The sequence below is a fragment of the Hypanus sabinus genome, unplaced genomic scaffold, assembly GCF_030144855.1.
Source record: "Hypanus sabinus isolate sHypSab1 unplaced genomic scaffold, sHypSab1.hap1 scaffold_523, whole genome shotgun sequence".
Lineage (NCBI taxonomy): Eukaryota > Metazoa > Chordata > Chondrichthyes > Myliobatiformes > Dasyatidae > Hypanus > Hypanus sabinus.
Genome location: NW_026781385.1, coordinates 89,855 through 346,718, shown reverse-complemented (window position 1 = coordinate 346,718; position 256,864 = coordinate 89,855). Strand labels below are relative to the sequence as shown.

Below are 256,864 nucleotides of genomic sequence, written 5' to 3'. Positions count from 1 at the left end.
GGAGAGGCTTTTCACCTGCTCAGAATGTGGGAAAGGATTCACTCTGTCATCTAACCTACTGGTACATCAGCGAGTTCACACTGGGGAGAGGCCGTTCACCTGCTCAGTCTGTGGGAAGAGATTCACTCATTTATCCAGCCTACAGAGACATCAGCGAGTTCACACTAGAGAGAGGCCGTTCACCTGCTGAGAATGTGGGAAAGGATTCACACAGTCATCCCACCTACTGGCACACCTCTCAGCTCACAATGGGGAGTGGCCATTGTTATGCATCCCTAGGTTTTGTTTGCTGTGGACTTTCATTTTAAGAGAGAGAGAGGGAGAGATTAAAAAGACAAATCAGTCCAATTTGCAGCTTGTTTACATCGTGTGCAGCTTGTTTAGTTTTAACCAAGGACACAGACACTCAGAGACAGACAGAGACAAAGGAGGAAAAATGGAAGGGTCGAAACCAGGGAACTAGTGGCCAAGGGTCACTGTTTGGAACTTTCCTTTGCCCACAAGGGTGGATTCACCTTACATCGAATGTGTGGTTGTCACCTCATTTGATCCATAGGAGTGGATCTGATTTGGGATATCCTGTGGAGACCACTTATGTGTTACCCCTTGCCTGGCTGTGGTGTGGTAGTTCACTTGAAGATGATACCCCTTATGACAAGTCACTTCGGATGATAATTAGTATGTGGATTTGGAAGGATGACAGATAAAATCTACGGTGACTGTTGGTCTCGTTTTACCACCATGAAACCTGTGGAATACAACATAATTGCCTTCTCTCAACATTTACCCTGGATTACAAATATCTCTCTCTCATCACCTATTCTGTAGTTGAACTGAACTTTCATACTTTACCATCTCAAAACTCCAAGCCTTGTTTCCCCTGAGCTCAATAGTTTGGGAGATTTATTTCTACAGATTTATACACATAACACTCATGAGGAAATCTGCAGATGCTGGAAATTCAAACAACACACACAAAATGCTGGTGGAACCCAGCAAGCCAGGCAGCATCTATAAGGAGAAGAAATGTCAACGTTTCAAGCTGAGACCCTTCATCAGGACTAACTGAAAGGAAAGATACTAAGAGATTTGAAAGTAGTGGGGGGAGGGTGAAATGCAAAATGATAGGAGAAGTCTGGAGGTGGTGGGATGAAGCTAAGAGCTGGAAAGGTGATTGGCAAAAGTGATACAGAGCTGGAGATGGGAAAGGATAATTGGACAGGAGGCCTCGGGAGAAAGTAAGGTGCGGGGGAAGCACCAGAGAGACATGGAAAACAGGCAAACAATTAAATATGTCAGTGATGGGGTAAGAAGTGGAAGAGGGGCATTAACAGAAGTTAGAGAAGTCAATGTTCATCCCATCAGGTTGGAGGCTACCCAGCCGGTATATAAGGTGTTGTTCCTCCAACCTGAGTTTGGATTAATTTTGACAGTAGAGGAGGCCATGGATAGACATATCAGAATGGGAATGGGATGTGGAAATAAAATGTGTGGCCACTGGGAGTAGTCTGTTGCTGCTGGTTCGTTTCTAAAGCGTTATGGTTTGTAACAAAATGGGGCCTGCGTCTGGGATATGAACAAATTTAAGGATTGATTTAATATCGATTTCATTGGATAAATCCCTTTTGATTTATTTGTGTGTGGAAAATCAGCAGCAATGGATGTTGATAGATATCTGGAAGTGTGAACCTCTCAGGCATTAGAGGACACCAGAAGGATTGAGTTATTGAGTATTGCTAAAGTGTTAATACTTGCTAAGGTGAAATTGACAATGAGGAGGGCACAGATGCAGAGGATAATAGCTGAACATTATGTATCTGAGGATGTGTTTAAAGTGGAGGAGTTGGAGGTGTTTCCTGAAAGTAAACCTAGTGAGCTTGAGCTCCAGTGCAAGTTAGAAAAATTAAAGATGGAGGCAGAGGCAATTTCAGGCTGGAGAGACAGAAAAGCAGTAAGAAAATTCTCTTACAAAGTGTAATTAAGGGGAAGGCTTAGCAAGCCTATTCTGCTTTGACAGTAGCTGAAGCAGCTGATTATTTACTTATTTATGCTGCCCCAGTCATCGCCACTGGGCTATAAATGTGCAGGAGCAGTGTGTGGTTCAGTGCTTTGCTCAAGGACACACACGTTGCCTCGGCTGAGGCTCGAACTCAGAACTTTCAGATCGCTAGTTCAACACCTTAACCACATGGTCACACACCACACATTATGACCTAGTGAAACAGGCTGTGCTGAAAGCTTACGAGTTGGTCCCAGAAGCAGACAGGCAAAAGTTTAGAAATCTGTGAACCAGACATACAGAATTTGCTTATGAGAAATTTGTGTCTTTTGACCACTGGTGCACATCTGAACATGTAAATGATGATTTTTACAGCTTGAAAGAGTTGGTTTTAATTGAAGAATTCAGAAGGTGTGTCCCTGATGACAGAAAGATGTATTTAGATGGAAATGATGCTGCCACTATGCAGGAATCTGCTGGATTAGCAGATCAGTTTGCTTTAACTCATAAAGTTATGTTTACCCTGAATAAGAGTTTCCAAAAGGTACTTGTCAAGATTTGGGTAAACCTAATGAGCTCACCCCAGTGGCCTATACCTGCATTCGGTGAACCCTTTTTCGAAAGTTATAGTGGATTGTGTTGGCCCATTGCCAAAGACCAAAGCTGGCCATCAGTATCTGCTAACTATTCTGTGTACTGCAACCAGATTCCCAGAGGCAATGCCTCTCAGAAATATTAAAGCTAAAACTGTGGCGAGGGCTCTTACCAAGATTTTCACATTATTCGATTTGTCTAAAGAAATCCAGTCTGCTCAAGGATGTAATTTTACATCTGGATTATTCCAACAGGTAGTTTCTGAACTGGGAGCAAAACAAATTGCATCATCTGCGTACCATACAGAATCACAAGGGGCTTTAGAAAGATTTCATTCTACCCTCAAAACAATGATTAAGACATACTGTGTTGAAAATGGAAAAGACTGGAATGAAGGAATACATTTGCTTTTGTCCACAGAAAGAGAGTCAGTACAGGAATCACTGGGCTTTACTCCATTTGAAATTGTATTTGGTCGCAGAATGACCTTTGACCTTGTTAAAAGAAACAGTGGATTGATGGGGATGTACATGTTAACTCGTTAGACTATGTTTTGATCTTCAAAAATAAACTACACAAAACCTGTAGTCCAGTGAGACAAAACTTAAAAATTTCTCAAAACAAAATGAAGTGTTGGTTTGATAACAGGGCTCGAGAAAGAAAATACCAGGTGGGAGATAAGGTGCTTGCCTTATGTTGACGAATCCACTTCAGGCGAAATTCAATAGACCGTATGAGATAGTCTCTCAAATTAATGATGTGAATTATGTAATTAAAACACCCGACTGACGTAAACTAACACAGGTGGTACACATAAATATGATAAAACCTTTTTTGAACAAGTAGGTACCATCTGTGTGTGTTGTTGTCAAAACAAATGAAACTGGCAACCCTGAGAATGAAACAATTGACTGGTCTGAGACTTTTATCAAGCCAAACATGGTCCCAGTTAGGTTAATGAACTCGGTTGTTCCAGAAAACATTGCTAACAGGTTGTCTCATCTGCAGCCAAAGCAACAACAACAGCTGAAGGAATTATTTTTGAAGTTTAAAGATTTATTTCCCTTTGTTCCCAAGCAAACCACGGTCGTAGTACATGATGTAGATGTTGGTCAAGCTAAACTGATTAAACAACACCCAAATTGCATGAACGTAGAAAAGTGTAAATTGGCTGACCAGGGAATTGAGTATGTGCTGGAGAATGGTATTATTAGGCCTTCAAAATGAGATTGGAGTCACCCTGCATTATTGTGCCCAAACCTGATGGTAGTGTTAGATTTTGCACTGATTATAGAAAGGTAAATGCAGTAACAAAAACAGATACCTATCCTATCCCTAGAGTGGATGATTGCATCGATAAGGCTGGAAAAGCTAATTTCTTACAACGATTGATCTGTTGAAAGGGTATTGGGGTGTGTTCCATTGATGGACAGAGGTAGAGAAATTTCTGCATTTGTGACACCATCTGGGTTGTATGAATACAATGTTTTGCCTTTTGGAAGGAAAAATGCTCCAGGAGCATCCCAGAGAATGATTGATTTTGTAATTCGAGGGTGAGAACACACAGATACCTATATTGATGACTTAGCTACAGGGAGTGGCACTTGGGAAGAGCATATCTCTGCAGTAGAAAAGCTATTTGACAGGCTTTCCCAGGCCAGCCTTACAGTTTACTTGGCTAAGAGTGAATATGGCCATGCCAGTATGACCTGTCTTGGCTATGTTGTAGGTCAAAGCAAGTTGGCTCCTGTTCTGGCAAAACTCCCAGCAATTTCTCAAGTTCCTATTCTGACTGCTAAGAAGGCTCTTAGAAGGTTTCTGGGAATGGATGGATATTATCGTAAGAACTCTGCTGCTATCACTCTTCCTCTGACCAATCTCCTGAAGAAGCGTGAAAAGTTTGTTTGGACCGAGCCCTGTCAGGATGCATTTGATCGATTGTTATCAGTATTTGAGATTAGGCCAATCAATGTAGTGCTGTCAGCAAATTTAATTAGCAGATTGGAGCTGTGGGTGGCAACACAAGTCATGGGTGCACAGAGAGGAAAAGACAGGGCCAAAGTGACAACCCTGTGGGGTATGTGTGCTGAGGGTCAGAGAGACAGAGGAGATGGAGCCCACTCTTACTTCCTGCTGGTGATCTGACAGGAAGTCCAGGATCCAGCTACACAAGGCAGGGTGACGGCCAAGGTCTCTGAGCTCCATGTCGATTCTTCGCGCCTTTGTCTGACTACTGCTCTGCCCATGACTGCAAGGAACTTCAGAGAACTTTGGAGAGCAGAGAACATCAGAGAAACAAGTCTCCACTCCATGGACTCTTCCTACACTTCCCCTCCCTTGGAAAAGCAGGCCATTTACTCAAATAACCTCATAACCTGGACATTCTTGCTGCAAACCCACTCCCCCATCGGGGAAGAGATACAAAAGCCTTAACGTGCATAACACCAAGCTGAAGTATGCCTTCCTGTCTACAGCTATAGGCCAAATGAGTGATAAAATGGACTCGACCTCACAATGTAACTCGACGTGACCCTGCACCATATGTCTACCTGCACTGCACTTTCTCTGCAGCCACAATGCTTTCTTACAGTGATTATTTTGTTGTATATCAGCTCAATGTACTGTTGTAATGTATCCATCTGCGTGGATGGTACATCAGGCAAGATTTTCACTGTCGCTCAGTACATGATGATAATAAACAAATTTCCCATTTTAATTGTGTGGAAATATTAGACAGACTGAGCTTCTGCTCTGGAAGCTCAGAAGGAAACTGAACTGTTGTCATTTCTGTGGAAAGCAAATATATGGAAAATGCTTCAATCTCACATTGCGATCAGCGGTAACTGGGATCAGGTGACCGGTGGTGGGTCTCCCATATCAATATCAGAATCAGGTTTAATAGCACCGGCATGTGTCATGAAATTCGTTGTCCCTGCGGCAGCAGTAGAACCTGATTCAGAACAATAGATTTTAACAATTGTGATTTAAAATATGAATATACATATATATAGTACAAAAATGGAAAAAAATGTAATAAGCTATTTTAATTGTGTGGAGCAATTTGACTGACTAGGTGTTGCTTTGGAAATTCTGAAGTGAAGATGAACTAAACTTTACACATTTATGAGAAGCTCAGAGAAATAGAAAAGGCTAAATTCTCACATAAACGGGTCAGACACCCAGAAACATCGGCTGCACTTCAGCACCACAAAACAGTGGAATGAAACATGCAGAAACTATTGCAGAGATAAAAGCACTGTCCACCCACAACGAGAGGACGTGACAGATCCGGATCTCACTGACTTGTCTGAACGGGTGAAAGGTGAAGCTACACGGACACGTAGAGCAGTGACCCGCAGATGCTGCAGATCTGCAGAAAAACATGAACGGGGAATGGGATCAGGTGACGGGTGGAGGGTCTCCCTCCTGAACCGCTGACTCTGCTCCTCTCCCCTCACATGCTGCCCGACCCATCCACCGCATTCCCCACATTCCCCATATTTATCCCAGATACATGTTTATTTTTCCACTCCATATCTTCCCCGATCCCTTTCCCTCCACCTCCAGGTCACAGAGTCACCGGCTCAATTCCCATCCAGGTCCAAAACATATTTCAGACCCAAACAGGAAATGTTCACGTTTCATTGAAATCAATTCTGTGTTTATAAACACTAATTTCTATTCACATTCCTCCGGAGCCTTGCTGGACAGGAACACTGAAACATCAAGTGAGAAGCAGCAGGAAGAGGCCATTCAGCCCCTCTAACCATCAGCAAGGTAGTGGCTGCTCTACCATCTCAGCCACATGTGTCTGCCCAATCCTCGTTTCCTCCACCCCTTCGGTCTCCACTCATCTGCCGGCCTCTGTTTTACATGGGGACGATAACTGACTCTTCACTGCCCTCTGTGGAGGGTATTTACAGACATTCACCACCCCCGCAGTGGAGACATTTCCCCTCATCTCAGTCCCGGGTAGTCCACCCCTGTTTCAGAGACTGTGATCCCTGGTTCATCTGGTCATGATGTTGTGCATTTCAATGTTCTCCTCTCAGTCCTCGATTCTCCAAATGAAAGGGTTATCGCATTTGATATTTCTCCATATGATGACCCCACCACCCCAGGGATCGGTCTGGTGAATCTTCATTGCACTCTCAATAACAAACATTCTCTATCATCTTTGTTAATCCTCTGTGGAATTAATTTCCATCTTCTGCAGCCCCGTGTTGCCCCGATCACTTACCTCCCACCCGTCACTATTTCCACCTTCCCACCTCCCCCTCACCTGGATCCACCTCTCTCTCCCCGGCTCTTGCCCCATCCCCACCCCTCACCTCTTTTCTCTGACTATTTCCCGTCCACTCTCAGTCCAGAGGGAGGGTCTCGGCCCGAAATGTTGACGGTCCATTTCCCTCCACAGATGCTGCCCGACCCACTGAGTTCCTCCGGCAGTTTGTTCTTTGGTCTGTATAACCCGTGTTAGTTTGGGGAGCGGGATTTTACACCATATTCCAGGTACAATCTCAACAAAGCACAAATAATTGTCACTTTGCCCGGACCATTGGCCCCGCTTGCAGTGCAACAGTCTGCTGGTGTTTACCCCCAATGTGGTGAATCCTTCTGCTCGGCACCACCGTGGGCTCAGATATTTCCACGGATGAGCCCCTCCTGTCCCCACCGGGACAAACATCCTGTCCGCCCCGTCTCTCACCATCTTCATCCTGTCAATAAAATCCCTCCCCGGGGAACCGGCATCGAACCGACGGGCCGAGCGGTCTCCTCCTACCTCTCAGCGATACATCAGACTCCGGCCGCAGGAGACGCTTCACAAACGCCCCCAACTTCCCTCGGAGGGAAATGGAAATAAATCAGAAAGCGGACATTTACTTTGAGATTTTCTCCGCTCTGAGCAGGCGGTTGGCGCTTGAGCGGGAGACGAACTCAGCGGGGTAACGCCCACTCGGCCTGTCCGCCTCCGCGACTGGTTGTAAGCAGTGATTGACATCGCTTCGCACCAATGGGAATAACACAGCTCCTGAATCCTTTGTTGACAGCGATGGGGGAGGGGCTAGTCACGTGATTATTAGCCCAGCCGTTAAACCGATAAAGCGCGAGCACAGCAGCGCGTGGATGACGTAAGACAGCGCACGTGAGGGCAGATCCAGGTGTGGGGAGCCCATGTGTGACGTCAGGTGCGTGCGGGGAGGAGCTGTGTGACGTCACCTGTGGGAGAGCGCTGGCATTTAAAAGCACCTTAATGGACTTTTCAGTGGGACAACAACATTAATCACGGGTTTCATCACTGAATCCAGTGTTGTGGGATGTAAAGTCCCCTGTTATGTGTCCGGCTGTGCCGTGTTGTTGGTGGAGTGGGCAGCGTGGTGTTTGTCTCGATTCGGGTCACAACACCAGCATTGCCAGCGGGGTCCACACACAGAGTATCAGTCAACAGAACACCTCTCGTCCCTGCAGTCTTTGTCTCCTGGTAAACTCAACACCCTGATAGTGTGGACCATAGATACCCCTTCCTCTCAGAGTCAGGGGATCATTCAGACAGCTGATCGCTGAGGGGAATTATATTTATTGGTCATTAAAGTTCACCCGGATTCGTTTGGACGGATTTGATGTGGAGTTCGGGGTGTCACAGTGAAAGGGCCGGACGGCCGAACTCTCTCCGCTGTCCAAACATCCTTCCAGGTGAGGCGACACTTCACCTGTGAATCTTCCGGGGTCGCCTGTTGTGTCCGCTGCTCCCGATGCGGCCGCCTCCACACTGGTGACACCGGCTCCTCCACAGTTGTGCGGGGTAGGGGTGATTTTTGGGGTTGATGATTGGGATGCTGTTCTTCTTGATGCGGGGGTGGGGTGAGAGTTTGATTTTTTCTCTGAACGACTTTCATGCTTTTTCGTTCTTTCATGGCTCTCTGGAGAAGAAAAAAAAAACTTGCAGTTGTTTATGGATACCTGATTTGATAATAAATTAACCGTTGAACTCTCCACTCCAAGCAGGACTTCCCGGTGTACAAGCATTTTCATTCCGATGCCCATTCCAGTTCCAACTTGTCAACCCATCGTGTCCTCTTGTGCCAAGATGAGGCCACCCTCAGGAACCAGGATCACATCTCATATTCCGTCTGGGTATCCCCTTCCCCAACTTGATAGCATAAGTATCGATTTCTCCTTCCTGTGAACAAATTTCCCTCACACCCCTCCCTCCCAGACTTTTCCCGTCCTCTCACCTGCTTATCTCTTCTCTCTGGGTCCACTGCTCCATCCCTTTCTCCTGTTCTCCACTCTCCTCTCCTATTAGGCTCTATTTTCTTCTGTCCTTGAGCTATCCCACCTACCTGGCATCACCTATCACCTTCCTGCTGGACATTTCGCGCCCTCCCCGACTTTATTCAGATTTTTCCCCCATTCCATCTCAATCCTGAAGCAGGGTTCAACTGGAAACTTCGACTGTTGATTCTTTCCGGTAGATGCTGCCCGGCCTGCTGAGTTCCGCCAGCATTTTGTTTGTGTTGCTCTGAATTTCTAGCATCTGGGGACTTCGTCGTGTTTGTGATTTACCTCTCCGTTGCCCCTCCCGCCTCCGGCCAGTGGTGGCTCTGCATGGACCTCCAGAGACTGTTCGCGCTGCATGGGCCTCCGGCCACGGGTGGCGCTGTGTGTACCTCCGCCCACCGGCGACTATGTGCAGACCTACAGCCACCGGTGGCGCTGTGCGTACCTCCGGCCACTGGCGACGATGTGAAGACCTCCGGCCACCGGTGGCGCTGCGGAGAACCTCCGGCTAAAGGCATGCGGTTTCTCACTGCATCTGTTAGCGGTTCTCCGATTCGAGCGGGGGTGAGTCGGATTTGAGCCCGAGATTGTGTGAATCTGGGCCGGTTGCATTGCGCTCTGCGGCTGGAGCAGGGGTGCATTGCCAAGTTTTTGCTGCCGGAGCTGTACGAGGGGTGATTGATAAGCTCGTGGCCTAAGTTAGAAGGCCTGAAGTTATACAGCTCTCGGTACCTGCACGTGTAGTTCAACTCTTTGTGTGATAATGCAGAAAGTTTGAAATTAATAACTTTTGTGGTATTTCTGTTTCAGTTAATTGAAAATAGCTAGGATTTGTAAACACAAGGAAATCTGCAGACGCTGGAAAGGTTTTGTAAAATTGACTTCTTCCACCTTCGGGGGGGGGGGGGGGGAGGGACTCACGACACTTATCGATCCTCTTGTATTCTCTCTACCCAATTTTTTTTACCTGCTCATTTCATGTACTGAACAACTTCCTTGCCCCATTCACGTAACACATATGTAATGAGCAGTTAGACAAATTGGGTGTCTCTCTCTCTCACACACACACACACACACACACACACACACACACACACACACATATGAGAATATGGCTTTTTATAATGTCAAGCACTATACCAAGATGAAAGAAATATATATGAATTCCAGAGCTCCACAGACATATAGTGATAGTTAAGACATAAGTTAAGATTATAGCCAATCACTGCATTTCGGTATATAACTAGTACAATAAAACATATAATATTTAATTTACTAATATGAATGACAAAGTATCGCACGGTTGCATTCACTACTTATCACAAAATATAATTATCAAGCAAGTTAACGTTGTTTGCTTAGGGTTGTTTGTGAGATAAATTTAGTTTTGTATTAGCAACTAATCCACGGATCACCACAGTCACAGCTCCAGGATTTCACCAAAAACAATCAAATAACCTATCCTAATGTTATTAGTGGTAGTTTCCCCACCAGCTGCCAACCCCTCTCCCCTCTCCACTTCCGTATGATTCCCTCTATTTAATATGCAGCCGCTGTTAAATTCCCCGCTTGTTTATTTTGACTGTGTTTTACAGAGGTGCTGGAGTGGTGCTCCGGTGAGCTCCGACAGCACTGCACCCCTGTTAGATCCAAGTAAACTGGACCCGGGGATCAAGCTGTCCCGGTTTATGAGGTGTTGAGCGAGTATTTCTGGTCTGGGATCTAGTGTTTTTTACAGAGGTGCTGGAGTGGTGCTCCAGTGAGCTCCGGAGGTGCACTGCACCCCTGTTAGATCCAAGTAAACTGGACCCAGGGATCAATGTGCCCGGGTTTATGAGGTGATGATCGAGTATTTCTGGTCTGGGATCAGATGTTTGTTTCTGGAGTTCCTTTGGAAGCAATGACTGCCAGTCTGAGGAGGGAATGAGTTCCCATTCCATCCCTCACAAGGAGAGGCTATGAGTAAATGGGCTGTTCTGTGTTTGAACCAGTAGAAATAGACTCAGGGGGTTCAGTGTTCAAACTGTGTTTTGAAGTTCCTCCTCGCTGTCACCTGTCTGTTAGACAGTGGAAATCAAACAGAAACTCAAGTTGCTGGAGATCTGCACTAAAAATGAGAAATTCTGAATCCATTCTGATAAAAGGTTGTGAACCTGAATCGTTAAATTTGTTGCTCTTCCCACAGCAGTTCCTTACCTGTTGAGCGATTCTGGTGATTCCAGTTTGTTTTTATTACATTCACTCTGGAATGGTTTAAATTTCCTGATTTAAACTTGGGAATGTGTTCGGTGCAGTTGTTGCTAACAAGGTTCACATGAATAATCTCAGGACTGATCGGCTTTATGTATGAGGAGCACTTGATGGTTATGGGGCTGTGCTCGATGGAGTGAAAGGGGTGGGGGTGGTTAAGTAAACCTACCAAAGGCTGAAAAACCTGGGTGCAGTGGACATGGACAATCAGAAGCCATGGAATGACCCCAGAGGTGCGTGCGCTGCTGAGGTCCCGCGACTCCGCCTTCAGAGCAGGTGACATGGCGGCTCTAACAACAGCGAGGGCCAATCTGTCCCGAGCCATCAGAGGGGCAAAGCGTGCACATGCCCAGCTAATCCACAATTGCTTCCAGGACAGCGGTGATGCGCGGCGCATGTGGAAGGGCATCCAGGACATCACCAATTACAGGACAACATCACCTGACTGTGCAGGTGATGCCTTCCTCCCAAACACGCTGAATAACTTATACGCTTGGTTTGAGGCGGAAAATGACGTGGTGGCGAGGAAGTCCACCCCTCCTGCGAATGACCCGGTGCTGTGACTCTCCGTGGCCAATGTGAGAAGAACCCTGTGCAGGGTCAACCCACGGAAGGCTGCTGGACCAGTCAACATCCCTGGTAGAGTGCTCAGAGGATGTGCAGACCAGCTGGCAGATGTTTTCACCGACATCTTCAACATCTCCCTGAGCAGCGCCACCATTCCAATGTGCTTCAAGGCCGCCACCATCGTCCCCGTGCCGAAGAAGTCTCCAGTGTCCTGCCTAAATGACTACCATCCTGTTGCACTTACATCCTTTATCATGAAGTGCTTCGAGAGGTTCGTCATGAGGCATATCAAGACCCTGCTGTCCCCCTCACTGGACCCCCTGCAGTTTGTGTACCGTCCCAACCGCTCAACAGATGACGCCATTGCCACCACCCTCCACCTGGCCCTAACCCATCTGGACAATAAAGACACATACGTTCAGATGCTGTTCATAGACTTCAGTTCAGCATTCAACACAATCATCCCCCAGAAACTGATTGGAAAGCTGAGCCTACTGGGCCTGAACACCTCCCTCTGCAACTGGATCCTGGACTTCCTGACTGGGAGACCTCAGTCAGTCCGGATCGGGAGGGCAATCCCCAGGGCTGTGTGCTCAGTCCACTGCTGTTCACTCTGCTCCTCGGTAGAGATCGTAAAGAGCACCAAGTTTCTTGGTGTTCACCTGACGGAGAATCTCACCTGGTCCCTCAACACCAGCTCTATAGCAAAGAAAGCCCAGCACTGTTTCTGCTTTTTGCGAAGGCTGAGGAAAGTCCATCTCCCCCCCACCCCACCCACATCCTCATCACATTCTACAGGGGTTGTATTGAGAGCATTCTGAGCAGCTGCATCACTGCTTGGTTCGGAAATTGCACCGTCTCGGATCGCAAAACCCTGCAGCGGATGGTGAGGTCAGCTGAGAAGATCATCAGGGTCTCTCTTCCCGCCATCATGGACATTTACACTACACGCTGCATCCGCAAAGGAAGCAGCATTATGAAGGACACCATGCACCCGTCATACAATCTCTTCTCCCTCCTGCCATCTGGGAAAAGGCTCCGAAGCATTCAGGCTCTTACGACGAGACTATATAACAGTTTCTCCCCACAAGCTATCAGACTCCTCAATACCCGCAGCCTGGACTGACACCTTGCTCGACTGACCTGTTTATTATTTATTGTAAGGCCAATACTGTTTTTGTGCATTTTATGCTGTCCAGTGTTGGTCTGTAGTCTAGTGTAGCATTCTCTGTGTTTTTTTATTTCGTAGTTCAGTCTAGTTTTTGAAATTAACACCATGGTCCTGAAAAACGTCGTCTCATTTTTACTATGTACTGTACCAGCAGTTATGGTCGAAATGACATAAAAAGTTGACTTGACTTGACATGGAGTGGATGTTTCCATTAGACGGAGAGTCTGTGATCTGACAGCACTGTCTTAGAATAAAGATGCTTCCCTTTAAAACTGAGATGAGAAAAATTTCTTCAGCCAAAAGATGGCTGATCTGTGGAATTTGTTGCCACAGAGGTTGGTTTGAGGCTGTCATTTGGGTATATTTATGGCAGAGATTACTATATTCATGATTGCTAAGAAGCTTCAGGGTTACAGGAGGAAGGCAGGAATATGGTGTTGGAATAAATCTCAGTCATGGTTGAGTGGTGGAGCAGACTCGATGAATCGAATCCCCTAAATCTGTTCCTGCATCTTATATCTGACCATGACTGAACGATGACTCCTTCCTATCCCGTATCAGGTTCTGTGACGTGTCAGGGACAGTTACCGATTTGTTCACTGAGATCATTACATTTGTCTTCAATGTTTAGGTTTCAGTGAAAAGAAGTGTTTTGTTCTCCTTTGTATTGATAACGTGATTCATTATCTTCCATGTTAAAGTTAGACCTGCTGTGAGAGATTTATTTGAAGAAAAACCCACAACTGGAAGCAAACCACAACTGAAGACGAGGGAACAGCAACAAGTGAACCAGACCGAGGACTGAGAGCATCAACTGGAGAGGACCCATCTGACTCGGAGATTCCAGTGATTCAGTCAGGAGAAAGTTTGGTGAGTCTCACTTACTCAAACACTGGTCCTTTAGACATTACATACCTGTACAAAGGAAGGTAGGGAATAGTTGAGGTGAGACTGAATGTGCCCAGAGCTGTCAGTTATGTCTATCAGACCCAGTTGCAATCGCTCCAGGTCTGGTAATGTACTGTCAGTGTCCCAGCTCTTTAAAGTCACTCACATTCCCTCAGTGTTTGCTCATTTGAAGAACTTTCATCTTCTGAAGTAGCTTTTGGTCAGTTCTGAGTGTGGAGAGAGAAAGGGGGTTGTTCATATTTACTATCTTGCAAAAAGAAGTAATTGTTTACAATTACTTGCTGCAAACTCACTACCCATACCCTGTACATTCTCAACCAGATTATTGACATCGATGACAAGTAGCAATGGGTGTCACCCTGGGGAGCTCCAGGAGGCACGGGCCTTGACTCCAATAAACAGCCTCTCGTCATCACCATCTGCTTCCCACCATCGAGCTGTTCCCGGACGAGATCCTCCCTTGCTTACAACATAATCTGCCCTGGGACCCATCCTCCTGGGTCAGACTGTGTCTGATAACCCACATCTCCAACCTCCTTCCACCCCACCAGTAGACCCACAACCTTTCCCACCATTTACTCCACACCCACACACGTAAACAGATCCACATCACTGACATCCACTCTCACAGGTTGGGGGACCAGAACTATCTGAACCTATACTCCCGGCCCAGACTATGCAGCCATCTGGCTCAGTCCTGGCCCTTTCCAACTGCAACCGAACTTCGATTTACATAAACCTGTGATCATCGCCACCCAACCAGAAGAACATGGAACAATGTTGTGGTGACCCTCAAACCCTGCCTCCCATATCACCCTCCACCTTAAATTCCTCCATATACCTGTCTAGTAGTCTCTTAAATTTCACTAGTGTATCTGCCTCCACCACTGACTCAGGCAGTGCATTCCACGCACCAAGCACTCTCTGAGTGAAAAACCTTCCTCTAATATCCCCCTTGAAACTCCCAACCCTTACCTAAAAGCCACGACCTCTTTTATTGAGCAGTGGTGCCCCTCGGAAGAGGCGCTTACTGTCCAGTCTATCTATTCCTCTTAATATCTTATACACCTCTATCATGTCTCCTTCTACCTTCCTCCTCTCCAGAGAGTAAAGCCCTAGCTCCCTTAATCTCTGATCATACTCCATACTCTCTAAACCAGGCAGCATTGTCTGTGCATAGAATCTCGACTTCCAATGGACAGAGCAAGTCTCTCCCTACGAGATTATACCCCCGACTGGTGGTGACTGTAAATGAAACCTCACACTGGTTATCCTGGAATTCCACCTGCAGTGGCTGGTACGTGAATACGTATGTTCCGTGCCTTCGAACCCAGACAGAGTGATTGTAGCGTCTGATAGATGGAATCCCTTTTCCGATACTATTTCCTGATCGAGTGTGGTTGTGGTTGCCCTCATATCAATCATAAACGGAACTGGATTTCCAGCAACTTGCAATATTACATTGGGCTCTTCCTGAGGGTTGGAACTTATGGTTGGAAGCATCTTCTTGTCAGTTTCTAAACAGGTTGTTGTCCCCACCTGCCCCTTGGCCAGTTTTTGCTCCCATTTCTGTTCCTCAGATATAGCCCGCTCGCATCCTTCTTCCCGCTGAGCATATTCACCTTTAATATTTGTTCCCTTCGGGGTTGATCGTGATTCGAAAGTTGGGTCCTAATGATATGTCAAAGCTCGTCGCATTCGATTTTGGTCATTCCCAGGCCAGGCCATATTATTTGTTTTAATCATGTTGGCTAACTTAGTTGGTAAGCATTGGAGCAGTAGGGCATTGAACTGGGGGGACAGATTCCCATCATTAAAGGCTTGGTCTCCTGCGAAGGTGCCGTAGCAGGCCACAAATCACTCCCAATAGTCTGGTCCCGATTCCCCAGGCTCAGGTTTGCATTCAGGTACTTTAGTGATGTTCGCAGGTTGCTGGAGAGCACTTTCCAAGGCTTGAATAATCTGGTCTGTCTGTTCATTCTCATTATGGTTTCCCACCTGTAACTCCTGATAGGTTTGGTATCTCAATTCTGTCTTCCATTTCTGCCCTTCATCAGCTGAGAGAATCATGCAGGAGAGACCGAATAAATCTTGCAGGGTCGTGTTGAACATTTTTGTAGTACTGTGGACACACTGAACAAACTGTGCTGGTTTTTCTTTTCTATCTGGGGCCTGATTTATGATCATGATCGTTTCTTGAGGCTTCCAGGGTACAGAAACAGGAATCACCATAAGACAAAGGAGCAGCAGTCGACCATTCAGTCCATTGAGTCTGCTCCGCCATTTCAACATGAGCTGATCCAATCTCCCCTCGACTCCCATTCCCCCACTGTCTCACCATAACCTTTGATGCCCTGACTACTCAGATACCTATCAATCTCTGCCTTAAATACACCCAACGACTTGACCTGCACTATAAATACAATGCAAATACACCCGATGACCCGGCCTCCACTGCCGCCCGTGGCAACAAATTCCATAGATTCACCACCCTCTGGCTAAAAATTTTTTTTTGCATCTCCGTTCTGAATGGGCGCCCTGCAATCCTCAAGTCATGTCCTCTTGTACTGGACTTGCCCACCATGGGAAACAACTTTGCCACATCCACTCTGTCCATGCCTTTCAGCATTCAAAATATTTCTATTCTTCTAAACTCATTCTTCTAAACTCCAAGGAGTACAGTCCAAGAGCGGTCAAACATTCCTCATATGTTAACCCTCTCATTCCCAGAATCATACTAGTGAATCTTCTCTGAACCCTCTCCAATGTCAGCACATCCTTTCATAAATAAGGAGCCCAAAACTGCACACAGTATTCCAAGTGACGTCTTACCAGTGCCTTACAGAGCCTCAACATCACATCCCTGCTGCTATACTCTATTCCTCTAGAAATGAATGCCAATATTGCATTCGCCTTCTTCACCACCGACTCAATATGGAGGTTAACCTTAAGGGTATCCTGCACGAGGACTCCCAAGTCCCATTGCATTTCAGAACTTTGAATTCTCTCCCCATTCAAATAGCAGACTGCCCGTTTATTTCTTCTACCGAAGTGCATGACCATACACTTTCCGACATTGTAATTCAATTGCCACTTCTTTGCCAATTCCCCCAATCTATCCAAGTCTCCCTGCAGACTCTCTGTTTCCTCAGCACGACGGGCCCCTCCACCTATCTTTGTATCATCAGCAAACTTTGCCACAAAGCCATCTATTCCATAATCCAAATCGTTGATATACAACATAAAAAGAAGCGGCCCCAACACGGACCCCTGTGGAACACCACAGATAACCGGCAGCCAACCAGCATGGGATGCCTTTATAAAACAACACACACAAAATGCTGGTGGAACACAGCAGGCCAAGCAGCATCTATAAGGAGAAGTACTGTCAACGTTTCAGGCCGAGACCCTTCGTCAGGACTCAAATGGGATTCCTTTATTCCCACTCTCTGTTTCCCGCCAATCAACCAACGCTCTATCCACGTATGTAACTTTACTGTAATTCCATGGACTCTTATCTTGTTTAGCAGCCTCATGTGTGGCACCTTGTCAAAGGCCTTCTGAAAATCCAAATACACAACATCCACTGCATCTCCCTTGTCTAGCCTACTTGTGATATCCTCAAAAATTTGCACTAGGTTTGTCAGGCAGGATTTTCCTTTAAGGAAACCATGCTGAGTTCAGCCTATTGCCATATGCCTCCAGGTTCTCCGTAACCTCATCGTTGACAATGGACTCCAACAACTTCCCAACCACCGATGTCAAGATAACAGGTCTATAATTTCCTTTTTGCTTCTTTGCCCCTTTCTTAAGTAGCAGTGTGACATTTGCAGTCTTCCAGTCCTATGGAACCATGCCAGAGTCTATTGACATTTGAAAGATCATTGCTAATACCTCCGCTTCAGAACACGAGGGTGCATTCCATCTGGTCCAGGAGATCTATCTACCCTTAGACTATTCAGCTTCCTGAGTACTTCCTCTGTCGGAATTGTGACTGCGCACATTTCTCTTCCCTGACACTCTTGAATGTCTGGTATATTGCTGATGTCTTCCTCAGTGAAGACTGATGCATAATGCTCGTTCAGTTCCTCCGCCATCTCCTTATCTCCCATTACAATTTCTCCAGCATCATTTTTATTAGTCCTATATCTACTCACACCTGTCTTTTACTCTTTATATACTTGAGAAAGCTTTTAGTATCCTCTTTGATATTGTTTGCTAGCTTCCTTTCGTAGTTCATCTTTTCCCTCTTAATGACCTTCTTAGTTTCCTTCTGTAAGCTTTTAAAAACTTCACAATCCTCTGTCTTCCCACTAATTTTTGCTTCCTTCTATGCCCTCTGCTTTTACTTTGGCTTTGACTTCTCTTGTCAGCCACAGTTGCATCCTTTTTCCATTTGAAAATTTCTTCCTCTTTGGAATATATCTGTCCTGCACCTTCCTCACTTCTCACATGAACTCCAGCCACTGCTGCTCTGCCGTCCTTCCTGCTAGTGTCCCTTTCCAGTCAACCTTGGCCAGTTCCTTTCTCATGCCACTGTAATTTCCTTTACTCCACTGAAACACCGAAACATCGGATTTCAGCTTCTCTTTCTCAAATTTCACAGGAACGCAGTCATGTTGTGATCACTGCCTCCCAAGGGTTCCTTCACTTCCATCTCTCTAATTACCTCTGTTTCATCACATAATACCCAATCCAGTACAGCTGATCCCCGAGTGGGCTCAACAACAACCTGTTCTAATAAAGCCATCTCATAGACATTCTACAAATTCTCTCTCTTGAGATCCAGTGCTGACCTGATTTTCCCAATCCTCTGGCATGTTAATATCCCCCAAAATTGGAATTCCTTGGAATGTAGAAGATTGAGGGGAGATTTGACGGAGGCATACCAAAATCATGAGGGTTATAGATGGGGTAAATGCAAGCTGGCTTTTTCCACTGAGATTGGGTGGGACTACAACCAGAGGCCATGGGTTAAGGGTGAAAGGTGAAATGTTAAGGGGAACATGAGGGGAAACGTCTTCCACTGACGGTCATCCGGGTGTGGAATGAGCAGAAAACCCAGCTGGTCCATGCGAGCTCAGTTTCAACTTCTAAGAGGGGTGTATAGGTACCTGGATGGCAGGGGTACAGGAGAAGACAGTTTAAGTAGTTCAACACAAACCAGATGGGCCAAAGGGCCTGATTCTGTGTTGTGCTTTTCTATGACAGTGACAAGAACCTGAAATAATATGATTATTCATTTAATTCCTTTTAACAGCTGTGCGGACCAACCATTCATCTGGGCAGGAAACGTTTACATGGCTTCAAAACAGTGGCACTTTACATTGACAGTAGATAAAAGAAAATCCCAGCTGCACGTCAACAAAGGGTATTTGTGTGAGAGTGTTCAGTTACTTTGCGGACAGGCACTCTTGCAGCTCAGTGGGAACAGAGAATAATACCAATGGAGAGAGCCAAACTGAGCCAGGACACAGATTGGCGACGGCAGAAATGCCCCATTCTTATAGACACAGGAAGATCATCAGAGAGTTTGATGGTCATTCCAGATACCTGCACTGTGCCCAGCTGGAAGATGACTTCTCTCTCCAACTTGGGTTGAACCTCACTGTAACAGTGTGATGCCAGATCACACCTTGACACCTCAAGTAATCTCGTCTGACATATTGTCCTTCACCCATTGATGTACTATAAATCTTTTTCAGGTTAAAAACAACAAGGAAATTATCTACAGGGAGGTCAAACACAACACGCTGTTTTGTTGTCTATGTCCAGATATTTAAGAAGTGGAACAAGGGATTCACTCGATCATCATTCCTACTCAGGCTGTGGGGAGTGATTCACTCAATCATTATTCCTATTCAGACTGGGGGAGAGTTTCACTCGATCGTTATTCCTATTCAGGCTGTGGGGAGTGATTCACTCAATCATTATTCCTATTCAGACTGTGGGAGAGATTCATCGATCATCTGACCGACTGACATGCAGTCAATTTACACGGGGGGAATCCATTTATCTGCTCAGTCATCCACCCGAATGGCTCACCAGCGAGTTCACACCGGGGTGTGGCCATTCACCTGCTCAGACTGTGGGAAGGGATTCACGTTGTCAGCTCACCTAATGAGTCATCAGTCAGTTCACACGGGTGAGAGGCCATTCACCTGCTCTGACTGTGGGAAAGGATTCACTTCGTCATCTAATCTTAAGCTACATCAGCGAGTTCACTCTGGGGAGAGGCCGTTCACCTGCTCAGACTGTGGGAAGGGATTGGCGTTGTCTTCCCACCTACTGAGACATCAGTTAGCACACACTGGTGAGAGGCTGTTCACCTGCTCAGAATGTGGGAAAAGATTCACGTCGTCATCTCAACTTAAGGTACATCAGCGAGTTCACACTGGGGAGAGGCCGTTCACCTGCTCAGACTGTGGAAAAGGATTCACTCAGTCATCCCACCTACAAGCACATCAGCGAGTTCACACTGGGGAGAGGTCGATCACCTGCTCAGAGTGTGGGAAGGGATTCGCGTTGTCATCTCACCTACTGAGACATCAATTAGTACACACTGGTGAGAGGCCGTTCACCTGCTCAGAATGTGGGGAAAGATTCACTTTATCATCTCAACTTAAGGTACATCAGCGAGTTCACACTGGTGAGAGGCCGTTCACCTGCTCGGACTGTGGAAAAGGATTCACTCAGTCATCCCACCTAGAAGCACATCAGCGAGTTCACACTGGGGAGAGGCCATTCACCTGCTTCGACTGTGGGAAGGCATTCACACAGTTTGCTACCCTACAAGCACACTGGTCAGTTCACACTGGGGAGAGGCCGTTCACCTGCTCAGACTGTGGGAAAGGATTCACTTCGTCATATAAACTTAAGGTACATCAGCGAGTTCACACTGGGGAGAAGCCATTCTCCTGCTTAGACTGTGGGAAGGGATTTGCGTTGTCATCTCACCTACTGAGACATCAGTTAGTACACACTGGTGAGAGGCCGTTCACCTGCTCAGACTGTGGGAAAGGATTCACTTCATCATATAAACTTAAGGTACATCAGCGAGTTCACATGGGGGAGAGGCCATTCACCTGCTCAGACTGTGGGAAAAGATTCACTTCGTCATCTAATCTTAAGCTACATCAGCGAGTTCACTCTGGGGAGAGGCCGTTCACCTGCTCGGACTGTGGGAAAGGATTCACTCAGTCATCCCACCTACAAGCACATCAGCGAGTTCACACTGGGGAGAGGCCATTCACCTGCTCGGACTGTGGGAAAGGATTCACTCAGTCATCCCACCTGCGAGCACATCAGCGAGTTCACATTGGTGAGAAGCCGTTCACCTGCTCGGACTGTGGGAAGGGATTCACTCAGTCATCCCACCTACAAGCACATCAGCGAGTTCACACCGGGGAGACTCCAGACACCTGCTCGGACTTTGGGAAGAGATTCTCTCAGTCAAATCAACCAAATGTGCATCATTGAGTTCACACTGGAGAGACCGTTCACTGGATGTGTGTCCATCACCGTTGCTGAATGCAATTTCGAGACTGACTGTCGGTGCTGAACTCTGCAATCATTGCTGCTGCTCACCACACCCAGTTCTGCTCCCTGGTCAATGGGCATGGGAGGAGTTTCTTCTGCTGCACATTCACCTTTAATAGGACTGGAGTTTAATATTCTGCATCTGTGACAAATAAATCAGTTCTATTTTAAACTCTGTCTCTGGTACTTAGTGAAATTATAACACACGTAGTGCACAGTAGAGAGTCAACTCAGGCCGCCTGGACTTTGCTGAGATTCAATTCCACGACAGTCCTTTTAAATCATCCCCTGTTATTCACCTCTCAGTCTCCCTGTGGTGATGGGTTCCAAATAGTCATCACTCTGTGGGTGAAGAGGTTTCCCTTGAATTCTCTGTGGACTGAAGAAGTTGAGCTGACTGCAGTTCTGTCTGAGATGTTCTTCGCCCCTCAGATCTCTGGATGAGGAAGAATGACATTGGTAGTTAACCTCAATAATCACGACTCATTTCCATTTTATGGGTCATTTTTCCTACTAACAAAGGATAGTTGAAAACACAAGTGTCGTTTAAAGACTGGAATTAAAATCGGAAGCCATCAGTTGGATGTTCAAAGAATCATGGTCAGAAGCCAGAGGCAGGTCTGCACAGGGTAGAGTTTGTGGCTCTGGAAGATGGTTGGGGTAAGAACGTATTATGAGAAGGGAATCAGCAGCAGGAAGTGGAAACAAATAACAAAATAGGAACATTTTGAAGCTGATTGACAGAAAATAATTGGGTTGTCTGACTGATGACAGAAACAATACCTGTTGTGAGGTGCTCCATTGGTCGAGGGAGATGTGGGTGTTGGGAATGGTTATAACTATTGAGGGAGTTAGTCCTGCTTGTTCATCCTGTAATATAATTTCTGGATGGTTATTATATAACCATATAATAATTACAGCACGGAAACAGGCCATCTCGGCCCTTCTAGTCCGTGCTGAAAGCTTACTCTCACCTAATCCCACTGACCCGCACTCAGCCCATAACCCTCCATTCCTTTCCCGTCCATGTACCTATCCATTTTTTAAAAAATATCGAACCTGCTTCTACCACTTCTACTGGAAGCTCCTCCACACAGCTACCACTCTCTGAGTAAAGAAGTTCCCACTTGTGTTACCTCTAAACTTTTGCCCCCTAACTCTCAAATCATGTCCTCTTGTTTGAATCTCCCCGACTGTCAATGGAAAAAGTCTATCCACATCAACTTCATCTATCTCCGTCATATTTTTAAATACCTCTATCAAGTCCCCACTCAAACTTCTATGCTCCAAAGAATAAAGACCTAACTTGTTCAACCTTTCTCTGTAACTTAGGTGCTGCAACCCACGTAACATTCTGGTAAATTTTCTCTGTACTCTATTATATTGACACCTTTCCTATAATTCGGTGAACAGAACTGTACACAGTACTCTGAATTCGGCTTGAACAATGCTTTGTATATTTTTAACATTACATCCCAACTGCTATACTCAATGCTCTGATTTATAAAGGCCAGCATACCAAAATCTTTCTTCACAACCCTATCCACATGAGATTCCACCTTCAGGGGACTATTCACCATCATTCTATTATCTATGCCCCACAGATCACTCTGTTCTACTGCATTCTTCAATGTCTTACTGTTTACTATGTATGTCCTATTTTGATTAGACCTACCAAAATGTTGCACCTCACACATCAGCATTAACCTCCATCTGACATCTTTCTGTCCACTCTTCTAACTGGCTTAATTCTCTCTGCAAGCTTTAAAAACCTGCTTCATTATCCACAACGCCACCTATCTTAGTATCATCTGCATACTTTCTAATCCAATTTACCGCCCCATCATCCAGATCATTAATGTATATAACAAACAACATTAGACCCAGTACAGATCCCAGAGGCACACCACTAGTCACCGGCCTCTAACCGGACAAACAGTTATCCACCATTACTCTCCCATCTAGCCAATGATAAATCCATTTTACTACTTCAAAATTAATACCTAACGATTGAACCTTCCTAACTAACCTTCCATGTGGAATCATGTCAAAGGCCTTACTGAAGTCCATATAGACAACATCCACTGCTTTATCCTTGTCAACTTTCCTAGTAACCACTTCAAAAAGTTCAATATGTTTTATCAAACATGACCTTCCACACACAAATCCATGTTGACTGTTCCTAAACAGACCCTGTCTAATCAGATAGTTATATATACCATATCTAAGAATATTTTCCATTAATTTACCCACCACTGATGTCAAATTACAGGCCCATCATTGCTAGGTTTACTCTGAGATACCTTTTTAAACAATAGAACAACAATACGCCAATTCTCTGGCACCATCCCCCTTTCAAATGACATTAGGAATATTTTTGTCAGAGTCCCTGCTATTTCTACACTAACTTCCCTCAAGGTTCTAGGAAATATCCTATCAGGACCGGAGACTTGTCCACTTTTATATTCTTTAAAAGCTTTAGTACTTCCTCTTCGTTAATCATCTTAGTTTCCATAACTACCCGACTTGTTTCCCTTACCTTACACAATTCAATATAATTCTCCTAAGTGAATACTGATGAAAATAAATTTTTCAAAACCTCCCCCACTCGTTTCGGCTCCACACATAGATGTCCACTCTGATTCTCTAAGGGACCAATTTTATCCCTCATTATCCTTTTGCTATTAATATAACTGTAGAAACCCTCTGGATTCATTTTCACCTTACTTGCCAAAGCAGCCTCATATCCTCTTTTAGCTTTTCTAATTTATTTTTACATTTTTACATTCTTTATATTAGATTCTTTTTACATTCTTTATATTCCCCGAGCACCACAATTGCTCCATGCTGCCTATATTTATTATAGATCTCTCTCATTTTCCAAACCAAGTTTCCAATATCCCTTGAAAACCTTGGCCCTCTCGAACTTTTAACCTTTCCTTTCAACCTAATAGGAACATAAAGATTCTGTACCCTCAAAAATTCACCTTTAAATGACCTCCATTTCTCTATTATATCCTTCCCATTAACAAATTGTCCCAATCCACTCCTAAATCTTTTTGCATCTCCTGAAAGTTAGCCTTTCTCCAATCAAAAATCTCAACCCTGGTTCCAGTCCGATCCTTCTCCATAATTATTTTGGAACAAATGGTATTGTGATCACTGGACACTATGTGGTCCCCAACACATACCTCCGTCACCTGAGCTATCTCATTCCCAGCAGGAGATCCAACACTGCCACTTCTCTAGTTGGTATCTCTATGTATTGCTGCAAACAACTATCCTGCACACATTTTACAAACTCAAAACCATGCAGCCGTTTTACAGAATGGGCTTCCCAGTCTATGTGTGGAAAATTAAAATCTGCCACAATCACAACCTTGTGCTTACGACAAATAACTACTATCTCCTTACAAATTTGCTCATCCAATTCTCGCTCCCCATTAGGTGGTCTATAATACACCCCTTTAAGTGTTACTACACCTTTCCCATTCCTTAATTCCACCCAAATAGTCCCCCTGGACGAGCCCTCTAATCTATCCAGTGAAAACACCGCCCTGATATTTTCTTGGACAAGCAATGCAACGCCTTCCCCTCTTGCCCCTCTGATTCTATCACACCTGAAGCAACGTAATCTAGGAATATTTAGTTGCCAATCACACCCCTTCTGCAAACATGTTTCACTAATAGCTACAACATCATATTTCCAGGTATCAATCCTTGCTCTAACCTCATCCACCTTTCTTGCAATGCTCCTAGCATTAAAATAAATGCATTTAAGAAACTCTCCACCTCTTCCTCTCTGCTTATCCCTAACGGTGCACACAACTTTATTATCTTTTTGTTTTCCTTCTCCCCTACATCTTCGGACTGAACCCTCCTACATCAGGGAGGAAGTTCAAATCATATCTGTGTTAAATGTTTAACCATCACAGTAACTGAAGGCAGCTGCAGGTTCACGAGGGACTGTTACTGTCAAATTCTGCAGTTTTTGCGGCTGCTCATCGCACCCAGGACTGAACCCTGGTCACTGAGCCTTGGAGGAGTCTGTAAGGCTGATGTTAGCCTTAAACTAGACTGGAGTTTAATATTGTGGATCTGTGAAAGATAAGTCAGTTTTGTATCAAATCCCATGTTTCAGGTACTTACTGTCTCCACTGCACTCACTATGGACGCTACAAAGTCCAGTCGGCCCATCTGGTTCCTGCCCATGTTTCTGTTCCATATCCGGATATCAAAATCTACCCCTGCTGTTCCCCTCTCACACTCCCTGAGGTGTCATGTTGCAACTAGTCACCACTCCGTGGAATAGGAGATTTCCGTTGAATTTCACAGAATCATAGAAATCTATTTTGCTAAGCTCCATGTACCTATCTCAGAGTCTCTTAAAAGACCCTATTGTATCCGCCTCTACCACCATTGCTGACAGTGCATTCCACACACACACACACACACCACTGTTTGCTTAAAAAAAAAAAAAACCTTAGCTCTGATATCTCCTCTGTACCTACTTCCAAGCAGTTTAAAACCTATTCCCCCTCGTGTTAGCCGTTTCAGCCTGGGAAAAAGCCTCTGGCTATCCACACGACCAATGCCTCTCATCATCTTATACACCCGCATGATTTTCTCCAGTCTGAATAAGACGATGAGCTCACTGTGGTTTTGACATTCCCTCCCCCCTTTCCTCCCCATCTCTCCTCTCCCTCCCCCTCCCTCCTCTACCCCTTCCCCTCTCCCTCCCTCCCTCCCCCTATGTGTTTCGCGTCACTGACCCGCCTCACTCAGGCACTCAACGTGACACTCACAGTAAACGAACCTGCGGTCTCGTAACACAATGCACCTCTGAAGTCTGACAGCAGACTAGCGAGTGAATCTTCGATGGTGCACAGTCAAAAACCAGAGAGTTGCCAGATTGAGTTAGGCTTTGGGGCTGCAAAGAGAGATGGGGTCTAGAGTTTACGAGGAGGAGGAATCAGACCAGCTGGATGTGGCTACAAAAGAAAGATTAGAAGCATTTGGAAACTGGTTGATCGAAAAAAAAGGTGGTTAATTTCTGCAAAATACTGGTGGAAATCAACAGAGAGCAATTGTGAAGAGGAATAAAAAGACAACGTTTACACCGAGCCCTTTCAGCATGCCTAGCCTGCTTAGTTGCTGCTTGAACTGCAGAGTTCCTCCAGCATTTTGTGTGTGTGCGTCTCTGTATTCCAAGCAACTGCATAATCTCCGGTGTTTTATAACTGCATTTTACTTTGGCATTAGATACGCGTTGATATTGAGTATATTGCTTATGGGAGCCGCTTTCTGCGTTAAAACAGCTGCAGATTTTTCGATACACACGAAAAAAATAAGGTATGGACCTTGAACCGGTAACTGCACAAATATTTAATGGCACCGTGATTACCCATAGGGCCATGAGTTAAAAATTTCGCCGTCGTTGAGGCACCGATGAAATGCGCAGGCGTCAGGTTGAGGACGTCCCCGAGTGTCACGCATGCGCACAGTACACTGAAGGCCTTGGAAATGTCGGATGGAGGTAAGAGTGATTCTCCGTGTTTTTCTCTGAAACACCGACTTCAGAACGATTCCTGTGAAATCCGGACATCACAGTCCGCAATCCAGGGACAGTCCTTCCGGCCGCTGAGTGAATGGGAACCGATGGATCTCTCAGACAGAGCTGAGCTCCAGCTATCTAAATGCAAGGATGAGGAACTCGGAGAAAGGGAACAAAATCTTTTACATCACCAGTTGAGAAATTCGCCTTTGTTCTACCTCCGATCACAAACAAGAGAAAATCTGCAGAGGCTGGAAATCCAACCAACACACACAAAATGCCGGAGGAACTCAGCATTAGTACTCCTTTCCATAGATGTGGCCTGGCCTGCTGAATTCCTCCAGCATTTTGTGTGTGTTGCTTGTTCCACCTCCTCTTGTTCTGGACTTTTCTACCCGTGACGACATGTTTTGTCCCATTCTCTCTGGAAGATAATAATATCAAAAAGCTTTGCCCTGGGCAACAAGTAGCTTTCACCTCACAAATGTGAAAGACTCCAATGAGACAGACTACTGCCCTTCCCTTCATATTCATTGGCATTGCCATCACTGAGTTCAACACCATCTGTCACTTGGGGGAGATTTCAGGGGAAATATTTATGTACAATACAGAAACTGGTGATACCTGTGTGTATTGTGGTGATGCAAAAGTTGTTGGAGAGTTTACAAGAGGGAAGAATTGGAGTGATATTTGGAAATCTGACTTTTTAAAGTGTAATTTAGCAAGCAAACCACTTATGGACAAAGTGCAAAAGCACTGGAGAGAAAATCCTTCATTACCCGTTACAGGCCTGTGACATGGTGTGAGAGGGCAGATGAACTGGATCGAGCCTAGAGGAGATCACAGTTCTTACAGACAGTGATTTGCTGGCTGTTAAAATGAATACCTCTCTATATAAAATTCACAGTGCACATGTCGTCACTGGGTAAAAGAATGCACAGTACAAGATTTCTGTGCACACTGGTGATTACAAATTAGAGGGGACATTGGTGTGGAGAACTCCAGTGTCCCTGACACCCTCACCTACAAGATGTGCACCCAGCTGCACTTTGAGGAGTTAGAGCTGAAAATGGATGAATTTTGGATCATCCACCAGTTGGAGGGGGTGATAGATATGACATGAAGAGAGGTGAGTTACACCTAAGGTGCAGGACACAGGAAACTGGTTGAGAGACATGACGGGGAATGAAGTTAAATAGCCATCGCAGAGTACTCTTGTTGCCATCTCACACAACAGCCAGGTGGGCCGCTTTAGAAACTGTTGGGGAGGGAGGGATTACCTGGCAGAGGAAAGTCAAACGGATGATAGGGGATTCGTTAGTTAGGAGAACAGAACAGAGGGGATGAAAGGTCAGTTTTGATGGTGTCAAAAGGACCTGACAAGTGTGGTTTGGGACAGGCCGTTTTCTGGCAAAGGAGTACTTGGTAAGTGGGAGGCCTTCAGAAGTGACATTTTTGAGAGTGTAGAGTTTGTATGCTGAAAGGTAACTGGTGCAGGGAACCTTGGTTTTCAAGAGATATTGAGGCCCCTGATATTTTGTTCCTCTAAATACCTCAGACTGTTGGGTGCTACCAAGACTCATTAATGACAACAGTATCATAATTCCACCCCCAAGCTCATCGGACTTATTTTTAGTCGTGTTCTGTTGGTTTCTAAAAGCTTCCAATAGTTTTTGCTCTTTTGAATGCCCTCTCTTTGGCTTTTAAGTTGGCTTTGGGTTCTCATTTCAGCCACAGTTGTGTCTTCCTGCCTTTACAATGCTTCCACTTCTTTGGGGTGTATCGATCACTCAGCTCCTGAATTGCTCCCAGAAACTCCAGCCATTGCTGCTCCGTTGTCTCTCCTACCTTTTCCCTTCCAAACAAGTTCGGCCAGCTTCTCTGTCACAGAAACATGGAGAAGTTCAGTACGGAAACAGGCTATTTGCCCAATCCAGTCAATGCCAAACAAACATTTAAACTGTCTAATGCAACTAACTGCACCGGGACCATCGCCCGCCATACCCCAACCGTCCAGGCTCCCATCCAAACTTCTTTTAAATGGTGAAACCGAGCTCATATTCACCACTTGTGCTGGCATCTCACTGCACGCTCTCACGACCATTTCAGTAAAGAGCTTTTCCAAATGTTCCCATTAAATTTTCACTTCCCCACTTACCCATGACCTATGGTTGTCATCGCACCCATCCTCAGTGGAAAAAGCTGCTTACCTGTACCCTATCTATACTGTCATAATGCTGTCTATTCTCAACAAATCCTCAAAGAAATGTATAATATCTTTGTTTATGTTTCGAGCCTTTTTCAGATGTATAGGATGATGAGGGACACTGATCGTGTGGATAGCCAGAGGTTTTTACCCCAGGGCTCAAATGGCTAATGTGAGGGGGTATAGTTTTAAGGTGCTTGAAAGTTGATATGGAGGGGATGTCAGGGGTAACTTTATTTACACAGAGAGTTGTGGGTGCATGGAATGGATTGCAGGCTATTTGCGTGAGAGTGTTTCAGTTACTGTGGGGCCAGGAACCCATGCAGCTCAGTGGGAACACAGAATAAAACCAATGGAGAGAGTCAAACTGAGCCAGGTCACAGATTGGAGATGGCAGAAATGCCCCATTCTTATAGAGACAGGAAGAGCATCGGAGAGTTTGATGGTCATTCCAGATACCAGCACTCTGCCCAGTCAGGAGGTGATTTCTTTCTCCAACTTGGGTTAAAATTCACTGTAACAGTGTGATGCCAGCTCACACCTTGACACTCAAGTAATCTCATTTGAAATGTCCTACACCAATTGATGGATTTTGTAAATCTTTTTACAGGTTAAAAATGGCAAGGAATTTGACTACGGGAATCTCGAACACAACACAGCAGTTTTGCTGTCTCTGTCCAGATATTTAAGAAGTGGAGCGAGGGATTCAATCGACCGTCCTTCCTACTCAGACTGTGGGGAGGGATTCACTCGATCATCTGACCAACTGGCATGACCGTTAGTTTACATGGAGGGGAGCCCATTCATCTTCTCAGACAGTGGGAATGAATTCACTCGGTCATCTCAACTGAAGGTACATCAGCGAGTTCACAATGGGCAAGGCCATTCACCTGTCCTGTGAGTGAGAAGGGATTCAGTTGGTCTTCCCGCCTGTGGACACACCAGTCAGTTCACACTGGGCAGAGGCTAGTCAACTGCTGAACTTGTGGGAAAGGATTCACTCGGTCATCTGACCTAATGGCTCACCAGCGAGTTCACACTCGGGAGCGGCTGTTCACCTGCTCGGGCTGTGGGAAACGATTCACTCAGTCATCTCAGTTACTGAGACACCAGTCAGTTCACACTGGGGACAGGCCATTCACCTGCTCAGACTGTGGGAAAGGATTCATTTCATCATATCAGTTACTGAGACACCAGTCAGTTCACACCGGAGTGTGGCTGATCACCTGCTCAGACTGTGGGAAGCGATTCACTGAATTATCTCGACTGAAGATACATCAGCGAGTTCACTCCGGAGAGAGGCCATTCAACTGCTCAGACTGTGGGAAGGGATTCGCTCAGTCATCTCAACTGAAGGTACACCAAAGAATTCACACTGGGGAGAAGCCGTTCACCTGTTCGGACTGTGGCAAGGCATTCACTTCATCAGCTCACTTACTGAGACACCAGTCAGTTCACACTGGGGAGAGGCCATTCACCTGCTCAGACTGTGGGAAAGGATTCACTTCGTCATATAAGTTACTGAAACACCAGTCAGTTCACACTGGAGAGTGGCCATTCACCTGCTCAGACTGCGGGAAGGGATTCTCCGAATTACCTCAACTTAAGGTACATCAGCGAGTTCACACTGGAGAGAGGCCATTCACCTGCTCAGACTGTGGGAAGGGATTTGCTTCGTCATCCCATCTGAAGATACATCAGCGAGTTCACACTGGAGAGAGGCCGTTCACCTGCTCAGACTGTGGGAAAGGATTCACTCAGACATCTCAACTGAAGGCACACCAGGGAGTTCACACCGGAGAGTGGGCAATCACCTGCTCGGACTGTGGGAAGGGATTTACTTGCTCATCCCATCTGAAGGTACATCAGCGAGTTCACACTGGAGAGAAGCCATTCACCTGCTCAGACTGTGGGAAAGGATTCGGTCAGTCATCTCAACTGAAGGCACACCAGGGAGTTCACACCGGAGAGTGGCCAATCACCTGCTCAGACTGTGGGAAGGGATTCACTTCGTCATCCCATCTGAAGATACATCAGCGAGTTCACACTGGAGAGAAGCCGTTCACCTGCTCAGTCTGTGGGAAAGGATTCACTCAGTTATCTCAACTGAAGGCACACCAGGGAGTTCACAGCGGAGAGTGGCCAATCACCTGCTCAGACTGCGGGAAGGGATTCGCTTCGTCATCCCATCTGAAGATACATCAGCGAGTTCACACTGGTGAGAGGCCGTTCACCTGCTCAGACTGTGGGAAGGGATTCATTTCGTCATCCCATCTGAAGATACATCAGCGAGTTCACACTGGTGAGAGGCCCTTCACCTGCTCAGACTGTGGGAAGGGTTTCACTTCGTCATCCCATCTGAAGATACATCAGCGTGTTCACACTGGTGAGAGGCCGTTCACCTGCTCAGACTGTGGGAAAGGATTCACTCAGTCATCCATCCTAAAGGCACACCAGCGACTTCACACTGGGTAGAGACCGATCTGCTCAGACTTTGGGAAAAGATTCTCTCAGCCAAATCAACAAGTGTGCATCACTGAGTTCACACTGGGGAGAGGCCATTCACCGGTTGTGAATGTAGGAAGTGATTCACTCAGTCATCTAATCTTATGTAGCTCTCAGTTCTGCTGGCAGCTTAACAGAGGGGGTTATAGCCTGCTCACCCCAGTCTGGCCAAACTGAAGAACTGGGTGGATACTGAGTGATGTGTCCCCTTTCTGTGAACTGTCTCTTTAAAATGCAAAGAGAACCGAGACTGACTTTGGACACGCTGTTGAATTTCTACAGAAGTGCTGGGTTGCTATGGTGACCAGCTAATGTTTATGTTCTGTGTGGTTAAGCAAGGTCAGAATGATCCTCTACCGACACAGAACAAGCAAGCGACTTCTTACAGAGAGAGGGGGCGGAGCTACGTGATGGACAGATGCTGTTCAGCACAACGGTATTTAAACACACGTAACTGCTTTTCTCGCAGGACACGCAGACGCTCAAAGGCTAGTGATGAAAGTTTCTGCTAGTTGGACATTCTTGTACCCACAAGGGTGGGATTTGAGGATCGATAAAGAAGAATCGATCTGTGGCTGTTAGTGCATGTAAGAGTGACCCTGTGGGATCTACCGGTGAGTCTAACCCTTGCCTGGGTTGGGAGACTTTCTCTTGAAGAAGGTGCTCTTGAGTTGGTCACGTCTGGCTAACTTGGAAGATTTGATGGGCATTGGAAAAGGTCGACAACACCTGTTTACTTGGATTACATCTCCCTCTCCCTCTCCCTCTCCTTCCCTCCCTCCCTCCCCCTCCAATCTTATGAACTAAATTGAATCTACCACATCATCGTAAGACTGGCGGTGCAGACTTGAGGGGCCGAATGGTCTACTTCTGCACCTATTTCCTATTGTCTATTGACTATATCGTTTACCACCTAGGTTTTGGATTTTATATACAGGTGGCTCCCGTTTTTCGGACGTTCGCTTTACAACAGCTCACTGTTATGAAAGACCTACGTTAGTACCTGTTTTTTCTAACCAAAGAGGATTTTCGCTTTTACAATAAAGATGATGCCTGCTTTATATGTGAGTTTACCCCGAGAAAGACTACCGTGACCGTGAAGCCTTGTGCGGCAGTTGTGTATGCATGCGTGCAAGTGCCGAATTTTTTTCTCTCCAAATCAATTTCAGTTCACTATCTTCTGGATTTTCAGTGAAACTACACCGTACATACAATATTTCTACTTTATATAGTGTGTATACTTATCATATCATTCCTACTTTTACTACAGGTTAGTGTTATTTTAGGTTTTATGTGCTATTTGGTATGATTTGGTGGGTTATTCTTTGGGCCTGGGAACATCCACAATCTTTTCCCATTTAAATTAATGGTGATTGCTTCTTCGCTTCATGACATTTCGGCTTACAAATGGTTTCATAGGAACGCTCTAGCTTTAGATACAGGGGAAACCTGTATTCACACCTGTATATGCATAACAGTGCTAACCCTTGGATTATCTGGTTTAAGTTCACTATTATTAGTAGTTACCACTAAAATAGTGTTTGTTCACTGCAAAACCCTACTCCCAAGTGTGTTCAATTGTTGCTGCTAGTTTTATAGGTTTGCGTCTGTGTGACACCTGAAGTAACAAATGGTACATAAGATGTGATTACACTATTAAGATTTATAATTCTTACTTTGAATAAAGGGTCAGTAAAGAAAACAAAAAAAAAAATGAAAAAGGGCCCACTCTCTCCATTCACGTCTTCTCATCTCTCCCCAGCAAAAGACCATGAAAATCTCTCTTCCAGACTCACAAGAAAGAACATTTCTGTCATTGGATAGCTCTGCACTCCAACCCCTGTTATCTCTAGTCGTAACCTAAACATTGCTGCTGCAGAGAAACCATTACCTCAGCAGTGAAACATTACAGAGAGGCCATTACATCAGCAATGAATCCTTACAGTGTGTTACACTTGTGACACACTACCGGGTTCAAACTGGGGAGAAAGTTTCAATGAGCTGCATGCTGGATATTAGTCCATCACCGTTGCTGAATGCAATTTTGGGAGTGACTGTCGGTGCTGAACTCTGCAATTATTGCTGCTGCTCACCACACCCAGTTCTGCACCCTGGTCACTGGGCATGGGAGGAGTTTCTTCTGCTGCACATTCACCTTTAATGGAACTGCTGTTTAATATTCTGGATCTGAGACAAATAAACCAGTTCTATTTTAAACTCTGTCTTCCACCTACTAAATCTGCCTCAGCTATTCAATCGTTTCTCTCTAATTATGGTATCTCTGATATATGGTGTTTCCTTCATCCTACTGAGAGAGATTATTCTTTTTTTTCACATGTTCACCATACCTTTACTAGAATTGACTACTTCTTACTCGACAATCAACTCATTCCATTTGTCTATTCTTGTGATTCTCAGAGTATACTGATTTCTGACCATGCCCCAATTACTCTGTCCTTAAATTTTCCTGGCCTTCCTCAGAGGAATTATCACTGGTGGTTTGATTCAACTTTACTATTGGATGATGATTTTCTAAAATTTATCAAGGATCAGATAACCTTTTATTTTAACACCAACACATCACCTGAAGTGTCATCCCAGATTGTCTGGGATGCCATGAAAGCATATCTGAGGGGTCAAATAAACTCCTATACAGCAAATCTTAATAGAAAGTCCTGTGCAGATCGATTAGACCTCATTAATCAGATTAAAGAGTTGAATCAACTCTATGCGCAAACTAAGAATCTTGAACTATACAAGAAACGTGTAGAACTTCAAACTAAATTTAATCTTCTGTCCACTCAATCTGTCGAACGCCAACTTCTTGAAAGTAAGAGTCGTTTTTATATTCATGGTGACAAATCTGGTAAATTTCTAGCCAATCAGCTGAGGCATTCCAAAGCCAAGCAACATATTACAAAGATCCGGAAGGAGAATGGAGACCTTACATCGGATCACTTAGAAATCAATGACGCATTTAAAAATTTCTATTCTCGACTTTATTCCTCTGAATCATTAAATGACAAATCCTCTATTGATCATTTTTTAAATAATCTGAATATTCCTTCACTTTCATCTGATTTTAAAGCCAAACTCAATGCGCCTATGTCATTAGAAGAAATATCTACTGCAATTTCTGCACTGTCTTCAGGGAAATCTCGTGGACCTGATGGGTTCCCTGTAGAATTTTATAAATCATTCTCTTCACTTCTCTCCCCTCAGTTACTTTCAGTATTATCTGACTCGTTTAACTACAGCAAATTGCCACCCTCTTTCAATGAGGCTTCTATTATTCTTTTATTTAAAAAGGGTAAAGACACAACAGAGTGTTCCTCGTCTAGGCCGATTTCATTGCTTAATGTTGATGTTAAAATCTTGGCCAAAGTTTTGGCATAGATTAGAAACTGTTATTCCCTCTATTGTTTCTGATGATCAAACTGGTTTTTATTAAAAACTGTCTTCCTTTTTTTTAACATTCGGCGTTTATTTAACATTTTATATTCACCTCCAACTGGGATTCCTGAATGTGTTATTTCCCTTGATGCGGAGAAAGCATTTGATCGTATAGAGTGGAACTACCTTTTTGCAGTTTTAGAAAAAATTTGACTTTGGTCAAAGTTTTATCTCTTGGATCAAATTGCTGTATTTGTGTCCGACTGCCTCTGTTTTAACTAATTCTCAGAAATCCCAGTTATTTAACCTCAAACGTGGCACCCGTCAGGGATGGATGCCCTTTAAGTCCTTTTCTCTTTGAATTGGCTATAGAACCTTTGGCGATAGCTTTTCGAAATTGTCCTGAACTGACCGGGATTTGGAGAGGGGGTGTTGAGCATAAAGTTTCTCTCTATGCTGATGACTTATTACTTTTTCTTTCAAATCCGTCTACATCCTTACCTCCAATGTTTTCACTTCTTGACCAGTTTAGCCAGTTCTCTGGATATAAACTTAATTTACATAAGAGCGAACTTTCCCCAATTAATAAAGAAGCACAAGAATTAACATTTCGTGATCTCCCCTTTAAAGTAGTCCACAATCAATTTACTTATCTTGGGATTATATTCACAAGGAAGTTTAAAGATCTCTTTCGTGAAAATTTTGCCAATCTTTCAAATACTATTAAACAGAGTCTGTTACATTGGTCACCTCTGTCTATGTCTTTGGTAGGTCGTATTAATGTTGTTAAAATGTATCTTCTCCCTAAACTTTTATATTTATTTCAATCAATCCCAATTTTTATTCCTAAATCCTTATTTGATTCCTTAGACTTTGTTATTTTGTCATATCTGTGGAAGAATAAGCGCTCTAGAATTAACAAAGTTTATCTCCAAAAGTCTAAAAAAAGAAGGTGGCATGGCTTTACCTAACTTTCGTTTATATTATTGGGCAGCCAATATATGCTGTGCTACCTTTTGGTCTTTTTTCCATGGCCAACCCGAGTGCCCTAATCGGGTGGCAATGGAGTTGAGCTCCACGAAAGAATTATCTATCTCTGCACTTCTCGGCACCGTACTCCCTAGTAGTTTGTCCAGATTAATAGTTAATCCTCTTGTCAGACACACTTTGCGTATATGGGCTCAGTTTAGGAAACTTTATGGGTTCCATGGTATTTCCTTTTCTACCCCTATCTTACATAATCACCTTTTTTTTTTACCTACTACGTATGACTCAGCCTTCCATGATTGGTATAGGAAGGGCATTAGACATTCTGAAGATCTTTTTATTGATAATCGCTTTGCCTCTTTTCAACAGCTCTCTGCTAAGTTTAATCTGCCTAATGCTCATTTTTTTAGATATCTCCAAATTAGACACTTTATTACTCCTTTAATCCCTAACTTCCCTGAAATGCCTGAGAAAAATGTTATGGACTTATTTCTTTCCATTAATCCTCTAGGTAAAGTTTTAATATCATTTATTCGTGATAAATTAGCAGCCCTACGACGTGCCCCTGTGGATAAACTTAAAATGGCATGGGAGGATGATTTAAATACCTCTTTATCCGATGAGACTTGGGACTCGATTCTCAAATCGGTTAACTCAACCTCCCTGTGTGCTCGCCATTGCCTTTTATAGTTTAACATTGTTCATAGAGCCCATATGTCTAAATCCAAATGATCTCGGTTTTACTCTAACATCAGTCCGCTTTGTGATAAATGCAAAAGGGGCGAGGCCTCTCTCATTCATATGTACTGGCTTTGTCCTAGCTTGGAGAAATTTTGGAAAGATGTCTTCATAACGTTATCGTATATTCTGAATCACCACCTAGAACCTAACCCTTTAATTGCTTTGTTTGGTTTCGGGGGTGAGACAGATTTACGTCTGAGTTTGACGAAGTGTCGAATATTATCTTTTGCCTCTCTCCTGGCTAGGCGTTTAATCTTCCTTAGATGGAGAGATGTTGCCCCGCCCACACATGCTCAATGGCTTAACGATATCATGGCCTGCTTAGACCTTGAAAAAATTCATTATTCAGTCCTTAATTCGGATTTGAAGTTCCATAAGGTCTGGGGACCTTTTATTGAGTACTTTCATAACCTTCCTCTTGACTAGGGTTTTTTTTTCGGTCCCTTGCTTTCAGCTCCTTTTTTTTGGTAGTAGGCATTAATACCTTCTGTTGCTCAGTGTATTCACAGTTCGGGGGTTTGATTGTCCTGATTTATATTCTCTATATTGTGTTGTGGTTGGTCTGGAGTTTTTTTTTTTGTTGCGGGGCTTGGGAAGGACACTAATTTTACATGTCTTCAATTTGGCTGCTTTCTCAATTATCTTTCTTCGTATCATATTATTATTGTATGTTTATTTTTGCACTGTATCAATGTTCTTCATTTTGATCCGGGCTTTTTTTATCTGTAGCTATGTAGAAAATGTATAAAAAAACTAATAAAAAAACTCTGTGTTTGGTACTTGGTGAATTTATAACACAACTGGCGTACTCAGGCCTGCTGAACCCGGCCAGTGAATCTGTTCCACATCCGTCCATCTAAATCCACCAACCCCCCCCCCCCCCCCCCCCGTGTTGTTTCCCTTGAATTCTCTGCAGACTGAGGAAGTCGAGATGGCTGCAGTTCTAATCTCTGGGCTGATGAAGAATGACATTGTTCGTTAACCTCCTTAATCACAACTTATTTCCACATTATGACTCATTTTCCCTGCTTCTAAAGGGTTGTTGGAAACACCACTGTCCTCTAAAGACTTAAATTGGAATGGGAACCCATAAGTTGGGTGTTCAAAGGAGCAGGGTCAGAAACCAGAGGTGGGTCTGCACAGGGCAGAGTTTGGGACTCTGGACGATGGATGGGCTAAGAACGTATGATGAGGAAAAAGGACTCAACAGTGGGGCGTGACAATGGATGACAGAGTAGCAACATGTGGACGCTAATTGGCAGACGAAATAACTTGGTTATCTGACTGACGAAAAATGCCTGTGGTGAGGGGCCCCATTGGTCGAGGCACATGTGTGTGTTGAGAATGGTTATACCTATTGAGGGAGTTATTCCTGCTTGTTTATTCTGTAATATTATATCTGAATGGTTATTTGAGATGATCCTATCTGAAACAATGTATTGATTATCATATAATTTGTGAGATTATGTCCTTAACTGAATCAGACTTGAAGTCATGGTGCCTTAATGAAGTTACCGTGGTCATTCATCAGTTTGTGTTTTAAAGCAGGATTTTGGTGAATGATTTTTGCCACTTGATTTTACCTGCATAAGTAATCAGATTGAGTTCAACTGCTGCAGGATCCTGGAATGTGTTGGGTTGTGTCTGGATTCTCTTGGCATTTTCTGCATTGAGACGCCCATAATTCTCGCCCACTCCCTCCGCGGTGCACCAACGGTCCAAGAGCACCCCCTTCTCGTGGGCTCGCTCGGTATACGTTTGATTCCACCCTTTCCTTAAATTTCTAAACTTTTGTCTACAGGCCTCAGGTACCAATTTGTAAGTCCGGAGAATGGCCTTTTTTACCTCAGCATAATTCTCCGCTTCTCCCTCCCCCAGGGACAAAGACGCATATGCTCGTTGGGCCTTCCCCTTTAACACACTTTGTAACAACGCCACCCACTGCTCTTTTGGCCACTTCTGATTTACTGCCACCTATTCAAAAAGCAAGAAATAGCTATTGACATCTGTCTCCTCGAACGGGGGCACCAATCTCAACTCCCTACTAACATTAAACCGCTCTGCTTGGTCTAACCCTTGATCTCTTCGTTCGTTCTTCATCTTCTCAATTTCCCGGTCATGTTGCCTCTGTTTCTCTTTCTAGGCCCGTTCCCTCTCTTTGTCTTCTGCTTCTAGCTTCCTTAAGTTAATTTCATGCTGCCTTTGCCTTTCCCTCTCAGCCGCTTCCAGCTCTTTTAACTTAATTTCACGTTCCAACTTCAACTTCTCCACCTCTAACTGAACCGTCCCACTTGATGGTATCTCTTCAGGGATATCTCCCAATACCTCAGCTTCAAACACCTTCTTCCCAATGTAATACTGGGTTATATCCCTTCGTACCTCCCGCTTTTTCAATGACGACCTCACTTCTGTGAGGTTCAACCCCTTCGCTAAATTTAACAAGTCTGATTTGGTGGCCGCCTCTAGCGCCCCCACCGTCGGGTTTTCCATAAATTCACCCACGTCCATCTTTGCTGGTTTCCCGTTTGGCTACCCGCGTAACCAGAATCAAGTTTTGGACTACAAGCCCGATTCACTGGCTTCCCAATTTGGTGCCAAATCCCGAGACGAGAAACCTCAAGTTGTTACGTATCCCGTAACTGGATAACTCACCAGCAAAGATAAAGAGATCCGTTGAAGGCTGATGTCACTATTTTCAAACGTTTTATTCGTAAAGGGACACAAAAGTAGGGTTAGTACATACATTCAGATAGTGCACATTGTCAACATTCAATCTAAAGCGCGGGTATAGTGATAATCATCATTAAGAAGTGAGCTCTGCTGGTGTCGAGGGGTTAATAGATTGTCCGTTGGAAATATAAATGTCACTCTGAAAGTCTGCAGGCCTCAGCCCTTTGAAAATCGCTGGGTTTTTGCGTAGGGCGACCGAGAGAGAGGGATTGGGGGAGCAGAGACCGAACTTGCCGAGTCTTGATGAATCTTCTGTGAAATCGGGGGAGCGTTGGTTTCCTTTCCCCGATGTCAGTTAAAAGCGGTTTTCTGTGATTCCAGCCACAAATTGCAATCCCGGAATCTAACGCACGTGGCTTCCTTCAGAATGGCATCCCGCTGCAGCGGGAACACTCTCTCGTGTCTTCTGGGTGCGTCTGAGGGGCTGTCCCCTTGAGACTCTCCTTTATACTTCCTCACGGGGTCGCAGGTGTCAATCAGGTTGGGATAATGCAATCTCTCTCTCAACCAGCCCACCTTGCCCGAGGGCTTTTCACGTGGTCTCCATGAGACAATAGTTGCTGGCATCTTATTCTGTATCCCTGTTGGGACGTGCAATTTTCCACCTTTCTCTCTCTCTCACTTCCTGGATCTACTGACACCCCCCCCCCCTCACCTCAGCGGGTGCTCTTGCGATTCTCACAAAGGAGGGGGTTGGGATCATAACACTGGACTCTCTTACGTTTGCTGAAACTGTCACATATTCCTCAATGTGAACCAGAGCGTGAATCTGTTCGAGTTATGTCCCACTTATAAATAATATAGAAATCATCTCGATTTTCTTCTGACAGTTTCGGACTCTTCTGCAATTTGTCATGCATTTTGATTGGGAAAATTGTAACTACGTTGTTCTGTGCAGCACTAAGAGAGTTTATGAGTAGGAATGCGAGGGAAACTCCAGTTTGACATTTGGAATCATCGAATGGTCCGCATTCCAGCAGGCGGTTGACTGATGAACTCTGGGAAATTGCTGTCACTGCTACGTCACGGCAGAGCCGGGAGTGTTACGCTCGTCAGGGACAAATCTGGCGGGAGAGCTTGTTCCGGTGTTGCAATACGCTCCTATGTTACACCCGTCAATGCAGAAGAACTAGATGAATGTAGTTGAATGGACAGCAGATGATGAATAGATTCACATTAAAATGTGAACACATCACCTGGACATGTTGGGATCATGGAACAGTGGATAACAGGAACAAGCCCTGTGACTCACTACTCCTGCGCTGAACAAGATACCGAATGACACTGAATTCTGATGTCTTTACGTGACCCATCTCCCTTAATTCGCCGTATACGCATGTGCTTTGACTGAATATTTACCGTTATGGGAATCTAGAGGTTATATCGCAAAAGAAGGCACACCTTTACCATCAGCTCTCTTGTTGAAGTAAGTATTCGAGAAGACAAGAGCAAACACTGATGGATTAAAAAGGTGTAGGCTCAGTCAAAAACATCCCCGGAGGGAAGCTGGAGGGCTGGTGAGTTAACCAATCTAGAAACAAGTTGGGTGGCGAAATGGAATCCAGATATAGAGGTAGCAATCACAGACAGCAAACTCTACACATATAGACTGAGTCATGACGGCGCAACAGGATCAGGACTTAACAAAAGTACAAACAGGAGAGAATTCTGAAGATTATGGGAAATATCTATTGATACAGTCACTGATTTGGAAGTTAGTTGATAGTGGTAGGTTTGAGATGCGGAATTGTGAAAGAAACCAGATGATGTATTGTGAGCATCAAGGAGCAGATGGAGCTATAGGACAGCAGAAGAATCTGTGTAGGTGGCCAAAACTGCGAGGAGATGTACATTATCGTAAAAATTGTTTGATTTGTGTTAATTGATAACCCAGATAAATCGGCAATAGAAGCAGTTTTAAGACCCGCTCCGTAGAAGGACCATGTGTTAACTTGTAGGATTATTTTCTTGGATTTTCACCTCCATGCCCTGAAGGACTGATCTATATGCTCGAGATAGGGGATGCGTTCATCAAATCGACAGAGTCTTTCCCAACTAGATAATGAAAACCGTTAACGTTACAGCCAGGATTTTGTTTGGAGAGAGTTTTTTTTTTACCGTTGGGCATTGCCAAGGATTATAGAACCAGATCATGGTCCCCGCTACACTGCACAGGTGATACAAAATGTGATGGAACAAGTTGGTATACCTTATTGACTACAATACAGTGGAATTGCTGAATGAATGAGCGGGACTTTAAAGACATTGCTAGCGAAAATAAAAGTGTTAGAATATCCGTTTGGGCTAGATTTATCACAGTCAGAGTTTGGTGGCATTGGAAAGGACCAATGCAAGTAGCAATTAATTGATTCTATTAAGTCGACCCATTAAGTCGCCGCCCATAAAATGTGATGGAATAAACAGCAGAACAAAGCTTATTTCGATGTGCGAACAAACCCGCTGGAGTTGGAAATCGGACAGAAAGTTATAATGTCTTTCCATCAGCTAAGCCCCTTAACATCATCGCGATTTGTCGGGACATATGATATCGCTGACAGAGCCAGTCCACCAGTATATCGAATTCAGACTGTTCCAAACAAGTTGGACTCGTATCATATTAACGCACTCAAACCTCTTGGAGATAATCAATGTCATCTAGCAGCTCAGTTCCAGAAAGCATCTTGTGAAAGGGATGCTCTGGACCGAGATGAGGTCATTCTCTCAGATTCACGTTTCAGGCAATCGGCGGTAGTGCGGATGAAGAGCAGTTGTCCACTCAATGAGTTGGGCAACCACCTCCGGTTTGTACCCTGAGGAGAAGGATAGGTCACATTTTTGCACTCGGCCGAGTCAAAGCGGGGAAAATGGAAGAGATAAACACGTTTCTGACGTGGTCTTCTGCAAATAAAGTGGGGGTTAATGAATCTGGTATAAATGCATTTTAATAAGGCTTTGTTTAGCCATTGTAGGACTATTCATAATGTCAGAGGGTTTGGTATCCAGGGAAAATTCGCTGATGGATACAGAACTGAGGCCCACAAAAGGTAGAGGATAATTGTGGATGGAGCGTTTTCTCCCTGGGTGTTGGTGACAGGTGTCCTGCAGAAATCTGTTATGAGACCCCCGGATTTCTGTGCTTTTATGAACGATTTGGATGAGGAGATGGAAGGGTGGTTTACTATATTTGCAATGATGTGGAGATTGGTGCTTTATGGATAACCATATAAGAATCACAGCACGGTAACAGGCAGTCTCGGCACTCCTAGTCCGTGCCGAACTCTTAATCTCACCTAGTCCCACCTACCCGCACTCAACCCATAACCCTCCACTCCTTTGCTGTCCATAAACCTATCCAATTTTACCTTAAATGACACAACTGAACTGCCCTCTATTACTTCTACAGGAAGCTCATTCCACACAGCTATCACTCTCTGAGTAAAGAAATACCCCCTCGTGTTTCCCTTAAACTTCTGACCCCTAACTCTCAAATCATGTCCTCTCGTTTGAATCTCCCCTACTCAATGGAAGCAGCCTATTCACGTCAACTCTATCTCCGTCTCAAAATTTTATATACCTCGATCAAATCCCCCCTCAACCTTCTACGCTCCAATGAATAGAGGCCTAACTTGTTCAACCTTTCTCTGTAACTTAATTACTGAAACACAGGTAACATCCTAGTAAATCGTCTCTGCACTCTCTCTAATTTATTGATATATTTCCTATCATTCGGTGACCAGAACTGTACACAATATTCCAAATTTGGCCTTACCAATGCCTTGTACAATTTTAACATTACATCCCAACTTCTGTACTCAATGCTCAGATTTATAAAAAACAGCGTTCCAAAAGTCTTCTTCACCACCCTATCTACATGAGACTCCACCTTCAGTGAACTATGCACTGTTATTCCTAGATCTCTCTGTTCCACTGCTTTCCTCAATGCCCTACCATTTACCTTGTATGTTCTATTTGGATTATTCCTGCCAAAATGTAGAACCTCACACTTCTCAGCATTAAACTCCATCTGCCAACGTTCAGCCCATTCTTCTAACCGGCATAAATCTCCCTGCAAGCTTTGATAACCCACCTCATTATCCACAACACCTCCTACCTTAGTATCATCGGCATACTTACCACCCTATCATCCAGATCATTTATGTATATTACAAACAACATTGGGCCCAAAGCGGATCCCTGAGGCACCCCGCTAGTCACTGGCCTCCATCCCAATAAACAATTATCAACCAGTACTCTCTGGCATCTCCCATCGAGCCACTGTTGAATCCATTGAATTACTCCAGCAATAATAACTAACGACTGAACCTTCATAACTAACCTTCCATGTGGAACTTTGTCAAAGGCCTTGCTGAAGTCCATATGGACTACATCCACTGCCTTACCCTCGTCAACATTCCTCGTAACTTCTTCAAAAAATTCAATAAGTTTTGTCAAACATGACCTTCCACGCACAAATCCATGCTGGCTACTCCTAATCAGATCGGGTCTACCCAGATAATCATAAATACTAACTCTAAGAATACTTTCCATTAATTTACCCACCACTGATGTCAAACTGACAGGTCTATAATTGCTAGGCTTACTTCTAGATCCCTTTTTAAACAACGGAACCACATGAGCAATACGCCAATCCTCCGGCACAATCCACGTTTCTAATGTCATCTGAAAGATCTGCGTCAAAGCTCCTGCTACCTCTACACAAACTTCCCTCAAGGTCCTAGGGAATATCCTGTCAGGACCCGAAGATTTATCCACTTTTAAATTTCTTAAAAGCTCCAGTACTTCCACCTCTCTAATTGTTCCATAACTTCACTACTTGTTTCCCTCAACTTAAACAATTTAATACCCCTCTTCTTAGTGAATACCGTAGAGAAGAAATCATTCAAAATCTCTCCCATCTTCCTCGGCTCCACACATAGATGACCACCCTGATTATCTAAGGGACCAATTTTATCCCTCAAAGTATAGAAAGTATAGAAGGTTGTCACAGATTCCAACAGGACGGTGACAGGACGCAAAGCAGCGCTGAGAATTTACAAACAGAGTTCAACTCGGAAACGTACGAAGTGATTCGCTTTGGACGGATGAATTTGAATGCTGAGGTGATAATTTCTCGAGTCAACTGAGGGTCGTACTTTAGTACGAGTTCCACAATGGAAACAGAGTGATGAGACTTTCTTCAATAAACCGAGGGCCGCTCATCGGTACGAGAACCACAATCGGCACGGAGCGGTGCACTGCCAGAACAGGGAGAATTGTGACTGACAGGTGATCTGTTCTGCACATACTTATAGTGACGTTCGAAAGACAATATACCTGACAGTAAATCAGAAGGAAAAAAACACAACTTCGTAGCAAATATTAGAACAGCCTGGGAACCTGTGGATTTTTCACAAGTTTTACTTGCTATTTTCGTTCAGACAGAGAACGGGTGGAGAAATAGTGTTGGAATTGTGGCAAGTTTGAGAAAATGTTTAAAGTATTTAAATGTTCAAATGTTTAAAATGTTTAAAACGCACGTCACGTCTTTTCGGTGGTCAAGTTATTCACCGGAAGGGGTCAGTTTCCGGTCAAACGGCTGGAAAACTTTGTTCTTCAAATTGTTCACAGTCCTTGCTAATCTCCGGAGGACACATTCCGTTTTTGATCACGGATCTCTGGAATACCGCTGTGGATCTTTTAAAGAGTGAGTTTTAAAGAATATAAGTGCAGTGTAATTTATTGTAACACATGTCAGCTGTCACTGTGATTTCCATCACCCAAACCGCCTGGATTGACTGGCATGAACGAAAGAAAATAATTAAGGAATATTCCTTTCAATAAAGAAGTGTTCTCCCTTCCACCTGCAAGACTAAACTCCTTCTCTCAATTTCAGAAGCGAATGAGCTCCGTTGAATGTTACAACATACATCAACTTGAATAGGAAGTCCTCTGTTAGACACCACTGATGTAAAAGAAATGTCCTGTTTAAAGAGCTGAGGTCAGGTGTCATGGAAATTAAACTGGCAACATTCACATCATATTTAGTTTTAAAGTAAATAGATAGCAATATCCCTTGAAGAGTCATATTCATGACACGGGGAGTAAAAATAGTTTAATTGTGTTTGTACACTTGCTTGTCACTAATGTCCCTGATGTGATAGCCACGCTAATTGCCTCAGTGGAATTGTTCTCTTCTCAATAAAAGTCTGCTAAACCGATTGCCAGTCCATTTGAGCAGCTGAAACGTTCCCTATAACTGAACGCTGCTTCGAACGGAATATGGGATATCCAGCGATTTACTACATCGCGGCAATTTACTATCCCACACTGGTAGCGGTTGGTGTACCCGGTAAGATGCCGGAGCTGGTCACTTTATGTATGGTGCCATTGTTACTCTGCTATTGCATCCGCACTGCTACTGAGCACAGATGCTACCATCGGCTGAAACGTGTTCCCGGAATGGAGGATTCAGGCATCCAATGCTTTTATTTTCATTTTCTTACTTTGATCGAAGTGATTATTCTTTTGTCAAGTACTTATGTGCTGATATTGACATCGTTTCATAATTTCACCTCGCTAGGCTTTCCGAAGTGATGTTGGTCTCTGCTTTTCTAGATCCGAGTCTCTGTCAGTGTAGACTCTTCGATCTTATAACAACGTGGCAGCTTATTTAAATGACGGTCCCGTCTATTTTAGACACGTAAGTCTGGTCTTACATAAGTCAGTAAATGAGAAATTGTGTTTTGTGTCTTTTGAATCCACTTTGTCACCGCAACAAACAATCCCTTCAACTGTTTCGCCCCTAATAATGGAAATGGTTGGTTTACGATCTTCCGTTCACCGGACCGTGAGTCGTGGAACTCGGATGCCTCGCTCTAAACTGTGGGAAGGTCGCCAATCCACTGACACTCACATCCGTCATTGTCCTCCAGCCGGAGTGCAGCGACCGAGACCGCACACACTGGATTCCCGCTTTCCACTTCCAAACAGACCATCCCCATGGAGGCATTCAGAAAGTTATTGTGGACTTCAGGAAGGAGAGAGATGCCGATCCTCATAGAGGGATCAGAAGTGGAGAGGGTGAGAAATTTCAAGTTCATGGGTGTTAAGATCTCTGAAGACTTAACCTGCTCTCGACATATCGATGCAGTTTTAAAGAAGGCTTGACAGCGGATATCCAGTACTTCATTATGAGATTAACGAATAAACTCAAAAAACTTCTGGAGAGTATTCTGACAGGCTGCATTACATCTGGTATGGGCAGGGACGTATTGCTATTCTATTGGATGGAGAGATGGAGAGAAGGGGAGCTCTATGATCATGCGGATGAGATCTGTGGATGGGGAGAACAAGTGATCACTCAGTACTCAGTAGGCGAACTTCAAGTACAAACTTTACATGCAGACGACAATTGCAGTCTGATTTTGAAAGGAACAGCGGCATCTAACCATTCTCCGGCGAAATTCAGTGTAGAGACTTAGATAGCAGTCTTTGTTATGTTGGAAAAACTGATGCTGGAGCTCTTCCCTAGTTGGGAACGGAAGGGTGTTTGATGTTAATCTTCATCCTCTCTTGAATCGTTCTTTGTACGTTGTTTCTCTGTCTCTCCAGACGCCACATTAGGGCTGAAAATTTGAATTTTCATTATAGTTGATTATTCGCTCGCAGTGCTTCACTTTCTCAGCCAGATCATGTGACCCTTCACTTACCTTTTGCACTCTAGGTCTCTCCAATAATATATCATCAATGCCGTTAAATCTGGGGCACCAAGTGAGAGATTGCTATTCACCGATCCGTCGGCTAATGGATCATGACATTCAGTCTGCCTTGTTAAGTCGGTTCAGTAAGACTGAAAAAATAATAATGTCCTAAACTCCACAAGTGCTTCTCATTGATAACCTCCTTGTGAATTCCACTCGATCAAATTCGCAATATCTGACACAACAGCATATAGTTAGAGGGACAAACAGACAAAAAGCAGACAGCAGAAGGCAGAAGACAGACGAATAGATAGATAGATAGATAGATAGATAGATAGATAGATAGATAGATAGATAGATAGATAGATAGATAGATAGATAGATAGATAGATAGATAGAAAAAGAACACACAGACTGTTATGCCAGTGGTGGAATATAATTCGAAGGACAGTGGAATGAGCTTTAGCACAGAACGCAGGACGAACCAGTGGTCCATACACAGGGACTCCGGAGACCGAACACCCAAGCCGGGTGATTTTTTGTCTAATGTAGAAGTGACATTATTATGAATATTGAAAATACAGTAGCATGGGTTGCAGAGTGGGAACTAAATCGCTGCGTCAAATGCCTACATCTGAAGAAACTCAACACCTTCCGCTAAAGAATGCTAAAACTTACAGTTTCAATAAAACTGTACCTTCATATTAGATGCAGCTGATAAGTAGACGTAGTTACACCCACTGAACCCCAGTATGTCTGTAACATGTTTTAAACTTCCTCATGAAGCACCTCTTCCTCCTCCGTTTCGAGAACTGAATGTTAGATTCTCTGCTGATATCTGAAATGTTTCCTGTTTGGCAACTTCCTGGTGAGGCACTTCTGCAGCGGTTTCAGTGCAATCACATCCAAACTTTAAGGTTCTCTAATTAAACCATAATTATACGTCACTGCATCATGACCTTTCCGGTTCGTGAGGGCAGGTATTCGGAATGTGTTGAAATGCACATTTCTCTACCCGTTCCCGCCCCTTATTCATGTTTGAAATCCATTTTCCTTGCCCATCTCTACATCAGCAAACAAGAACCCCGTCATTCTTTGTCAATATTCTCCAATATTTGGAGAAGGAAGTCGGAGATCAGAACGGGAGTGCGGCGGGAGCCATTTTGACTTTCTCTTATTCTCATCGGAGTTAAGATGGGCGGGGTTGCGCAGGCGTGTGACGTCGGCCGGAGAAGCTGGGAAGATTAGAAAAGGAAATATTCTTAAACAGCGGGCAGCATCGTTTACGGGCAGTGGAGTCTGCCGGGAGCAGAGTGAAGGTTTAAGGGCTTTGGCTCAACGGGCCTAGGCGGAAGCGGGCGAAGCAAGGCAGGTTTAGGTTTCAGTTTTTCCTGTTATTTGAGGAAAGGGGAACTATGAGTGTGACGGCAGCTTGTTCTTCTCTGTGTCGGATGTGGGAGGTCTTGGAGTCATCTAGCCTCCCTGATGTCCACATCTGCGCCAGGTGCGCCGAGCTGCAGCTCCTAAGGGACCGTATTAGGGAACTGGAGCTGCAGCTCGATGACCGTCATCTGGTCAGCAGGAGTGAGCAGTTGATAGAGAGGAGTTACAGGCAGGTGGTCACACAGCGGTAGCGGAAGGCAGTCAGGAGGGTCACGTTTAGGAGGGGGAGGGGAAGTGTCAGCTACTAGAGAGTACCCCAGTGGCTGTGCCCCTTGACAATAAATACTCGTGTTTGAGTACTGTTGGAGGGGACAGCCTGCCTCGGGGAAGCAACGGGGCACAGAGTCCGGCCCTGTAGCTCAGAAGTGCAAGGAAAGGAAGCGGAAGGCAGTAGCAATAGGGGACTCGATAGTTATGGTGTCTGAAAGGCGATTCTGTGGACGCAGTCAGGAGACCCACATGGTGGTTTGCCTCCCTGGAGCCAGGGACCGGGATGTTTCTGATCGCGTCCAATATATCCTGAAGTGGGAGGGTGCGGAGACAGAGATCGTGGTATATACCGGTACCAATGACATATGTAGGAAAAGTGAAGAGATCCTGAAAGGAGAATATAGGGAGTTAGGAAGGCAGTTGAGAAGAAGGACCGCAAAGTTAGTAATCTCGGGATTACTGCCTGTGCCACGCGATATTGATAGTGAGAATGAAATGAGGTGGAGGATAAATGTGTGACTGAGTGATTGGAGCAGGGGGCAGGGATTCCAGTTTTTGGGTCAGTGTGACCTCTTTTGGGGCAGATGAGACCTCTACATAAAGGACGGGTTACACTTGAATCCTAGAGATACCAATATCAAGGCGGGAAGGTTTAATAGATCTGTTAGGGAGGGTTTAAACTAATATGGCAACAGGATGGGAACCGGAATGATGGAGCGGAGGGGAGAAAAAGAGAAATAGGTCTAATGTAGTGAGCAGTAAGGATGTCAGGAAGGACAGGCAGATAATGCCGCAGATTTGCAGCTATTGGGATGAGTTGCATTAAAATAGAGTTGCAGTGCAATCAATGTAAAAATACCAAATACTGGACTTAAGGTGTTCTACTTAAATGCACGCAGCATAAGGAATAAGGCGGATGATCTTGATGTACAGTTACAGATTGGCAGGTATGATACTGTGGCCATCTCTGAGACGTGGTTAAAGGATGCGTGTCTCTGGGAGCTGAACGACCAAGGATACACGGTGTATCGGAAGAACAGGCAGGTACGTAAAGGTGATAGCGTGGTAAGAAATGATATTTAATTATTACAAAGAGTTGACATAGGATCGGAAGGTGCAGAATCTTTATGGGTTGAGCTAAGAAATCGCATCGGTAAAAGGATCCTGATGGCAGTTATCTACAGGCCTCCCAACAGCGGCAGAGATGTGGACTACAAACTACAACAGGAAACAGAAAAGGCTTGCTAGCCCGGCAGTGCTATGATAATTGTCGGGGATTTTAACATGCGGGTGGATTGGGAAAATCAGATCTGCACTGGATCTCAAGAGAGAAAGTTTATAGAATGTCTCCGAGATGGCTTGTCGTTGAGCCCACTAGGGGATCGGCTGTACTGGATTGGGTATTGTGTAATGAACCAGAGGTGATTAGATAAATGGAAGTGAAGGAACCCTTAGTAATTAAAGAGATGGAAGTGACCTTTAGCAGGCAGTGATCACAACATGACTGAGTTCACTGTGAAATTTGAGAAAGAGAATCCGAAATCCGATGTGTCAGTATTTCAGTGGAGTAAAGGAAATTACAGTGGCATGAGAGAGGAACTGGCCAAGGTTGACTGGAAAGTGACACCAGCGGGAAAGACGGCACAGCAGCAGTGGCTGGAGTTTATGCGAGAAGTGAGGAAGGTGCAAGACAGAAATATTCCAAAGAAGAAGGAATTTTGGAATGGAATAAGGATGCAACCGTGGCTGACAAAAGAAGTCAAAGCCGAAGTAAAAGCAAAGCAGAGGGGATACAAGGAAGCAAAAGTAGTGGGAAGACAGAGGATTGGGAAGTTTGTAAAGACTGACAAAAGGAAACAAAGAAGGTCATTAAGAGGGAAAAGATGAATTATGAAAGGAAGGTAGCGAATAATATCAAAAAGGATACTAAAGGATTTTTCAAGTATATAAAGGGTAAAAGATAGGTGAGAGTAGATATAGGATCTATAAAAATGATGCTGGAGAAATTGTAATGGGAGATAAGGAGATGGTGGAGGAACTGAACGAGTATTATGCATCAGTCTTCACTGAGGAAGACAACAGAAATATACCGGACATTCAAGTATGTCAGGAGAGAGAAGTGTGCGCAGTCACAATTACGACAGAGAAAATACTCAGGAAGCTGAATATCTAAGGGTAGATAAATCTCCTGGACCAGAAGGAATGCACCCTCGTGTTCTGAAGGAGGTAGCAGTGGAGATTGCGGAGGCATTAGCAATGATCTTTCAAATCTTGACGTCGGTGGTTGGGAAGTTGTTGGTGTCGATTGTCAAGGATGAGGTTACGGAGTACCTGGAGGCATATGACAGGATAGGCAGAACTCAGCATGGTTTCCTTAAAGGAAAATCCTGCCTGACAAACCTTGTGCAATTTTATGAGGAAATTTACAAGGGAGATGTAGTGGATGTTGTGAATTTGGACTTTCAGAAGGCCTTTGACAAGGTGCTGCACATGAGGCTACTAAATAAGATAAGGGCCTATGGAATTACAGGAAAGTTACATACCTGGAAGAGCATTCGTTGATTGGCAGGAAACAGAGAGTGGGAATAAAGGGAATTAAGATTTCATTCTGTTTGCTGATAAAAGCTTCCCAATCCTGTAGCTTCCTACTATATTGTTTTGCAATATTGTACGCCTATTTTTTTATGTTGCCCCATTCTTCCTTTAATATAATTCGTCTTCGTGAAGTATCTGTCCTCTGCCTTCTGAAGTTCCCAGAAGCTCCATCATTGACGTACAGGTACAGGGATCACTGAAGGTGCAAAAAAAGGTCGATTGAAGGAATGCTTGCAACGAAACACGTTTTATTTTAGTCAGGCACTCAACAGAAGGCGTGGAATGACTTTGTTAAGTCATTAATCTTGGCAATTTAACACTCTGTACACTTCTGTTGCCACGCTGCAGAAAGGGTGCAATTGCCCTGAAGAGGAGATGCACCCGGAGCTTATGGGAGGACCTGAGTTAAAAGAAGAGACTGCATTCTCTGGAACATTTTCCCCTGCAGCGTATTAGATTGAGGGGGGAACTTAAAGAGGACAAAGCATCACGATGTGCATCGATGTGTGAATATCCACAAGGTTTTACGCACAAAGCTGTGCAAGACAAGATGGCATAAAGTTCAAGAGAGTGGAGAATGACTGAAAGGAGACATATATGCACAACATTTACTACATAGAAGGTCATGGGTATGTGGAAGGAGCAGAAAGCGAATGTGGCAGGGGTGAGTTCGGTTCCGGAGTTGAAATGACATACTGAAAGGATTATGAATAGGACTGGCTCAGAGCGGTATGGGTTAAATACTAGCAAATGTGGCGAACTCGTCTAGGCCTGAGCCAATTGGAATGAAGCGTACATTTCGATGTTATGCAACTCTGCGACTCCAAACAGAGCTCTGTATAACCAAAGGCGGCAGAGTTTTAAGAGGAGGAGTGTAAGGCGTCTCATACTTCCTCTGAAGGAATCAATCTGGTGCATACAGCCTGAGCGGATGGTGTAGGCAGCTTTTTATGGAGCATCTCAATGAACAATTGAATCACGATAAAGTCGGTGTTAAATTGGAGCAGTGATCTTTCAAGTTCCAGTTTGCGGGAATTCAAGAGGAACTAAACCTTGCTGTATCAATTATCATATGTCTGTTTCTGTGTTTACAAAATATCAGATTGTCCTTTTCGTCCATTATTGGATTGTTCTCTGTCCAGAGTCGAATCCGAGTTGAAACAGCCAAATATCACGTTGACACTGAACGAGATTCGAACATAGCAGTTCCCGTCTCTCTTCTCTCTCTCTCTCTCTCTCTCTCTCTCTCTCTCTCTCTCTCTCTCTCTCTCTCTCTCTCTCTCTCTCTCTCTCTCTCTCTCTCTCTCTCTCTCTCTCTCTCTCTCTCTCTCTCTCTCTCTCTCTCTCTCTCTCTCTCTCTCTCTCTCTCTCTCTCTCTCTCTCTGTCCCTCTCCCCCTCTTTCACTCTCTCTCCGCCTCACTCTCGCTCCTCTCGCTCCCTCAGTCTCTCCCCTCTCCATATCTCTCTTGCTCTCTTACTCTCTCTCATTCGCTCTCCCATTCTCTCTATCGCTCCCCCGCTCTCTATCTGTCGCGCTCTCTCTCCCTTTCTATCTCTCGCTTTGTCTGTTACCCTCGCTATCTCGCTTTCGCACACGCTTTCTGCCTCCTTCGCGATCTCATTTGTTCTCTCTCCCGCAATCCCTCTCTGGCTCGATCTACTTCCCTCTCTCTGTCGCTCTCTCTCCCTATCATTCGCTGTCAACCATAGCACCGCCATCTCTCTATCTCTATCTCGGCTAAAACAACAGTGAATTATACTGTATTGTCTTTTATAAAGGTTAAAATCTGTTACGATTATTGTTCAAGGTGGCAGAGAGAAAGACAACCCACGATTAAGGAAAGAAGAATAAGAGCGAAAAAGAGGGCGAATAAAAGGAAGGTTTATGACTGGAACAGGATTGTTTGATACGGACGAAAACATAGTGCAGGATCGGTCAGTATTATTTCAACCGGGAAGCATGGGCCACAGGTTTGCCCCAAGCTTCAATTTGATATGAGCGGTAGGTCAGATGTAAAGGGCGAGTAATGCCCTCGGGATCATCTGTAACTCTATTTTGTAACTCTAAGGCAACACACACAAAATGCTGGAGGAACATAGCAGACCAATTAACATGAATGGAAAAGAGTAAACAATCGACCTTTCGGGTCTTCACCCTTCATTAAGACACTGATTTTATGAGTGTTCTTTTGTATTTCTTGCATCTGTAGAATTTATTCGTAAAAATAAATGCAAGATAATTCTAGATTGAGTAAGTCAAGTACCGACCAATCCCATGCCTCCTAACTTGCTGCCTGAGTCTATTATTGGGACTCTTGTCGAATGTTTCACTCAATTCCATTTAAACAGCATGCATTGCACTTCCCTCATCAACTTGGGTTGTCACCCTCCTCAGAAAGCCAGAGCAGCCGCTGGACTAAAGTGCTTAGTGAAAGATTCCTCAAGTCAGCGTTATCTGGAACGGATAATTCTGAATATACAATCAATATTCAGTTCGTATTTGATTTGAATGACAACCTGCATGCGTAAATTCTAAATCATCTGAACCATTGTTCAATGAATTATCATGTGCCGGTTGATAAGTTTACAAACAGTCAGACGGTTCTTTTAATCGATTATCTTTCAATATTTTTATTGTTTTTTAACAAAAAAATATAAAGGAGAAAATATATGACATATTAATCATAATATTTTTGAATCGAACTTATCATCTTATTACCCCATATCCATATAGATTAAATTGAATGATAATATTGAAAAGTATTAATTTACTACACCAAAAAAATCTAAACCCACTACCAAGAAAGCTGTTTGTTAAAGAAAGGAAAAGGAAAAAAAGCATCCTTATCATGTAGAAAAACATATTATGAGCCAACATCTGTACTTGATAACAAATCAAAGATTCAGAAAGTAATTCAAAAAAGGTCCCCACAATGTTGGAAAGTCGTATTGATTCAGAGATTGAACAACGAAACTTCTCTAAATTTAACCATGACATAACATCGCTTAACCATTGAGCATGAGTAGGCGGAGCAGCATCCTTCTACCGAAGCAATAAAGCCCTTCTGGCTATGGAATATAAAGGCCAAAATATGCAAACCAAGATAATAGAACGAATCTTATGTTTTGGTTATATTACAATAACCGAGTGGACTGTCCGGTTTTGGATTATTCAGACGCTAAATCTGTCAATATATTTTCTATCATTTCTCTTCTCGGATCCTCAATTATGATCCAAGGTGGCGGCGTGACGCTGCTTGCAGCCGCCTCTCCGGAGCTGATATCGATGATTTGTCAAGCGAGGTGCCGTGCACAATCCTAATCTGATGAAAAACCGACGTGTGAGCACGGAGGAACGTCTGGAAATCTCCAGGAAAGCCTCTTCGTTGCTGCTGCTGCTGTGAGGTCCGGGTCTCTGCTGAGAAGAACAGGCCCCCAGTCCTCGGGGTCGCGTTGCCGGCGGCCATTGGCGGGGACGTCTTAATGCGCTCGGCAGAGGATGGTGCTCTGAGAAGCTGTGCCGGAGGGGATGGTCGGAGGCTCGGAGTCCGCTGCGGTCGGTGCGCGTTCACTGTGTGTTGTGTCTGCGAGGCTGCGTCCGACGGAGATTCCATTGCATGCTGCGTCTGCGAGGCTGAGTCGGGCGGCGCCTTGGAAGTCCATAGTGGGGGTACGCCCTTCTACCGGCTGCGTGGGATGACAAGTCTGTCTGAGCACTTCTGGAAACTGTGTGGTGATTTCTTTCGAACTTATAGTATTTTAACATTTTTGGACTATTCTTACTGTGCCCAATGGTCTGTTTTTTGTCAGTTATGCTATTGTTTGCACTGTTGTAACTATGTGTTGTATCTACATGGTTTTGTGCAGGTCTTGTAGCTTTAGTTTTTAATTTGTTGGTCTCCTGACTTGGTGTGTCTAGGTAGACTTGATTTGTCTGATGGGTTTGGAGCTCCTTTCCGGGGATCACGCTAAGATGTTAGCGCGATCTTAACATGCAGCAGCCTCTCCGGACTCTGGACTAGGAATTGCCAAAAGTTATGTGGATTTTCTGGTGCAGTCTGTTTTGTCATGTGTCTCTTGTGATATCATTCTGGAGAAACGTTATCTCAGTTTTTTTCACTGCATTGTATTTGTGGTTTCCAAATCACAATAAAATGAAACTGAACTAAAATTCCCTCGTTTTTGAGTAAACTAACTGGTAGTTTGTAGTTAAACGTACTTTGAAGATTAGGGTACAATTTAGAACATATTTTGGTTTATTGAGATTTTCTCTTGCAAGCCCCGTTTTTTTCTGAATATTTTCTAAACCTTCTATGATTGATGTAATTTTTTTAAAGTTTGGGATAGACTGGTATTAAATGCTTTCTGGATTTATTTGATGGAAAAATTCTCTTTTCGTTTCGAGGACGTCAGCTAAATCTAACTTACCAAAAACTCACTTTTTTCGATATTTACAGACTTAAATTTCTGAGAAGACTTGGAACGAAATCTTTAAATTGGTTAACACCTCATCGCTATGTGTCCATCACTTCCACCTGCAATTTAAAGTGGCCCCTTTGGGTCCACATGACTAAAGATAAGCTGTCCCGTTTTTATACTGATATATCTCCCTATTGTGACAGTTGCAGCAATGGTGAGGCTTCATTAATTCATACGTTGTGGATATGTCCGAGTCTTGAAAAATACTGAAGGGAAGTATTTCAAACTTTTACTATACTTTTTAAAGTAAACTTAAACCAACCCTTCTTGACTGCCTTATTTGGTATTGTTGATGTTCTTTTAATCGATCATTCGCTTCTTCTTTGTCCAGGATCGATTATCCCCTTGCTATGGACCAGGATTACATCACATATGATCCCATTTTGTTGCCTTGGGTTTGTCCGTGGGTTCACAAAACTTCTCTCACTCTCTCTCTCTCTCTCTCTCTCTCTCTCTCTCTCTCTCTCTTCTCTCTCTCTCTCTCTCTTCTCTCTCTCTCTCTCTCTCTCTCTCTCTCTCTCTCGCGGTTCTTTGTTTTCTTGGGGCGAGCCTCTTTGGAGGATAAATTGTACAACTTTACAGCTTTCACCTTTGTTTGCCAATGAATACAAAATCATTTCGTAGAAAGACGCTGATTGCCGTTGGATTAAAGCCCATTCTGTCATGAATCAGAATCCAGGAAGGGCAGCTTAGGATTGAAACCGAGTCTTTACACCCAGCGGAACAGTATCACTGCAGCAATCCCAGAGTCGATAAACACCAGTATGACTGCGGCGTGGCCACCTTGAAGGGATACGGGTACGGGTACGGGTAAGGGTTGTAAGGGAGATATTTTATTTCCCCTTGCTCCGTTTTGATTCAACAGCATCAGGAATTCGCAAATAAGTGAGACACTGTGAACGTGTTGAAGATTATTACTATACCTACTGTGTCTAAATGACATAAGAAATACTAATCAGCAACTTTTGAAACCACAGAAAGATAGTATACAAAGAATACCAATGGACCATTCAGTGATCTGATTAACATTGTGCCGTAAGGAGCCCAGTAGCCGACAGTTAATTCCATCGTTCTTGTCTCTGTCCTGTCTGTCTGTCTCCCTCTCTCTCTCTCTCTGTCTGTCTGTCTGTCTCTCTCTCTCTCTCTCTCTCTCTCTCTCTCTCTCTCTCTCTCTCTCTCTCCCTCTCTCTCTCTCTCTCTCTCTCTCTCTCCTCTCTCTCTCTCTCTCTCTCTCTCTCTCCCCCCCCCATTGTCGACATTTGTAAAAGAATTGTTTTTTTTTGCTATTGCAAGTCAAGGTGACAGTCAGAAGGAGAACTATAGTCTACAGGTAGAGAAAAGGAAGAAAAAGAGCATCAAAGAAAATATGGCTAATGCTGGAGCAGGTGTGATTGATGCAGACAAAAACATTCTCCAAGATTAGGAAGGTCTATCAAACTGTTTCGCCTCGACCTTAAAATTAATCGCGGTGGCATATCAGGTGCAACGGGGATTTCCCTGTGATTCTGAGGCGAATGATCCCATCGAGATCAGAAGAAAACAGCTGCAGTGTACTTTTTTCAGGCAATGCACAAGAAGTACTGGAGGAATTCAGCAGGATAGGCATCATCCCAGGAACAATGTTTCGGCTCCAGAAACTTCAATAGGAATCTGATGTATTTGTGCGTTATATTGTAGCTCGAACTTCTGCAGGTTTTCTCCTGTTTATTTCGTAACTCTGTTCATCACATTTCGTACATTAACGCATAAGTGGGCGTACAGGATGGGGAGCACAGAGCAAGCCGAATTGTAACCCTTTAAAACAGTTATTTTTCCCGTTTCAATAGTTTCAAAATCCGATTCATAGGGTATGTCACCACATTTTTGAGTTCCACTCGGAATTTGCTCTGCGTCAGGGCGTAAATGCACGTGTTGGTGCAGGAACTGAGGACCTGTAGCATTCCTGCTGTATTTTCTGTGATGTACCGGGGATCTGTGACAGAATAAACGAAATTCATTGAAATCCGTCGATAGATATAAAAGACCACCTGTGTTATCCACAACAATATGAAGCTACCGGTTATGCTGAAGAGCAAAACTATGGATCTGTGTCGATTCTCCATCTCCCGGTCCTTGTCATTCTCTTCACTCTTTTGCCCCCGGAGCCTCCTGCGGGCTCGACTGGCCGCTAGAATCCGCCTGACCGTCAGAATATTGAACAGGAAAATCAGAAAGAATGCGATACAAGGGGTTGAAATGCGGTGAAACATCGTAAATGCCGCCCATGAGGGAGAGTTTTTGTAGCTCGATGTAACAGCACAATGCCAGGGAACACCATCAATCATTACCAAAGGCTCGTACACAAAGCTCCAGGGAACACATTCCAGACAGGCCAGCAGACTCACTGTCCCGATAACCACAGCCGCCGTTCTTTCGGTGCAATATTTTGTTTTCAGCTTCTCACAGCAAATAGCCACAAATCGGTCGACGGTGAAAGCGACAGTCAGCCAGACTGAGGCTGCAGTGCTCGCAAAAATTAGCCATCTGCCGAGTCTGCACAGAGGGGTGAGGAGTAGGAATGATCGGGGAAAATAAATCTCAGCAGTCCACCTCAGTAGCGGATCAGAGATAACGACCAGGAGATCGGCCGCGGCCATTCCCATCAGATAGTGAGTGACACATTTGGAGAGACCGCACTTTCCGCGGGACAGAATCACAATCGCCACCGAGTTCGCTGGAAGAGAGACAGGAACAGCAAGTTGAAAAATACTGAGTAGAAATTAATGATTCTGTTTAATCCTGTAATATTTGCACTTTATTGCTGCATTTAGCGGTAGAAGGGTGGAGACAGATTGTAGTGACAGCGTAGACAGAGAAGGAGTTCACGCAGTAAAATAAAGTCAATGTGAGCTGAATTCAGATTCCTTACTGATGATCGTAATCTGCAGTCAGTTGAAAGCTAAAACTGGGTAACTACCCCCTCACAGTCTATAGTGGGTGGAATATTTTCTACCGGCGCCTTCCCGGTCTCGTGTCAACTGAGTGAATAAATTCGGACACGAATGGAGGGATTCTTCCGTTAGAAACTCATCGGCTTCCAGGGTGTTCCTTGTCAGCGACAGGACACCGAAGAACGGAACAGAAGCAGGAAATGCTGGAAACATTCATCCAGGCAAATCAAAATATGTGGAAAGCAGGTAAAGTGAACATTGACAGATTCCAACAGGTACAGCGCAATCTAAATCTACCTGACAGACAGACAGAAAGACTCCCACCGAATCCAACTCAACAAAGCGATGCAGAGCTCGCTGCCGCAGTCAGATGTCTGTATGCGTCAGATGTGAATATATCAGAATGCATTTCACAGTATTGATAACCGTGTTTCACCGAGTCGATTGCGTCAACTTACTCACCGACTTCATTGTACTGTCCACCACAGCTTCACATTCAGCCACAGTGCACACATTTACTTACAAAAAAGCCACGGGTTTCATGCAGCAACGTGGACCTCCTCACATTGTCTACAGTGTTACTACCAACCGGTAGTTCGATCGTGACACCTCTCCGCAGACAACCGCTCACATAGAAACACAAACAGTCAAATGCTCTCATCTCCGCGGGCTGTGTAAACAGAATATACCCAAATACAGTGCAGCTTCTACAAGACCAAAAGCACAGAGAACCAAGCATCTCACTATTGAACAGAAACGTCTAGAAGAACAATGCCTAATCTATTGAATTCCACAGATGTTGGCTGTTTCGTTAAATTTCTGCAGCAGTTTCTTTTCGATCTAGATTCCAGAATCCACTTTCCCAATGTTTCCTTTCCATTCCGAATACGCGGAACACGGTGACTGGGCAGCGAGAGTGGAAACCAGCGACAGGGATAATCACAAGGCTGGAATTAACAATTCCCACCAAGAGCAGCTGACACTGATGCTTACCGAGAATTCCAAAGACTGAAATGGAAGGATAGTAAACTTCTCGAATCCGCAAGCTGATTGGATACACCATTTCAGTGAGAATCTGTGACCTCTGTTAATCCGAATTCACAGCTCTGGCAGACACTCTGACCTGATACGTTCAAAACGGGGCTGATTTATACAAAGGATCCGTCTCCAGAGACACGGTTATACCTCTGACTAACTTATATATTTATAGTTACCTGAAGAAGCAATTTAATTCAACACAATTGTCTCTGATGTAACAATTAGGCCGATTGAAAACAAATAATCAACATTCTTTGCCATTACCTCAGCAGTGACTCATCTGGCGGAAATAATGCCGGAACTCCAGTGACAAAGGCTGAGTTTTGCACGCGGTGCAACTTTTTTACATTTCACGTTTTTATTGTAACAACGTTTTTACTGTAAACAGAGTTCACCGACACCGACCCAAAATTCTGCCCCTGCGGTTTCCCATTTCCAATTGTCCGTCAGTCCTTTAATATTTTCCTGGCCACACACACACACATATACATCCAAACATATTCAAACGGGCATATGCGGACACGCCTGCAACATATGCACAGACACAACGACTGTGCTTTGTCATAGAATAGCCACATTTACTGAGTCCCTCCAGAATTTTGTGATATTGCAGATGCAATAGACTACTATAAGCATCTCAAATCTGACAGATGTCAAAAGTAAGTTGTTTCAATATTCAAAGGAATGTGCAGACCTGATAAATAACAATAAAAAAACACGGTGCTCTGAATTGGAAGATAAATCAATGCAGGAAGGCTGGAAGTGATTGACAAGCGGCAAATACAGTATTTACTCTGTGTGTGTGTGTGTGTGTGTGTGTGTGTGTGTGTGTGTGTGTGTGTGTGTGTGAGTGTGTGTGTGTGTGTGTGTGAGTGTGTGTGTGTGTGTGTTTCTGCGTGTCTCTGTGTGTGTGTGTGAGTGTGTGTGTGTGTGTGTGTGTGTGTGTGTGTGTGTGTGGTTGTGTGTTTCTGCGTGTCTGTGTGTGTGTGTGTGTGTGTCTGTGTGTGTGTGTGTGAGTGTGTGTGTGTGTGTGTGTGTGTGTGTCGGTGTGTGTGTGGTTGTGTGTCTGCGCGCATGTGTTTCGGTGTGTGTGTGTGTGTGTGTGTGTGTGTGTGTGTGTGTGTTTCTGCGTGTCTGTGTGTGTGTGTGTGTGAGTGTGTGTGTGTGTGTGTGAGTGTGTGTGTGTGTGTGTGTTTCTGCGTGTCTCTGTGTGTGTGTGTGAGTGTGTGTGTGTGTGTGTGTGTGTGTGTGAGTGTGTGTGTGTGTGTGTGTGTGTTTCTGCGTGTCTGTGTGTGTGTGTGTGTGTGTGTGTGAGTGTGTGTGTGTGTGTGTTTCTGCGTGTCTGTGTGTGTGTGTGTGTGTGTGTGTGTGAGTGTGTGTGTGTGTGTGTGTTTCTGCGTGTCTGTGTGTGTGTGTGTGTGTGTGTGTGTGTGGTTGTGTGTCTGCGCGCATGTGTTTCGGTGTGTGTGTGTGTGTGTGTGTGTGTGTCGGTGTGTGTGGAGGTCTGTTGTTTACTAGGAATTGCATTATATGACTCTATAACAGCTGAGGCAAATGCTTAGCTATTTTATTGAACAAGGTATATAGAATTTATGCAGAAAAGTAGGATTGGTATAAGTAGGTATTATAATTGACATAAATCTGATGGACCGATGGTCGTCTTTCCGTGCTCTACAATTCTTGGTCCATCCGAGCGAACAATCCAGCAGCCTTTAATTCGAAAGGTACCAACAATGCTTCACAATTTGTTCGTGTGAAAGGGAGGGATTTGTTTCATTAATTTACAGTTAATACATTTGTTGAACTGATTTGATTTTCCTTTGTTCTGAATGTTTCAGGGCAGCCTGACCTATAATACTATGTTCCAGGTTTCCACAGCATAGTCAGATGTTTATGCGGCAAAGGAGCGACTAGGTCCATAATGTGTGTGCCAGAATCTGTCTCCTTCAATTCAGCATTTGTCCTGTCGCCTGCTCTGCCTCGGTGCTGCTTCAAGTGCTTACAGAGATGGTCATTACATGGCTGCACCATCCCCTCAGGCCGTGTGTTTCCAGATCGGTACCTTCAGAGGGAATTATTCTTCAAATCCCCTCTACCCCTCACGCTCCTCTACTTAAAACTCTGTCCCCTTAATTATACAGATCTCTTTCTCTCTAGATAACAGGCTTACAACGGACAGAAAAGTATCCTTCATTTCAACTGACCAATGCTTACCCGACTCAGTCCTATTTGCCTGCCTTTGACACATATCCCTCTGAATCAGTCCTATCCGTAACTCTCTCTATATGCCTTTCAAACTCAATAACTGAACCCCCCCCCCCTTACCACTTTCTCTAGTGACTCCTTCCACATCTCCATTACTATCTGTGTTGGAAATGTCCCTCACGTCACCTTTCAGTGTTTCTCCACTTATCTGAAACCTAAACCTACTGGTTTTACACACTTTGTGCTTGGAAAACCGGTGGCCATTCACACTCTCTTCAAGACGGAAAAATGCTCAAGCCAATGCAGGATCTACGAGAAACACAGACGCGCCCATAATCTCCTCTTCAGAGAAGCTTCACTCTTTGAACAGTGTGGCACAAGAAACGTACACATTTAACACACTGAAGCCAGCACAATTGATGTTTTAAAAAGGACTTGGAAGTAAGACTACTGTTCAATGCCCGGCTGATAACACATGAAATCATTAGATGCCTTTTTATCTCCCTGTTTCTGCACCTTCAAGGATCTACTCACTGAAATATGAATGTTGGAAAAGCTGGAAGCAATTCAGAAGCCACGGGTAGATACATTCAAATAAGAAGTGTTTTAAAGCATGTTGATAGGGTGATTAAGAAGGCTTCCTTTTATTGTTCCAGATATTGAGCTCAAATGTCAGGAGGTTAAGTTTCGTTAATAAATCCCTAATTTGGCCACACATGTAGTGTTTGTTACAGTTTAATTCGCCCCTATATAGAAAGGATGTTGAGGCCTTGGACAGGGCGCAGAAGAGTTGTTGCGTAGTTTATAGTACATGTGCTATAAGGAAAGCTGGCTGAACGTAGGGTACTTTCTCTGCAGCGGCAGACGGTGAGGGGAGATATGGTGGATTTTCATATTATAATGAAGGGCATAGAAAGGAGTAGTATGGGCATATCACTTTCCCATGATTGAAATATCTAACAGCGGAGAAAATGCATGCAAGTCGTTGTAATGTAGTTTCAAGAGATTGTAAAGGTAAGTTTGTTACTGAGAGAGTAGTTGGATGCTTGGTGGGGCCATGCACTTTCTGGCTCGACTCCTGGTGGGCATAATCTGCAACTTCGGTGTACCCATCTGACAAATTATCTGTTCACAGCGTCCTGGACAATCTTTGGTCAGTTGATCCCTTATTTTGTCTTATCTAGATCCCTTATTTTGTCAGTCGGAAGTGGCTTCAGATGCACTTTCCTATTGCAGAGGTATCGGGAACACATATCGATTCCCTGATCTCCCATATATTCTGGCAGTGCTTGTTACGGCCACAGCTGCTGCAATAGGGAGACGAATTCTGAAAAAAAAGCTCTGCATTTTGACTTTCCAGAGTTCATCTTTCGTTTCTCTGCCAACATTTCCAGTTCGTCTCTTTTCCGGTAGATCTTTTAGCAACCCTCTTCACTAACTACATTGCAGCAATTTTTGTGTCAACCGTGCAGTTTGCTGGCTTCTCTCGACAGCTTCTTTAAAAAGGGGAACAATATTGGCTCATCTCCAGTCCTTTGCCACATCATGTGTGATTAAATAAAGCCTCCAGTAATCTGCTGACTTGCCACATTCACTCAGTAACCTCGGATGTATCCCATCAATGTCAGGCCATTTATCCGCCTTGCTATTCTTTGCGAGACCGGACGCTCCGATCAGCATGTTATCAACATGCCATGGAATATCAAACTATCTTTCCTGATCTTTCCATCCACCATTAATTTCTCTTTAATGAATATTGACGTTAAATATTAATTTGATGTTGTTTCCCACTTTCTCCGGCTTCATGCCTAAGTCTAAGTATCCTCACCTGTCCTTGAGTGGTCCTACCTTCTTATCTTCTCCACGGTGCTTCATTTGTTCATTTTAATGTATGTAGAAAGTGCCTTGGCATTTTCTGCAGTTTCGCTCAGCAAAATAATTGAAGCTCTCCTACCATTATTCAGCACTGATAATTCCCTGTTTGCATTGCATATTTTGGCATGTTTATCCCATTGTCCAATTTCGACTTCCGAAGCTATCCTGGGCCCAGCCTTCTGTGTAGTTGGATCAACACTGGACTTCTACGCGGATGGTTTGAAATCGAAGCCGGCTGGGTCCCAACTTCGGCTGCAGCAGTATCATCTCGGAAGGAAGGTCCGGCCATCAGTTTTAGTATCTTGCCACGAAAATCCCTCTGTATGAATACATTATCCGGAGGATCGCCATTGGTCGATGTCGACTGTATTGCATATTTCTTTATGGTTCTTTTTTTCTATTGGACTGCATTTGCAATATATCTCTGAACATGCAATGATCTCAGACCTTGTATCCTTCTGTTAGCCATTCAATTAAACAATTTCAATTCTGAGCCATGTGTTTTTTTAACTAATTCCTATAGTGTGTTTACGCAACCACAGGTGCTCTTGGACTCCACTTTCTCCAGAACCTTACCAACACAATCATACTTAGCTTGCAACAGGCAGAAAACTCTGCAGGAATTCAGCAGGAAAAGAGTGAACATTCCACTTCTCGGAACTGAGATCTTTCATCAAGACTGAGAAAAAAGATGAGAAGTCAGATAAAGACGATGGGAGGGGGAGGTGATGCAGAAGTACAGGGTGGTAGCTGAAAATTAGATTACATCTGTTTATAAAGCTCCCCCACCCCACACAAGATTGAAACCTTATTTGGGGATGCATTATCAAATATCCTCTCCCCATGAATTGCATCAACGCGAGGTATAAGCCACAATACAAGCTTCCTTAAATGTTACTGATGTATTTGCCTCTGCCACCATCCTTGACATCGAATACCACACTTCCCCTGTGTTTAAACGAGAACCAAAGGTAGATCCTATACTGCCCGACAACGACCTTGAGAATCACCGGGAAAAGGATTCTGTCTGTCCACTCGACGTAGGCATCCTGTATCTCTCTTTGAATTCAGCTCCCATCACGCTTCTCTCCAAAGAGAAAGGCCTGATCCTACTCAACCTATCCTCACCAGACATGCTGTCGTAACTTCAAAGTTGGAAGTAAATTTATTGTCCAAGTACATTCGTCTCCCCATTTACTCTCCTGAAATACACTTTCTTGCCGGCATACGCAGTACATATAAAGAAGCATAATTGTATCAAGGAAGAACTGCACAAAGGGAAGACGAACAAGCTGCAAATTTCAAAAAAATATCAAAGACATCAAATAGTGCAAATGTATGAAAGAAGAGTTTTGGATTCATTGAATGTGAGTTCATGGTTCGGATCAGTGAAATTATCACCTTTGGTTCAACAGCCCATAATTTAGGAGTCATTGCTGTTCCTGAAGTTTGTGCTAAGGGAGCTGAGACTCCTGTAACTCCTTCAGGAAGCGAACGTCAGTTGGATGATGGGGTGATGATGATCATCATCTTTGATGTTAAACACCGTTTCCCTTTGACAGCTTTCCTGCTTGATATGCTCAGTGGTGGGGAAGGCTTTACCTGTGATGGACTGGCTCCATTCCATTAGATATTCCATTCAATGACAATAGGGCTTTCACAGCAGACCATGATGTAACCAGTTAGTATATTCCATGCTGTACATCTTCATAAGTGTGTCAGAGATTTTAGATGACGTGCTATCTCTTCAAAAACATACGTCGTAGAAGCTGTAAGTGCTGGAAAGTCTCTCCAGGATACCAGCAAATTTTGCTCCTCTAAGCATCTGCACTTGGAAAATCCAAGACAATACAGGAGGAATTGCAGTCACACTCTACCCTGTTCCTTTTAGTCATCTCCCTAACCTACCTTCAGGTTAGTTCCTCTTTCTCCTGCTGGCATTTCAACACCTTTGGACCTTGAAGCACACAGCATCTCAAAGTTCTCTTTTATCAATGCTCTGTCACAGCCTGAAAGATTCCCGGTGGGAGGGAGGTGATTGATAGTATCCGTGAACTGCAGTCCAGTGTTAGGCTTTTACATTTCTCTGTCCTTTAAAACTAGGGTTGTAATAGTGATTAAGAGAGCAGTTCGGATTTGGCTGTGTATAGGCTTCTGTGGTCACTGCAAAATGCTGAGAAATTTATAGGTCTGTGTCCTGCTAATGAAGGTCTAGATATTGTACTCCATTATCCCTGTAATCAACTGCCGACTGAACTTGTACGATCACATATGCAGGCATGTTTATAGCAGAGATACCCATTCCCTTTCTTCATCATGCTGAGTTGTAGCAATTTCTATCCATTCGTTACTGTGTTTAATTTCCACCTATCTTCCTCCATGTTGTGCAGTGCGGAAGCTATGCTGGTCTGTGTCCACAAAGTCCAGAACTGTGTTTTTTTATCAGGTCGCTGTTCCTCCAGTTTAGAAGTGTCTGGTGCACTTGTGTCTGTGTTTGTGTGTGCATGTGTGTGTCGGTCGGTGTCTTCACGGTGCAATGTCAGGTTGTTAATGGCTGGTGCTGGAAATCTCTGACTCCATTTCTTGGAGCTCGGTTAAGTCAGCTCTGTGGACTTGTCATAGAGAACAGAACAGACTGAGGTTTGCATTATTGTTAAATTTCTGCTCATTGTAGCAATTTCCAAGGTCTGTGATCAGCCAATACAAAGCTAGTTAATTATTGGTGTCTGATAAGAATTGTATTGACTCTTATTATACACCAATTATAAGAATCCCTGACCGTCCATATCGATCATATAAGACCATAAGAGATAGGAGCAGGCCTTGTCCATTCACCCAACGATTTCGCTCAGCCATCAGATCATGGCTGAATCCTAATCTGCCTCCTTCCAATCACCTGTCATTTTTCTATAAACTTTGATGCCCTGCCTATTCAGGAAACTGTCAGCTTTCGCTTTAACTATACCCAGGGACTTCGCCTCTACAGCTGTCTGTGGCAGAATCTTCCACAATTTCCCTACCCTCTGGCTGAAAGCAAATCCTCCTCATGTCCTTTTTAAGAGTTCGCCACTCCATTTTGAGGCAGCGCCCTCTAGTTCTGGACACCCCAAGCACTTGAAACATCCAATCGGCATTCACCTTATTCCGGGTCTGTGCTGGTCTTTGCATGTCCAGCTTTGTAAAGAAGTGTCTTCTTGGAACATTCTGCGAACTGTTGCAAAGATCTGTGCGAGCTGGTGCGAGCTGTCATCAAGGTCTGTACCCTTGCGGCATGGTTGTAGTAAAGATTTCCGTCTTCATATTACGGCGGCCGTTGTTGTAAGTATCGTTATCCTTACAATACGGTGCCGTTGTTTTAAAGATGTGTGCCTTGCAGATTGGGCCAGCTGCTGGAAAGTTCTATTTCCTTACAGTGTGGTGCCGACTATTACAGATATGTCTGTCCTTAGTCTCGTGCCTGCTGTTGTGTCGGCAGTAAGATGCGTCGTGTTGTAATTGCTTGTGCCACTACAATATCAGTCTACTGATGTTTGTTAGTCAGAGTTACAGCGCAAAACACAGATTGTTCAGATCTGGGTTATCAGTATATCGTTTTGATGAATTACATTTCTTGTATTAGAGTCTTGTACCTGTCTGTGACTTCAATGGTTAGTGCTGTGCTCTAGCAGTTCTGAGTGCTTGAAATACAATGTAAGTGTCTTTACAGAAGTCTGTTCTTTTTACACAAATTGGTCTTGTAGGCGCAGGTAGATTAGCAGTCTCCTGGAGACTAGAGAAAAAGTTTGCTATCATTCCCCGTTTCCCACTCTCTTCACACAGCTCGGCAGGTTATTTCTTCGAAACGGCCTGTCCAGTTCATCTTTGAGCTGTCTGACTGAGAACAACAGTTATTGTAGAAATAACAATAACGGAACATGCTCCTTGATCCTTTGCACAATGTGCCTCAAATCTCTGACCAATAAACAATGAACAGCACAGCAGAGGAACAGTACCCTCTGCTCCCTCTGTGTGCATATTACGCTGGCAATTTAAACTGCAGATTTGCCGGTATGTGGCCTGTGTCCTCAATGGAATGAATCCCTCAAGGATTTCCACACCTCAAAGTTCAACACTACCTCTTCTTTTGTATAAGCATGTCTGAGAATATCACCATGGCCCTTTCCCGATCTCGTTTTCCTCCATGTCATTTTCCTTATTGAACATCAACGAATGCAACGAGTTAATTTTGGACCTCGCTTGTTAACTCGGGCTCCAGTCATAAACTCCGTTCTTTGTTCAAGTGGCCCTGTGCTGTCCCCAGTATGCTGATGTTTCCAGTGCATGCATTCAATGCGTTGGGACTCTCATTAATTCTTCTCACTGAGGATATTTCCTTTTCACTGTTCACTCTCCTGATTCACAGTGTGACTTGTTTCTATATTCATCTATGTTCCTCCAAATCCTGTCCAATTTCAACTTTTTAAAACTTACATATGGCTCCTCTTATTTGTGTAACTAAATGCAATATTTCTCATCATGCTAAGATCCTGAATCTCCGAACCTGTAGTGGTGATAATTCACCCACTACGTTTATTCTATTGTTCATGCAACAGCCCATAAACTGCTGCCTTATCGGTTGCTCTTTCTTACAGACTTTTCTGGGTGTGGCCACTAATATAATCTTATAACAGCGAATTTACCTTTCTTATTCTTGAACTCCACGCACATAGGCTTATTGGTTGTACCTCTGGGATGACAATGCCCCTCTGACTTTCTGCCTGGACAGCGGGCAGCTCCCCAATCCATTTCTCAACACCCTAGGCTGTCTGAGAATTTAAGTGATGGAATGTTTAGCTACATGCCATGCATGTATCACTGTGGCACGTACTGATCCTAGTTCTAAGTATATCCTCCCACTAGACTGTCTGAATTATCTGTATGCTAAAATGTTCAGCCGCTGACCCTGTCCTACTTCATACCGGTTCTCTGTTTTTATCGCATTACTGCTTCATGTAATAATCCTGTGTCTATGTACGTCTGTTTTAACTGTTATACACCCTGCACTGAAATAAACTCACTTCTGTCCCTCGGTGTGACCGGGCTCATAGACGTGCCACCACTGCGACTTCCTTTTGGCATTCATTCACGTTCTGCCCGATGCGACTTGATGCTGACTTGTCGCTCTGGTTCCTCCTGTACCTCGGACATGCCACAGGCTAAGCTTCCCACAGCATAGCTCCGGCAAACATTCCTGTGAGTCTATTGTGTCCCCTTCAGTATAGACTTCACCCATCCTCCTCACAGAAGTCCCGTCTATCCTGGTAGAGAGGACAATTATAGACAATAGACAATAGGTGCAGAAGTAGACCATTCGGCCCCTCGAGTCTGCACCGCCATTTTGAGATCATGGCTGATCATTCACTATCAATAGTGACTGCCAGTCACTGCCTTGTCCCCATATCCCTTGATTCCTCTATCCATCAGATATCTATCTAGCTCCTTCTTGTAAGCATCCAGAGAATTGGCCTCCACCGTCTTCCGAGGCAGTGCATTCCACACCTCCACAACTCTCTGGGAGAAGAAGCTCTTCCTCAACTCTGTTTTAAATAACTGACCTCTTATTCTCAATCCATGCCCTCTGGTACTGGACTCTCCCAACATCTGGAACATAATTCCTGCCTCAATCCTATCAAATCCTTTAATTATCTTAAACGTTTCAATCAGATCCCCTCTCAATCTCCTCAATTCCAGCGTGTACAAGCCCAGTCTCTCCAATCTCTCTGCGTAAGACAGCCCTGCCATCCCAGGAATCAACCTAGTGAATCTACGCTGCACTTCCTCAATTGCCAGAATGTCGTTCCTTAAACCTGGAGACCAAAATTGTACACAATATTCCAGGTGTGGTCTCACCAGGGCCCTGTACAAATGCAAAAGGACATCCTTGCTCTAGTACTCAATTCCCCTTGTAACAAAGGCCAACATTCCATTTGCCCTCTTCATTGCCTGTTGCACTTGCTCATTCACCTTCATTGACTGGTGAACTAGGACTCCTAGTTCTATTTGCATTTCTCCCTTACCTAACTCTACAGCGTTCAGACAATACTCTGCCCTCTTGTTCCTGCTTCCAACGTGGATAACTTCACATTTATTCACATTGAATGACATCTGCCAAGTATCTGCCCACTCACCCAGCCTATCCAAGTCTCCCTGTATTCACCTAACGTCCTCTTCGCATGTCACATTGCCACCCAGTTTAGTATCGTCAGCAAACTTGCTGATATAGTTTTCAATGCCCTCATCTAAATCATTGACATAAATCGTAAAGAGCTGTGGTCCCAATTCAGAGCCTTGTGGTACCCCACTAGTCACCTCCAACCAGTCGGAGAAACACCCATTCACTTCTACCCTTTGCTTTCCATCTGTCAACCAGTAGTTTTCTATCCATATTGAAACCCTGCCCCCAATGCCATGAGCTCTGATTTTACTCACCAATCTCCTATATGGCACCTGATCGAATGCCTTCTGAAAATCTAGGTACACAATATCCACTGGCTTACCCTCATCTAACATCCTTGCTACACCCTCAAAAAACTCCAACAGATTAGTCAAGCATGATTTGCCCTTGGTAAATCCATGCTGGCTCGGCCTAATCCTATTTCTGCCATCAAGATGTGCCACTATTTCGTCCTTAATAATGGACTCAAGAAACTTCCCCACGACTGTCGTTAGGCTAACAGGGCGATAGTTCTCCGTTTTCTCCTTCCCTCCCTTCTTGAAAAGTGGGATAACATCAGCCACTCTCCAATCTTCAAGAACTGATCCTGAACCTAAGGAACATTGGAAAATGATTAACAATGCATCCGCAATTTCCTGAGCCACCTTTTTTAGAACCCTCGGATGCAGACCATCTGGACCCGGGGATTTATTAGCCTTCAGTCCTACCAGTCTACTCATCACATTTTCTTTCCTAATGTCAATCTGTCTCAATTCCTCTGATATCCTATGACCCTGGCCCATCCATACATCTGGGAGATTGGTTGTGTCCTCCCTGGTGAAGACAGATCTAAAGTACACATTAAATTCTGTTGCCATTTCCCTGTTTCCCATAACAATTTCTCCCAATTCATTCTTCAAGTGGCCAACATTGTTCTTAACAATCTTATTTCTCTTCACATAGCTAAAAAAGCTTTTGCTATCCCCCTTTATATTCCTGGCTAGACTGAGCTCATACCTGATTTTTTCTCTCCGTATTGCTTTTTTAGTTAAGATCTGCTGTTCCTTAAAACTTTCCCAATCATCTGTATTCCCATTCATCTTAGCCCTGTCATACTTGTTTTTCTTTAATGCTATACAATCTCTGACTTCCTTTGTCAACCACTGTGGCCCCTTCCCCCTCTTTGAATCCTTCCTTCTCATTGGAATGAACTGCTTTTGCATCTTTTGTATTAACCCCAAGAATATCTGCCACTGCTGATCCACTGTCTTTCCTGCCAGGGCATCCGCCCATTTAACTTTGGCCAGCTCTTCCCTCATGGCTCCGTAGTCTCCTTTATTTAATTGCAACACTGACACCTCTGATCTGCCCTTACCCCTCTCAAATTGTAGATAAAAACGTATCATGTTATGATCACTATTTCCTAATGGCTCCTTTACTTCAAGATCACTTATCAATTCCTGTTCATTACACATCACCAAGTCCAAAATAGCCTCGTTCCTGGTTGGCTCAAGCACAAGCTGTTCCAAAAATACATCCCTTAGACACTCCACAAACTCCCTATCCTGGGGTTCAGCACCTACCCGATTCTCCTAGTTCACCTGCATGTTGAAATCTCCCATAACGACTGCATTACCTTTAGCACATGCCAATGTTAACTCCCTAATCAACTTGTACCCAACATCCACGCTACTGTTTGGGGGCCTGTGCACAACACCCATTAGGGTCTTTTTCCCCTTACTGTTCCTCAGCTCAATCCACACAGACTCTACTTCCCCTGTTCCCAAGTCACCTCTTGCTAAGGACTGAATCTCATTCCTCACCAACAGGGCCACCCCACCCCCTCTTCCCATATCTCTGTCTCTACGATAGCACGTATGCCCTGGTACACTCAATTCCCAGGAATGAACCCCTTGCAGCCATGACTCCGTTATCCCAACAATATCCTAGTTCCCCATTTTCATCTGAGCTTCAAGCTCATCTGTCTTATTTCTGACACTACGTGCATTCGAGTATAGAATTCTTAGCCCATTCCTCCTCTCTTTGCTTAAAACACTGTCTACTGTACCTAACCCAGCTCCTTGAACTTCCATCGGGCAAATTGCACCCTGAATTTTGATGACCTTCTCAAGATCACCCAAACCTTGTACACATTTAACCCCATGCACCTTCTGACCAACCCTCTGGATCTGGATCCCTGCCCCCTGCCCATCTAGTTTAACCCCCCGCCCCCCGAGCAGCACTGGCAAATACTCCTACAAGAATGTTAGTACCCCTCCGGTTCAGATGTAGACCATCCCTTCGAAACAGATCCCAAGGTCCCTGGAACAAAGACCAATTATCCAAAAACCTGAACCCTTCCTTCCTGCACAATGCTCTCAGCCTGGTATTAATGTGCATAATCATTCTATTCCTCGCCTCACTCGCACGTGGCACAGGTAGCAATCCCGAGATTGTCACCCTGGAGGTCCTGCCTTTCAACTTCACTCCTAACTCCCTGAACTCTCTAAGCAGGACCCCCTCACTCACCTTACCTACATCATTGGTCCCTACATGGACCACTACATCTGGGGTCATGCCCTCACTCTCAAGAATAGCCTGCACCCGATCTGAGATGTCCCGGACCCTGGCACCAGGGAGGCAACATACCATCCGAGACTCCCGATCTGCCCCACAAAATCTCCTATCTGCCCCCCTAACTATAGAGTCCCCTAAAACTATCGCTCTCTTCTCTTCCCTCGTCCCCTTTCTAGTTGAGGGTTCAACCTCTGTGCCAGAGGCAGGACCACTACAACTCATTCCTGGTATGTCATCCCCATCATATTGATCTGTTGGCCCCACATGTTCATTGATCTCTTTCACTCTCTGCAATGTGAATACTCCAGTTAAAGCCATCTCCTGCGTGTGTGCTTTTATTTGATATGCAGTTACACAGACACAATGCAGGCTGACATTTGAGTACAGAAGTGATGACCTTAAGTTTCTCTATTCCTCCAACCCTGAGACAATTTTATATCTAGATTCTTTGTTGTTCTCACAGTTCCAGTCCAAGAAATTCATTTGTCTCTTTCACATTTTGCAAGTGTCATGTAAGAAACGGCAAGAAAAAAAAACACAGATATAACTGTTACTAAAAATTTTATTGGTGGGTTATTATACAAATGCACCAAGTTAACATGCTGTACCTATCTGCACGCAATGCAACAAGGACTGTTCACTTGGAATAACTTTACAATTGACTTAACTTGTGATGCTCCTGTCTATATTGCAATGTCATTATGATTGCAGTCAGAATTAGGCTGAGTGATGACACCTAATAGCTTTTCAAACATTTGTAGAATGTAGAAAGGCGCCAACCCTATGAATTAATGAATCCTCCAATATAATTTAGGAATTAACCTTCTTACATTGCATAAACAACTGATTAACAAACACATGTTTACAAACTGCATTCCATTCCAACAGTTGCTACATTCTCCCATGACTCATGTGGTCCTTTCCGTGGATGCAGACTTCTGGGGAGCATGAACACACTTCAGATTAGCATCATGCACTGCATCCCACAACAATAGCATTTCAAAAGTCCGGATACGGTGCACTAGCAGCAACTCACGGTAATAGCAAGGATTGAAAGATTCATCTTGGGTTGAAGGAACACTAACTCCAGCTGTCCTAAATCCGCTATGGGAGTGTGGGGCTAGTCCAGCCTTGGCCAGACACATCCCAAAAAATACATCACCAGTGGGGTACAGTTCAAGGTCTTGGGCTATGTAGAAAATGATGTGAGCTGCATACACAGACATGAGTATGCCCGCTCCACTAATGTATGGTGGGTACAACTTGATGGTGGTCACTATTTCTGGTACATAATACTTACTCGACTTCTGGCGTTTGGGCCCAAACCCATAAACGAGATTGCCCACAAACAGGTGTTGCTGAACCTTCATGCCTAGCAAGTAGTCAACCATGTTATCGGTGTTGGCAAAGACATCATCATCTGCACTAAAGATGAATTTAGCACCAGGGCAAAATTCACTGACCCACTGCAGCAACTTGTATTGTTTGAGGGTGAGGTTGAAAAAGGTATCCAAGAAATCCCATTGTAGTATATCTCTGTGTTCTCTGTTTTCCATGGCTAACAGCTGATTCAATTTCCTACTTTCATTTTGGTCAGGAGAGACACCCGAGATAAAGACTCTCTTAATTAGGACCCCATTGAATTCGCGTTCCTTGCCCCAAGTCTTCCTTATCATTTCCCACCGATCCTGGTTGAAAGGGTGAGATTTGATCACCAGGAGCAGGAAGACATTCTGAGATCCTTCTTGATCACCACATTTGTCTGGAACATTTTGAATCATGTCAAATTCTCGACAGTGTTTATACATCAAGAAGTTTTTTATGTGCTCTTTCTCTTGATGAAATGAGGACAGGTGCAACAATGTCGTGTTCGCGTGGCACTTTGGCTTGAGCACTGATTCAGTTGCATCACCGGTAACAACCTTGGGCAGGTCATTGCGATGAACAGTTTCTGCAACAACATCAGTCTCTCGACATTGGTCATTATCCCAGAACATGAAGAACAATCCCAGAGTAATCAGAACACCCAGCACTATTTTCTCATGGAATCGCCGATGTCTTCTCATCTTTCACCTGAAGTACAGAAAAAAAATGGATTAATTGAAAGAAAACTTTACATTTACATGATGCTTGAGAAGAATGGGAAGTTTAAGCTGTAATGAAGTTCACTAATGCTTTGTAATATTGACCCCAAAATGTTGGTGAGGTAAGGAATAGGCAGAGCCCTACACGCTGCTAAAAGTTTAATTAACCTGACGCATTCCATCCCAGCAGAAAAACAAATCTACCTATAGGATATCATCTCTGTCATTAAACTGAAAGTCGCATAGTTTATTTCTGGGCCTTAAAGGTATATGATTCCAAAGGCTTTATTCCACCTCGCTTCACAGCTCTCATCACTCCTCTCGGGGCTTAAACTGAGCTGGGCCAGACATAGAGCAACATAGCACAATGCAGGGATTTTTGCCCATGATGTTGCACCGAACTTTTAATCTGCTCCAAGATCAATTGATCCCTACTCTCTCAAATAGATGTCCATTAATCTTTCATCCATGTGTCTATCTAAAAGCCTCTTAAATCTCATTGATACATCTACCCTTATCACTTCCCAGGCTGTGCATTCCATATAGCCACCATTTTCTTTTTGTTAAAAAAATACTACTTCTGACAAACCCCTATACTTTTCTCTAATCACCTTAACATCATGCCCCCTGATATTAGTCATTTCTGCCCTGGGGAAATGCTGTTGGCTCTCCATTCTATCTATGCCTCTTATCAGCGTTTTCACTTCTATCAAATCAACAGTCCCCAACCCCCCCCCCCACCCCATCTTTGCTCTAAGAGGAAGGTCCCAGCTCGGTACCATTCAGGTTGAGTTCACAGGTTACTGATACTATAGAAGATGATGTATTATTGATCATTGATTAGTAACTGAATATATGGCAGTGCAGGGAAGGTAACGTGTTAGAACAGCTACTGAAAGCATCAGATTTTCGTGGTATTTCAACCTGGTTTATGTATACCTACAATAGGAGAAACAAAGAGAAGTATACTCAAGGAACTTGGCTTTTTGCTTCGATCTTAACCAGAGAATTGTATTCTGTTACGTATCCCGTAACTGGATCACTTACCAGCAAAGATAGAGAGGTCCGTTGAAGTCTGATGGCATTACTTTAAAAAGTTTTTTATTGATAAAGAGGCACAAAAATAAGGTTAATACAAACATTCAGATAATATCCGTCATCAATACTAAATCTAAAAGCGCGGGTATAATAATAATAATCAGTGAGCTCTATCGTTGTCTAGGGGATAACGAATTGTCCAATGGAAATATACGGTTCACTGCATTTCGACAAGCTGCCGTCATTTGGTTGTCGCTGTGGTGCACTTTGTTGGAGAGAGAGAGAAATAGGAATAGAATGGAACAGTTACCCTGCGGGTTTTCCAACCTTTATGATTTTGATCCGTCGGATTCTCGTTGGTGTGGCCGTTCACTTGTGGCCTCTCCTTTAGCTAAAGCCGTTCTTCCGTGGTAAGGCCGCCAATCCCAGGCAAGGGAAGGACACACACGAACCCCCCACCGGCTGTCGCTATTAAACGCTGTCACAGGATTTCTAGCGTGTCTTCTGGTGCGTCTGAGGGGCCGTCTTTACAGCCCCTCTTTTATCTGGACTCACGGGGTCTCAATCAGGTTGGGATTATGCAATCTCTCCCCGTCACCCAGACCACGTTGCCCTGAGGGTTTGCTCGTAACCCAGTCCCCATTCCACAAAGGTTTCTCCAAGAGACAATGGCGGTTTCCGTGGCTTTGTCTTGTTGAGGGGCCAGGCCACATTCCAAAAACCTTGAGGCTTCTCTCTCATTTCCTGAGTCCAAGACCCGAGTTGTTGCTGTTGAACCCACTTCCACCACTTGTTCTGGTAGCTACTTCCGGGTACTCACTGTCCTCTGTGTACAGAAGTTATCACCAAGGTCTCTTTTCAATTTTCCTCCTCTTCTCTTCTATCTGTGATCTCTCATGTTGGACTCTCCAACTTTCCAATAATGATAATCCATCTTATCAATACCCCTTATGATTTTAAACTTCTGAGGCCACCTCCCATACTCCAAGGTATAAAGGTCCAGCATGGGCAACCTCTCTGTAACTCGCGCCCTCTAGACCAAACAGACGTCCTCCTAAATCACTTCTGCACCCTCTCCAACTTGGCAGCGTCTTTCCTATAACAGGGTAACCAAAATTGAAGAGAATATTCCAAAAGTGGTCTCAACAACAACTTATGTAACTGCAAATAATGCCCCGCCCCTAAACTCTACACCATAACTGATGAAGGCTAGCATGCTGAACGCTTTTTTCACCATCTTGCTTTTTAGTGAACTATGTATTTGTCAATGCCTTGCCTTTCATTGTATCAGCCCTACTCCATTTGAATGTCTATTGTTACGTATTCAGGCAACAATAAATATATGAGTTCGGCAAGGGTTTATATAACAAATAACACTTTTATTGAACACTGAAAACAAACCCCCCAAAAGTAAACAGACACTAACGTAACCGGAAACACCTGCTGTGCGGCAGCTCAAACTGTTCTCAAAACGATGCAGTTCAAACAGTTCTTAAAGCGATGTTGCAAAAACAGTTCTTTTAAAGTAGTATTGCCAAAAGTTCGAAATGCTCACATTTCATTTAAAAGGAGAGACTGTATAAGACGATTTAAATACTCTTTCACGTCGTTTTGCTTCGATCCCCGACGTCGAACATTCCCACGAAGTATTTACGAAACGAAACGGCTTAAAGGCACTGACCTTTCCTTTATCACACTGTCCTCAATCTTCTGCTATCCCGCAGAGATTAACACGAGAACAGTCAACGAATTCCTCCTAGATAAGGTCGAACCCGTTTCACCGTCGTAAATCGATTCTGCTCGATCTTTAACTCCCGAACTCCGAACTTCACACTCTACTGATTCTCAAACTAATAGTATTGTAAATAAACTGCTGGCAATGAGCTTTTAAACTTCAGGCATTAGATAAAACTTCATCTTTCAACTAAACTGCGTCATCACATTAAATCACGCAGTGGCATGAAGTCAACTTCGCAAATCCAGTCACGAACTGCCCCTCCTCACAGGGTGGGGTCTTCCTTTTATAAACTGTAAAAAAAACTATCACGTGATCTCTACTGGCGGGAAAATGACGTCACTCCACCAGCACGAGACCATTACCTCAAATCCAGTATAGCTTCAACCCCAGTCACGTGACAAGGGTACCACTGTCATATGTCACGAGTACGTAACACCTCCCTCCCAAAAAAAAACATTTTTGTTCTGACAAGAACAAAAATTTTGAACAATTGCTTACAAGAAAACAATTGCATAAATGTTATAACATATATAATATAAAATACCATCATATAACAGCTTATAACTCACAATACAGTAGGAGTGTTACAATTGAAAAAAAAACACTCCATAAATAAAATTGCATTGTACATTCAACATCGTGATAGACAATCAGGAACCACATTATCTTTACCTTTAATATGAGTTATCACAATATTGTACTATTGTAACATCAAACTCAGATTTAATAATCTTCTGTTTTTGTTTTTCATATTACTCAGAAAAACTAATAGGTTATGATCAGTGTTTACAATAAGTGGTTATTGAGTTATACCAACATATACCTCAAAATATTCCAAAGCTAAAACAAGAGATAACAATTCTTTCTCTATTGTCGAATAGTTTCATTGATGCTTATTAAATTTCTTAGAAAAATAAGCTACTGGATGATCAACCTCATCACCCTCATTTCTTTTGCAATAATACTGCTCCTGCAGCCTCATCACTAGCATCCGCAGCCAATGAAAACGATTTTTCAAAGTCAGGTGCCTTAAGCACAGGTTGTTGACATATCATTATTTTCAATTATTCAAATGCTTCTTGACAAGGCACTGTCCAAACAAACTTCACATTCTTCTGCAGAAGGTTAGGTAATGGAAGGGCAACATTAGCAAAATTCTTACAAAATTTTCGATAATATCCTACCATTCCCAAGAATCTTCTGAGAGTTTTTTTTTCCCATGTTGGAGTGGGAATCTCTAAAATTGCCTGAATATTTGCCTGAACAGTAGCTACCTTACGTTGACCCACGACATAACCAAGGTAAGTCACAGTGGCATGTCCAAATTCACCCTTAACTAAATTAATAGTTAAGTTAGCTTTTGAAAGCCTTTCAAACAATTTCTCCACCGCAATAATGTATGCTTCTCAGTTATTATTTCCTGTCGCTAAATCATCAATATAAGCATCAGTATCTTTCAATCCCTGTATCACAGAGTTTATCATCCTCTGGAAAGTACCTGGGGCATTCTTCATCCCAAATGGAAGAACATTATACTCATATAATCCAGATGCATTTACAAATGCAGGAATCTCTCTACCTCTGTCTGTTAATGGAACACACCAATACCCTTTCAATAAATCAATCTGTGTAAGGAACTTTGCTTTTCCAACTTTATCAACACAATCATCTACTCTAGGAATTGGATATGCATCTGTTTTCGTTACAGCATTCACCTTCCTACAGTCCGTACAAAACCTAATACCACCATCTGGTTTTGGCACCATAACACATGGCGAACTCCAGTTCGAGTTAGAATGTCTAATGATGTTATTCTCTAACATATATTCAATTTCCTTCTCAGCAAGTTCACATTTTTCTATGTTCATCCTATATGGGTGTTGTTTAATAGGTTTGGCATCTCCAACATCTACATCATGTGAAGCTATAGTAGTCCTTCTCGGAACATCTGGAAACAACTCCTTATATTTAAAATTTAATTCCTTCATCTGTTGTTTCTGCTCTAGCTGTAAATGTGCTAATTTCTCAACAATATTCTCCAGAATGGTTGAATATGGTAACCTAACAGAAACAATCTTGGATTTAGAATGAAAGTCAGATGAATCATCTATCACGTTCCTAGTTAAACCAAACTCATTCTCACTAACCACAACAGTCGCAGTAGCAGATTGTTTCTCAGAATATGGTTTTATCATATTTATATGGCAAAGCTGTGTTGACCTTCTACGATCTGGAGTTTTTATCACGTAATCCACATAATTGATTTTAGACACAATTTCATAAGGACCATGAAATCTAGCTTGTAAAGGATTTGTCTGCACTGGGAGAAGAGCCAACACCTTATCTCCAGGCTTAAACATCCTCATCCTAGCTTCCTTATCATACCAAGTCTTCATTTTCTCCTGAGCCAAATTTAAATTTTCCTTGGCTAAGCTATAAGCTTAATGTAACCTGTCCTTAAATTTCAACACATAGTCCAACAAATTAGTGTGTACTTCCTTACTAATCCACTGTTCTTTCAATTAAGCTAAAGGTCCTCTAAATCTGTCTCCAAACACAAGTTCAAATGGACTAAAACCTAAAGATTCCTGAACCGATTCCCTTACTGCAAATAAAAGTAAGTTTATACACTCATTCCAGTCACTTTCATTTTCAACACAATATGTCCTAATCATATTCCTGAGGGTAGAATGAAACCTCTCCAAGGCACCTTGCGACTCTGGATAGTATGCAGACGAAGTAATTTGCTTAGCTCCCAATTTATAAACTATCTGTTGAAACAATCCAGACATAAAATTACTGCCTTGATCAGTTAGTATCTCTTTAGGTAATCCAAAATAAGTAAAGAATTTTATCAGAGCCTTTGTCACAGTTTTAGCTGTTATATTCCTAAGTGGTACTGTCTCTGGAAACCTAGATGAAGTACACATGATAGTCAACAAATACTGATAACCAGTTTTTGTCTTTGGTAATGGACCATCACCATCTACAATAACTTTAGAAAACGGTTCACCAAATGCTGGAATAGGTTGTCATGGAGCTACTGGTGTAACCTGATTTGGTTTACGCACAATTTGACAAGTATGGCACGTTTTACAAAACCTCGCCATATCTTTTCTTAGACCAGGCCAGTAAAAATGTTTTAAAATCTTGTCCACAGTTTTCCTTACCCCTTGATGTCCACCTAAAGGCACACTATGAGCTAACGTCAGAATCTCATTTCGATAAACTTTCGGGACAACTACCTGGTAAACAACATTCCAATCCTCACTTGCTGGAATTGTAGGCGATCTCCACTTCCTCATCAACACTCCTTTTTCCAAGTAATATCCTACTGGCACTTTCTCAATCTGACTACCTAGTAAAGCTTGTTCTCTTTATTTCATAATCTCAGTCTCCATTCTGCTCTGCTATCATCTCCTTCCGGGACAGAGATAAATCTTCATAGTCAGACTTCCTCCAAGAATCTTGTACAAACAACGAAGATAAGAAAGTCTCTGACTCGTTCTCAAATCTCGAATCCTGAGTTGAACAGTCCTGAGTAAAAACCTCATTCTGCACATCAAACTTTTTAGCCATGGTTCTAGTCACAACACAGGAAGAATCAGTGTTAGAATTCAACTCTGGTTCCTCTGACTCCATTGTCAAATGCACTTCAGGAAAAACTTGTCCACCTCTCAAGTCATTACCTAACAATAAAGAAATACCCTTCACAGGTTAGCTATGCTGTATTCCTACTTTAACAAATCCAGTAACTAACCCTGATTTTAAATTTACTTTATGTAAATACAGGCATAAAATCACTCCCAACACCTCTTATGTAATTTACCTCACCAGTATCAGACTCTTCATCAAACATCAACACACTGTCTAAAATCAGTGATTGAGAAGCTCCAGTGTCCCTAAGGATTTTTATTGGCACCAGAGTAGATCCTTCTTTCAAGGATACAAACTCTTCAGTGATAAAATGATCATATCCCGTTTTAATTTGGTCAGACTCTAACAAAGCTTCATTTGTGTTTATCAAACCCTCTAACTTTACAGGTGCTTCAGTATGTTGCACACAAGCATCTGGTACTGCTTCCTTCTCTTTCTTTTTCAATCTGATACAGTTGGCTATTACATGGCCAGGTTTCTTACAATAATTACAAATAAGACCAAACTGTCTTTCCTTCACAGGTTTTCCTTCCTCCTTACCTTTCTCATTAACATCTGATTTAAATTCTAATTAATCTTGAGTCTCCATGTTCTTTTTCCTCTTAAAATTTCTGCCCTGAGGAAATTTATTCTTATGTATTAAAGCATATTCTTCAGCTAACCTAGCACAGTCCTGTAATTTATCAGTATCTCTCTCATTTAAGTAAGGCCTTTCCTCAACAGGAATGCTTCTTTCAAATTCCTCCAATAAAATCAGCCGTCTCAATATATCATAGTCCCCATTTACATTATTACCCATCTCTCAAAACACACAGCTTCATCATAGGCAAATTCCACATAAGTTTTATCCACAGACTTTTTCAAACTTCTGAATCTTTCCCTATAAGCTTCTGGGACTAATTCGTATGCGTTTAGATATGCATTTTCACAATATCATAATCACGTGCTTGCGCAGCTGTTAAAGCTGTGTAAACTTGTTGTGCTTTGCCTTTAATTACACTCTGTAACAACACTGGCCATTTATCTTTCGGCCACTGTAACATCCGAGCAATAGTTTCAAAATGTTGAAAATATCTTTCCCCTTCTGTTTCACTATTTGGAGGGACCGATTTAATTTCTTGACTAGCAACAAACGGTTTTTTTAGAACGAGAAGACTGATTCCCAGACCTTAATTCCTCCATTGCATATGCAAATTCTCTCTGCTTTTGAACCGCCTTCAATTTACAACGCTCTAGCATCATTTGTTCTATTTGCAACTGCATCTCTAGATTACTTATTGGAAATGACTGTAAAACCGAATCCTCAAAAACACCCGAATCCACATAGTGTGATGCGATTTTTCTCTGTATTTTGCAGTCGGCAAAATACCTTTAAGTTGCAATCTACGAGCTATATCAGATACCTCAGTTTTTTTTCGCCTTCGCCAACAACTCCGCATCAGGCGAAACCAGAAACTCATCAATATTCATTGTTGCCGAAAAACACTCACAAGCCAAATAAACAAAAGAATCGAGTATTCCCCTTTCCCAAAACACCGATTCAAAAGTTAGCAAGCATTTAAACTCAAATGATCCAATCCGGACGCAGCCCCCATACTTATGTTACGTATTCAGGCAACAATAAATATATGAGTTCGGCAAGGGTTTATATAACAAATAACACTTTTATTCAATACTGAGAACAAACCCCCCAAAAGTAAACAGACACTAACGGAACCGGAAACAACTGCTGTGCGGCAGCTCAAACAGTTCTTAAAGCGACGTTGCAAGAACAGTTCTTTTAAGTAGGATTGCCTCAAGTTCAAAATGCTCAAGGTTCATTTAAGGGAGAGACTTTTTAAGACAATTTAAATTCCCTTTCACGTCGCTTTGCTTCGATCACCGATGTCGAACTTCCCACTAAGAATTTACGAAACGAAACGGCTTGAAGGCACTGACCTTTCCTTTATCACACTGTCCTCAATCTTCTGCTAACCCGCAGAGATTAACACGAGAACAGTCGACGAATTCCTTCTAAATAAGGTCGAAGCCGTTTCACCGTCGTAAATCGATTTTCCTCGATCTTTAACTCCCGACTCCGATCTTCACTCTCCACTGATTCTCAAACTAGCAGTATTGTAAAGAACCTGTTGGCAATGACCTTTTAAACTTTAGGCATTAGATAGAACTTCATCTTTCAACTAAACTGCGTCATCACATTAAATCACGCAGTGGCATGAAGTCAACTTGGCAAATCCAGCCACGAACTGCCCCTCCTCACAGGGTGGGGTCTTCCTTTATTACCTGTAAAAAAAAAACTCTCATATGATCTCGACTGGCGGGAAAATGACGTCACTCCACCATCACAGGACCATTACCTCGTCCAGTATAGCTTCAACCCCAGTCACGTGACAAGTGTACCACTGTCATGTGTCACGAGTACCTAACAGTGTGTTTAAACTTTGATAGTTTTACTGCGTGAAGGCGGTACTCTTTTGTGTGATCACAAAACTTTGACAGGACTTCGGAAGGCAACGGAAAGATCGACGACATCAGCTTACTTGGAAAACAAATCACTTCTCTGTCTCTCTCTCCTCAATTCTACTCCTCTTAATATCACGAACTGAACTGACGTCATTCCTATACCATCGTAAGACTGTATCATTTACCACCTATGCTGCAGAAGTTTGGGGTTTTATATTTCAACGCTTATATATGCATAAACTCTGCTAATCTGTTTGATTAATCTGGTTTTATATTACGAGATTACGTGGATACTGATAAGTAGTGCTTTGCTTGTAACAATACCAGACTCCAGGTGTGTTCCATTTCTGCTGGTTCTTTTAACCCATTATGGGGTACGTAACAAAACCGTTACAACCCCTACAGCACTCGGCATCTCTGCAAAACCTCCATCATCCACTCTGGTGCATTCAGACGACAGCAGACCCGAGAAAGTTACCGTCGAGTCAAATTGAATGTCTCATAAAACACTGTTGGACAGTAGAAACTACAGACTGATCAAAGACTGGGGAAGCAGACAAGCCAGTTCTCTCTGCCCCGCCCGCACCCATTTTGTGAACTATGAACTGTTTCTTGCATTGGAATAACTTAATCAGAGGAACTGAATGTGGACACAGGAAGCTTCAGGTAATGATCTGCTAAACCTGAGACCATTCTCAAACAAGTCGCCATTTGTTACGTGAAGGGCGTGGACTCTGAACTGATTCTTGACCCAGGGACAATCTAATCAGAACAATAAACCTGAGACCATGCTCAGAGGAGCAGCTACTTGTTATGTAAAATGCCAGACATATCAAAGAAGCAATCTGCAGTCTCGTTCGACTCAGTCTGGGTTGCCTCATTTAACTGGTTCGGACCAGTCAGGGAGTAAAGATACGAATACACAAGGCTGGGGTGGGCAGAGCCACGTACAATATGTTGGTTGCAGCTCTGCACAATGATCAGTAACCAGGTGACCCAGGTAGGTCAGGTGATCTTGAGCCAATGGTTTGGGGATCCAATGGTTCAATTGATGAGGAACAATATAAGATTCCGGAGCTTCAGATATGCCGGGGTGATAACTCTCCAGCGGCCAGAGACCAACCATTGCCGAAAAGTAGGGCCACACGGACACGTGGAGATCGGGAACATGAGGATCGGAAGATGATGAGAGGCATTGATCGTGTGGATATTTAGAGGCTTTTTCCCAGGGCTGAAATGGTTGCCAGAAGAGGACACAGGTTGAAGTTGCTGGGGCGTCGGTACAGAGGAGATGTCAGGGGGAAGTTTTTTTTACGCAGAGAGTGGTGAGTGCGTTGAATAAGCTGCCGGCAATAGTGGTGGAGGCGGATACGATTGGGTCTTTTTAAGAGACTTTTGGATAGGTACATGCAGCTTAGATAAATAGAGGGATAGGGTAAGCCTAGCCATTTCTAAGGTGGGAACATGTTCGGCACAACTTTGTGGGCCGAGGGCCCTGTATTGTGCTGTAGATTTTCTATGTTTTCTATGTTTCTATGGAATGTCTTGCCAGCGTAGACTCTTTTCCCGGGTAATACCATTTCACTTCATTGACTGCTCATCGAGTGTCAGGGTTTCCAGTAGGGTGCACACAGGAAGATAGTGCTTTTAGTAGAAATAATAAAAGATACTAGTTGTTAAATACAGATTCTCTGTATTTCATTGATCATTGTTGCAAGGGATGATTCTTGTCACAGTGGCATCCAGCATTATCATTGCCCATTAACAGGACGTGCCCTCTACACAGTGTTACCGTCGGGAAGGAGATACAGAAGCCTGAAAGCTCAGGCTCAGATATTCAGGAACAGCCTTTTTCCCCGCTGCCAGCTGTATCTCAGTTTTGTTTTCTCTAGATTTATTTATCCTGTATTTCATTGTACTGCTACGATAACGTTAACAATTTCACGACGTATGTCTGCGATATTAAATCTGGTTCTGATTCTTTAAATTTACCATTGAAACCTTTGATTCTGATTCAAATGCAGGGGGGATGTGTTAGATCGAACTTACAGTAGTTGAAAGCCTATCTGAAACACACGGAATGTGTTGTAATATTCTATCTTCTGTGCTCGATCGAGCGTACCGAATCTTGCTATAGTTAAGTACTTGTTAATTAATTAGAGCAATGACGCTTTGCTTTTCCAGACTACTCTCAATGCGTCGGATAATAAATTTCTGGAAAATATTAAAAAGGCCATATATATCAGTACCGACCGCTGGATGGTCTCGATAGCTTTGCTCGGAAGGGACTCGCTAAGTATTATGTAATGAGGAATTGTCCTCGGTGTTCAGACTACACTGGTCATGAGGAATGAAGAGAAGTATCCGGAAAAACAGGAACATTAACGATAGTCAGGATGGGCCAGTGCGCAGCAGGTCATGTCTAACCAATCTCACAGAGATTTCCGAGGTAGCTACCAGGAATGGTGTGGTGGCAAGGCAGTGGATGCCGTCTACAGGGACTGCAGCAAGGAATTTCTCAAGGATCCGTATGGGAGGATGCTCGAGAAAGTTCAGTCGCTTGGCTTCCATGATGAACTATAACATTGCAGTCCCCATTGGATACGTTGGGGAAACTAGAGTGTGGTAATAAATGGTTGTCTCTCTGATTGGGGACCTGTGACGAGTCGAGTGCCGCACGGATCGTTGCTGTCATCGTTGTTTGTTGTTTGTCATCTATATTAACGATCTGGATAATGATGTCGTTAACTGGATCAGCAAACTGCCGATGACAGCAGCATTACCTGTGTAGTTGATAGCGAGGAAGAGTACCGGAGCATGGTGTCGTAAACGGGATCGGGACCAGATGGAACAATGGGCTGACAAAGCGCGATTCGGATTTCACCCAGACAAGTGTTAGATTTTGCACTTTGGGAGGACCAGCCAGCGGTGGTCTGACACAATGAGAAATGGAGCACTGAGGAGTACGACAGAACAAACGAATCTGGAAATTCAGGTTCATATTCAATGAACGTTGTGGCACAGTTAGACAGGGTCGTGAAAACAGCTTTTCGCACTTTGGCTTTCATAGAGCAAAATACTGAGTACAGGAGTTGGGATGTTATGTTGATGCTATGTACGACTTTATTGAGGCCTAATTGGGAAAAAAAATGTGTACGGTTTTGCTCAATTACCGGCTACTGCCGGGACTGGACGATTTGTATTAGAAGGAAAGATTACATATGTTGGCACTTTATTCCCGATCGGGTAGAAGACTGAGGGGAGATTTGATAGAGGTATACAACATCACGAGGCGTATAGAGAGTGTAAATGCAAACAGGCTTTTTTCCACCGATGTTGGGCGAGAATACAATTGGAGATCATGGGTGAAGGGTGAAAGGTGAAATGTTTAAGGGAATCATGAGGGGAAGCTTCTTCAGCCAGAGGGTTGTCAGAGTGTAGACAGTGCTGCCAACGCAAGTAGTTATTAAGATTCCGATTTCAACGTTTTAGAGGTCATTGGATAAGTTCATGGATTAGAGGGACATGGATGGCCACGGTCCGCGTGCAAGTCGATGGGTGTAGGCAGTGTAAATAATTCTTCACAGACCTGACGGTCTGGAGACCCTGTTTCTGTGCAGTGGTTCCCTATACCTGACTGACTGCATGTCCGTGTTACAACTTTAGTGTTTTCCAGCACCGACCAATCTAGAAAGTCCTTGATACTGTTCGATCCCTCTGTCCTTGCACACACTGAAGCATGGAGACTTGCGTAAAATTATCAGGTAGTAAATGGATGGTTACAGCATGAGGAGATGGAAGTGCAGATGTGAGATGATAAAGGGAGTATCACCCTGCAGGAATTTACCTTCACTCCTTCAGTAAAGACAGTAGTTCCGGGCTGGAGGTGGGTGTGACAGTGGTTCGTGTACAGTGAACAAATCTATGGCTTCGGCTGTGGTAATTGGGATCATTCGTCCCGATGCTATACTATACAACAAAGGGGTCATTTCATCCGAATCCTATCCTTAAAGAAATTGGAGGTGGGAAATCTTGGCAGTCGTTGGATGCTTGGAATTGTGGAGACGTCATATTTCAATTGTGTCGAATATTAATTGAATACAATACATTGCTCTCTGCGTCTCTTTGTCTTGAAGTCGAAAGGCTTTATTAAATGTTGTATAGTTGCTATTACAGATGGTTGTTAACTATTGAACAAATAAGGGCGTGCCATTTTCTGCGATATTTTGCAAATATAAGTGCATTGCGGATTTAAATTATAGCATACGGATTGGACATAAGTGACTGCAATTGAAAGAGAGAGCGGAAGATTACGGCCGTAAATGACTTTATGTGAGTCGTGTGTTCTTTAGTTTGTGTAGGGGGATGATTGAATTCATCTTCTTTTTCACCATACATGTGACAAAAAAAATTGCGCACCTTGAGGGAAGTGATTTCTAGGAACTGATGCTAAATTCTGCGTATCTTTCCGGAATTCTATGAAGCGTTAGTGTATGTGAGCCTCAGCCTTCCATACCTCACTCCCCTAAGTTCTTTAGAATACTTGCTGAGGCCTTTTGCTTTTGAAGTTGTTTATTCTATATTCTCTAATTGCCTGCAATGGTTTTGAAGGATCCATTGAAGGAGCCCGGATATTCGCTTTGCTCTCGCCGCGATTTCAGTTTATGTCCTTCCATATGTTTCATTTATTATTGATTTCAGAGGAAGACACGGATTTCATACCGGCCATGCAGATTCAGGGTTCAATAGATCGATATATGAGCACATCTACACCTGATATGATAAAGCCACGATTCAAAAGTAACGTAGTATTGGGATAAGCTGGTGAGTACTTGAATTGGGAATTTGGAATTGGCATTCTGGAAGGTTGGTGATTTTACTGAGCAGCAAAAGCTGCTGCGGAACTCTTTGAAATCCTGGTTTTAGTTGCAGGGATCCATTGGAAAAGATTGCTTTGCCACCATTGTACCATCTGCCCTATAATATGTAAATGGCAGGTCAGGTTAGATAACGTGGCTGTCAACAGTTCAGAGATTTGCTTACGTCATCAGCCCTAATACTATAAATTATCCAGGTGCCGCTGCGTGATCAGATTAAATCGGTTATTTCCCTCAGCCCTGTTTCACGGAAATGCAGAGTCCAAATATAGTAGTAAAGTGTGCCGAAATTTCGGTCCTCGGTGCGGAAAACGGCTGCCCGCCCTCTTCCATCCAGATTTCACTCTATCTACTACATCATCTGTCTTCTGTTAAGAAGACAATTCTGAATCAACACAGTCCAGTTTCCCTCGATCCCATGGTTCCTGACTTGCTGAATGAGTCTAATATGGAGAACTGATGAAACGCCGGAACAAAATTAATGCACTCACATCGACTGTTCTGAAGCTTCTGTTTGTTTTTCACTGTTACAAATAATTAAATCTAGCTAATAAAGTACATCATTCCCCTCAAAAACCCTTGTTGAATCTCCTTAACCAGATTACGTTTCTCCAAACGCTCATAAGTTCCGTCTACAATATTTTTTTTCCAATAGTGTACCTATTATTGATGGAAGACTCCCTGTTCTATAACTCAACGGAGTATCCCTATTATCTTTCGTCAACAAAGGAATAACATTTGCCACACTCCAGACTTCTAGTTCTACTTCCGTAGCCAGTGAAGACCCAAATATCCTGTATAAAACCTTAGTAATCTCTCCTCTCGCGTTCCGAAATCACCTGGGCTATATCTCTTCCGGTATAGGGGAATCATCTATTACCTGGACTATATCCCCTTCGGCACCGGGGAATAATCTATCATAATGTTTTCCAAGTTTCCAGCCCATCCTCTTCCTCAGCGTCGGCATGTTCGAGCATATCTGCCTTTGAACGTTGTGTTCATATTGATCAATGTATTCAGTGAGGAGCTTCACTGCTTCCTTAGACTCCAGACACTAGTTTTCCTCTTTTACCTCTGATCTTCCCACACTCTCCCCAGTCTCCTCCTGCTCTTCACAGTGCAACTCGCCAAGGACTTCTCAAATCCTCTTCTACGTCTTCCAAGACCATTGTTAATTTTTTTCCTGTCATCATTGTGACTATCCATGTCCCTACCTGAGCCTTTCTTCCTAAATCTTAAGTATCTTTCTTTCTTCCTCTTGACTCGTTCCAATTTTCTTGTCACTCAGGTTTACTTTACGCCATCATTCTTTCCCTGCCAGACTGAGACAAGCCTATACTGAAGCCCATGTCAGTGCTCCCTAAAGAATTTCCAGATATCTGTGGCGCATTTCCCTGAGTACATCATTCCCAATGTACGTTCCCAAGTTCCTGCCAGTTAGCATCATAATTCGCAGAACCCCAGTTAAATGCATCCCATGCTCCCTGGTTCTAACATTTTGCAAGTTCAATGTTGGAAGTTCTGCCCTATGGTTCTGACATGTTAACCCACCGAGAGATCAGTCACCTGATCCGTTCCCTTTTCTAATATTAGATCCGGTATGGACTGTTCACCAGTCTGCCTTTCTTCATATAGTGACAGTTCTTCCTGGACACAACTGAGAAATTATGCCATACCTAAAACTTTTCCCTGGTGGAGATGCCAATAACATGGCACATGTCCAAATTCTGCTTGCCGATCGGTACGTCATTGTTTCCGTTGCAATTTTTTCTTGCACAAGCTATAAAGAATACTCCATATAGGGTGTTCGCTCCCTTCATGTTTCTGTGTTGGTCTCACTGTCTATTAACAAGCGAACGCTCCACGTTGTCCTCGCTTTCTGCAGCTGCGATACTATCCCTGGTTTCCCGTCACACTCACTTTACACTTTGTTACCCCACCCTCTCCATTTTGAAAAATCTAAAACCCGAGAAGTCCTGAAGCCATCCCTGCCCTTGTAACAGTCGAGTGTCTGTGATAGTTTGGAACAAACTTCAACCAAAGTGACAATCACGCCAGAAGCATTGAGAGTTTGCATTGCTACCTAACTGAAATCAGCAGTCTTCCGCCAATTCTGAAAATCCCGGATGACCAGGCATATGAATGTTTGAATTAAAGACATATTTGCCAAACCTGTTCATTGTAAAACGGCTTTATTTAAAACCTCCGCCATTTACCATTAGACACGGGCGTTATCTACACAAATGGCCATTTAATGTAAACACGTACTTCATTCCATTCCTCAGCTCTTCTCTGAATTTCCTCTGTGTCAGTGTATAGATACAAGTATTGGTGCACATGCTGAGTACTTGCAACATGAACCCAAATTGCTGTAGGATGTACACCGGGGAACTCAAGCATCTGTCCTCGAAAAAATAGTTTTGAACTTGCCATTTCAAGGAATGGACTAAATAGGGCGTCCAAAATAATATGAAATTAGCTGATATAGAAAACAACAAAACAATCGATTTTCTGCGGTTTTCCACCTCGGCATCTTTCTGATTGTCGCTGCTGTTGCGAAGCTTTCTGCGGACTCTATTTGCCACAACGATATGTCTTACGGTTAACCCGTTAAACACCAGGATTAAGCCGATGGGAAGCAATGGTGTTAAAATGCTGTCCAGTAATTGGTATCCTCTCCACACGGGTGAAGTAGCGTATTCATATGTGGTGGTGCACCGCCACGGCGTGTTGTCAATGATGACGTAAGGTTCAAGGGCAAAGTAAACCGGAGCACATCTCCCGCAGCTCACTATAACCACGGTCATGATAACCACCGTTGCTGTTCTCTCGGTGCAATATCGCTCCCGCAGCCTTTGGCAACATATTGCGATGAAGCGATCGAAGGTAAAACTGACCGTGAACCAAACAGAACAATCCGTCGTTACAGTCCGAAATATAAGTGTCAGAGCGCAGACCGGAGTGATGAGCAGGGATCTGGAATAAATGTAGATATTGTTGGTCTGATCCACTAAAGCAACAATGATAACCACCATCAGATCCGCTGTCGCCATTCCAACCAGGTAACGGGTGATGCATTTGGAGAGTCCGCATTTTCCCCGAGAAAGGATCACAATCGCCGTTAAGTTAACTGCAAGAAATTTGGAAACAAAATAGAAATACGGTCAGCTCCCTGAATGCCCCCATTCTACCGATGCTATGCAGGGTATGGTCTGTTTGGAAGTGGAAACCGGGAATCCAGTGTGTGCGGTCTCGGTCGCTGCACTCCGGCTGGAGGACAATGACGGATGTGAGTGTCAGTGGATTGGCGACCTTCCCACAGTTTAGAGCGAGGCATCCGAGTTCCACGACTCACGTACCGGTGAGCAGTCGATCGCTCCTGTAAACAACACCATTTCCATTATTAGAGCCGAAATAGCTGAAGCGACTGGTTGTAGTGGAGTCAATGAGATATAAATCATGAGATCTCATTTACGGACATAGAGAACAGACCTATGTGTTGAAAATAGACTGGACCGTCATTTAAATAAGCTGTCACGTTGTTATAAGATCGAAGATTCTGCACTGATAGAGAATCGGACCTAGAAAACCAGAGACCAGCATCACCTCAGAAAGCCTAGAGAGGTGAAATTATAAAACAACGACAATATCGACACCAACTTAAATGACAAAAGAAGAAAACACTGCCATCATAGTACTGAAAATGCAAATAAAACCATTAGATTACTGAATCCTCCATTCCAGAAACACGTTTCAGCCGACAGTAGCATCTGTGCTCAGTAACAGAGCGGATAACGTTGTTATAATATCGAAGTTTCTGCACTGATAGAAACTCGGACATAGATAAGCAGAGCCCAGCATCACTTCAGAAAGCTTAGCGAGGTGAAATTATGAAACAATAATAATTTAATTGACAAAAGGAAAATGGAAATAAAACTATTAGATGCCTGAATCCTCCGTTCAGGAAACACTTTTCAACCGATGGTAGCATATGTGCTTGGTAACAGTACGAATACTGCAGCAGAAAACAGGAAAACGACGGCACCATACATAAAGTGACCAGCTCCGGCATCTTACCGGGGACACCAACCGCTACAATTGTGGGATAGAAAATGGCCGCGATGTAGTAAATCGCCGCATATCCCATATTCCGTCAGAAGCAGCTTTCAGTTCTACGGAAAGTTTCAGCTGCTCAGATGGACTGGTGATCGGTTTAGCAGACTTTTATTGAGGAGAGAGCAATTCCACTGAGACAATTAGCGTGGTTGTCCCATCAGGGACATTAGTGACAACCAATTGCACAAACAATTACGTTAAACTATTTTTACTCACTGTTCCCTTGTCATTAATTTAACTCCTCAAGGGATATTGCAATCTGTTTACTTTAAAAGAAAGTATGATTTGAATTTTCCGTCTTATTTTCCATGATACCTGGCTTTAGCTATTAAAATTGGATATTTTTATATCTGTGTTGCTTTTAAAGTCGGCATGCATATTGAAGTCGATTTATTTTCTAACATTTGACGGAGCACATTCGCTTCTGAAATTGAAGGAAGTACTTTGTTCTGGCAGGTGAAATGGAGAACACTTCTTTATTAAAGGGGAACATTCGTTCATTCTTTTCGTTCGTTCGTCTGTTCCAGTCATTCCGGACGGTGTGAGTGATTTAATAGACATGACAGCTGACATATGTTAGAATAACACTGCACTTATATTCCTCCAAACAATTTAGAAGATCCACAGCGATATTCCAGAGATCTGTGATCAAAAATGAAACGTGTCCTCGGGAAATTAGCGAGGTCTGTGGACAGTTTGAAAAACAATGTTTTCCAGCGCAAGCATGGGGCGTTTGGCAGGAATCTGACCTCTTCCAGTGAATGTCTTGACCACCCCGCACCCGTGAGCTGCCATGCAGTCTGTCTAACTTTAAAGATATTCTCAAACTAGCTACAATTCTACCAGTATTTCGCCATCCATTTTATGTTTGAACAAAAGTAACAAGTAAAATCTCTGAACATTCCGCAGGTTTTCAGGCTGCCATTTATTTGCCACGAAGTTGTCTGTTTTTCCCCTGATTTGATTTCAGGTATATTATCTTTCATACAAACGTAGAAACATAGAAAACCTACAGCACAATATAGGCCCTTCGGCCCACAAAGTTGTACCGAACATGTCCCTACCTAAGCAATTACTAGCGTAACACATAGCTCTCTATTTTTCTAAGCGCCATGTACCTATCCAAAAGTCTCTTAAAAGACCCTATCGTATCCGCCACCACCACCGTTGCTGGCAGCCCATTCCACGCACTCACCACTCTCTGCGAGGAAGACCTACCCCCGACAGCTCATCTGTACCTACTCCCAAGCACCTTAATCCTTGTGCCCTCTCTGGCAACCATTTCAGCCATGGGAAAAATCCTCTGACTATCCACACGATCAATGCCTCTCATCATCTTATACACGCCTATCCGGTCACCTCTCATCTTCCGTCGCTCCAAGGGGAAAAGGCCAAGTTCACTCAACTGTTTCCATAAGACAATCGTCTCTATGATTATGTGCAGAACAGCGGAAGTGTTCAAGCTCACCTGTCAATCACACTTCCTCCTGCTCCTGCAGTGCACCGCTCCGTGACGATTGTGGTTCTGGTACCGATGAGCGGGCCTCGGCTTATTGGGGAAAGTCTGACCACTCTGTTTCCATTGTGGAACACGTACTAATGTGCGGCCCTCGGCTTATTGGGGAAAGTCTCACCACTCTGTTTCCATTGTGGAACACGTACTAATGTGCGGCCCTCGGCTTATTGGAGAAAGTCTCACCACTCTGTTTCCATTGTGGAACTCGTACTAATGTGCGGCCCTCGGCTTATTGGAGAAAGTCTTACCACTCTGTTTCCATTGTTGAACTCGTACTAATTTGCGGCCCTCGGTTGACACGAGCAAGTAATACCTCTGCCTTCAAATCCATTCTCCCAAAGAGAATCACTTCATACCTTTCGGGTTGAACTCCATCTGTAACTTCCCAGCGATGCTCTGCGTCCTGTCACTGTCCTGTTGTAACCTATGACAATCCTCTATACTATCCATAATTCCACCATCATCCACATCATTGTAAGTACAATAACCCACCCTTCCACCTCCTCATCCAAATCATACATAAAAACACCAAAGCCGGGGGTCTGAAACCGACCAGTGCATGGTTCCGCTGGTCACCGACATCCAGGGAGAAAGTCTTCCATCCACAACTACAGTCTGTTTTCTGTGGGCGTCAGTCCTGAATCCACCAGCCAACTCTCCCTGGATACCAAACCTTCTGACGCTATGAACGGTCCTACCACGGTTAACCGTATCAAATGCCTTACAAAATCGAGTCAAGGAGATATAAAGTACGAGTCCTCATTTACTGACTTAAAGAAGAACAGATCTAAGTGTCGAAATTAGACTGGACCGTCATTTAAAAAAAGCTGCCACGTTGTTATAAGGTCGAAGTGTCTGCACTGATAGAGTTGCGGACCTAGAAATGCAGAGACCAGCGTCACTTCAGAAAGCTTAGCGAGGTGAAATTATGAAACAACGACAATATCGGCACATAACTGGTTGACAAAAGAGGAAAACACTTACATCAAAATATGAAAATGGAAACTCCAGCGAGGTGAAATTATGAAAAGTTGTCAAAAAGAATTTCGATCGAAGTACGGAACATGAAAATAAATCAAACAGATGCCTGAACCCCCCCATTGCGGAAACATGTTTTTCTTTCTTTTGTTCCAGTCAATCCGGGCGCTTTGAGTGATGGAAATCACAGTGACAGCTGACATGTGTTACAGTAAAATAGAGTGTACATATTCCTGCAAACAATTTAAAAGATCCACAGCGATATTCCAGGGACCTGTGGTCAAAATGGGTACGTGTCCTCGGCAGATTAGCGAGGGCTACAGACCGTTTGAAGAACAATGTTTTCCAGCGCAAACAATGGCCGTTTGGAACAATCTTGGCCTCTGTCAGTGAATGACCTGACCACCTCATACCCGTAAGGTGCGATACAGTTTGTTTAACTTTAACGATATGCTGAAAACTGCTACAATTCTACCCCTATTTTTCCACCCGTTCGGTCTTTGAACAAAAGTTGGAAGTTAAATCTCTGAACTATCCGCAGGTTTCCAGGCTGTTCCATTACTTGCCACGAAGTTGTACTTTTTGCCTCCTGATTTACTGTCAGGGATATTGCCTTTCGAGCGTCACTGTAAGTATGTGCAGAACAGCGAAAGTGTTCAAGCTTTCCTGTCAATCAGACTTCCTTCTGTTCCTGCAGTGCACCGCTCCGTGCCGATTGTGGTTCTCGTACCGAGGAGCGGCCCTCAGTTTATTGGAGAGAGTCTCACCACTCTGTTTCCATTGTGGAACTCGTACTAACGTGAGGCCCTCGGTTGACTCAAGAAAATATCACCCCTCTGCCTTCAAATTCATCCTCCCAAAGTGAATTACTTTCCGGGTCGAGCATCATCTGTAACCTATCAGCGCTGCTCTGCGTCCTGTCACTGTCCTGTTGTAATCTGTGACACACTTCTATATAATCCATAATTCCACCAACCTCCACATCATTGCAAATGCAATAAGCCGCTCTTCCACTTCCTTATTCACATCATTTTAAAAACACAAAAATCCGGGGGACTCAGAACAGATCTCTGAAGTACACCACTGGCACCAGCACCCAGGGAGGAAACGCTCCATCCACAACTATCCTCTGTCTCCTCTGGGAATCAGTTCTGAATCCACCAGCCCACGCTCCCTGGATACAAAGCCATCTAACGTTCTGAAAGGCCCTACCACGGTTAACGGTACTGAATGCCATATGAAAGTCCATTTCTACTATGCCTTTGAGTTCCCCTTTAAGTTACGGAACATCTACTGCTTGAAGTGAATGCTTACCCCCGACCCGTCCTGAACAGGGCACGGAACGGAAGAGAGGCTGCTCTGTACATACATAGTCACGGGAAGGTCCCTCTACGTTAGTTCCCTTTGGGCTTATGACAGAAGCGTACTGCAAGCCGAAAATACTAGGCTGGTGGTTGGGGGCATTTTATATAAGTGGGAAGTTGAATCACTGTGAAGCGTTGAAAATCCTACAAAAGTCAAATTAAAATGCTATTCGGAGGGGATTGATTAAATATGAAAGTAAACTAGCCGACAACAGAAAGCAGGATACCGGTATTTTTTCGTTTATCTGAAGAGTAAAAGGAAGGTACAGCCGGTCCTTGATGCAGGCTTTACTTCAGTTTTCACCAGTGAGAGGGATCTTGACGTTTGGAGATTATCTGAAAACGGCCTGGTGTGCAGCGAGATCATGTCGCAGTTATTAGAGAGTGACGCTGAATCTTTTGAGAAATATTAGGACAAATATTTCGTCAGGCGTTGTCGGGATATACCCCAGGTTAACGCGGGAAGCGGGGGATGAGATTGCTGCACCGTTGGCGATGCTCCTTGCGTTATCACTGGCCACAGTAGGAGCGTCAGCGTACAGGAGCTGGAAAATATCATTCCTTTGTTGAAGAAAGGGTGTAGAGATAACTCTTAAAATTACAGTTCAATCTATCTTTTTGCAATAGCAGGCAAAATATTGAAAAATATTCTAGAGACAGGATTTAAGAGAATTTAGAGAAGCGTATCCTGATTTGGAATATCACTGTGGTTTTGTGAGGGATGCATTAAGTCTCCCAAGCTTGGCTCAATTCTGTGACGATATGACGAATCGCATTGTTAAAGGTAGAGATGTTGATCTGATGTATACTGATTTAGATAAAACATTTGACACGTTCACTGGTGTAGGCTTTTTCAGAGCGTCAGTAGGTATAACATACTGGGAAGGTTAGTCGGTGCACTTAGAATTGAACTGCCCGTGGAATGCGAAGGATAGCAGTACATGGAGCCTTTTCTCCTTGGAGTTTGGTGACCATCAGTGTCCTGCAAGAATCCCCTACTTTTACTGTTTCTTTATTAATAAATGACAGGAAGAGCAAGCGAGGCGTTATCAAGTTTTCAGATGATGTGGATGTTGGAGTAGTTGTGGATAGTGTGAAAGATTGTCGTCGGGTACAACAGAACATTGACAGGTTACCGAACAGCGCTGACAAGTGACAGATGGAATTCATCTCTGATAACCATGCCGATTCCCATGATTGTCCTGTCTGGACCTCTTCCCACCCTGTCTCCTGTGAAAATGCTATTCCGCTTTGACATTTCCTTCGACTCCGTCTCACCTGTCCCCATGATGAAACTTTTATTTTTCTCCCCCAGGACACCAGAGATGCATTTCTTCTTCAAATAACCGGGATTCCATTCTGTCACCATTGACGCTGCGGTCACACGTATCTCCAACATTTCCAGAACGTCTGCGCTCACCCCATTTTCCCGCCGTTTTAGCAGTGATAGAGATCACCTTGTCCTTACTTACCACCACATGAGCCCATACATCTAACCCATCATCTTCCACGATATCCGCCATTTCAAAAGGGATCCTTCACCAAACATGTCGCTACCTCCCTCCTCTCTCCGGTTGTGGCGAGAACCTTTCCGACCGTGATGCCCTTGTCCACTTGTTCCACCCAACAAATCTCCCTGCTTGCACCGATCACCGAGTGGCCAAAATGCTACGGCTGCTCATTCCCCTCCTTCATCACCTCCATTCAGGCCGCAAGGTGTCCTTCCAGGTGAGGCAGAGAATCATTGCGGATCTGCTGGGGTGTCTATGGATTGTAGTGCTGCGTGTGCGGCCTCCTTCAGGTTGGTGGAGTGCGTCGCAAATTGGCGGAAAAAGGGATGGAACTTCACGGTAGTCAAACAATTTAATTCCGATTCCAATTCCAGTTCCGACATGTTGGTCCATGACCTCCCCTTGCGCCTCGGGGTAGAGGAGTAAGAACTAATCTTTCGTCTGAGTAGCCTGATGGCATGTATATCGACTTCCCCTTCCGGTTTAAAAACAATCCCTGACCTTCCCCTCTTCTTCGATACACCTGTCTGTCCATTTACCTATTTTCATCTATTTATCACCTTCCCCTGCCCCCTGCCCATTCCATGTCTCCTATTGTTCACCCTCTTCTCTTAACAGCTTCCTTCATCTGCAGTTCTTTATTGTTCCAACCAAACTGGCTTCACCTGTTACATCCTAGCTATGCTCCTTCCCGTCCCTTCACCTTTTTATTCTGGCCTCTTCCGCCTACTTTCCAGTCCATAAGAATACTCTCGGCCTGAACCGCCGACAGTTTTATTTTCATGTCTGGAGATGCTGCCTGACTTGCGGAATTCCTTCAGCATTTTGTGTGTCTTGTTTCACTTATGGCTGATCAGTTCATCAACACCAAGGTATCGCCTTCTCACAATAACAATTCACCCGGTATCAATCTTTAACAAACAAAATGATTTGCCTTCGATTGTCCTCTTTGAAAATAAAAAAAAAATCCACATGTCCAACACCCTTAACTGAAGAATCTTCTTGTCTTCTGAGATCTAAAGGAACGGGCTTTTATTCTGATACTGTTCAAACGGATCTTCAAATCTCCTTTCATTACGCGGAAGCTTTCAATAAGATCCGTCTTCATCATTCTGACCTCCACTGAGTTCAGACCCAGGAACACAGGAGGCAAAGTCTTTCTTTTTTGTGAATCTCCTCTGGAGAATCTTCATGGACACGGGGCCAAAACTGGATAAAACATTCCAAATACAGTCTGTCCATTTTTAAACTTATAAAACCTCACCAATGCATCTGGCCTTTTACCCAGCGGTCCTCTGGAACAAACGTCAACACAGCACTGGCCATTCTAACTATCGACCTGTTCTTTGTTATCCAGCAGGGAATCCTGAACGAAAATGTACAAGCCCATCCCCATCTCCGACTGACGCGCTTTCTCCCTGTTTAGAAAACTGCTGTCCTCTTTATTCATTGTTTCGAAGTGCATAGCCCCAGACCTCCCGACGTTCCATTTGTTCTGTCCCTTCTTTGTGAATTATTTTTACCTGTCTTTATTTCCCCATGACGTTATCTGTCCCTATTTTGTATCGACTGCAGATTTCGGCAAAATCCCATCAGTTCATTAACGTAAAAACTGAAAAATTGTACCTTAAATCTAAACCCTAAGGATGCCAAAACATCATGAGCAGTTATGCTTCAATCTTCTTCGGCTGTCCATCGATTTTCGATAATGACTGAGGCCTGGGCAGGGTTTTATGGGAGACCGGCAGTTGTACATGCTGCAGGTCCCCCTTCTCCATGCCACCGATGTTGTCCAAAGGAAGGGCATTAGGACCCATACAGCTTGGCACCGGTGTCGTCGCAGAGCAATGAGCGGTTAAGAGCCTTGCCCAAGGACTTGCTCATTGTTATGCTCCAAAGGACCCCTTTAAACCCACGTTCAGACTTTACCAATCTCCTGTCAATGTGACAACCTTAACTCGTGCTGCTGGCGTGCTTTCCACTTCAGCGTATCATTGAATTGCTGAGCCCAGATAGATCCACTGGGATGCTTACACCCAGGAACTTAACATTGCTCACTCTTTGCACCACTGTCCATTCCATGTGAACTGGGATATTCTCTCTCATTTCCAGATTCTTGAATTCAAAACCGAATTCCTCGTTGCCGATTACATTGAATACAGTCTAATGTTGTGACAGCATACACCATGATGATCTATCTCATCCTGTACGCCTCATCCTCACCAACCGATGTTTCACCATGAGAAAATCGTGCCAACTTGTTTCTACATATTGTGGTTCATTTGTGCATAGCCATGCAATCACGAGTGTGGACGGAGAGGAGCAGTGGGCTGAGCATGCGCATTTCAGGTGTCACTGGGTTCAGTGTCAGGAGGAGGAGATGTCATTACTGAACTGTACTGACGGTAGGCTCTCAACAAGGACGGGAACAAACCAATTGTCGGTGGTGGTTCAGCGGCCCGTGGGTTGAAGCTGGTTAGTTAGAACCGATGGGTTAATGGGGGTTGAAAGCCGAAATGTAATCGATAAGGAACAGCCTGACCTATGCTGTTGTGAATGTGCTCTATCGACTGGAGAGCCAGTTGTAGCGGTACGGAAATGTCAGCAGGCCCGTGTACTTGCTCGGGCAGTAATTAATTCTGGGTATGGCGAACCTCCGGAAAACCGGACTTCCGTTACCGGTACATCCAACATCTCCGGCCGTCGCTGTCTTTTAACGCGCCAGTCCTGTTGCCGTAGTTCATTTGGAAACAAACCTTGTTCTGCTCGTGCAATGTTTTACATTTAGTTTGTTAGAGTTGAATCTTAATTTCAGTGACAATAAAGCATTAAAACAAACGGATACGGACAATTTTCTTGTCATTGTCATATGGGGACAGGAGGCTGGACCCAAGTGCAGGACGCAGGCACTGAAGTACTCGTGGCAGACTGGGAACAACTGAACGATAGACAAGATGTGGAGACCGTGGTGTGCGTGAGGGACGTGGCGTCAATGTGATTCTGGGGTTCCAAGCGGGTCTTAGAGTTCAGGCAGGAGGATCCAGAGTTCAGGCAGGAGCATCCCGGAGTTCAGGCAGGAGCATCCCGGAGTTCAGGCAAGGAGCATCCCGGAGTTCAGGCAAGGGGAATCCCGGAGTTCAGGCAAGGAGGATCCCGGAGTTCAGGCAAGCGGAATCCCGGAGTTCAGGCAAGTGGAATCCCGGAGTTCAGGCAAGCGGCATCCCGGAGTTCAGGCAAGGGGCATCCCGGAGTTCAGGCAAGGGGCATCCCGGAGTTTAGGCAAGGAGGATCCCGGAGTTCAGGGAAGGAGGATCCCGGAGTTCAGGCAAGGAGGATCCCGGAGTTCAGGCAGGAGGATCCCAGAGTTCAGGCAAGGAGGATCCCAGGGTTCAGGCAAGGAGGATCCCGGAGTTGAGGCAGGAGGATCCCGGAGTTCAGGCAAGGAAGGCTCCCGGAGTTCAGGCAAGGAGGATCCCGGAGTTCAGGCAGGAGGATCCCGGAGTTCAGGTAGGAGCATCCCGGAGTTCAGGCAAGGAGCATCCCGGAGTTCAGGCAAGGAGCATCCCGGAGTTCAGGCAAGGGGCATGTCGGAGTTCAGGCAAGGGGGATCTCGGAGTTCAGGCAAGGAGGATCCCGTAGTTCAGGCAAGGGGAATCCCGGAGTTCAGGCAAGGAGCATCCCGGAGTTCAGGCAAGGGGCATCCCGGAGTTCAGGCATGGAGCATCCTGGAGTTCAGACAAGGGGATTCCCGGAGTTCAGGCAAGGGGCATCCTGGAGTTCAGACAAGGGGGTTCCCGGAGTTCAGGCAAGGGGCATCCCGGAGTTCAGGGATGGAGGATCCCGGAGTTCAGGCGAGGAGCATCCCGGAGTTCAGCGAAGGAGCATCCCGGAGTTCAGGCAAGGATCATCCCGGAGTTCAGGCAAGGGGGATCCCGGAGTTCAGGCAAGGTGGATCCCGGAGTTCAGGCAAGGAGGATCCCGGAGGTCAGGCAAGGAAGATCCCGGAGTTCAGGCAAGGGGCATCCCGGAGTTCAGGCAAGGAGCATCCCGGAGTTCAGGCAAGGAGAATCCCGGAGTTCAGGCAAGGAGAATCCCGGAGTTCAGGCAAGAAAGGATCTTGGATTTCATGCTGGGGCTAGGAGTTCACTCGGCGGCCGCATAACTCCTGGGCAGAGCCCGGTCCTCCGGGGCAGGAACACGCGGCCCTGGGCAGGTCACGGGACACCTGGGCGGGTTGCAGGGCACAACCCATCGAAGGAGAGGGATAGGAAAGGGTCAGAGTCCCCTTCCGGGCAACGGCAGTCCGGCCAGGTTTGCCGGACAGAGGCAAGGAATAGGAAGGGAACTTGGTCCGGGGTGACTGCCAGACTTACTCGAGGAACTCGTGTTTAACGATGGGTATTCCAAGCCAGGGCGAATCGGAGGAACAGGAAAAGCTGGACGACCAGGGTAAGCAGGATAGACAGGATGAGAAAGACGACCCCCCAACTCCACTCAGAAACAGAGCCCCCTATATACACTGCCATTCGATGGGGATCAGGTGCGCCTCCTTGAGCCCCAGCGAGCCACAATGATCCACAGCTGTGACTAATTGGGCTCAAGGGTGAAAGGAGGGACAGTTACAAGACCCGGTGCCCGGAGTCAGCGGACCGGATCAAAACACATAACGCGGGCTCCGGACCGGACCATAACATTCATATCATGTGTTAGATTACCCACTAAACCTCTCAGGCCTCCAGTGCCTGGAACGATGATCCGGCTGCTGGTGGGACTCAGTGAATAGGGCAGCGATTGTGGAGAGAAATGGGCAGCTAAGATATGCGGGTGGAAGGCCTGCATTAAAATGGGCGTTGAAGGATCGGTGTAAGGCGTTGGAGCAAGGGCGGGCCGGTAAGTAGCGTGGAGCAAGATGGGTGAGTTTCGCGCGTATGAGTTATCAGAGGCTTATGGAGATGCAGCTGGGGGAATGTGGAGCCCGGGCTTGTACACGGGAAGCAGGGAGGGTAGATCGGAACAATGGTGTGAGGGAAGGTAGTGGCAGGAATATGCCGTTTGCTGGGCAGAAGGAGAGCATTGGGGAAGCGTAGGAAGCAACGTGATGAAGTCTGGCTTTGCTCTACAGGTTACTTAGTTGGTGAGACCATAACACCATAAACAACCGAGCAGTATTAGGACATTCCGCCCATAGAGTCGGCGATTAGGCTGGGGAGAAAAACCAGGCTGGATTCTGGGCGATGCGGATCGATGGCTGGAAGGGCCCCTGTTCTACGCTACATCTCTGAACAGGCTTAATAAAAGAGCATCCCTTCTCCCTGTCGCCATTGAAACCCTGACAAGTCTAGAAAACGTCTGAATCCGCATTAAATATACTCAATGATCTGTCCTCGACGGCTGTCTGTGCAAATTAATTCCACACATTCGCCATGCTTTTGCTCAGGAAATGCCTCCTCGTCGCTGTTCTAAGAGATCTCCTGTATTCAGAGGGTGTGGACTCTGGGCTACATTCCCCCTCTGTAATAAACGTCCGCTCTAACTAGACCTGTCAGTGTTCGATCGGTTTCATAGAGAAACTTTCTCATTCTCCTGACCCGCAATGAGTACAGGCGCAGAGCCATCAAACTCTCCTCGTACGTCAACCGCTTTATTCCGGGGATCAATTTCGTAAACATCCTCTGGATAGTCTGAAATGATATCACGTCGTTTCCCGGGAAGGTAAGGCTCAACCCTCTTTACAATACTCCAGCTTAGGTATTTCAAATACTTTATGATGCCTCAGCGTTACATCGTTGATTTTATATCGGAGTCCTCTTGAAATAAACACCAACAGCGTTTTTGCCTTCAATACCACTGACAGCACCTACAAGGCGATCTTTTGAGAATCTTGAAGGAAGACTCCTATGTCGTTTGCAACTCCGATTTCTGAATGTTTTTCCTATTTAGAAATGAGTCTGCGATGTTGTTCCTTCTACCACATTGCGTGACCATGGTCTTCGCAACAACGGATCCCATTTGCATTTATTTGCCCAATCTACAAGTCCGTCCGGGTTCTTCTGCAAACGTCCTGCTTCATCAGCAACAGCAACCCCTCCACCTAACATTTTATTGCCGGTGCATTTGGCCTCGAAGTCATTCCATGGCAAAATTCAGCCTATTTATCATGTGTCTCTGTGGACCCGAGACCGCATTCTTGTGATGGAGAACCAAATGTTTCCAGCCACTGAGGTCAGGCTACTTTCCCTATAATGTCCGGTACTTTGACAACTTCTCTACTACAAGACGGCAATGGATTCATTTTCGCTATATTCTACTCATCCGAACTATTTCAAAATACCTCAATTACCGCAAAAATCTGACATCACTTCTTTTAGTCCCCCCCAAGCACCTTCTCCTCAGTAATAGAAACCACGCTCATTTGGATCTCATGACAATCCTGAACTTTTGGCTTGTGGCCTTCACATTGGGGGGTGATAGGAATTATTGAGTTTGCCCGCCATTCAGAGGGAAGATAGGTTATCGTGGTCATTGCATTGGTGGGCGTGTGGAGGAAGTCCAGAGTGTGAATGGAATTGTTGGATTATTAATCGTGGGTTGAGGGAGCGGCCAGAGGGATTATGCCAGGAACAGTGTGGAGAGGCATTTGTAAGATTTCATTAGATGGATTATACGGGGTAACCGGATAAAGGGGAGTTTGGAATTCTATCTGTTTGGGTGTTAATCGTCATCTGGTGTCAGGATGTGGCATCATACATGATGCGGTATTAATCGATGTACCAGAGAAGGAAGAGTGGGATTGGACGGCGAAATTATCGGTTTTCGAAAGGAGGGCTGAGTGTGATGATTAATGAGTGTATGGAGGGAAGGGATGTTAGGGGACGGGGGATAATGATCAGACTGTGGAGGGAGGACAGAATGGATTTGTAATAAAGGTGTAGAAATGGTTGTGTAGAGGGAGGGGAGATTGGCATCAGACTGTGCATATTAATGATTGAGTGGAGGGAGGAAAGAGACAAGACGGGGAATTGAGTGGTAATTGATGCGAGGGACGATTCACTTCTGTTCCTCAGCTGATCAAGAAATATCTATGGCAATGAATAAACAGCCAGCGTTCTGGGCCGTGACATTCCAGTTACAGTCTCACACCTGATCCCGTCCATTTTGAAACAACTAAAACACGGAAAATCCTCAAGCAATCCTTGGGCTTGTGACAGTCGAGTTGAGTTTCTGTGATAGTTTGAAACATACTTCAACCAATGTCACAATCAAACCAGTAGCAATGAACGTTTGTATTGCTACCTTCCTGAACTGTAGGAAGTAATCAATCTTCCACCAATTCAGAAATTTCAGGATGACCAGGCATATGATAGTCTGAATTCATAACATATTTGTCAAAACTTTTCTTTTTAAAACGACTTTATTTGAAAACTCCGCTGAATTGACATTAGACGCGGGCGTTATCTACACAGGTGGCCATTTAATGTAAACACATACTTCATTCCATTCCTCACCTCTTCTCTGAATTTCCTCTGTGTCAGTGTATAGATGCAAGTGTTGGTGCACACGCTGAGAATTTGTAACATGAACCCAAATTGCTGTAGGATGTATACAGGGGAACTCAAATATCTGTCCTGGTAATAATAGTTTTGCGTTTGCCATTTTAGGGAATGCGCTACATAGGGCATCCAAAATAATATGAAATTAGCTGATATAGGAAATAACAAAATCATCGATTTTCTGCGTTTTTCCACCTCGGCATCTTTCTGATTGTCGCTGCTGCGCCGAAGCCTTCTGCGGACTCTATTTGCCACAACGATATGTCTTACGGTTAACCCGTTAAACACCAGGATTAAGCCAATTGGCAGTAATGGTGTTAAAATACTGTCGAGTAATTCGTATCCTCTCCACACGGGTGATGTAACGTATTCATATGAGCCTGCACACCGCCACGGCGTGTTGTCAATGATGACGTAAGGTTCAATGGCAAAGTAGAACGGGACACATTTCACGCAAATCACTATAACCACGGTCACGATAATCACCGTTGCTGTTCTCTCGGTGCAGTATCTTTCCCGAAGCTTTTGGCAACATATTGCGATGAAACGATCGAAGGTAAAACTAACGGTGAACCAAACAGAACAGTCCCGTGTCATAGCCACAAATACAAGTGTCAGAGCGCACACAGGAGTGATGAGCAGGGATCTGGAATAAATGTGGATATTGTTGGTTTGTTCCACTAAAGCGAACACGATAACCACCATCAGATCCGCTGTTGCCATTCCAACCAGGTAACGGGTGATGCATTTGGAGAGTCCGCATTTTCCCCGAGATAGGATCACAATCGCCGTTAAATTAACTGCAAGAGTATGAAAATAAAGAAATATTGTCAGCGACAACTCTCTGAATACCCCATTCTGTCGATGCGATGAGGGTATGGTTTAGCTGCAACTGATTAAATGCCCCCACCCCACCCGATTCCTCCGATGCTATGCAGGGTATGGTCTGTTTGGAAGTGGAAAGCGGGAATCCAGTGTGTGCTGTCTCTGTCGCTGCACTCCGGCTGGGGGACAATGACGGATGTGATTGTCAGTGGATTGGCGACCTTCCCACAGTTTAGAGCGAGGCATCCGAGTTCCACGACTCACGTACCGGTGAACAGTCGATCGCTCCTGTGAACTACACCGTTTCCATTATTAGAGCTAAAATAGCTGAAGGGATTGTTTGTAGCGGTTACAAATGGAATCAAGGAGATATAAAGCACGAGTTCTCATTTACTGACTTACAGAAAAAACAGACCTACGTGTCGGAAATAGACGGGACCGTCATTTAAATAAGCTGCCACGTTGTTATCAGGTCGAAGTGTCTGCACTGATAGAGACTCGGACCAACATCACTTCAGAAAGCTTAGCGAGGTGAAATTATGAAACAATGACAAATTAATTGACAAAAGAAAAATGGAAATAAAACCATTAGATGCCTGAATCCTCCATTCAGGAAACACTTTTCAACCGATGGTAGCATCTGTGCGTGGTAACAGTACGAATACTGCAGCAGAGAAACAGGAAAACGACGGCACCATACATAAAGTAACCAGCACCGGCATCTTACCGGGGACACCAACCGCTACAAGTGTGGGATAGAAAACGGCCGCGATGTTGTAAATCGCCGGATATCCCATATTCCGTCAGAAGCAGCGTTCAGTTGTACGGAACGTTTTAGCTGCTCAGATGGACTGGTGATCGGTTTAGCAGACTTTTATTGAGGAGACAGCAATTCCACTGAGGCAATTAGCGTGGCTATCACGTCAGGGACATTAGTGACAACCAAATGCACAAACACATTAAACTATTTTTACTCACTCTGTCACCGTCCATGAATTTAACTCCTCAAGGGACATTGCAATCTATTTACTTTAAAACAAAATGTAATGTGATTGTTGCAAGTTTAATTTCCATGACACCTGACCTCACCTATTCAAAGTGGACATAGTTACCTCAGTATTGTTTCTAACATACGCGTTCATAATGGAGTTGGTTTATTTTGTAGCATTCAACGGAGCACATTTGCTTCTTAGACAGAGGGGTGGTGTTTGGTCTGGCAGGTGAAATGGACAACACTTCTTTATTGAAGGGGAACATCCGTTCATTCCCGTCATTCGTTCGTTCCAGCCATTCCAGGCGGTGCAAGTGATGGAATTCACAGTGACAGCTGACATATTTAACAATAAAATGCACTGCACGTATTCCTACAAACACTTTAAAAGATCCACAGCAATATTCCAGAGACCTTTGATCAAAAAGGGAGCGTCTCTTCGGGAAATTAGCGAGGGCTGTGGACAGTTTGAAGAACAATGTTTTCCAGCGCACACATGGGGCGTTTGGCAGGAACTTGACCTCTGCCAGTCAATGACCTGACCACCCAGTACCCGTGACGTGCAATGCAGTCTGTTTAAATTTAAAGATATTCTCAAACCTCCCACAATTCTACCACTATTTCTCCATCCATCCTCTCTTTGAACAAAATTCTCAAGTGAAATCTGTGAAATATCCGCAGGTTCCTAGGATGTTTTTCCATAAGTTGCGCTTTTTCGTAACTCCTGTTTTACTGTCAGTTATATTGCCTTGCGAGCGTCACTATGAGTATGTGCAGAACAGCGGAAGTGTTCAAGCTCACCTGCCAATCACACTTCCTTCTGCTCCTGCAGTGTATCGCTCCGTTCCGATTGTGATTCTCGTACCGAGGAGCGGCCCTCAGTTTATTGGAGACGGTGTCACCACTCAGTTGCCATTGTGGAATCCGTAGAATCGTGCGGCCTTCGGTTGGCTCGAGAAAGTATCACCTCTGCCTTCAAATTCATCCTTCCAAAGTGGATCACTTCGTAACGTTCCGGGTTGAGCTCCATCTGTAACTTCTCAGCGCTGTTCTGCGCCCTGTCAGTGTCCTATAGTAAACTCTGACTACCTTCTATACCATCCATAATTTCACCAACCTCCACATCATTGCAAGTACAATAAACCACCCTTCTTCCTCCTCATCCAAGTCATTCATAAAAACACATAACGCCGAGGGTCTCAGAACAGAACTCTTCAGTCACTGTCCACCGACATCCAGGGAGAAAACACTTCCTCTCCAACTATCCTCTGTCTTATGTGGGCGTCAGTCTGATTCCACCAGCCAACTTTCCCTGGATACCAAACTTTCTGACGTTGTGAATGGTCCGACCATGGCTAACCTTAACGCATTGTTAAAATCCATTCATATCAGATCAATTATCGCCCACTTTATTTCCAGAAGACCACGTAACGCGTTCTCCTATTTTTTTCTCTCTTTTATAGTCTCCGTCTTGGCATCGGCAAGTGGAAAGATGTGACCTATCATCATCCTCCGGTTACAAACTGGAAGTGGTTGCGTGAAACATAACTCTAAGAGGATCATCTCATCTCGGTCCAGGGCATCACATTGACAATATGTTTTATAGAACTCAGCTACTAAAAGACATTGACTGTCTCCAAGAGGTTTGAATTGGTTAATATGATACCAACCCAACTTGTTTGGAACAGTCTAAATTCGATGTACTGGTGGACTGGCTCTGTCAGCGATATCACATATCCCTACAAATCGCGAAGCTGTAAAGGGGCTTGGCTAATGGAAAGACATTATAACCTTCTGTCCGATTTCCTGCTCCCGTGGTTTTGTTCGCACCTCATAATGAGTTTTGTTCTGCTGATCCTTTCGTCTCCTGTTATGTGAGGCAACATAAAGGGCCTCCTTAATAGAGTCAATTAATTGCTGCCTGCATTTGTCCTTCCCAATGCCACCACACTCGGTTGATGGTATATCTAGCCAAAACAAGGATTCTAACTCTTTCATTTTAGCTAACATTTTCATTAAAGTTATGTTCATCCATTCAGCAATTGCACTTTATTGAGATCGATAATGGATACCAGCCTGTGTTTTACCCCAAACAGTTTCATTACATTTTGTGTCACATGTGCGGTGCAGCGGCGGCCATAACTGATTCTAGTTTGCTTGTCAACCGGCAACGGGTAGAAACTCTCTCAAAACCAAATCGTGTCTGTAACGGCCGCGGTTTTCATTATCCAGTTGGGGAAGCCTCTGTCCACTTGGTGGAAGCATCCACTAACTCGAGGATATATTTCAGTCCTCCAGGGGAAGGATATGAAAATCCACCAAAACAATGTTCTAAAGTAGCACATGTTCCTTCTCCGGAGCGGATCTTAAAATACTTCTATAGCCAGCTCATCTGGGTTATTACTGGGCACAACACAAACAATTCTTACAATAATGCTGTATATCTCCTCGCAATTTCAGCCACCAACACAGATTCGACAGCTGTTCCATAGATCTATCTGCTCCTTGATGCCCACAAATGTCATGGTGACAATACATCAGCTGGTTTCTTTCACATTCTGGCAGCGAAAATCTGCCATTATTAAGCACAATACCATTCCGTGCCTGTATCCCTCAATACTCCATATACTCTTCAGAATCCTCTCCTCTTTGTACCTTTGCTAACTCCTGATACTGTTGCTGTGTCATGACTAACTCTATGCATATATGTATGTATGGTTTGGTGGTTTCTTTGTCATCCCTACCTCTGCATGTGGATTCAAACAAGAGGATATGAGTTGAGAGTTAGGGGCAAAAATTTAAGTGTAACATGAGGGGGTATTTCTTTACTCAGAGAGTTGTAGCTGACTGGAATGAGTTTCCTGTAGAAATGGTAGAGGCAGGCTCGGTATTCTCATTTAAAGTAAAATTGGATCGGTATATGGAGAGAAAAGGAATGGAGGGTTATGGGCTGATTGCGGATCAGTGGGAGTTGGTGAGAGTAGGCGTTCGGCACAGACTAGAAGGACCAAGATGGCCTGTTTCTGTGCTGTAATTGTTATATGGTTATATTGTGTACACCTCCTCGCAATTTCGGCCATCAGCACAGATTCGACAGCTGTTCCTTAGTTCTATCTGCTGCTTGACGTTCACAAATTTCATGGTGACAACACATCATTTGGTTTCGTTCACATTCTGGAAACAAAATCTACCATTATTAAGTACAATCCCATTCCGTGCCTGTATCCCTCGATACTCCATATACTCTTCAGAATCCTCTCCTCTTTGTGCCTTTGCAAACTCCTGATCCTGTTGCTGTGTCATGACTAACACTATGTATATATACAGTTTGGTGGTTTCTCTGCCATCCCTACCTCTACATGTCGATTCCAGTTCATCACCCAACTTGATTCTAGCTTGGCGAACTCACCAGCCTTCCTGCTTCCTTCCGGGGAAGTCTGTAACTGAGCCTCACCTGTTTCATCCATTAGTGTTTCGTTTTGCCTGCTCAAATATTTATTTCAACAAGGGAGCTGATGGTAAAGGTTTGATGTCTATTGAGATGTGACCTCTAGATTCCCATAAAGGTAAATATTCAGTCAAAGCACATGCGCATGCACTGAATGAAGTGAGATGGGTCACGTACATTCATCAGAGTTTAGTCTCGTTCGGTATCTTGCACAGCGCAGAGGTAGTGAGTCATAGGACTTGTTCCTGTTCTCTGCTGTTCTATGATTTCAACATATCCAGGTGATGTGTTCACACTGTGATGTCAATCAATTCATCATCCACTGTCCATTCACCTTATTTCTTCTCTTTCTTCTGCACTGATGAGTGTAATATAGAACACGGTGTCTTGCAACACAGAAACAAACTCTACCGCCCACCAGGTCCCTGATGATCGCAACATTCCCGGCGGCGCTGTGACATAAGCAGTGACGCCAATTTCTCAGGATTTCATCAATAAACCGGAAGCTGCAATATGGAGCTTTGGGTTATTCCAAATGAGAAACCTGAGCTTCCGTCGCATTCCTCCTCAGGAACTCTCTCAGTGCTGTCAGGGACAAGGCGGTCACAATATTATCACTGAAGACTACATGGCATGTTGCAGACCAGTCTGAAGCTGTCATAAGGAAATCGAAATGATTATGCTATTATTATGAGTGGTACATAACTTGAATAAATTCCTGCTCTGGTGCACATTGAGGAATACGTGACAGAATCGGGAAACGTAAGGCTGCAGAGATACACGGTGAAGGCGGCAATTTAGAATTGCTAAGAGAAATGTATTCCTATCAATGCTGCTAGAACATGAAACGCGCTGCCTCGGTGGGATTTATTCTGAACAATTATCAATTTAATTACGTGTTTAATTAAATTAATTAGAATGATTATTTTGTTTATTCTCATTTAACTTTGCAGAAGTTGCTTGGCCAAGCCACAGGAAGTTACAGATCAGGTGCTGTTCGATTGGCTCTATGTGGTGGGCAATGTGTTACAGGCAGGAAGATGCCGGGCCGAATGGGATGTTTGTCGTATGACTCGATGACGCTGAAAGTACCGCTCAGTAAAACCGTCATCATTCATCAGTGCACTGTGTCTCTCAAAACGTTAACGTAAACTGACTGCAGGAGACTCCTGATCTAAAATTAGCTCAGGGAAGACAGACCGTGTATTAAGAGTATTTACTCAACGAAGATATAGTAAGAGATTTGAAAGTGGGAGGGGAGGGGGAGATCTGAAATTATAGGAGAAGACAGGAGGGGGAGGGACGAAGCTAAGTGCTGGAAAGTTGATTGGCAAAAGGGATACAAAGCTGGTGTGGGAGAGGTTCATGAGACGGGAGGACTTGGGAGAAAGAAAGAAAGAGGGAGGAAAGCACCAGAGGGAGTTCTAACCCTAACCTGAACCCTAACCCTAATTCTACTGATTCTTCTCTGAATCCCCTCCGATGTCAGTATATCCTTTACAAACTAAGGAGCCCAAAACTGCACAACATATTCCATGTATTGTCTCACGAGTGCCTTATAGACCTCAAAGTCGTGACGCTGCTCTTATATTATATACCTCTGGAAATGAATGTCAGCATTGCATTTCCCTACTTTTCCACCGACTCAGCCTGCAGGTTACCCTTTAGGGTATCTTGCACAAAGACTTCCAAATCGCATTACATCTCTGTATTTTGAATTCTCTCCCCATCTAAATAATAGTGTGCCCATTTATTTCTTCCACTAAAGTGCATGACCGTACACTTTCCGAACATTGTCTTTCATTTGCCACTTCTTTTCCCATTACCGTAAACTATCTAAGCCTCTCTTCAGGCTCTCTGTTTTTTCAACACTATCCGCTCCTGCAACGATCTTTGTATCGTCTAATTTGCCCTCAAATACATTTATTCCATAGTCCAAAGCACTGATATACTTCATAAAAAGCAGCGGTCCCAACACCGACCCCTGTGGAACTCCACTGGCAACCAGCAGCCAGCCAGAATAAGATCCTTTTATTCCCACCCTTTGTTTTCTGCCGACAACCCAATGATCCAAACATGTTAGTAACTTCCCTGTAATTCCAAGGGCTTTATCTCCTTCGTCCAGCCTACTTGTAATTTCCTCAAAGAATTGCAGGTTTGTCAGGCAGGACTTTCGTTTCTGGAAACCTGCTTGTCATGTGCCTCCAGGTACTCTGTAATCTCATACCAAACAATCGATTCCAACAACTTCGCAACCACGGATGTCAGCCTAACAGGTCTATAGTTTCCTTTCTGCCGCCTCCCACACTTCCTAAATAGCGGAGTAACATTTGCGATTTTCTAATCTCCGTTCATGCCAGAATGTATCAATTCCTGAAAGGTCGTTGTTGATGCCTCCGCAATCTCTCCAGCTACTTCCTTCAGAACCCGAGGAAGCATTCCATCAGGACCAGGAGCTTTATCCACTCTCAGACCATTACGTTTCCTGAGCACCTTCTCAGTCTTAATTGTCACTGCACAACTTCACTTCCTTGACACTCCTGAATGTCCGGTATTCTGCAGGTGTCTTCCACTAGGAAAACTGATGCAAAATACGCATTCGGTTCCTCTGCATATCTCATTACAGTATCCCCAGCATCATTTAGTATTGTTTCTATATCGACCCTCGACTCTCATTGACACTTTATATAATTAAATAAAGCTTTAATATCTTATTTGATATTTGTCGCCCGCTTCCTTTCACAATTCATCTCTTCCTTCCTGATGACCTTCTCAATTTCCTGCTGCAAGTTTATAAAAGCTTCCCATTCCTCTATTTTCCCACTTCCTTGTATGTCCTCTCTTTTGCTTTCAGTTTGGCTCTGGCTTCACTTGTCCGACGCGGTAGTATTCTTCATCCCTTTGAAAATTTCTTCTTATTTGGAATATGCCTGTCATGCACTTCCGTCATTTTTCACGGAAATCCAGTCACTGCTGCTGTGCTGTCCTTCCAGCTAATGTCCCTTTTCAGTCAACTTTGGGCAGTTCCTCTCTCATGCCATCATAACTTCCTTTATTCCACTGAAATACCGACACGTTGGAATTTAGTTTCTCATTGTCAAATTTCAAAGTCAACTTGATCACATTTCACATTTTCCAAAGGATATATATATATATTTTAACATTAATTTCTCTTATCACCTCCAGATCATTACACAACACCCAATCCGGCACAGTCAATCTCTTCGTGGTCTCAAGAGCAAGCTGTTCTAAATAACTATCCCTTAGAGATTCTACAAATTCTCTCTCCTGAAGTCCAGTACTGACCTGGTTTTCCCAATCCAGTTTCATGCCAAAATCCCCAACGATTATCATGATATTGCCCTTCTAACACTCCTTTTCTATCCCATCCTGTAATTTGTAATTTGTAATCCACATCCCGGCTGCTGTTTGGAGGCCTGTTTACAACTGCCATTCGGGTACTTTTACCCTTGCCATTTCTTAACGCAACCATAGGGACTCTACAGCTTCCGATCCTACGTCATCCTTTCTAATGTTTAATATTGTTTCTTCTACACAGGTCCACACCACGGCCTCTGCCTACTAACCTGTCTTCCCAATACACTGAATATCCTTGGACGTTCAGCTCACAATGGCAGCCATTCTTCAACCAAGTTTCAGAGATGGCCACAACGTCATACTTGCAGAAGAATTTCAAGATCCTCCATATTCTTTCTTTTGCTGCGTGCATTCAAAGATAACACTTAGTGAACAGCATTTGTTCCTTTCTGTGTTAACTGCACCACGCCTCTATTGCCCTGTAACTCATTCCACTGGCTGTGATTATGCCTCATTTCCTGCTTCTCCTTTCTGTCATCTTTCTTGCACGCATTCGCTGATTTATTTTTGTTTTTCCTTTCCTCAGCCCTATCGCTCCTGTTCGATCCCCCGGCCTATTTAGTTTAAACCCTCCCTGACAGCTCTATCAAACCTGCCCGCTCGGATATTGGACCCCTTTGGGTTCAGGTATAACCCATCCTTTTTGTACAGGGCGGAACTTCCCCAGAAGAGGCTCTAATAATCCAGGCATCTGAAGCCCTGCCCTCTACACCAGACTCTCGGTCACTCATTAATATGCATGATCATGGTATTCTTGCATTTGTTAGCACGTGGTACAGACAGAAATCCTGAGATAACTACCCTGGAGGTCCTGCTTCCTACCCAACTCCCCGAATTCTGTATTCAGGACCTCCTCCCTTTTTCGCCTATGTCCTTCGTACCATCGTGTATCAAGACTTCTCCCTTCAGAATTCTCTGCACCTGATCCGAGATATCTCGTAACCTGGCACCTGGCAGGCAACACACCATGCGGGTATCTCTATCAAGCTGACAGAAGCTCCTGACCGTTTCCCTCACTGTGGGATCGCCAATGACTACCGCATTCCATAGCTCCTTCTGTCCCTTCTGCACCATATCTCAATGATATCGATGATATTGGACGATGCAAATTGTGCTGAAGACGCCATGAGTCTTTAGAAGGACTAACACAGGAGAGGAAAACAGGCAAGTGACGGATGGAACATAGAGCAGGGAAATGCGTTGCCATGCGCTTTAGTAGAAGGAATAAAGGCGTAGATAATTTCTTTAAACGTGAAGCAAATTCAGAAATGAGAAATGCCAAAGGACCGGGGAGTTGGAAGATTTCCCTTCAGGTGTAATTGCTGACTGAGTCTGTGGTAAGGCAAATGCAATGTGCTTTCTTTCAAGGCAACTAGAATATAACAACATCGATGATTCCCTCTCCTTCCAGAGGCTTCATAAGGCATCGATCAGACCTGTTTTGCGCCCAATGTCTAAGAAAGGATGTAGAGACAGAGGGGACGCTCCAGGGGAGTTCACAAGAATGATTCCCACCACGAAAGTTTTAAGATATGAGGAATATATGATGACTTTGGACCTATACTGGATTGCTAGTCGAATGACGGGGATCTCAGTGAAAACTCTTGGAAGTTGAAAGGCGTCGGCAGAGTGGACGAACCGAGAATGCCTCCTACACCGTGGCAGTGTAGAACCAGAGGGCACAGCCTCGAAAGAAAAGGACGTTCCTTTGGAACAGAGTTGAGGAAGAATTTATTTAGATAGATTGAGGTGAATCTGTGGAATTCACCGGCAAAGATGTGCGTAGAGGACAAGTCGGTATGTATATCTAAAGCGGAGGTTGAGAGCTTTTTGCCTGGTGAGGGTATCAAAGGCTACAAAGAGGCAGCAGTGGAATGGGGTGGAGAGTGATAACATATCGGCTGTAATACCCCGCGGTGCACAATGAAGGAGAGAAATGTGCGACTCCATCTCTTATATCTCATGGTCTTTAACACAAGGAGAGATGTGTGGCTGTGAATACACTGCTAGGGATGTTGAGGCAGAGACATTCGGGACATTTATTAGTCTCTGAGCTGGGCATATGGATGAACATACAGTGGAAGGCCAGGAAGAGGGAGGAGAGTTGAATTATTTTAGAGTAGTTTGAAGGTTCGGTACATTGCTATGGACACGTAAACGGGGTGGCAGAAGTGTACTACATGGTTGCATTCATTGATTGGGGCACTGGGTACAAGAGCATGAGGTCATCTAGTCCCAGCAACATCCTTGTACATATTCTGTGAACACTTTCAATCTTATTTTAACCTTTCTGGTAGGCAGATATCCAAAACTGCACACAATACACTTAGTTCTCAACAACGCCTTCTGTACATTTACGTATGAAGGCCAAAGTGCCAAAGCCTTTTTTACAGCCCTATCTACCTGTGCCGACACTTTCAACGGATTCTGGAACTGTATTTCCAGATCCCCTCGTTATACCACACTCCTCAGTGCGCTAAAGCTCACTGTCTAAGACCTACCCTGGTTGGTCCTCCCAAAGTTCAACACCTCACACTTGTCTGCATTAAATTTCGTCGGCCATTTTCCAGCTGGCTCATATCCCACTGTTCCCAACCCTAGATCTGGGATCCAAGGTTCGGCTCGCGGCTTCATCTCGGGGAGGACAGCCCCAGCCCCGGCCAGACTTAAGAAATATTGTTTGGGTGGATGCTGCGTGATGTTTCACCCTGTTACAAAGCAATAGCAGAAAATAACAAACAACACACAATATTCAATTGAATGATTGAGCTTTATAATACTTAATTTGACTGCTTGGTTCGTAAAGAATCTAAAAAGGTAAAGGAAACGTTATCATGAAACAGTCTAATGTGCAAAGCTGCTGCTCATGGTTCCGTCCATTCGTTCCCTGCCGACCCTAGGACCCTCGCTGTAAGTCCACTCCGAACGGCGGTCTACCAACTCTCTCCATTCGCGTCTTCTCTCTTCATCCCTCGCTAAAAAAAACGTGAATCCTTCTCTAAGCCGCACAAGAAAGAAACAACATGCCTCTCATTGGATACACACATTCCAAAGCCCCCCTTGTCTCTAGTTATAACCCAAACCATGCTGCTACAGAGAAACATTAGCAGTGAAACCTTACAGATAGTCCGTTACATTAGCAGTGAGACAATGCAGCGCGTTACATACGCAATCTGACAGAATTTTCCAGGAGTTTCCAAGAACGCCGATGAAGACCTGTCCGTGGATCTCGTCGAATTGGAAATTAAAAGGACGTTTGATAAAGCCCACATGGGAAGTTAGTCCAGACAGTTCAGTCCCTTTCTTTCAGTGGGATGTGGTAAACCTGATTCAACATGACTACGGTAGAAGCCAGAGAGGGACGCTTTATGGTGGCCACTTTGAATGGAGGCGTGAAAATTGTGGAGTGCCGCAGTGCTCACCGCCGGCTCTGTTGTTAATGCGGACGTGTGGGATGTTGCACACTGGGAGGACTGACCAGCGTGGGACGTACACATGGAATAGTACGGCACTGAGTAGCGCAGTGAACAAAGGGGTCTGTGAGTACAGATCCATTATTCATTGATAATGGCGTCTGAGGGAGATCGGGTCGTAAAGAGGGTTTTGGGCTCATTGGCATTGATAAATCACACTCTTCAGTTCAGACGTTGGTCGGAAGTTGCATTAAACTTTGGTGAGGCTCATTTTGGAGGATCGTGTGGAGTTCTGATCAACTACCTGCACAAAAGTATCGCTGAGATTGAAGGAGTACAGCGCAAGATTACAACGACACGGTCAAGACTTGACGATCTGATTCATAGGGAATGTTTGAAGAGGTTAAGACATTGCTTTTTCTTACCTCGAGCGCAGCAGAATTTGTGGAGCCCGTATGAATTAAATTATGAGGAGAAAATGGAAACAGGCATTAGTCATTCTTTGGTGAGAGCAGAACTATCTGTCATAGGTTAAGAGTGAATAGTGAAAAATATAAGGGAAACCTGATGAGGGACTTGATTCAGAGGCTGGGGTGAGGGTACAACTAACTGCCAGAGAAAGGGCTGGACGTGGTTTTGATGTAACATTTAAGACAAATTTGGGCAAGTAAATGAATAGAGCTGCATGGAAGTTCAGGCAGAATTGGACACGAACTGGATGGGTCCTGTTTTCTATGCTGCAGTACAACATTTCTCTGACCCGCTAAAATAAATTTTAAGAACATCGAATGAATTGCATGTATGCCGCACGAAGAGTTAAGTGTGTGACACAATGTCACAATGAGTAAAAATAGACCGAAACAAACACTGGTTGTTTGTTCACTGTCCTGTAGCTAATGTAACTAAAGGGGACGGGAGCATTAATTGGCGTAAGGGGCATTCCTCCTGGTGAAGAAGGTCTCGTTCAACGAGTGCATCTGGACTGTTGGCAGTTTTCGTACATCTGATCGCCGCTTCTGGCAGAAAATGGGATATTCAGCAATTTGTTATCTTGTCCGTATTTACTATCCCGTACTGGCCGCCGTTGCTCTTCCAGGACAGGTCGCTGAAATGCGGAGTTGTGAGGCATACTGTAATCCTTAAATTGTGCGCTATAATTTAGAGCGTACGTGATTTTCTATCGAGGACTTTTATATCAAATCACTCAGGAAATATTGAAAATAGAAGCACTTTTCATTGTTTTTTTTATTTGTATTTCTGGTATTTTTGTTTGTTTTAATGAACTTTATCATAATCTGACAAAATTATGTTTCGGGTGCAATGAAATCCACAACATTTGGCGCTGGTAGTAAACCTGACTTTGGTTCAGAATCCAACCCTGAGTGAATGTGTTTGATTCTTGATGTCCTCTAACAGGAATAGTTATGGTGGCTCTACTCTGCATTCCGCCTACGTTGTGTTGTGTTCTGTCATTGGTGTTGGGACCGAAACTTTTCACGTTATGTGTCAATGATTTGGATGAAGGAATTGACGGTTTTATGGACATGTTTGCGGAAGTTACGAGGAAAGGTGGTGGGGCAGATAGTGCTGAGGCAGCGGGGTGTATGCAGAAGGAATTTGACTGATTGTGTCAATGGACAGCGAAGTGCCAGGTGAAGGGTGGTGCAGCAAAATGCGTAGAAGGAATAAAGGAGCAGATTATGGTCTATAGGGGGAGGACATTCAAAATTTAAAGGTGAAAACGCACCTGGGAGACCTAGTTTAGGAGATCCTTAAGGTCAACCTGCAGGATGAGTCGCTCTTAAAGAATGTATATGCAACGTTAGCATTCATTTCCTGAGAACAAGAACGCAAGCGCAAGGATGTAACATTGACACTTTATAAGGCATTCATCAGAATGCATGGAGTATTATGCGAAGCTTTGAGTCCCTAATCGAAGAGAAGATGCGCCGGCATTGGGGAAAGTCCAGAGGATGTTTAGGAGATTGATCCCAGGAATAAAAGTGCTAACAGATAAGGAAAGCTCGGTAGATCTGGGACTGTACACACTGGGTTTACAACAATTAGGTCGATGTCATTAAAATATATCGAATATTGAAAGGTCAACAATGTGTGGATGTGGAGAGGATGTTTCCGCCAGTGTGGGAGTTTCGGACCAGAGACCCAGCTTCAGCATAGAGAACATCCAATCTAAACAAAGATTGGGAAAAAATATCGCCAGTGTCTGGTGAATCTCTAGAATACCTTGGCACGGGTGACTGTGCAGTCCAAGACTTTGGTTATATTTAACCTGGAGGATGACGTTCTTGAGTAATCAGGGCATCAAAGGTTTCCTGGAGAAGGCATAAGAATGGGGTTGAGGAATAATAGAGACAGTCATGATGGAATGGCGGAGCAGACCCGGTGGGCCGAATGGCTTAATCCTTCTTGTATGTTTTATGGTCTTACATTCTTCTTTTGCGCAACGTTTCTGTAATGGGCGTACGACCGCAGGAGCGCATTGTTGTCTCTTCTTTGAATGCATTCACTTCGCTTTGCCCCAGTCATTACCTTTCTGTTGCCTTTCTTTCTTTTTAAATCTTTTTATTAGTTTTAAACAAACATAAATGAGACATGAATACAAAATGTTTGAGAGTACATAATTAATAGTTTAAATAGACATTTAGATATGTAATATTAAAAATATATAACCTCTCAAACTCAGAACATTGCTGAACAAAGAAGTAAAAAGAAAAAAAAAGAAAAACCCTCAAAAAAGAGGGATAAAAAGCATAAAAAAACACTAAACAACATGGGCCATTGAATAATATTAAGTACATATACAGTAGTGACAATAACTCCGAACCTCCATCCAATTAATTAAGGATAGTATAAGTAAGGTTTAGGAAAAGACAATTCAACTCATGTGAAAATGTTGAATAAAAGGTCTCCAAGCTTCTTCAAATTTAACGGAAGGTTCAAAAACCACACTTCTATTTATTTCTAAACTCAAACAAGAAATAGTTTGAGAAAACCACTGAAATACAGTTGGAGGATTAATTTCTTTCCAATTCAATAAAATAGATCTTCTAGCCATTAATGTAACATCTGTTGCCTTGCCTGTCTGCTGAAGGTAATCCGACTGACTTCTGCATCACCTTCCTGCTTCCTTCGCCTCCCTTCTGCTGCTGAACCCATCCACAGGTCAACGTAATCGTAGCATAGCAAACCCCGGGTTATGCCCCTCCACCGTACAGGTGCAAGCTGCAGATCACTTGTAGAGTAAAGAGATGCCAATAAATTTTAAAAGAACTGTCTTTGCACTTTCCACAGTTTTCAGCCACAGATTCATTTGACAACCTTGAATTCTGAACCTCTAGTAAAAGACACTCCTATTAATACAGACGAATTGAATGATTTCATTACCACTTACGCAGCCTGATATTAATTTATTTTTAGCTCATTATTTTCACTCCTAAGTACTTTGTCCCTTTCTCTATCTGAGCCTTTTGTCCAATCGTGTACAACCTGTCCCCACAAATGTGTACAAAGAACACGAGAGCGTCATAAATCAACACCAGAGAGAAGGACATGGAGCCAGGAGAGTTAATGAAGGATGTCTCAACCGATCTGATCCAAGTATACCCTGTTGTCTGTTCTCTACTTGATAAAACCATCGGAGGTCGAGCCGCTTTCTTTCTTGCCCATTGTCATCACGGCGTGAAACTGGCGGGAGCGCAGTTGCTTGTTGTTGAATGCGTGTCAGGGTGATCGATCACCAAAAACCAGCTCAGTCTGCGCAGACGCACTCGCGCACTGGCGGCCAGTTCGGGCAGAGGCGCGATCTGGAGTACCAGCCTTAGCAAGCAAATAAAGTCACGCTGAGCACTCGAGACCAATTAAACAATGAATCTTTTTCTTTTGTTACAGTTAATTTAGCGGCGATTGTGATCCTGTCTCGCAGAAATTGTGGGGTCTCTAAATGTATCACTCGCTACCTCGTGGCCATTGCGGCAGCTTATCTGATGGTCGTTTACTTTGGTGTTGTATTGTATAAAATCAATACTCTCTATTTGTATGCTGTCTTCATGATGAAATCTCGGCTGCGAGCTCTGCGACCTATACTGGGGACTGTAACATTGGGTTGTTACGTTTGGCAATCGCTTTCACTTTCGATCGCTACGTCGCGATCTGCCTTCCGGAGTTGCGGACCCGATATTGTACGGAGAGAACAGCGACCGGAGGTATATCGTGGCAGTGGCCGGAGGTAGCTGTGTTCAGCAATTTACCTTTTACTTTGCAGGAGAGTCAGGGAAACCCAAACTCGAGTACTATACATCATCCTTGTGGATGGGGCTACGGAATATTTGACAGCATCATGACCCCATTATTACCGATTGGTTTAATTCTGCTGTTCAGTGCTTTAACCAGCAGATCTATTATAGCAGCGAATATAGTTCGCCGTGGATTTCGGAGCAATACTGACAACAAAAGTGATCCAGAGGTTATGAACCGGAGAAAGTCAATGGTTTTGTTGTTCTCTCTATCTGCCAATTTCATATTATTGTGGATAACCAGCATTGTACAGTCCATGACCTGGGCAGAAGTAAACGTGTTTTTCACAGACAAATATTACAATACGCCTACATTTATCCTACAAGAGTTTGGGTAGATGTTAATATCTCTTAGTTCCTGTACCAACACATGTATCTATGGACTGACACAAAGGAAATTCGGGGAGCTGCTGAAAAATGGGGCAAAATATCTGTTTACACTAACTGGGAAAATTTGTAAATCAAATGTATATCTAGTTATCCCTAATTGTGTTTTGCCTTAAATGTGTAGAATTTTTTTACTTTTGTTTCGCGTCTCTGTGGAATGCTGATTTCAGCTTACTCTCTTTACTCACTGTGTTTTGCATGGAAACGAGATCAGCAGGAGACTGCGCCTGTCTGACAATGGAGTAACAGCAGATTCTGTGCTGCTCCTAGTTTTGTTCCTTTCCCCCAGTTTAAAATTCGAATTTAAAATTTTTAGTTGCTGATTCTTGAAGGGGAACAATATGTCTTTGAAGAGTGGGAAGAACCTGTCCGTACCTAGTGATAAAGACAACGGGTAAGTAAGGACACAAAAGGAAAGATCTGATAAATTGCCGTCGTGGGTCGAAGATATGGTCCGGACTGAATTCAATTAAAGACCAACTGGAAAAGAACAGTAATGAAATGATGTAATTTCTGATAAAACCTAATGATCTGGGAACTCAAGGCATTACAAATGAAGAGGAATTGAAGATAACTAAACAAAAATTGCTTGAAACTACAACTTGTTTGGAAAGATATCCATATAAGATTATAGACCTGGAAACTAGGTCTCGCCGAAGGAATAAGCGAATTGTTGGGCTGCAGGAAAAAATCGAATATTGAGATTTAACTGTTACTTTGGTAAGCTTCTTATACCTAATTTCCAACTATACTATCGCAGACGCCGTGTATAGAAAGAACACACTGATGGTTTTATTCGAGACATCAAGATAAACCTCGGTCTGTTTTGGTTTATTATCATCACTTTAAGGATCAATTAATGCGACAGGCAAGAAAGCAGAGACTTTTCAGATTTGAGAAATCTGAGCTCCGTTTCTATGAAGATTATCTGAAGCAGGTAAAGGAGCAACGATCAAAATTTGGTCATGAAACAGGCATATGAAATGAAATAGTTTCCTTTTTTGCGTCACTAACAGGAATTAAAGTTTTTCCACCGGATTCTCCTCCTCGTACATTTTTTAATCTTAAAGTTGCACTGGCGTTTGTTCAAACAATACCTATGGAACTGCCGATTAAACTGTCTGGAAGATCATTTGGTTAGCATTTCAGAAAGAAGATTTGTGAAGGCTAATCTATTAAGATTAGGGAACTTGTTCATTTGTGCATATTATCGGTTTGTGTTGGAAAGAAGATTCGTGGTTCAAGTATGACTGTTTAAATGGTTATTCGAACATTCCCCTGAGAAAAATGAAGATAAAAGGAATTATTCCTTTAACTTAATATACGGTTTGCTTTTTTTTTTTACTATTTCTTTCTTAATTAACTAACTATACATGTATATACACACACACACACACACACACACACACACACACACACACACACACGTACGTACGCACGCACACACACACACACACACACACACACACGTACGCACGCACGCACACACACACACACACACACACACATACATACATACACTTAGCTGAGGTTTCAATTATTGATATAATATTATTAGTTGGTATTTTTGAAAATTTAGTTGGCTTAAATATACTGTTGATGTTTCTTCTTGATTCTTTTGATCTTTTTTAAAAAATTGTGCTGAATTGTGTTAGTTTCTCTAGGTAATATATTGAAGATCTTAATAACTGCTTATTTTTAAAATTTCTTTTCTACATATTTGTATGTATTTTATGTAATAGAATACTATAGCGTCTTATAACTGGATTTAAAGCTTTTTAAGAGGATCTAATGTTAAATTTAAGATTATTCTGGTTATACTTGTTTAGAGATTTTATTTGTTTTTTTCTTTGTTTAAAAAAGATTAAATATAACATGGGATAGTTTATAGATGCTGGAATGTAAACACTTTTCACTGTTAAGACTTTCTCGTCTTTCTTACAAGGTCAGTGGATATCCCACTTTTTAAACTAGCGGGCGAGGTAGAGAAACTTTTATCAATTTTCTTTGGACAGACAGGGAAGTCTGGGCTTCGTTTATCGATCATAGGATGATTGCTATTTTCTGAGCTGTGGGGGAATGGGGTGGGGTCAGGGTTAGGGTTTTTTTTTCCCATTGGGTGGTTCCGGAGCATGCGTGTTTTTTTATATGGTTGTATTCTTCATCGCCGCCATTTTTGATCATCCTGCATTGGTATGTGCTATGCGCATGTGTAAAGTAGAACAAAATTATAGTATGGTATTTAAACGGATTAAAGTAATAAGTTGGAATGTAGGTGGTTGGAGTCATCCGATCTAACAAAATAAAGACTTTTAAAATCACTAATCAATTCCAACCTGATGCCCAAGAGACGCAAAACAGGGCGGGAGATCAAGACAAAATTTTTGGATTGTGGAATGGTTTGCAATTTCACTCTTTTTCTCAAAGCAAAACTAAAAGGGTTTCTATGTTTATTAAATCCGATATTTTGTTCCTTCAAGAGGATATTAGGTCAAATTTTAATGGTTTATTTTTAATTGTCAAAGGAGTAATTTGTAATAGAAAAGTTGTTTTGGTCAATTCGTTTGGTCCTAACTTAGATGATTCTTCTTTTTAAAAAAATGTATTTGCTCTATTGCCTGATTTAAATGAATATATGTTGATAATGGGTGGGGATTTTAACCGTTGTTTAAATCCCTTGATTGACAAGAGTTCAACAAATCAGCGACTTTCAAATCGCTCTGCGTCATTTATTCATTCCATTTTGATCGATTTGTATTGATTGAAGTATGGATATATTTACACCCTGATGCAGAGAATATTCTTTTTCACTCACAGTTTTATCGCAAATATTCGAGTATCGATTCTATTATAGTCGACCCTCGCTTCTTGCCAAGTGTTAAGAATTGTGAATACAACGCTCTTGCTATATCTGGTCATGAGCCTTTGAGTTTATCTTTCGAATTTGATGATGTCATCCTTGCACATCCTTGCACATCCACCTTGGCGCCTATCCCAAACATTATTGCAAAATTCTGACTTTGTTAGTTTTACTGAAAACCAGATAAAAGATTATTTAATGATGTATGTGGTATGTCTAAATTAACCATATCGGATACATTTAAAGCACCTATACATGGTCAGAACATTTCTTATTCAGCTGATGTTAAAAAAAAAACAGGCGAAAGTAGAATTAGATAAGATTTCAAAACAAATTAAAAATTTATATAATATTTACGCCGATTTCCCCGAATATTGACTTATTTAGACAATGGACAATAGACAGTAGGTGCAGGAGTATGCTATTCGGCCCTGCTATCTAGCACCGCCTTTCACTGTGATTATTGCTGATCATACACAATCAGTACCCTGTTCCTGCCCTCTCCCCATATCCCTTGACCCCGATATCTATAAGAGCTCTATCTATCTCTCTCTTGAAAGTCTTGGCCTCCACTGCCTTCCGGGGCAGAGCATTCCATATATCCACCACTCTCTGGGTGAAAAAGTTTATCCGCATCTCTGTTTTAAATGGCCTACCCCTTATTCTTAAACTGTGGCCTCTAGTTCTGGACTCACCCAGCAGCGGGAACATGCTTCCTGCCTCCAGCGTGTCTGACCCCTTAATAATCTTATATGTTTCAATCAGATCCCCACTCATTCTTCTAAATCCCAGTGTATACAAGCCCAGTCTCTCCAATCTTTCAACATATGACAGTCCCGCCATTCCGGGAATTAACCTTGTGAACCTATGCTGCACTCCCTCAATAGCAAGAATGTCCTTCCTCAAATTTTGAGACCAAAACTGCACACAATACTCCAGGTGGGGTCTCACCGGGGCCCTGTACGGCTGCCAAAGGACCTCTTTACTCCAATACTCAATTCCTCTTGTTGTAAAGCCCACCATGCCATTAGCTTTCTTCACTGCCTGCTGTACCTGAATTACTGCTTTCATTGACTGATGCACAAGAACACCTAGATCTTGTTGTACTTCCCCTTTTCCTAACTTGACTCCATTTAGATAGTGATCTGTCTTCCTGTCCTTGCCACCGAAGTGAATAACCTCACATTTATCCACATTAAACTGCATCTGCCATGTATTCTCCCACTCAGCTAGCCTGTCCCAGTCAGACTGCATTCTCATAATATCCTCATGACATTTCATACTGCCACGCTGCTTTGTGTCATCGGAAAATTTACTAATATTACTTTTGATGCCTTCATCTAAATCATTGATGGATATTATAAACAGCTGCGATCCCATCACCAACCCTTACGATACCGCACTGGTCACAGCCTCCCATTCCGAAAGGGACACGTTAATCGCTACTCTTTGTTTCCTGTCAGTCAGCCAATTTTCAATCCATGTCAGTACTCTGCCCCCAATACCATGTGCCATAATTTTGCCCACTAATCTCCTATGTGGGACTTTATCAAAGGCTTTCTGAAAGTCCAGGTACACGACATCCACTGGCTCTCCCTAGTCCATTTTCATAGTTATATCACAAAAATACAGAAGATTAGTCAAGCATGGTTTTCCCTTCATAAATCCATGCTGACTCGGACTGATCCTTCAACTCGCAATTTCCTCTTTTATAATTGAATCCAGCATTTATCCCACCACTGACGTCATGCTAACCAGTCTATAATTCCCTGCTTTCTCTCTCCCTCCTTTCTTGAAAAGTGGGACAACATTAGCCACCCTCCAATCCGCAAGAACTGTTCCTGAATCTATAGAACATTGGAAAATGGTTACCAATCCATCCACAATTTCTCGAGCCACCTCCGTAAGTACCCTGAGATGCAGACCATCATGTCCCAGAGACCTAACAGCCTTCAGACCCAACAGTCTATCCAACACCGTTTCTTGCCTAATATAAATTTCCTTCAATTCATCCATTACCCTAGTTCCTTTGGCCACTATTGCATCTGGAATATCGTTTGCGCGTTCCCTAGTGAAGACAGATCCAAAGTACCAGTTCAACTCATCTGCCATTTCCTTGTTCCCCTTAATAAATTCACCCGTTTCTATCTTCAATGACCCAATTTCGGTCTTAAGTATTTTTTTTTTTTTGCTATTCACATACCTAAAGAAGTTTTTACTATCCTCCTTTATATTCGTGGCTAGTTTACCTTCGTTCCTCATTTTTTTCGGCGTATTGCCTTTTTTTTTGTTCGCTTCTGTTGCTCTATAAAAGCCTCCCAGTCCTGGGGGTACCCGCTCAACTTTGCTGTGTTATACGTCTTCTCTTTTATTTTTACACTGTCCATTACTTCCCTCGTCAGCCACGGCCTCCCCTTACTCCCCTTAGGAACTTTCTTCATCTTTGGAAAGAACCGATCCTGCACCTTCTGCATGACTCCTAGAAATACCAGCCATTGTTGTTCCACTGTCTTCCCTGCTAGGGTTTTGTTCCATTGAACTTTGGCCAGCTCCTCCCACATAGCTCCATCGTTCCCTTTGTTCAACTGTAATACTGACATATCCGATTTTCCCTTCTCCTTCTCAAATTGTAGGTTAAAACATATCATATTATGGTCACTACTTCTAATGTCTCCTTTACCTCGAGGTCCCAGATCAAATCCGATTCATTGCACAACACTAAATCGAGAATTGCCTTCTCCCTGGTAGGCACCAAAAAAATTTAAACAAAGGGTGGAATTTCAATCACAATATAATTTATTATTAACTCATCCTATTGAAGACGACTTGATTAAGCTAAAAATTCAATTTTATATGTTTGGAGATAAAAATAATGAACTGCTTGCATCTCAATTAAAAACGGCCAGAAACAAAAGGCAAATTTTGAAAATCCCTAGGAAAGATGGCACACTGGCTTGGGATTATGAAGAAGTTAATAAGATTTTTCACGATTTTTATACTGAACTTCACAAATCTCAATTTCCTGTGGATACTTCTAAAATGAACGATCTCCCATCCACGGCCACCAAACCTATAGTTCCCACACCTCGCACTTCCCGTTTCTACCTCCTACCTAAGATTCGCAAACCCGCCTGTTGAGGCAGACCCATAGTCTCTGCTTGCTCCTGCCCACTGAACTAATTTCTGCCTATCTCCACTCTGTTTTATCTCCCCTTGTTCAATCCCTTCCCACCTATGTCCGTGATACTTCCCATGCTTTACATCTCTTCAAAGATTTCAAGTTCCCTGGCCCCCACCGCCTCATTTTCACCACGGACTATATACCTCTATCCCCTACCAGGAAGGACTTCGAGCTCCCCGTTTCTTCCTGGATTCCAGACCCAGCCAGTCAGCCTCTACCACCACTCCTCTCCGCCGTGTGGAATTAGTCCTCACACTTAACAATTTTTACTTTGGCTCCTCTCACTTCCTCCAAACTAAATTTGTAGCCATGGGCACCCGCATGGGTACTAGCTACTCCTGCCTTTTTGTCGGCCATGTGGTGCAATATATGTTCCGAGCCTACACCGGTATCTGTCCTCCTCTTTTCTTACGTTACATCGACGGCTGCATCGTCGCTGCTTCCTAGACACATGCTGAGCTGGTCGACTTCATTAACTTCGCCTACAACTTTCACTCAGCCCTCAAATTCACCTGTTCTATTTCCGACACTTCCCTCACCTTTCTAGATCTTTCTGTTTCTATCTCTGCAGACAGCTTATCCACAGTTGTCTACAACAAACCTACAGACTCTCACAGCTACCTAAACTATTCCTCCTCCCACCCTGTCTCCTGCAAAAATGCTATCCCCTTCTCACAATTCCTCCGTCTCCGCCGCATCTGTTCTCAGGATGAGGCCTGCATCCTAGGACAAAGGAGATGTGTTCCGATTTTTAAAGCAAGTGTCTTCCGTTCGTCCACTATCAACTCTGCCCTCCATCGCATCTCCCGTATTTCACGCAGCTCTGCCCTCACTCCATCCACCCGCCAGCCCACCAGGGATTGAATGCCCCGGTCCTCACCTATCACCCTACCAGCCTACAGATCAAACGTATAATCCTCCGTAAATTCCGTCACCTCCTACGTGATCCCACCACCAGCCACATCTTCCCCTCCCCCCCCCCACTCTCAGCTTTCCGCAGGGATCGCTCCGTACGCGACTCCCTTGTCCATTCATCCCCTCCCACATCGCTCCCCACCGACCTCCCTCCATGCACTTATCGCTGCAAACGGAAGAAGTGCTGCACCTGCCCCCACACTTCTTCCCTCACCACCATCCCAGACAGTCCGTTTAGTTGAGGCACCACTTCACCTGCAAGTCAACTGGGGTGATAAAATGTATCCGGTGCTCCCGGTGTGGCCATTTATACATTGGGGAGACCAACCGCAGATTGGGAGACCGTTTCCCCAAACACCGGCGCTCAGTCCTCCAGCAGAAGCAGGATCTCCCTGTGGCCACACACTTCAATTCCACAGACCACTCCCACTCCGACATGTCTGTCCATGGCCTCCTCTACCGTCAAGATGAGGCCACACGTAGGTTGATGGAGCAATACCTTATCTCCCGCCCAGGTAGCCTCCTACCTGCCGGCATGAACAACGAACAGACCTCTGTTGATATACCTGCACCCCCCTTTACCCCATCCCTATCTATAATTTTAGTCTGATTCTCTTTCTCTCTCTTTCCCTCCCCCCACACTGTAATCTCCCCCCAGCCCTACCTTTCTTTCTCTTTTATTTCCCATAATTTTCCACCTTCACCCAGCCCATTTCCCTTCACCCTATCACTTCCCAGCTCTCTACTTCATCCCTCCCCCACTTCTTATACCCCTCGTCCATCCCATGTTACTTCACCCCTGATGAAGGTTTTCGGCCCGGAACGTCGTTATCACCTCCTCCCAGAGATGCTGTCTGGCCTGCTGTGTTCTGCCATAATTTTGTATTTTTATTTATTTCCAGCATCTGCAGATTCACTTGTGTTGAATTTTCACGAGAGATTGCTTTTCCTCAAATTTCTGTTGAGGATCAAAAAACTCTTGACGCCCAAATTACTGAAGCCAAAATTCATAAAGTTATTTTTTCAATGCAATCTGGTAAGACTCCTGGACTTGATGGCTACCCTGTAGATTTCTATAAAAAAATAGAAAATTGATTTCTCTGTATATGTTAGAAACGTTTAAGAACTCTTTTGTGAAAAAATGATTTGCCCTTTGCTTTAATTTTTAAAAATGATAACGATCCTACTGATTGTGCCTGATATAGACCTATTTTATTATTGAATATTGTTGCTAAGATCCTGCAAAGATAATGGCCAATCGGTTGGAAAATATTTTGGTTAAAATTATTTTTAAAGACCAAACAGGATTTATAAAGGGTCGTTATACCTTTTCAAATGTTCGGATATTAGTTTGCATTATATATTCGTCTTCTTTTAAAACTCTACAATGCGTCGTCCCTTCGGATACTGAAATAGCGTTTGATCGAGTCGAAAGGAAATGTTTATTTAATGTTTTAGAGAAATTTGGTTTTGGTGTTAACTTCCATAATTGGATGAGAATGATATATACAACTATTGGTACTGTTGTTACTAATAATTGTAGATCCCCTTTTTCAGCTTTCATGGGGAACAAGAGAAGTTTTTCCATTAAATCCTTTGTTATTTAACTTGTAATTAGGACCCATTGCTATTGCTCTTCGTGAAGCTAAAGAGATTGATGGGTTTCTTGTGATTGACACCATTTGTAAGAATTCTCTTTCTGCTGACGATTTGCTGGCTTATATATTTAATATTGAGGAACCTATCCCTGCTAAAATTATTTAATTAATTTGCTGGTTTTTCAGGATATAAAATTAATTTTAATAAAAGTGAACTGCTCCCTTTAAATAAATTTATTTCGATATATGATAACACTCCTTTCCATGTTTTGGATTCCTTTAGGTATCCAGGTGTTACAGTCACTAAAAAATATATGAATCTTTACAAAACTAATTTTGTTCCCTTGGTAGATTCTATGAAGTATTTATTTAGCAGATGGAACCCACTTGCGTTTTGACTTGCTGGCCGTATCTATATCGTCAAAATGATGATTTTACCGACATTTTTAGAATATCCCTGTATTTTGACAAAGAAGTTTTTTGATCGAATTGATTATATTACAGATATAGCTGGCGGTTTGATGTTTATCTTCAGAAGCTTTTCGTATGACACACGGCTCCGCGGTTGAGCTCCTCATGGCTTCCTTCTTACGCACCTTTTCCTTGCTTTTTTTCTTTTCTTCTCATTTTTTGTGCCACCATATTTTTCAATCTTTAATATTATATTTTTTATCTTTTGAGACATTGTAAGTGTTACTTACTTCGATGTACACTTGTTATTTTGGATGATAATAATAATAATAATAACAACAACAATAACAATAATAATAAAAATATTTGAAAAGATGACTGAATGTTCCCTTTTAATAAAGAAGTGTTCCCCATTTCCCCTGCTAGAACAAACTCTTTCCCTCAATTTCAGAAGCGAATGTGATCCGTTAAATGTTACAAAATAAATCGACCTCAAGATAAATGCCTTCTTTGAAAGCAACACAGATATATAAAAATAATATCCTATTTAAATAGCTGAGGCCAGGTTTCAAGGAAAATAACACGAAAAATTCACATCATATATTGTTTTAAAGTAAATAGACTGCAATATCCCCGAGGAGTTAAATTAACGACACGGGGACACTGAGTAAAAATAGTTTAACTTAAGTATTTGTGCAGCTGGTTGTCACTAATGTCCCTGGCGTGATAGCCCCGCTAATTGCCTCAGTGGAATTGCATTCTCCTCAATAAAAGTCCGCTAAACCGATCACCAGTCCATCTGAGCAGCTGAAACGCTCCGTACAACTGAACGCTGCTTCTGACAGAATATGGGATATCCGGCGATTTACTACATCGCGGCCATTTTCTATCCCACACTTGTAGCGGTTGGTGTCCCCGGTAAGATGCCGTAGCTGGTTACTTTATGTATGGTGCCGTCGTTACTCTGCTGCGGTATCCGCACTGTTACTGAGCACAGATGCTACCGTTGGCTGAAACGTGCTTCCGGAATGCAGTATTCAAGCATCCAATGGTTTTATTTTTAATTTCCGTATTTCGATCGCAGTGTTTTATTCTTTTGTCAATTATGTTGGTGTCGATATTGACATTGTTTCATAATTTCACCTCGCTCGGCTTTCTGAAGTGATGCTGGTCTCTGCTTTTCTAGGTCCGAGTCCCTATCAGTGCAGACACTTTGACCTGATAACAACGTGGCAGCTTATTTAAATGACGGTCCAGTCAATTTTCGACACGTAGGCCTGTTCTTCTGTAAGTCAGTAAATGAGAACTCGTGCTTTATGTCTCCTTGATGTCACTTTGACACCGCTACAAATAATCCCTTCTGTTCTTTCACCTCTAATAATGGAAACGGAGTTGTTTACAGGAGCGATCGAGTGCTCACCGGTCCGTGAGTCGTGGAACTCAGATGCCTCGCTCTGAGGTGTGGGAAGGTTGCCAGTCCACTGACACTCACATCCGTCATTGTCCTCCAGCCGGAGTGCAGCGACCGAGACCGCACACATTGGATTTCCCGCTTTCCACTTCCAAACAGACCATACCCTGCATTGCATCGGTAGAATGGGGGCTTTCAGGGAGATTCTGCTGACCATCTTTCTATTTTTTTTTCCAAATTTCTTGCAGTTAACTTAACGGTGATTGTGATCCTTTCTCGGGGAAAATGCGGACTCCCCAAATGCATCACCCGTTACCTGTTTGGAAAGGCAATAGCGGATCTGATGGTGGTTATCGTTGTTGCTTTAATGGAACAGACCAACAATATCCACATTTATTCTAAATATATTTCTATTTTTACTATTTCTTGTAGTTAATTTAACGGCGATTGTGATCCTCTCACGGGGAAAGTGCGGACTCTCCAAATGCATCACCCGTTACCTGGTTGGAATGGCCACAGCGGATCTGCTGGTGGTTATAGTTTTTGCTTTAATGGACCAGACCAACAATATCTACATTTATTCCAGATCCCTGCTCATCACTCCTGTATGCGCCCTGACACTTGTATTTCGGGCTGTAACGATGGACTGTTCAGTTTGGTTCACGGTCAGTTTTACCGTCGATCGCTTCATCGCAATATGTTGCCGGAAGCTGCGGGAACGATACTGCACCGAGAGAACAGCAACGGTGATTATCGTGACCGTGGTTATCGTGAGCAGCGTGAAATGTGTCCCGGTTTACTTTGTCATTGAACCTTACGTTATCATTGACAGCATCCCGTGGCGTTGCGCCCTCACATATGAATATGCTACTTCACCCGTATGGAGAGGATACGAATTACTGGAGAGTATTTTAACACCACTGCTACCAATCGGATTAATCCTGGTATTTAACGGGTTAACCGTAAGACATATCGTTGTGGCAAATAGAATCCGCAGAAAGCTTCGGCACAGCGGCGACAATCAGAAAGATGCCGAGGTGGAAAAACGCAGAAAATCGATGATTTTGTTGTTTTCTATATCAGCTAATTTTATATTATTTTGGATGCCCAATGTAGCCCATTCCCTGAAATGGCAAGCGCAAAACTATTTTTACGAGAACAGATATATGAGTTCCCCGGTATACATCCTACAGCAATTTGGGTACATGTTGCAAGTTCTCAGCATGTGCACCAATACTTGTATCTATACACTGACACAGAGGAAATTCAGAGAGGAGCTGAGGAATGGAATGAAGTATGTGTTTACATTAAATGGCCATCTGTGTAGATAATGCCCGTGTTTACTGAAGATTCAGTGGAGTTTTCAAATAAAGCCGTTTTACAATGAACAGGCTTCGCAAATATCTGATAAATTTGAACAACCATATACCTGGTCATCCGGAAATTGCAGAAATAGTGGAAGACAGCTGACTTCATACAGTTCAGGTAGGTAGCGATAGAAACGTTCAAAGTTGCTGGCGTGATTGTTACATTGGTTGCAGGATGTTCCAAACTATCACAGACACTCGACTGTCACAAGGGCAGGAATGGCTTCAGGATTTCCCGGGATTTACATGTTTTAAAATGGACAGAATCAGCTAAATGTGTGTAAAGGGAGACCAATGCCAAACCAGCGAAAGTATCGCAGCTGCAGAAAGGGAAGACAACGTTGAACGTTCGTTTGTTCAGACGAACACAGAAACATGAAGGACGCGATCACCCCATTCGGAGTATTCTGTACAGACGCCCACCTGATTAACAAAATAACAGCAACGGCATGCTGAGGAAACGATCGGGAAGCGGAACATTGACATGTGCCATGTTATCGGCACGGGGAACTGAAACATCTCTAATATACTTTGCCACCTCCCCAGGGTGAAATATTCAGGTATGGTATAATTTCTCACTTGTGTCCAGGAAGGATTCGTGTCCCTTTAAGAAGAAAGACAGGCTAGCGAACAGCTCATACCCGATCTTATATTGGAAAAGGAATCGGGTCAGGTGACATATCTCTCCGCGGGTCAGCACTTCAGAACGATAGGGCAGAACTCCCCGACATTTCTCTTGCACAGGGATCGGACCAGGGAGCATGGAATGTGTTTAATTGGTGGTCTGAAAATTATGATGCTACCTGGCAGGAACTTGGGAACGTACATTGAGAAATGATGTACTCAGAAAAATGCGCATCCGATATGTGAAGATTGTGTAGGGAGCACTGACATGCAGTTCAGTATGGGCTTGTCTCATTGACGGAGGGCAAGTATGATAGCGTAAGGTAACCCGAGGTAACAAGAAATATGGACGAGTCAAGAAGAAGGAAGAAAGATAATTAAGGTTTAGGAAGAAAGGATCAGGTAGGGTTATGGCGAGTCACAACGCAGACAGGAAACAATTTAACAATGGACTTAGGAAAGGTATAAGGAGACTTGAGAATGCCTTAGCGAGTTGCGCTAAAGTAAGCAAATAACAGGAGGAGACGGGAGAGAGTGTGGGCAGATGGGAGGTAAAAGAGGAAACTTGTGTCTGAAGTCCAAAGAGGCGGTGAAGCTCCTCTCTGAATACATTGATCAATGTGAACACAGCGACAAAAGGCAGATATGCTCGAACATGCCGACGTTGAGAAAGAGAATTCGCTGGAAACTTGGAAAACATTACGGTAGATGATTCTCCGATGCTAGAAGGGATTTAGTCTGGGTAATTTTGGAAAGCGAGCGAAGATATTGGACAGGATATGTGTGTCGTCGCTGGCCACGGGAGTAGAACCAGAAGATGGGGCGGAGGGGGATGGCAAAGGTTTTTCCTTTGGAGACTCCTTCGAATTACAGACCAGCGAGTATTACGTTAGTAGTGAGTAAACTATTGGAGAAGATTATTGTAGAGGGAATTTATGAGCATTTGGAGAATCGTAGTCGGCCACTGAGAGTCAACATGGCTTTTTGAGGGGCATATTGTCCTTTGTGAACAAGATTGAATTATTTGTAACAGTGAAAAACAAGCAGATGTACCAGAACAGTCGATGAGGGTGCATTAATCTTGTTTAGGCGTTTGAACAGTACTCCATGCTGTTACGGACTCAGCAACGATAAATATATGAGTGAGGCAGGGGTTTTTATAACAAATAAAACATTTATTAAACACTGAAAAAACAAACCCCCAGAAGTAAACAAACCACTGACATAACCGGAAATCAGCTGCTGTGCGGCAGCTTAAACAGTTCTGAAAGCGATTTTGCAAAAAACTGTTCTTCAAAGTAGTACTGCAAAAGTTCAAAATGCTTACAGTCCATTAAACTGAGACTTTTTAGATGATTTAAATTTTCTTTCACGTCGTGTTGTCGTGGTTCCCAGTCGAACTATACGTTTCCCATAGAGAATTTACGAAGATGGAAATGAAACGGCTTAAAGGCACTGACCTTTCCTTTACAAAACTGTTCCCAATCCTTTGTGCTATTTCACAGGGATTAACACGGGGACAGTCAACGAATTCCTTCCAAATGAGGACCATACAAGGTCAAACCTGTTTTTCCGTCGAAATCGACTTTCCTTGATCCTTTAAATCCCGAACTCCGATGTTCACTCTCCACTGATTTTTAACCGGCAGTATTATAAAGAAACTGCCGGCAATGACCTTTTAAACTTTAGGCATTAAATAAAACTCCATCTTTCAACTAAACTGTGTCATAATATTGGATCACGCAGTGGTATGAAGACAAACTGGCAAATCCAGCCACGAACTGCCCTTCCTCAAAGGGTGGGGTCCTCCTTTTATACCCTGTACAAAAACTGTCACATGATCTCTACAGGCGGGAAAATGACGTCACTCCACCATCACATGACCATTACCTTAAGTCCAGTATAGCTTCAACAACACTGTCACGTGACAAGTACAAGACTGTCACGTGTCACGTGTACGTAACACCTCCCTCCAAAAAAAAAATAATTGGTCTCTGAGGAACAACATTTTAACATTATTTACAAGGCAAAAAACAAATATACAAATGTTACAACATACACAGCATACATAGTGTCATTATATAACATCTTATAACTTACAACACAGTAGGACTGTTACAATTGTAAAATAAAGCACTCCATCAAAAAATTATATTGTACATTCAACTTCGAGATAGACAATCAGCAACCACATTATCTTTACCTTTAATATGAGTTATCCAATATTGTATTCTTGTAACATCAAATTCCAATTTAATAACCTTCATGTTTTTGTTTTTCATCTGACTCAGAAACACTAACGGATTATGATCAGTGTAAATAATAAGTGGTTTTTGAGTTGTACCAACATAAATGTCAAAATATTCTAAAGCTAAAACAAGAGATAACAATCCCTTCTCTATTGTCGAATAGTTTCTTTGATGCTTATTAAATTTCTCAGAAAAGTAAGCTACTGGATGATCAACCTTATCATATTCATTCCTTTGCATGAATACTGCTCCTGCAGCCTCATCACTAGCATCTACAACTAATGAAAAAGGTTTTTCAAAGTCAGGTTCCTTGAGCACACGTTGCTGACATATCATAGTTTTCAATTTTTCAAATGCTTCTTGACAAGGCACTCTCCACACAAACTTCACATCCTTCTGCAAAAGGTTAGTTACTGGAAGGGCAACATTAGCAAATTCTGACAAAAATTTCGATAATATCCTACCATTCTCAAGAATCTTCTGAGAGTTTTTTTTTCCCGCTTGGAGCAGGAATCTCTAAAATTGCCCGTACTTTTGCCTGAACAGGAGCTACCTTACCTTGACCCACAACATAATCAAGTTTAGTCAAAATGACATGTCCAAATTCACTCTTAGCTAAATTAATAGTTAAGTTAGTTTTTGAAAGCCTTTCAAACAATTTCTCCACCGCGATAATGTGTGCTTCCCAAGTATCATTTCCTGTCACTAAATCATCAATATAAACATCAGTATCTTTCAATCTCTGAATCACAGAGTTAATCATCCTCTGGAAAGTACCTGAGGCATTCTTCATCCCAAATGGAAGAACCTTATACTCATATAACCCAAATGGAGTACCAGTGCAGAAATCTCTCTACCTCTATCCGTTAATGGAACACACCAATTCCCTTTCAATACATCAATCTTTGTAAGGAACTTTGCTTTTCCAACTTTATCTACACAATCTTCTACTCTTGGAATTGTATATGCATCTGTTTTCGTTACAGCATTCACCTACCTGTAGTCCGTACAAAACCTAATACTACCATATGGTTCTGGCACCTTAACACAGGGTGAACTCCAATTCGAGTTAGAAGGTTCAATAATATTAATCTCTAACATATATTTAATTTCTTTTTCAGCAGGTTCACATTTTTCTATGTTCATCCTATATGGGTGTTGTTTAATGAGTTTGACATCTCCAACATCTACATCATGTGAAGCTATAGTAGTCCTTCTCAGAACGGCTGGAAACAAACCCTTATATTTGAAAATTAATTTCTTCATCTGCTGTTTCTGCTCTGGCTGTAAATGTGCTAGTTAACATCAATATTTTCCAGAAGGGTTGAATTTGGTAACCTGACAGAAACAATGTTAGATTTAGAATGAAATTCAGATGAATCATCTATCATGTTCCTAGTTAAATCAAATTCATTACCATTACCCGCAACAGTCACAGTATCAGATTGTTTCTCAAGATATGGCTTTGTCATATTTATATGGCAAAGTTGTGTTGGCCTTCTCCGATCTGGAGTTTTTATCACGTAATCCACATCATTGATTTCAGACACAATTTCATAAGGACCATGAAATCTAGCTTGTAAAGGAATCGTTTGCACTCGGAAAAGAACCAGTACCTTATCTCCAGGCTTAAACATCCTCATCCTAGCTTCTTTATCGTACCAAGATTTCATTTTCCCCTGAACCAATTTTAAATTTTCCTTGGCTAAGCTACAAGCTTTATGAAACCTGGCCTTAAATTTCAAAACATAGTCCACCAAATTAGTGTGTACTTCCTTACTAATCCACTGTTCGTTTAATAAATCTAACGGTCCTCTAACTCTGAGCCCAAATACAAGTTTAAATGGACTGAAACTTAAAGATTCTTGTACCGATTCCCTTACTGCAAATAAGAGTAAATTTGTACCCTCATCCCAATCACTTTCATTTTTCACACAATATGTCCTAATCATATTCTTGAGGGTAGAATGAAACCTTTCCAATCACCTTGCTATTCTGGATGGTATGTAGACGAAGTGATTTGCTTAGCTCTCAATTTATAAACTATCTGTTGAAACAATCCAGACATAAAATTACTGCCTTGATCGGTTTGTATTTCCTCAGGTAATCCAAAATAAGAAAATAATTTTATAAGAGCCTTTGTCACAGTTTTACCTGTTATATTCCTAAGTGGTACTGCCTCTGGAAACCTAGACGAAGTGCACATGATAGTCAACAAGTACTGATAACCAGTTTTAGTTTTTGGTAATGAACCGACACAATCTATAATAACTTTTGAAAACGGTTCACCAAATGCTGGAATAGGTTGTAATGGAGCAACTGGTGTAACTTGATTTTGTTTACCCACAACTTGACAAGTAGGGCACGTTTTACAAAACATCGCCACATCTATACTTAGACGAGGCCAGTAAAAATGTTTTAAAATCTTGTCCACAGTTTTCTTTACCCCTTGATGTCCACCTAAGGGCACACTATGAGCTAAAGTCAAAATCTCATTTCGATAAACTTTAGTGACAACTACCTGGGAAACAATAATCCACTCCTCATTTGCAGGAATTGTATGTGGTCTCCACTTCCTCATCAACACTCTTTTTTCCAAGTAATGTCCTACTGGCACCTTCTCAATTTCACTATCTGGTAGAACTTATTCTCTTAATTTTATAATCTCAGAGTCTCTATTCTGCTCAGCTATCATCTCCTTCCGAGACAGAGATAAATCTTCACAGTCACACTTACTCCAATAATCTTGTTCAAACAATGAAGGTAAGAGTGTCTCTAACACATTCTCAGAACTCGAATCCTGAGTTGAACCGTCATGGGTAACAACCTCAGTCTGCGCATCAATCTTTTTAGCCATAGCTCTAGTCACAACACAGGAAGAATCTGTGTTAGAATTCATCTCTGGTTCCTCTGACTCCATTGTCAAATGCACTTCAAGAAAAACTGGTCCACATGCCAAGTCATTACCTAACAATAAAGAAATATCGTTAACAGGTAAGCTAGGTTGTAATCCTACTTTAACAAATCCTGTAACTAACCCTGACTTTAAATTTACTTTATGCAAATGTACAGGCATAAATGCACCCCCAGCACCTAGTATATAATTTACCTCTCCAGTATCAGACTCTTCATTAAACTTCAATATACTGTCTAACTTCAGTGATTGAGTAGCTCCAGTATCCTTCAGGATTTTTTGGCACCCGAGAAGATCCTTCTTTCAAGGACACAAACCCTTCATTTATAAAATGATCATATCCCTTTTTAACTTGGTCAGAGTCTAACAAAACCTCATTTGTGTTTATCGAGCCCTGTAATTTTACAGGTGCTTCAATATGTTGCACAGAAGCATTTGGGACAGCTTCCTTATCTTTCTTTGTCAATCGGAAACAGTTAGCTATTCCATGGCCAGGTTTCTTACAATAGTTACAAATAGGACCAAACTGTCTTTCCTTCACAGATTTTCCTTCCTCCTTACATTTTCAGTAACTTCTGATTTAATTTCTGATTTACCTTGAGTCTCTGTGTTATTTTTCCTCTTAAAAATTCTGCCCTGAGGAAATTTATTCTTATGGATTAAAACATACTCATCAGCTAATCTAGCAGAGTCCTGCAATGTATCAGTATCCATCTCATTTAAGTAGGCCCTTACTTCAACGGGGATGCTTCTTTTAAACTCCTCCATTAAAATCAGCTTTTTCAATGTATTATAGTTACCATTTAGAGGAAACCCATCTCTCAAAACACACAGCTTTGTTATAGGGAAATTCCACATGAGTTTTTTTCCACAGACATCTTCAAACTTCTGAATCTTCCTCTATACGCGTCTGGGACCAATTTGCAAGCTCTAAAAATCTGCTGTTTCACAATATCATAATCAAGTGTTTGCGCAGCAGTTAAAGCGATATAAACCTGTTGTGCTTTGCCCTTAATTACAGTATATTCAAAACTGACCATTTCGGCCATTCTGAAATCTGAGCAATCGTTTCAAAATGTTGGAAACATCTTTCCGCTTCTCTTGCACTAAATGGAGGGACCAATTTAATTTCTTGATTAGCAATACACCGTTTTCTAGAACCAGAAGACTGATTCTGACCTTAATTCTGCCATCACATATTTCAATTCCCTCTGTTTACTTTCAGCTTCTAACCTACGACGCTCCAACTTCATTTGTTCGATTTGCAACTGCATCTCCTGGTTACTTATTGGAAACGACTCTAAAATCGATTCATCAAAATCACCTGAATCTACAGTGTGATGCGATTTTTCTCTGTATTAGAGCCTTTGATGTAGACCTCGAAATACCTTTAATTTCCAATGTACTAGCTATCTCAGACACTCAGTTCTTTTTTGCCTTCGCTAACAACTCCGTGTCTGGCGAAGCCGGAAACTCATCAATATTCATTGTTGGCAAATACCACTCACAAGCCAATCAAACAAAAGTATCGAGTATTCCCCTTTTCCAAAACACCGATTCAAAATTGGACAAGCATTTAAACTCTAAAATGGTTCATCCCGGATACAGCCCCCATATTTATGTTACCGTTTCAGCAACAATAAATATAATAGTGAGGCAGGGTTTTTTTTATAACAAATAAAGCATTTATTAAACACTGATAAACAAACCCCCAAAAGGAAACAAACAACTAACATGACCAGAAATCAGCTGCTGTGCGGCAGCTTAAACAGTTCTATAAGGAATAAAGTGAAAACAGTTTTGAAAGCGATGTTGCAAAAACAGCTCTTCAAAGTAGTACTGCGAAAGTTCAAAATGCTTACAGTCCATTAAAGGAGATACTTTTTAGACGATTTAAATTCTCTTTCACGTCGTGCTGTTGCGGTTCCCAGTCGAACTATACTTTTCCCGGAGAATTTATGAAGATGAAAATGAAATGCCTTAAAGGCACTGACCTCTCCTTTATAAAACTGTGCACAACCATTTCTGCTATTATTTGCAGGGATAAACACCGGCACAGCCAACGAATTCCTTCCGAATGAGAATCAAACAAGGTCAAACCTCTTTCACCGTCGAAATCAACTTTCCTCGATCTTTTAACTCCCGAACTCCGATCTTCAGTCTCCACTGACTTTTAACTGGCAGTATTTTAAAGAAACTGCCGGCAATGACATTTTAAACTTTAGTCATTAAATAAAACTCCACCTTTCAACCAAACTGCGTCATAATTTTGGACCATACTGTGGCATGGAGTGAAAACGGCAAATCCAGCCACAAACTGCCCCTCCTCACAGGGAGTGGTACTCCTTTTATATCCTGTTAATAAACCTGTCACATGACCTCTGCTGGCGGGAAAATGATGTCACTCCACCTTCACGAGACCACTACCTTAAGCCTACCACTACCTGAAGTATAACTTCAACACCACTGTCACGTGACAAGTGCAAGATACCCACGGGTACGTTACAGTGTTTAGCTGAGTAGTGCTGGCCGATTGCCGCCACTCCGAGCCACGATACGAATTGTCTGTCGTTGATTGTTTGTCGTCTCGTGTCCAGCTGAGTATTGCAGGCCGATTGCCGCTACTCCGAGGCACGATACGAATTGTCTGCTGTTGCTTAGTTTGGACGTTCCGTGTCCAAGTCCGAGGCCCGGCTCCGTGAGCAAGTTCGCGTCCCGGCTCCCTGACCAAGGGCGAGTCCCGGCTCCGTGAACAATTTCTAGTCCCGGCTCCGTGTCCATCTCAAGTCTAAGTCTAGGCTCAGTGTCCAAATCAAGCCCGTCCACACTCCGTGTGCAAATGTCACGCTCTATCACTCCCTCCTACTTCCCCCATTTCCCCCTCTCTTTTCTCATTCTTCTCCATGTTCTTTCACTCCCTTTCCCACTCTCTTCCTCGCATCTTCCTCACTCTCCCCCATATCTTTTCCTCTTTCTCTCGTCCAGCTATCTGCCTCCCTCCTTCTGTCCCAGTCTCTCTCTCCGGTGCCCTCTATCTCCCGCTGCGATCTCACCACTGTTCCCTGTTCCCTCCAACATCCCTCTCTCTCTCTCTCTCTCTCTCTCTCTCTCTCTCTCTCTCTCTCTCTCTCTCTCTCTCTCTCTCTCTCTCTCTCTCTCTCTCTCTCTCTCTCTCTCTCTCTCTCTCTCTCTCTCTCTCTCTCTCTCTCTCTCTCTCTCTCTCTCTCTCTCTCTCTCTCTCTCTCTCTCTCTCTCTCTCTCTCTCTCTCTCTCTCTCTCTCTCTCTCTCTCTCTCTCTCTCTCTCTCTCTTTCCTTCTAACTTTCCCACTCCGGACTCCCTTCGCTCCCACCTCTCGCCTCCTGCACCCACTTTCTTCTCAAAGCTCGTCGCAGTTCTGCCAGTCTCTCTGCAGCTTTCTCTGTCTCTCTCCACCTGTGCCGATGGATTACTTTCGAGATTGTCTCCGGGCTGTTGGAGAGCAGCGGTGTTATTATTCTGTCGGTCGACTCTTGGCCGTGAAGACAGCGCAGTGCAGTTGGCCTAGTGTGTAGATCGATACCGTGCTCTGGAGCGCGAGGGGTTAGAGAGATAATTTTCTGGACTTATATCGTGACGGGAAGAGATCAGGGCAGTGGGATTATTTCAGGGACTGACACAGTGCTGTGGAGAAAGAGGGGTTAGTGGGAGTAGTTTAGGGACTGATACAGTGATCAGGGGAATAGGGGTCAGTGTGGAATGGTTTCGGGTCCGATACCATGCTGTGTAGAAAGCGGGGTCAGTGGGACTAGTTTGGGGCTGATACAGTGCTTTTGAGAGTGGGTGGCCCGTGGGATTAGTTTGGGACTGATACAGTGTTGTGGAGAAAGGGTGGCCCGTGGGATTAGTTTGGGACTGATACAGTGTCGTTGAGAAAGGGTGGCCCGTGGGATTAGTTTGGGACTGATACAGTGTTGTGGAGAAAAGTTGGCCCGTGGGATTAGTTTGGGACTGATACAGTGTTGTGGAGGAAGAGTGGGCAGTGGGGCTACTTTGGGGACCGATACCAGGCTGCTGAGATCGCACATACAGAATGACACTTTCTTATCTATTTCTCCAGCTCTTTGACCCATCGCCCCCCTTTAACGTGTTCTCCGTTCCCCCCGCCGCTTCAATCGTGATCTTTGACACATAGTTCACCCCCTCCCTTAGACTGGTAAATTGGATGACCATGCCTTAGGATTAGGTGAGCGTCCTGAATGTTGTGACTGTGAGGAAGTCACTGAAGATACTGAAAAGTCTTCTGGACATGAAAGTGTTTATTCATCACCACAAGTAGACATTTTATTGGACGCACTTTCGGCAGAGACTCTCAAACTCAAACTGCGTCAAGAATTTGTACTCCTGGGGACAATGGAAACAATAGCCGACTGAATCCAATAAGACAAGCTGCAATATCCGAATTCATTCAAGAACTTGTGTCTGACAAATTGTTCCTCTGAAGTGAAGTGGAAGCACTTTCCTATTGATGAGACAGCTTTGAAGGTCCGGTCACTTTTGTAGGTTCCAACTAATCCACACAGATGGTCAAAAAGCTTCTGGGATCTGAGATCCCAGAACTCCACAATTACTGTTGTGGGGGTTGACAGTCAGGGAGCGTAGGGAGGATTGATCGAGTGTTGGTAGGTAGGTTCCCCTTAACACGACGTCATGGTTGGCACAGTCAATGTGGGCCGAGTGGTCTGTTCCCGTTCTTTACCTTTCTCTGTTCTATGTAGAACAAACAAAAGACAGAAGTTTTATTTCTCAGAGCAAACATTCCTCTCAGTGGTTATGACCGTAGACATGTTTTCGTCCCAGGACAAAGTTTGGTACATTTCACCCAGAAAAAGCTGAGGATGGTTTCTGGTATCGGGAGTGGGAGATAAGTTTACAGTGAGATGAGCTGTGATTACAATTGGTGCAGAATCAGAGTGGAGAGTCCGCTTTACTCTCAGTTTATCTGCTCAGCCGATGGACAAGAGTCGCACTGACGCAAGGTGAGGTGGAGAGTTGGGTCTGATAGTGTTTGAAACAAGATCCCCTTTGCTGGAGCAATGCCATTCGCTGTTTGCAACCCTTAGTAACATCACAATTTCCATTGTTTGCAGTTTCGCAATTAACTCACTAAGTTAATCACAATGTCGCAACCCGGGGTTGCTCTTGGCTCAGGCAATCAGATGGAAAATAAATTTTAAAAAATGTTTATTTTTATATCTGTTGAAACCTGGTCCTGTGGAGTCGGTAAATGGTATTAAAACCCCAGGTATGTGCAGCATCGACATTCCATTCCTGGAGATCGCCTGTTGTTCACGGGGACAGATCCCTGATCAGAGATAATGCCAGCGCTGTTTGATAGGTATCTCCGTGTGGAAATACTGAACGTGTTCATCGTTGCCATTGGAGTTCCTGATGAGCGAGCACAGATATTCGTGTTTGGCACTTCGGTCTGTTAACCGGACTAAGCCTGTTTGGGGTCATTTTACAAGCTTCCCGCTTGATGCTCGTGTCAGTAATATCCGTCAGTGATATCGATCCTGTCCATTCAATATTCTGGTTTAAAATGTTTAATGACAAACGGAGCTAAATCCCTGTCTCTCCTCTAACTCATGAAATCGACCCGGACGTTGATCTTGCATTCAATCGGATTTTGTGCAGAGTGGTACCAATGCTGGGGACATGCAGCCCTGTGAGAATATGAGACACTGAATGCTTTGAGTTATTGACCCAATTGAATTATTGGTCCTTTAATGACACCCTTCCCATCTTGTCCCAGGGATGGGTTCCGTGAATCCTTCGGGAAGGTGTGATTGGGAACCTTTAGTCCATTACCAACACATCGCCTTATCTCAACATTGAAGACGGTCGGAGAGAGCGGAACCCATGTTTGGTGTTGGATGGGGAGCCGTTCACCGCATCTAGCACTCCTGACCTCTGGCGGAAGCCCGAATCTGTGTCCATTTCCTGAGAATGATTTTAATAATGCCCGGTGTCTGTTCTCTTCTCTCTCCCCTCAGTGAATTCAACGACAACTCTGATCCTATCCCGGGAAAGTGCGGTCTCTCTACCTGCACCACTCGGTACCTGGTGGCCATGGCAGCGAGTGATCTGCTGACCGTAGTCATAGAGGTCCTTGTGCGTCGAGTTATAAATTATTACTTTCGATGGCATTTTCTGAAAACTACCCCTGTGTGCAGGGTTATCGAAGTACTGAGGCTCACAGCCACTTACTGTTCTGTCTGGTTCACCGTCACCTTCACTTTTGATCGCTGTGTCGCCATCTGCTGTCGGAATCTGAAAACAAAATATTGCACCGGGAAAACTGCGGCTGTGGTTCTCACAACAACAGGCGCGCTGTCCTTTTTGAAAAAAAGGTTAACGATAGTCAATAATGTACCGTGGTTCTGTAAACTTGCCAATTCTTTCACTGACCTCGGGTGGATAGTATACGATTGGCTCAACATAGTTTTAACTCCGTTCATCCCTTTCGCTGTGATTCTGCTGCTCAACGCTCTGACGGTCAGGCACATTGTTGTGGCCAGTCGTGTCCGTAAGGGGCTGAGGGGTCAGAGCAAGGGGGAGAACAGCAGGGACCCCGAGATGGAGAGCCGGAGGAGATCTGTGGTTTTACTCTTCACCCTCTCCGGCAGCTTCATCCTCCTTTGGATGACGAACGTTGTAATTTTCGTGTATTATGAGATCTCAGGAATAGGATTCAATTACAATGATTCTGAATGGATCTTTCACAAGGTCGGAGCCTTGCTGAAGAATTTCAGCTGGTGCACGAACACATTTATTTACGCGATCACTCAGTCGAAATTCAGGGAGCAGGTGATCAGCGCGGTGAAATATCCGGTCACCTCGGTGATTCAGTTCATTACTCAGGCCGCGCACTGAGCGGAGTCTGGAGGCGGCCGTAGTGTCTCCAGTCCGGGCTCCAGATACACACATTTACCGCCTGATCTCCCATGTGTTATTTCCGGGAGGAGTGTTCCATGGACCGACAGTATCTAGACATTAGGAGCAGCTGGGGTGTGGACCAGAAGCGGAGGGTGAAGCGTTTGTGTGTGTGTAGGACACGGAGCGAAATGTGGCCAAAGTGGAAAGTGGACGGAAACAATTTACGAGTCTGATACCAGGAAGTGGGGTGGGGGAGATGTGTTATAGAGTTTGACAAGACCGGGTCCTTATTCTCCTTCATGAGTGACCTGCCTGGATTGTAATTTCTACCCACCGTCAATGCAGGGATGGAGACGGGGATTGGAGACAATTCACAAGCATTTTTGTAGTTTTGCAGTCGGGGCATACTGAACTGTGTGGTTGTCGTGGTGGGTCTGAATTATGTGATGAGTTCGCAGTCAACGCAGGCTCGTAGGATTCTGCGAGTAAAACATGTCCGTGACTTTTCAGTTTATAACAAAAGTCGGAGACCTTTACTTTGATTCCAAAGAAACCAAAACCAGTTACTCTACACTTTCGTCATTATGTCATGCACCGCCTGTGTATGAGTACCGGTCCCACGTCCTGTTCCCAAGGAGAGGTCCTGGCTCTGTGTTCTGTGTTCCTGTCTCCCAAGACTAAAGCTCTGTGTTCTGCATTCCTGTCTCCCAGGACCAAGGGTCTGTGTTCTGTGTTCCTGTCTCCCAAGACAAAGGCTGTGTGTTCCAGTCTGCAAAGTCCAAGTCTGAGCTTCATGTCCGCATCCAGCCCATGAGTCCCACGTCCAATCCTGTTGCCTTTCCTTGTCCCCGCCTAGATCCGAAGTCCGACCCCAAGAAAGACCCAGGTTCCAATTCCCAGTACAGTCTTTGTCTCGGAGTCCTTGTTAGGTTCCAAGTTCCTAGTTCCTCGTCCAGGTCCTGCTTTCGTAGTCTCGTCCTAGACCAGGCTCTGTATCCTAGTCTCGTACAGGGCCTGTGCCTTCTCCACCGTCATTTATTTCCTACTTCCCTTGCTTTCTTGACACCCGAGCCTGGTATTTCAGAGTCTGAGTCTTGCCACCCTATGACAGATCTCACCAAACCCGAATGGGTCAGAACGGAACAAGCCTTTCGCGCATTGTGCTGTTCTGAACCAATTGAACCGGTAATTTCATGCCTAGCTGAACCAATCCCATCTGCACACACACGGTCCACATCCATTCATTCTCCTCATGAGGATTCTGATATCCTCCATCGCCTCTATTTCTACTATTGCCTTGGGGTCTGCGTGCGTCCTTTCCCGTTGCCTGGGAATGGCGGGACAGACAAAGGAAGAACGGCTTAGCTAAAAGGAAAGAACACCGACGACATTTCGAAGGATCGACATCATAAAAAGGAAAAACTCTGGCAAATTCCAAAAATCCCTCTCTCTTGACTCCAACCAAAGGCTGCAGCCTGAATGAACTAAAGTGACTTTTATATTTCCATCGGACAATACATTCATCCCTTGACAACAATAGAGCTATTTCATATTGATTATTATTATACCCGCGTTTTTAGATTTAGTATTAACGAAGTATATTATCTGTATGATTGCATTGATATTATTTTTGTGTATTTTTATCAATAAATACTGCTAAAAATATTACCATCAGATTTCAACGGACCTCACTATCTTTGCTGGTAAGTGACCCAGTTACGGGTTACGTAACAACTTGGGGTTCTCGTCTCGAGATCTGATACCAAATTGGGAGGCCCATGAATCGGGCTTATAAGTCCAAACTTGGATCTGGTTACGCGGGTAGCCAGACGGGTAATGTTGTGGTTTTTCGTGCCTCACAAATGACCAAGAGACGCAGAGGATTCTTCAAGAAGGGTTAAACATTAATTTGCAAATCAAAGCTGAGACAGTCATTGAGCTAGTCGCTGATTGCCCACCGATCCCCGGACACAGCATTTTTTACAGTATTTGTCCAGTTGTATTGGCATATGTAATCTATCTATAATTGCGTATTACACGTACTACACGTACTACACGTACATCCTGTCCCTATTATTCCTATCAATTGGCTTAATCATGTTCTAATCTACATCTCTTAGCTACCTCTCATTAACATACCATTGTCTTCTACATTTTTAAGACTTCAGTCTCCTACCAAATTGGGTACATGCATAGCAAATAATAAACTCAGAACTGAGCAATGTTCTAATCTACATTTCTTTAGCTCTCTCATTTACACACCATTGTCTTCTACATTCCTAAGATTTCATTCTACTAAATTGAGTACATGTGTAGCAAATAACTGACTTCATAGTTAAAATTTATACTTCTATACTCTTTTATACTCCAACATATCCCCCCTTTGAGACCCAGAGGGTCTCACACAGAGTGTCTGCGCAAAAAACGCTCAATAAACTCAAGCATTTATTCCCAAATCTCGGGTTAAACTATAACTTTCTGTGCCAAGGCCTCAAAGTATTCTTTTCCTGTTACCCTGGGCCGCTGAGCCAAAAACCTGTCCCCTTGTACCTGAGACAGGGAAAAAGACTCAGAACCTTTACTATCTACTCCCACATTGTCCTTTTGCTCTTGTCCATCCTGCAGGTGTTGCAGGCTGTAACGATACATCTTCGGTGTTTCTTTCTCCACTAAGCTTGCTTCAGTAATTGCCACGAGCATCGGAAATTGTTTGGTTGCAGCACGCACTACAAGAGATTTGAGACAAGGAAGAAAACAGCACAGCACAAACGCACAGCTCAACAATACAATACTGACAGTTATTGCTATTTTAGACAGCCATGTTCCCCATCCTCCGAGTCTACTTTCTAACCAATCAAAAAAATGATGTTCAAATCCTGCATTCTGTTTAACCTCCGTCCGCAGATTCTTTAATTTATTCATTGCTTTAGTAAATGATCCTTCTGGGCTAGTATTGTTCGGTATGAAAGTGCAGCATTGTTCTCCAAACATTACGCACACACCCTCTTTTTCTGCCAAAAGTCAATCCAGTGCCTGTCTGTTTTGCCACGCCATCCTGCTGGTTGCATCTAGCTGTTGCCCTAAGGCCTCCAGTGCATCATCGGTGTAGTTGATGAATCTCTGTTGATTATAGTATATATAGTTTATCCATTCAACATTTTTGCTTGCCCCTTTCACAGGTGTGATAGCTTCCCAGCCTGCAGCAATCTCATGCGGTGTCAGGCATGTCATTCAATTAGTTTGCATGTGGTAACCCATCAATGCTAACGGTAAAGCATCGACCAAATTAAGTTTAGTGTCTGCACAAATTTTATTTAGTTTGGCTTTCAGGGTTCCATTAATTCTCTCTACCATGCCCTGTGACTGAGGGTGGAATACACATCCAAATCTTTGCTTTGTCCTCAGCGCCTGTAGTACCAATTTGACCACTTTCTGGATAAAAGCTGAACCACTGTCTGAGCTAACTTCTGTAGGTGTTCCAAACCTTGGGATCACTTCATTTGTCAGAAATTTTACCACTGTCTTTGCCCCTTGATCTTTTGAAGGTACCGCATCCACCCATCTGCTAAATCGATCGATTACTACCAGCATGTATCTTTTCCCTCTCGCTGTCTTTATCATATCTATGTAATCAATCACTAGATGTTTAAATGGTCCTTCAGGTACAGGAATGTGACCTATTGGGGTTGTAATTCCCTTCCGAACATTATTCTGTGCGCATACCTCGCACTGTGACAAGACAACGTCCACTGAAGCCTGTAAATAAGGTGACCAAAAACTATCCTTTATTTTCTTTATCCCCCCGTGCACAATGGTCAATCCCATGCGCTTCTGAAATCAGAATCGTCAGTAGAGGGTGGGCACTGCCAACAAACCGTCTTCTGTGCTCCACAAGCCTTCCGGGTTCTGCTTGGCTCCCCTTCCGTCTCCACATTGTCTGTTCTGCCAAAGTTGCCTTACCTTGTATTTCAATTAGGTCCTCTACCTCAGGTTCTGGAGTTAGGCTTACCTGGGGAGCAATGACAGCTGATGTACATCCAGACACTTTTCTGGCTGCCTCATCCGCAGCTTGATTTCCCTTTGTAATTACATCATTTCCCTTTTTATGTGCCTGGCATTTTACTATAGCCAATGCTTTAGGATTCATTATGGCTTTTATTAAGTCTAGAATTTGCTGACAATGTTGTATGGGATCTACGCTACTTTTTTTAAAACCTCTCTACTTCCGCACTGCCTCGAACAAATGGCAAACTCCATGAGCATATGCTGAATCAGTATAGATGTCCACTTTCTCACCTTCCATCATTTCACACGCAGCTGTCAGGGCTTTGATTTCCGCTAGTTGGGCGGAACACGGTTGGAGACAGGACTCCATCCTAATAATCTTATACCTCGACTGATCCTGTTGTACTACTGAGAACCCTGCATGATTTCCATCATAATCCCTATAACAAGAGCCATCTACGAACAGAACCTTTTTATCTGCATCCTCTAGAGGTTCTGACCGTAAATCTGCACTCAATTTGGCAAATGTCATCGTCTTCCCTACACAATCATGGGGTTCTCCTTCATAGTCCAAAGGGACAAAATCGGCTATATTACTGGCAGTGCATCTCTGTATTGATATGTCAGGAAATGTCAATAGCATCTGATCCGCTGCTATCCTGGCTGGCGTTAGCACAAATTTCCCTCTTTCCAACAATTCTGCTACTTTGTGGTGTGTGTACAGAGTCACAGGATAGCCCAGGGTTACAGATGATGCCTTTTCATATGCATAGTACAGCGCCGCCAATCCCTGATAACAGGGTGGATACCCCTTAGCCACCTCATCTAGTCTCGTACTGTAGTCTGCTATCGGCTGTTTTGCTTTTCCTGTGCCTGTCTCTTGTGTTAAAACCGCTGTGACATAACCCTCCTGTCGGTTGGATACATACAAATGAAAAACCTTCTCGTAGTCAGGCAAAGCTAATGCTGGTGCTGACTGCAATTCCTGCTGAATAGTATTGAAAGCTATCTCCGCCTCTCCATTCCACTGTAAGCCATTCTTCAAATTTGTATGTCCTGCTTCTTTCATTATCTTTCCCAAAGGTGCCACAATCTCAGCATATTCTCCTATCCAATCTGAGCTGTAACCTGCCATTCCCAAAAACTTCATCATCTGCCCTAAAGTCTGGGGTTTGGGGGCCTTAGTTATTGCCTCAATCTGATCTGGTGCTCTCGCCTTCACTCCCTTGGATATTACCCTGCCTAGGTACTCCACTTGCTGCGTGCAAAATTGCAGTTTCTTTTTGGATACTTTATGTCCTCCGTATGCCAGCTTCTCTAACAGTCCTGCTCACACTGTTCCTTACTGTGGGAGCAAATCAACAGGTCATCCACATACCGTAACAATGTACTTTCCAATGGCATGCCCTCTAGGTCTGCCTTCAACACCTGATTAAAAATGTGTGGTGAATGTTTAAATCCTTGCGGCATTCTGGTATAGGTATACTGAGCACCTCTGTAAGTAAATGCAAACAGATACTGACACTGGTCGGCTAGAGGAATGCTGAAGAAAGCCGAACACAAATCAATCACTGAAAAGTAACTTGCTTCTGGTAGGACATTAGTCAAAAGCGTGTGTGGGTTGGGGACTACCGCTGGCCAGTCCTCTACCACATCATTTACCGCTCGCAAATCATGCACCAATCTCCACTTAGATTTATCTGCTTCTAAGACCGGCAGCAACGCGGTATTACATGGACTGTTTGTTCTTTTAAGCACCCCTATTTCAAGCAATCCCTGCACTGTCGATGCTATTCCTTCTTCTGCTTCTGGTCTTAGTGGGTATTGTGGTCTCCTGGGTGGAATTGCTCCTTTTTTCAGCCTTATTTCCACCGGACGAGCTGTTTTTATTTTCCCTACGTCCTTGTCAGGCTGTGACCACAGAATAGACCGCAACTCATATAACCTTTTATCTTTCTGCTGGCCTGTATCCTTTCCCAGCAAGGGCAGGTCTGGTTGGGGAGTTATTTCGACCTCTCTCACTGTTCCTACCATATCTACACTTACCATTATTTTAATGCAATTGTCATCTTCTGATACCCACACCTCGGGCATGATTTTCCTCCACACTGTTACGGTTTCAGCACTCTTAACTAAGGGTCCTAAGTCTTTAGACTGATAACCCTTGTTTACCAACAACGTTATGTGGGGCACAGCCTCCGGTATCCTGTACCATTTTTCTAATAAGGTGTTCCACTTAACTTGTAAAGCTGCCCCTTGCTTTCCAATTATCACAGCCTCCCCGTCCAGGTGCTGTTGGGTAGATGCCTCCAGTTGCCATCTCTCCTCGAACTCCCTGTTCTGAGTCTCGTCAAAAAACACTGTACAATGTAGCTCAGATTTGGGCGCCCTTTTTCCATTTCTCCCAGGTTTCCTGAATCTGATCTGTGATGTCTCCTATCCAAAAGACATTAGCCTTCTTGTCTTCTCGCACTATCAATTGAGCCCCTGCTCTTTCCTCACTCAGCCCATTTCTAGTACAATCTAATTTTAATTCCAATTTCAATAAGGCATCTCTGCCTAACAAATTAATTGGAGTTCCTTTAAATACTGCCACCGGCAAAACAATTTCTTTATTTCCCATTCTCAACCGCACTGGAGCCGTGCACTGTGTCAACTGTGTTTTCCCCGAGAACCCTACCATCTTAATAAACTTTCCTGACATGGGAAGGTGAAGGGCAGACTGTGGCTGTACACAAGTGTACATGGCTCCGGTATCTATCATCATTGGTGTCAGTTGTCCTTCTAACATAACCTGAACAATGGGTTCCTCATCTGCCTCCCTTATCATTGGGTAATGTCCCTTCCCACTCAAGATCTCGGGGCACCCCGAATACCTCGCATAGGGGTTCGCAGGTCCACTTGGGCCTGTGGGGGCTTGTCCTTGACTAAACTTTAGTTCCCTTATCAGTTCCTGCTGGTGTGTGACAGGCCATGGTGTAAAGAGACAATCTCTTCTCATGTGGCCTGGCTGATTGCATACCCAGCACAATCTCTCTACCTCTCTTTCCCCCTGTCTCTTCACTGGTCCCCTCTGCCCATAGCTCCTCTGCCCCCCTCCTTGGGACTTCCAGTCCTGTCTGGGCTGTTTGAATTTAGTCTGTTCCTGATAGGGCATTTGTGGGAATGCTCCTCCGAAGATGATTATTGGCATGGGGTTTTCCAGCCCTTGTCTTACAGTATGATCGGTCCCTCCATATAGCAGTGCTTTGTCCAGTTCGATGGCTGTCCTCGAACCGGTGGTTGCTGGCAGCAACTTTTTGTTTTTCTTTTTTTCCTTCTTTTTGAGTTCTTCAAGCTGCATTTGTATTAACATTCTTTGCACCTCTTCCTGCTGCTCAGCCAACCTTCGTTTGTCTTTCCGGTATTTCTCAACCGCATGGACTATGTGGTCTCTAAATACTTGTGGGGTCATTGACGTCAGCCCAACCACTTCCTCCAGTTTGGATTTTACTTGTCAAGGCATTGCATCCAAAATGTTATGTCAGAACATTGAGGTCATAAATAAGCTATTCTCCACCTCTTGTTCAGTCTCCAGTCTTCACCTTTTCAACTGGTTTTGGACGTAGGCTGCTGGGTTTTCAGTGTCTCCCAGTGGATCCCCTTTTAAGGATTTGGGGTCCAGTTTGGGTGGGTAAAGCCTGCCATACCCTCTGCCTCACTCTTTCAAACCCATCTCCATCAGTTCTTGGGTCGTTCGAGTTTACTATGCCAGCCATTTCCATTAGTTCGTTAAATTTGGAGGTTCCCATCAACCTTATCAACAGTGCCTTCAAATCTCCCATAGCCAATAATCGTCCTGCTGTTTCTTCTTCAAAGGCTCTAATCCATTTCCCTGCTCCTTCATGTATATTGGGCAGAGTGGTTTTCAGCCCTTCTAGGTCCTGGGATCCCAAAGGGATATACTGCACTTGTCCAGATCCTTTAACTAACAAAGGCATCATTCTTCCTCCTTCTTCCCACCTGACCTGGCTCTCCTCCTCGCCTGAATCCCCATCTGTCTCAGGGTATGTCTGTACTGCCTCCCACACAAATGTCTCTGGGCTCCTCTTCTTCGGTCTCCCTGTGGAGTCCTTCCTTTCTGTCTTGATTCTATACTTGGTTGGCCCCTAGAGTATTTTTCGCATCTCTCCTGACAATCCCCTCTAACTTACCTAGCTCTGTCTCTACTTCTGCAAGTTGTTCCTCTACCGCCTCCATCTGCCCTTCTAGGCTTATGCCTCCTCCCTCTTCCCCCAAATTCTCGCATCCTCTCTCTCTCTACTTAACTCTTGCTCCTCCAATGAGTCACCTTCTCTTTCTTCCTGTTCTGATGAGCTACTTTCTTTTCTAGTCTGTTTATTTCTACAGTATAACCGATACTCCTCATTCTCCTTTTCCTCTCTCAAGTATTTCATCCGTTCAATCTCTTCTCCCATTTCTCTCTTTGCCTGTTCTATCTTTATCCTTTCTGCCTGTATCTCTTTCCATATCGCCGCTTTTTCCTTCTCGTATTGTTTTTTTTTCCTCCTCATTGTCAAAAAACTGTACTTCTCCCTGCATGTTTACCATTCTCATCAGCAGGGGGCACTGCTTAGGGGTTCCTTCCGCATTATAGTGAGGGGGCTTTTCTGTTTCTTTCGCATCCGGGTACGGAGCTGAAGCCAGCTTCTCACCGTACCCTCCTCTCTCTCTGGTGTTTCTCCGGCACCTTAGTGTCTTCCTCGCTTGTAATCAATATTCTGCCTGTCCCCCTCAGCCTTTCCCCCTCCATTCTGAAGAGTTTTTGCACTTCCATTTCTCGTTCTCTTTTTTGTCCTCTTTGCTTAGATTTATCTTTTGGTTTGTAATTTTTTAATTAGTCCCTCCATATCTTTGCACAAGCTTACATCAAACTTTCCTTCTCTTGGCCACTTTGTTGCCAGGTTTTTGGTTCTTTTCCCCATTTTTCTGAAGTTTTTGTGATCTCATATTTAATTAACAGGAATTTTTTGCTCAGAATCTCTACTGCCATTCCTTTACCTGTCAGGTTATTCTCTCTTTTTAAGGTATTTCAGAGATTCACAGTTTGTTTACTGGATAATATTATTTACTTTAATTCTATGCCTTGTCTAACACCACTTTTTCTTAACAAAATTTACTCTAATTCTACGCCTAGTCTAACACCATGTGGAGTTTTTCTTCCTAGTCTAACACCACGTGGACTTTTTCCTTAACTAAATTTACTCTAATTCTGTGCCTAGTCTAATTTCCTTTCCCTGCCCGTTCAGCCCTTCTTTTCGTACGAAGCGGTACCTACAGTGATCTACCAACACCACATGGACCTTTTCTTAACGTCTTATTAAATTATTTGTACTTATCCCTCACTGCAGTGTTCTTGATCAATCCTCTGAGTCTCCTCTGTTAACCCCCAACTCTGCCAGATTCTTTGGACCGGAGAGACCCTTCGGCAGTGGTTCCACACTTCAGAGACCCCAAGACCTCCCCAAAGCCAACCGAATTCTTAGTCCAAATTGTCGCAGAAAGCGCTTACCTTTTGTTTGGGTGCACTCTTAATTCTGTTAGACTTGTGGGGTCCCGGAGGGCTGGGAAGCATCCACAATCTGCCGTTTCCTTTCTGCGGGTCTATTTCCGGTCCTGTTCCTGACGCCAATTATGTCGTGGTTTTTCGTGCCTCACAAATGACCAGGAGACGCAGAAGATTCTTCAAGAAGGGTTAAACTTTAGTTTGCAAATCAAAGCTGAGACAGTCATTGAGCTATTCGCTGATTGCCCCCCACCCCCCCCCCCCCATCCTCGGACACAGCATTTTTTATAGTACTTGTCCAGTTGTATTAGCATATGTAATCGATCTATAGTTGTGTATCACACGTACCACATGTACATCTTGCCACCATTGTTTCTAACAATTGATTTAATCATGTTCTAATCTTCATCTCTCAGCTACCCCTCATTATGACACCTTTGTCTTCTACATTCCTAAGATTTCATTCTACTAAATTGGGTACATGCATAGCAAAATAGCAAGCTTCAAAACTTGACCAAACTAATCTACATCTCTTAGCTACCTCTCATTAACACACCTTTGTCTTCAACATTCCTAAGATTTCATTCTCGGTACATGCATAGCAAATAGCAAGTCAAAGCTGCCTGCATAGTTTTGGTCCAGCAAAATTTATACTCCAATATATAACACTCCAATACACGTCAAGAAAGACTATTTGTGTGAGAGTGTTTCAGTTACTGTGGGGCGAAGAACCCATGCTGCTCAGCAGGAACAGGGAATAATACCAACGGAGAGAGTCAAACTGAGCCAGGAGACGGCAGAAATGCCCCATTCTTATAGAGACAGGAAGAGCATCAGAGAATTAATGGTCATTCCAGATACCAGCACTCTGCCCAGTCAGGAGTTGATTTCTCTGTCCAGCTTGGGTAGAACCTCACTGTAACAGTGTGATACCAGATGAAACCTTGGCAACTCAAGTAATTTCATCTGAAATGTTGTCCTACACCCATTGATGGATTTTGTAAATCTTTTTACAGGTTAAAACTGAAAAGGAATTCGTCTCCAGGAAGCTCAAACACGGCACGCCAGTTTTGTTGTCTCTGTCTAGATGTTTAAAAAGTGGAGCAAGGGATCCAATTGACCACCCTTCCTGCTCAGACTGTGGGAAGGGATTCACTCGGTCATTTGACCAACTGTCACACCTGTAATTTACACAGGAGAAAGGCCTTTCACCTGCTCAGACAGTGGGAATGGATTCACTCGGTTATCACAATTGAAGTTAGGTCAGCAGGTTCACACACTGGGCAAGGCCATTCACCTGTTCTGTGTGTGAGAAGGGGTTCAGTCGGTCTTCCCACCTGTGAACACACCAATCAGTTCATACCACACCGGGCAGAGGCTGGTCATCTGCTGAATTTCTAGGAAAGGATTCACTCGGTCATCTGACCTAATGGCTCACCAGCGGGTTCACACTGGGGAGAAGCCATTCACCTGCTCAGTCTGTGGGAAAGGATTCACTCAGTCATCTACCCTACTGGTACATCAGCGAGTTCACTCTGGGGAGAAGCCTTTCACCTGCTCAGTCTGTGGAAAGGGATTCACTCAGTCATCCAACCTACAGAGACATCAGCGAGTTCATACTGGGGAGAGGCCGTTCACCTGCTCACTCTGTGGGAAAGGATTCACTCAGTCATGTACCCTACTGGTACATCAGCGAGTTCACACTGGGGAGAAGCCGTTCACCTGCTCAGTCTGTGGGAAAGGATTCACTCTGTCATCTACCCTACTGGTACATCAGCGAGTTCACACTGGGGAGAAGCCGTTCTCCTGCTCAGTCTGTGGGAAGGGATTCACTTGGTCATTCACCCTAAAGAGTCATCAGCGAATTCACACTGCGGAGAAGCAGTTCACCTGATCAGTCTGTGGGAAGGGATTCACTCAGTCATCTACCCTACTGGCACACCAGCGAGTTCACACGAGAGAGAGGCCATTCACCTGCTGAGAATGTGGGAAAGGATTCACTCAGTCATCCCACCTACTGGCACACCTGACAGCTCAGAATGGGGAGTGGCCATTGTTATGAATCCCTAGGTTTTGTTTGCTGTGGACTGTCATTTTAAGTGAGAGAGAGAGAGAGGGAGAGAGAGAGAGAGAGGGAGAGAGAGAGAGAGAGAGATTAAGAAGGCAAATGTGTCTGACTTGCAGCTTGTTTACATCGCTCGCAGCTTGTTTAGTTTTAACTGAGGACACAGACACTCAGAGTCAGGCGGAGACGAAGGAGGAAAGAGGGAAGAATCGAAACCAGGGAACTAGTGGCAAAGGGCCACTGTTTGGAACTCCTTTGCCCACAAGGGTGGGCTAATTATCGATTCACCGTACTCAAATGTGTGGTTGTCACCTCATTTGATCCGTAGGAGTGGATCTGATTTGGTTTATTCTGCAGAGACCACTTATGTGTTAACCCTTGCCTGGCTGTGGTTTGGTAATTCATTTGAAGATGATACCCCTCATGATAAGTCACTTCGGGTGATAATTAGTTTGTGGATTTAGAAGGAAGACAGATAAAATCTACAGCGACTATTGGTCTCATTTTACCACCATGGAACCTGTGGAATACGACACAATTGCCTTCTCTCAACATTTTCCCTGGATTACAAATATCTCTCTCGTCACCTATTCTGCGGTTGAACTGAACTTTCATACTTTACCATCTCAAGACTCCAACCCTTGTCTCCCCCGAGCTCAATAGTTTGCGAGTTATATTTATACACATAACACTCACGAGGAAATTGCAGATGCTGGAAATTCAAACAACACACACAAAATGCTGGTGGAAAACAGCAGGCCAGGCAGTATCTATAAGGAGAAGAACTCTCAATGTTTCAGGCTGAGACCCTTCGTCAGGACTAACTGAAAGGAAAGATACTTAGAGATTTGAAAGTGGTGGGGGGAGGGTGAAATGAGAAATGATAGGAGAAGACCGGAGGGGGTGGGATGAAGCTAAGAGCTGGAAAGGTGATTGGCGAAAGTGATACAGAGCTAGAGGTGGGAAAGGATCATCGGACAGGAGGCCTCGGGAGAAAGAAAGGTGCGGGGGAAGCACCAGAGAGACATGGAAAACAGGCAAACAATTAAATATGTCAGTGATGGGGTAAGAAGGGGAAGAGGGACATTAATCGAAGTTAGAGGTCAATGTTCATGCCATCAGATTGGAGGCTACCCAGCCGGTATATAAAGTGTTGTTCCTCCAACCTGAGTTTGGATTAATTTTGACAGTAAAGGAGGCCATGGATAGACATATCAGAATGGGAATGGGACATGGAATTAAAATGTATGGCCACTGGGAGTAGTCTGTTGCTGCTGGTTCATTTCTAAAGCATTACAGTTTGTAACAAAATGGGGCCTGCACCTCGGATATGAACAAATTTAAGGATTGATTTAATATGGATTTCATTGGGGAAATCCCTTTTGATTAATTTGTGTGTGGAAAATCAGCAGCAATGGATGTTGATAGATATCTGGAAGTGTGAACCTCTCAGGCATTAGAGGACACCAGAAGGATTGAGTTGTTGAGTATTGCTAGAACGTTAATACTTGCTGAGGTGAAATTGACAATGAGGAGGGCAGTGATGCAGAGGATAACAGCTGAGCATTATGTATCTGAGGGTGTGTTTAAAGTGGAGGAGTTGGAGTTTCCTGAAAGTAAACCTCGTGAGCTTGAGCTCCAGTAGAAGTTAGAAAAATTGAAGATGGAGGCTCCGGAAAGGCAGAGACAGTTTCAGGCTGGAAAGGCAGAAAAACAGACAGAAAATTCTCTTACAAAGTGTAATTAAAGGGAAGCCTATTCTGCTTTGACAGTAGCTGAAGCAGCTGATTATTTACTTATTTATGCTGCCCCAATCATCGTCACTGGGCTATAAATATGCAGGAGCTGTGTGTGGTTCAGTGCTTTGCTCAAGGACACACACGCTGCTTCGGCTGAGGCTCGAACTCATGACCTTCAGATCGCAAGTTCAACACCTTAACCACATGGCCACGTATTATGACCACACATTATGACATAGTGAAACAGGCTGTGCTCAAACCTTACGAGTTGGTCCCAGAAGCAGACAGGCAAAAGTTTAGAAATTTGAAGAAATCTATGAACCAGACATACGGAATTTGCTTATGAGAAATTTGTGTGTTTTGACTGCTGGTGCACATCTGAACATGTAAATGATGATTTTAACAGCTTGATAGTGTTGGTTTTAATTGAAGAATTCAGAAGGTGCGTCCCTGATGACATAAAGACGTATTTCGATGGAAATGATGAAACATTTTCATATGAGTTGAATTGTCTTTTCCTAAACCTTACTTATATTATCTTTAATTATTTGGATGGAGGTTCAGAGTTATTCGCACTACTGTATACGTACTTAACATTATTGAATGGCCCATGTTGGTTAGTGTTTTTTTTTCTGGGGTCTTTTTTTTCTTTTTATTTCTTTGTTCATCAATGTTATGAGTTTGGGAGGTTATCTATTTTTATTATTATATATCTGAATGTCTATTTAAACTGTTAATTATGTACTCTCAAACAATTTGTATTCACGTTTCATTTATGTTTGTTTAAAATTAATAACAAGATTTAAAAAGAGAACAAGAGAGAAGAATTGGTCAAAATTGATTTGAAAAGAACACGGGCAGGCATGAAAACAGAACAGCAATGGCTGGAATTTCTGGAAGCAATTCGGGAGGCACAGGGTATATGCACATCACAAAGAGCAAGTAGTATTCTAAAGGTAAAGTGTCAAAACCGTGGCTGATAAAGAGAAACCAAAGACAACGTAAGAACCAAGGAGAGGGCACAGAGCAAAAATTATTAGGAAGTTAGAGAATTGGGAAGCTTTTAAAAACAAACAGAATGCAACTAAAATAATTAAGAAGGAAAAGATAGAATACATAGATGTGCTAGCCTGCAATATTAAAGAGGATACGAAATTTTTCTTCAGGTACATATATTGTAAAAGAGAGGCTGAAGTGGATATCGGACCACTGAAAAATGATGCTGTAGAGGTAGAAATGGGGTGGGGCTGCAAGATGATGGCAGATGAACTGAATAAGTCTTGTACGTCACTCTTATCTCTCGAAGACACTGGCAGGAATATGGAAGTCCCAGATGTCAGTGGTCAGAATGTGTAAAGTTACGTTACACGGGAGAAGGTTCTTTGGGATACAGAGATGGTCTGAAGGTAAATAGGTCACCTGGACCAGATGGTGTACACCCCTGAGATCTGAAAAAGGTGGCTGAAGTGATGTGGAGGCATTAGCATTGATCTTTCGAGAATCGTTAAGGAAATAAAATCCAAAGATTTTTCCTTCACTGCTCCCCCTCTCCCAGTTTCACCCATCACCTACCACATCTTCCACCCCTCCAACCCCCACACTTGCTTCCTCTGACGTCTCATCTTTTTTGTTCCCAGTCCTGATGAATGGTCTCGGCCCGAAACGTCGACTGTTTGCTATTTCCCATATGTGCTGCCTGGCCTCCCAGGTTCCTCCAGCATTTTGTGTATGTGTTACTTGGATTTCCAGCATCCACAGATTTTCTCCTGTTTTTGATAAAAGCAAAAGCAGGGTCATGTAATATAGCAAGAAAACAGTGGGAAGTGAGAGGATTGGAAATCTTTTACATAACCAACAGGAGACAACAAAAAAAAACACACACACACGCTCACACACACAGGAGAGACATGATGAAAAATTACGGTAAGTGATCCAATAATATCAGGTATCAAAAGTTGTTCAGATATATAAAGAGTAAAAGAGAGGGAAGAGTTGATATTGTACCACTGGAAGATGATGCTGGCGTGTTAGTAATAGAGCAAAGAAATCGCTGCCGAATGTAACAAGTATTTTGTGTCAATCTTCACTGTGTAAGACACATGCAGAATAATACTATAAGACATAGGAGCAAAATTAGGCCATTCAGCCCTATTGAGTCTGCTCCGCCGTTCTATCATGGCTGATCCCGGTTCTCACTCAACCCCATGCACCTGTCTCCTCGGCATATCCTGTAATGCCTCGACTGATCCATAAACTATCAGCTTTTGCCTGAAATGTACCCACAGACTTGGCCCCCACCGCCAACTGTGTCAGAGAATTCCACAGATTCACTGCTCTCTGACTAAATAAAATCCTCCTCAACTGCTCTAAAAGGTTGCTCCTCCGCTTTCAGGCTGTGCCCTCTGTTATGGCTACCCCCACCATAGGAAAAGTCCTCTCCTCATCCACCCTATCCGGACCTTTCCACATTCGGTGGGTTTCAGTGAGATTCAAGATTCAGGATGAGGTTTATTATCACCAGCATTTGGCGTGAAATTTGTTGACAGCAGCAGCAGTTCAATGCAATTCATATTCTGACATAGATAATAATAATAATAAATTAATTAAAACAATAATCAACAAGTAAATCAATTATGTGTGATGAATAGATTATTAAAATGTGTAAAAACAGAAATACTGTATATTGAAGAGTGTCCAAAGCTTTCAAAGTCCATTCAGGAATTGGATGGCAGAGGGGAAGAAGCTTTTCCTGAATCACTGAGTGTGCGCCTTCAGGCTTCTGTATCTCCTACCTGCTGGTAACAGTGAGGAAAGGGCCTGTCCTGGGTGCTGGAGGTCCTTTATAATGGACGCTGCCCTTCTGTGATACCGCTTCCTGAAGATGTCCTGGATACTTTGTAGTCTCGTACTACAAAGAGGTGACGAGATTTACAGCCTTCTGCAGCTTCTGAACACCCCCCACACACATTTACTAAACATAAGTCAGTGCAGGAGTACAGGCCCAAAGCTGGCAAACGCTTCTCATGCTTAACCCCTTCATTCCCGAAATCGTCTTCTTGAAGATCCACTGGACTCTCTCCAATGATAACACACATTTTCTAAGATAGAAGTCCCGCATACTCTAACTAACGGAATGTTAGCCTTCATTGGTAGAGGGATTGAATTCAAGAGCAGGGAGGTAATGCTGCCACTATACAGGGTACAGGTGAGGCCGCACCTGGAGTACTGTGTCCAGTTCTGGTCTCCGTACTCGAGGAAGGATATATAGTACTGGCTTTGGAGGCAATGCAGAGAAGGTGAAACAGTTTGATTCCAGGGATGAGGAGGGATTGAGTCGCCTGGGACTTTTCTCTCTGGGGTTCAGAAGAATGAGAGGGAATCTTATAGAAATACCCAGAATTTTGAAAGGGATAGATAAGATAGTAGGAAAGTTGTTTACATTGGTAGATGAGAGTAGAACTCGGGGACATTGCCTCAAGATTCAGGAGAGAAGAGTTAGGACGGAGATGAGGGAAACTGCTTTTGCCACAGAATGGTGAATCTGTGGACTTCTCTGTCCAGGGAAGCAGTTGAGGTTTCCTCACGAAGTATATTTAAGATAGAGTTCGATAGGTTTTTGCAGAATAAGGTAATGAAGGGTTATAGGGAAAAGGCAGGTAGATGGAGCTGAGTTTCCTGACGGATCAGCCATGATCTTATTGCATGGCGGGACATACTCAATGGGCCAATGGCCGACTCCTGCTCCCATTTCTTATGTTCTGACGTGCGGCCTGAGGAGTGTCTTGTAAAGTATCAGCATTATCTCCTTGCTGATATATTCTACTTCACTTTAAATAAAGCCAGCATTGTATTTGCCTTCTTTACCACAGACTCAACCCGGAAGTTAATCTTCTGGGAGTCTTGCCCAAGGTCCTTGTGTCGTAGTGACGTCAGCGCCGGACTCCGTAACGGAGGTTCCCGGGTTTGAATACAGTCGGTCCTCTCCCGAGTACGCTTTCCATCCGTGCCGGATTGAGTGTTGAGCTCGCAATTCGACCTCATAAAATAAAGAAAAATACTGTGAAATGTCTATGTGAGGAGAAGCGCCTGCACAACCTTCCGATTCGCGCCTTGTAAGGCATGAAAATGCCCGACGCTGCCCCGAGTCAGTCCTGAGTCGAGGACATCATCATCATCATCATCACGCTTCCTTCTGTACTTCTGTGGCTTGAACCTTCACCCCAATCAGATAACAGTTCACTATTGTTCCTTTTGTCGAAATGTACTACCGTACTTTTCCCAATATTGTATTCCATCTGCCACTTTCTTGATCGTTCTTCAAATTTGTCTGTGTCCTGCTGCAATCGCATTGCTTCGTCAGCACTACCATCGCCTCCACCTACCTTTGTATCATCCACAAACCTTGTCACAGCCATCAGTTCCATTATCCAAATTATTGACAAACTGTGAAAAGTAGCGGTCCGAATACTGACCCCTGAAGACCACTAATCACTGCTGGCCAACCAGAAAAGGCCCCTTTTATTCCCACTCGCTGCCTCTTGGCTGTCAGCCATTCCTCTATCCATGCCAGTATTACTTCTGACTTTTATCCTGTTAAACAGTTTCATGTGTGACACCTTATCGGAAGCTTTCTGAAAATCCAAGTAAATGAAATCCACTGTCTCTCGTTTGTCCATCCTGCTTATGACTTCCTCGAAGATCTGTAACAGACTTGTCAGGCAAGATTTCCCTGTATAGAACCAAGCTGGCTTTGACATTATATCATTAGTCTCCTAGTACACCAAAACCTCAACTGTTATCATGACTCCACACTTTCCCAGCCACTGAGATTAGGCTAACTGGACTATAATTTGCTTTACTTTGCCTTCCTCCCTTCTCAAAGAGTGGATTGGCATTTGCAATCTTCCTGTCCTCCGGGACAATGCCAGAATCAAATGATTCTTGACGTGTCATGACCAATGCATCTGTTATCTCTCCAGCAACCTCTCTCAGGACTCTGGGATGTAGTCCATCTGGTCCAGGTGACTTATCCACTTTAAGAACCTGAGTTTGCCTAGCACGTTTTCCTTTGTAAAAGCAATGGCACTCACTCTTGTTCCCTGACACTCATGGATCTCTGGCACACTGGTGGTGTCTTCCACAGACAAGACGGATGCAAAGTACCTATCAAGTTCATCTACCATCTCTTCCCCATTTGTACCCCATGAGCATCATTTTCCAGTGGTCCAATATCAACTCTCGCCTCCCTTTCGTATATTTTATAACTGGTTTATATTATTGTATAGTTTGCTGTCTTATTTCACCTTTCCCCTTATAGCTTTTATTTTAAATTTGCCTGTTGTTGGATATTAAAAGCTACCCATTTATCCAACCTACTACTCACTTTTGCTACCTTATATGCTTTTATACAGTCCTTAACTTCCTTTGTCAGACACGATAGCCTAGCCCCGCTGTTTGAGAACTACGTCTGTGGGACATCTATCCTGCACATTATGAACTATTCCCAGAAACGTCAGCCATTTCTGCTCTGACGTCATCTCCACCAGCATCCTCCAATCCACCTGGGGAATCACCTCTCTCACGCCTCTGCAATTCCCTTTCATTCCATTGCGATACTACACATGTGACCTGTGCTTCTCCCTCACAAATTGCAGTAGGACTTCAATCATATTATGATCACTGCCTTCTAATGGTTCCTTTACATTAAACTCCCTAATAAGATCTGGGTTATTACACAACACCCAATCTAAGATAGCAGTTCCCCGAGTAGGCTCAACCATCAGCTGCTCTAAAAAGCCATTTCGTTTGCATTCAATACATCCCCTCTTTTGTGATTTAACGCCAATCTGACTTTCCCAATCCTCCTGCAGACTGAAGTCACCCACTACAGTTGTGTCATTAAATTTATTACATAAATGCCAAACATTCAGCAGTACCTGGGGCAGAAGTGAGGATACATGCTTTTACCAAGGAGAGGAGGTGTTTTTGTAGCTGAAAGGCCTGAAGGTAGATAAGACACCGCAGAGTTCAGAAAGAGGTAGCTGAAGAAATTGTGAAGGCATTAGAGTCATAAGACACTACAATACAGGAAAATGCCATTCGGCCAGTCTAGTCCGTGCTAAAGCATTAATCTTCCGAGTTCCAACAACTTCCACCTGGACCATAGCCCTCCATATGCTTCTCATCCAGTGAGCTAAGCAAACTTTTCTTAAAGATTACAATCGTCCCTGCCACTTGCTCTGCAGCTCGGTGCACACTCTCCCCGCCTCTGAATGAAGAAGTTCCCCCTTAGTTTTCTCTTCAAGTGATGAGTAATGATCTATCACAAATCACTAGATTTTGGAACGGTTCTGTTGGACCAGAAATTTGCAAATGTCACTCCACTCTTTAAGAAGAGAGGGGGCACAAGAAAGAAAATTATTGGACAGTTAGTCTGACCTTAGTGGTCAGGAAGATGTTAGAGTGTACTAAGAGTGTGTTTTTTGGGTACTGTAATTGGGGAAACATGATGAAGTAGGCCAAAGTCAGCCGGATTCTTTCGAGGAAATCTTGACTGACAAATCTCTTGGAATACTTTGCGGAAATAACAGGCAAGACAGATAAAGCTTGGATTTTCAGAAGATCTTCAACAAGGTACCCCATGCAAGGCTTATTGAGAAAGTAAGGAAGCATGGGATCCAAGGGCACGTTGCTTTGTGCATCCAGAACGGGCTTGCTCACAGAAGACAAAGAGTGGTTGTAGCCGGGTCATATTCTGCATGGAGGTCGGTGACCAGTGGTCTGCCTCAGGGATCGGTTCTGGGACCCCTACCCTTCGTGACTTTAATAAATGACCTGGATGAGGAAGTGGAGGTACGGGTTAGTAAATTTGCTGATGACACAAAGGTTGGGTTAGGTTGCAGGGGGATATTGATAGTCTGCAAACCTGGGCTGAGAAGTGGCAAATGGAGTTCAACCCAAAGAGGTGTGATGTGGCTTATTTTCTTCGGTCAAATATGATAGAATATAGTATTAATGGTAGGCCTCTTGGCAATGTGGAGGAACAGACTCATCTTGGGGATGGAGTCCATAGGACACTCAAAGCTGCTTTGTAGGTTGACTCTGTGGTTAAGAAGCCATTCTGTGCATTGGCCTTAATCAACCGCAGGCTTGAGTTTAAAAGCGAAATGTAATGTTGCAGCTATATAGGACTTTGGTCAGACCCCACTTCGAGTACTGTGCTCAGTTCTGGTCGCCAAACTGCAGGAAGGATGTGGAAGCCATAGAAAGGGTGCTGAGGAGATTTACGAGGATGTTGTTTGGATAGGGGAGCATGCCTTTTGAGAATAGGTTGAGAGAACTCAGTCTTTTCTCCTTGGAGTGATGGAGGATAAGAGGTGACCTGATAAAGGTGTTCAAGAAAATGAGAGACATTGATCGTGTGGATAGTTAGAGGCTTTTTCCCAGGGCTGAAATTGCTAGCAAGAGAGGGCATAGTTTGAAGATGCTTGGAAGTAGGTACAGAGGAGATGTCAGGGGTAAGTTTTTTACACAGAGAGTGGTGAGTGCTTGGAATGGGCTGCCGGCAATGGTGGTGGAGGCGGACACGATAGGGTCTTTTTAGAGACTCCTGGATAGGTATACGGAGCTTAGAAAAATAGAGAACTGTAGGTAACCCTTGGCATTTCTAGAGCAAGGACATGTTCGGCATCGCTTTGTGAGCCAAAGGGCCTGTAACGTGCCGCAGGTTTTCTATGTTTCTAAGGTGCTGCACGTGAGGCTGCTTAACAGGATCACAGCTCATGGAATTACAGGAAAGAAACTTGTGCTGACAAGGGAGAAAGAGTCAGAATAATGTGGGCAATTCTGTTTTGCTGTCGGTAACTAATGCTGCTCTGTAGGGGTCAGTATTGAGACCGCATCATTTCATGTTAAATCTGAATGAGATGGATGACAGAATTGATACCTTGGCGACGAACATTGCAGTTGATACAAAGATAGGTACGGGACAGGTAGTTTAGAGCAAAGCGGGAGTCTGCAGAAGGACTTCGATAGGTCTGGAGAAGGCCAGCAAAGTAGCAGTTGAAATACAGCGTATGCAACTCATGTACATTTGGTAGAAGTAATTGGCGTAGAAAAAAAAATGGGAGAAACTTGAAAAAATTAGAGGTGCATAAGTGCTTGTGAGTCCTTGAGCAAGAGGCCCTAAAGATTTGCTTGCAGATTGAGTTGATTAAGGATGACAACTGCAATGTTAACAATATAAGAGCAAGGATGCGATACAATAGCTTTATAACGCATTGGGCAGATCACTGTTGGTGCATTGTGAGCAGATTCCGATCTGTACTTACGTCTTATTATCTGAGCAAAAGACGTGCTCGTATTTGAGTGGGTCCGGAGAAGTTTCAAAGAATGATTCCAGGAAGACCAAGATTGGATGACCAGGATGAGGAAGTACGTGGGAAGGGATTCACTCAATCAATAGACAATAGACAATAGGTGCAGAAGTAGACCATTCGGCCCCTCGAGTCTGCACCGCCATTCTGAGATCATGGCTGATCATTCACTATCAATACCCAGTCCCTGCCTTGTCCCCATATCCCTTGATTCCCCTATCCATCAGATATCTATCTAGCTCCTTGTTGAAAGCATCCAGAGAATTGGCCTCCACCGTCTTCCGAGGCAGTGCATTCCACACCTCCACAACTCTCTGGGAGAAGAAGTTTTTCCTCGACTCTGTTTTAAATAACTGACCTCTTATTCTCAATCCATGCCTTCTGGTACTGGACTCTCCCAACATCTGGAACATATTTCCTGCCTCAATCCTATCAAATCCTTTAATTATCTTAAACGATTCAATCAGATCCCCTCTCAATCTCCTCAATTCCTGTGTGTACAAGCCCAATCTCTCCAATCTCTCTGCGTAAGACAGCCCTGCCATCCCAGGAATCAACCGAGTGAATCTACGCTGCACTTCCTCAATTGCTAGAATGTCCTTCCTTAAACCTGGAGACCATAATTGTACACAATATTCCAGGTGTGGTCTCACCAGGCCCCTGGACAAATGCAAAAGGACATCCTTGCTCTTGTACTCAATTCCCCTTGTAATAAAGGCCAACATTCCATTTGCCCTCTTCACTGCCTGTTGCACTTGCTCATTCACCTTCATTGACTGATGAACTAGGACTCCTAGGTCTCTTTGCATTTCTCCCTTACCTAACTCTACAGATGTTACTCTAACAGATGTAGAATAACTTTCTGCAACTGTTGAGGCTTGATCTTTATACTGCATTGCCTGATAGGGTGATGGATGTAGAATCCATTATGGCTTTCCAAAATAAATGGAAGAAAATCATTTGCAAGGATATTTGGAAAGACTGGGAACAAAACCAATTGGATTACTCTTGGAAAGTCAAGCACAGATGCAGCATTCTAAGTAGCCTTGATTTACAAACTTTACAAATTCAAAATTGATGAGGACTTTGGGATCATCCAACCTACAGAAATTTATCAATATCCACTGCTGATGATTTCCACACACAAATAAATCTAAAGGGATATGCCCAATCAAATAGCTAATTAATCGATCAATAGCCCCCAAAACAACACGGCCCAGCCGGACACATAACTGTTGACTTTACATCTCACAACTGTGGATTCAGTAATGAAACCCGTGATTAATGTTGTTGTCCCTCTGAAATCATAAGAAACGCACAATAAGGTGCATTTAAATGAGAGCGCATCCCCACAGGTGACGTCGCACAGACCCCCCTCGCGCCTGACGTCACGCATGGGCTTCCCACACCGGGATCTGCCCTTACGTGCACAGCGTATTACGTCATCCATGCGCTGGTGAGCTCGGGCTTTATCAGTTTAATAGCGGGGCTAATAGTCACGTGACCAGCCCTCCCCCACCGCTGTCAACAAAGGATTCAGGGGCTGCACTATTCCCATTGGTGCAAAGCGATGTCAATCACTTGTTACCACCAGTCGCAGAGGTGGACAAGTCCAGAGGGTGTTACCCCCGCTGAGTTCGCCTCCCGCTCCGGCCTCAAACTCCACATCACAGCGGAGTAAATGTCCGTTTTTTGATTTATTTCCATTTCCCTCCAAGGGAAGTTGGGGCGTTTGTGAAGCGTCTCCTGCAGCCGGAGTCTGATATGTCGCCGAGAGGTGGAGACCGCTCGGCCTGTCGGTTTGATGCCAGTTCCCTGGGGAGGGAGAGGAGGGATTTTATTGAAAGGAAAAAGATGGAGGGAGCGGACAAGATGTTTGTCCCGGTGAAAATCTGTGGAAATGTCTGAGCCCACGGTAGTGGCGAGCAAAGGGATTCACATAGGGGAGGAAACACCAACAGACGGTTGACCTGCAAGTGGGGCCAATGACGGGGGTAGGAGGTGAGTCGTTGGGGCAACACGGGGCTGCGTAAGATGGACATTTTTTGCACAGAGGATTAAAAAAGTGATTGGAGAGTATTTGTATTAGAGAGTGCAATGAAGTTTCAACAGACTGATCCCTGAAATGGTTGGGTCATCATATAAAGAAAGATCAAATGTGATAAACCTTTCATTTAGAGAATCGAGGACTGAGAGGTGAACACATTGCAATGCAAATCATTACCGGTTGAAACAGGGATCCCAGTCTCTGAAAAAGGGGGTGGGTGCCTATATTTTATAGTAAAACCCCTATTGGTTTACCTGTACTTCCTCTATCAGTTTTATGCTTGCCCTGGTCCTTCACACCCCCTTACCTGCTTAAGATTCAGCCCATTAGCAACAGTCAGCAATTCATTCTTTTTGGCTTTTCCTAATGCCTTAGGGGTAGGCGCTTCCAGAAATTTATAAATGTCCATTGCTGCTGATTTCCACACACAAATAAATCAAAAGGGATTTCCCCAATCAAATCGATAATTCATCGATGAATAGCCCCCAAATTTGTTCATATCCCAGACGCAGGCCCCAAATTTGTTATGAACCATAATGCTTTAGAAACAAGCCAGCAGCAATAGACTACACCTGGAGTCTGGTTTTGATGTTAAATCTGTCTTTATTAGAATCTTCTTGTAAAATTGCAACTTAAACAAGATAAACAGAAGTTAATAGTGTTACATTTATAAATGTGTGTAAATATAACTCCCAAACTATTGAGCTCAGGGGAAACAAGGCTTACAGTGTTGAGATGATAAAGCATTAAAGTTCAGTTCAACTACAGAATAGGCGATGAGAGGGAGAGACTTATAATCCAGGGTAAATGGCGAGAGAAGGCAAATATGTAGAATTGCACAGGTTCCACGGTGGTAAAACGAGAGAAGAGTTGCTGGAGATTTTGTACATCATCGTTCCAAATCCACATACAAATTATCATCGAAAGTGACTTGTCACAAGCGGTATCGTCTTCGTGAACTGCCACACCACAGCCAGGCAAGGGTTAACACATAAGTGGTCTCCACAGGATGCGCCAAATCCGATCCACTCTTAAGGATCAAATGAGGTGACAATGACACATTCGATGTACGGTGAATCAATAATTAACCCATCCTTGTGGGCATAGGAAAGTTCCAAACAGTGACCCTTGGCCACTAGTTCCCTGGTTTCGATCCTTCCATTTTTCCTCCTTTGTCTCCGTCTGACTCTGAGTGTCTGTGTCCTCGGTTAAAATTAAACAAGCTGCGAGCAATGAAAACAAGCTGCAAGTCAGACTGAGTCGGCATCCTAATGCCTGTCTCTCTCTCTTAAAATGACAGTCCACAGCAAACGAAACCCAGGGATTCATAACAACGACCAGTCCCCACTGTGAACTGACTGGTGTGCCAGTAGTTGTGATGACTGAGTGAATCCTTTCCCGCAGTCTGAGCAGGTGAACGGCTTCTCCCTAGTGTGAAATCGCTGATGACTCTGTACGCTGGATAACTGAGTGAATCCCGTCCCACAGACTGAGCAGGTGAACAGCTTCTCCCCAATGTGAACTCGCTGATGACTCTGTAGGGTGGATGAACGAGTGAATCCCTTCCCACATACTGTGCAGGTGAATGGCTTCTCCCCAGTGTGAACTCGCTGGTGACTCAGTAGGGTGGATGACTGAGTGAATCCCTTCCCGCATTCTGAGCAGATGAATGGCTTCTCCCCAGTGTGAACTCGCTGATGATTCTGTAGGTGGGATGACCGAGTGAATCCCTTCCCACAGACTGAGCAGGTGAACGGCGTCTCCCCAGTGTGAACTCGCTGGTGATTCTGTAGATTGGATGACTGAGTGAATCCCTTCCCACAGTCTGAGCAGGTGAATGGCTTCTCCCCAGTATGAACTCGTTGATGACTCTGTAATCTGGATGACTCAGAGAATCCCTTCCCACAGACTGAGCAGGTGTATGGCTTCTCCCCAGTATGAACTGACTGGTGTGCCAGTAGTTGGGATGACCGAGTGAAACTCTTCCCACAGTCTGAGCAGGTGAATGGCTTCTCCCCAGTGTGAACTCGCTGATGACTCTGTAGGCTGGATAACTGAGTGAATCCCTTCATACAGACTGAGCAGGTGAACGGCTTCTCCCCAGTGTGAACTCGCTGATGACTCTGTAGGATGGATGACCGAGTGAATCCCTTTCCACAGACTGAGCAGGTGAATGGCTTCTCCCCAGTGTGAAATCGCTGATGACTCTGTAGGCTGGATAACTGAGTGAATCCCTTCCCACAGACTGAGCAGGTGAATGGCTTCTCCCCAGTGTGAACTCGCTGATGACTCCGTAGGATGGATGACTGAGTGAATCCCTTCCCACAGACTGAGCAGGAGAATGGCCTCTCCCCAGTGTGAACTCGCTGGTGTCTCTGTAGGGTGGATGAGTGAGAGAATCCCTTCCCACAGACTGAGCAAGTGAATGGCCTCTCCCCAGTGTGAACACGCTGATGACTCAGTAGGGTGGATGACTGAGTGAATCTTTTCCCACATTCTGAGCAGGTGAACGGCCACTCCCCAGTGTGAACTCGCTGATGATTCTGTAGTTGGGATGACTGAGTGAATCCCTTCCCACAGACTGAGCAGGTGAACGGCTTCTCCCCAGTGTGAACTCGCTGATGACTCTGTAGGTTGGATGACTGAGTGAATCCCTTCCCACAGACTGAGCAGGTGAATGGCCACTCACCATTATGAACTGACTGATGTGCCAGTAGTTGGGATGACTGAGTGAATCCTATCCCACATTCTGAACAGGTGAACGGCTTCTCCCCAGTGTGAACTCGCTGATGATTCTGTAGGTTGGATGACTGAGAGAATCCCTTCCCACAGACTGAGCAGGTGAACGGCTTCTCCCCAGTGTGAACTCGCTGATGACTCTGTAGGTGGGATGACTGAGTGAATCCCTTCCCACAGACTGAGCAGGAGAATGGCCTCTCCCCAGTGTGAACTCGCTGATGTCTCTGTAGGTTGGATGATGCAGTGAATCCCTTCCCACAGACTGAGCAGGTGAATGCCTGCCCCCTGGTTTGAACACGCTGGTGTGCCATTAGGTCAGATGACCGAAAGAATCCCTTCCCCGAAATTCAGCAGATGACCAGCTCTGCCCAGTGTCATCTGACTGGTGTGTCCACAGGTGGGATGCCCGATAGAATCCTTTCTCACACACAGAACAGATGAATGGCCTTGCCCAGTGTGAAATTGCTGATGTACCTTCAGTTGAAATGACCGAGTGAATCCATTCCCACTGTCTGTGAGGGTGAACGGCCTCTCTCCTGTGTAAAATGCCCGGCTTGCTAGTTGGTCAGATGACCAAGAGAATCACTCCCCACAGTCTGAGCAGGAAGGATGGTCGATTGAATCCCTTGCTCCACTTCTTAAATATCTAGACAGAGACAAATAAATTGTTGTGCCGTGTTTGAGGTTCCTGGAGACATATTCCTTCCCGTTTTTAACCTGTAAAAGATTTACAAAATTCATCAATGAGTGTAGGACAACATTTCAGATGAGATTACTTGAATTGCCAAGATTTGATTTGGTATCACACTGTTACAGTGAGGTTAAACCCAAGTTGGAAGATAAATCATCTCCTGACTGGGCAGAGTGCTAGGATCTGGAATGACCATCAATTCCCATATGCGTTTCAAGTTCCAACTCCTTAAAGTGCAGGGTTACAAGCTGCAGCTGGATGCACTTCTTGTAAGTGAGGGCATCAGGGACACTACAGGTCTCCCCATCTTCCCTCTAATTTGTAATAACAAGTGTGTACATAAATCTTGCACTGTGCATTTTTTTTTACCCAGTGACAAGATGTGCACGGTGAATTTTATATAGAGAGGTATTCATTTTCACAGCTAGAAAATCACAGTCAATAGGAACTTTGATCTCCCGTGGGTTCAATCCACACTCTCACACTCTCACATCTACACTCTCACACAACCTATGTAGTAGGCCTGTAATGGGTAATGAAGGATTTTCTCACCAAAGTTTTTGCATATTGTCCATATGTTGTTTGCTTGCTAAGTTATGCTTTAACAAGTCAGATTTCCAAATATCATTCCACTTCTTCCCACTTGCAAATTCTCCAGCAACCTTTGCAACACCAGAATACACAAAAGTATCATCAGTTTCTGTATTCTACATAAATATTTCCCCTGAACCCTCCCCCCCCCAATGAATGACAGTGGTGAACTCAGTTTCTATATTCCCCTGAAACCTTCCCCAATTCTCCAGCAACGTTTGCATTGCCACAATACACACATCAGACAAAGACTGACAGTGTTGAAACTCAGTGATTGCAATGCCAATGAATACGAAGGGAAGGGCAGTAGTCCGTCTCACTGGAGTCTGGCACATTTGTGATGTGAAAGCTACTTGCTGCCCAGGGCAAAGGTGCTTGATATCATTCAGTACCCAGAGAGAATGGGACAATACATGCTCTCACCGGTAGAAAAGTCCTGAACAAAAGGTGGAGGAACAAGCAACAGACACAAAATGCTGGAGGACCTCAGCAGGCCAGGCAGCAGCTATGGAAAAGAGTACTAATGCTGAATTCCTCTAGTATTTTGTGCATGTTGCTTGGATTTCCAGCATCTTCAGATTTTCTCTCATTAGTGATTGGAGGTAGAGCATAGGTGATTTTCTCAACTGGTGATGTAAAAGATTTTGTTCCCTTTCTCTGAGTTCCTAATCCTTGCCTTTATTATAGCTGGAGCTCAGCTCTGTCTGAAAGATCCATCGGTTCACATTCACTCAGCAGCCGGAAGCTCCCCAGGGCCCGTATACGGATCGTGGTGCTGAGAGACAGGGACAAGAGCAGGACTGTCCCGGGATTGTTGGCCACGGTGTCCAGATTTCACAGGAATTGTCGCGAAGTCGGTGTTTAAGATAAAAACACGGAGAATCGCTATTACCTGCACCCAACATTTTCAAACCCTTCTGTGTACTGCGCATTTCATCAGCGCTTCAGTACCGGCGAAATTCTTAACGCATGGCCCTATGGGTAATCACGGTGCCATTAAACATTTCTGCCAGCACCGGTTCAATGCCCATGCCTCATTTTTTTTTTCATATAGTGTGTATAGAAAAATCTGCAGCTGTCTTAATGCAGAAAGCGGCTCCCATAAACAATATACTCAATATCAACGTGTATCTAACGCCAAAGTAAAATGCAGTTATAAAACACAGGAGATTCTGCAGTTGCTGGAAATACAGAGACACACACACACAAAACGCTGGAGGAACTCTGCAATTTAGAGAACTACGAAGCAGTGGAGTACACAGGCTAGGCATGCGGAAGGGGCTCTGCCTAAACATTGTCTTTTTAGTTCCTCTCCACATTTGCTGCCCGAAATTAACCACCTTTTTTTCCGGTCAACCAGTTTCCAAATGTTTCTGACCTTTCTTTTGTAGCCATATCCTGCTGGTCTGATTCCTCCTCCTCCTCCTGGTAAACTCTAGACCCCATCTCTCTCTGGAACCCCAAAGCCCTGTCTCAGGCTGGCAACTTTTTGGTTTTTGACTCTGCACCATCGAAGATTCACTTGCTAGTCTGCTGTCAGACTTTAGAGGTGCATTGTGTTATGAGACCGCAGGTTCGCTTACTGTGAGTGTCACTTTAGGTGCCTGAGTGAGGCGGGACTGTGACATTAGACACAAGGAGAGGGAGAGAGAGAGAGAGAGAGAGAGAGAGGGAGAGAGAGAGAGAGAGAAAGAGAGAGAGAGAGAGAGAGAGAGAGAGAGAGAGAGAGAGAGAGTGAGAGAGAGAGAGAGGGAGAGATAGAGAGAGAGAGAGAGAGAGGGAGAGATAGAGAGAGAGAGAGAGAGGGAGAGAGAGAGAGAGAGAGAGAGAGAGAGAGAGAGAGAGAGAGAGAGAGAGAGAGAGAGAGAGAGAGAGAGAGAGAGAGAGAGAACGTCAAAACCACAGTGAGCTCATCGTCTTATTCAGCCCGGAGAAAATCATGCAAGAAATTCATGCAGGTGTATAAGATGATGAGGGGCATTGGTCGTGTGGATAGCCAGAGGCTTTTTTCCCCAGGGCTGAAACAGCTAGCACGAGGGGGAATAGGTTTAAGCTGAAAAACTTAAAAAGTGTTGTAGTTCATCCATGCAATCTTTAAATGCTTGCCATTGCATATGAATGTTGCGGAACCAACTAGAGAGCAGGCCATTCTACATTGGGTATTGAGCAAAAAGGAAGGGTTAGTTAGCAATCTTGTCGTGCGAGGCCCCTTGGGTAAGAGTGACCATTATATGGTGGAATTCTTCATTAAGATGGAGAGTGACATAGTTAATTCAGAAACAAAGGTTCTGAACTTAAAGAAAGGCAACTTTGAAGGTATAAGATGTGAATTAGCTAAGATAGACTGGCAAATGATACTGAAAGGGTTGACGGTGAATATGCAAAGGCAAGCATTTAAAGATCGCATGGATGAACTACAACAATTGTTCATCCCAGTTTGGCAAAAGAATAAATCAGGGAAGGTAGTGCACTGGTGGCTGACAAGGGAAATTAAGGATAGTATCAAGTCCAAAGAAGAAACATATAAATTAGCAACAAAAAACGGCACACCTGAGGACTGGGAGAAATTCAGAGACCAGCAGAGGAGGACAAAGGGCTTAATTAGGAAAGGGAAAAAAGATTATGCGAGAACACTGGCAGGGAACATAAAAACTGACTGTAACCGTTTTTACAGATATGTGAAAAGAAAAAGATTGGTCAAGACAAATGTAAGGACCTTTACAGTCAGAAACAGGTGAATTGATCATAGGGAACAAAGACATGGCACACCAATTGAATAACTACTTTGGTTCTGTCTTCACTAAGGAGGACATAAATAACCCTCCGGAAATAGTAAGAGACCGAGGGTCTAGTGAGATGGAGGAACTGAGGGCAATACATGTTAGTAGGGAAGTGGTGTTAAGTAAATTGAAGGGATTAAAGGCAGATATATCCCCAGGGCCAGATGGTCTGCATCCCAGAGTAGGCCAAGAAATAGTGGATGCATTAGTGATAATTTTTCAAAACTCCTTAGATTCTGGATTAGTTCCTGAGGATTGGAGGGTGGCTAATGTAACCCCACTTTTTAAAAAAGGAGGGAGAGAAAAACCAGGGAATTATAGACCGGTTAGTCTGACATTGGTGGTGGGGAAAATGCTAGAGTCGGTTATCAAAGATGTGATAACAGCACATTTGGAAAAAGGTGAAATCATTGGACAAAGTCAGCATGGATTTGTGAAAGGAAAGTCATGTCTGACGAATCTTATAGAATTTTTTGAAGATGTAACTAATAAGAGTGGATAGGGGAGAGCCAGTAGATGTGGTATATTTAGATTTTCAAAAGGCTTTTTACAAGGTCCCACACAGGAGATTAGTATGTACACTTAAAGCACACTGTATTGGGGGTATGGTATTGATGTGGATAGAGAATTGTCTGGCAGACAGGAAGCAAAGAGTGGGAGTAAACTGGACCTTTTCAGAATGGCAGGCAGTGACTAGTGGGGTACCGCAAGGCTCAGTGCTGGGACTCCAGTTGTTTACAATATATATTAATTATTTAGATGAGGGAATTAAATGCAGCATCTCCAAGTTTGCGGATGACACGAAGCTGGGCGGAGGTGTTAGCTGTGAGGAGGATGCTAAGAGGATGCAGGGTGACTTTAATAAGTTAGGTGAATGGGCAAATTCTTGGCAGATGCAATTTAATGTGGACAAATATGAGGTAATCCATTTTGGTTGCAAGAACAGGAAAACAGATTATTATCTGAACGGTGGCTGTTTAGGAAAAGGGGAGGTGCAATGAGACCTGGGTGTCATTGTACACCAGCCATTGAAGGGAGGCATGCAGGTACAGCAGGCGGTGAAAAAGGCGAAAGGTATGCTGGCATTCATTGCAAAAGGATTTGAGTACAGGAGCAGGGAGGTTCCACTGCAGTTGTACAAGGCCTTGGTGAGACCGCACCTAGAGTATTGTGTGCAGTTTTAGTCCCCTAATCAAAAGGTTCACCAGATTGATTCCTGGGATAACAGGACTTGCATATGAAGGAAGACTGGATCGACTAGGATTATACTCACTGGAATTTAGAAGATTGATGGGGAATCTTATTGAAACATATAAAATTCTAAAGGGATTGGACAGGCTAGATGCAGGAGGATTGTTTCCGACATTGGGGGAGTCCAGAACGAGGGGTCACAGTTTAAGGATAAAGGGGAAGACTTTTAGAAACGAGATGAGGAAAAACGTCTTCACACAAAGAGTGGAGAATCTGTGGAATTCTCTGCCACAGGAAACAGTTGAGGCCAGTTCATTGGCTATATTTAAGAGGGAGTTAGATATGGCTCTTGTGGCTAAAGGGATCAGGGTTATGGAGAGAAAGCAGGTACAGGGTTCTGAGTTGGATGATCAGCCATGATCATACTGAATGGCGGTGCAGGCTCGAACAGCCGAATGGCCTACTTCTGCACCTATTTTCTATGTTTCTATCCACCGTCAACCCTTTAAATATCATTTGCCAGTCTGTCTTAGCTACTTCAAGTCTCATATCTTCAAAGTTGCCCGTCGTTAATTTCAGAACATTTGGTTCTGAATTAACTATGTCACCCTCCATCTTAAAGAAGAATTCCACCATATTTCGGTCACTCTTACATGACAAGATTGCTAATTAACCCTTCCTCATTGCTCAATACCCAGTCTAGAATGACCTGCTCCCTCGTTGGTTCCTCGACGTGTTGGTTCAAAAAACCATCCCGCACACATTCTAAGAAATCCTCTTCCTCAGCACCCTTACCAATTTGGTTCACTCAATCTATATGTAGATTGAAGTCACCCATTATAACTGCTGTTCCTTTTTTGCACGCATTTCTAATTTCCGGTTTAATGCCATCCCCAACTTCACTACTACTGTTAGGTGGCATGTACACAACTCCCACCAGCGTTTTATGCCCCTCAGTGTTACACAGCTCTACCCATATCGATTCCACATCCTCCAGGCTAATTTCCTTCCTTTCTATTGTGTTAATCTCTTCTCTAACCAGCAACGGTACCCCACCTCCTTTTCTTTCCTGTCTATCCCTCCTGAATATTGAATATCCCTGGATGTTGAGCTCCTATCCTTGGTCACCCTGGAGCCATGTCTCTGTGATTCCAACTATATCATATTCATTAATAACTATCTGCACATTCAATTCATTCACCTTATTACAAATGCTCCTTGCATTGACACACAAAGCCTTCAGGCTTGTTTCTACCACACTCTTAGCCCTTATACAATTATGTTGAAAAGTGGCCCTTTTTGATTTTTGCCCTGGATTTGACTGCCTGCCACTTTTACTTTTCAACTTACTACTTTTTGCTTCTATTGTCATTCTTCACCCCTCTGTCTCTCTGCACTTGTTCCCATCCCCCTGCCACATTAGTTTAAATCCTCCTGAACAGCAGTAGCAAACGCTCCCCCTCGGAATAGGAAGACGGACAGCCCTCTGTGATTCCTGTGTATGCTCCCTGGAAGCCTCAAGAAATGATAATGATCATGAATCAGGCCCCAGATAGAAAAGAAAAAACAGCGCAGTTTGCTCAGTGTGTCCACAGTACCATACAAATGTTTAATGCGACTCCTCAAGATTTAACTGCTGCATGATTCTCTCAGCTGATGTGAGGCAAAAAGGGAAGACGTAATTGAGATACAGGAGTTACAGCTATCAGGAGTTACAGGTGAAAACCATAATGAGAATGAACAGACTGACCAGATTATTCAAGCCTTGGAAAGGGCTCTCCAGCAACCTGTAAACATCACTAAAGTACTTGAATGCAAACCTGAGCCTGGGGAATCGGGACCAGACTATTGAGAGTGATTTGTGGCCTGCTACGGCACCTTTGCAGGAGACCAAGCCTTTAATGATGGGAATCTTTCCCCCGAGTTCAATGCCCTACTGCTCCAATGCTTACCAATTAAGTTAGCCAACATGATTAAAACAAATAATATGGATTGGCCTGACAATGACCAAAATCGAATGCGATGAGCTTTGACATATCATTAGGACCCAAATTTCGAATCCCGATCAACCCCGAAGGGAACTAATATTAAAGGTGAATATGCTCAGCGGGAAGAAGGATGCGAACGGGCTATATCTGAGGAACAGAAATGGGAACAAAAACCTACCAAGTGACAGGTGGGGACAACAACCCGTTTAGAAATTGACAAGAAGATCCTTCCAACCATGACTGCCAACCCTCAGGAAGAGCCCAATGTAATATTGCAAGTTGCTGGAAATCCAGTTCCATTTATGATTGATATGAGGGCAACCACAACCATTCTCGATCAGGAAATAGTATCGGAAAAGGGATTCCAGCTATCAGACGCTACAATCACTCTGTCAGTGTTCGAAGGCACGGAACGTACGTATTCACGTACCCAGCCACTGCAGGTGGAATTCCAGGGGAACCAGTGTGAGGTTTCATTTACTGTCACCACCAGACGGGGGTGTAATCTCGTAGGGAGAGACTTGCTCTGTCTGTTGGAAGTTGAGATTCTATGCATGGACAAGGATATCATGCTGGAACTGCGAACAACTGATAGCTTCCTCTGACCACCCAGTGGTGGGCACTTTATCTGGACTCCAGTACATTTGAACCCCTTCTTCCAGTGGCCGACTCTCATGTGACTCTGTGCTATGACCCTACATGGTGCTCAACTGAGGAAAGCCAATATTATGCACCCCGAGGGACAGAAATTCCCAGTCACGGTGATTGGAGAGGTTAAAGGAAGAGACTGCATTGCATTTCTGGCCGAGGTTCCAGATTTCTTTTGGCGACAGACAGGACTGGAGGTTCCCAATACCACCTTCAGGGTCTGACCTGGGTTCAAGCCAATGAGCCGAGTGCTCCTGGCCTACACCATGACGAAACAGGCCTCCAGCACCAAGGGAGACTGGCAAGACTTGGCCGTGGGCCAACTCCGATACTAGAAGGAGTCTGAGGTGAAGACGGGACATCTGGTAAGACATTCTTTTAATAGTGACTGAACCCAAGATGTTGTACCCCATCTCTGGGCAATTTCAGTCCATGAAGTCCGCCCTCCTGTCTGGATCACAGTGAAAGAAGGACAGACTCTCCCAACCATTCTGCAATACCCTCTCTAGCCCATCCGGATCACTGTGAAAGAAGGACAGACTCTCCCTTCCATTCTGCAATATCCCCTCTAGCCCGTCCGGATCACTGGGAAAGAAGGACAGACTCTCCCATCCATTCTGCAATACCCCCTCTAGCCCGTCCGGATCACAGTGAAAGAAGGACAGACTCTCCCATCCATTCTGCAATACCCCCTCTAGCCCGTCCGGATCACTGTGAAAGAAGGACAGACTCTCCCATCCATTCTGCAATACCCCCTCTAGCCCGTCCGGATCACTGGGAAAGAAGGACAGACTCTCCCATCCATTCTACAATACCCCCTCTAGCCCGTCCGGATCACTGGGAAAGAAGGACAGACTCTCCCATCCATTCTGCAATACCCCCTCTAGCCCGTCCGGATCACAGTGAAAGAAGGACAGACTCTCCCATCCATTCTGCAATACCCCCTCTAGCCCGTCCGGATCACTGTGAAAGAAGGACAGACTCTCCCATCCATTCTGCAATACCCCCTCTCGCCCATCCGGATCACAGTGAAAGAAGGACAGACTCTCTCATCCATTCTGCAATACCCCCTCTAGCCCGTCCGGATCACTGGGAAAGAAGGACAGACTCTCCCATTCATTCTGCAATACCCCCTCTAGCCTGAGGCAACGTTTTATGAGGATGGAAGCTCTTTTGTGGATCCAGCAGGGAAACGATGCGATAGTGACAGACAGTGAAGTAACTGAACAGGCCTCTTTTGAAGCAGCTGTCTCCGCCCAGAAGGCTGAGCTGTTTGCTCTGACTCGTGCCTGTATCCCAGCAACAGACAGAAGTGGGAACGTTCACACAGACTCCCATTATGCATTTGGAATTGCACATGACTACGGGGCTCTCTAGGAACATGGGGATTCTTGACTTCCTCTGGCCACCCCATTAGTAATGACAACTTACTCACTGTTCTGCAGCTACCTCGAGTTTTGTTCTTCTCAGGGGGACGCCTCTGAGGAGGAGTGAAAACTGTGGTCCCATATGGGGTGCAAGAAAGTCCCCGGCCTAAGTTTTTGGATCACCTAGTGGGACAGGTTTGTGTTCCAACACAATTTTTACCAATACAATTTTTGACACACCTGGGAAAGGAGGGAATGGTTGGTAACCTGTACCCTGCACATCGGGTACGACTCCCTTGACAGGTGGATCTTTTTCATGTCTACAAGTTGATTTTATTGAATTGCCTAGAGTACATTGCTATAGATACAGCTTAGTTATTATAGATGTGTTTAATAGATGGATTGAAGCTATTCCAACTACCATTAATACTGCTGTGACTGTTGTGAAGGTATTATTATGGGAAATAATTCCCAGGTACAAGCCAGAGATGCTGAGTTCAACAATGGCCCACACTTTATGGTGAAAGTAAATGAAGGAGTATGTAACAAACTAGCTATCAAGCAACAATTCCACTGTGTACACCACCCACGGGCCGCTGGCAGTGTGGAAAGAGCCAATGGCACTCTGAAGAGTAAACTGGCCAGACTAACAGTGGAGACTGGACTCACTTGGTTGAAGGTCCGACCATTAGCCCGATTCCACATGAGGGTTACCCCACAGAGGAAAACAGGGTTGTCACCAGCTGAAATCATTTCTGGACGGCCCATGAGTACACCCTGGGAACAAAGTCTCAGGATTAAAGCCAAAGTGTATAAGAATAAAGAACCTTGGTTCTCGATGGATATTGGAACTCTGATAAAGAAGAGAGAGATGTATGACATGTGTAAGAATCAGGGAGCAAAGAAGGTACTTGAGGGGTATAAAAAGTGCAAAAAAATACTTAAGGAAGAAATCAGGAGGACTGAAAGAAGACATGAGGTGGCGTTGGCAGTCAAGGTGAAGGATAGTAAGAGCTTCCACAGATATATTAATAGCAAAAGGATAGTTAAGGGATAAAATTGGTCATCTTGAAGATCAGAGTGGTTGGCTATGCATGGAACCAAAAGAAATTGGGGAGATGTTAAATGTTTTTTTTGTGTCTGAATTTACTAAGGAAACTGGCATGGAGTCAATGGAATAAGGCAAACAAGTATTGAGGTCATGGAACCTATACAGATAGAAGAGGAGGAGGTGCTTGCTACCTTGAGGTGAGTAGATAAATCTCCAGGACCTGACAGGGTATTCCCTCGGACCTTGAAGGAGACTAGTGTTGAAATTGCAGAGGCCCTGGCAGATATATTTAAATGTCGTTATCTACGGGTGAGGTGCCAGAGATTTGGAGGATAGCTCATGTTGTTCCGTTGTTTAAAGCAGGCTCTAAAAGTAATCCAGGAAATCATAGGCTTGAAAGTTTGATGTAGGTCATGGGTAAGTTATTGGAAGGAGTACGAAGAGATAGGATCGACAATTATTTAGATAGACAGGGACTTATTAGGGAGAGTCAACACGGCTTTGTGCACGGTAGGTCATGTTTAACAAATATATTAGAGATTTTCGAGGCGGTTACAAGGAAAGTGGATGAAGGCAAGGCAGTGGATGTTGTCTGTATGGACTTCAGTAAGGCCTTTGACAAGGTCCCGCATGGGAGGTTAGTTAGGAACATTCAGTCACTAGGTATACATGGTGAGGTAGTAAATTTGAATGGGAATTGAGAAAGGGAGAAGTCAGAGAGTGGTCGTGGAGGATTGCTATTCTTGAGTGGAGGCCTGTGACAGGTGGTGTGCCACAGGGATCAGTGCTGGGTCCATTGTTATTTGTCATCTATATCAATGATCTGGATAATAATTTGGTAAATTGGATCAGCAAATTTGTTGATGATACAAAGATTGGAGGTGTAGTGCACCGTGAGGAAGATTTTCAAAGCTTGCAGAGGGATCTGGACCAGCTGGAAAAATGGCAGATGGAGTTTAATACAGACAAGTGTGAGGTATTGCACTTTGGAAGGTCAAACCAATATAGAACATACAAGGTAAAAGGTAGGGCACTGAGGAGTGCACTAGAACAGAGGGATCTAGGAATACTGATAGAAAATTCCCTAAAAGTGGCATCACATGTAGATAGGGCAGTAATGAGATGGTACATTGGCCTTTATAAATCAAAGTACTGAGTATAAGAGTTGGAATGTAATGGTGTGGTTGTATATTGCAATAGTGAGGGGGAATTTGGAGTATTGTGTGCAGTTTTGGTCACCGAATTACAGGAAGGATATTAATAAGGTTGAAAGAGTGCAGAGAAGGTTTACAAGGATGTTGCCAGGACTTGAGAAACTGAGTTACAGAGAAAGGTTGAATAGGGTAGGACTTTATTCCCTGGAGTGTAGGAGAATGAGGGGTGATTTGATAGAGGTGTATAAAATTATGATGGGTACAGATAGAGTGAATGCAAGCAGTCTTTTTCCACTGAGGCTAAGGGAGAAAAAAAACCAGAGGACATGGGTTAAGGGAGAAGGGCGAAAAGTTTAAAGGGAATATTGGAGGTGGGGGCTTCTTCACAACTGTGTCTGACTGGTACTGGCATAACTGGTTCTTCTGGGCACATTCTGTCTCACTCCCAACTATTTTGTACCTTCCTTTGTACAGGTATGTAATGCCTAAAGGACCAGTGTTTGAGTAAATGAGACTCACCAAACTTTCTCCTGACTGAATCACTGGAATCTCCGAGTCATATGAGTCCTCTCCAGTCAGTGCTCTCAATCCTCGGGCTGGTTCACATGTTGCTGTTCCCTCGTCTTCAGTCATGCGTTTTCTTCCAATAAATCTCTCACCGCAGTTTTAACTTTAACATGAAAGATAATGAAGCACGTTAACAATGAAAAGGAGGACCAAACATTTCTGCTTAATGTTACTAGGAAGAAAACTCACTGAAATTTAAACGTTGAAGGCAAATATAATGATCTCAGTGAACAATCTTTTATTGTCCCTCACATGACACAGACGATATGGGATAAGAAGGAGCCATCATTCAGTCACGGTAAGATATAAGACACAGAAACAGAATTAGGTGATTCAATCCATCTGGTCTGCCCACCATTCAACCATGGCTGATTTTTATTCCAACAACGTATTCCTGCCTTCCTCCTGTAACACTGAAGCTACTCAGCAATCATCAGTATATTAATCTTCACAAATATACCCAAATGGCAGCCTCAAACAAATTCTGCTGCAACAATTTCCAGATATCAGACATCTCTTGGCCAAAAATTTTTTCTCATCTCAGTTTTAAAGGGAAGCAAGTTTATTCTGAGACTGTGCTGTCAGATCACAGACACCCTGTCTAATGGAAACATCCTCTTCATGTCCTGGCTTTTCAGCATTTGGTAGGCTTATTTAACCATACATCCCTCCACCACCCCCACCGTCCCGCTGAACTCCATCGAGCACAGGTCCAGAACCATCAAATGCTCCTCACACATAAAGCCGATCATTCCTGAGATTGTTCATGTGAACCTCATTAGCAACAACTGTACTGAACACATTTCCAGCAATAACAGACAAAATGGTACCAGATAATTGACAGGGAAAAGTTGTGCTTTCTTTACTGTTATACTATCACTCCATTTCCAGGTTAAAACTGGTCCATTTCAGGAAATTTGTATCACAGATCCTAGGATACAGATCTTGTCTTGCCAATACTGGAGTGACCGCCGGCGCTGGGCTATAAACGTGCAGGAGTAATGTGTGGCTCAGTGCCTTGCTCAGGGATACACCACGCTGCGTGGTGCTGAAGCTCGAACCATTCTTCCCCTTGACATCCCAGTCCATCGCCAAAGCAGGCAATGAAATCAAAGATCCCCACAACCTGGGACGTTCACTTTTCACACCCACCCCAGTCCGGGAGAAGACACAACAGCCAAAAAGCCAGGACAAAAGCGAGGAGCCTCAGGAAGCGAGGCGAGTTCAGGGAAGTTAATACCTGAACACAGTCAGTGGCCAAAATCAACCACGTGATCTGGCGTCACAAAGCGGAGGAGGGGCGAATCTGCGGCACAAGACACAAGTGACCTGTCTGCAAGTCTTCCATTTCAATTCTGCGGAAACAGACAGCCTGGGCTCCTGGTTTGGATCGTTCAATGCAGATTAAGTGAAGTCGACACATTTCTGACGAGCCCAGATAGCTGGAAAATAGATGATTAACTGGCCCTCAGTTCGGGGCTCACGGCCAACATCAGATCTCCCCACTCGGTATCGGTCTCAATACTCACCGATGGGAAAGTTATACCTTCGGCCCGCAGACAGTGATCCCGACGGAAGAGACGAAAGTCTTTCCCGATAATACAGCCGACCCACTTCAGCTCTGAGCGGAGAGGATGACACCGTCCACCCGGAGACGGTGAACATGCGCGGAGAGATTGTTACATCATCGAGAGGCGGGGCCAGCGCAGATGCTGCGGTTAAATGGGAGGGGCAAATGGAATTACTCGTCAGGATTGGTGACACCTCCCCCACCTCTCCCCCCCCCCCCCCCCCCCACCAAGGCAGAGACTCCAGCTACTCATTAGTCAGTGGAAAGAAGCAAACTTGCCGCTCACAACTCCTCTCACCTTAAATGTATTGGACATTTCAACCCCCAGGAAAAATATATCGTCTGTCCACTCTATCTATTCCTCTCGTAATCTTATAAACGTCCATCCAGTCTCACCCCAGCCTGCGCCGCTCTGGAGAAAACAACACAAGTTTGTCCACCCTCTCGTTATAGCTCATGCCCTCTAATCCAGGCAGTGTCCTGGTAAACCTCTTCTGTGCCCTGTCCAAAGCCCCGACATCCTTTCGAGAATGGGGGCGACCAGAACTGTATGAAACACTCCAGATGTGGTCTAACTAGTTTTATAAAACTGTGTTACGAACTGTAAAGTTTTAGAAACGAACCAGCAGCAATAGAGTTCACACTGGAGTCTGGTTTTGATGTTAAAATCACTCTCTTTATTAGTATCTATTTATAATATAGTAACAACGAAATAAAGGAAAGTTAACAGTGTTAAGTGTATATATGTGTAAATGTATTTCCCAGACTATCGAGTCTGAGGGAACAAAGCTTAGAGTCTTTAAATGGTAAAGTAGGAAAATTCAGTAATCTACGGAATAAATAATGGGAGAGAGATGCTTGTAATCCATGGTGAAACGTAAAGAAAAGGCCGTTACTTCAAAATAACCGTCGACGAAGTTCTTATCCGTTGAATCCGTCCACGTACGAGTTATCAGCGAAAGTGACCTGACAGAGGAATATCGTCTTCCCGGGGTTACCACACAACATACTCAGGCAAGGGTTAACACAAGATATTCCAAAACCCACTCCTATGGATTATACGAAGTGACAGCCACACACATTCGTTGTGCTTCCGTGTACCGATGATCATCCCACTCTTGTGGGCCGAGGAGACTTTCAACCCTCAGCTGCGACTAACTGAAGCGATCAGCTTTTCCAGTCTCTCTCTCTCTCTGTTTAGACTGGCCGACTGCCTGTCTGCAGATCTCTCTCTCTCTCTCTCTCTCTTATGGTTCAGTCCACAGTCAGCACTGTCAGCCTGTGACTGACGTCATAGTCCCGCCTCCTCACACCGGCGCTCTTAAAGAAACAGTCACAGTACGACCGCAGGCTCGGAACAGCCGCAACACAACTTCCCGACTTTTGAACTCAATGCTTCAACTAATAAAGACAACCACGCCATTTGCCTTCTTAACCGCCCGATCAATCTGTGCAGTCTCTTTCAGGGAGCAATGAACTTGGAGTCTAAGATCCCTCTGATCATCGACACTGTTCAGGGTTTTGCATTTAACGGTGTACTGTCTCATACATTCGACCTACCGAGCTGCCAAGATGATCATCACTAATCAAATCTCACTGAGATTTCTCAGGTCCTGTTGAATTTATTGCCAAGTGCACAAGTACGGGAAGGTACAGGTACAGAGGAACACTGACTTGTGGCAGCATCACAGGCAAGTACATTCACATAACACACAGAACACAAATTATACGATGCTCTGTCAGTAACAATCTCTAAATATGTTTTATATCATTAACAATATATAAAATACATTGTATCATGATCAATAGTAAAATGTGCATTTTGTGTCAATAACAGTCTGGAAATGTTGAATATGGTCCCTGTCTCCATTCCTCCTGTAATCCACAACCAGCTCCTCTTTTTTTGTCACAATAAGGGAGAGGTTGTTTTCTTGACACCACTGTGTCGGGGTGATGACGTCTTCTCTGTAGGCTGCTTCGTTATTATTTGGGATTCGGCCAGTCAGTGTAGTGCATTCAGCAAATTTAATTAACAGATTGGAGCTGTGGGTGGCGACACGTCATGGGAGTACAGAGAGTAAAGTAGGGGGCAAAGAGACACCCCTGTGGGGTATGTGTGCTGAGGGTCAGAGAGACAGAGGTGAGGGAGCCCACTCTTACCACCTGCCGACGATCTGACAGGAAGTCCAGGATCTAGCTACACAAGGCAGGGAGAAGGCCGAGGTCTCTGAGCTTCTTGTCGATACTTCACGCCTTCGTATGGCTACTGCTCTGCCCATGACCGCAAGGAACTGCAGAGAACTTTGGAGAGCAGAGAACATCAGGGAAACAAGCCTCCCCTCCATGGACTCTTCCTACTCTTCCCCTGCCTCGGAAAAGCAGGCCATGTACTCAAAGACCCTCACATTACCTGGACATTCTTGCTGCAAACCCGCTCTCCCATCGGGGAAGAGATACAAAGCCTTAAAGCGCCACACGCCCGGCTCAAGGACGGTTTCCTGTCTACAGTTACAAGCTAAATGAATGATAAAATGGACTCGACCTCACAATGTAACTCGACGTGACTCTGCACCATATGTCTAGTGATTGTTTTGCCAGTTTCATTTTTCATTTTTAGAATCTTTTTTATTGATGTATAATCTTCTACAGCTATATAATGATGCAAAACGTTAATAGATTAGTATGTACACAGTTAATAAAGCTGAAAAAAAAACTGATCGTAAAATATAAAAATGGAAAAAAAAATATATATATATAGAAAAATAAGGGAAAAAAGTGTCCCATCTAACGCGGAAAAAAACCCAGTAACCAGAAAAAAAGGGGAAAAGTCCATTAGGAATGAACCCTCCGGAGCAATACGTTTGACCATTACCTAATTTTTTTAAAAAAGAATCATCAACCGTCATTCCACACTTATAAAAAAAATAAAATTGGACGGAAACCATACAGCATAATTCAAATTAAATGATAATATTTGGCAAAAGAACCCCATCTTCTCTCAAAATTGAATCGAGGACCAAAAGTTCTACTTGTATTTCTTCCAAACTAAGACATAATATTCCTTGAGAAAACGATGCAATTAATGTAGGGGAAGAAATATCTTTCCATAATAAAATAGCTCTTCTTGTCAGTAGAGTAACAAATGCAATTACATGTTGATCTGAAGATGAAATACCCTGAATATGATGTGGAGCTATTCCAAATAGAACAGTCAATCTATTAGGTTGTAAATTAATTTTCAGAGCTTTAGAACTTGTAGAAATAAAAGATTTCCAAAACTATTTTAATGAAGAACTTGACCAGAACATACGTGACAAAGTAGCTACTTCAGTTTTACATCTATCTCAGCATTTGTCTGTACTAGGAAATATTTTAGATCGTCTCTCCTTTGTTAAATAATAACGGTGAACAATTTTAAATGGAATTAAACAATGGTTGGCACATTCAGAAGAGGAATTTACATTTTTAAAAACTCGAAGCCAATCTTCATTAACAAAGGTCATATTAAGTTTTCTCTCCCAATCTTGTTTATTCTTTAGTGATAGGTTCTCGTTTGGTAACAAAAATAAATGATACATTCTGCCAATGGAACCTTTCACAAAGGGATTCAATTTCAAAATGGTATCCAACAAATCAGATTCTTGTAAACATGGAATCTTAGGTAAATAATGTTGTAAAAAATGTCAAAACTGAACATATTGAAAAACATGTGTATGAGCGAGAGAAAATTTGTTAATTAACTCTTCAAAGATCATCAATCGGCCATCACAAAATAAATCTGTAAAAGAAAGGATCCCTTTATTTTTCCATAGGAGAAAAATGGGGTCAGTTGTTGAAGGTATAAATGAGAAGTTTCGATGTAAAAAACTAGTCATCTTAAATTGTTTAAATTTTTTTAAAACACGAAACTGAACCCAAATCCGTAGGGATTGTTTAATAACCGGGTAAAGATTTAAATTTGGAATTTTAGAGAGCTGTAAAAGTAATGGAGCTCCTAATATTGAAGTTAAATGAAATTGTTTAACTGCTTTTAATTCCAAATCAACCCACAATTGATTTTAGTTCTTATCAAGACAATATAACCAAAAACAGGATTCTCTAATGTTCACAGCCCAATAATACTCTTACATTAGGAAGTGCAAGTCCACCATCTTTTACAGATTTTTGTAAATGATACTTATTAATTTATTGTTCCAAATAAGGGAAGAAATAAGTGAGTCAATTTGATCGTATTTTTTTTAGTTAAAAAGATAGATATATTTTGGAAAACATATAAAAATCTAGGTAAAATCATTTTCACAGCATGAATACGACTGATTAAAGAAAAAGTAAGTGGATTCCATCAGGAAAATTGTTGTTTCCTGGAGACCATTAAAGGAAATGTATTCGCTTTGTAGAGATCTTTATTTTTTTTTACTAATTATAATACCTAAATGTATAACGTTATATAAAATACATTGTGTCATGATCAATATTAAAATGTGTATTTTGTGTCAATAACAGACTGGGAAATGTTGGATTTGATCCCTGTCTCCATTCCTCCTGTAATCCACAACCAGCTCCTTTGTTTTTGTCACAGTGAGGGAGAGGTTGTTTTCTTGACCCCACTGTGTCGGGGTGATGACTTCTTCTCTGTAGGCTGCCTCGTTATTTGGGATTCGGCCGATCAATGCAGTGTAGTCAACAAATTTAATTAGCAGATTGGAACCCGCCACTGCAGATCAAGGAGGAACAATATACGAATTGTGGGTCTTCCTGAGTTGGTCGAAGGCAATCGACCTTCAGAATGTTTTCCAAAGCTGTTCGCTCGTTTGTTTTCTGACGTTTTGGAGACTCCGCCTGGAATAGACCGGGTACACCGAGCCCCGGTGTTTAACTCCTCTTCTCAACAGAAACCTCGACCTGTGACCATTGCTTTTCATGGCTTCCAAACAAAGGTTACCATAATTCGCCAATATCGTCGGTTAGGTATGATGAAGAAGATAAGATAAGGCTGGTCGAAGATTATTTGCCCGGGGCATTAAGTGAACGTTTTAAGTATGAAAGAAAAGTCGTGGCTGAGTTATATAACAGAGACTATAAACCTTCACTAAATTACCCCGCTCGCCTCAGGATCATTTTGAAAAATGAAATGTTGTCTTTCATCCACTGACATTCTTTGTAAACTTTTAACAGTGTAAAGAATTCAAAGGATTTGTCGATAGGAATATCAAACACAACATCACGTTAGTTCCGCTGTATCTATCAGGTCACCAGCGCTTGAATGCCGCCGATCCTTGAAAGTGGAGACGGAGATGCTGGAGAAGACAGCGCCCCACCAGCTGCAAGGAGAGCGCGAGCACGTGTCCATCTCCGTGATCTGATTGGATACATCGCCATGACGTTGTATCAGTGTGACGTCATTCACTGGCTCTCATTTTGGAAGGGATTCACTGGGACAGCGCAGATACACCAACAGCTTCGCTCTGGGAAGCGAACGTTCACCTGCTCCGTGTGTGTGAAGAGACTCATTCAGTTAACCCACCTTGTGATGCTCCGGTGAGTTCTCAATAAATGGAGGCCACATTTCTGTCCGGAGTGAGCAAAGAGTTTCACTCAATCATCCCAGCTGCTGTAACAGCAGCAACTTCACATCAGGGAGAAAGTTCAAATCAGCTCCGTGTTAAATGTTTAACCATCACGGTGACTGATGGTTCATGAGGTTCATGACGGATTGTTACTGTCAGATTCTGCAGTTCTTGCGGCTGCTCATCGCACCCAGGACTGAACCCTGGTCACTGAGCATTGGAGGAGTCTGTTCTGCTGATGTTAGTGTTAAACTATACTGGTGTTTAATATTGTGGATCTGTGAAAGATAAATCAGTTCTGTATCAAATCCCGTGTGTCAGGTACTTACAGTCTCCACTACACTCACTATGTACACTAGAAAGGGCACTCGGCCCATCTGGTTTCAGCCCATGTTTCTGTTCCGTATCAGTTTATGAAAATCTATCCCTGCCGTTCCCCTCTCGCTCTCCCTGAGATGACAACTAGTCGCCACTCCGTGGGATAGGAAATTCCCCTTGAATTCCATAGAATCACAGAAATCTACAACACATTACAGTCCTTTTGGCCCACAATGTTGTGCCGACCATGTAAATTAGTCTCTAAACTGCTTAGAATTGCCCTACCGCATAGCCCTCTATTTTTCTAAGCTCCATGTACCTATTTAAGAGTCTCTTAAAAGATCCTATTTTATCCGACTCTACCACCGTCGCTGGCAGTGCATTTCATGCACAATCACCACTGTTGTTTAAAAATCTTAGCTCTGACATCTCCCCTGTACCTACTTCCAAGCAGCTTAAACCTATTCCCCCTCGTGTTAGCCGTTTCTGCCCTGGGAAAAAGCCTCTGACTATCCACACGACCAATGCCTCTCATCATCTTATACACCTGCATGAATTTCCTGCATGATTTTCTCCGGGCTGAACAAGACGATGAGCTCACTGTGGTTGTGACGTTGTTCAGGGCTCCGGACGAAGTTGGTTAAACTCCTTCTTCCCCGCTCTTTTCAATGTTTTCAGTCATTCTCACAATTTTCAAAGGTCTTTGCTTCGAACTGCTGGGTTGTTACAATGGACCTCTGAAGTCTGACAGCAGACTAGCGAGTGAATGGAGCAGAGTCAGAAACCAAGTTGCCAGTCAGGGATTTGGGGCTCCAGAAAGAGATGGGGCCTGGAGTTTACAAGGAGGAGGAAGAAGACAAACCGAACCTGCAGGATGTGGCTACAAATGAAAGATCAGACACATTTGGAAACTGATTGATTGAAAAAAAAAACTGGTTAATTTCTGCAAAATACTGGAGGAAATCAACAGATCCGGCAGCAAATGTAGAGAGGAATAAATAGAAAACGTTTAGTCCGAGCCCCTTCAGCATGCCTAGACTGTGTACTTCTCTGCTTAGTTGCTACCTGAACTGCACAGTTCCTCCAGCATTTTGTGTGTGTGTGTGTGTGTGTGTGTGTGTGTGTGTGTTTCTAGCAACTGCAGAATCTCTTGTGTTTTATATCTGCCTTTGAAAGAGGGTTGTCCGAGAGGCTTTAGGTAAATGGAATGCCTGTTGATATTGAGTATATTGTTTTTGGGAGCTGCTTTCTCCGTTAAAACAGTTACTGAGTTTTCTACACAGAAAAAACCCTGCGGTGTGGACATGAAACCGGTACTAGCAGGAATGTTTAATGGCACCGCGATTACCCATACAACCCTGGGTTTAAAATTTCGCTGCCTCTGAAGCAACGATCAAATGCGCAGGCATCAAGATTGATGACGTCACCGAATAGCACGCATGCGCGCCGTACACAAAGGCGCTCCGGATCGGTAAAGGTAAGAATGATTTTCCGGGCTGCTATCTTAAACACCGACTGAGGGACATTTGCTGTGAACTCCGGACATCATAGTCCGCAATCCTGGGACAGTCCTGCTCTCTTCCCTCTCTCTCAGCCCCACGATCCGTACACGGGCCCCGGGGAGCTTCCGGCCGCTGAGGGAATGGGAACCGATGGATCTCTCAGACAGAGCTGAGCTCCAGCTATCTAAATGCAAGGATTGGGAACTCGGAGAAAGGGAACAAAATCTTTTACATCTCCAGTTGAGAAAATCACCTTTGTTCTATCTCCGATTACAAACAAGAGAAAATCTGCAGATGCTGGAAATCCAAGCAACACACACAAAATGCCGGAGGAACTCAGCATTAGTACTCTTTTCCATAGATGCTGCCTGGCCTGCTGAGCTCCTCCAGCATTTTGTGTGTGTTGCTTGAGCTACCTCCTCTCGTTCTGCCCTTTCCTACCGGTGAGAACATGTTTTGTCCCATTCTCCCTGCGTACGTAATGATATCAAACAACTTTGTCCTGGGGAAAAAGCGGATTTCACATCACAAATGTGCCAGACTCCAATAAGGCAGACTACTGCCCTTCCCTTCATATTCATTGGCATTGCCATCACTGAGTTCACCACCATCTGTCACTTGCGGGAGGGTTCAGGGGAAATACTTATGTACAATACGGAAACTGGTGTTGCAGTATTGTGGCGATGCAAAATTTGCTGGAGAATTTGCAAGTGGGGAGTGATATTTGGAAATCTGACCTTTGAAAGTATCATTTAGCAAGCAAATCACATGTGGACGGTTTGCAAAAGTTCTAGTGAGAAAATCCTTCATAACCCACAACAGGCCTGTTACATAGTTTGTGTGAGAGTGCAGATGAACTCGATCAAACCCAGAGGAGATCAAAGTTTTTATCAACAGTGATTTGTTAGCTGTTAAATGAAATACCACCCTATTTAAAATTCAGTGTGCACGTCTTGTTTTCAGTGGGTAAAAATTGCACAGCACAAGGTGTTTCAGCACACCGGTCATTACAAATTAGACGGGACATTGGTGGGAAGGCGTGGAGACCTACAGTGTCCCTGATACCCTCACCTACAAGACGTGCATCCAGCTGCAGCTTGTAACCCTGCACTTTAAGGAGCTGGAGCTGGAAATGGATGAATTCTGGATCATCTAGGAGTTGGAGGGGGTGATAGTTATAACATCAAGAGAGGTGAGTTACACCCAAGGTGCAGGACACAGTAAACTGGGTGAGAGTACTCTTGGGGTCATCTCATACAACAACAGGTAGACCACTTTGTAAACTGTTGGGGGGATTACCTGGCAGAGGAAAGTCAAATGTCCATATGTTCTCAACCCCAGATCCATTGATATCAATAGGGGTTAGCCTGTCTCCATTCCTTTTGTAGTCCACAACCAGTTCCCTTGCTTTTGTGACATTGAGGGAGAGGTTGCTTTCTTGACACCCAGACAGACGTTGTTCAGAACTCAGATAGAGTCAGCAGACAAATGGTTGAGCATGGTGCGATGAATGTGCTGAGCTGTGTATATCACAATGCAAGAAGCATCGTAGGAACGCCCGATGAGCTCAGGACAGGGAATTGTGATATTGTAGCCATTATTGGGACTTGGTTGCACCAAATACTCTGAGAGATTTAGAGGAGCAAACTTTGCAGAGATTGCAGTCTATGCTAAAAAACAAAGGTTGATATAGTAAGCGATTTTAACTTTTTATATATTTAAGGACCAAATGGGGTAGAGTTTGTCAAATGTGCCCTTAATCAGGATGTAGAATTCCCGATGTAGAAGTGTGCAATAAGCTGTTAGGAAATGATCCATTGTTAGTGACTGAAATTAGTGTATGTAAACACTTCATATCTAGCGATCGTAACAACATAAGAGTCCAAGTAAATATGGAAAAAAAAAAGCGGGCTGGATGATGAGTTGATATTCTAAATTGGAGGAAGGTCAATTCTGATGGTATCAGAAAGATCTAACAAGTGTGGATTGGGACTGTTTTTTTTTCACGAAAAGCAGTACTTGCAAGTGGGAGTTCTTCAGAAGTGACGGTATAGAGTTTGTATATGCCTGCCAAAATAAAAGTTGTAAGGTAACTGGTGCAGGGAACCGTGGTTTTCAAGAGATATTGAGGTCCCGGGTATTTTGTTCCTCTAAATGTCTCAGACTGCTGGGTGCTACCAAGAATCATTAATGGCTACAGTATCATAATGCCACGCCCTGAGCTCATCTGACTTTTTGTTTTAGAAACTTTGTTTCTAAAGCTTCCTAATAGTTTTTGCTCTTTTGTTTGCCCTCTCTTAGGTGTTTCTGTTGGCTTTGTCTTCTTATTCCAGCCACGGTTGTGTCCTCCTGCCGTTTCAATGCTTCCACTTCTTTGGGATGTATCGATCACTCAGTTCCCGAATTGCTCCCGGAAACTCCAGCCATTGCTGCTCCATTGTCAATCCTACCTTTTCCCTTCCAAACAAGTTTGGCCAGCTTCTCTGTTATAGAAATGTGGAGAAGTTCAGTACAGGAACAGGCTATTTAGCCCATTTTGTCAATGCCAAAAGAACATTAAAGCTTTCTAATGCAACTACCTGCACTGGAACCATCGGCCTCCATACCCCTACCATCCAGGCTCCCATCCAAACTTTTCTTAAGTGGTAAAATTGAGCTCATGTTCACCACTCGTGCTGGCTTCTTTTCCACACTCTCACGGCCAATTCAATGAAGAGGTTTTACACATATTCCCCATAAATTTCACCTCCCCACTTAACCCATCACTTCTGGTTGTCATCACACTTAACATCAGTTGAAAAAGCCTGCTTGAATTTACTTGTTCTATGCCCTTATATTTTTTCTACACAGGAACATAGAAAACCTACAGCACAATACAGGCCTTTTGGCCCACAAAGCTGTCCCAAACATATCCTTACCTTCGCCAAGGCCCTCTAATTTTCTAAGCTCCAGGTATCCATCCAGGAGTCCCTTAAAAGACCCTTTCGCTTCTGCGTCCACCAGGGCTGCTCACCAATCTCTGTGTAAAAAAAAACTAACTTCGATACTTTGAACAATTCCTCAATGCAATGTATAATTTCCTTGTCTCTGTTTAGTGCATTTTTTAGGTGTATAAGATGATGAGGGGCATTGATCGTGTGGATAGCCAGAGGTTTATTCTCAGGGTTGAAATGGCTAACATGAGGGGGCATAGTTTTAAGGTACTTGAAAATAGATACCGAAGGGATGTCAGGGTTATTTTTTTTTGCACAGAAAGTGGTGGGTCTGTGTAATGCACTGCCAGCAGCGGTGGTCAATGCAGATACAATAGGGTCTTTTAACAGCCTCTTAGATAGGAATATGGTGCTTGGAAAAATAGAAGTCTATGCACTTCGGAAATTCTTCGCAGTTTCTAGAGTAAGTTACATGGTTGGCACAACATTGTGGGCTGAATGGCCTGGAACAATAGACAATAGATAGTAGGTGCAGGAGTAGGCCTTTCAGACCTGCTAGCCAGCACTGCCATTCACTGTGATCATGGCTGATCATACACTTTCAGTAACCCATTCCTGCCCTCTCTCCATATCCCTTCACCCCACTATAAGATGTCTATCTAACTCTCTCTTAAATGCATTCAGAGACTTGGCCTCCACTGCCTTCTGGGGCAGAGCATTCCACATATCCACCACTCTCTGGGTGAAAAAGTTTAGGCATCTCTGTTCTAAATGGCCTACCCCTTATTCTTAAACTGTGGCCTCAAGTTCTGGACTCACCCATCAGCGGGAACTTTCTTACTGCCTCCAGTGTGTCCAATCCCTTAATAATCTTATAAGTTTCAATCAGATCCACTCTCATCCTTCAAAATTCAAGTGTATACAAGCCCAGTGGCTCCAATCTGTCAACATATGACAGTCCCACCATTCCAGGGATTAATCTTGTGAACCTGCGCTGCACTCCCTCAATAGCAAGAATATCCTTCCGCAAATTTGGAGACCAAAACTGCACACAATACTCCAGAACATGCTGTAGATTTCTATGTTCTAGGTTGAACAGCGAAATCACTTTTTTTCTTTAATCTGTGCAGGGTCCATGATTTTAATGCCAGTTTTCCACACTCCCATAGAGCCTTTCTCCATCTCCTGAGTAAACATAGATGAAAAATTATTTAAGATCTCCCCCATTTGCTTTCGTTCCACAAGTGGATCACCATTCCGGTCTTCCAGAGGACCAGCTTTGTGCCTTACAATCCTTTTGCTCTTGATCTATCTGGAGAATCCCTGTGGATTATCATTCATCATTTCTGCAGGACAATCTCATGCCATCTGGATTTATTTCTTATGTGTTCTCTTGCATTTCTTATCCTGCCTATCCCTGTTATACAACTTCATTTTATGCTTCACCAGGGTCTCAATATCCCTTGAAATCCAAGGTTCCCTACAGTTTTTTATCTTCACTTTTTATTCTGAGAAGCAAATTCCCCCTTTGTACTTTAAAAATTTGGCTTTGAAGGACTCCCATTTACCAAACACACCTTTGCCATAAAGCAGCCTGTCCCAGTCCACAGTTGCCAGATCCTAGTATCTTAATTCAAGCCCTGAACACATCCACCTTTCCTACGCTGCTCCTTGTATTGAAATATACAGGGCTCAGCATATTCACTGCACCATGCTCAACTTTTTCATTCCTGACTTTGTCGGAGGACTGAACACCAACTGTCTCCATCACCCCTCCACTATCTGTTCTATTATTCAGGCTCCCATTCCCCCTGCAAGTTTAGTTTAGCCCCCCTTACCCCCACCTCCCTCCATGCAGATCTATCACCCCTTTGGCTTTCCTCTCCCAGATCAATAAAAAGGAGGTGCATACCAGGTACAGGCAGATAGGAACAAATGGGGTACTTATGAAATACAGGAAATTCAAGTGAACACATATGAAAAAAAAAATAAAAGGAGGCATGAGCTTACCTGGGCAGCGAAGGTGAAGGAGAATCCTCAGGGATTCTGCAGATATGTTTAGAGCAAATAGATTGCAAGGGAAAAAATTAATCCTCTGCATCAGAATGGTAATCCATATGAGGAGACAAAGTAGATGGGGGAGATTATTTTTGCATCCGTATTTACACTGGAGATGGACACAGAGTCTATAGAAGTGAGGCAAAGCAGCAACAACTTCTTAAGGCAAATTAGTGTGGATAAATCTGGGACTCTGGGACTCTGCGGAGGACAAGTGCAGAAACTGTCAGGGCACAAGCAAAGATATTTAAATAATCCTCAGTGGCAGGTGAGGTATTGGAGGATTGGAGGACACTGTTTGAGAAAGGCTCTAAAAATAAACTAGGAAATTGTACATTGATGAGCTTGACATCAGTAGTGACGTTATGTGCTGGACCCGGACAAGTATTTGGATAGATGTGGACTGATTAAGGATAGACAGCATGGCTATGTGCATGGCAGGTCATTTCTAACTAATCTTATAGAGTCTCTCGAGGAAGTTATCAGGGAAGTGGATGAAGGCAAGGCAGTGGATGTTGTCTACATGGACTTTAGCAAGACACTTGACAAAGTCTCATATGGGAGGTTGGTCAAGAAGGTTCAGTCAATCAGCATTCAAGATGAGATAGTAAATTGGATGAGACACTGACTTTGGCAGAAGCCAGAGTGTGGTAGCAGATGGTTGCCTCTCTGACTGGAGGCCTCTGATTAGTGGTGTGCCACAGGGATCAGTGCTGGATCTGTTGCTGTTTGTCATCTATATCAGTATTCTAGAGGATAGTGTGTTTAACTGTATTAGCAGATCTGTAGATGAAATGAAGATTGGTGGTGTAGTGGTCAGCGAGGAGGACTATCATGGCTTGCAGTGTTATCTGGACCCACTGGGAAAATGGATTGAGAAATGGAAAATGGAATTTAATGCAGACAAGTGTGAGTTGTTGAACTTTGGTCTGACCTACCAAGGGAGGTCTTTCAGAGTGACTGGTCGGGCACAGAGGAGTGTTGTAGAAGAAAGGGACCTGGGAATACAAGTCCTTAATTCACTGAAAGTGTTATCACGGTTAGATAGAGACGGAAAAAAAGATTTCAGCCCATTGGCTTTGATGAACCAAATACTGACAATAGATGGATGTTATGTTGACTTGTAGAAGACATTGGTGAGGCCTAATTTGGATTATTGTGTGCAGTTTTGGTCGCCTACCTACAGGAAAGATGTAAAAGAGTTTCAGAGAGTTCAGAGAAATTTCACAAGGATGTTGCCAGGTCTGGAGGGCTTGGATTATAAGGAAAGATTGAACAGGTCAGGACTTTATTCTCTGGAATGTAGAAGATTGAGGGGAGATTTGATTGTGGTAGAGGGGCATAGATAGCGTAAATGCAAGCTGGCTTTCTCCACTGAGACAACAAGAGGCCATGGGTTAAGGGTGAAACATGAAACGTTAAGGGAAGCATGAGGGGAATTTCTTCACACAGACGGTCTTCCGGATGTGGAATGAGCAGCTAGCACAAGTGGTGCATGCGAGCTTGATTTTAACATTTAAGAGGTTCGTGTAGGTACCTGGATTGGGAGTGGGCAGTTTAAATAGTTCAGCACAAACTAGATGGCCCAAAGGGCCTGTTTCTGTGTTGAAATTTGCTATGACTGTGACAACAACCTGAAATAATACAAAAATTCACCCTAAGTCCTTTTAACAGCTGTGCGGACCAACCAGTCATTTCAGCAGGAATTTTTATATGGCGTTAAAACTGTGGCACATTAAGTTAATAATACATAAAAGAAAATCCCAGCTGCACGTCAAGAGACTATTTGTGTGAGACTGTTTCAGTTACTGTGGGGCCAGGCACCCATGCAGCTCAGCAGAAACGGGGAGTAATACCAATGGAGAGAGTCAAACTGAGCCAGGGTATAAACTGGAGATGGCAAAAATGCCCCATTCTTATAGAGACAGGAAGAACATCAGAGAATTGATGGTCATTCCAGATACCAGCACTCTGCCCAGTCAGAAGAAGATTTCAGACAGACAGACATACTTTATTGATCCCGAGGGAATTTGGATTTTGTTACAGTTGCACCAACCAAGAATAGAGTAGAAATATAGCAAAATAAAACCAAAAATAATTAAATGATAATAAGTTATGCAAAGTGGAAATAAGTCCAGGACCAGCCTATTGGCTCAGAGTGTCTGACATTCTGAAGGAGGAGTTGTAAAGTATGACGGCCACAGGCTGGAATGACTTCCTGTGACACTCAGTGTTGCATCTCAGTGGAATGAGTCTCTGTCTGAATGTACTCCTGTGCCTAACCAGTACATTATAGAATGGATGGGAGACATTTTCCAAGATGGCATGCAACTTGGACAGCATCATCTTTTCAGACACCACCGTCAGAGAGTCGAGTTCCACCCCCACAACATCACTGGCCTTACGAGTGAGTTTGTTGATTCTGTTGCTGTCTGCTTCCCTCAGTCTACTGCCCCAGCACACAACAGCAAACATGATAGCACTGGCCACCGTAGACTCGTAGAACATCCTCAGCATCATCTGGCAGATGTTAAAGGACCTCAGTCTCCTCAGGAAATAGAGACGGCTTTGACCATTCTTGTAGACAGCCTCAGAGTTCTTTGACCAGTCCAGTTTATTGTCAATTCGTATCCCCAGGTACTTGTAATCCTCCACCATGTTCACAGTGACCCTTTGGATGGAAACAGGGGTATCTGGTGCCTTAACCCCCCTCAGGTCCACCACCAGCTCCTTAGTCTTTTTCACATTAAGCTGCAGATGATTCTGCTCACACCATGTGACAGTTTTCCCACTGTAGCCCTGTACTCAGCCTCATCTCCCTTGCTGATGCATCCAACGATGGTAGAGTCATCAGAAAACTTCTGAAGATGGCAAGACTCTGTGGTGTAGTTGAAGTCTGAGGTATAGTTGATGAAGACAAAGGGAGACAGGACAGTCCCCTGTGGAGCCCCAGTGTTGCTGACCACTCTGTCTGACGCACAGTATTGCAAGCGCACATACTGTGGTCTGCCAGTATTTATCTGTCTAACTTGGGATTAACCTCACTGTAACAGTGTGATACCAGATCAAAGCTTGGCAACTCAAGTAATCTCATCTGTAATGTTGTCCTAAACCCATTGATGGATTCTGTATATCTTTTTACAGGTTAAAAATGAGAAGAAATTTGTCTCCAGGAAGCTCAAACATGGCACACCAGTTTTGTTGACTCTGTCTAGATATTTAATAAGTGGAGCAAGGGATTCAATCGACCATCCTTCCTACTCACACTGTGGGGAGGGATTAACTTGGTCATTTGACCAACTGGCAAGCCCGTCATTTTACACAGGAAAAAGGCCATTCACTTGCTCAGAAAGTGGGAATGGATTCACTCAGTTATCTCAATTGGAAGGTACAAGTTCACACTGGGCAAGGCCATTCATCTGTTCTGTGTGTGAGAAAGGATTCAGTTGGTCTTCCCATCTGTGGACACACCAGTCAGTTCACACCACACTGGGCAGAGGCTGGTCATCTGCTGAATTTCTGGGAAAGGATTCACTCAGTCATTTGACCTAATGGCTCACCAGCGAGTTCACACCAGGGAGCGGCCGTTCACCTGCTCAGTCTGTGATAAGAGATTCACTCACTCTTCCACCCTATGGAAACACCAGCGAGTTCATACTGGGGAGAAGCCATACATCTGCTCAGTCTGTGGGAAGAGATTCACTGAGTCATCCACCCTACTGGTACATCAGCGAGTTCACACTGGGGAGAAGCCGTTCACCTGCTCTGTCTGTGGGAAGGGATTTACTCGGTTATCCCACCTACAGAGTCACGAGCGAGTTCACACTGGGGAGAGGCCTTTCACCTGCTCAGTCTGTGGGAAGAGATTCACTGATCCATCCAACCTACAGAGACATCATCGAGTTCACACTGGGGAGAAGCCGTTCACCTGCTCAGAATGTGGGAAAGAATTCACTGAGTTATCCAACCTGCAGAGTCACCAGCGAGTTCACACTGGGGAGAAGCCGTTCATCTGCTCAGAGTGTGGGAAAGAATTCACTGAGTTATCCAACCTGCAGAGTCACCAGCGAGTTCACACTGGGGAGAAGCCGTTCACCTGCTCAGAGTGTGGGAAAGGATTCACTGATTCATCCACCCTACAGAGTCATCAGCGAGTTCACACTGGAGAGAAGCCGTTCACCTGCTCAGAATGTGGGAAAGGGTTCACTCATTTATCCAACCTACGGAGACACCAGAGAGTTCACACTGGGGAGAAACCATTTACCTGCTCAGAATGTGGGAAAGGATTCAGTGAGTCATCCACCCTACTGGTACATCAGCGAGTTCACACTGGGGAGAAGCCGTTCACCTGCTCAGAATGTGGGAAAGGATTTACTGCTTCATCCACCCTGCATAGTCACCAGCGCGTTCACACTGGGCAGAAGCCTTTCACCTGCTCAGTCTGTGGGAAAGGATTCACTCGGTCATCCAACCTACAGAGTCATCAGCAAGTTCACACTGGGGAGAGGCCGTTCACCTGCTCAGTCTGTGGGAAGAGATTCTCTCATTCATCCACCCTACAGAATCATCAGCGAGTTCACACTGGGGAGAAGCCATTCACCTGCTCAGTCTGTGGGAAGAGATTCACTCAGTCATCCCAAGTACAGAGTCATCTGCGAGTTCACACTGGGGAGAAGCCGTTCACCTGTTCAGAATGTGGGAAGGGATTTACTCAGTTATCCCAACTACTGAGTCATCAGCGAGTTCACACTAGGGAGAAGCCGTTCACCTGCTCAGTCTGTGGGAAGGGATTCACTGATCCATCCAACCTACAGAGTCATCAGCTAGTTCACACTGGGGAGAAGCCGTTCACCTGTTCAGAATGTGGGAAGGGATTTGCACAGTCATCCCAACTACTGAGTCATCAGCGAGTTCATACTGATGAGAGACCATTCCCCTGCTCAGTCTGTGGAAAGAGATTCACACATTCATCCACCCTACAGAGACACCAGCGAGTTCACACTGGGGAGAAGCCATTCACCTGCTCAGTCTGTGGGAAGAGATTCACTCGGTCATCTGACCTACAGAGTCATCATCGAATTCACACTGGGAAGAAGCCGTTCACTTGCTCAGAATGTGGGAAGAGATTCACTCATTCATCCACCCTACAGAATCACCAGCGAGTTCACACTGGGGAGAGGCCATTCCCCTGCTCAGTATGTGGGAAGAGATTCACTCGCTCTTCCACCCTGCAGAGACATCAGCAAGTTCACAATGGGGAGTGGCCATTGTTATGAATCCCTAGGTTTCATTTGCTGTGGACTGTCATTTGAAGAGAGAGACAGAGATTAAGAAGGTGAATCAGTCTGACTTACAGCTTATTTACATCGCTCGCAGCTTGTTTAGTTTTAACCGATGACACAGACACTCTGAGTCAGAAGGAGGAAAAACGGAAGGATCAAAATCCAGGAACCAGCGGCCAAGGGTCTGATGCGCCATCAATAACTCTCGGAGACCTGAGGCGAGATATGGGCTTTTATTAGCTGAAAAATTGAACACTCTCAGCAGCAGAACAGCAAGAGATCAAGGAGCCGTGCCTCCAATCTCCTTTATACAGGGGTCTGTGGGAGGACATAGGAGCAGTCAGCAAGGGGGGGGAACGGGACGTGTCCTGTCAGGTATATGTAGTTCACCACAGGGTCGCTCTTTAGAACTTTCCTATGCCCACAATGGTAGGTTAATTATCAATTCACCATACTTCGAATGTGTGGTTGTGACCCTGTTTGATCCATATCAGTGGATCTGTTTTGAGGTATCCTGTGAAGACCACTGACGTCTTAACCCTTGCCTAGATGTGGTGTGGTAATTCATTTGAAGACAATACCCCTTGTGACAAGTCACTTTCGGTAATAATTCATATGTGGATTTGGAATGATGACAGATAAAGTATACAGCAACTGTCCTCTCATTTTACCACCATGGAACCTGTGGAATTTGACATAATTGCCTTCTCTTGATATTTACCCTGGATTACAAATATCTCTTATCATCTATTCTGTGGATGAACTGAACTTTCGCACTTTACCATCTCAAGACTCCAAGCTTTGTTTCCCCTGAGCTCAATAGTTTGGGAGTTATATTTACACACGTCTATACACATAACACTGTTAACTTCTGTTTATCTTGTTTAATTTGCATTTTTTTTAAGTAGATTCTATTAAAGATAGTGGTTTTAACATCAAAACCAGACTCCAGGTGTAATCTATTGCTGCTGGCTCGTTTCTAAAGCATTAAGGTTCATAACAAATTTGGGGCCTGCGTCTGGGATAGGACCAAATTTGGGGTCTATTGATCGATTTATTATCGATTTGATTGGGGAAATCCCTTTTGATTTATTTGTGTGTGGAAATCAGCAGCAATGGATACTGATAAATTTCTGGAAACGCCAACCCCTGAGGCATTAGTAAAAGCCAAAATGAATGAATTGCTGACTGTTGCTACTGGGCTGAATCTTAAGGTGTAAGGGTGTGTGAAGGACCAGGGTAAGTGTAAAACTGGGAGAGCAGGTAACGTTAAAAAAAAATACATGAGTTTTTTTTTAATATAATCTAGGCATCCACTCCCTTTTGCAGAGACTGGGATCCCTGGTTCAATCGGTAATGATGTTGTGCATTTCAATGTTCACCTCTCAGTCCTCAATTCTCTAAATGAAAGGGTTATCACATTTGATCTTTCTTCATATGATGACCCCACCACTCCAGGGATCAGTCTGGTGAATCTTCATTGCACTCTCTATAACAAACATTCTCTAACCTCTTTGTTAATCCTCTGTGGAATTAATTTCCATTTTCTTCTGCCCCGTGTTGCCTCAACCACTCACCCTGCACCCCGTCACTATTTCCACCTTCCCACCTCCTCCGTCGCATATATCCAACTCTCACTCCACATCTCTTGCCCAATCCGTACCCCTCACCTCTTTTTTCTGACTATTTCTGTCCACTCTCAGTCCAGAAGGAAGGTCTCAGCCTGAAATGTTAACGGTTCATTTCTCTCCACAGATGCTGCCCGACCCACTGAGTTCCTCCGACAGTTCGTTCTTTGGTGTATATAACCCTGTTAGTATGGGGAGTGGGATTCCAAGTACAATCTCAACAAAACACGCATAATTGTCACGTTTCCCGAATCATTGGCCCCACTTGCATGTCAAAAGTTTGCCGGTGTTTGCCCCCATGTGTGAATCCCTCTGCTCGCCACCACCGTGTGCTCAGACGGTTCCACAGATTTCCACCGGGACAAACATCCTGTCCGCCCCTCTCACACCATCTTTTTCCTATCAATAAAATCCCTCCTCTCCCTCCCCGCGGAACCGGCATCAAACCGACGGGCCGAACGGTCTCCTCTTACTTCGAGGCGATACATCAGACTCCGGCCGCAGGAGACGCTTCACAAACGCCCCAACTTCCCTCGGAGGGAAATTAAAATAAATCAGAAAGCGGACATTTACTCTGCTGTGATGGGGAGTTCGAGGTTGGAGTGGGGGTAACACCCTCTCAGCTTGTCCGCCTCTGCGACGGGTGGACGACACCGCGCACGTGAGGGCAGATCACGGTGTCAGGAGCGGGGGGGGGGGGGGGTCGTCGTGACGTCACCTGTGGTGGTGCGCTCACATTTAAAAGCACCTTATTGGGCGTTCCTTATGATTTCGGAGGGACAACAACATTAATCACGGGTTTCATCACTCAATCCAGTGTTGTGAGATGTAAAGTCCCCTGTTATGTGTCCGGCTGTGCCGTGTTGTTGGTGGAGTGGGCAGCGTGGTGTTTGTCTCGATTCGGGTCACAACACCAGAATTGCCAGCGGGGTCCACACACAGTGTATTAGCCAACAGAAAACCTTTCGTCCCTGCAGTCTTTGTCTCCCGGTAAACAACACCCTGACAGTGTGGACCATAGGTATCCTTCTTCACCCACCCCGTTTTTGTTCACTTTATGAACATACAATCAATCCGTGCACGGTATATAATCTGTTGTTACTGTTGTGTTGTTGTGTTGCTCTGGAGCCGGAGTAATAATTATTTCGACCTCATTTACACGTGTCTGCTGAAAATGGAATTAAGCAACCCTGAATCTTGAATAAACATTTCAGCAGCTGAGCGTCACATTTCTGTCTCTCAGCGTTATTGCGGCAGAGCGCCACCTGGTGACAATGGAGTCCACAAATCAGTGTGTCCTGTTATTGCGGCAAATTACCACCAAGTGACAGTGTTGTCCACAAAAGGGGGAGGTTTACAGCGATAAGGAGGGGTGTCGGGGCTGGAAGCCAACTGCAAGTGGATGAAGTGCCAGACCTGCCGATAACCTCTCTCCTCATCACGAGTCAGGGTCCCAAACTGTCCTTCTATATGAGGCAACTTCTCAACATCGGGACTGTTGTGGTCATCTACTGTTTCCAGTTTTCCAGTTGTGGCCTCCTCGACATTAGTGAGACCCGATGTAGTCTCTGCTTTCTGCACTCTGTCCCGATGAGATTCTGCAGATGTTGGAGATGCAGAGTAACAGACACAAAATGTTGTAGGAAGTTAGGAGGTCCGGTAGCTTCTATAGAGGGGGATAAAGCAAAACAGAGATTTCCTGCCGAGACCCTTCATCGGGACTGGAAGTGCGGAGAAGCCGGAATAAGATGGTGCGGGGAGTGGAAAGTGTCCAAGCTGGTAGGTGATAGGTGAAGCCTGATAAAAGTGAAGGTGAGTGGGTGGGGGAGGAGGGAGATGAAGTGAGACGCTGTGAGCTGGCAAGTGGAAAATGCAAAGGGTTGAACAAAAAGGAATCTGATAGGATAGGAGAGTGGATAATGGGGGGAAAAAGTAAAAGCGGAACGAGAGAGAGACAATCCGCAGTGGGGAAGAGTGGAGACAGGATGGAGGAGACGGGCGTGTGGGTTGATGAAAAAAAAAGGTAGAGGTAGAAGTTAAAGATATCGATGTTCATGTCATTGAGGAGTAAACTACCCGGATGTAATATGAGGTGTTGCTCCTCCAACCTGAGAGTGCGCTCATCGTGTTAGTTAAACAATGAACCGGAAGGGAGAGTGGATTAATAATTTCCCTCTGGGATCCGTATTAAATCAATCCTCTCTCAACTTAAACCAGTGCTCTCTGATTGTTGATTCCACAAAGGTGGGGAAAAGGACTGCGCATATACCCCATTTCTGTACCCTCATGGTTTGGAACGCCTGCATAAGGTCACCTCAATCTCCTGCACTTCAAGGTGTGAAATCCCAACCTGTCCAACCTCTCTCCAGAACTCAGTCCCTCGAGTACCGGCACCATTCTCGTAAACCTCCCCTGCACTCATTCCAGCATGACGTCCTCTCTCCTGTAGCAGAATGACCAAACAGGAGGAAATCTGCAGCTGCTGGAAATTCAAACAACACACACAAAATGCTGGTGGCACTGTCAGAAGCACTGTCAGTGACGAAGGGTCTCGGCCCGAAAAGTCGACAGTGCTTCTCCCATTACATGTTGCCTGGCCTGCTGTGTTCCACCAGCATTTTGTGCAGAATGACCAAAACTGAATACAATAATCCAGGCGCGAATACTCTAATCCTAATGAAACCTCATTGGCCTCTTCTTCAGACCATGAGCCATGAGATATCGGACAGAGGCTGCTCAGCCAATCGAGTCTGCTCCGCCATTCCTTCGTGTCCAATTGATTATCTCTCAACCCCATTCTCCTGCCTTCTCCCCATAATCTTTCAACATCCATTTAAAATACACTCAATGACTTGACCGCTACTCCGTTCATGGGAATGAATTCTAAAGATTAAAATTCCTCCTCATCTCTGCTGTCAGTGGATGCCCTATACATTGAGGGCTGTCCTCTGGTCCCAGATTCACACAGTACAGGGTGCATCTTCTTCACAGCCACTCTGTCTATGCCTTTCAATATTTAATAGTCTTCATTGAGATCCCCTCTCTCTCTTCCAGACCAGCGAGTACAGGGTCAAAGCCGTCTAATGCTCCTCATACTTAACCATTGCATTCCTGGAATCACCCTCGTGAAACTTCTCCGGACCAGCTCCAATACGAGAGTAGCATTTTCTCAGATAACAGGTCGGAAACAACTCACAATACACCGAGCGATCTGACCAATGCGTTTTAAAGCTAGTGTCACATCCTTGCTATTATATGCTAACATTACTGTTGCCATCCTTAATCAACACAATCTGCAAGCAAAACAACAGGGACTCCTGCTCAAGGACTCCCAAGTACCTATGCTCTTCTGATTTTTGAATTTTCTCCCATTTTTTTTCTACGCCCCTATTCCTTCTACAAATTGTACATGACCGTTCCCTTGCATACACCGTGTTACATCCGCCACTTCGTTGCCTGTTCTCCAAACCTATCGAAGTCTTTCTGCAGACTCCCACTTCTCTCGAAACTACCTGCCCCGTACGTATCCTTGTATCAACTGCAAAGTTCGTCACCAAGGTATCAATGCCGTCATCCATATCATTCAGATTTAACATGAAACGATGCGGTCTCAATACTGACCCCTACAGAACACCATGAGATACGACAGCAAAACAGAAATGCCCATATTATTCTGACGCTTTCTCCCTTGTCAGTCAGCCAATCTTCGATCCAAACACGTCTCTTTCCTGTAATTCCATGAGCTGTCATCTTGTTAGGCAGCCTCACATGCAGCAACTTGGAAACATAGAAACATGAAAATCTTGCAGCACAGTATAGGCCCTTCGTCCCACAAAGCTGTGCCAAACCTTTGAAATACCTAGGCTTACTCATAGCCCTCTATTTTTCTGAGCTCCATATACCTATCCAGGAGTCTTTTAAAAGACCCTCTCATTTCGGCCTCCACCACCACCACCGGCAGACCATTCCACACACTCACCACTCTCTGCGTAAAAATCTTACCCCTGACATCTCCTCTGTACCTACCTCCAAGCACATTTAAACTGTGCCCTCTCGTGTAGTCATTTCAGCCCTGGGGAAAAGCCTCTGACAAACCCCATGATCGATGCCTCTCATCATCTTGTACACCTCTATCAGGTCATCTCTCATCCACCGTCACTCCAAGGAGAAAGGGCCGAGTTCATTCAACTTCTTCTCATAAGGAATTCTCCTCAATCCAGGCAACATCGTTGTAAATCGCCTCAGCAACATTTCTATGGCTTCCACGTCCTTCCTGTAGTGAGGCGACCAGGACTGCGCACTATATTCCAAAATGCGTCTGATCAGGGTCCTATATAGCTGCAACAGTAAGTCACGACTTTTAAACTCAGTCCAATGGTGGATGAAGGCCAATGCACCGTACGACTTCTTAACCACGGAGTCAACTTGTGTTGCAGCTTTGAGTGTCCTATGGACTGGAACCCCAAGATCCCTTTGATTCTGCACACTGTCAAGAGTCTTACCATTAATGCTATATTCTGCCATCATATTTGCCCCATCAAAATGAACAACCTCACACTTATCTAGGTTGAACTCCATCTGCCACTTCTCAGCCCAGTTTTGCATCCTGTCAATGTCCCACTGTAACCTCTATCATCCTTCCACACGATCCACAGCACCCACAACATTTGTGGCATTAGCAAAATTAATAAACCATCCCTCCACTTCCTCATTCAGGTCAATTATAAAAATCAGAAAGAGTAGGGGTCCCAGAACCGATCCCTGAGGCACCCCACTGATCACCGACCTCCATGCAGAATATGACCCGACTACAACCACTCTTTGCATTCTGTGGCAAGCCAGTTCTGGATCCACAAAGCAACGTCCTCTTGGATCCCATGCCTCCTTGCTCTCTCAACTAGCCTTGCATGGGGTACCTTGTTAAAGATCATCTGAAAATCCAAGCAAACAACATCCACTGCCTCTGCTTTATCTATCTTGCCTGTTATTTCCTCAAAATATTCCAAGAGATTTGTCAGACACTATTTCCTGTAAAGGAATCCTGCTGACTTTATCCTACTTCATCATCCTCCCCAATTACAGTACCCAAAACACTCACCCTTAATATACCCGGACATATTCCTGACCACTGAGCTCAGACTAACTGTCCTATCATCTCACTGGACAATATTTTTTTAAAGTGTTGCTTCCACAGAATTGTTTTGTTTATGATAGACTGCTTGACGATTAGCACAAATATAATTTCAGACTACTTGTATCAGGTAGGAATTTGGAAAAACGACAAATTATATTTTATTGAATATATTATATTTAATTGCATAATGGTGCTGATGCTTTGCAATAGTGCAACTAAGTTAAAAATATTTTGGTAATGGTTTTCATTTGTACTCAGTATCCGAGGCTTTTCGCTTAAGTGTCCAACAATAATTCGCAGCGTTGCTGGATTCAGTGGAAACGGCGTGAATAGATGAAGAGTCGGTCATCTTTGGTCCAAATTCCGTTTGGACCGTCGGGGTCACCAATGTAGCGATGTACTACATGCAGAGCATTCGGTAAGTCATTTTGAGACTAGTTTATTCAAACTTCGCGGCGCTGGCATTTAATCCTTAGCGCCCGCCCTCTCCGGGCGGAAATGACGCCAGAGCTGCATTACTAAAGTCTCTCCAGAATGTTCTCCAGAATGATATCACAAAAAGCACACGACAAAACAGACTGCACTAGAAAATCTACATAATGTTTGGTAATCCCCAATTTCAGAGTCCAGAGAGGCGGCTGCGTATTAATATCGCGCTACCTTCTTAGCGCGTTTCCCGGAAGGGAGAACCAAACCCACCAGACAAAACAAGACGACCCAGACACACCAAGAGACCAACTCTACCACCCAACAAACCAAAAACTAAAGCTACAAGACCTACACAAAACCACATAGTTACACATAGTTATATCTAATGTATAGTTACAACAGTGTAGACAACATCAAATTGATTAAAAAAAAAACAGACCATGGGTACAGTAAAAATAGTCCAAAGATGTTAACAGACTATAAGTTGAAAAGAAACCACCACAGAGTTTCCGCAAGTCCTCAGGGTCCCGATAGACTCGTCATCCTACGCAGTCGGCAGAAGGCATTCCCGTGAACGTTCTCCGGACCCGCTCCAATACGAGCACATCTGTTTTCGCAGATTGTAAACTGTTCACAATTCACCAAGAGCGATTTGACCAATGCGTTTTAAAGCTACAGTGTCACGCCCTTGTTATTATATGCTAGCATTCCAGTTGTCATCCTTCATCGATTCAATCTGCAAGCAAACCTTTAAGGACTCCTGCTCAAGGACTCCCAAGTATTTATGCACCTCTGATTTTTGAAATTTCTCCCATTTATTTATTTTTTCTCTACGCCCTTATTCCTTCCACAATTGTACATGACCGTACATTTGCATACACTGTACAATTCCATACATCTCATCCACGACTTCGTTGTCCGTTCTCCAAACCTATCGAAGACCTTTTACAGACTGCAGCTTTGCTCTAAACTATCTGTCTCTTATCAGTATCAACTGCAACGTTCTGTGGATGCTGGGAATCCAAGCAACACATACACAAAATGCTGGAGGACCCTAGGAGGCCAGGCAGCATATATGGGAAATGGTAAACAGTCGACGTTTCGGGCCGAGACCCTTCATCAGGACTGGGGGGGAAAACATGAGACGTCCGAGGAAGAAGTGCGGGGGTGAAAAGGGTAGAGTAAGTGGTCGGTGATAGGTGAAACTGCGAGAGGGGGAGTAGTGAAGGTGGAAAAAAACTTCTTAGGATTTTATTTCCTTAACGATCCTCGAAAAATCATTGCTAATGCCTCCACATCTCTTCAGCCACCTCCTTCAGATCTCTGGGGTGTATATCATATGGTATAGGTGACCTGTTTACCTTCAGACCATCTCTGTTTCCAAGAACCTTCTCCCGAGTAGCGTAACTTCACACATTCTGACCACTGACATCTGGTACTTCCGTATTCCTGCCGGTGTCTTCGAGAGATGAGTGATGTACAAGACTTATTCAGTTCATCTGGCATGACCTTGCACTCCGAGCCCATTACTACCTCTCCATCATAATTTTTCAGTGGTTCGTCATCCGCTTCTCCCTTTCTTTTACACTATAATTACCTGAAGAAACATTTGGTATCCTCTTTAATATTACCGGCTAGCTCACTGAAGTGTTCCATCTTTTCCTTCTTAATTATTTTAGTTGCATTCTGTTGGTTTTTAAAATCTTCTCAATCCTTCAACATACTAGTGATTTTTGCTCTATGCCCTCTCTTTGGTTTTTCTTAACAGCCACGGTTTTGTCACCTTAGCTTTAAAATTCTACTTCCTCTTTGTGATGCATAGAAATTTGAGGGGCGAAGAACATCTCAGGCAGAACTGCAGTCAGCTCGACTTCTTCAGTCTGCAGGAAATTCAAGGGGAACCTCTTCACCCACAGAGTGGTGACTGTTTGGAACTCATTCACATGGACAGTGAGAGGTGAACAACAGGGGAGGATTTGAAAGATCTGCTGTGGAACAGAATCATTGGCAAGGTCCAGCCGGCCTGAGGTGACTCTCTGCTGTACACTAGGTGTGTTATAAATTCACTAAGCACCGGAGACAGTGTTTAATATAGAGTTGATTTATTTGTCACAGGTCTAGTCCCATTAAAGGTGACTATGCAGCAGAAGAAACTCCTCACATGCCTGGTGAGCAGCAGCAATAATTGCAGAGTTCAGCACCGACACTCACTCTCGAATTTGCATTCAGCAACGCTGATGAATAAATATTCAGCATGCAGCTCATTGAAACGTTCTCCCAGTGTGAACCGGTAGTGTGTGGTAAGTGTAACACGCTGTAAGGTTTCACTGCTAAAGTAACGGCCTCTCTGTAATGTTTCGCTGCTGAGGTAATGGTTTCTCTGTGGCAGCAATGTTTAGGGTAAGACTAGAGGAAATAGGGTTTTCGAGTGTGGGGCTATGCAATGACAGAAATATTCTTTCTTGTGAGTCTGGAAGAGAGATTTTCACGGTTTTTTGCTGGCGAGAGATGAGAAGACGTGAATGGAGAGAGCGGGCCCTTTTTCTTTTTTTTCAGTTTCTTTACTAACCCTGTAATCAAAATAAGTATTATAGAGCTCAATCGTTTAATTGCATATTGTGCATCGTTTGTTACTTCGGGGTACTGATCTGTACCATGGGAAACATCACACAGCATTCACCCAAATGAGATTTCCTAAGTTTGCTCGGGCTGGGGGGGGGGGGGGCTATCACCCCGTATATTAAACTGCCAGCTGAAGCGATCGTTACGTAAGGTTAGATGAATGAGTGAATAGCTTCCCTCATTCACAGCAGATGAACAACCTCTCCACAGTGTGTACTGAATGATTGGTTGATTTGGCTGTGAAAATCTCCTGATAAAGTCTGCACAGGTGATTAGTCTCTACCCAGTGTGAACTCGCTTGTGTCTCTGTAGTTGAAATGACAAAGTGAATCCCTTCCCACACATTGAAGCCAGAATTATTCTTCTCCGTCGAGTCTACGCCGTAGGCTCTACTTGGCCGCGTACCCGACGCTGCACCCTCGGCTGTACTGTATGCCGTAGCCTAATGCGCACATACCTAAAAATGCAACTACGCATCACAGCGACGCAGACGACAAGAACTGTGATTGGTCCACTTAGTAGCAGCCAGTTTCCTTTTCTTTTTCAATCTTTTTATTAAGTTTCAAATTTAATAAGCATAGCAATTATATAACGATACAAAGAGATCGGGATTACATTAATAACGGTTGACACGTAAAAGCACAGATTTCAAATGACAAATATAGTTTAACCTCCTAATCTCATAGCAACTAACCATGAAAGAGATATTATATAAGGTGAAAAAAATCGTAAACTAGAAAAAACACTAAACTTTAAAAAAGACAGAATTGGGCTGTCATATTACATCGGCTGAAATTATTTGGCGTTAACTCCGCTTGTCTATACAAGAACAAAAACTTATTACACAAGATTCGGAAAGGGTCAACTTAAATCATATGAAAATATTGAATAAATGGCCTCAAAGTCTCTTCAGATTCAACCGAAGGATCCACAGTACCACTCCTAATTTTTTCCAAGTTTAGACATGCTATGGTTTGGGAAAACCATTCAAATGTAGTAGGGAGATTGGAACCTTTCCATTTAAGTAAAGTAGATCTGCTGGCCATTAATGTAACAAATGCAATTAGACGACAAGCTGACGAGGATAAATGACTAGAGTCCATCATCGGTCGTCCAAAAATTGCAGTAGTAGGATGTGGTTGTAAATGAATACGCAGAACTACTGAGATAATATCTCAAAATATCCTTCCAATATTTTTTTAGAGGAGGACAAGACCAGAACATATGTGTCAAGGAAGCTACCTCGGAATTACATCCATCAGAAACAGGATTTAATGGCAGTAAAAATGAGCAAACTTATCCTTGGACATATGAGCCCGATGAACCACCTTAAATTGCATGAAGGCATGTCTGACACACACTGAAGAGGTATTTTCTAGTTCAAGAATTTTCTCCCATTTCTGCATAGGTAAAGGTATCCGAAGTTCTCTTTCCCACTCATTCTTAATTTTATCAGAAGTATCCAAGTGTATTTTCATAATTAAATCATAAATAAATGATAATAAACTCTTCTGATGTGGATTTGAACTTTTTTCCCCCGTAACTTCAATTCGATGTGATATCGGAACAGAAGGTAAAATAACATTCAAAAAGTTTCTAATCTGTAAATATCAGAAAAAGTGTGATCTAGGCGAATTATATATATTAGAAAGTTGTTCAAAAGAAATAAAACAATCATCCATAAATAAGTCACGAAAACATAATTTTCCCTTTGTTTGCAATAAAAGAAAAGCTTGATCAATTTAAATGGTTGAAAGAAAAAAAATAGATATAATAGAACTTGACAGTATATATTTATTTGGTCCAAAAACGTACCAAAATTGAAACCATATTCCTATTGTATGCTTACTTATTGTAATTACCATTTGCTTATTAAATTTAGTAAGTGCAAAGGGAACCACAGCCCCTAACATAGAAGCCAATGAAAACTCCTGTCGAGACTCACGCTCAAGGTTCATCCAACTCTTGTGTCCAAAACATTAAATATCGAACATTAATTGCCCGATAATAAAAACTATGATCCGGCAAAACCAAGCCTCCTTCCTTTTTTGATTTCTGTAACTATTTCTAATTTAACCTGGGATTTCTATTCTGCCATCCATATGCAGAAATTTTAGAATCAATAATATTAAAAAAATGTTACAGATAAAAATTGATACTGCCTGAAATAGGTACTGAAATTTAGGTAAAATAATCATCTTAATAGCATTAATGGAACCAATCAAGGATAAGGACAATGGGGACCATTTAGTAAACAATTGTTTAGACTGATCAATTAAGGGTAAACATTAACTTTAAATAAATCGTTCTGCTTCTTAGTAATTTTAACACCCAAATAAATAAAATAATCAGCAAGCAATCTAAATGGTAACTGTCTGTAAATTGAGACTTGCCTATTTAATGGGGAAAGCACTTTTATTAAGATTCAGTTTATAAGCAGAAAAACTACTAAACTGTGCAAGATGTGTTATTACTGCAGGAATGGTTTACTCTGGATTAGAAATATCTAGCGACAGGTTATCTGCATATTGTGATACTTTACGCGTCCCATTCCCATGAGTAACACCAAATATATTGGATGAATCATGAATAGCAATTGCCAAGGGCTCCAGGCCAATATCTGATAGTAAGGGACAGCCTTGTCTAGTACCTTGGAAAAGCCTAAAGAAAGGGGATCTCTGATTATTAGTGAAACAGACGCCAAAGGTATATGTTATATCAATTGCATCCAAGATATAAATTTTGGGCTAAAAGTAAATTTCTCTAGTATTTTAAACAAATATTCCCATTCAAATGTATCAAACGCCGTCTCGGCATCGACCGAGATAACACATTCTGGTGTCTTAGATAAAGTCATGTATACAATGTTCATTAACCTCCAAACATTAAAATGTGTATAATGATTTTTAATAAATCCTGTCTGATGCTCGGAGACAATTTGTGGCAATATCTTCACCAATCTAATTGCTAATATTTGAGAAAGGATTTTAGATACAACATTCACAAAGATATTTTTCTGTCTGTTGCACATTCAGTGAGATCATTTATCATTTTTGGGAATTAAATAAATTGATGCTTCATAAAATGTTTGTGGTAACTTATGTACAAATAAAGCATCTTTAAAAATTTTACCTAACCAGGGAGAAAGTAAACCGGAAAAAGATTTTAAAAATTCAGCTGTATACTCATCCGGACCAGGTGCTTTACCAGAATTCATTGAATAAATTGCTTTCTTTATTTCCTCTTCAGTAATGGGTGTGTCTAATACTAAATGTTCATCAACTGATAATTTCAGAATATTTAATTTCCTGAAAAATTCATGCATTATGATAGAATCCTCAGGAAATTCTGATTGGTATAAATTGGTATAAAATTCTTGAAAAAATTTGTTAATTTCGTCATGGTCAACCGTCAAAGTATCATCCTGTTTAAGAACCCTATTAATCTGAAGTTTCGCTAAAGCAGCTTTTAATTGGTTAGCCAATAATTTACCCAATTTATCAACAAATATATAAAGTAACTGATTTTCAATCAGGGATGTTAATAACAAATGATGTTGCATCTGAAGTTCAACTCTCTCTTTATAAAGCATCAAATGGGGAGCAATAGAATAATTTCTATCAATTTCTTTAATCTTATCAACCAATGTACGTATTTCATTATTAATTTGAAATTATTTTTTTTTCAATCCAGCAGAGTGTGAAATAATTTACCCTCGGATATATGTTTTAAAGGCATCGCGTGATATCCCACTTAAAATTTCTTCCATTGAGTTAGTTGAAAAGAAAAAAGCAATCTGTTCTTTAATGAAATTAATAAAATTTAAGCCCTGAAGTAAAATAGAGTTGAACCGCCATTGTTTGGTACCAAAGGTTACATCAGTTAACTTAACTGATCATTTCAAAGGTGCATGATCGGAAATGGCAATGTTATCATATTCACAGGCAGTGACAAATGAAACTAATCGAAAATCAATAAAGGTGTAAAGGAATCTAGAGTAATTATGATATACATGAGAAAAAAGAGAACTCTTTTTCATTAGGATGTAAAAACCTCCTAATTTCTAAAATTCCAGAGTCAACTAAGAAGGAATTAATAAAAATAGCAGATTTGTTTGTAAGTACCTGATTAGGCACAGACTTATCCATCATACGTTTCAGACATCAATTAAAATCTCCACCCATTATTACCATATATTCATATAAATTGGGAAGAAATGCAAAAAAGTGCTTAAATTCAGTATAGTCAGTATTTAGTGCATAAATATTAACCAAAACTAATTTATTGTCATAAAGTTAACCGGTGTTTAATAGAAGTCTATCATATTGGTCTGAAATTGTATCATAGTGAACAAATGAAATCTAGGAGTCTATAAAAAAAAGAAACACCTTTCACCTTAGTCGATGAGTTAGAGCAAAACTGTTGGCCTTTCCGAAAACTAAGGAAGCGCTGATTACCCTCCTTAATCAGATGAGTCTCCTGCGCAAAAATAATCTGAACATTCAGTCTATGAAAAACTCAAAAAATATTCTTCCATTTAATTGGATGATTCAAACCGTTCGTATTCCATGAAACAAAATTAATAATGACAAAATTAATTAGGAATATCCATTTTCCTTAAATAAACAATGTAGTATGTAAAGGGTTAACCATATTGCATAGGAAACTCACGAATCAGGAAGATGGAAAATAGTTTAAAGAGGAAACGGAAGTTACGAAAATACAGACATTTTTGTAGTTTCAGTTCAGCCAAAAAGAAAAAAATACTAGACTAAAAATAGCCCTACCCCACCCCCCCACCCCAAACCACAAAGACCAAAAACCTGGCCAATAGACAGCCAAACAACTATCTAAGAACCTCCCTACCCGTGTCTCCCTTGAGGGCAAATCTCTCAAAATAAAAAAAAATTAGAAACAAACCACCCATTGTCAAAACATTACGAGAGGAATGTCAAGCAGATGTTAGAGAAAAAACAGCCAATTGCAGACCATTTTAAAAGGAAAGGTCTTAAAAATGACACAAAATACAATTTTAATAATATTTCAAGAAAAAGGAAATAATCAGCAAATCAAAGTCTTAATGATTTTCAAAAGCAAACAACTAAAAATAAAAAAGTAAAACAATGAAGGAAAAATTAAAGGAACTTTAACGTGGAAACATAATAAACGTCCGTACGTCAAAACACAGTGCGACTGTAATCAACCCAAGGGCAAAGTTCTAAAGTGTCCAAATCTATAAGCTGGTTGTTAATTAATAAACCAGATACACAGACATAAAGGAACCGTAAATTTCACAGACATCCACGCTCAAATATTGATCTTCAAAACATTAGACATCTGCGTTCAAGCTTAGATCTTCGAGAAATTGTTTTGCTTCATTCACAAATTTAAAGCATTTGAATGATTTGTCGGGCAGAGCAACCCTTAGGTGAAATGTTTAGAACAAAGCTGGACAAAGATTCCTCTGATATAATTCTGACATCACCATTTTAAAATGCAATCTTTCTTGCATAACCTCAGGACAAAAATCTACAACAAAATGAAACTTAAGATGCTGATGCTCAGTAACTCCTTTCTGATGAGCAATCGGAATGAAGAGCTCCTTAGTATTCCCATTGTGACATCGTAGAATTACATGACGCGGTTTTAACCCTTTCGACGGTTTTGGTTTCAGCGCCCGATGTGCGCGGTCGAGCGCAGGAAGAGAAGAAAAACCTCTGAGCCAAAGACCTCCATTCAGAATTGAGAAAAAAATGAGTAAGATCCCAGCTCTCAATGTCCTCACTGTGTCTATTATTCGCAAATTCAGTCTGTGGCTTCGACTCTCCAAATCAATAATCTTGACTTTATTCTGCTCCAATATATGAGTGGTCAAAGTTCATTTCTTTTCCAAAGAATTCAATTTGTGATCTCTGTTTCAAGCTGTTACAAGCGATGAAATTTCTCACTGCTGTTTTTTGTTCTTCTTTTCAAGTGTTGCCAACCTACCTTCACTCTCCTTTAACCATACTTCCAAGGTAGTAAACCTTTTAGCAAGTTTTTCATCCAAAAGAATCGAGATAGCCTGTAAAGTAAGTTGAAACTTTTTAGGCTGTTCAAAGACACCTGCTTTCTTCCCATTTCCATTGCAGTTTCCTTGCCTTCAGCTAATGCCTTTCTTCTTCTGTAAGCCATTTTAGTCGATTAAAATTCAAATTCAAATATATAAAAGTGTTATAAACACTTTGATAAAGATATTAAAGGGGTGGTAAGTAAATTTAAAATGAATAGAGCAAAGCCGGAAAGCGACTCCATGTAGCGCCTCCAAGAGAGTCTTTTGCCTAATGTAGCCTAATGTGCACATTCCCAAAACTGTAACTATGCATCGTGGTGACACAGACAGCAAGAACTGTGATTGATCTACTTGGCAGCAGCCAGTTTCCTCCTACGCATATCCTGTTGTTTCAAAGTTGGAAAATGGAACAAATTGAGGAGAGGGTAAGTGAGGAAGTCAGAAAATATGTACATTTGCACGACTCTTCACCGGCACACAATAAAGACTTGAAAATGGCATCAAATTTGTGGAAAGAAATTTCCACAAGAGCGGCTTGGACGTCATGGACTGCACAAAGAAATGGAAAAATTTCTCTCTTTCTGCGCTGCAGTAATTTCAATAAAAGTAACTCTTGTTCAACATCCATTAGCTCCAACTCCAACAAGATGAACTCAGCAGTTGCCATCGTTCCCAACTCCACTCGAGTCAATTCAACACAGTGGAATAGCACCCCAACACCAACTAGCGTTTTGGCAGAGCAACGCAGGCACACAAACACACAAGTAGAAATGCTCACAACTGTGTAGACAACATGTATGGGCTACTGCATATGCTACACCATAGTGCCTACTCAGAGGTATAATTCAGGCTTGAGCAGGTGAATGGCTTCTCCCCAGAGTGTACTGACCGGTGTGCTTGTAGGTGGGATGACTGTGTGAATCCCTTCCCACAGTCTGAGCAACTGAACAGCCTCTCTCCAGTGTGAACTCGCTGATGTACCTTCAGTTGAGATGAGCAAGAGAATCCCTTCCCACAGTCTGAGCAGGTGAACGGCCTCTCCCCAGTGTGAACTCGCTGGTGTACCTTCAGATGAAATGACCGAGTGAATCGCTTCCCACAGACTGAGCATGTGAACGGCCTCTCTCCAGTGTGAACTCGTTGATGTACCTTCAGTTTAGATGAGCAAGTGAATCCCTTCCCACAGTCTGAGCAGCTGAACGGCCGCTCCCCAGTGTGAACTCTTTGATGTACTTTCAGTTGAGATGACTGAGTGAATCCCTTCCCACAGTCTGAACAGGTGAACGACCACTCCCCAGTGTGTACTGACTGGTGTCTCAGTAGCTGAGATGACAAAGTGAAACCCTCCCCACAGTACGGGCAAGTAAATGGCCGCTCCCCCGTGTGAACTGACCTGTGTGCTTGTAGGTGAGATGACTGAGTGAATCTCTTCCCACAGTCCGAGCAGGTGAACGGCCACTCACCGGTGTGAACCCGCTGGTGAGCCATTAGGGCGGATGACCGAGTGAATCCCTTCCCACACACTGAGCAGGTGTATGGCTTCTCCCCAGTGTGAGCTGACTGGTGTCTCAGTAGCTGAGTCGACAAAATGAATCCCTTCCCACAGTATGAACAGGTAAACAGCCTCTCCCCAGTGTGAACTGACCTGTGTGCTCGTAGGTGGGCTGACTGAGTGAATCTCTTCCCACAGTCTGAGCAGGGGAATGGCCTCTCCCCAGTGTGCACTTGCTGATGTACCTTCAATTTAGATGACTGAGTGAATCCCTTCCCACAGTCTGAGCAGGTGAACGGCCGCTCGCCAGTGTGAACTCTCTGATGTACCTTCAGTTCAGATGACTGAGTGAATCCCTTCCCACAGTCTGAGCAGGTGAATGGCCGCTCCCCAGTGTGAATTCTCTGATGTACCTTCAGTTTAGATGAGCAGCTGAAGCCTTTCCCACAGTCTGAGCAGGTGAACGGCCTCTCCCCAGTGTGAACTCGTTGGTGAGCCATTAGGGTGGATGACTTAGTGAATCCCTTCACACAGTCTGAGCGGGTGAAAGGCCTCTGCCCCAGTGTGAATTGACAGGTTTGTTCACAGGAGGGAAGACCTACTGAATCCCTTCTCACACAGAGATCAGGTGAATGGCATTGTCCCAGTGTGAACTTGCTGATGTCCCTTTAGCTGAAATATCTGAATCCATTCATACCGTCTGAGCAGATGAATGGGAATCACCTGTTTAAAATGACAGGCGTGCCAGTCGGTCAGATGATAGAGTGAAATCCTCCCCACAGCCTGAGCAGGAAGGATGATCGAGTGAATCCCTTGCTCCACTTCCTAAATATCTGGACAGATTCAGCAAAACTGGCGTGGTGCATTTTAGATTCCCGTAGAGAAATTTCTTGTCATTTGGAACCTGTAAAAAGATTAACAAAATGCATCCGTGGGTCTAGGACAACATTTCAGATGGGATCACTTGAGTTGTGAAGCTGTGAACTGACATCACACTGTTACAGTGAGGTTCAACACATGTTGGAGAGTGAACTCATCATCTAACTGGGCACACTGCTGGTATCTATAAGATGCCTCTCTCTATAAGAATGGAGCATTTCTGGCCTGGCACAGTTTGGAGAGACATTTGTATTATCCCTGTTCCCACTGAGCTGATAGGTTCCTGGCCCCACAGTAACTGAAACACTCTCAGTCAAATAGCCTGCAGTGCATTCCACGCACCCACCACTCTCCGGGTAAAAATCTTACCCCTGACATCCCCTCGGTACCTATTTCCTTGCAGCTTAAAACTCTGCTCCCTCGTGTTAGACATTTCAGCCCTGGGAAAACAAACCTCTGGCTATGAACACGATCTACGTCCCTCATCATCCTCTACACGTAAAAAAGGCTCTAAACATAAACAATGAAATTATACATTGCTTTGGAAAATTGTCAGAAGTATACACGATTATGAGGGTATAGATACGGTAAATGCAAGCAGCTTTTTTCCACTGAGGTTGGGTGGGATAATAACCAGAGGTCATATGTAAGAGGGGAATGTGAAAATTTAATGGAAACATATGGAAAAGGTCCTTACTTAAATGACAGTTAGAGTGTGGAATGACATGCCAAGACAAGTGGCGAATATGAGTTCAGTTTCCCTATTTAAATGAAGTTTGGATGGGAGCCGGGATGGTAGGCGTATGGATTTGTATAAAAAGGGCACAAAGGTTATCGGGAACCAAATTCACCACAACCACAAACTGTTCCTGCTGCTACCATCCAGCACACAGCACCACAGCAAAAGGACCAACAGGCTGCAGGACATCATCTTCAACCAGGCCATCAGACTGATTAATTGATTCCTATGCTTTCTTGACTGTGCTATATACAAACTAATTATTATAAAACAATTTAAATTAACATTGCACATTTAGATGGTAATGTAATGTCAATATTTATACTCCTCATCTATATGAAGGATGTATATAATAAAGTCAATTCAATTCAATTCACCATCTCCACTATCTGTTCTGTCATTCTGGCTCCCATTCCCCCTACAACTTACTTTAACCACATAACCACCGCCCACCCCCCCGCCCCCCCACTACCTCTGGCAAGCCTTACCACTAGGATATTAGTCACTTCTTGATCTGTTCCCCTAACTAACAAATCCTCTATTAGCCCTCTGCCAGGGAATTCCCACAACAGCTTCTAAAGTAGTCTTCCTGTTGTTGTGGGGGATGGCCACTAGAGTACTCTGTGATTCCTATTTAACCTCATTCCCCTTCCTGACTCTCACCCAGTTTCCTGTGCCCTGCACCTTGGGTGTAACTCACCTTTCTGCATGTCATATCTATCAACACCTCCAACTCCTGGATGATCTGGAATTCATCCATTTCATGTTCCAGCTCATTGAAGTGCAGGGTTACAAGCTGCAGCTGGATGCACACCTTGTATGTGAGGGCATCAGGGACACTGGAGATCTCCCCGCCTTCTCACCAGTAGCCCCTCTAACTTGTAATCATCAGTCTGCAGATACTGTGCATTTTTTTATCCAGTGACAAGATGTGCACAGTGAATTTTATATAGAGATGTATTCATTTTCATAGCTGGCAAATCACTGTTGACAGGAACTTTGATCTCCTCTGGGTTCGATCAAGTTCATCTGCACTTTCACAAAACCTATGTAGCAGGCCTGGAATGGGTAATGAAGGATTTTCTCACCAAAGCATTTGCATTTTGTCCATATGTGGTTTGCTTGATAAATTACACTTTAAAAATTCAGATTTCCAAATATCACTCCACTTCTTCCCACTTGCAAATTCTCCAGCAACTTTTGCATCACCACAATGCACACAGGTATCACCAGTTTCTATATTCTACAAAAATATTCCCCTAAACCCTCCCCCAATGACTGACGGTGATGAACTCAGTGAATGCAATGCCAATGTATATGAAGGGAAGGGCAGTAGTCTGTCTCACTGGAGTCTGGCATATTTGTAATGTGAAAGCCACTTGTTGCCCAAGCCAAAGGTGTTTGATATCATTACGTACCCAGGGAGAATGGGACAAAACATGTTCTCACCGGTAGAAAAGTCCAGAGCAAGAGGAGGTAGAACAAGCAACACACACAAAATACTGGAGGAACTCAGCAGGCCAGGCAGCATCTGTGGAAAAGAGTACTAATGCTGAGTTCCTCCAGTTTTTTGTGCGTGTTGCTTGGAATTCCAGCATCTGCAGATTTTCTCTTGTTACAAGTTGGACGTAGAACAAAGGCGATTTTCTCAACTGGTGATGTAAAAGATTTTGTTCCCTTTCTCCGAGTTCCTAATCCTTGCATTTAGATAGCTGGAGCTCAGCTCTGTCTGAGAGATCCATCGGTTCCCATTCCCTCATCAGCCGGAAGCTCCCCGGGGTCCGTGTACAGATAGTGGGACTGAGAGTGAGGGAAGAGAGCAGGACTATCCCGGGATTGCGGGTCACGGTGACCGGATTTCACAGGAATTGTCCTGAAGTCGGTGTTTAAGATAAAAACACAGAGAAACTTTCTTACCTGCACCAGAAATTTTCAAGGCCTTCGGTGTACTACGCGCATGCGTGATACTCGTAGACGTCATCAGCGCTGACGCCTGCGCATTTCATCGGTGCTTCGGCGCCTGGGAAATTCTTAACGCAGCGCCTTATGGGTAATCACGGTGCCATTAAACATTTCTGCAGGCACCGGTTCAACGTCTATACCTCATTTTTTTCGTGTATATAGAAAAATCAGCAGCTGGTTTAACGCGGAAAGCGGCTCCCATAAACAATATACTCAATATCAAAGTGTATCTAATGCCAAAGTAAAACGCAGGTGTAAAACACAGGAGATTCTGTAGTTGCTGGAAATACAGGGACACACACATACAAAATGCTGGAGGAACTCTGCAGTTCAGGCAGCAACTAAGCAGAGGAGTACACACTCGGCATGCGGAGCGGGCTTGGTCTAAACTTTGTCTATTCCTCTCCACATTTACTGCCTGATCTGTTGATTTCCACCTGTATTTTGCAGAAATTAACCACTTTTTTTTTTCGGTCAACCAGTTTCCAAATGCTTCTGATCTTTCTTTTGTCGCCAGCTCTGGGAAAAAGCCTCTGGCTATCCACACGACCAATGCCTCTCATCATCTTTTACATCTGCATCAATGTATTATACGAAGTGACAGTCACACATCCGTTGTGCACTGCGTGCTGATGATCGACCCAAACTTGTGAGTAAAGGGTAATCAAAGCTAGTGGCATGAGTTACAGGGCAATAGAGTCGTGGGGCAATTGAAACAGAAAGCAACAAATGCAGGACAGAGTATTGTATTTGAATGCACGCAGCATAAGGAATAAAATGGACTATCTTGCAATTCAGCTCCTGATTGGCAAACGTGACGCTGTGACCATCTGTGAAACTTGGCTAAAGAATGGCTGCCATTGGGAGCTGAACGTCCAAGGATTTAAGGTGTATCAGTAAGATAGGTGAGTGGGCACAGGAGGTGGTGTGGCCATGTGTACAAGAAATAATATTAAATCATTGGAAAGAGATGACATAGGATTGGAAGGTGTAGAGTCTCTACAGGCTGAATAAAGAAATTTACGATGCGTGTCGCTGCTTTGGACTACGGCATAAATGGATTTGTGGCTAAATTTGCCAATGATACCAAGATAGGTGGAGGAGCGGGTAGTGTTGAGGAAACAGAGAGCCTGCAGAGAGATTTAGGTAGTTTAAGGGAATAGGCAAAGAAGTGGCAAATTGCTGGAAGGAGTAAACGGACAGACTATTGTTTAGATGGAAAGTGAATTCAAAATGCAGAGATGCAAATGGACTTGGGAGTCCTTGTGCGGGATGCCCTAAAGGTTAACTTCCAGGATGGGTCTGTGGTGAAGAAGGCAAATGCAATGTTGGCTTTCATTTCTAGAGGTACAGAATAGAAGAGCAGGGATGCGATGGTGAGGCTCTATAAGGCACTCGTGAGATCACACAGACTATTGTGTGCAGTTTTGTGATCCTTATTTTAGAAATGATATACTGACATTCGAGAGGGTTCAGAGAAGATTCACGAGAATGATTCCAGGAATGAAAGGTTTACCATATGAGGAACGTCTGGCCGCTCTTGGGCTGTATTCCCTCGAGTTCAGGAGAATAATGGGGATCTCATAGAAACATTCTGAATACTAAAAGGCCTGAACCGATTATATATGGCAAATTTAATTTCCCATGGTAGGGGATACGAGGAAAAGAAGGCCTGATTCCAGAAATGAAGGACGTCCATTTAGAACAGAGATGCGGAAAAATTACGTTAGTCAGTGGGTGGTAAATCTGTGGAATTTGTTGTCATGGCGGCTGTGGAGGCCAAGTCATTGGGTGTATTTAAAGCTGAGATAGATAGGTTCTTGATTAGCCAGGGCATCAAATGCTACGGGGTGAAGGCAGGGGAGTGGGGATGACTGGAAGAATTGGATCAACCCATCATTGAACGGCGGAGCAGACACGATGGGCCGAATAGCCAACTTCTGCTCCAATATTTTGTGGTCTTATAGTCTATTTCACTGTTTCGACCTGACAAAGTGCAGCCAATATTTCTGGATATATGGCCCATTCAAATGAGAATTTAGGCTTTTCTCTTTTTCTGAGCTCGTCATAAATGTGTACACTTTAGTTAAGCTTTGCTCCAGAATTTCCACACAATTAAAAGTGTTTATTACAGTTTTTATTTTGATTTTTGCACTACTTATATAATTTAACGATTTAAAGTGTATGTTTTTGTAATTCATAATTGTTAAAATCTACTGTTATGAATTAGGTTCTACTGCTACCGCAAAGACAAAGAATTTCATGACATATGCCAGTGCTATTAAACCTGATTCAGATATTGATTTGGGAGACCCGGTTACCTGTTCCCAGTTACCGCGGATCGTTATGCGAGATTGAAGCCTTTTGTATTTATTTGCATTCCTCAGAAATGACAACAGTTCAGTTTCCTTCTGATGTTCCAAAGCAGATGCTCAGTCTGTCTAATATTTCCACACAATTAGAATGGGCAATTTGTTTATTCTCATCATGTACCGAGATACAGCGAAAATCCACACAGATCGATACATTGCAACAGTACATTAAGCTGATATACGAATAAACAATAACTGTAGCAAAGCATTATGACTGCAGAGAAAGTGCAGTGCAGATAGACATATGGTGCAGGGTCACGTCGAGTTACATTGTGAGGTCGAGTCCATTTTAGCATTCATTTGGCTTATAACCACAGGCATGAAGCCGTCCTTGAGCCGGGTGTTACGCACTTTAAGGCTTTTGTATCTCTCCCCGATGGGGGAGCGGGTTTTGCATCAAGAATGTCCAGGTTGTGAGGGTCTGTGAATACATGAACTGCTTTTCCGAGGCAGGGGAAGTGTAGGGAGAGTCCATGGAGGGGAGGCTTGATTCTCTGATGTTCTCTGCTCTCCAAAGTTCTCTGTAGTTCCTTGCAGTCATGGGCAGAGCAGTAGGCATACGAAGGCGTATCGACAAGGATAAGTTCCTGGGCTTTCACCCTGCTCTGTGTAGCTGGAATCTGGACTTCCTGTCAGATCGCCGGCAGGTGTTAAGTGTGGGCTCCTTCACCTCTCTCCCTCTGACCCTCAGTACACATACCCTACAGGGTCTTCTCCTTAGACCCCTTCTTTACTCTCTGTGCACCCATGATTGTGTTGCTAGCCACAGTTCCAAACAGCTAATCAGATTTATTGACGATAGTACACTGATTGGCTTAATCTCAGATAACAATAAAGCAACCTACAAGGAAGGAGTCATTCACCCTGACACTCTGGTGTCAATAAAACAAACTCTCCCTTAATGTAGCAAAAGCAAAGGAGCTGGTTGTGGACAAAAGGAGGAACGGACAGAGGGAAGCCCCAGTTGATATCAATGGATCTGGAGTTGAGAGGGTTTACAGATTTAAGTTCCTTCACACATCACCGAGGATCTCACGGGGTCTGCACATACCGGCTGCGTGGGGGAAAAAGGCAAAGCAGAGCTTAGTTCACCTCAGGCCACTGGGGACTAGAGTCACCCCAACCAGAAACTATTCCAGCTACTACCATCCGGGAAATGATAACGCTGCATAAGAGACAGGGCCAACAGGCTCCGGGACAGCTTCATCCACCAGGCCATCGGACTGATTAATTCATGCTGACAAAATAGTATTTCTATGTTATATTGTTGTACATGCAATTTATGATAAATTATGATATTGCACATTGCATATTCAGACGGAAACGTAAAGATTTTTACTCAGGTATATAAAGGATGTAAGTAATAGTGTCAACTCAATTCCCTGCCCATCTGGGATAATCACTATCCAACCTGTATCCCACCAACTCAATCATATATATCAACCATCTTGGTCAACCTCTGTCCAGTCTGTATCCCACCATCTCAATGATATATATCAACCATCTTGTTCAACCTCTGTCCAAACTGTATCCCATCACCTCAATGATATATATCAACCATCTTGTTCAACCTCTGTCCAAACTGTATCCCATCACCTCAATGATATATATCAACCATCTTTTTCAACCTCTGTCCAGTCTGTATCCCACCACCTCAGTGATATTTGTCAACCATCTTGTTCAACCTCGGTCCAGCCTGTATCCCAACAACTTAATGATATATATCAACCATCTTGTTCAACCTTTGTCCAGCCTGTATCCCATCACCTTAAAGGTGTATATGAACTATCTAGTTCAATCTCTGTCCAACCTGTATCCCAACACCTGAATGATATATATCAAACTTCTTGTTTCACCTCTGTCCAGTCTATAATCCCACGACCTCAATCATATATATTAATCATCTTGTTCAGTCTCTGTCCAGCCTGCATTCCACCACCTCAATGATATATATCAACCATCTTGTTCAACCTCTGTCCAGCCTGCATTCCACCACCTCAATGATATATATCATCTAGTTCAACCTTTGTCCAGCTTGTATCCCACCACCTGAATAATATATATCAAACGTCTTGTTCCACCTCTATCCAGTCTATATCCCAACACCTCAATGATATATATCAACCACCTTGTAGATACTCTGTTTAGTTGTATCCCATCAATTTATACATCAACAATTTATCTTCTACCATTGTGACGTATTTTGCCTTACTGAGTTATTTCTGAAATCATTGTTTGTTACCTGGGTCTACCAGAGGATTTATTGAATACAGCACCAGGTAATGTACAGACAGCCGCTGCGATTTTAGCTTCAACGTTACCAAGTGTCCGCCGTGTTAATCTTTGTCAGAAGGGGGCTTGGAAGCAGAAATAACGGATTGATAGTGGGGTGGGGAGGATGTTATGTGTATTAACTGCTCATCCCTGTACTGGATTGAAGAGAAAACTAACGAATATTGGCATTATATCTGTGCAACTTTGTTCAGGCCATCACAAGTATCTTGTAATCAGTTAATAGTTGTGCATCATTTAAAGTAAAAAGTGAAAATGTTATAACCGTTCAGCAGATCGGGCAACATCTTGGACAGTCCCAGTTCCGGCAATGGATCTTCCACAGTTTGTCTTTCCACAGATCCAATCTGATGTACCGAGTTTCCAGCACTTTAATTTCAATTTGATATTAAACTCATTTTATTCCTGTTAGCCTACAGGAAATGCGAAGGCCAATTGTGCTGGGCAAGATCTCATTTAACAATTGGAAAATGACAAAATGTGTTCAGTTTAGCTGATGGAGACAATGTGAAATGTGAAACATGCCTGCAGTTGCCCCGCCCCAGGTTTTCCAGCCCAACATCTGACTCAGTCAGAAGATCATCAGGTTCCCGTTCTGCCACAGGTTGATGTCGGAGTGTTGGTGTTTGAACTCTGAATGGCCGAGACACTGCAGCATATTACTGGCAACAAGGAGTCCTGGGCGAGTTGCAGTTTGAGTTGTAATCCTGGGCAACACTGGGCATATAGACCTGTCAGTATTTGTGATTTGGCCCAGGACAGTACTTCCACAGATGGGAGATGAATGTTCCTCCTTTCACAATGAATCAAAATTCTTGGGATGCTGGGCCTTCGTTTTGGGGAAATCGCTGACTACATCACGCACTGTGAGATGTAGGGATGACGTACAAGGATTACAGGTTCGCTGAGTGGCAGATTCAGCTGTGTGACTCTGTGTGGTTGGATCTTGGGATATCGCAGTGCTAGATCCAAGTACAATAGACTCGGGGATAAACGGCCTAGGGTTATGATGTGTGAGCGAGTATTTCTGTTCTGGGTTCAGATGTTTGTTTCTGGAGTCCCTTTGGAAGCAATAACTGCTATACTGAGGAGTGGATGAGTTACCATTCCATCCCTCACAGAGAGAGGTTGTGAGTAAATGGGCTGTTCCGTGTTTGCAACAGAAATAGACCCGTGAATTTGTTGTTCAAACTGTGGTTGGAAATCGCCCCTCACTGCCACCTGCCTGTCAGTCGGGGGAAATCAGGCAGAATCTCAAGATGCTGGAAATCTTCACAAAAACGGAACATAGTTGACACCACTCTGAGGAACGGCTTTGAATCCAAATCGCGAACTTTGTCCTCTTGAAATGATCCTGTGCACAGACGCTTGTTTAGTGATACTTAGTGGAACAGTGAAGGAATCTCTGTTTTCCCCTGTGAATTATCCTGGTACCACTTTCTCTGTTGTTCCGGGAAATGTGTTCAGTACAACTGCTGCTCACACGGTTTACAAAAGTAATCTCAGGAATGAGAGGGTTTATGTTGGACAAGCATTTGATGACTGGGCCTGTACTCTATGGATTTCAGAAGTATAGAGGTGGACGGGATCTTAATTAAACCCACAGAATGCTGATCAGCATGGTGACAGTGGACATGGAGAGGATGTTTGCATCAGAAGGAGAGCCTGTGATCTGAGAGGACAGCCGCAAAATAAAGAAGTTTCCCTTTAAATCTGAGATAAGAGAAACTTCCTCAGCCAAAGAGTGTTCGACATGTGGAGTTTGTTGCAACAGATTGTGGTTGAGGCTGGAATTTGGTATATTTATGGCAATATATTATTGATCACTAGAGGAGGAATCATGTTTTATTAGCCAGAACTACGATAAGATTAAATCAATACAACACAAGGCATGGTTAAAAGCAGCCTTTACAATTTTAGATTCATCATTTCAAAATGGCTGCCATGTTAACCTTTGTCACAATGTAACTCATAGCGTGTGATGTTGAGTTTGTTATTTCCTTTTTCAGTTACTTTTGTTGAGCCACTTCCTCCGTTTCCATGGTAACAAACCACTGGCAGTGCAAGAAATGTCACATAATTTCCTCGCTCTGTGTTCACTTCCACGCAGCGCAGAGACAGTAACCTCAGTAACCTCAATGCAACAGAATGATATTGGGAGTAAAGGGTGCTGTGAGCATTGGCTGTATGGAATGAACTGAGAATATAGAAATATAGAAAATCTGCAGCATAATACACAGGCCCTTCGGCCAACTGTGCTGTGCGAAACATGTACTTACTTCAGAAATTTCCTAGGTAGACCCATAGCCCCCCACTATTCTAAGATCCATGTACATATCCAAGATGCTCTTAAAAGACCCTACTCTATCCGCCTCCACCAACGTCGGCGGCAGTCCTGTCCACGTACACACCACTGTCTGGGTAAAAGAGAAGACATACCACTGAAAGCGCCTGGGTACCTAATTCCAGAGATCTTAAAACTGTGCCCTCTCGTATTAGCCATTTCAGCCCTGGTAAAAAGCGCCTGACTATCCACACGATCAATGTTCATATCATCTTGTACACGTCTATCAGATCACCTCTCATCCTCCGTCGCTCCAAGGAGAAAAGGCAAAGTTAACTCAACTTTTCTCTGAAGGCATGCTCCCAAATCCAGGAAACATCCTTGTAAACCTCTTCTGCACACTTTCTATAGTTCCTACATCCTTCGGGTAGTGAGGTAACCAGAACCGAGCACAATACTCCAAGTTATGTCTGACCAGGGTCGTATATAGCTGCAACATTAGCACTCAGCTCCTGAACTCAGTCCTTCTGTTGATGAAGGCCAATGCACCGTATGCTTTCTGAACCACACAGTTAACCTACGCAGTAGCTTTGAGTGTCCTATGTACTCGGACTCCAAGGTCACTTAGATCCTCCACACTGCCAAGAGTCTGACAATTAATACTATATGCTACCATCATAGATGAACTAGCAAAATGAACCACCTCACACTTTTCTGGATTGAATTCCATCTGCCTCTTCTCAGACCAGTTTTACATCTAATCGATGTCCCGCTGTAACCTCGACAGCCCTCCACACTATCCACAATACCCCCAACATAAGTGACATCAGCAAATTTACTAACCTATCCCTCCACTTCCTCATCCAGGTCATCTCTAAAAATTGTTAAGGAAAGGGTGCCAGATCCCTGAGGCACAGTACTGGTCAGCGACCTCAATGCAGACTACAACAACTCTTTGCCTTCTGTGGACAAGCTAGTTCTGGATCCACAAAGCAAGATCTCCTTGGATCCGCTGCGTCTTTACTTTCTCAATAGGCCTTGCATGGGGTACCTTATCAAACGCCTTGCTGAAATCCATATACAATCCATGTACTGCTCTAGCTTAATCAATGTATTCAATCACATCATTAAAAATCAATGAGGCTCGTAAGGCACGACCCGCCTTTGACAAACCCATGTCGATTATTTCTAATCATATTATGCCTCTCCAAATGTTCAGAAATCCTGCCTCTCAGGATCTTCTCCACAAATTTACCATCACTGATGTAAATTTCATTGGTGTATAATTTCCTGGGCTATCTCAACTCACTTTCTTGAATAAAGGAACAACATCAGCAACCTTCCGATCAGTTAATATCTGTGCATTAACAATCAACAAAAACAGTTGTTACAGTAAATTCAAAGTAAAAAGGGAGAATGCTGGAAACATTCAGCAGATCGGCAGGATTTCGGACAGTCCCAGTTCTGAAACTGGGTCTTCCACCATTTCTCCTTCACGGATGTACCCTGATGTACTGTGTTCCCAGTATTTTCAATTTTATAATTTTACAATGTGTTTCGGCTACCCTGAGGTTACCTTGCATGTTCTCCAGGCTACATGTTAAAAATCCCCAACTATTATCATAACATTGCCCTTCCTACAGGCGTTTTCTACTTCCTGCTCTAATTTCTAATCCACATTCCGACTGCTGTTTCGAGGCCTTTATAAAACTGCCATTAGGGTCCTTTTATCCTTTCCATTTCTGACACAACACATAAAGACCCTACACCTTGCGATCCTATGTCATACTTTTCACATGATTTAATATTTTGTTTTCTTATACACAGGCCACACCATCACCTCTACTGACTAACCTATCTTTCTGACACAACGTATATCCTTATACAGAGGCCACACCATCCCCTCTACTGACTAACCTATCTTTCCGACACACCGTATATCCTTATAGACAGGCCACACCATCCCCTCTACTGACTAACCTATCTTTCCGACACACCGTATATCCTTATAGACAGGCCACAACATCCCCTCTACTGACTAACCTATCTTTCCGACACACCGTATATCCTTATACACAGGCCACACCATCCCCTCTACTGACAAACCTATTTTTCTGACACACCGTATATCCTTATACACAGGCCACACCATACCCTCTTCTGACTAACCTATCTTTCCGACACACCGTATATCCTTATAGACAGGCCACACCATCCCCTCTACTGACTAACCTATCTTTCCGACACACCGTATATCCTTATAGACAGGCCACAACATCCCCTCTACTGACTAACCTATCTTTCCGACACACCGTATATCCTTATACACAGGCCACACCATCCACTCTACTGACAAACCTATTTTTCTGACACACCGTATATCCTTATACACAGGCCACACCATACCCTCTTCTGACTAACCTATCTTTCCGACACACCGTATATCCTTATACACAGACCACACCATCCCCTCTACTGACTAACCTATCTTTCCGACACACCATATATCCTTATACACAGGCCACACCATCCCCTCTACTGACTAACCTATCTTTCCGACACACCATATATCCTTATACACAGGCCACACCATCACCTCTACTGACTAACCTATCTTTCTGACACACCGTATATCCTTCTACACAGGCCACACCATCCCCTCTACTGACTAACCTATCTTTCCGACACACCTTATATCCTTCTACACAGGCCACACCATCCCCTCTACTGACGAAGCTATCTTTCCGACACACCATATACCCTTATACACAGGCCACACCATCCCCTCTACTGACTAACCTATCTTTCCGACACACTGTATATCCTTATACACAGGCCACTCCATCCCCTCTACTGACTAACCAATCTTTCCGACACACTGTATATCCTTATACACAGGCCACTCCATCCCCTCTACTGACTAACCTATCTTTCCGACACACCGTATATGCTTATACACAGGCCACACCATCCCCTCTACTGACTAACCTATCTTTCCGACACACCGTATATCCTTATACACAGGCCCCACCATCCCCTCTACTGTCTAACCTATCTTTCCGACACACCGTATATCCTTATACACAGGCCACACCATCCCCTCTACTGACTAACCTATCTTTCCGACACACCGTATATCCTTATACACAGGCCACACCATCCCCTCTACTGACTAACCTATCTTTCCGACACACTGTATACCCTTATACACAGGCCACACCATCCCCTCTACTGACTAACCTATCTTTCCGACACACCGTATATCCTTGTACACAGGTCACACCATCCCCTCTACTGACTAACCTATCTTTCCGACACACCGTATATGCTTATACACAGGCCACACCATCCCCTCTACTGACTAACCTATCTTTCCGACACACCGTATATCCTTGTACACAGGCCACACCATCCCCTCTACTGACTAACCTATCTTTCCGACACACCGTATATCCTTGTACACAGGCCACACCATCCCCTCTACTGACTAACCTATCTTTCCGACACACCGTATATCCTTCTACACAGGCCACACCATCCCCTCTACTGACTAACCTATCTTTCCAACACACCTTATATCCTTCTACACAGGCCACACCATCCCCTCTACTGACGAAGCTATCTTTCCGACACACCGTATATCCTTATACACAGGCCACACCATCCCCTCTACTGACTAACCTATCTTTCCGACACACCGTATATCCTGATACACAGGCCACACAATCCCCTCTACCGACTAACCTATCTTTCCGACACACCGTATATGCTTATACACAGGCCACACCATCACCTCTACTGACTAACCTATCTTTCCGACACACTGTATATCCTTGTACACAGGCCACACCATCCCCTCTACTGACTAACCTATCTTTCCGACACACCGTATATCCTTGTACACAGGCCACACCATCCCCTCTACTGACTAACCTATCTTTCCGACACACCGTATATCCTTCTACACAGGCCACACCATCCCCTCTACTGACTAACCTATCTTTCCGACACACCGTATATCCTTATACACAGGCCACACCATCCCCTCTACTGACTAACCTATCTTTCCGACACACCGTATATCCTTATCAACAGGCCACTCCATCCACTCTACTGACTAACCTATCTTTCCGACACACCGTATATCCTTGTACACAGGCCACACCATCCCCTCTACTGACTAACCTATCTTTCCGACTCACCATATATCCTTGTACACAGGCCACACCATCCCCTCTACTGACTAACCTATCTTTCCGACACACCGTATATCCTTGTACACAGGCCACACCATCCCCTCTACTGACTAACCTATCTTTCCGACACACCGTATATCCTTCTACACAGGCCACACCATCCCCTCTACTGACGAAGCTATCTTTCTGACACACCGTATATCCTTATACACAGGCCTCACCATCCCCTCTACTGACTAACCTATCTTTCCGACACACCGTATATCCTTATACACAGGCCACACCATCCCCTCTACTGACTAACCTATCTTTCCGACACACCGTATATCCTTATACACAGGCCACACCATCCCCTCTACTGACTAACCTATCTTTCCGACACACCGTATATCCTTATACACAGGCCACACCATCTCCTCCACTGACTAACCTATCTTTCCGACACACCGTATATCCTTATACACAGGCCACACCATCCCCTCTACTGACTAACCTATCTTTCCGACACACCGTATATCCTTATACTCAGGCCACACCATCCCCTCTACTGACTAACCTATCTTTCCGACACACCGTATATCATACACAGGCCACACCATCCCCTCTACTGACTAACCTATCTTTCCGACACACCGTATATCCTTATACACAGGCCACACCATCCCCGCTACTGACTAACCTATCTTTCCGACACACCGTATATCCTTGTACACAGGCCACACCATCCCCTCTACTGACTAACCTATCTTTCCGACACACCGTATATCCTTATACACAGGCCACACCATCCCCTCTACTGACTAACCTATCTTTCCGACACACCATATACTCTTATACACAGGCCACACCATCCCCTCTACTGACTAACCTATCTTTCCGACACACCGTATATCCTTATACACAGGCCACACCATCCCCTCTACTGACTAACCTATCTTTCCGACACACCGTATATCCTTGGAGGTATTGCCTACTGAGTCTCTGTGCTTGGACGTTAGGAACAGGAAGGGATCAATAACTCTACTCTGTGTGTTTTTACCGGCCACTTAATAGTAACAGGGATATCAAGGAGCAGACATGGAGGCAGATTCTATAAATGTGTATTAATAGTAGGGCCGTCGAGGTGGGAGGTTTTAATTTCCCAAGTATTGATTGGCAGCTCCCTGGAGCAAGGGGATTAGATGGGGTGGAGTTTGTTAGATGTGTTCAGGAAGGTTTTTTGACATAATTTGTAGATAAACCTACAAGAGGAGTGGTTGTACTTGATCTGTTATTGAGAAATGTACCTGGTCAGGTGTCAGAACTCTCAGTGGTAGTGCATTTTGGAGATAATGATCACAATTCTATCTCCTTCACCATAGTATTGGAGAGGGATAGGAAGAGACAGGTTAGGACAGCATTTATTTTGAGTAAGGGGAAAAATAAGCCTACCAGGTGGAAACATGTAAGCATAAATAGGGAACAGGTGCTCTCAGGGAAATGAACGGACGAAATGTGGCAAACGTTGAGGGGATATCTGCATGGGATTCTGCGTAAGTACGTTCCAATGAGACAGGGAAAGAATGTTAGGGTACATGGACCGTGGTGTACAAATTCTGTTGAGAAACTCGTCAAGAAGAAAAGAAAAGCGTACGAATTGTTCAGAAACTTGGTAAAGATGGAGATCGAGAAGATTATAAGGCTAGCAGGCAAGACCTGAAGAATGAAATTAGGAGAGTCAAAAGGGGCCACGTGAAGGACTGCAGGGCAGGATTAAGGCATTAATAAAGTATGTGAACAGCAAAAGCATAAGAAATGAGAGAATAGGCACAATCAAGTGTGACAGTGGAAAAAATGTGTCTGGAACCGGAGGAGATAGCAGAGGTATTTAATGAATACTTTCCTTCAGTGTTCACTGCAGCAAAGGATCTGGGCGATTGTAAGGATGACTTACAGCTGACTGAAAAGCTTGAGCATGTAGCTATTAAGAAAGAGGATGTGCTGGAGCTTTTGGAACGCATCAAGTTGGATAAGTAACCGGGACCAGACGAGATGTACCGCAGGCTATTTTGGGAGGCGAGGAAGGAGATTGCTGGGCCTTAGGCGAGTATCTTTGCATTATCACTGCGGACGGGAGAAGTTCCCGGGAATGGGAGGGTTGCGGATGTCGTTCCCTTGTTCAAGAAAGGGAGTAGAGATAGCTCAGGAAAGTATAAACCAGTGAGATTTACCTCAGTGGTTGGTAAGTTGATGGAAGACATCCTGACATGCAGAATCTATGAACAACTGGAGGGGCAGAACATGATTACGAATAGTCAACATTGCTTTGTCAAAGGCGACCTGCATAATTGCATTGTTTGACGATATGACTAAATGCATTGATGAAGGTAGAGCAATAGGTTTAGTGTGTATGGATTTCAACAAGGCATTTGATAAGGTAACCCATGGACGGCTTAATGAGAAAGTAAGATGGCATGGGATCCAAGGGGATATTGCATTGTAGATCCAAAAATTGGCTTGCCTACAGAAGGCAAAATGTGGTTATGGGCGGGTCATATTCTGCATGGAGGTCGGTGACCAGTGGTGTGTCTCAAGGATCTGTTCTGGGACCCTTACTCTTCGTGATTTTTATAAATGACCTGGATGCAGAAGTGGAGGGATGGGTCAATAAATTGGCTGATGACACATCTGTTGGTGTTTTGTGGATATTGTGGAGGGATGTCGAACGTTACAGCGGGACATCGATAGGATGCAAATCTGGGCTGAGAGGTGCCAAATAGAGTTCAACCCAAATAAGTGTAAGGTGGTTCATTTTGGTAGGACAAATATGATGGGAGAATATGGAATTAATGTTAAGACCCTTGGCAGTGTGGATGATCAGAGGGATCTCGGTGTCCGAGTCCATAGGACACTTAAAGCTGCTACACAGCTGTTCAAAGCTTGACTCTGTGGTTGAGCAGACATATGGTGCATTGGCCTTCAACAACCGTGGGACTGAGTTTCGGAACCAGGAGGTAACGTTGCAGCTATATAGGTCACTGGTCAGACCCCACTTGGAGTACTATGCTCAGTTCTGGTCACCTCACTGCAGGAAGGACGTGGAAACCATAGAAAGGGTGCAGGGGAGACTTACAAGGATGTTGTTTGGATTGGGGAGCATGCCTGATGGGAATTTATTGAGTGAACTCGGCCTTTTCTCCTTGGAGCACCGGAGGATGAGAGGTGACCTGATAGAGGTGTATATAATAATGAGAGTCATTGATCGCGTGGATATTCAGAAGCTTTTTGTCAGGGCTGAAATGGCTGACTGTCACTGTCCGATCAGTGAAGACCGCATTCCGCTTCACAGTCCGGTCCGTGGATTCCGTATTCCGGCTATTCCTTTTCTCCCTTGTTCCGTAGGGCGCCTTAATTGAGGCACCCGATTCTCGTTTCGGGCTGGCAGCATAAATTGCTGTGTGGTCCAGTGATTCCTTGCTGCACCGTCCTCGTCAGTAACCGCGTCAGAATTCCAGTCAAGATAACCCGCCGAAGTGAGACTGGAGCCGCTGTCTGTGGTAACTGGGCGGCGTCAGCGACTTGTAGTTATTTTGAACATCTTTTTTGTTTTAAGTTAAAGAAAAGTCTATCTTTGTGTGGTTTTGTCTTTCCGTGTTCTCTCCTCCGCTGGGTAGGTCCGGCCATTTTCCGCTACCCTGAGTGTTGCGTGTCCTGTGTCTAATAAGAGTCCCGGCTCTGTGTCCTGTGTCCAAGGAGGAGCCCCGGATCAGTGTTTCGTGCCCTGTGTCTAAGAGGAGTCCCGGCTCTATGTCCAAGGCGGAGCATCGGCTCAGTGATCTGCGCCCTGTGTCTAAGTCACGTCTCAGCCTAGTCCAAGTCAAAAGTCTAGGTCCAAGTCGAGAATCAAGTTCCAAATCGAAGACGAGAGCTGAGTTCCAAGTCCAATTCGACAGCCAAGTCCGAGTCTAATCCGAGTCAATTCCGAGTCAAGTCCAAGCCAAGACCCAGTCAAGATGTGGCAGGCTGAAACTATGAGTCTGCCGCCCTGAGTCCCGAGTTACGACCTGAGTTCCCTGTCAACTTCTAGTCCCAAGTCGAAGTCCATGTTTCCAGTTTCTCACTCTTCGTCTACCTTCGTGCTATCATTTTGTCCACGCTTCTTGGCTTCACTAGCATTCTTAATAAATCTTGTTTAGTTCCCAGTATTTCAGTGTCTGTGTCTTCTATTTGGGTCGGCTTCCATTGGCCCCGTATGACACGAACAAGAGAGTTTTAATGTGCTGGGAAGTAGATTGAGAGGAGTAGTCAGGGGTAATATTTTTACGCAGAGAGTGGTGAGTATATGGAATGGGCTGCCGGCGACGGTGGTGGAGGCGGATAATATAGGGCCTTTGTGGATAGACGATGAGCTTAGATAAATAGAGGTCTATGGGTAACCGTCATTAATTTCTAAAGGAAGTAGAGATTCTGCACAGAACTGTTGGCCTGAGATATCACAGAGTCCTGGGATATCACAGTTTTAGATCCAAGTACAATGGACCCGGGGATCAAGCTGCGCAGGTATATGTGGTATTGAGTGAGTATCTATTTTCTAAGCTCAGATGTTTATATCTGGGGTTTCTTTGGGAGCAATGACTGCTATATTGAGGAGAGGATGAATTTCCATTTCATCTATCACAGAAAGAGTCTGTGAGTAAATGGGCTGTTCTGTGTTCACAACAGTAGAAATAGACCGGTGAGTTTGGTCTTCAAACTGTGTGTGGAAATACCCCCTCACTATCATCTGTCTCTCGTCGGTGGAAAACAGGCTGAAACTTAAGATGCCGGAAATCTTCACTAAAAACATGAAATAGTTGAAGCTATTCTGAAGTACGGTTGTGAACCGAAATCGCTAACTTTGTTCCTCTGGAAAAGCTCCTGTGCACAAGCGCTTGTTTTGTGATACTCAGTGGAACAGTGAAGAAACCACAGTTTTCCCCTGTGAATTTTCCTGGTACCACTTTCCCTGTTGTTCATGGAAATGTGTTCAGTACAACTGTTGCTCTCATGGTTCACAAGAATAATCTCAGGAATGAGAGGGTTTATGTCTGACAAACGTTTGATGACTCTGGGCCTGTACTCTATGGATTTCAGAAGTATGGAGGTGGACGGGATCTTATTTAAACCCAGAGAATACTGAACAGCATGGTGACATTGGACAAGGGAATGATGTTTGCATCAGAAGGAGAGTATATGATCTGACAGGACAGCCTCAGAATCAAGAAGTTTCCCTTTAAACCTGAGATGAGAGTAACGTCGTCAGCCAAAGAGTGGTCGACGTGTGGAGTTTGTTGCAACAGATGGTGTTTGAGGCTGTCATTTGGTATATTTATGGCAATATATTATTGATCACTAGAGTAGGAATCATGTTTTGTTAGCCAAAACTACTAGACGATTAATTCAATACAGCACGAGGCATGGTTAAAAGCAGTCTTTTCGATGTTAGATTCATCATTTCAAAATGGCTTCCGTGTTAACCTTTGTCACAATGTAACTCATAGCATGTGATGTTGAGTTTGTTATTTCCTTTTTCAGTTACCTTTGTTGAGCCACTTCCTCCGTTTCCTTTGGAACAAACCAGTATAACTGCAAAATCTGTTGCCCAATTTCATCACTCTGTGTTCACTTCCTCCCAGCGTAGAGACAGTAACCTCGGGAGCAAATGCAACAGTATGATAGTGGGAGGAAATGATGCTGTGAGCATGGGCTGTATGGAATGAACTGAGAATATAGAGATATTGAAAATCTGCAGCATAATACACAGGCCCTTCGGCCAAAAGTGCTGTCCGAAACATGTACTCACTTCAGAAATTTCCTGGGGATACACATAGCCCTCTATTTGCCAAAGATCCATGTACGTATCAAAAAAACACTTAAAAGACCCTACCCTATCCGATCACCTCACTGCAGGAAGGATGTGGAAACCATAGAAAGGCTGCATGGGAGACTTGCAAAGATGTTAATAGACAATAGCTGCAGAAGTAGAGCATTCGGCCCTTCGAGCCTGCACCGCCATTTTGAGATCATGGCTTATCATCTACTATCAATACCCGGTTCCTGCCTTGTCCTCATATCCCTTGATTCCCTTATCCATAAGATACCTATCTAGCTCCTTCTTGAAAGCATCCAGAGAATTGGCCTCCACTGCCTTCCGAGGCAGTGCATTCTACACCCCCACAACTCTCTGGGAGAAGAAGTTTTTCCTTAACTCTGTCCTAAATGACCTACCCCTCATTCTCAAACCATGCCCTCTGGTACTGGACTCTCCCAGCATCTGGAACATATTTCCTGCCTCTATCTTGTCCAATCCCTTAATAATCTTATATATTTCAATCAGATCCCCTCTCAATCTCCTTAATTCCAGCGTGTACAAGACCAGTCTCTCTAACCTCTCTTCGTAAGACAGTCCAGACGTCCCAGGAATTAACCTCGTGAATCTACGCTGCACTTCCTCTACAGCCAGGATGCCCTTCCTTAACCCTGGAGACCAAAACTGTACACAATACTCCAGGTGTGGTCTAACCAGGGATCTGTACAAATGCAAGAAGATTTCCTTGCTCTTGTACTCAATTCCCTTTGTAATACAGGCCAACATTCAATTAGCCTTCTACACTGCCTGCTGCACTTGCTCATTCACCTTCAGTGACTGATGAACAAGGACTCCTAGATCTCTTTGTATTTCTCCCTTATCTAACTCTACACCGTTCAGATAATAATCTGCCTTCCTGTTCTTACTCCCAAAGTGGATAACCTCAGACTTATTCACATTAAACTTCATCTGCCAAGTATCTGCCCACTCACCCAGCCTATCCAAGTCACCCTGAATTCTCCTAACGTCCTCATTACATGTCACACTGCCATCCAACTTAGTATCATCAGCAAATCTGCTTATGTTATTCTCAAAGCCTTCATCTAAATTGTTGACGTAAATTGTAAACAGCTTGGGTCCCAAAACCGAGCCCTGTGGCACCCCACTATTCACCTCCTGCCATTCCGAGAAACACCCATTCACCGCTACCATTTGCTTTCTATCTGCCAACCAGTTTTCTATCCATGTCAATGTCTTCCCCCCAATGCCATGAGCTTTGATTTTACCCACCAAACTCCTATGTGGGACCTTATCAAATGCCTTCTGAAAATCGAGGTACACTACATTCACTAGATCTCCCCCGTCTAACTTCGTGGTTACATCCTCGAAAAACTCCAACAGATTAGTCAAGCATGATTTACCCTTGGTAAATCCATGCTGGCTCGGCCCAATCCTATCACTGCTATCTAGATATGCTACTATTCCATCTTTAATAATGGACTCTAGCGTTTTCCCACCACCAATGTCAGGCTGTCAGGTCGATAGTTCTCTGTTTTCTCCCTCCCTCCTTTCTTAAACAGTGGGAAAACATTAGCCATTCTCCAATCCTCAGGAACTGACCCTGAATCTAAGGAACATTGGAAAATGATTGCCAATGCGTCCGTTAATTTCCAGGGCCACCATCTTTAGTACCCTAGGATGCAGATCATCTGGACCTGGGGATTTGTCAGCCTTCAGTCCCATCAGTCTACTCATCAGCGTTTCCTTCCTAATGTCAATCCCTTCCATTTCCTCTGTTACCCTCTGTCCTTGGCCCATCCATACATCTGGGATATTGCTTGTGTCTTCCTTAGTGAAGACAGATCTGAAGTACTTATTAAACACAGACAGCGGCTCCAGTCTCACTCCGGTGGGTTAACTTGACGGGAATTCTGAAGAGGTTACTGACGAGGACGGCCCAGAAAGGAATCACTGGAACACACAGCAATTTAAGTTGCCAGCCCGAAAAGAGAGTTGTTTGGGTTCGGCAGCGTGCCTTATGGGAATTTGTTAAGTGAATTCGTTCTTTTCTCCTTTGAGCACCGGAGGATGAGAGGTGACCTGATAGAGGTGTAAATGATGATGAGAGGCATTAATCATGTCAGAGTCTTTTTCCCAAGGCTGAAATAGCTAGCTAAATCTGACGGTCCGGTCCGTGAAGACCGCATTTCGCTTCACAGTCCGGTCCGTGGATTCCGTATTCCGGCTATTCCTTTTCTCCCTTGTTCAGTTCGGCACCTTAATTGAGGCACCTGATTCTCTTTTCGGGCTGGCAACTTAAATTGCTGTGTGTTCCAGTGATTCCTTGCTGGGCCGTCCTCGTCAGTAACCTCTTCTGAATTCCCGTCAAGTTAACCCACCAGATTGAGACTGGAGCCGCTGTCTGTGTTTCCTGGGCCACGTCGGAGGATTGCCGTTACTTGGAGCCTTTTCGTGTCAAGTTAAAAGGACAGTCTATTGTTGCGTCGTTTTCTTCCCCATGTTCTCTCCTCCGCTGGGTAGGTCCGGCCGTTTGCCGCTACCCTGAATGGGAAACGGTCACAGTGTTTTGTGCCCTGTGTCTACGAAGAGTCACGGCCCTATGTCCTGTGTCCAAGGAGGAGCCCTGGATCAATGTTCTATGTCCTGTGTCGAAGTCAGGTCTAAGTCTGGTCCAAGTGAAGAGTCAAGTTCCAAATCCAAGTCCTGAGCTCAGTTCCAAGCCAATGCGATAGCTAAGTCAAAGTCTAGTCCGAGTCAACTCCGAGTCAAGTCCAGGCCATGTCCGAGCCAAGTTCCTGCCAGGACATGAGAAGCGATTCATGACTTAAGTTCCCTGTCAAGTTCTAGTCCCAACTCCAAGTCCAGGCTTCCGGTTTGTCACTCTTCGTCTACCTTCCTGTTATCATTTTGACCTCGCTGATTGGCATTCCCAGCATTCTCACCAAACATAGTTTAGTTCCTAGTGTTTCAGTGCTTGTGTCTTGCATTTGGGTCCGCTTACATCGCCCCCGTGTGACACTAACATGAGAGGGCATAGTTTTAAGTTGCAGGGAAGTAGATACAGAGGAGATGTCAGGGGTAATACGTTTAATTAAGGGGTGGTGAGTGCATGGAATGGGCTGTCGCCGACAGTGTTGGAGCAGGAAACGATAGGCCTTTTGAAAAGATTCTTGAATAGGGACATAGAGCTTAGAAAAATAGAGAGCTACTGGTTACTCTAAGTAATTTCTTGAAGGAAGTAAAAGTCTAAAGGGCAGCCTCGGAATCAAGAAGTTTCCCTTTAAACCTGAGATGAGAGAAACTTCCTCAGCCAAAGAGTGGTGGAACTGTGGAGTTTGTTGCAACGATGGTGGTTGAGGCTGTCATTTGGTATATTTATGGCAATATATTATTGATCACGAGCGTAGGAATCATGTTTTATTAGCCAGAACTACTGTATGATTAATTCAATACAGCACGAGACATGGTTAAAAGCAGCATTTACAATTTTAGATAAATAATTTCAAAACAGCTGTCGTGTTAACCTTTGTTACAATGTAACTCATAGCATGTGATGTTGTGTTTATTATTTCTTTTTTCAGTTACCGTTGTTGAGCCACTTCCCCTGTTTCCATGGTAACAAACCACTAGAACTGTAAGAGGTGTTGCACAATTTCATCGCTCTGTGTTCACTTCCTCTCAGCGTAGAACAGTAACCTCGGGAGCAAATGCAACAGGTTGATAGTGGGAGGAAAGGGTGCTGACAGCACTGGCTGTATGGAATGAGCTGGGAATATAGAAATATAGAAAACCTGCAGCATAATACACAGGCAATTCGGCCAAAAGTGCTGTCCGAAACATTTACTTACTTTATTAATTTCCTGGGGTTACTCGTAGCCCTCTGTTTTCTAAGCTACATGTAGGTGATTGATATGTTCCTTCTGCCTTCGGCCACAAACTTATCAATCACTCGTACTGGCGACCACTCTGGAAGTCCAAGATGCTGACTTCTACAATGAAAGGATCCGTATGCTCCACGACCGCTGGACTAAGTGTTTACATGTAGGATGGGACTATGTTGAAAAGTAAATTTGCACGGTTTTCTAAAAATGACTTCTACTTTAGGCCGCGAACATATCAATTACCCCTCATACGTATCCAAGTTTCTCTTAATAGACCCTACTCTATCCGTCTCCACCACCGTTGCCGGCAGCCCGTGGAACGTACACTCCACTGCCTGCATAAAAGATAACCTTAACCTTGACATCGCCTCTGTACCTACTTCCAAACTCCTTAAAACTGTACCCTCTCGTATTAGCCATTTCAGCCCTGAGAACAGCCTCTGCCTATCCACAGGGTCATTGCCTCCCAACATCTTATATACCTCTATCAGGTCACCTCTTATCCTCAATCGCTCCAAGGAGAAACGGCCAGGTTAACTCAACCTGTTTTCAGAAGGCATGCTCCCCAATCCAGGAAACATCCTTGTAAATCTCTTCTACACACTTTCTATAGCTTTCACATCCTTCGAATAGTGAGGTAACCAGAGCACAGTACTTCAAGTGGGGTTTGACCAGGGTCCTATATAGCTGGAACATTAACTCTCGGCTCTTGAACTCAGTCTCACGGTTAATGAAGGCCAATGCACCGCATGCATTCTGAACCACTCTTAGCATACGCAGCAGCTTTGAGTGTCCTATAGACTCGGGCCCCATGATCACACATATCCTCCACACTGCCAAGAGTCTGACAATTAATACTATATTCTACTATCATAGATCATCTAGCAAAATGAACCACCTCAGACTCATCTGGGTTGAACTCCATCTGCCAATTCTCAGCCCAGTTTTTCACCCAGTCGATGTTCCACTGTAAACTCGACAGCCCTCCACACTATCCACAGTACCCCCATCCTAGGGGCCGTCAGCAAATTTACTAACCTATCCCTCCACTTCGTCATCCAGGTCATTTCTGAAAATTACGAAAAGAGGTGTTGCCATAACAGATCCCTGAGGCATTCCACTGGTGACAGACATCCTCTTTGCCTTCTGTGGACAAGTCAATTCTGGATCCAGAAAGCAAGGTCTCATTGGGTCCAATGCCTCCTTACTTTCTCAATAAGCTTTGCATAGGGGTACCTTATCAAATCTCTTGCTGAAATCCATACACACTACATCTTCTGCTCTACTTTCATCAATGTGCTCAGTCACATACTCAAACAAATCATTCATGTTCATAAGGCACGACCTGCCTTTGACAGAGGCATGGCGACTATTCCTATTCATATCTTGCCTCTCCAGATGTTCATAAATCCTGCTTCTCAGGATCTTCCCGATCAGCTTCCCAACCACTGAAGTAAGTCTCAATGGTGTATGATTTCCTGGGCTATCCCTACTCACTTTCATGAATAAGGGAAAAATATCCGTAACCCTCCAGTCAGTTAATATCTGCGCATTAAAAATAATCAAAAACTGCTCTTGCAGGAAATTTAAAGTAGATAAGAGAGAATGTTGGAAACATTCAGCAGATCTGCAGCACCTCGGACAGTCTCAGTTCTGGAACTGGGTCTCCCAGCATTTCTCCTTTCCCAGATGTAGTCTGGTGTACTGAGTTCCCAGCATTTTCTATTTTATAATTTTACACTGTGTTTCTGATACCCTGAGGGAACCATCGCAGCAAACTGTGCAGGGCATGACCCCACACAACAAGAAGTCAGTGATCAAAGACAGATACTGGAGCCAAGTTGAAGTGTATCCGTATGCTCTCACAATCTACAGCCTGGTAAACCAGCCTGAGCAACAGCGCAGGCAGAAGATTCTTAATTTCCCGTCCCACCTTAGTTTGTGAATCGAAAATGGCAAATCTCCGGCAACAAATTGTCTGTGTGTCGCTTATAATATAAATGGAGTCTCTCAGAATGCAGAACTGGCAGTATACGGGCTTCAATCCAGGTTGTCAATTTTACAGCTGGGACTGGAATTTCTTTTGTCTGCAGTGAGGCTGAAGTCTCGGGTGGTTATACATGGGTTATGGAGACATCGCAATTCGCTCCACCCAGTGGGACATCACACCTGTCGAGTATTCTGGAGATTTTTGACGAGTTCACTGTGGAGATAGATGAAGTAGGACAGTGATTTTGTCTAAACGGACTTCAATAAAGCGTCAAACAAGATCCTCCATGGCAGCTCATCTGGAAGGTGAGGTCACATGAGGTGGATTCACACCGGGATCGAGGACAGGCAGCAGAGGGTGATTTTGCGAATGGAGGCCAATGACGAGAGGTATGTGCCTGACTTTGTCGAGACCTCGGTAACTCATTGTTCATACTATTGTTACTTATATGAATATACAATGCACGGTTAGCAAGTTTGATGCCAAAGTCGAGACTCTGGTTGATATTGCAACATGTTACAATGAATTTCAAAGGGATCCTGTCCAGTTATGAAGATGGGTTGTGGAATGGCAAATGGTTTCATATTGGACAAATGAGAGATGGTACATTTTGGAGAGTCAAACAAGGCTGGGACTGATATAGTGAATGGGCGGGGACAGAATGTTGTTTAACAATGCGACCAGCGAGTCCAAGTGTACAGTTCACTGCAGGTTAACGGGCAAGAATAAAGGGTCGAATAGTAGTCTTTACTTATTCTGGCCTTATTCATTTAGGGCATTGTGTTCTGGATTATGGACATAATATTCTAGTTAAGTAAATTACTGGTGACGCTACACTCAGTATTATGTACAATTTTGTTCACGCTATCGTAGTACTGACATTATCAAACTCACAGAGCACAGAAGAGTTTGATGACGATGCTGCCTGGTCTAGAGGGCCGAGTTTCGGGGAGAAGTTAACCATATAACCATATAACAATCACAGCACGGAAACAGGCCTCCTAACATGTTAGTGGAGTTGGATCTTTATTCCATGGAGCACAGGGGATTGAGCGTGACGTTGTAGGAGTTTATAAAATGAAGAGTGAGTATAGATTATGTGGTTGGTCGTGGTACTTTCACCAGGTTTCAAGATTCAGGATTCTTTAACATAAAGAATAACACACACACACACACACACACACACACACACACACACACACACACACACTGATTGTACACACATACATTGATTGTATGTCCAAGAAATAAAGCTAAGCAGAGGAGTGTCTGGACATGCCGTGACTGAAAGGAAATGTTAATCTAGTGCTGATGGGAGTTCTGTAGGGTGGGTTAGAGGGTGGAGGCGTTGATCAGTCTGATTGCTTGCGGAAATTAAATATTTTTTGAGTTTGCTGTTCCTGGTGTGAATGCCATGTAGCCTCTTCACTGATAGGAGTGGAACAAATAGTTCATGGACAGGGTCGGCGGGAGCCTTCATGGTGTTATGTTGTTACTGGCCAATTTTCTGGCACCAGAGTGTATATAATATGTGTGTGTGTGTGTGTGTGTGTGTGTGTGTGTGTGTGTGTGTGTGTGTGTGTGTGTGTGTGTGTGTATGTGTGTATAGGAGTATGCCCAGGAGTATAAAACTGCTTGCAGTTTCCAGAGCTATGCTGCTGATGTAAAGTTATGTGAGTGGTGCAAGTTCTCCTGAAATGGATAACCATCTCCTTTGTCTCGTTGACGTTGAAGAAGCGGCCAGTCCGTAGTAATTTGCTTCTGAAGGTGTAGATTTGAAGACACATGAGTGAATTGTTGACGATGGCCGTGAAGTCATCAGTGAGCTGGTGTCCACACTGCCCGAATATTTGGCCTGGGATGATTTCTGGCCCGTCAGCCTCACAGTGGTTGAGTCTCGGCAGAGTCCTCCCATCTGCTGCTGTTACAATGTGTGACTGCTCTCCTCGGAGAGGATAGCTTTCGTGACTTGCTCGAGCTGCGAGCCTGGAAACATCCGCCAGGGATGGGGACGTGACTGATGTAGTCAGCGCTATTTTTCCAAACGTAGTCTGCAAAGCCATTGATGTCCAGTCAAAAATACCAAAGATTGTTCCCCAGGGTTGGGGAGTCTAAAGTCAAAGGTCGCAGATACAATGGAGCAGAGAGACCAGAGACACCGCAGAGGTACCTGTTCAGTATTTGCATCGTTGTTCATCTACCTCGGGATCCGCATTCTCATCGTGTTTGGAAATTCCCACTTACTTTCAGCTGTCGGTGACAACTGGAAATGAAAGAAATACTCAAGTTGTTGGACACCTGAATTCAAATCAGAAAATGTTTGAATCCATTCCGACGCAGCGAGTTGGAGCTGAAGCATTAACTTTGTTTCTCTCTCCACAGATATTCTTTACCTGTTGAGTGTTTCTTGTACTTGCAGCGTTTCTTTAGAACATTACGTTGGAATGAATTATGTCTCCTGGAAAATGGAATTGTGTAGGACACACAATGTAATTCATTCTCTTACAGAAACAGGGATTTTAGCCAATCTAGTCTGTGCCATTCTCTGCTTAGACCCATCCACGTGCACCCAGACCATAGCCCTCAATACCTCCTTTATCCGTGTGCCTCCTTAGATTCCCATTAAATATTTCACTTTTTGCCCTAAACAGATAACCTCACCCAACCTGTGTGGCAAAAGCTTACATGAATTCACCCTATTTATACCCTCATAGTTTGCAGACCTCTAGCCCGGGTATCCTTTGTATACATTTGGCAGGGGTTCGCAGTCTGGGGTCCACGGACACCACGGTTAATGGTAGGGGTCTGTGACATAAAAAAAGTTTGGGAACCTCCGCTAGCATCACAATCTCTTCTGCTGCACGGAATCAATTTCTAACTTGTTCAATGTAGCCCTGTTACTCGGTTCCTTAAACGCCAGCAACATCCGTGTCTTCCAGGGCTCCTGCAGTCTCTACATTAGCCTGCCAAGAGCTATTTAGTGTAATCTGGTCCATCTCTGACACATCCGTACCCTTTCCTGATCTCTTCATCTCTAGAGCCAGGTTGTCAACCAACATCTTTTATAAACTTACTGATTTCCATGGTAATCTCGACCATACCTCTTCCCAGCCTATCACCTGTAAAATGCTCTACCCTTTTCTCAGTTTCATTGCTTCTGCTGCATCTGTTTCCAGGATGTGGCTGTCCTCCCTCGGGTATTGATATTCTCCTCACTCACATTTACCGTACTCAGTGATCACTCCATCTTCCTATCACCGTAATAGTAATAGAGTTCCACATGTCCTTACCTACCACCCCTTCAGCCTCTGCAACTTCCACCATCTCCAAAGAGATGTTACAACTATACATATTTTTATCTTCCTCGCCCACCCCACCCTCTTCTTTCAACAGGGATCACTCTCTTCATAATTCCCTTGTTCATTTATCCCTTTTCACTAATCTCCCTCCAGCCACTTATCCCTGCAAGTGGCCTAAGTTCTACACCTACTCTACACTCATCTCCATTCAGACACAAAACATTCCTTCCAGCTGAGGCAACACTTCACCTGCGAATCTGCTGGTGTCATCTATTTTGTCGTGTGCTCCCAATGCGGCCGCGTTTACATGGGTGAGACCAGCCATAAATTAGTAGACCATTTTGTCGAGCATCTCTGTATCATCTGGCACAAGGGAGACTTTGCAGTGGCCAAACATTTTATTTCGACGTTTGTATCAATGGCCTCCTCTTGTGCCAAGATGAATCCGCCCACAGGGTGGCGGATCAACATTTTATATTCCATCTTGGTACCCTCCAACCTGATTGTATGAATAATGAATTCTCCTTCCAGTAAACAAATCCCACCGCTCCGCCCCATTCTGAACTTTCATTTCTCCCTGGGTCCCCTCGTTCCCTTTCTCCTGTTGACAACGCTCTGATTCTTTCCTCTCCAGCCCTTGAACAAGGACACTGCTAGAGTGGATGTGGAGAGGATGTTTCCTGTTGTGGGGGAGTCTAGAACCAGAGGACACAGATAGAGTGGATGTGGAGAGGATGTTTCCTGTTCTGTGGGAGTCTAGAACCAGAGGACACAGATAGAGTGGATGTGGAGAGGAGGTTTCCCATTGTGGCGGAGTCTAGGACCAGAGGACACAGATAGAGTGGATGTGGAGCGGAAGTTTCCCATTGTGTGGTAGTCTAGGACCAGAGGACACAGATAGAGTGGATGTGGAGAGGATGTTTCCTATAGTGGTTGAGTCTAGGACCAGAGGACTCAGATAGAGTGGATGTGGAGAAGATGTTTCCTATAGTGGTTGAGTCTAGGACCAGAGGACACAGATCGAGTGGATGTGGAGAGGATGTTTCCTGTTGTGGGGGAGTCTAGGACGAGAGGACACAGATAGAGTGGATGTGGAGAGGGTGTTTCCTATAGTGGGGGAGTCAAGGACCAGAGGACACAGATAGAGTAGATGTGGAGAGGAAGTTTCCCATTGTGCGGGAGTCTAGGACCAGAGGACATAGAGAGAGTGGATGTGGAGAGGATGTTTCCTGTAGTGGGGGGTCTAGGACCAGAGGACACAGATGGAGTGGATGTGGAGCGGAAATTTCCCATTGTGGGGGAGTCTAGGACCAGAGGACACAGATAGAGTGTATGTGGAGAGGATGATTCCAATAGTGGGGAGTCTGGGACCAGAGGACACAGATAGAGTGGATGTGCGGTGTCTAGGACCAGAGGACACAGACAGAGTGGATGTGGAGAGGATGTTTCCTATAGTGGGGGAGTCTATGGCCAGAGGACACAGATAGAGTGAATGTGTAGAGGATTTTCATATAGTGGGGAGTCTAGGACCAGAGGAGACAGATAGAGTGGATGTCCCCTGTAGTGGCTGAGTCTAGGACCAGAGGACACAGATAGAGTGGATGTTCAGAGGATGTTACCTGTCGTGGGGGAGTCTTGGACCAGAGGACACAGATTGAATGAATGTGGAGTGGATGTTTCCTGTAATGGGGGAGTCGAGGGCCAGAGGACACAGATAGAGTGGATGTAGAGAGGATGTTTCCTATAGTGGGGGAGTCTAGGACCAGAGGACACAGATAGAGTGGATGTGGAGTAGATGTTTCCTGTAATGGGGGAGTCGAGGACCAGAGGACACAGATAGAGTGGATGTAGAGAGGATGTTTCCTATAGTGGGGGAGTCTAGGACCAGAGGACACAGATAGAGTGGATGTGGAGAGGATGTTACCTGTCGTGGGGGAGTCTTGGACCAGAGGACACAGATTGAGTTAATGTGGAGTAGATGTTTCCTGTAATGGGGGAGTCGAGGACCAGAGGACACAGATAGAGTGGATGTAGAGAGGAAGTTTCCTATAGTGGGGGAGTCTAGGACCAGAGGACACAGGTAGAGTGGATGTGGAGAGGATGTTACCTGTCGTGGGGGAGTCTTGGACCAGAGGACACAGATTGAGTTAATGTGGAGTAGATGTTTCCTGTACTGGGGGAGTCGAGGACCAGAGGACACAGATAGAGTGGATGTGGAGAGGATGTTTCCTGTAGTGGGGTAGTCTTGGACCAGAGGACACAGATAGAGTGGATGTGCAGAGGATGTTACCTGTCGTGGGGGAGTCTTGGACCAGAGGACACAGATTGAGTTAATGTGGAGTAGATGTTTCCTGTACTGGTGGAGTCGAGGACCAGAGGACACAGATAGAGTGGATGTGGAGAGGATGTTTCCTGTAGTGGGGTAGTCTTGGACCAGAGGACACAGATAGATTGGATGTGGAAAGGATGTTTCCTATAGTGGCGGAGTCTCGGACCAGAGGACACAGATAGAGTGGGTGTGGAGAGGATGTTTCCTATAGTGGGGGAGTCTAGAGCCAGAGGTCACAGATAGAGTGGATGAGGAGAGGATGTTTCCTATAGTGGGGGAGTCTAGGTCCTGAGGACACAGATAGAGTGGATGTCCCCTGTAGTGGCTGAGTCCAGGGCCAGTTGACACAGATAGAATGGATGTGGAGAGGGTATTTCCTACAGTGGGTGAGTCTAGGACCAGAGGACACTGATAGAGTGGATGTGGAGAGGATGTTTCCTATAGTGGGGGAGTCTCGTACCAGAGGACACAGATAGAGTGGATGTGGAAAGGATGTTTCCTGTAGTGGGGGAGTCTAGGACCAGAAGACACTGATATAGTGGATGTGGAGAGGATGTTTCCTGTTGTGGGGGAGTCTAGAACCAGAGGACACAGATAGAGTGGATTTGGAGAGGATGTTTCCTATAGTGGGGGAGTCTAGGACCAGTGGACACAGATGGAGTGGATGTGGAGAGGATGTTTCCTATAGTGGGGGTGTCTCGGACCAGAGGACACGGATAGAGTGGATGTGAACAGGATGTTTCCTATAGTGGGGGTGTCTAGGTCCACAGATAGAGTGGATGTCCCCTGTATTGGCAGAGTCTAGGACCAGTGGACATTGATAGAGTGGATGTGGAGTGGATGTTTCCTATTGTGGGGGAGTCTCAGACCAGAGGACACAGATAGAGTGGATATGGAGAGTATGTTTCCTGTAGTGGGAGAGTCTAGGACCAGAGGACACAGCTAGAGTGGATGTGGAGAGGATGTTTCCTGTTGTGGGGGAGTCTAGAACCAGAGGACACAGATAGAGTGGATGTGGAGAGGATGTTTCCTGTTCTGTGGGAGTCTAGAACCAGAGGACACAGATAGAGTGGATGTGGAGAGGAGGTTTCCCATTGTGGGGGAGTCTAGGACCAGAGGACACAGATAGAGTGGATGTGGAGAGGATGTTTCCTATAGTGGTTGAGTCTAGGACCAGAGGACACAGATAGAGTGGATGTGGAGAGGATGTTTCCTATACTGGTTGAGTCTAGGACCAGAGGACACAGATAGAGTGGATGTGGAGAGGATGTTTCCCGTGGTGGGGGAGTCTAGGACCAGAGGACACAGATAGAGTGGATGTAGAGAGGATGTTTCCTGTATTGGGGGAGTCTAGGACCAGAGGACACAGATAGAGTGGATGTGGAGAGAATGTTTCCTGTTGTGGGGGAGTCTAGAACCAGAGGACACAGATAGAGTGGATGTGAAGAGGATGTTTCCTATAGTGGTGGAGTCTAGGACCAGAGGGCACAGATGGAGTGGATGTTTAGGAGGAAGTTTCCTATACTGGGGGAGTCTAGGACCAGAGGACACAGATCGAGTGGATGTGGAGAGGATGTTTCCTGTTGTGGGGGAGTCAAGGACCAGAGGACACAGATAGAGTAGATGTGGAGAGGAAGTTTCCCATTGTGCGGGAGTCTAGGACCAGAGGACACAGATAGAGTGGATGTGGAGAGGATGTTTCCTGTAGTGGGGGGTCTAGGACCAGAGGACACAGATGGAGTGGATGTGGAGCGGAAATTTCCCATTGTGGGGGAGTCTAGGACCAGAGGACACAGATAGAGTGGATGTGGAGAGGATGATTCCAATAGTGGGGAGTCTGGGACCAGAGGACACAGATAGAGTGGATGTGCGGTGTCTAGGACCAGAGGACACAGACAGAGTGGATGTGGAGAGGATGTTTCCTATAGTGGGGGAGTCTAGGACCAGAGGAGACAGATAGAGTGGATGTCCCCTGTAGTGGCTGAGTCTAGGACCAGAGGACACAGATAGAGTGGATGTTCAGAGGATGTTACCTGTCGTGGGGGAGTCTTGGACCAGAGGACACAGATTGAGTGAATGTGGAGTGGATGTTTCCTGTAATGGGGGAGTCGAGGGCCAGAGGACACAGATAGAGTGGATGTAGAGAGGATGTTTCCTATAGTGGGGGAGTCTAGGACCAGAGGACACAGATAGAGTGGATGTGGAGTAGATGTTTCCTGTAATGGGGGATTCGAGGACCAGAGGACACAGATAGAGTGGATGTAGAGAGGATGTTTCCTATAGTGGGGGAGTCTAGGACCAGAGGACACAGATAGAGTGGATGTGGAGAGGATGTTACCTGTCGTGGGGGAGTCTTGGACCAGAGGACACAGATTGAGTTAATGTGGAGTAGATGTTTCCTGTAATGGGGGAGTCGAGGACCAGAGGACACAGATAGAGTGGATGTAGAGAGGAAGTTTCCTATAGTGGGGGAGTCTAGGACCAGAGGACACAGGTAGAGTGGATGTGGAGAGGATGTTACCTGTCGTGGGGGAGTCTTGGACCAGAGGACACAGATTGAGTTAATGTGGAGTAGATGTTTCCTGTACTGGGGGAGTCGAGGACCAGAGGACACAGATAGAGTGGATGTGGAGAGGATGTTTCCTGTAGTGGGGTAGTCTTGGACCAGAGGACACAGATAGAGTGGATGTGCAGAGGATGTTACCTGTCGTGGGGGAGTCTTGGACCAGAGGACACAGATTGAGTTAATGTGGAGTAGATGTTTCCTGTACTGGGGGAGTCGAGGACCAGAGGACACAGATAGAGTGGATGTGGAGAGGATGTTTCCTGTAGTGGGGTAGTCTTGGACCAGAGGACACAGATAGAGTGGATGTGCAGAGGATGTTACCTGTCATGG

The 256,864-nt window shown here is 43.9% G+C and overlaps 2 protein-coding genes and 2 long non-coding RNA genes across 4 annotated transcripts; 3 read left to right on the top strand and 1 right to left on the bottom strand.

Moving 5' to 3' along the window:
- Positions 1 to 13,579: 13,579 nt before the first annotated feature.
- Positions 13,580 to 185,341, top strand: LOC132389279 (uncharacterized). Its single transcript, XR_009510473.1, has 3 exons — positions 13,580 to 13,733; positions 183,693 to 183,786; positions 185,218 to 185,341. It is a non-coding gene; the product is annotated as an uncharacterized LOC132389279 (long non-coding RNA).
- LOC132389278 (zinc finger protein 850-like) lies at positions 171,133 to 225,479 on the bottom strand. Its single transcript, XM_059961776.1, has 3 exons — positions 225,433 to 225,479; positions 221,257 to 222,801; positions 171,133 to 173,544 (listed from the first exon to the last, which is right to left on the bottom strand). Exons 2-3 carry the CDS (start codon positions 222,395 to 222,397, stop codon positions 171,869 to 171,871), a joined length of 2,817 nt encoding a protein of 938 aa, XP_059817759.1. The 5' UTR covers positions 222,398 to 222,801; positions 225,433 to 225,479; the 3' UTR covers positions 171,133 to 171,868.
- On the top strand, positions 194,099 to 206,838 carry LOC132389277 (gastrula zinc finger protein XlCGF26.1-like). The gene is made up of 2 exons (XM_059961773.1): positions 194,099 to 194,242; positions 202,403 to 206,838. The coding sequence occupies exon 2, from the start codon at positions 202,810 to 202,812 to the stop codon at positions 204,532 to 204,534; it is 1,725 nt and encodes a 574-aa protein (XP_059817756.1). The 5' UTR covers positions 194,099 to 194,242; positions 202,403 to 202,809; the 3' UTR covers positions 204,535 to 206,838.
- LOC132389280 (uncharacterized) lies at positions 212,832 to 215,694 on the top strand. The gene is made up of 3 exons (XR_009510474.1): positions 212,832 to 213,759; positions 213,847 to 214,031; positions 215,557 to 215,694. It is a non-coding gene; the product is annotated as an uncharacterized LOC132389280 (long non-coding RNA).
- Positions 225,480 to 256,864: the final 31,385 nt, after the last annotated feature.

Coding starts and splice junctions, on each gene's coding strand:
- LOC132389277 (XM_059961773.1), top strand. CDS start 202,810: ATGGCTCACCAGCGAGTTCACACCAGGGAGCGGCCGTTCACCTGCTCA.
- LOC132389278 (XM_059961776.1), bottom strand. CDS start 222,397: ATGGCTCACCAACGAGTTCACACTGGGGAGAGGCCGTTCACCTGCTCA. Junction 173,545..221,256: donor GAAGCCATTCACCTGCTCAA/GCCTGAATTATA, acceptor TCACCTGCTCAG/TCTGTGGGAAGGGATTCACT.